The sequence below is a fragment of the Lathamus discolor genome, chromosome W (assembly GCF_037157495.1).
Source record: "Lathamus discolor isolate bLatDis1 chromosome W, bLatDis1.hap1, whole genome shotgun sequence".
Classification (NCBI taxonomy): domain Eukaryota; kingdom Metazoa; phylum Chordata; class Aves; order Psittaciformes; family Psittacidae; genus Lathamus; species Lathamus discolor.
Window position 1 is genome coordinate 33,163,435 of NC_088908.1, and position 288,358 is coordinate 33,451,792.

Here is a 288,358-nt window from a genome sequence, read left to right on the forward strand (position 1 = left end):
ATATTGTTGGTGAGCTATTGTATTGTGCATCACACGTGTTTATTGTTTTTTTAAACTTTTCCCCTTTTGTTTTTATATTCTCTCCCCTTGTTACTTCCCTTATCATTATTATTCTTATCAGTAGTAGTAGTAGTATATTGTACTTCAGTTATTAAACTGTTCTTATCACAACCCATGGATTTTACACTCCTTGGATTCTCCTCCCCATCCCACCCAGGGAGGGGAAGAAGGGGGGGTTTATATATTGCCCAAGCAAGTGGACCATAGAATCATAGAATAGTTAGGGTTGGAAAGGACCTCAAGATCATCTAGTTCCAACCCCCCTGCCATGGGCAGGGACACCTCACACTAAACTATGTCACACAAGGCTTCATCCAACCTGGCCTTGAACACCGCCAGGGATGGAGCACTCACAACCTCCCTGGGCAACCCATTCCAGTGCCTCACCACCCTAACAGGAAAGAATTTCCTCCTTATATCCAATCTAAACTTCCCCTGTTTAAGTTTTAACCCGTTACCCCTTGTCCTGTCACTACAGTCCCTGATGAAGAGTCCCTCCCCAGCATCCCCATAGGCCCCCTTCAGGTACTGGAAGGCTGCTATGAGGTCTCCACGCAGCCTTCTATGCTCCAGGCTGAACAGCCCCAACTTCCTCAGCCTGTCTTCATACGGGAGGCGCTCCAGACCCCTGATCATGCTCGTGGCCCTCCTCTGGACTTGTTCCAGGAGTTCCACGTCCTTTTTATGTTGAGGACACCAGAACTGCACACCATGATAGAGAAAGGCCTCCAGTACCTGAGGGAATTAGCTGTTCTAGAGATGATTTATCATAAGTAGGAGGCTGGGGATACACCCATAGATCAAGATGAAGCTGAACGTACATGACCCATTTTCAGAAAATTTACATGGAATATGACATCATCATATGCCAACTCACTGGCAACAATGAGCTGGAGGGAAGCAGCGGAACCAACAGTGGATGGAATGAGTCCTCAACACCGGGAGTTTGAAGAATCTGGCCACTTCCATCATTTCAGCTGCGGAAAAACTCCTGTCCCAAGCAATTCAAGCAATTGAGAGATAACATGTTGTCATGGTTTAAGCCCAGATGGTAACTCAGAACCAAACAGCTGCAAGCTCACTCCCCCACTTCTTCCCCCCCACTCCCAGAGGGATGGGGAGGAGAATCGAAAGAATGTAAATCCCACCAGTTGAGATAAGAACAGTCCAGTAACTAAGGTATAATATGAAAATACAACTACTAACACCAAAAATAATAATGATAAGGGAAATAGCAAGGGGCGAGAATATAAAACTAAAAGGGGAAAAGGAAAAAAATAAACACAAGTGATGCACAAGACAATTTTTCCCCACCCACCGACCAATACCCAGCTTGACCCAAACAGTGATCTGGCCCTTCTGGGTATCTCCCAAAGTTTATATACTGGGCATCATGTGCTGTGGTAGGCAATACCCCTTTGGCTGGTTTGGGTCAGGTATCCTGTCTTTGCTCCCTCCTGGATTCTTGTGCCCCTCCTCACTGAGAGCATGAGACTGAAAAGTTCTTGATTGGATTAAACTTTACTTAGAATCATAGAATCATAGAATAGTTAGAGCTGGAAAGGAACTTAAGATCATCTAGTTCCAACCCCCCTGCCATATGCAGGGACACCACACACTAAACCATGTCACCCAAGGCATCATCCAACCTGGCCTTGAACACTGCCAGGGATGGAGCATTCACTACTTCCTTGGGCAACCCATCCCAGTGCCTCACCACCCTAACAGGAAAGAATTTCTTCCTTATATCCAATCTAAACTTCCCCTGTTTAAGTTTTAACCCGTTACCCCTTGTCCTGTCACTACAGTCCCTAATGAAGAGTCCCTCCCCAGCATCCCCATAGGCCCCCTTCAGATACTGGAAGGCTGCTATGAGGTCTCCACGCAGCCTTCTATGCTCCAGGCTGAACAGCCCCAACTTCCTCAGCCTGTCTTCATATGGGAGGTGCTCCAGCCCCCTGATCATCCTCGTACCCCTCCTCTGGACTTGTTCCTGCAGTTCCATGTCCATTTTATGTTGAGGACACCAGAACTGTACACAATACTCCAAGTGAGGTCTCATGAGAGCAGTGTAGAGGGGCAGGATCACCTCCTTCGACCTGTTGGTCACGCTCCTTTTGATGCAGCCCATGATACGGTTGGCTTTCTGGGCTGCGAGCACACACTCCTGGCTCATTTTAAGTTTCTCACTGACCAACACCCCCAAGTCCTTCTCCACAGGGCTGCTCTGAATCTCTTCTCTGCCCACTCTCTAGCTGTGCCTGGGATTGCCCTGACCCAGGTGTAGGACCTTGCATTTAGCGTGGTTAAACTTCATAAGGCTGGCATCAGCCCACCTCACAAGCACGTCAGGGTCCCTCTGGATGGCATCCCTTCCCTGCAGTGTCTCAACCAAACCACACAGCTTGGTGTCATCAGCAAACTTGCTGAGGGCGCACTCAATCCCACTGTCCATGTCACTGCCAAAGATGTTAAACAAGACCAGTCCCATCACCAATTCCTGAGGGACACCACTCGTTACTGGTCTCCAGCTGGACATTGAGCCATTGACCGCAAATCTTTGTGTGGCCAGAAAAATAACTGCTAAAGCTGAACCTAGGACATATATAAACCTTCCCACTCATACAGACCTGCATCTCAGCTCTTAACAGAAGGATCCCTGTTGCTTGCGGAAGAAGATATAGAAGGTACATGCAATGTGGCACTCTAAGTTTTTGCTGGGTTTTTTTATGAAGAAGACATGAGAAATTGGGGTAGAAAACCTACCTCATATCTGGAGGAACGGGTACATGAATTGAGTGGAAAACCAAGGGTGAATGAGGATCCTCCCATGGAAGTTGCTGCTCCAGTATCTGGTGAGCAGTTTTCCAAACATAGTGGAAAAGCTGATTTTACTCTGACTCCTGTGATAAGGAATTCTAATCCCTTTCTACAAGAAGTAAGTGAAGAACCTTATGATCACTATTAGAGGGGCCCTGCCTCCAGCCAGGCAGAGGAGAGGGACATTCATGTTTGCTGGACTGTGTGGATCAGATGGCATGGCACATCAGTCCCACAGGAGTATAAGGATACAGTAGACACCAGTGTACAGTGTACCCTGATGCCATCAATCTATCAAAGGGTGTAACCCATGTGTATTTCTGGTGTGAAAGCAGGATTCCAAGAGTTGACTGTACTGGAGGCTGAAATCAGCCTGACTGGGAAGGAGAGCAAAAGCACCCTACTGTGACAGATCCAGAGGCTCCACGCATTCTTGTCAGAGACTGTCTTAGGAAAGTGTACTTCAAAGATCCAAAAGGGTAACGATGGGCTTTTGGTATAGGTGCCTTGGAGATCAAGAGAATTAAACCATTGTCTACCTTGAATGCTCTCTCAGAGGATCCTTCTTCTGTGATGTTGCCAAGGGTAGAAGAACAAAAACTGACAATCACGACCACAACAGTGCACTGGTGGTCACACCACCAGTGAATGCTACCATACATAACATGCTAGAACATCAGTATGAAATGGTGTCAAAGGCATCCACAGGGTATTCCACAAGTGATATTGACAGTGCATTTTTGTCAATCCTTTAGCAGCAGAGTGCAGGCTACAGCTAGCTTTTACTTGGAGGGGCATCCAGTACACTTGGAATCGACTGCCATGGGTGAAAACACAGCCCTACCATCTGCCATGGACTGATCCAGACTGCACTGGAACAGGAGCAAGATCCAGAACACCTGCAATGCATTGATGAAATTATCGCATGGAAGAAGTCTTTGAGAAAAGGAAGAAAATAATCCAAATCCTGCTGAAGGCTGGTTTTGCCATGAAACAGAGTAATGTCAAGGGACCTGCACGCAAGATTCAGTTTTGGGAATAAAATGGCAAGATGGATGTAGACAGATCCCCACAGATGTGGTCAACAAGATAACAATAGTGTCTCCACCAACTAATAAGAAAGAAACACATGCTTTCTTGGGTTCTGTAGGGTTCTGGAGAATGCACATCCCAAATTGCAGTTTGATTGCAAGCCCTCTCTATCATGCGACCCGGAAGAAGAATGATTTTAAATGGGGCCCTGAGCAACAACAAGCCTTTGAGCAAATCAAACGAGAGATAGTTCATGCAGTAGCCCCTGGACAAGTCCAGACCAGGCCAGATGTGAAAAATGTACTGTACACCACAGCTGGGGAGAACGGTCCTACTGGAACCTCTGGCAGAAAGCTCCAAGGGAGACTCGATGTTATAAATTGAGACCACAATGGATCATAATCCAATTAAAATTTTATTAATTATAGCAAGTAGAATATGAGCAAAGACAGCGCTGGACGACAGGGGAGTCTGCGCTCCGCCAACTGCCGTACTGAGCAGTTCAAACAGTCCCTTTTTATACATCTTTACTTCCGTGTTCATGAAGTAGTGGAGGTACTCTGCGCATGCTTCAGCTGTTGTTAGGGGGTCGTTTTCTGCCTCCTGATGGTCGTTGAGGCCGAAGTAAGAAGTCTTCCTCTTTTGTCCCATTGTTGACCCCTCTACTCCTATGTCCTTATATGGAGTTGTTCGTCTTATCTCTGCCAGTTCCTGGAACATCTTGCAGTTATCTTATGTTTGCATAAGCAGTCTCTGGTTTAGTTGGTGTAAGCGATTGTGGTTATCTTATCTTGTGTATGCTGTGTCTGGTGGCTGTTTGCCTAACCTTTACATTGGGCTTAACATAAATCTTAATAAACAATACCCTAGACTATAGTTTCTCACAAGCCCCCCTTTTTCTTTTATCCTATTATTGTTTATTAGACGCTGCTTTCATTCTCGGTACTGCAAGCAAACCTTTTTCCACAATCCCAACATTTACCATAACACTCACAAGGTAATACCTCACAATTACAATAGGCATAACTTTCATGTGGCATAACGCATTCACAATAATCTTCATCCTCATTAATAGATACACTCTTATATTTTGCCCCAGATCTCGTAGTTAAAATAAGCAGTTTAGCTATGTCAAACCGTTCTCTAATAAAGTGTAAAATATAGCGTAATCACAGAATCCAGAATCACAGAATCCCAAGGGTTGGAAGGGACCTCAAAAGATCATCTAGTCCAACCCCCCTGCAAGAGCAGGGTAACCTACAGTACATCACACAGGAACTTGTCCAGGCGGGCCTTGAATATCTCCAGTGTAGGAGACTCCACAACCCCCCTGGGCAACCTGTTCAAGTGCTCTGTCACTCTTACAGTAAAGAAGTTCTTCCTGATGTTAACGTGGAACTTCCTATGCTCTAGTTTACACCCATTGCCCCTTGTCCTATCACTGGATATCACTGAAAAAAGCCTAGCTCCATCATCCTGACACCTACCCTTTACATATTTGTAAACATTGATGAGGTCACCCCTCAGTCTCCTCTTCTCCAAGCTAAAGAGACCCAGCTCCCTCAGCCTCTCCTCATAAGGGAGATGTTCCACTCCCTTAATCATCTTTGTGGCTCTGCGCTGGACTCCTTCAAGCAATTCCCTGTCCTTCTTGAACAGAGGGGCCCAGAACTGGACGCAATATTCCAGATGCGGCCTCACCAAGGCTGAGTAGAGGGGGAGGAGAACCTCTCTTGACCTACTAACCACTCCCTTTCTAATGCACCCTAAGATGCCATTTGCCTTCTTGGCCACAAGAGCACATTGCTGGCTCATGGTCATCCTCCTATCCACCAGGACCCCCAGGTCCCTTTCCCCTTCGCTACTTTCCAGCAGGTCAACCCCCAACCTGTACTGGTACATGGGGTTGTTCTTCCCCAGATGCAAGACTCTACACTTGCCCTTGTTAAATTTCATCAAGTTTCTCCCCGCCCAACTCTCCAGCCTGTCCAGGTCTCACTGAATGGCAGCACAGTCCTCTGGTGTGTCAGCCACTCCTCCCAGTTTTGTGTCATCAGCAAACTTGCTGAGGGTGCACTCAGTTCCCTCATCCAGGTCATTGATGAAAATATTAAACAGCACCGGTCCCAGCACCGACCCCTGAGGAACTCCACTAGTCACAGACCTCCAGCTAGATTCTGCGCCATTGACCACAACTCTCTGCCTTCTTCCTTTCAACCAGTTCTCGATCCACCTCACTACTTGATCGTCAAGCCCACACTTCTTTAGCTTATCTATGAGGATGCTGTGGGAGACAGTATCAAATGCCTTACTGAAATCAAGAAAAACTACATCTACCGCTCTACCATCATCCCTCCACCTAGTCACTTCCTCATAGAAGGCTATAAGGTTGGTCATACATTACTTCCCCCTCATAAAACCATGTTGGCTGTTCTTAATGACCCCCTCATCCTTGATATGCCTAGTGATGGAGTCAAGAATAAGTTGTTCCATCATCTTTCCAGGGACGGAGGTAAGGCTGACCGGTCTATAATTACCCGGGTCCTCCTTCTTGCCCTTCTTATAGATTGGTGTGACCTTTGCCATCCGCCAATCCTCAGGCACCTCGCCCGTTTCCCACGACTTACCAAAGATGATGGAAAGTGGCCTAGCAATGACCTCCGCCAGCTCCCTCAGCACCCGTGGGTGCATTCCATCCAGACCCATCGATTTACAGATGTCCAGTTTGCATAGCTGATCCCTAACCCAATCCTCATCTACCAAAGCAAACTCCTCCTTTGTCCTGACTCCTTCAGGGGCTATAGAAATCCGGGGCTCTCGGGGAGAGTCTGCAGGAGTAAAGACAGAGGCAAAGAAGGCATTCAGCACCTCTGCCTTCTTTATATCCTCTGTCTCCAGGGTACCCACTTCGTTCAGCAGTGGGCCTATATTGCCTCTTGTGTTAGTTTTATTTGCTATGTATTTGAAGAAGCCCTTTCTATTGTCTTTAACCCGACTAGCAAGATTGAGTTCCAAGGAGGCCTTAGCTGTCCTAATTGCCTTCCTACATCCTCTAACAACTGTCCTATATTCCTCCCAAGCGGCCAGCCCCTCCTTACATAATCCATAGATTCTCCTTTTCCACTTGAGTTTGCCCAGCAGCTCCTTGTTTAACCACGCCGGTCTCCTAGATCCCTTACTTGACTTCCTACTCATTGGGACGCTCCGATCCTGAGCTTGGAAGAAGCGGTCCTTGAATGCTAACCAACTATCTTGAGCCCCTTTACCGCCTAGTACACTTTCCCATGAGACTTCCCTTAGCAGTTGACTGAAGAGGCCAAAGTTGGCCCTTCGGAAACCCAGAACTGTGGCTTTGCTAGGTATTCTATTCCTCCCACACAGGATCCTAAACTCCACCATCTCATGGTCACTGCAGCCAAGGCTGCCATTGACCGTCACCACTTCGACCAAACCCTCCTTGTTGGCGAGTACTAAATCTAGCAGCGCTGCTCTCCTAGTTGGTACGTCCACCATTTGCATTAAGAAATTATCATCAATGCACTCGAGGAACCTCCTAGACTGTGAATGACTGGCTGTGTGAGTCTTCCAGCAAATATCGGGGTAGTTAAAGTCCCCCACGACGACTAAGGCATGTAGTTGCGAGGCTACTTCCAGTTGCCAGTAGAAAGCCTCATCTACTCCTTCCTCCTGATCAGGAGGTCTGTAATAGACCCCCACAACTGTATCACCCGTGCCAGTCTGCCCCTTGATTCGTACCCACAGACATTCCACTTGCTCCTCATCCGACCCCGGACAGAACTCAATACATTCTAGTTGCTCTCTCACGTAAAGAGCAACCCCACCACCTCGCTTCGCTGACCTATCTTTCCTAAAAAGGACATAGCCATCCATGACCACATTCCAGTCATGTGAACTGTCCCACCATGTCTCTGTAATTGCCACTAGATCATAACCTTTAGCCCGCACACAGACTTCTAACTCCTCCTGTTTATTCCCCATGCTGCGTGCATTGGTGTACAGGCATTTCAGGGAGCCAGTCCTAGTACCCTTTTTCCCCTGCGGGACAAAGTCTAAAAAGCTATCCTTTCCCACAAGTGAAACAAGAGATTGATAGTCCTCCTTAGCCCACCATCCTTCAATCCCTAGCATGTTCCTCTTGGGCTTGTCCCCAACAGGCCCAGTTAAATCCCCTCCCCCCTTCATAACTAGTTTAAAGCCCTGTCAATAAGCCCTGCTAACTCCTGCCCCAAAACCCTTTTTCCTCTCTGGGACTGGTGTATCCCGCCTGTCACCAGCAAACCAGGTGTCCCATACAGCAGCCCGTGACTGAAAAACCCAAACCCCTGCCTTTGGCACCAGTCACGTAGCCATACATTAACCTGCAGAGTCTTCTTATATATCCCTTCACCCTCGCTTGCAACAGGTATGAAGGCAAACACCACTTGCGCTCCAGACCCTTTAACCAGCCGTCCCAGGGCCCTGAAGTCTCTCTTCATTGCCCTTACGTTCCTCGTAATAATTTCGTCACTGCCAACCTGAAAAACCAGCAGCGGATAGTAGTCAGACGGCTGCACCAGTTCAGAGAGTTTCTTTTTAACATCTCTAATCCGAGCCCCAGGCAGGCAGCAGACCTCCCTGTGGGGTGGATCCGGTCGACAAATGGGCCCTTCTGTTCCCCTCAGAAGGGAGTCACCCACCACAATTACTCTTCTTTTCTTCTTGGTTGGGGAAGTTCTGAGGCATGGGGGTGAGTGACTAGCCCTGGGTGACTCACTAGATAGATTTGCCTCACCATCTCCATTCACCTGGCCCTGAATTTCCAAGACCTCGTACCTGTTATTCAAGGGCAATTGGGAGGGAGGAAGGGATTGTGAGGGTTTTCGCTTACCTCTCTGAGGAGGAACCTCCCTCCATCCATCCTTGTCCATTAAGCTCTCTCCTTCTGTCTGATGGTAGGAGGGAAGGGGATCCATAGCTTGTTGAACCACTTCCCTCTGCCTTTGCCTTAGGGTGTGGTTCCACCAATCTATTTCACTTTCACACTCTCTAATGGCTCTCAACCTTTCTACCTCCTCCCTCAGTTCAGCCACCTGCCTGAGCAGGTCATTTATTTGCTCACAGCGAACACAAGCAGTGTCACTGGCTCCCTCCAATACAAGTGCCAGGCTCAGGCATTCGCTGCAGCCAGAGACCTGCACAGCTGCATGTCTGCAGGAAGGCTCAGTCTGGATACCCACATTAGTACTCACTACAGCTTTCGATCGTGTTGTAACCATGATCTATCTGGTCAATCAATCCGTCTACGTCTCTCAGCACTCCTTCCCCCTCCTGTACTCCAGGCGAGTCCTCTCGATGAGGCGGTTGGAACGCTTCCCTGCCCGCTCCCCTGCCCGCTCGCCTGCCCGCGCGAACTGCCGCGCGAACTGCCTCGACCCTCTGCCTCGACGCTCTCTGTTTGCCGGCTCTGTTCGCCGCTCTCCCTGGGAAGGTTTTTTAGCCACTCCCAGCTGGTGCCACTCCTCCTGGCTCCGCCCCCTGTGAGTCAGCCCCTCGCGGGAGCTGAGCTTCCGAGTCCTGGGCAAGTCCTGTTGAGGACTTGAGGCTCCTTCCTCAGTGGCTCTTGTCGCTCTGAGGTGAGGCTCCTGGACGCTGATCTCTCCCCTCTCCGCTCCGGTGTTGCAGGCGTCCTCTCTCAAGCTACTCACCTCAGCAACTGATCGAGAGTGGCCGTTGATGGCCGGCTTGAATCTGACACCGAGCCTCCTGGCTCCGCCCCCTGTGAGTCAGCCCCTCGCGGGAGCTGAGCTTCCGAGTCCTGGGCAAGTCCTGTTGAGGACTTGAGGCTCCCTCCTCAGTGGCTCTTGTCGCTCTGAGGTGAGGCTCCTGGACGCTGATCTCTCCCCTCTCCGCTCCGGTGTTGCAGGCGTCCTCTCTCAAGCTACTCACCTCAGCAAGTAATATACAAGGCCCAAATATAAGTCCCAAAACCAATATAATAAGCGGTCCTGCTAAAGCAGACAACAAAGTGGTTAGCCAAGGTGAAATATTAAACCAGTTTTCATACCATGACCTGCCCGCCTCATGATCTTTCTTACGTTGATCTAACCTTTTCCGGAGTTCTACATAAAGGTTGTACAGGGAATTCAGGTTGTCCCGTCCCAGTGAAAGTGGTTATCACTTTGGATGTTTCCCAGGATATTAATTCCCACTTTAATGGTTCATGCGGGTTTCCATTTGCTTGGGTTATTATCAATAACAAAACTAACGGTATACCAGGAAAAAGGGTGTCTGTCAATTTTGCCAATTTAAGTATATTTTTGCCAGTCCTGGGGAAGTTCGGCCATTGCTGTTTTTGCATCCCATTGTTCTGGTTCTTTTCTCCACAGTTTATTCCTCCTCTGCCTCGCCCGTCGACTTGGTTGCTTCGAGCCACGGGGTGTACCATCTTCTCAGCAGCAAGGGAATTCTTCAGGAGAACAGCTGTTTCGGGCTTTCTGCCTGTTTACATAGGCTTCCCACTTTGCAGCCTTAACTAATGGGGCAAAGCAAGATACAGTTAGTACTTCCCTTCTACACTTTATAATCAAAATTTCGGCTATAAAGGGGACTGGTTCATTGGAGTGGTAACAATAATATTGAGGGTTTATTCCTTTGTCAAAAATCTCCCACCACTCATGGGATTCCCAAATAATTTCTTGTTTTAGACTCTAATTGTTTTAATTTCCACTCAGTGAGAGTTCTTTGGATTTTCCAACACTGTGTGCAAACTCCTATTGGAGGGCATCCACATTCACAGTGTGTCCACCATTTATCCTGACATACCTTACACCTAAAACAAGCAAATGGATAACAATTGCAATTCAAATTATTACACCTAATTCGTATATCTAGAGTACATACATTATTTACATCAGCATATCTTCTATATTCACTATTGTGTGGTTGCATAAGTTTAGCAATTTCCTTCAACACACTTTGTACGCTTCCATATATAATAGAAAAGAGGAGAAATAATTATAGCAAATATAAACAGCAATACACACTTTATACCAAAAGATAATGCGGCAAAATAATTAAATAAAGTCTCTATCATTACGTTATCTTTTCAGGGTTATCTTGGTGTCCCCTGGAGTACTGATTACTTTCCAGTGGGGTCTCGTCACTGGGCCTTTAATGCGACTGGCTCCAATATTTTCTGGCCGTTAAACAAATAATGTCCCAAATATTTCACTTTTTCCTCCACAAATTGTAACTTTTCTTGTGATACCCGTAGGCCCTTTTGTGCAAGAAAGTTTAGAAGTCGAATGCTTTCTTTTCTTACATCCTCCTTATTATTCCCTGCTATGAGCAGATCATCTACATACTGTAACAGCACGTTCCCCGTTTGTACCTGGTATTCTTTTAAGAGCTCTTCCAGGTATGTTTGTAGCCCATACCCCTGGGAATACCTGATCCCGTTTATCTTCAATCTGACTTCTCCCTCGACATGATTAGTGATCAAAATTAAGCTTTTAACATCTCTATATACTGTTGGTCCTTTACTTTTAAAGTGATCTCGCCTCCTTTGAAAGTAATGGTTGCTCCCAAGTGTTCTAACAAATCTCTTCCCAAAAGAGCTTTTGCGGAGTTAGGCATATACAAAAACTTATGGATGCCCCATTGTTTTCCCAATTGATATTTTAGTAGTTTACAAAAATAAGCCTTTTCACCTTGGCCAGTCGCCCCTTTTATCATCATATAATCGTCCCCAAAGGTATTAAAGCTTTGTTTAAAACTGAATATATTGCACCTGCATCAACCAAAAATTCCATTATAACCAGTGGATCTGCTAGGGAAGATTCCCCTGGTCCCGTCAGCCTAGTTCCAATTCAGTCACCCGAGCCACCCTATGGCACTCCCACTAGGGCAGTCTCACTCCCAGCGTCCAAACTCCTCATAGCACTCACACCGATCCGGTTCCACAGAAGAGGAGGTCACTCCCCCACTTCTGTCCGACATTCGTCCTCCACCAGTTTTAAAGCAACCAGCACAGCCGTGGGTGTAGCACGACCCAGTTTTTTCTTTTCTACCTATTTCCAATTCCTATACACTCTCCATGCTTCCTCCTTCACTCCCATCCACATTTATTCATCAACCGTTCAATCCCGTCTGTCAACATGTCTGTCTGCCTGCCCCAGCACCCATCTCATGCTCAAACACAGGAACTGCGGGAGCTTCCCTCCTTTCCCCTTTGGTTTTCCCTTATTTATTTATTTATTTATTATTTTTCACAGGTGCTCACCCTGCTCTGCAGGGGTTACAGATGCCTGCCTCTGCAACAGCACTTCTGGTTTAACCCCTTCTTAACCCTGAATGTGAATGTGTTGCTTGTTGCCAGTGACAGCAATTTCCTCCTCCTTATCAATACCTGATAGGACAGAGGCAGAGGTTGCTCCTCTCGGAGGTACCTGTGATATATAATTTTCTTGATTACTGTCCCAATATCACAGGCTGAACAACATCTCTCCAGCTTAGCTTTCTGTTTTTCCCTGTCCTTTTCCAAAACCAAAATTAGGGATCTGGCAGAGTTATATTAATTTCACATTCTGTCTGCCACTCCAGGTGCTTTCTTAAAGTGAAACATATCTGCATACATTACTTCATTGCATTTTCTTGGCCACCTCAAAACCAACATAAATTGTAAAAAAATGCATTAGAATTCAGAGTTCCATTTTTAGGCCATTTTTCCTGATTTTCCAAAGTTTATAAAGGCCACCATTGATTACAATATTTTACCAATGTTTTCTTGTTTACCGAGCCCCCAGAAGAACCTCCCAGTTCTTTCCAATGTGCCAAAATGTAACCCAATGGGCTTTTCTTCAGAATTCCCTTGTTTTGACCGGCTCCCATTTCAAACAATCTCTTACAAATCTCTATAGCTTCTCTTTCCCAGTGCTCTGCAAATGCACTTAAAATATGAGAGCACCTACACACAAGTTTTATGGTATTCTCAGGGGATTCAGTAAGATAGTATCTCTGGGTTCTGCAGATCAACTCCCCTGTCATTAGAACATAGTTTCAGTTCCAGCAAAATTTACACTGCCCTAGTATCCACAGCAGGTTCCACTGTTCAAAACTTATTATGCACTCATATGTCAGGTTACAAAGGTTTTCCTAATATCCCCCGTTGATTGTCCCAAAAAGAGAGACATTAATTGTTGTATTCCCATTTTATTTTTTCCTTTGTAACCACATCTTCTCAAATTTTCTTTGATACCTTTTATAAACCCTTTCTCAGTTTTCCATTCTAACTTCCCGGAAGTCCACCAGGATTTTGTGGCTTTTCTCCACAAAGTAATCTTTTATTTCTGGTCACCGATTAGATAATTATAATTTTCTACCTGGCAGTGTTTTGTAAGACACCCCGAGCAGTATCTGCCCCACCGGTGTCCTGAGTGGCAATATCCACGTGAAATGCCACCCGTCACATACAGTTACACTCCTACAAGGCACATACTCTCACAGGGCATATAGGAAATACCCTTGCCCTTGTATTTCGTAAAGTTATCCACTGCGGGAGGGGTAGCCGGACCTTCCCCCGCTTTCTAAGCTGCTTGATGGTTATACACAGACAAGACACAGGACAGAAAAACATAAACGCTTCGTCCGTCTCCGGCCGCTCCCCTCGCGGAGACACGGAACCGTGGATTAGGACTCCACACTCACTTCGTAGCTACGCTACGTCTCAGTCACACAGAAACACATGGGATCCCTCACACTCACGCTATGGTTCCGCTTACCCTTCTCCTGCTTCCTACACGGTCATTAGCAGGTCCGCCCTGGCTCCCAAAACTTGGGATGCAGCGAAAACCCGGGCTCGCCCGATCCGCCTCCAGGATCGCTTGCAGCCGCGCTATCGGTCGACGAGCCCCCAGCTTGCAAGCCCTACCTGTCAAGGGGAAGTCCGCTGTGCGCCAGACATCTCTGCACGCCTTACCAGCAGCCCCGGGCCACGCATACGCCCTACAGGCCCCCCAAAGTACCTAAATTCCAAGCATACCGCCTCTCCGCAGCCGGCGCAGGTCGCTGTCTGTCCCCGCAGTGAGCGGATGAGAAGCGGAGCTCCTCCAGGCAAGCGGCCTGGGGGGCTTAGGATATCCGCTCCTCACCCGATCCTGCAGCCGAACAGAGGCCTCCTGGCTGGCTCGCCAAATTGATACGCGGATTGACTCCACAACTCGTTAAAGTTGTAAAGTAGGTATGCTTTACTCAGCGCTGAGGTGCATGGGGATCGTTCCTCCAAAGTATGCACCCCCAGGGTCGTTTTTCCTTTACATTTATTCCCTTACGCCTATACATATTTAGTATCTGTCCCTGCTTCGTATTATACCTTCTTTTTCTTTTGTTTAGTTTTTATCTCATTCAGCGGGTAAAGTCTAGCTCCCGGTCTTTTTAGCCACACTTCCACATATTGACTCTCCTCAGGGTTAAGGGGTTTTTTATTATTAACCCAGAGGTTTAATTGCTGTCTTACCCAATCTTCTTCTGACCCATAGACTGGCCAAAAAACATTTTTAAAAATCTTCTTCCCTCCCCATATCTTAGTACAATATTCTATCATTTTTTTGCTTATCTTTCCCTAGGGTTCCAGGGAGACATCTCCAATTGTCTAAGATATATGCCAGAGGGGTATTCTTAGGTACAATGGGTACCCTTCCCATGGGAGTCGAAGGCTTGCTGCCCTTCGCCCCCATCTTTTGGAATATCCACAAATATACACTCACTCGCTCCCCCTTGTTCCTGGCCCAGTCCCTCGCGGGAGATGGGAAACGCAGTACTTAAGGGTCCACACTCGCTTGGTTCAGTATATAGAACCTCTCATTCGTTTTATTCCAGGAAACCCAATCCCGCCCGAACGGCAAACCCTTGAACAATTTCGCCGCAAACAATTTCGCTCTGCGAATAATTTCACAATATACTTACGCGTCCTGCATCTTTGTCCGGACTCCCGTGCACAGAATTTTATGGGATTTTACCGGTTTCTCCTTTGCTCATTATTCTAGAATTTAGGCTTGTCGGTAAGGTTGGGGTAAGCTGTTGGTTGCGGGGCCGCGAAATGTCGCGGGGCGCCTCCCTGGAGGACCAAAGCCCACCGTTCCTTATCCGAGTCACGGCACCAGAAAATTGTTATAAATTGAGACCATAACGGATCATAATCCAATTAAAATTTTATTAATTATAGCAAGTAGAATATGAGCAAAGACAGCGCTGGACGACAGGGGAGTCTGCGCTCCGCCAACTGCCGTACTGAGCAGTTCAAACAGTCCCTTTTTATACATCTTTACTTCCGTGTTCATGAAGTAGTGGAGGTACTCTGCGCATGCTTCAGCTGTTGTTAGGGGGTCGTTTTCTGCCTCCTGATGGTCGTTGAGGCCGAAGTAAGAAGTCTTCCTCTTTTGTCCCATTGTTGACCCCTCTACTCCTATGTCCTTATATGGAGTTGTTCGTCTTATCTCTGCCAGTTCCTGGAACATCTTGCAGTTATCTTATGTTTGCATAAGCAGTCTCTGGTTTAGTTGGTGTAAGCGATTGTGGTTATCTTATCTTGTGTATGCTGTGTCTGGTGGCTGTTTGCCTAACCTTTACATTGGGCTTAACATAAATCTTAATAAACAATACCCTAGACTATAGTTTCTCACACTCGAGGTTGCCCCCTCGGTTTTCAGAGTCGGGGATACAGAGGATCTGAGGCCAGCTGTCCCTCCACAGAAAAATAGATACTGGCAGCCTATGAAGGGGTTCGAGCTGCTTCGGAAGTGATTGGCACTGAAGCACCGCTCCTCCTGGCACCCCGGTTGCCCATGCTGGGCTGGATGTTCAAAGGCAGGGTCTCCTCTACACATCATGCAACTGATGCTACATGGAGTAAATGGGCTGCACTAATTACGCAAAGAGCTTGAATAGGAAATCCAGTCGTCCAGGCATTCTAGAAGTCATTATGGTCTGCCCAAAGTGAAAAAGCAGTATGCCTTGCTTACTGATGGGTCCTGCCTTATTGTGGGAAAGCATTGGAGATGGAAGGCAACTGTGTGGAGTCTTTGACGACAAGTTGCAGAAACTGCTTGAAGGAGAGGGTGAATTGAGTCAGTTTGCTGGGGTGAAAGCCATCCAGCTGGCCTCGGACATTGCTGAATGAGAAAAGTGGCCAGTACTTCATACTGACTCATGGATGGTGGCAAACGCCCTGTGGTGGTGGTTGCAACAATGGTTGCAACTGGCACCGCAGAGGTAAACCCATCTGGGCTGCTGCACTGTGGCAAGGTATCGCTGCCCAAGTGCCGAAGCTGGTGGTGGAGGCGCACCACATAGATGCTCATGTACCCAAGAGTCGGGCCACTGAGGAACACCAAAACAACCAACAAGTGGATGAAGCTGCTATATCACACTCCCACCAACCCGCCAAGGCAAATGCCATGTGCTTACCATGGTGGAAGCAACCACCGGATGGCTGGAAACATATGCATGGCATTGAGTGGGTATATCACATCCCCTACCATGCACCAGCCCTTGGGAAAATCAAACAGTAAAATGGGCTTTTAAAAACTACTCTGAGAGCAATGGCTGGGGGAACTTTCAAGCATTGGGATACACATTAGGATACTGATACATGGAGTAAATGGGCTACACTCATTACACAACCAGCTCAAATAGGAAATCCCAGTTGTCCAGAAATTCTAGAAGTCATCATGGACTGGCCAAAGGGCAAAGATTTTGGAATGTCACCAGAGGAGGAGGTGATGCATACTGAAGAGTCTCCACCATATAATAAACTGTCAGAAAGTGAAAAACTGTGTGCTTTGTTTACTGATGGGTCCTGCCATATTGTGGGAAAGCATCGGAGACGGAAGGCAGCTGTATGGAGCCCCTGACGACAACTTGCAGAAACTGCTGAAGGAGAGGGTGAATCCAGGCAGTTTGCTGAGGTGAAAGCCATCCAGCTGGCCTTGGACACTGCTGAAAGAGAAAAGTGGCCCATGTTTTATACTGACTCATGGATGGTGGCAAATGCCCTGTAGGGGTGGTTGCAACAATGGAAGCGAAGCAACTGGCAACGCAGAGGTAAACCCATCTGGGCTGCTGCACTGTGGCAAGGTATCGCTGCCCGGGTGCAGAACCTGGTGGTGAAGGTACTCCATGTAGATGCCCATGTACCCAAGAGTCAGGCCATTGAGGAACACCAGAACAACCAATAGGTGGATAAAGCTGCTAAGATTGAAGAGGCTCAGATGGACTTAGATTGGCAACATAAAGGTGAATTATTTTTTTGCCTGGTGGGCCCATGACTCTTCAGGACACCAAGGCAGGGATGGGCTTATGGTCAAGGGGTGGACTTAACAATGATCTCTAACACACAGGTTATTATTGCAGTTAAGCAAGCCAAGCTATTAAAGCCTGTTTGATATGGAGGACGATGGCTAAAGTACAAGTATGGGGATGCCTGGCAGATTGATTATATCACACTCCCACCAACCCACCAAGGCAAGCGCCATGTGCTTACCATGGTGGAAGCAATCACCGTATGACTGAAACTTATGCCATGCCCTACGCCACTGCCCGGAACGCTATCCTGGGCCTTGAAAAACAGTCTTGTGGCAGCACGGCACCCCAGAGAGAATTGAGTCAGACAGTGGGACTGATTTTCGGAGCAACTTCATTGTTACTTGGGCCAAAGAGCACAGCATCAAGTGGGTATCTAACATCCCCTGTCATGCACCAGCCTCTGGCAAAATCAAATGGTGCAATGGACTGCTGAAAACTAAACTGAGAGCAATGGGTGGTGGGACATTCAAACATTAGGATACACATTTATCAAAAGCCACCTGATTAGTCCTCACCAGGTGATCTGCCAACAAGGCTGGCCCAGCCCAGTACATTTATGCACTGCAAAGGAGGAAAAAGTTCCTGTGATGCACTTAAAAAGTCTGCTGGGAAAGACAGGCTGTGTTATTGCCACCAAGGGAATAAAGACAAACTAATTTGTGGGTTTGATTTTTCTCAAGGACCTGGGTATACATGGTGCTTAATGTGCAAATATGGCGAATTACAGTGTGTACCTCAAGGGGATTTTATTCTGGGTGAAAACAGCCAATAAATTTACCTATATGCTGTTGTTGGAGCAGTTGACGTCATCTACCTGGACTTGTGCGAAGGGTTCAACACTGTACCACAGGACATCCTTGTCTCTAAATTGGAGAGACATAAATTTGATAGGTGGACCACTCAGTGGATAAAGAACAGCCTGGATCGCTGCACGCAAAGATCTGTGGTCAATGGCTCAATGACCAGCTGGAGACCAGTAATGACTGTTGTCCCTCAGGGATAGGTGTTGGGACTGGTCTTGTTCAACATCTTTGTCAGTGACATGGACAGTGGGATTGAGTGCGCCCTCAGCAAGCTTGCTGATGTGTGGTTTGGTTGATATGCTGGAGGGAAGGAATGCCATCCAGAGAGACCCTGATGTGCTTGTGAGGTGGGCTGATGCCAGCCTTATGAAGTTTAACCGCGCTAAGTGCAAGGTCCTTCACCCGGGTCGGGGCAATCCCAGGCACAGCTAGAGAGTGGGCAGAGAAGAGATTCAGAGCAGCCCTGTGGAGAAGGATTTGGGGGCGTTCGTCAGTGAGAAACTTAACATGAGCCGGCAGTGTGCGCTTGCAGCCCAGAAAGACAACCATATCCTGAGCTGCATCAAAAGGAGCGTGACCAGAAGGTCGAAGGAGGTGATCCTGGCCCTCTGCTCTCGTGAGGCCTCACTTGGAGTATTGTGTACAGTTCTGGTGTCCTCAACAAAAAAAGGACATGGAACTGTTGGAACAAGTCCAGAGGAGGGCCACAAGGATGATCAGGGGGCTGGACCACCTCCCATATGAAGACAGGCTGAGAAATTTGGGGCTGTTCAGCCTGGAGAAGAGAAGGCTGTGTGGAGACCTCATAGCAGCCTTCCAGTGTCTGAAGGAGGCCTACAAGTATGCTAGGGAGGGAGTCTTCATTAGGGACTGTAGTGGCAGGACAAGGGTTAACAGGTTAAAACTTAAACAGGGGAAGTTTAGATTGGATATAAGGAAGAAATTCTTTCCTGTTAGGGTGGTGAAGCACTGGGATGGGTTGCCCAGGGAGGTTGTGAGTGCTCCATCCCTGGCAGAGTTCAAGGCCAGGTTGGATGAAGCCTTGTGTGGGATGGTTTAGTGTGAAGTGTCACTGTCCATGGCAGGGGGGTTGGAACTAGATGATCTTGAGGTCCTTTCCAACCCTAACTAATCTATGATTCTATGATTCTATGATTCTATGATTCTATGATTCAATGATCAATGGGGTGCGCCTCCACCACCAGCTTCGGCACTTGGGCAGCGATACCTTGCCACAGTGCAGCAGCCCAGATGGGTTTACCTCTGCGGTGCCAGTTGCTCTGCTTCTGCTGCAACCACCCCCACAGGGCATTTGCCTTGAGAAAAATCAAACCCACAAATTAGTTTGTCTTTATTCCCTTGGTGGCAATAACACAGCCTGTCTTTCCCAGCAGACTTTTTAAGTGCATCACAGGAACTTTTTCCTCCTTTGCAGTGCATAAATGTACTGGGCTGGGCCAGCCTTGTTGGCAGATCACCTGGTGAGGACTAATCAGGTGGCTTTTGATAAATGTGTATCCTAATGTTTGAATGTCCCACCACCCATTGCTCTCAGTTTAGTTTTCAGCAGTCCATTGCACCATTTGATTTTGCCAGAGGCTGGTGCATGACAGGGGATGTTAGATACCCACTTGATGCTGTGCTCTTTGGCCCAAGTAACAATGAAGTTGCTCCGAAAATCAGTCCCACTGTCTGACTCAATTCTCTCTGGGGTGCCGTGCTGCCACAAGACTGTTTTTCAAGGCCCAGGATAGCGTTCCGGGCAGTGGCGTAGGGCATGGCATAAGTTTCAGTCATACGGTGATTGCTTCCACCATGGTAAGCACATGGCGCTTGCCTTGGTGGGTTGGTGGGAGTGTGATATAATCAATCTGCCAGGCATCCCCATACTTGTACTTTAGCCATCGTCCTCCATATCAAACAGGCTTTAATAGCTTGGCTTGCTTAACTGCAATAATAACCTGTGTGTTAGAGATCATTGTTAAGTCCACCCCTTGACCATAAGCCCATCCCTGCCTTGGTGTCCTGAAGAGTCATGGGCCCACCAGGCAAAAAAATAATTCACCTTTATGTTGCCAATCTAAGTCCATCTGAGCCTCTTCAATCTTAGCAGCTTTATCCACCTATTGGTTGTTCTGGTGTTCCTCAATGGCCTGACTCTTGGGTACATGGGCATCTACATGGAGTACCTTCACCACCAGGTTCTGCACCCGGGCAGCGATACCTTGCCACAGTGCAGCAGCCCAGATGGGTTTACCTCTGCGTTGCCAGTTGCTTCGCTTCCATTGTTGCAACCACCCCTACAGGGCATTTGCCACCATCCATGAGTCAGTATAAAACATGGGCCACTTTTCTCTTTCAGCAGTGTCCAAGGCCAGCTGGATGGCTTTCACCTCAGCAAACTGCCTGGATTCACCCTCTCCTTCAGCAGTTTCTGCAAGTTGTCGTCAGGGGCTCCATACAGCTGCCTTCCGTCTCCGATGCTTTCCCACAATATGGCAGGACCCATCAGTAAACAAAGCACACAGTTTTTCACTTTCTGACAGTTTATTATATGGTGGAGACTCTTCAGTATGCATCACCTCCTCCTCTGGTGACATTCCAAAATCTTTGCCCTTTGGCCAGTCCATGATGACTTCTAGAATTTCTGGACAACTGGGATTTCCTATTTGAGCTGGTTGTGTAATGAGTGTAGCCCATTTACTCCATGTATCAGTATCCTAATGTGTATCCCAATGCTTGAAAGTTCCCCCAGCCATTGCTCTCAGAGTAGTTTTTAAAAGCCCATTTTACTGTTTGATTTTCCCAAGGGCTGGTGCATGGTAGGGGATGTGATATACCCACTCAATGCCATGCATATGTTTCCAGCCATCCGGTGGTTGCTTCCACCATGGTAAGCACATGGCATTTGCCTTGGCGGGTTGGTGGGAGTGTGATATAGCAGCTTCATCCACTTGTTGGTTGTTTTGGTGTTCCTCAGTGGCCCGACTCTTGGGTACATGAGCATCTATGTGGTGCGCCTCCACCACCAGCTTCGGCACTTGGGCAGCGATACCTTGCCACAGTGCAGCAGCCCAGATGGGTTTACCTCTGCGGTGCCAGTTGCAACCATTGTTGCAACCACCACCACAGGGCGTTTGCCACCATCCATGAGTCAGTATGAAGTACTGGCCACTTTTCTCATTCAGCAATGTCCGAGGCCAGCTGGATGGCTTTCACCCCAGCAAACTGACTCAATTCACCCTCTCCTTCAAGCAGTTTCTGCAACTTGTCGTCAAAGACTCCACACAGTTGCCTTCCATCTCCAATGCTTTCCCACAATAAGGCAGGACCCATCAGTAAGCAAGGCATACTGCTTTTTCACTTTGGGCAGACCATAATGACTTCTAGAATGCCTGGACGACTGGATTTCCTATTCAAGCTCTTTGCGTAATTAGTGCAGCCCATTTACTCCATGTAGCATCAGTTGCATGATGTGTAGAGGAGACCCTGCCTTTGAACATCCAGCCCAGCATGGGCAACCGGGGTGCCAGGAGGAGCGGTGCTTCAGTGCCAATCACTTCCGAAGCAGCTCGAACCCCTTCATAGGCTGCCAGTATCTATTTTTCTGTGGAGGGACAGCTGGCCTCAGATCCTCTGTATCCCCGACTCTGAAAACCGAGGGGGCAACCTCGAGTCTCCCTTGGAGCTTTCTGCCAGAGGTTCCAGTAGGACCGTTCTCCCCAGCTGTGGTGTACAGTACATTTTTCACATCTGGCCTGGTCTGGACTTGTCCAGGGGCTACTGCATGAACTATCTCTCGTTTGATTTGCTCAAAGGCTTGTTGTTGCTCAGGGCCCCATTTAAAATCATTCTTCTTCCGGGTCGCATGATAGAGAGGGCTTGCAATCAAACTGCAATTTGGGATGTGCATTCTCCAGAACCCCACAGCACCCAAGAAAGCTTGTGTTTGTGCTATACACCTTGGTTATCGGGCTGTTCTTATCTCAACCCATGGGAGTTACATTCTTTTAATTCTCCTCCTCATCCCTCCAGGAACGGGGGGGGGGCAGGAAGAAAGGGGGGTTGGTGTTCCTCAGTGGCCTGACTCTTGGGTACATGAACAACTACATGGTGTACCTTCACCACCAGGTTCGGCACTCAGGCAGCAATATCTTGCCACAGTGCAGCAGCCCAAATGGGTTTACCTCTGCATTGCCATTTGCTATGCTTCCACTGCTGCCAGCAGCCCCACAGGGCATTTGCCACCATCCCTGAGTCAGTAGAGAGGTAAAGTACTGGCCACTTTTCTCATTTAGGAATGTCCAGGCCAGCTGGATGGTTTTCACCTCGGCAAACTGACTCAATTCACCCTCTCTTTCAGGAGTTTCAGCAGTTTCTGCAACTTGTCGTCAGGGGCTCCATACAGCTGCCTTCCATCTCCGATGCTTTCCCACAATATGGCAGGACCCATCAGTAAACAAGGCATATTGCTTTTCACTTTCTGACAGTTTATTATATGGTGGGGCCTCTTCAGCACGCATCACCTCCTGCTCTGGTGACATTCCAAAATCTTTGCCTTCTGGCCAGTCCATGATGACTTCTAGAATGCCTGGATGACTGGGATTTGCTATTCGAGCTCATTGTGTAATTAGTGCAGCCCACTTACTCCATGTAGCATCAGTTGCATGATGTGTAAAGGAGACCCTGCCTTTATAGATTCAGCCCAGCACAAGCAACCGGGGTGCCAGGAGGAGCTGTGATTCAGTGCTAATCACTTCTGAAGCAGCTCGAAGCCCTTCATAGGCTGCCAGTATCTCTTTCTCAGGGGGAGTTTTTTCATTTTTTCCAATTGCCGTGGTTTAAGCCCAGCCAGCAACCCAGAACCATGCAGCCACTCGCTCACTCCCCCCCCCCCCGCCTTCCTCCCCCTACTCCCAGAGCCATATCAGTGAGACAAGGGAAAGCCTCTGGCTAACCAGAAAATGTATCTATTAGTACCCCAAAAAATATATATATATATATATTTATATATAAACCTGATCCTGTTATGCTTTGGCAATTCTGTAAAGTCCACTTGTCCATAGTCTCCTGGACAGTTGCCTTTGTTGTTCCAGGCGGGAGTATCTTAGCATGGTAAGAATCATATCGTAAGCAAGGTTCACACTTCTTTACAACACTTTTGTAATTCCAGCCATTTGCATACTCAGAACTTGGAGCTTTAAAGCCTCAGTCACTGATTTTGTTCCCCCATGAGTTGCCTGGTGATTTTCTTCTCGTAAGACTGGGCAATTATTACTTGACTGTTTGGTGTAACCCACCATCCTTCATCATTCTTCTTGGCTCCTAATAGACTAGGTAATTTCTCATCCTCTGTTTGATAACTTTTAACTTCATTATCCAGGCACTGATACTTATGAGACAGTATTAATGAAAGGTCCCCACACACAGCTTCTTTGGCTGCTTTGTCATCACCATGATTACCAGTATTCACTGGAGTGTTATCAAATTGACGTGCCTTAAAAGCAAATTTTGACTTCCTGACAATTCCAGAAATCTCAGTAGCAGCTTGGCTTTCTGTGCTGATGTGTTGGGGGGCTGTCATGTTAAAAGGCAAGACAATTCGGCAGAAAATAAACCCCCTTGTATTCCAGCTGGTCCTCACATATTAGAAGGGCTGGGTGTGGCTAGGCTTAGATTCTGAGTGATGCCCAATTTACCACTATCAGTCCGGTCGCATTCGATATATTGAACAATCACAATTCCAGATGCACTAATAGGGCACTGCACCTTCAGTCTAATAGTGTTCATGAACTAACACGGCCACACTGAAGGATTTGGCCACGTTCAGTGAGAAAACTATTACGATTAGCTACTTAAACAGTGCAGTTTATTAAAGCAACAGATACAGGTTCTTATGGATTGCCAGTGATAAATACACTGCCTGCAAAAGCACGTGAAAATAATAGGCTATACAAGTACGCAATGAAGTTATGAATAACACAGCCTGGCTTTAAAATATAAAAGTAAAAAGTGAAAAGTAATTCTATATAGAGATTCCTCATTTTCCCAGGGAAGCACTCGATACAGTGCATGTCTTACCCAAAGGCGGCCCTATGGGGGGGAAGAAAGGTCCAGCCTGTTGACCGCTCCCAGGAGTCAAGGGTAATCTGCTGATGGAATTTTCCTCAACTCGTCCATGATAATGTCTTCCCCAGTATTCCCCCTTTGTTGGGCCATTTTATACTATTTTTCACCTTCAAGGTGGAGCCTGAGTGACTCTAGTCATACATACCTTTATTATTATTGGTGTAAAATTCTCTCGCTTTGCTTTTAAAGGAATATACCACTAAGAATTCAAAGAGCATGCTTAAATAGGGGTGATCTCACTTTGGAGTCAGGTAGCATTAGAAACAGAGGTGCGTTTTTGTACTGTAATGTCTTAAAATGCATTATAATGAAGCAGAGTTCACACAAAGGACAGCACTTTGTCAAAAGATGACAGACTGTTGGCTCAGGGTAGCAACTATGCAGCTTATCAGTTTCTATTACCACCTAGTTCCCATCTCTGCTGGTGTTAGGACAGAGCATGGCTGCAGAATCTCCACTCTGCTCCATCCTCCATCAATGTTGCCACAGGAACTGCTGTGGAGTGCACATTCCTGGCACACCTGGTGTAGCTACCTCTTCCCCTGAAAGTCCGTTTTTCCTTTATGTGTGAACAATGCTACATTTTAAATATAAGTTTAATTTCTAATTATTCCACCCCGTGACTATAGTCACTCAAGCTTCACAAAATTTAGAAGGAATAGGGAATTTCCCATATACTCTTTGGGTGAGGATCGTCAAGTATATATGTATCTTGTGGCTATACCAAATGAGTTAAGCGCTTCATCATAATCCAAAGTCTAACGTATAAAGCAATAGTCAAAGCAAAACCACAACAGGTTGAAGCATCCTGTTGAGAATCCCTGTGGCAGTTGGTGACCATCCAAAAAGAGTGTCCCACCATTCATGTTCTCCATCTTTCTGGACTCTTTCTAGCAGTTGACGGACTTCTTCCACATCGTGGTGGACAGTAATTAGAGTTCTTTGTCCACTCTTCTTGGCCTGGGTCAACAACTGCTTCAAGTCATCATGGTGTAGCAGCTTTTTCACTAATGTAAGGTTCATTTCAATAGGAGCGTGTAGTAGGTCATTAGTCAGTGTGTAGTCTGATTGCAACAATTGGTGAGATGTGACAGGAGCTGAATAATTAAAATTGCATCCAATAATGTTAGTAAAGTTACAAACACAAAGGTTGGAGTGGTTACTTGTATCCATAGCAATGTTATCTATTAGCATAGAATTACAAAGAGTTCTCATATTAGCACATCCTTTTCCAATATATACAAGCAGTTTCTGGACTTTCACTGGGATGTATTTCAAAATGACAAACATTTTGTTCGTTGCCAAAACAAACATCTTGCTCCTTAATGGTATTACTCTCACAAATAAATCCTTGTTGGTTTTGTGTAGTGCATGTGTCAATGTCAACAGTTTGCCATTTATTTCTATATTGTGCCCATACTCCATGCTCTATTGGATAGAGTATAGTCCCATGGTGATTCAACCCTAGCACAATGATTGGGTATATAGTACATACAGAAGCATTGCATATCTTTAAGACAAAAGCAGTGACTTTACTCTCAGTGGGATTGTAAATGAAATTAACCAGGTACCACCAAGACTGAAATTTTCTCTCAAATTCAATTGCACTATCCCATACAATTTTCTGAATTTCAGTGGGCAAGGTGTCTTCTTCACCTTCTCTTATAATAGCAGCTGTCATCGATTGCATTCACAATTGGGCTTGGATACAACTGAGAGCCAGAGAAATATTGTTTTGGGTTACATCAAATGCATTTATGATCAGCTGGTGGCCTTTTTCACTTGTTTCTTCCCATTGAGGTAACATATTTGATAGAAGCCATTGGTGATTTCCTAAAGCTAAAAGAGAGGATCGCAAAGGATACTTCAATTTGTTTAGATCACTGATTTTTGTGACTAGTTTGTTGGCTAGTACTTCAGCTTCTATGCTGTTTAAGACTCCTAGTCCAATTTTTAAGATACCGGTTACATCTCTCTTTGGTCGCCTTAAGGGAGTGAGGGTTCATTCATTTAACCACGCTGACCACCCTGCATAAGATGTACCCAGAAATGGTAAGCAGGCGGGTTTGATAGCAGAGATGTTAATCTGCATTGATAGTTCCACTTGCTTGAGGGAATATGATGGCTTAAATAGTATTTGTTGCTGACCAGTATTTTTGATGACATATGGACTGATGTTGAAAATATAAGGAGTTAGACGCATAGGAGGCCGAGTAGATACAAAAATTGGTTGGGGTGTGGGTTCTGTGTCTGGTACAGAGATTGTTGTCAGAGTGCTAATTTTGAATTTAAAGGACAGCCCCATTCTGTTTTGTGCCCAGAGGCAAACTACAAAGACTGTCTGGACCAAAGTAAAGTTGGACCAACAGTCCCATTTTTCCACAGCAGTTTTTTTATTTGTTTCTGCTTAGTTTTTACTTCAGTTACGGAGATCTGAGTTACTTGCTGGTGAGTGGATTCATTGATAACTCTGCACCCTACTTTTATTTGTTGTCCCATCACCCCCAGCAGTTGTGGAACCCTGTTGCATTATCCCAGCTCCACTTGTTTTCCAAGTACACCTCCGACCCATGCATCACCACCACTGACAGATTTAAGCCTTTGTTAGTATTTAATCCCATGCTCCCTGTGTATTTTATGTGAGCTTAAGACCAGGGCCTCTGCAGGTCTGTAGCGAACAGGACCTGCATCCTCAAGATATGACATAATGCTGTTGATTCAGTTCATTGGTTCATCATCTTAAAACCTGTGTTTGCAAATAACCATGCCCAATAGAAATAATATAACAGCCAGGATAACTGATAAGATTCCCTGGATACACTCAAGGTCAGCATAGGCCAATCCATCCATCCACGTGCAGTTCATCTAGGGTTCTTGTGAATACAAAAAGGGAAGAAAAACATGCTCTGTCTTACTTGACTAACTGGGTTAAAAAAGAGGTGAGATCCACTGGGTACTAATCCAGTGTATCTTTCCCAAACAGTCTTTGGCTTCCCATGCGTAGGGATTTTTGGGTGTAACTAGTACCATTAGCACTGTTCCAATCTGGGGCTTCTTCTCTAGTACAGGCTGTCCAGTCACAGGGTGGAATATGTGGAATAATTATACATTAAGGTGCTGTCCTGTCATGGTTTAAGACCAGCCGGTAACTCAGAACCACGCAGCCGCACGCTCACTCCTCCCCTCCGCCTTCCTTCCCCCGCTCCTAGAGGGATGGGGAGGAGAATTGAAAGAATGTAGCTCCCATGGGTTGAGACAAGAGCAGCCCAATAAATAAGGTATAACAAAAAACCACTACTGCTACCACCAATAATAATAATGATAAGGGAAATAACAAGGGAAGAGAATACAACTGCTCACCACCCGCCGACTGATGCCCAGCCCAACCTGGACAGAGATCTAGATCTTCCGGGTAACTGCCTGTCCTGGGTTCAGCAGTAGCAGTCATTTTTTCTCCTTCCTAGTAACTGGTGCAGCGCTGTGGTTTTGACTTTTGGCCTGGGAACAGCACTGATAACACCGATGTTTTTAGTTACTGCTCAAATATTAAGTCTGGCCAAGGACTTTATGAGTCTCATGCTGTGCCAGGGTGGAGGGGAAGCCGGGAGGAAGCAGAGACAGGACACCTGACCCAAACTAGCCAAAGACGTATCGACGGGTGGTATTGTATCCTCTTCCCTTGTTATTTCCCTTATCATTATTATTGGTGGTAGCAGTAGTGGGTTTGTGCTATACACCTTGGTTATTTGGCTGTTCTTATCTCAACCCATGGGAGTTGCATTCTTTTAATTCTCCTCCCCATCCCTCCGGGAGGAGTGAAGAAAGGGGGGGAGTGAGCGAGAGGGCTGCATGGTTCTGATTTACAGCCTGGGCTTAAACCAGGACATTTCTTTTTGGCACCCAACGTGGGGTGATAATGGTGGAGATAATGACAGATCTGACCGGAGTGTGTCTAATCGTACTTGTGATAAGCATTCATTGTTTCAAATTAATAGTCACAATGCTGATTTATTGGCTCTCAAAGCTGTTGTTCCTGATCTCGCAGCTTCAGTATGTTGTACCTTACTTAGAGCCGGTATTTGCTGTAGTAGTGTTTTTCAAGTGTGGAGCTTGGGCTAAGGTTCTTGTCTCATTGTACTTTATGGTAATGACTCGTAATACAATAGAATCATTGATCATGAAACTGATCTGGCTTATGTTCCCAGTGTGGTCACCACCTTTATACTTTGGGAGGTATATAATACAAGTGCTTAGCAATTACACATCTTTTTTCTCCTTCTTGGGGGTCAACCTGTGAAGGAGACATTCTTTCACCCTCCCAGACCATTTACAGCATCATTGGAGAGTTTTGAAGTTTTTGAATGGCCTTTTAATACTGTTGAGACCTGTTTGCTGATTGTGATGGGGATCACCATGTTGGCATGCATACAGAGTGTGTTTTCCCCACGACCATTTCGTCTGATTTCAAGAGTTAAGCAGAGTCTGGTTTGGGCCCACAATCTGTGCCAAACAGTACTTTTCTATTTTTGTGTGTTTCACCACAGACCATTATCTATTTTCCCTGACAAATGCCACCTCGTGGTCTGTGGTCTGTGATTGGAATACACAAATATTTTACCATCCGTGTGTCCTGGGTTCAGCAGTAGCAGTTATTTTTCTCCTTCTTAAGAGCTAGTACAGTGCTGTGTTTTGATCTTTTGGCCTGGGAACAGTGCTGATAACGCCGATGTTTTTAGTTGCTGCTCAAATGCTTGGTCTGGCCAAGGACTTTCTGAGCCTCATGCTCTGCCAGGGAGGAGGGGAGGCCGGGAGGAAGCAGAGACAGGACACCTGACTCAAACTGACCAAAGAGGTATTCCATACCACAGCACGTCATGCCCAGGATGTAACCGAGAGTTACCCCGGAAGGGTTAGTGGACTGCAGGGTTGGACGAGGTATCGGTCGGTGCTTGGCTGGGGGGAGTGGGGCGAGTTATTGGTCAGCTGGTGTTGAGGTGTTGTATTCTTTCCTCTTGTTATTTCCTTTAGCATTATTATTATTGGTGGTAGCAGTAGTGATTTGTGTTATACCTTAGTTACTAAACTGTTCTTATCTCAACCCGTGGGAGTTACATTCTCTCGATTTTCCTCCCCATCCCCGCGGGAGCGGGGAGGGTCGCGGGGGGGAGGTGAGTAGATGAGCTGTGTGGATCGGTTTAAACCACGACAGTTCTTTTTGGCGCCCAACGTGGGGCACGAAGGGTTGAGATAACGACAGAGATGATCGTATTAATAGTCGTCACAATGCTGATTAATTGGCTCTCAAAGTCGTTTCTCTTGATCTCACAGTTTCAGAATGTAGTACATTACTTAGGGCTGGTATTTGCGGTGTTAGTGTTTATCAAGTGTGGGGCTTGGGCTAAGGTTCTTGTTTCACTGTATTTTATGGCAATGACTTGTAATATGGGCAGGATCTGGCAGCAGGGAGGCATGGATGTGGCCGTGGACTTGTACCTGGCCGTCCCGCTGTTCTTCACCCTCCTGGCCCTTGTCCTCGCCTCCGTCTTCGTGAGGCTGCGGGGAGCCGAGGGGGAGTGGCCCCAGGAGACGGCGGCGGCCGAAGCGGCCCGGGAGAGCGGCCCCGGGGACCAGGCGGAGGCGGGAGCGGGGCCGGAGGTCGGGAGGAAGGCGGTTGCTGAGTAGCGAGAGGAGGCGGCGGAGGAGCCGAGCCCCGCGGAGGAGCCGAGCTCCGCGGCCGAGCCGAGCCCTGCGGCGGCCGAGAGCGTCCCCCGGCAGCCGCCCGCCGAGCCCCAGGAGGATGCAGGAGCCCACGCAGCATTTCCCAGCAAGGCAGAGGAGGAAGATCTGCACTCAGGAAAAGAGAAGCTGATGGTGGGAGAGCCGGCAAGCACAGCAGCTACACTAGCACCAGTGACAAGTACAGCAGCATCATTTGAGAGTTCTGAAGGTTTTGAATGGCCTTTGGGTACCCTTGGGACCTGCCTGCTGATTGTGATGGGGATCAGCATGTTGGCACACACACAGACTGTGTTCTACCCACGACCATTTTGTCTCATCTCAAAAGTTAAGCAGAGTCAGGTTTGCTTCTTGTCTGGGGTTAGACGACAGTATGGGAGGACCAAGAGATCTTCCCCAAGGCTGGACAGTCATGAGTAGCAGGGTGTGTGGGACAGTATGAGCGAGTATCTGGTCCACAGGGCCCCTCCAGTGCTTTGGAAGCGTCGGAGATGGAAGGCAGCTGTATGGAATCCCCAGCAACAAGCTGCAGAAACTGCTGAAGGGGACAGTGAATTATTTTGAGCCTGATGGGCCATGACACTTCAGGCCATCAGGGCAGAGATGCGACATAGAGATGGACTCATGATCGAGGGGTGGACTTATCAATGGACACTATTGACCAGGTTATTCACGAGTGCGAACACTGCACGCAGCCTCTCCTGCTCTGAGAGACTGTTGCAAGAAATGGAGCCTGACACCATGGACCAGATGGACTCAGAAGCTTTATAAGTCCATGCACTAAGAAATGATCTTTGTGTATATGTAGATGTATATATATATGTAAGAGTGATGGCATATTGAAGATGTGGGATCTGAGCATGACGTGAATGGTATGGAATAAGGGGTGGATAATGTCCTGGGTTCAGCAGTAGCAGTCATTTTTTCTCCTTCTTAGGAGCTAGTACAGTGCTGTGTTTTGATCTTTTGGCCTGGGAACAGTGCTGATAACGCCGATGTTTTTAGTTGCTGCTCAAATGTTTGGTCTGGCCAAGGACTTTCTGAGCCTCATGCTCTGCCAGGGAGGAGGGGAGGCCAGGAGGAAGCAGAGACAGGACACCTGACACAAACTGACCAAAGAGGTATTCCATACCACAGCACGTCATGCCCAGGATGTAACTGAGAGTTACCCCGGAAGGGCTGGGGACTGCAGGGTTGGAGGAGGTATCGGTCGGTGCTTGGCTGGGGGGAGTGGGGCGAGTTATTGGTCAGCTGGTGTTGAGGTGTTGTATTCTTTCCTCTTGTTATTTCCTTTAGCATTATTATTATTGGTGGTAGCAGTAGTGATTTGTGTTATACTGTCGTGAAAGGAAGACTTGGACGACTCAATATGAGTTACCAGCAAGCTTCGTTTATTAGGCTTCTACCTTCGGTTAATATAACAGTGAATATGCAAATACTAGGCACTTGATTGGTTCTGGCACAAATAAGGCATTGTGTAAGCTCTATATTTTTGCAGCTACACCGTGCACCCCCCCCACCATCCTCCTTCTCATGCACTTATCGCTTAGTGGCCTTGGCTGTGATTGGTCATAGTATGTTGCTGTTTGCCGGTGTCCTTCAGTTCCTCATTATCTGGTGTGAGAGGTTTGCACCTTGTTCCACACAGATGTCTTGTTTCAGCTCGTTGATGGGAACGTGCCCTTTTGACCTTTTTCAACAAGCCAATCCTCCACAATTCCCCCTTTTTCTTTATAGAGGAATAAGGACTGAGTCAGGAGTCGTTGTAAACAAGCAGAACAACATTACAAAGCATAACAAAGTAACAAACCCCCTGTAATTATGAGACCTATAACAGCGAAGCAGCTTGTAAAGCAAACGTATATGCAGCTCTATGAAGTGAAACTTCTAAAATCAGCTAAATATTTCTGAAGCGCTATAAGCGGGTTACATAAAAGATAATTTGACAGACTATACAAAAAGTCTTTGTTTCAGCTAACTCTGGCGAAGATGCCTTATAGACTGACAACCACCACAATACAATTCTACTGTAGGGTCACACTGATGACAAAAACTACAGAGTTATCGAAGCACTTGTTGTATCACCAATCTCAGTTGTACCACTATATGCCTGTGGTCATGGACCGGATCTAGGAGGGCGACCGTGCTCAAGGAAAGCTCTGTGTTGATTAAGGAGTTAAGTTGTTCTATTAGTGGCTGTAGCGCTCGGCGCAAGCAACGCTCCTCCCGGGCCTGCGAGTCAGGGTCCATACACTAGCTCAGAGACGCTATCACTGGAGCTTCTGCAACAGCCGGTCTTAGTCACTTGGATGGTACCCACAAGGGTCCTGCAGGAGCAGAAACACAGGCGTAACCACGGCCCAGATATATTACTTCTGCCGGTCCCTGCCACAAATCTGTATTAGGATCTTGATAGTACGCCTTAAAAGAAGGCTTTATCTTCTGTTTGTACAAAGTGCTTAATAACCGCTGGAGTTTGTTCATCACCAAAGATGCATAAATAATTTAATGTAATTTCACCCATATAATCAGCATTGATGACACCTGGAACAATGAATAGTCCTTTCAACGCAGATGATAATCTCCCCAGTAGCAAGGCTAGTCTCATAGATTCTTTTAACAATTCTGGACCCAGCTGGACTTGAGCCTCCTTAGTGGAGAACTGTCCAGTTCCCATCAGGTGTTGTAATTGCACCCCAATCAGGGGATCTCCCTGGCCTCGCTGAACTGCAACCGCCTCTTGACAGGCTTTCTGCCAATACATGTTCCATAACAACAACTGCGAAGGGGTGAGGATTAATTTCACAATACTTTTAATATAACAGCAAATCTGTTCCCCAAATATATGACAACATCTGCCTAGTGGGTTCAAACTGAATGCCTGTAGAAATAACAGCTTGCCTTAACTGAGATAGCAATTTCCAATTTAAGGGAGACATTTCAGCATTTACTGCCTGACCTTGAGCGTTAATCTGGTACTTAACAGGAAAGGCGAGAATCTTTTCCTGCAACAATCAAAATCATTGTTTGACAGAGCCTCTCTCTGAATAGATTTCCAATCTATCACCTGGATTCGCATTTGTCTACCTGTGCTCTGCAACTTTACCTTCCTTTCTTCTCTCCCCCCCCTCTTTTTGTTTTTGTTTTTTTTTTTTTTTTTTCCAGAAGTTGTTCACTCTGCTTTGCACGGCTACAAACAGCAGCCTGCTCGGCAGCAGCTACAGCTGCCTGCCTGCTTCAGCAGCAGCCATAAATACCTGTCAGCAACCACACTTTTGCGTTAACCCTTTCTTGCCTGAAATGTTAAACCACTACCTGTTAAAAACTTTTACATGAACACGATAACAAAAAAAAAAATACATAGAACACCATCTGCTCTCATCACACACACACACATACGTATGCATATGGGATCCCACAAGCACATTTCACACAACTACAATATTTGAAACACAAAATCCAGACAATCATTACTCGCACTATAAAGTCCCACGTACAGAACGTGGCATAAGGACCCTGTGAAGACTATCAGGAAACCAGCTCCAACAAGCATCATCGCAGTGTGAGGTGGCAGGCTCAGCCCTAGCGAGCGTCCCCGCAGAGGCTCTGCCTCCCTCACATCGCATGAGGTTTGGGCTTTTATACTGATCAAAATGCACACTCATTCTGACACAGGTGGCCAGTCTATGTCAGAAGAAGTGGCCAGCAATATCTATAAAGGTTTCCAAGCATCAATAGAATCATAGACATATTTGCTAACTTCTAGTACATGAGTATCACAGACAGACTGTATCAAATGAGTTGTATATGGGACCCCAAGTCCACGGTCCGTCACAGTCCACCACAGTCCTCCCAATACCCCTGATAAGGGCATACGAGAGACCTTTCCACCGCAGGTCTTGATCCAGCACATACATCACAGGGAAAGCACACAATACATCTGCATCCCACACCCATCTCGCTTCTCCCTTTACAGCTGTCCATTTATCATGAGGATCTGGGGGATATAAATTAGGCTTCTTTTCCAGCTCCATGTCAAAAGGATCATCCAGGTCAGCATCAGAATTAACAGGCGTCAGAACTTCAGGAGCAGCAACAGCAGCCTAATGAGCACGCACAGGTTCCTTCTTGGGGTCAATATGGTCCGGGTCAAAAAGACTGTCTTCATCTCTGTGCTCAGTCTTTGCAGACGCGGCGGCAACTGGCAGAGGCTGAGGGGTGGCCAGGGGTGGGGGGAAGCAATGTGGGGGGCTACTTGTGTCATCACGCGGGTCCCCCTCGCGTTCTGTCCTCCGTTTCCCTGTAGTCTTCGGCAAGTGGCAGGGCAGTGCGCAGCAGATTGGCATTGAGGACACCAGACTGCTCTGGTGGGGCAGTTTCGCTGGAGGTGGCCCTGCTGGCCGCATCAGAAACAGCGGACTCTCAGAGCTTTTTGCTGGTACTGGTTGGCTGGGCGAGCGGAGAGGAGCGAGGGCTGCGAACACTTGGTTTCGGGATGTTTCTGCTTGTGCTTTCAATCCCTCTCCTAATTCTTTGATGGCATTCAGTAACATAGCCTGATTACCGGTAGGGACTTGCGCGGCATGTTCTAATAACTCCTCAACACTCCAATTCCCTGGCAGTGTCACTATAAGATTTCGAACAACGCTGTTTCCGTTTTGCAAGACACACTGCTTTAAGGTAGCTCCTTGCATATATTCCGGCACCCCAGCTGATTTTATGGCTGCGGCTACTCTGCCTACAAAGGAACCTAGTGACTCGTCCCAGCCCTGCCTCAGGGACATATAGGAGGTCAATCCACCAGGGGCCTTAATTAGATCTATGGTGCGCCGGGCCGTGGCCATTGTCTCCCTGATTTTATCAGGCCCTAAGAGGGCCTGCGCCTCCGTACGTAGAAAAGGACCCAACCCCATCAGCTCGGGGATAGTCAGCCCGTATAAAGGATTCCCAGGGTGGCGTTGTTCGGCCACTGATTCTTGGCAAAATGCTTGCCAGTATGCGTTAAATAACAACTGCTGATGTGGGGTTAATATGAGTCAGGTGAGACTCTTGTCCTGGGTTGAGCAGCAGCAGTCATTTTTCTCCTTCTTAGGAGCTAGTACAGTGCTGTGTTTTGATCTTTTGGCCTGGGAACAGTGCTGATAACGCCCATGTTTTCAGTTGCTGCTCGAATGTTTGGTCTGGCCAAGGACTTTCTGAGCCTCATGCTCTGCCAGGGAGGAGGGAAGGCCGGGAGGAAGCAGAGACAGGACACCTGACCCAAACTAGCCAAAGAGGTATTCCATACCACAGCACGTCATGCCCAGGATGTAACGGGGAGTTACCCCGGAAGGGTGGGGACTGCAGGGTTAGAGGAGGTATCGGTCGGTGCTTGGCTGGGGGGAGTGGGGCGAGTTATTGGTCGGCTGGTGTTGAGGTGTCGTATTCTTTCCTCTTGTTATTTCTTTTATAATTATTATTACTGGTGGTAGCAGCAGCGATCTGTGTTATACCTTAGTTACTAAACTGTTCTTATCTCAACCCGTGGGAGTTGCATTCTTTTCGATTCTCCTCTCCGTTCCTCCAGGAGCAGGGGGAGGGCAAGAAGTGGGGAGAGTGAGTGGACGAGGTTTGTGGTTGGGTTTAAACCACGGCACTCTCGACATCATTGGGGAGTAACAGCCCCCCCCCCCCAGATATAATCCAACATTTGTTTAGCGGGCTCCCCCTGAATACCACATTCGCTCACTGTCACTCGCAGCTGCGACAGCAATTTCCAATCTAACGGTGTGATACTAGCAGTAAGGCCACCCTGAAGCCCCTGCTGATAGGTCACCGGGAATGCCTGTAGCATATCAGCGGCAGCCTCAAGATCCCCATCCTGGGCAGCCTGTGCGGCTATCTTTTTCCATATACGTTCACGATCAATACCCATGCCCTTGTTGCCAATTTGCAGGTTTCCCTCCTCCACCAGCTTACTCACGCCCCCAGATTCTGCGTCCCCGGGGGGCAGCTTTTCAGCCGGACCCTGGGAAACAAGGACCGAGGAGGAGGGAGAGCCGGTGGGCAGTTTTTCAGCCGGACCCCAGGAAACAAGGACGGGGGGGGGGGGGGGCGGTGGGCGGTATATAAACCGTATTGGTGAGGGGCAGCAAGGGCCACTGGTCTCCCGCCCCCCCCGCCCCGAGGTGTTAGAGGAGACCGCGCCGAGCTGCTCAGTGACGGCTTTCGCTGCCTTCTGCTCGGCACGGCGCTGATCTAACGCGTTAGCAACTACCCGCCAGGTTTTTCCCAAATGTTTTGCCGTTTTATCACTGTCAAGGGTGGCTGCCCACAGCTTATCTCCTAGTTTCTGCCACTCGTCACTGTCAAAGATAGTATTCGGGTCGAGGAAACAACCTTTCGCTACTCCATAAGCCATCACTCCCGCTAATTCCTTCTTTAACTCCTTCTCCTTAATACCATGCTTTTCTAAAAATCAAATAAATTCAGGGCAGCTTGCCTCTCCATACCCCCTTTTAAGGTACTCGCGCTCCGTTGCCCTACGAGTCTTCGGCTGCTCCTCCTCCTTGGTGCAACGCTGCCGATGCAGCCACTGCAAGTCCGGCGGCGCCCAGATCCCATCTATATGGTCGTCCTTTCGTGCGATGCGCCGCTTTGACCCTCCGGGGCAAGATCGGAGCCAAGTGCCACTTTTTCACGGCCGTGGTGTCGGTACCCTCTGCTCCGTGTTCAAATCACATCGGGGTCACCATTTGTCGTTAAAGGAAGACTTGGACGACTCAATATGAGTTACCAGCAAGCTTCGTTTATTAGGCTTCTACCTTCGGTTAATATAACAGTGAATATGCAAATACTAGGCACTTGATTGGTTCTGGCACAAATAAGGCATTGTGTAAGCTCTATATTTTTGCAGCTACACCGTGCACCCCCCCCACCATCCTCCTTCTCATGCACTTATCGCTTAGTGGCCTTGGCTGTGATTGGTCATAGTATGTTGCTGTTTGCCGGTGTCCTTCAGTTCCTCATTATCTGGTGTGAGAGGTTTGCACCTTGTTCCACACAGATGTCTTGTTTCAGCTCGTTGATGGGAACGTGCCCTTTTGACCTTTTTCAACAAGCCAATCCTCCACATTATACCTTTGTTACTTAACTGTTCTTATCTCCACCCGTGGGAGTTGCATTCTTTTTGATTCTCCTCTCTGTCCCTCCAGGAGCAGGGGGAGGGCAAGAAGGGGAGGAAGTGAGCAAACGAGGTTTGTGGTTCCGTTTAAACCACGACACCGTGCTACAGTTTTTATAGTATACTGTCTATAAAGGAATGGATTAGCTCTAAAAGACAAGGAACACAACATAAAATATATAAAACCCCAATATCTATTACTACTAATAATACAACAGCTTTTCAGAGCTAGTCCCACCCTTCACATCCATCTCTGAAAGGGGTTCCGCCTGGTGTTTTCTGCTAGCTGGTTTGCAAGGGTCTTCAACTTTTGTATTTATGTGTGTATTGAACCGGAATTGTCACTTAAATTCATGCAACATAACTCGTCAAAGTCTTCACACCCATGCTAATGTACTAAAATAAAAAAAAAAAAAAACAATCACTGTCCTATTTCGTTTTGTGAGTGCTCCATCCCTGGCAGTGTTCAAGGCCATGTTGGATGAAGCCTTGGGTGGCGTGGTTTAGTGTGAGGTGTCCCTGTCTATGGCAGGGGGGTTGAAACTAGATGATCTTGAGGTCCTTTCCAACCCTAACTATTCTATTCTATGATTCTATGATTAAGGCGGCAAGCTGTGCTTCAGTACCAATCACTTCTGAAGGAGCTTGAACCCCTTCATAGGCTGCCAGTATCTCTTTTTCAGTTGGGGTATAGCTGGCCTCAGATCCTCTGTAACCCTGACTCCAAAAGCCGAGGGGTCGACCTCGAGTCACCCCTGGAGCTTTCTGCCAGAGGCTCCATGTTGGACCATTCTCCCTGGCTGCGGTGTACAGTACATTTTTTACATCTGGCCCGCTCCCGACTTGTCCAAGGGCTACTGCATTAACTATCTCTCGCTTAATTTGCTCAAAGGCTTGCTGTTGCTCAAACCAGCAGCGACGACCACCAGCCTGGGTAAACAGGGAGATATTGGAGTTTTAGAAAACAGGCATTCTTTAGTGCAGCGCTGGACACACATGCGAAGCATTTCGCAAAGGTGAGCACACCCAATACTTGATGACAGCGGCTATATATTTAGCATACTCATGCATATTCATAGCTTTTCCAGGAGCTAATTATAATATTGGCATCCTAATTACGCATGCACTTTCTTGGTGAGTGGGGGTCTTTGGTGGTCATCAATATTCTTCCTCACTGCGTTTACTGAATTACCTCAGTGCTTGCGCAAGCTTTCAAGGTACTAGTGCCGAGTTAGCAGTTGGTACGTCCTTGCTTCTGTTCTGTTCCAGTCTCGCTCCACGCTGGGCACTACTCTGCTTTTGAAGGCTAGGATCCTTGGTCTTGTTTACTGTCTCCTTAGCTGTCATCAGTCCCGTGATGTTCCTTCCCCCATCAGCCAAACATTCTTTTCTCTCTACGTGTTAGTAAGTTAAACCACTTTGGCCTATTCTGCTATGTTAAAGGCACACACACTATTGTTAGTTTAAGATTTATGGCTACACCTCCACCTTAGACTTCTGGAGGGCTGACTTTGGCCTGTTTAGGACGCTGGTTGGGAGAATCCCTTGGAAAACAGTTCTGAAGGAAAAGGGGTCCAGGAAGGCTGGACACTTCAAGAATGAAATCTTCAAGGCACAAGAGCAGGCAGTCCCCCACGTGCTGAAAATTAAACCAGCAGGGAAGACCACCAGCTTGGCTGAACAGGGAGATACTGCTCAAACTCGGGGAGGGGGGGGAGAAGGAAAAAAAAATAAAATCTATCACCTGTGGAAGAAGGGACTGTTGCCCCATGAGGAGTACAAGGATGTTGTTAGGTTATGTAGGGAGAAAATTAAAAAGCAAAGGCACAGCTGGAACTTGATTTGGCCACTGCCATCAAAGATGATAAAAAACTATTTTTACAAATATATTAGCAATAAAAGGAAGGCCAAGGAGAACCTCCGTCCTCTGCTGGATACTAGGGGAAACCTAGTGACTAAGAATGAGGAAAAGGCTGAGGCACTTAATGCTGCCCTTGCCTCAGTCTTCAATAGTCAGACCAGCCATCTGCAGGGTCCTCAGTCCCCTGAGTTGGATGACTGAGGTGAGGAGCTGACCAAAGTCCCCATAATCCAGGAAGAAATGGTTAGTGACCTCCTGCTCCACTTACTTAAACATACACAAGTCTATGAGGCCACATGGGTTACACCCAGGAGTGCCAAAGGAGCTGGCAGAAGGGCTTGCCAAGCCACTCTCCATCATTTATCAGCAATCCTGGTCTAGTGGGCAGGCCCCAGAGGATTGGAGGTTGGTCAACGTGATGCCTCTCTACAAAAAGGGCAGGAAGGAGGACCCCGGAAACTACAGGCCTGTCAGCCTGACCTCAGTGCCAGAGAAGGTCATGGAGCAGATGAACCTAAGTGACATCACACAGCATGTGTGGGAAAACTGGGGGATCAGGCCCAGTCAGTATGGGTTCACAAATGGCAGATCCTGCTTGACCAACCTGCTCTCTGCAAGGTGACCCACCTGGTTGATGAGGGAAAGGCTGTGGACATTGTCTATTTGGACTTTAGTAAAGCATTTGACACTGTCTCTCACAGCATCCTCCTGGAGAAACTGGCTGCTCATGGCCTGGATAGGTGGGTTAAAAAACTGTGGAGACAGTGTTCTCACAGGAGAATGGATATTTGGTACATGAACTCTGAATAATCCCGAAAGATACAGCAAGGCCATGAGAGGCCTGAGGAAGCTTAAGCAAGCAAGATAAGAAGAAGCTGGAATTCACCGAGTTATGAGAACTGTGGACTGTTGGCAAGCTTTCAGGGTCAAGTTCTCATAAATGTGCCTGACCAATTATATGTTAGTTACTAGGGGTCTTAAGGACATATATCCAATCATAATGTGCCAAATCATTGTGATCAAATGTAAGCAACAATATATAAGGAGTTGATACTTTGTAATAAACAGCTTTTGGTCTGATCATATTGATATCTGACTGAGTCCATTCCATGGCAAAAAACTGGCTGGATGACAGAGCCCAAAGTGTGGTAGTAAATGGTGTTACATCTAGTTTGTGACCAGTCACTAGTGGTGTCCCTCAGGGCTCAGTATTAGGGCCAGCATTGTTTAATATGTTGTTTATTGATGATCTGGATGAGGGGCTTGAGTGCACCCTCAGTAAATTTGCAGATGACACCAAGCTGGGTGAGAGCATTGATCTGCTGGAGGATAGGAAAGCTCTGCAGAGGGATCTAGACAGGCTGCGGTTCAACAAGTCAAAGGGCCAGGTCCTGCACTTGGGCCACAACAACCCCATGTAACGCTACAGGCTGGGGGAAGAGCGGCTGGAAAGCTGCTTGGTGGAAAAGGACCTGGGGGTGTTGATTGACAGGCAGCTGAACATGAGCCAGCACTGTTGAGGCTGCACCTTGAATACTGTGTTCAGTTCTCGGCCCCTCACTACAAGAAAGATATTGAGTTGCTGGAGCAGGTCTACAGAAGGGAAACAAAGCTGATGAAGGGCCTAGAGCACAAGTCTTACGAGGAACAGCTGAGGGAACTGGGGCTTTTTAGTCTTGAGAAGAGAAGGCTTGGGGTGGGGGATCTTGTTGCTCTCTACAACTATCTGAAAGGAGGACGGAGAGAGAAGGTGGTTAATCTCTTTTCCCAAGTAACAAGCAATAGGACAAGAGGTAATGGCCTCAAGCTGTGCCAGGGGAGGTTTAGACTGGATATTATGAAAAATTTCTTCACTGAAAGGGTGATCAGGCATTGGAACAGGCTTCCCAGGGAAGTGGTGGAATCACCGTCCCTGTAAGTGTTAAAAAACCAAACATATAGATGAGGCCCTTAGTGACATAGTTTAAGTGGTGGACTTGGCAGTGCTGGGGTAAAGGTTGGACTTGATGATCTTAAAGGCCTTTTCCAACCTAGTTGATTCTATGATTCTAAGCTGGCTTATTGGCTGGGGTGGCTTGAATTCCATTGTGATCTTCTTCAGGCGGCTCCCTTGCTGACCTGCAACCCATCTCCAGGCTCTGGTCATCTCCTTCTGGCACCAGCATCAAACTGGTAGGAGTGGGATGAACTGAGATCCCCCTCCCCCCGCAGCTTTAGTTTAAAGACCTCTTCAGCAGCTTGGCAATTCTGTGATCAAAGATGCTCTTCCCCTTCTCTGGCAGGTGGACCCCATCAGATCAGGTTTCTCAAAGCAAGTCCCATGGTCTAGGTAGACGAACCCCTGGCTGTGGCACCAGTCCCATAACCATCGTTGATTTGTCAGTTTTGACTGGCCCTTTCAAACCCCTTCCCTTTAAACATGAAGTCTGATGAAAAAACTACCTGCACTATAGAGTCCTTGATCACGGCTCCCAGGACACTGTAATCATTCTTGATAGTCCTCAGACTGCTCCTGGCTGTATCAGTGGTGCCCACGTGAAACAAGAGCAGTAGATAATAGAGAGTGGAGTGCATGAGGCTTGGTACCCTCTCCATGACATCCCTGATGCAAGCCTCCAGTAGGCAGCTGTCCTGACTTTAGCAGTAGCAGTCATTTTTTCTCCTTCTTAGTAGCTGGTGCAGAACTATGTTTTTGACTTTTGGCCTGGGAACAGCACTGATAACACAGATGTTTTTAGTTACTGCTCAAATGTTTAGTCTGACCAAGGACTTTGTGAGTCTCATGCTCTGCCAGAGAGGAGGGGAAGCCGGGAGGAAGCAGAGACAGGACACCTCACCCAAACAGGTATTCCATACCACAGCACGTCATGACCGGGATGTAACTGGGAGTTCCCCAGAAGGGCAATCACTGCTGGGGGGTGGTATCGTATTCTCTTCCCTTGTTATTTCCCTTATCATTATTATTATAATTCGTGGTAGCAATAATGATTTGTGTTATACCTTAGTTACTGGACTGTTCTTATCTCAACCTGTGGGAATTACATTCTTTAGATTCTTGCCTTCGACACTGTCCCACACAACATCCTTGTCTCTAAATTGGAGAGAAATCAGTGTGATAGGTGGACCACTCGGTGAATAAAGAATTGGCTGGATAGCCGCACACAAACAGTTGTGGTCAATGGCTCAATGTCGGGATGGAGAACAGTAACGAGTGGAGTCCCTTAGGGACAGGTGTTGGGACCGGTCTTGTTTAAAATCTTCATCGCTGACATGGACAGTGGGATTGAGTGTGCCCTCAGCAACTTTGCCGATGACACCAATCTGTGTGGTCCGGTTGATACGCTGGAGGGAAGGAATGCCATCCAGAGGGACATCGACACGCTTGTGAGGTGGGCTGATGACAACCTCATGAAATTTAACCATGAAAAGTGCAAGATCCTACACCTGGCTCGGGGCAATCCCAGGCACAGCTACAGGTTGGGCAAAGAAGAGTGTCGTGGTTTAAACCGATCCACGCAGCTCATCTACTCACACCCCACCCCGACCCTCCCCGCTCCTGCAGGGATGGGGAGGAGAATCACAGAATCACAGAATCACAGAATCCCAAGGGTTGGAAGGGACCTAAAAAGATCATCTAGTCCAACCCCCCTGCAAGAGCAGGGTAACCTACAGTACATCACACAGGAACTTGTCCAGGCGGGCCTTGAATATCTCCAGTGTAGGAGACTCCACAACCCCCCTGGGCAACCTGTTCCAGTGCTCTGTCACTCTTACAGTAAAGAAGTTCTTCCTGATGTTAACGTGGAACTTCCTATGCTCTAGTTTACACCCATTGCCCCTTGTCCTATCACTGGATATCACTGAAAAAAGCCTAGCTCCATCATCCTGACACCTACCCTTTACATATTTGTAAACATTGATGAGGTCACCCCTCAGTCTCCTCTTCTCCAAGCTAAAGAGACCCAGCTCCCTCAGCCTCTCCTCATAAGGGAGATGTTCCACTCCCTTAATCATCTTTGTGGCTCTGCGCTGGACTCCTTCAAGCAATTCCCTGTCCTTCTTGAACAGAGGGGCCCAGAACTGGACGCAATATTCCAGATGCGGCCTCACCAAGGCTGAGTAGAGGGGGAGGAGAACCTCTCTTGACCTACTAACCACACCCTTTCTAATGCACCCTAAGATGCCATTTGCCTTCTTGGCCACAAGAGCACATTGCTGGCTCATGGTCATCCTCCTATCCACCAGGACCCCCAGGTCCCTTTCCCCTTCGCTACTTTCCAGCAGGTCAACCCCCAACCTGTACTGGTACATGGGGTTGTTCTTCCCCAGATGCAAGACTCTACACTTGCCCTTGTTAAATTTCATCAAGTTTCTCCCCGCCCAACTCTCCAGCCTGTCCAGGTCTCGAATCGAGAGAATGTAACTCCCACAGGTTGAGATAAGAACAGGCCAGTAACTAAGATATAACACAAATCACTACTGCTACCACCAATAATAATAATGATAAAAGAAAATAACAAGAGAATACGATACCACCGCCGAATGAGTTCGACCCCCCCCCCCCTCCAAAGAGAGAGTGTGCCCTTCCGGGTAACTCCCAGTTACATCCTGGGCATGACGGGCTGTGGTATGGAATACCTCTTTGGCTAGTTTAGGTCAGGTATCCTGTCTCTGCTTTCTCCTGGCCTCCCCTCCTCCCTGGCAGAGCATGAGACTCACAAAGTCCTTGGCCAGACCAAACATTTGAGCAGCAACTAAAAACATCGGTGTTATCAGCTCTCTTCCCAGGCCAAAAAATGAAAACATAGCACTGCACTAGCTACTAAGAAGGAGAAAATAACTACTACTGCTGAACCCAGGACAAAGAGATTCAGAACAGACCTATGGAGAAGGACTTGGGGGTGTTGGTCAGTGAGAAAATGAACATGAGCCGGCAGTGTGCGCTTGCAGCCCAGAAAGCCAACCGTATACAGGGCTCCATCAAAAGAAGCGTGACCAGCGGGTCGAAGGAGGTGATCGTGCCCATCTATTCTGCTCTCGTGAGACCTCGCCTGGAGTATTGTGTACAGTTCTGGTGTCCTCAACATAAAAAGGACATGGAACTGTTGGAACAAGTCCAGAGGAGGGCCACGAGTATGATCAGGGGACTGGAGCACCTCCTGTATGAAGATAGACTGGGAAAGTTGGGTCTGTTCAGCCTGGAGAAGAGAAGGGCTGCGTGGAGCCTTCCAGTATCTGAAGGAGGCCTAAAAGGATGCTACGGAGGGACTCTTCATTAGGGACTGTAGTGACAGGACAAGGGGTAACAGGTTAAAACTTAAACAGGGGAAGTTTAGATTGGATATAAGGAAGAAATTCTTTACTGTAAGGGTGGTGAGGGACTAGAATGGGTTGCCCAGGGAGGTTGTGAATGCTCCATCCCTGGCGGTGTTCAAGGCCAGGTTGGACGAATTAGTAAAACACTTAAATGAGGTATGTGGTCAGTCTGGCCATACCAGAGAGGAACAAATCATGGCAACATGCTGGGGCTTGGCCTATTCTTACAGGGCCTTGTTCAATACTATCCAGCACCTTCAAAAGGAAAAAAAGGTCCCTGGATCTGAGGGCAAAGCAACAGAGAGCGCAGCTACTCCAGCTCCAGGCACAGCAGCTACACCACCCCCAGCAACAAGTACAGTCGCTACTCAAACTTTGGCTGCAACGGATAGTGCAGTTACTCCAGCGACAAGTACAGCAGCTATACCACCCCCAGCGACAACTATAGTAACTAATCAAACCACAGTGATAATCACTGCAGCTGAACCAGAGGACCAATTCGTACCAATATCGGTTGCCCCTGTACAAAAGAGGAAAAGTAAAAAAGAGGCAAGAAGGGTGAAGCAAGATGAAGAAACAATGTGTTCACCACCCGGTCCAGCATTTGATCAGGAGTCATCATCACATGACGACGAAGAAGAAGAAGAAGAGGTGACTTCTCGACCTTGGACCTCAACCGAGCTACAGAATATGCAAAAAAATTTTACTCGTCAACCAGGGGAGCACATCATCACCTGGTTGCTCCGATGCTGGGACAATGGGGCCGATGGTCACGAACTAGAAGGTAGTGAAGCCAAGCAGCTGGGATCACTTGCTAGAGAAGGGGGAATTGACAAGGCAATTGCAAGAGAGAAAAAGTCCCTCAGCCTTTGGAGGCGGCTCTTGGCAGCTGTGAAAGAAAGGTTTCCATACAAGGACGATGTTATAAGTCGTTTGGCCAAGTGGACTACTTTAGATAAAGGCATCCAGTCTCTGAGGGAATCAGCCATTGTGGAGATGATCTATCACATCAAACCGAATAATGGGGATATACCCATAGATCCAGATGAAGTCGAATGTACACGACCCATGTGGCGAAAACTTACACGGAATGCACCGTCATCTTATGCCCATTCATTGGCAACAGTAACCTGGAATGACATAGTACCACTAACAGTGGATGAGACGATTCATAAACTCCGAGAGTTCAAAGACAATCTCACCCCTTCCATCATCTCAGCTGTGGAAAAACTGTCCCAGGATCTCAAACAATTGAGGGAGGATCTATCTGATTTATCCATCTCCTCACGTGTACCAACACACATCTCAATTCTTAACAAAAGGCCTCCTATTCTTTGGGAGAGAAGATACAGGAGGTATATGCCACGGGCCACCCTATGGTTTTACCTGCGGGATCACAGAGAAGACATGAGGAAATGGGATGGAAAACCTACTTCAGCTTTGGAGGAACGGGTGAGTGAACTGAAGAGGGGAGCAAGGGCCAAGACTGATCATCGCATGAGATCTACGGCTTCAGTCTCTGGTGAGCAGGTTCCCAGATGGAGTGGAAGAGCTGATTTTACTCCAGCTCCTGTAATAACAAAGAATAATCCCTTTCAACATGACTTAAGTGTTCAACGTTGTGATGACTATTAGAGGGGCCCTGCCTCCAGCCAGGTGGAGGTAGGGGGCAATCGGATTTACTGGACTGTGTGGATCAGATGGCCTGGCACATCAGTCCCACAGAAGTATAAGGCTCTAGTAGATACCGGTGCACAGTGTACCCTGATGCCATCAAGATGTCAAGGGGTGGAACCCATCTATATTTCTGGAGTGACAGGAGGATCCCAAGAGTTGACTGACATGGACAGTGGGATTGAGTGCGCCCTCAGCAAGTTTGCTGATGACACCAATCTGTGTGGTCCGGTTGATACGCTGGAGGGAAGGAATGCCATCCAGAGGGACATCGACACGCTTGTGAGGTGGGCTGATGACAACCTCATGAAATTTAACCATGAAAAGTGCAAGATCCTACACCTGGCTCGGGGCAATCCCAGGCACAGCTACAGGTTGGGCAAAGAAGAGTGTCGTGGTTTAAACCGATCCACACAGCTCATCTACTCACCCCCCCCCCCCCCCCCGACCCTCCCCGCTCCTGCAGGGATGGGGAGGAGAATCGAGAGAATGTAACTCCCACAGGTTGAGATAAGAACAGGCCAGTAACTAAGATATAACACAAATCACTACTGCTACCACCAATGATAATATTGATAAGAGAAAATAACAAGAGAATACGATACCACCGCCGAACGAGTTCGACCCCCCCCCTCCAAAGAGAGAGTGTGCCCTTCTGGGTAACTCCCAGTTACATCCTGGGCATGACGACTGTGGAGAGCTTTGCAAAGGAATCATAGAATCATAGAATAGTTAGGGCTGGAAAGGACCTAAAGATCGTATAGTTTTAACCCCCATGCCATGGGAAGGAACAACTCCCACTAAACCATGTCACCCAAGGCTCTGTCTAACCTGGCCTTGAACACTGCCAGGGATGGAGCATTCACAACTTCCCTGTGCAACCCGTTCCAGTGCCTCACCAACCTCAAAGTAAAGAGCTTCTTCCTTAAATATAAACTTCCCCTGTTTAAGTTTGAACACATTACCCTTTGTTCTATCACTACACTCCCTAATGAAGAGTCCCTCCCTAGCATACTTGTAGGCCTCCTTCAGATACTGGAAGGTTGCTATGAGGTCTCCACGCAGCCTTCTCTTCTCCAGGCTGAACAGCCACAAATTTCTCAGCCTGTCTTCATACAGGAGGTGGTCCAGCCCCCTGATCATCCTCGTGGCCCTCCTCTGGACTTGTTCCAACAGTTCCATGTCCTTTTTATGTTGAGGACACCAGAACTGTACACGATACTCCGAGTGAGGACTCACGAGAGCAGAGTAGAGGGGCAGGATCACCTCCTTCAACTTGCTGGTCACGCTCCTTTTGATGCAGCCCAGGATATGGTTGGCTTTCTGGACTGCGAGCGCACACTGCTGGCTCATTTTAAGTTTAAGAGAGAGGAGAACTGAAAGAATTTAAAACCTGCAGACTGAGATAAGAACAGTTTAATAATTAAACACTAAACCATGTCACCCAAGGCTCTGTCCAACCCGGCCTTTAACACTGCCAGGGATGGATCATTCACAACTTCCTTGGGCAACCCATTCCAAGTGCCTGACCACCCTCACAGTAAAGATCTTCCTTATATCTAACCAGAACTTAACCTGTTTAGGTTTGAACATGATACTCCTGGTCCTATCACTACAGTCCCTAATGAAGAGTCCCACCCCAGCATCCCTATAACCCCCTTCAGATACTGGAAGGTTGCTATGATGTCTCCATGCAACCTTCTCTTCTCCAGGCTGAACAACCGCAACTTTCTCAGCCTGTCTTCATACGGGAGGTGCTCCAGTCCCCTGATCATCCTCGTGGCCCTCCTCTGGACTTGTTCCAAAAGCTCCATGTCCTTTTTATGTTGAGGACACCAGAACTGTACACAGTACTCCAAGTGAGGCCTCACGAGAGCAGAGTAGAGGGGCAGGATCACCTCCTTCAACTTGCTGGTCACGCTCCTTTTGATGCAGCCCAGGATATGGTTGGCTTTCTGGACTGCAAGCGCACACTGCTGGCTCATTTTAAGTTTCTCACCGACCAACACCCCCAAGTTCTTCTCCTCAGGTCTGCTCTGAATCTCTTTTCTGCCCAACCTGTAGCTGTGCCTGGGATTGCCCTGATCCAGGTGTAGGACCTTGCACTTGGCATGGTTAAACTTCATAAGGTTGGTATCAGCCAAACTCACAAGCATGTCGAGGTCCCTCTGGATGGCATTCCTTCCCTCCAATGTATCAAACGGACCACACAGATTGGTGTCATCAGCAAACTTGCTGAGGGCGCACTCAATCCCACTGTCCATGTCAGCGATGAAGATGTTGAACAAGACCAGTCCCACCACCTATCCCTGATGGACACCACTCGTTACTGTTCTCCAGCCGGACATTGAGCCATTGACCACAAGTATTTGTGTGCGGCCATCCAGCCAGTTTTTTATCCCCCAAGTGGTCCATGCATCAAATTGATGTCTCTCCAATTTAGAGACAAGGATGTTGTGTGGAACAGTGTCGAACGCTTTGCACAAGTCCAGGTAGATGATGTCAACTGCTCTACCCCTGTTCAATAGTTCTGTAGCCCCATCATAGAAGGCCACCAAATTGGTCAGACAGGATTTCCCCTTAGTGAAGCCATGCTGGCTGTCACCAAGCACCCCACTGTTTTTCATGCGCCTTAGCATGCCTTCCAGGAGAATCTGCTCCAAGATTTTGCCAGGCACAGAGGTGAGACTGACTGGTCTGTAGTTCCCTGGGTCATACATTTTCCCCTCCTTGAAAATGGGGGTTATAGTTCCCTTTTTCCAGTTATCGGGAACTTCACCTGACTGCCATGATTTGTCAAATATGATGGACAGTGGCTTAGCAACTTCATCTGCCAGCTCCTTCAGGACCCGTGGATGGATTTCATCAAGTCCCATGGACTTGTGCACGTTCAGGTTCTTAAGATGGTCTAGAACCAGATCCTTTCCTACAGTGGGCCTGAGGTCTTCCTTCTCATAGTCATAGAATCATAGAATCATAGAATAGTTAGGGTTGGAAAGGACCTCAAGATCATCTAGTTCCAACCCCCCTGACATGGACAGGGACACCTCACACTAAATCATCCCACACAAGGCTTCATCCAACCTGGCCTTGAACACCGCCAGGGATGGAGCACTCACAACCCCTCTGGGCAACCGATTCCAGTGCCTCACCACCCTAACAGGAAAGAATTTCCTCCTTATATCCAATTTAAACTTCCCCTGTTTAAGTTTTAACCCGTTACCCCCTGCGTCTGCCTTCCAAGACTTGGGTGGTGTGCTCAGAGCATCTGCCGGTGAAGACTGAAGCAAAGAAGTCATTAAGAACCTCAGCCGTCTCCAATTCCCGGGTAGCCAGTTCTCCTTATAGCTTCCGGAGAGGGCCCACATTGTCCCTAGTCTGTCTTTTATTTGCAATGTAGCTATAGAATCCCTTCCTGTTATCTTTCACATCCCTAGCCAATTTTAATTCTAACTGGGCCTTAGCTTTCCTAACCTGGTCCCTAGCTTCACAGACAACATCCCTGTATTCTTCCCAGGCTGCCTGTCCTTGCTTCCTTTTTTTATAAGCCTCTTTTTCCCCTTCAAACTTTCCTCAGCAGCTCCTTATCCATCCAAGGAGGTCTCCTGGTCCTCCTGCTGCACTTCCTTCTTGTTGGGATGCAGCACTCCTGAATTTGTTTTTAGGTGATCCTTGAATATCAACTAACATTCTTGGGCCCCCCTGCCCTCTAGGGCTGTATCCCATGGAACCTTACTAAGCAGGTTCCTGAAGAAGCCAAAGTCTGCTATCTTGAAGTCCAGGGCAGTGAGCTTGCTGCACGCTCTTCTCACTGTCCTGAGGATCTTGAATTGGACCATCTCATGATTGCTGCATCCAAGGCTGCCCTGGAGTGTCACATTTCCAACCAGCCCTTCCCTGTTGGTGAGCATGAGGTCAAGCATGGCACCTCTCCTTGTCGGTTCCTCTATTACTTGCAGAAGGAAGTTGTCTTCTACACAATCGAGAAACCTCCTGGATTTCTTGTGTCGGGCCGTACCGTCCCTCCAACAGATATCAGGGTGGTTGAAGTCCCCCATGAGAGCAAGGGCCTGTGAGCATGAGGCTTTTCCTATCTGTCTATAGAGCGCTTCATCCAGAGTCTTCCTTACCAGGCAGTCTGTAACAGATTCCCACAGTAATGTCTCCCATCACTGTTCTCCCTTTAACCCTAACCCACAAACTCTCTGTTGACTGCTCACCTGTCCCCAGACAGAGTTCCATACTCTCCAGCCTATCCCTAACATAAATAATCGCTCACTAATACTTCCTGAAAGGAGATTGTAGAGATGTGTGGTGTCAGTGTGTTTTCCGTTGTGACAAGTGATAGGATTAAAGGAAATGGCCACAAGTTGCAGTATGGGAAGTTTAGACTGGATATCAAGACAAAAAAATTCTTTACTGTCGTGGTTTAAACCCAGTTGGCAACCAAAGCCAAAGTACAGCACTGTACCATCTACTAGGAAGAAAAATAGCTGTTACAGCTGAAACCAAGACAGTTGTCAGGCGTTGGAATAGGCTGCCCAGGGAAGTGGTTGAGTCACTATCCCTGGAGGTATTTCAAAGATGTGTAGATGTGGCGCTTACTGACATGGTTTAGTGGTGGACTTGGCAATGGTTAATGGTTAGACTCAATGACCTTAAGGGTCTTTTCCAACCCAAATTATTTTACACTTAGAAGTTTATAGAATCATAGAATAGTTTGGATTGGAAGAGACTATTAAAGGTCATCTAGTCCAACCCCACTGCAATAAGGAGGGACATCTTCAACTATATCATGTTACTCAGAGCCCAGTCCAATCTGACCTTGAATGTTTCCAGGGATAGGGCATCTACAACCTCTCTGGGCAACCTGTTCCAGTGTTTCACCACCCTCATCAGGAAAAAGTTCTTCCTTATATCTATTCTGAATCTACCCTCTTGCATTTTAAAACCATTACCCTTCATCCTATTCCTACAGGCCCTACTAAAAATTCTCTCCCCATCTTTCTTATAGGCCTCCTTTAAGTATTGAAAGGCTGAAATAAGGTTCCCCTGGAGCCTTCCCTTGTCCAGGCTGAGCAACCTCAACTCTCAGCCTGTCTTCATAGAAGAGTTGCTCCAGCCCTCTGGACTCACTCCAACAGCTCCACATATTTATTATGTTGGGGACTCCAGACCTGGATGCAGTACTCCAACTGAGGTCTCACCAGTGTGGAGTAGAAGGGTAGAATCAATTCCCTGGACCTGCTGCCCATGCTTCTTGTTATGCAGCCCAGGATACAATTTGAATTCCTGGCTGCAGGTGAAAATTGTCAGCTCATGTCCATCTTTTCATCCACCCATACCCCCAGATCCTTCTCTGCGGGGCTGCTCTAAATCACTTCATCCCCTAGCCTGCATTAATACCAGGGATCATGCCAAATCAGGTGCAGCACTGTGCAGTTGACTTTGTTGAACCTCATGAGGTTCACACAGGCCCATTTTTTGAGCTTGCTCAGGTCCCTCTGGATGACATCCCATCCATCAGGAATGTCAACTGCACCACTCAGATTGGTGTCATCAAGTTCTGGAAATATTTTTCATTAAACATTTGATCTTTAGCAGTAGCTACAATGGATAACAGCACTTCTATTGGTTTGACAGCCTTGAAAAGGTTCAGCAAATTGAAAACCAGATTTCAGTACAGTTCAAACAAAAATAAGATATGGCTGCAATTTACAATTATTACATAATCTTTGCACATATTGCAATAAGCATTCAGTCACTTAAAAACTTGTTCTAATTCTAAATACTCAGGCATCTCAGAACAAGAAAGAGTTAGGGTACAGTATCACTTTTATTTATTCATACATCCATTAGATGCGGTTCTGTGATTAGAATAGATTTCAGAAAAGCTATTGAAGTCTGTCTTCTAAGCAGCTTTTGGGAAATACTGCTATTTCAAGAATCAGTAAATTTCTATCATAGGCAAATATAAAACAAAGTGGTATATCATTTGACATCTCTTATCTAAAAAGAAAAAAAAAGAAAAAATCATATTTAAGAATATAAATTAGTTGATTGCAATAATGTATTCTTCATTCTTCATATTTTTTATTTGCAATTGTTTAGTTATTTATCAGCATTGGTAACTAAGAATAACTTACTAGTCAGATGCAAACCTATGTAAAATGTTCAGGGGAAGTATTTGACAAAAAAGAATTATGAATTTGATTGCTCAATATTTTTAGGAACCTATGTTAAAAAATAAATAAGTCCAAAACAAACCCACTGAAAGAAATTATTGCAAAAAACTAATTTCTGCAACCAGCAATTTAAAAACCAAATTCTTCCTTGCATGTTATAACATATAATTTTGTTTAGATATGTATATGATTGTGGTGGTTTAAGCCCACCTGGTAACTCAGAACCACGAAGCCGCTCGCTCACTCCCTGCCTTCTTCCCTCCCCCCCTCCCGGAGGGATGGGGAGGAGAATTGAAAGAATGTAAATCCCACAGGTTGAGATAAGAACACTCCAGTAACTGAGGTACCATACGAAACCACTATTACCACCACCAATAATAATAATGATACGGGAAATAACAAAGGGAGAGAATACAATTGCTCACCACCTGCCGACCAACATCCAGCCTGACCCTAGCAGTGATCTAGGCCCTCTGGGAAAATCCCCCCAGTTTATATACTGGGCATGACATGCTGTGGTATGGAATACCCCTTTGGCTAGTTTGGATCAGGTGTCCCGTCTCTGCTTCCTCCTGGCTTCCCGTGCCCCTCCTCACTGGCAAAGCATGAGAGACTGAAAAGTCCTCGATTGGGGTGAGCATTACTTAGCAACAGCTAAAAAAATCGGTGTGTTATCAGCGTTGTTCTTAGGCTGAAGTCAAAAACACAGTAAAGAAAAAGGGGCACAAGAAGCCAGAAGGAAGAAGAGACAGGACACCTGACCCAAACTAGCCAAAAGGGTATTCCATATCCCAGCATGTCATGCCCAGTATATAAAGTGGGGGGAGTTACCTGGAAGGCACAGATTGCTGCTTGAGTCGGGCTGGGTATCAGTCGGCAGGTAGTGAGCAATTGTATTCTCTCCCCTTGTTATTTCCCTTATCATTACTAGTATTGGTGGTAGCAGTAGTAGTTTTGCATTATACCTTAGTTGCTGGCCTGTTCTTATCTCAACCCGTGGGATTTACATACTTTTGATTCCTCTCCCCATCCCTCTGGGAGTGGGGGGAGGAAGAAGGGGGGGGGAGTGAGTGAGTGGCTGTGTGGTTCTGACTTACAGGCTGGGCTTAAACCACAACATATGAGGATGCATAAAAAGTTTGTTAATGTAAGTAAACTCGCATTGTTTTAACTCATTCAATATATTCACAGTCAGTAAGGAAGACAAAGTAATTAACACATTTAATTATGTGCTTTCCTTCTCAAGAATAGGCAGCTACGATAAAGAGAGTACCATGGTTTATCACCTCATGGCATATATGACAGGTGTGCGTGTATGGCACTCAGTAGACTTCTCCAGACTCCTGTCAAAAAATAGTTTTAGTTTTATAAACACACTAATTTGTCTGGTGGTAATTACAACTGTTTTAGCAGTGCAATACTTTTTTTGAGGTTTCTATCCAAATGGAAACCCAAATATCTAACAGATAACATATTAAATGTAAGTAACTCTTTGCAAATGTAGTGCTGGAAGAAAATTATGGGAAGAGAAAAAAAAAACAGAAGCATAAAAAAAAAAACAAAATTAGATAAGAACAAAACCGTCATCCACTTTTAAAATCTGAATTAAATTTTCACACATTTTTACAACCTAATAGTATATCTTTTTTCAGAGCTAGCTAAGAATTATAGATAATAAACACACACAAAGAGTTGTGGTCAGTGGTTCAATGTCCAATTGGAGACCAGTAATGAGTGGTGTCCATCAGGGATCCATAAGGGGAAATCCTGCCTGACCAATTTGGTGGCCTTCTATGATGGGGCTACAGAATTGATGGATAAGGGTAAAGCAGTTGATGTCATCTACCTGGACTTGTGCAAAGCGTTTGACACTGTCCCACACGACATCCTTCTCTCTAAATTGGAGAGATATCAATTTGATGGATGGACCACTCGGTGGATAAAGAACTGGCTGGATGGCCGCACACAAAGAGTTGTGGTCAATGGCTCGATGTCCAGCTGGAGACCGGTAACGAGTGGTGTCCCTCAGGGATCGGTGTTGGGACCGGTCTTGTTTAACATCTTCGTCGCTGACATGGACAGTGGGATTGAGTGCGCCCTCAGCAAGTTTGCCGATGACACCAAGCTGTGTGGTCCAGTTGATATGCAGGAGGGAAGGGATGCCATCCAGAGGGACCTTGACACGCTTGTGAGTTTGGCTGATGCCAACCTTATGAAGTTCAACCTTGACAAGTGCAAGGTCCTACACCTGGGCTGGAGCAATCCCAGGCACAGCTACAGGTTGGGCAGAGAAGAGATTCAGAGCAGCCCTGCGGAGAAGGACTTGGGGGTGTTGGTCAATGAGAAAATGAACATGAGCCAGGAGTTTGCGCTCGCAGCCCAGAAAGCCAACCGTATCCTGGGCTGCATCAAAAGGAGCGTGACCAACAGCTTGAAGGAGGTGACCCTGCCCCTCTACTCTGCACTTGTGAGACCTCACCTGGAGTATTGTGTGCAGTTCTGGTGTCCTCAACATAAAAAGGACATGGAACTGTTGGAACAAGTCCAGAGGAGGGCCACGAGGATGATCAGGGGAGTGGAGCACCTCCCATATGAAGACAGGCTGAGGAAGTTGGGGCTGTTCAGCCTGGAGAAGAGAAGGCTGTGTGGGGACCTAATAGCAGCCTTCCAGTACCTGAAGGGGGCCTATAGGGATGCTGGGGAGGGACTCTTCGTCAGGGACTGTAGTGACAGGACAAGGGGTAACGGGTTCAAACTTAAACAGGGGAAGTTTAAATTGGATATAAGGAGGAAATTCTTTCCTGTTAGGGTGGTGAGACACTGGAATCGGTTGCCCAGGGAGGTTGTGAGTGCTCCATCCCTGGCGGTGTTCAAGACCAGGTTGGATGAAGCCTTGTGTGGGATGGTTTAGTGTGAGGTGTCCCTGTCCATGTCAGGGGGGTTGGAACTAGATGATCTTGAGGTCCTTTCCAACCCTAACTATTCTATGATTCTATGATTCATTGTTTTGGATTAATAGTCACTGGTCACAATGCTGATTTATTGGCTTTCAAAGTTGTTGTTCCTGATCTCACAGTTTCAGTATGTTGTATCTTACTTAAAGCCGGTATTTGCTGTGTTAGTGTTTATCAGGTGGGGGGCTTGGGCTAAGGTTCTTGTCTCATTGTACTTTATGGTAATGACTTGTAATACAATAGAATCATTGATCATGAAACTGATCTTTCTTATGTTCCCAGTGTGGTCACCACCTTTGTACTTTAGGAGGTATATAATACAAGTGCTTAGCAATTACACATCTTTTTTCTCCTTCTCGGGTGGTCAACCTGTGAAGGAGACATTCTCTTACCCTCCCAGCCGCACCTCCCCCCCACCCCCCCCCAAACCGTTTGAGAGTTTTGAAGGTTTTGAATGGCCTTTAAATACCCTTGAGACCTATTTCCCAATTGTGATGGGGATCATCATGTTGGCACGCATACAGAGTGTGTTTTGCCCACGACCATTTCATCTGATCTCGAGAGTTAAGCAGAGTCGGGTTTTGGCCTTGTCTGGGGTTAGACGACGATATAGGAGGACCAAGAGATTTTCCCCAAGGCTGGACAGCCATGAGCAGCAGGATGTGTGGGATAGTATGGGCAATTATCTATACCAGTGGGCCCCTCCAGTACTTTGGAATTTCACCACCGAACAAGTGCAAAATCCAGAAAAGTTAGTAGAACACTTAAATGAGGTGTGTTGTCATTCTGGCCATACCAGAGAGGAACAAATCATGGCAACGTGCTGGGGCTTGGCCTATGCTTACAGGGCCTTGTTCAACACTATCCAGCACCTACCAAAGGAAAAAAATGTCCCTGGATCTGAGGGCAAAGCAACAGACGGTGCAGCTACTCCAGCTCCAAGCACAGCAGCCATGCCACCCCCAGCGACAAGTATAGTAACTAATCGAACCACAGTGATAATGGAACCACAGTGATAATCACTGCAGCTGAACCAGAGGACCAATTCATACCAATATTGGTTGCCCCGTACACAAGGGGAAAAGCAAAAAGAGGCAAGAAAGATGAAGCAAGGTGAAGAAAATATGTACTCACCACCCGGGCCAGAATCGGATCAGGAGTCATCATCAAATGGCGAAGAAGAAGAGGTGACTTCTCGACCTCGGACCTCAACCGAGCCACAGAATTTTACCCGTCAACCAGGGGAGCACATCATCACCTGGTTGCTCTGATGCTGGGACAATGGGGCCAATGGTCATGACCTAGAACGTAGGGAAGCCAAGCAGCTGGGATCACTTGCTAGAGAAGGGGGAATTGACAAAGCATTTGCAAGAGAGAAAAAGTCCCTCAGCCTTTGGAGGCGGCTCTTGGCAGCTGTGAAAGAAAAGTTTCCATACAAGGACGATGTTATGAGTCGTTTGGCCAAGTGGACTACTTTAGACAAAGGCATTCAGTCACTGAGGTATTCGGCCATCGTAGAGATGATCTATCACATCAAACCGAATAATGGAGATATACCCATAGATCCAGATGAAGTCAAATGTACACGGAATGCACATTCATCTTATGCCCATTCATTGGCAACAGTAACCTGGAATGACATAGTACCACTAACAGTGGATGAGACGATTCATAAACTCCGAGAGTTCAAAGACAATCTCACCCCTTCCATCATCTCAGCTGTGGACAAACTGCCCCAGGACCTCAAACAATTGAGAGATGATTTATCTGATCTATCCAGTTCCCCACGTGTACCAACAAATGTCTCAGCTATTAACAAAAGTCGTCCTACTATTCGAGAGAGAAGATACAGAAGGTATACACCACAGGCCACCCTATGGTATTACTTGCGGGATCACAGAGAAGACATGAGGAAGTAGGATGGAAAACCTACTTCAGCTTTGGAGGAACGGGTGCTAGAATTGAAGAGGAGAAGAAAGGTCAAGGCTGATCATCCCATGAAAGCTTCGGCTTCAGTTTCTGGTGAGCAGGTTCCCAGATGGAGTGGAAGAGCTCATTTTAATCTAGCTCCTGTGATAAAGAAGAATAATCCTTTCTACAAGACTTAAGTGTCCAACATTGTGATGACTATTAGAGGGGCCCTGCCTCCAGCCAGGTGGAGGTAGGGGACAATCGGATTTACTGGACTGTGTGGATCAGATGGCCTGGCACATCAGTCCCACAGAAGTATAAGGCTCTAGTAGATACCGGTGCACAGTGTACCCTGATGCCATCAAGATGTCAAGGGGTGGAACCCATCTATGTTTCTGGAGTGACAGGAGGATCCCAAGAGTTGACTGTACTGGAGTCTGAAATCAGCCTGACTGGGAGGAAATGTCAAAAGCACCCCATTGTGACTGGTCCAGAGGCTCCATGCATCCTCAGCATAGACTACCTCAGGAGAGGGTACTTCAAAGACCCAAAAGGGTATCGATGGGCTTTTGGTATTGCTGCTTTGGAGACTGAGGAAATTGAGCAGCTGTCCACCTTGCCTGGTCTCTCAGAGGATCCTTCTGTTGTGGGATTGCTGAAGGTCAAAGAACAGCAAGTGCCAATCGTGACTACAACAGTTCACTAGAGGCAATATCGCACCAACCGAGACAACCTGATTCCCATCCATAAGCTGATCCATAGACAGGGGAGTCAAGGAGTGATCAGTAGGACTCACTCACCCTTTAGCAGCCCCATATGGCCAGTGCAAAAGTCTATCGGAGAGTGAAGACTAACAGTAGACTATCGTGGCCTGAATGAAGTCACACTGCCATTGAATGCTGCCGTACCGGACATTCTAGAACTTCAGTATGAACTGGAGTCAAAGGCAGCCAAGTGATGTGCCACGACTGATATTGCCAATGCATTTTTCTCAATTCCTTTGGCAGCAGAGTGCAGGCCACAGTTTGCTGGAGGGGTGTCCAGTTTGCTTGGAACCGCCTGCCCCAGGGGTGGAAACAGCCCTTCATTCTGCCATGAACTGATCCAGACTGTACTGGAACAGGGGCAAGCTCCAGAACACCTGCAATACATTGATGACATTAGCGTGTGGGGCGATACAGCGGAAGAAGTCTTTGAGAAAGGGAGGAAAATAATCCAAATCCTGCTGAAAGCCAAATTTGCCATAAAATGGAGTAAGGTCAAGGGACCTGTACAGGAGATTCAATTTTTGGGAATAAAATGGCAAGATGGACATCACCAGATCCCCACAGATGTGATCAACAAGATTACAGCAATGTCTCCACCAACTAATAAGAAAGAAACACAAGCTTTCCTAGGTGCTGTGTGGTTCTGGAGACTTCACATCCCAAATTACAGTTTGATTGTAAGCCCTCTCTACCATGTGACCCAGAAGAAAAATGTTTTTATATTGGGCCCTGAGCCTTTGAGCAAATTAAGCGAGAGAGAGTTATGTAGTAGCCCTTGGACCCGTCCGGACCAGGCCAGATGTAAAAAATGTACTGTACACCACATCCAGTGGCAGAAAGCTCCAGGGGAGACTCGAGGTCGACCCCTCGGCTTTTGGAGTCGGGGATACAGAGGATCTGAGGCCAGCTATGCCTCAACTGAAAAAGAGATACTGGCAGCCTATGAAGGGGTTCGAGCTGCTTCAGAAGTGATTGGCACTGAAGCACAGCTCCTCCTGGCACCCCGGTTGCCTGTGCTGGGCTGGATGTTCAAAGGCAGGGTCTCCTCTACGCATCATGCAACCAATGCTACATGGACTACGTGGGCTGCACTTGTTACACAATGAGCTCGAACAGGAAATCCCAGTCATTCAGGCATTCTAGAGGCCATCATGGACTGTCCAGAGGGCAAAGATTTTGGAATGTCACCAGAGGAGGAGGTGATGCTTGTTGAAGAGGCCCCACCATATGAGAAACCATGAGAAAGTGAAAAGCAATATGCCTTGTTTCCTGATGAGTCCTGCCATATTGTAGGAAAGCATCAGAGATGGAAGGCAGCTGTATGGAGTCCTCCATGACAAGTTGCAGAAACTGCTGAAGGAGAGGGTAAATCCAGTCAGTTTGCACATGTGAAAGCCGTCCAGATGGCCTTGGATAGTGCTGAAAGAGAAAAGTGGCCAGTACTTTATCTGTGTACTGACTCATGGATGGTGACAAATGCCCTGTGGGGGTGGTTGCAGCAATGGCAGCAGAGCAAATGGCAGTGCAGATGTAAACCCATCTGGGCTGCTGCACTGTGGCAAGATATCGCTGCCTGGGTACAGAACCTACTAAGATTGAAGTGGCTCAGATACACTTAGATTGGCAACATAAGGGTGAATTATTTTTAGCCCAGTGGGCCCATGACACTTCAGGCCATCAGGGCAGAGATGCAACATACAGATGGGCCCATGACCGAGGGGTGGACTTAACAATGGACACTATTGCCCAGGTTATTCATGAGTGTGAAACATGTGCTGCAATTAAACAAGCCAAACAGTTAAAGCCTCTTTGGTATGGAGGATGATGGCTGAAGTATAAATATGGGGAGGCCTGGCAGATTGATTATATCACACTCCCACCAAGCCGCCAAGGCAAGCGCCATGTTCTTACCATGGTGGAAGCAACCATAAGATGGCTGAAAACATATGCTGTGCTCCACGCCACTGCCTGGAACACTATCCTGGGCCTTGAGAAACAGATTTTATGACAACACGGCACCACAGAGAGAATTGAGTCAGACACTGGGACTCATTTCTGGAATAACCTTAGAGACACTTGGGCCAAAGAGCATGGCATTGAGTGGGTATATCACATCCTCTAACATGCACCAGCCTCTGGGAAAATCAAATGCTACAATGGGCTGTTAAAAACTACACTGAGAGCAATGGGTGGGGGAACTTTCAAGCATTGGGATACACATTTACCTAAGGCCACCTGGTTTGTCAACACCAGAGGATCTTCCAACAGGGCTGGCCCGGCTCAGTCAGAACTTTTGCATACTGTAGAAGGGGACAAATTTCCTGTGGTGCACATGAAGAATTTGCTGGGGAAGACAGTCTGGGTTATTCCTGATTCAGGTAAAGGCAAGCCCACTTGTGGGATTGTTCTTGCTCAGGGACCTGGATATACTTGTTGGGTAATGTGGGATGATGGGGAGATCCGATGTATACCTCAAGGGGATTTGATTTTAGGGGAAAACCAGCCAATGAACTTAATTGTATGCTGTTGCCCGCTGTGTAATTCTTTTATAGGCCACCAACTAGGTGTCCTCAGACCACCAGCTACTGGCTCTGACTTCCTCCAACCATCATCCCAACAAAGAATGAACTTTGATGAAACCAGAGGAGTTCTGCTGTAAAGGAACAATCAGCATCAGCAGGCAACAATCCAACACTGCACACAGCCTTTCCTGCCCCGAAAGACTGTTGCAAGCGATGGAAGCTGACATCATGGACTGTAGGGACTCAGCAGCATTATAGGGATTGGTCCATGCACTAAGAAATTATCTTTTTCTCTCTGTGTGTGCATGTGGATATATATAGGTAAGAGTGATGGTATATTGAAAATGTGGGATCTGACCATGATGTGAATGGTATGGAATAAGGGGTAGATACTGTCCTGGGTTTAGCTGTAGCAGTCAATTTTTCTCTTTCTTAGTAGCTGGTGCAGCCCTGTGTTTTGACTTTCAGCCTGGGAACAGCGCTGATAACACCTATATTTTTAGTTACTGCTCAAATATTTGGTCTGGCCAAGGACCTTCTGAGCCTCATGCTCTGCCAGGGAGGAGGGAAAGCCGGGAGGAAGCAGAGACAGGACACCTGACCCAAACTAGCCAAAGAGGTATTCTGTACCACAGCATGTCATGCCCAGAGAGGTAGCTGGGACTTAACCGGAAGTGCACGGGCTCTCTTCTGGGGTCGGGCTCTTTTTGGCGGGTGGTATTATATTCTCTTCCCTTGTTATTTTCTCTTATCATTATTATAATTGGTGGTAGCAGTAGTGATTTGTGTTATACCTTAGTTACTGAATTGTTCTTATCTCAACCTGTTGAGTCACATTTTTTCGATTCTCCTCCTCATCCCTCCGGGACAGGGGTGGGTGGGGGGGGGTTGGGGGGGAAGGAAATAAAGAGGGAGGAAGGGGGGGAGTGAGTGAATGAGCTGTGTGGCTGTGTTTAAACCACGACATGCACATATGAAATATATCTATGGGTACACCTGTGTTGTCATCACTGTTACTAATTTAGGCACAGCTAAAGTAAATTTATCCTATGTATCTCAGTTTCTGTCAGTATCTTCATAGAAGTAGGGTTTATAAACTGCTCAGTGTAAGAATGCCGATCCTGTGTTGAATGCCAAGTTTAATTGTTTCAGCAAGTATCTTGTCCTGGTTTCAGCTGGGATAGAGTTCATTTTCTTCCTCATAGCTGGTACAGTGCCATGTCTTGGCTTTAGACTGGGAATAATGCTGATAACACACTGATGTTTTAGTTGTTGCTAAGTAGCACTTACCCTGATCAAAGGCTTTTCAAGTCTCTCATGCTCTTCCAGTGAGGAGGGGCACAAGAAGCCCAGAGGAAGCAGAGACAGGACACCTGACTCAAATTAGCCAAAGGAATATTCCATACTGTGGCACATCATGCTCAGTATATAAATTAGGGAATGTTATGTGGAAGGGAGTGATCACTGCTCAGGTCAGCCTGGGTATCGGCTGGTGGGTGGGCCCTCTCTGGAGGCTATCAGAAGAACTGGCTACCCTGGATTTGGAGAAGGCTGAGGTTCTTAATGACTTCTTTGCCTCAGTCTTCACCAGCAGATGCTCTGAGCACACCACCCAAGTCTTGGAAGGTAGACACAGGGACTATGAGAATGAAGACCTTAGGCCCACTGTAGGAGAGGATCATGTTCGAGACTGCCTTAAGAACCTGAATGCACACAAGTCCATGGGACCTGATGAAATCCATCCACGGGTCCTGAAGGAGCTGGCAAATGAAGTTGCTAAGCCACTGTCCAACATATTTGAAAAATCATGGCAGTCAGGTGAAGTTCCTGACGACTGGAAAAAGGGTAATATAACCCCCATTTTCAAGAAGGGGAAAATGGATGACCCAAGGAACTGCAGACCAGTCAGTCTCACCTCTGTGCCTGGCAAAATCTTGGAGCAGATTCTCCTGGAAGGCATGCTAAGGCATGTGAAAAACAACAACATGGTTGGTGACAGCCAACATGGCTTCACTAAGGGGAAATCCTGCCTGACCAATTTGGTGGCCTTCTATGATGGGGCTAAAGAACTGATGGACAGGGGTAGAGCAGCTGACATCATCTACCTGGACTTGTGTAAAGCATTCAACACTGTCGAATTGAGAGACATCAATTTGATAGATGGACCACTCTGTGGATAAAGAACTGTCTGGATGGCTGCACACAAAGAGCTTTGGTCAATGGCTCAATTTCCAGCTGGAGACCAGTAACATGAGCCGGCAGTGTGTGCTCACAGCCCAGAAAGCTAATCATATCCTGGGCTGCATCAAAAGGAGCGTGACCAGCAGGTTGAACAAGGTGATTCTACCCCTCTGCTCTGCTCTCGTGAGACCTCACTCGGAGTATTGTGTACAGTTCTAGTGTATTCAACATAAGAGGACATGGAAGTGTTGGAACAAGTACAGAGGAGGGCCACAAGTATTATCAGGGGGCTGGAGCACCTCCAGTATGAAGACAGGCTGAGAAAGTTGGGGTTGTTCAGCCTGGAGAAGAGAAGGCTGTGTGGAGACCTTATAGCAGCCTTCCAGTATCTGAAGGGGGCCTATAGGGATGCTGGGGAGGGTCTTGATTCGGAGAAAACTCCAGGAACAAACTTGCCAACAAAGTTTTCGAGCTGACAAGCAGGTATTCTTTATTGCGGCGCCGGGAGACACGGGGGATAGCTCCTTCTAACGTGTGTCTCCCAGTTGCCACACATGCTGTCCTTTTATAGTCACTGGGCATACATACATATTCATGAGGCTACGTATTGATTACATCATTTTCCAGAAAGCTCCCCGCATGCGTACAGAATTATGGTGGTGGTCTCTGAGGGTCGTTTACTTCTTCCAACAATCTTCATCACTTCTGGCAGCCTTTGAAGCATGCGCAGTAGATGTTTATACCAGTTTAATTGGTTCGTTAGCACCAGAGACTCCTATCCTCCTACTTATCAGTTAGTTTAGCTGTAGCCCATCCTGGACACCTGCCGTTCCCAGATACTCCTTATCCCTATGTCCTGTTTTTCTAGCCTGTTTTTCTTAAAACTATGTCAACTATAACAATTTATCTCGTGTGAGAATTCTCAGTATGCTCTCTAGCTGTACTCTATTTTTTCTCTATGTATCCTGCACTTTAGTAATTTTCCATTGCTACTGTTACAAAGCCATCAAACATAACATTACTTAAAACTGATTCTAAGGGTTTATATATTCCTTTTTGTGATTTTTCTGTCCCCCTTGTTTCAAATCCCCCCTTTTTCTGTCCTTTTGCAAATTCTTTTGCAACATTTTATATATTACCATTACCATCAAAAGTCTTTTGAATTAATTTCCCGTTTCTACTTGGTGCTTAATTTTACTCCTTTTCCAGTCTTCATAATTTATCATAGCGTTTACAATACCAGAGAGAACATTGTATCATACCACAAGTAATCAATATTAAAATAATTAACACCAATATACCTGCAACCAGTTGCCTCAACCAGGAGAGATCAGGTAACCATGAAGTTAACCCTTTCCATATTTTTTTTTTTTTTAAACCCCAGGAGGTGTCATCCATGGCCATTTCATGAAATATCTTAATTTGTTTCCAAATTTCCTCCAGATCTGTTTCAATTCTGCCACTTTGGTCGATATAGGAGCAACAACTTTCACTGATTATGGAACAAACCCCTCCTTGTGATGTCAATAACATGTCTAGTGCCATTCGGTTTTGTAATACCACCTTAGATAGGCTAGCTATCTCTCGTTCTGCCTGGATTATATCAATGTTTTTATTTTCCATTTCCTCTATGGTTGCTGAGATATTTATAATTTATATTTCACTTATTCCCAAAGATGGAATTAGCCCTCTCATAAAACTATGAAATGCAGTGTGCCGTTCAATAATAGGGTTAAACCCTTGCTTAATGTGTTTAGCAAAATTGGGTATTACAGCACCTAAGGTGCATGCCCCCTTCTAGTTGGGGGCTAGAGTCTTATAAGCATTTTCTCCACATAACCAATACCATCCTTTCCCTTTAGGAATGGGCCACCACTGAACTACGATACCATCTATGTTAATAGTGTGATTGCAATTTGAATGGTGACCTACATATGTGGCATTTAAACAAGCATAATCTCCTACCCTGGTTCCCGGTGTAATACATCTTTGTGCACAGGTGTAATATTTATTACCTGCATTAAGATTAACTACTCCAAATTTTAACCTTTCCTTCGAATACAGATTGCTAGTGTTCACCCACAAATTTGTCCATGAGACAGTGTTAGGAATTGGAACTCCAATTAATAGGAGATCCAGGCTTTCTCCTGATTTAGGCAACTGTGCACACACCCAACAGTCACTACAATTGAAAACCTTAGTGACATTCTGCACTAATTTCAGGTAAAAGTTCTGGTCCCAAGCTTGTGCTCCAGTTATCATATGAGTCCAAATTATGAGATTTCATACGCAAGGGTCCTGAAGGTTTGACCTGCCATGTCTTCTCTGGCTCTGGTGCTTTCTTTATTCTTGAGTAATGTATTCAAGCAGGTTGTTCCTTTATCTTCACTGTTGTAAAGGTGGTCAGTAATCTCTGGTATGGTCCGCTCCACTTCTCCTGTAGAGGATCTCCATAAAAATTCTTAACATAAACCCAGTCTCCAGATCTGAAAGGGTGAATCGGATAATCCAAACCTCTTGCTCTTGTCCCTACTGTTCTCTTATTTATCTCCTCCAACTGTTTTCCCAGATGGATCAGAAACTGTCAGAGATAGCCTTCCCCCACTTTCTGAAGACTTTCTCCTTTAAACTGGGACTGATATGGTCTTCCATACAAAATCTCAAATGGGCTAACCTCTTCTTTTGACCAAGGTTTAGTTCAAATTCTTAATAGAGCCAGTGGTAAAGCTTGGTACCAATATAAATTTGTTTCCTGACATATTTTACTAATCTGTTTAATCAGATGGTTCATCTTTTCTACTTGCCCACTGGCCTGAGGCCTGTATGGAACACGTAGTTGCCAATCAATTTCAAATTTTTTCCTAATTTCTTGTAACAATTTTGCACTAAAGTGTTAACCTCGGTCTGAAGAAATTGCCTCTGGTACTCCAAAATGAGGTATGATCTCATTAAATAATATTTTAATCACTTGTCTTGCATTATTTATCCTACAAGGGAATGCTTCTGGCCAGCCTGAAAAAGTATCCTTTAACACCAACAAATATCGATAACCTCCTTTTCTTGATAATTCAGAAAAATCTGTTTGCCACTGCTGTCCCAGATAACTTCCTCTCACAATTGTCCCAATTTGATTTCTATTTTCAGTTTTAGGATTATTCTTAAGACATAGCTGACATTGTTTTGTCACTAATTGAACTATAGTATATAGATTTCTTCCTACAATTTGTTTAAGTGTTTATACAAAGAGTTACTATCACAATGAGTTTTATTATGTTCCTCCTGAACTAACTTCCAGAGTTGGTTATAGGGGTTACAATTCTCCCATCAGGTATCTGAACCCCACCTTCTTTATTTTCCTGTCTGTGGAGGATTGGCTTGTCGAAAAAGGTCAAAAGGTCACGTTCCCATCAACGAGCTGAAACAAGACATCTGTGTAGAACATGGTGCAAACCTCTCACGCCAGATAATGAGGAAATGAAGGACACCGGCAAACAGCAACAAACTATGAGCAATCACAGCCAAGGCCACTAAGTGATAAGTGCATGAGGAGGATGGTGGGGGGTGCACGGTGTAGCTGCAAAAATGTAGAAGCTATAAACCAATGATCCTGTAACATGTAAAAGCTATAAGCCAATGATCTTGTAACATGTAAAAGCTATGAGCTAATGATCTCTGTATGCAAAGTATATAAGTGTCCATCTGCTTAGCAATAAACGAGACTTGTTGGTCATCATCTGATGAGCTCGTCTCCCGGCGATTCCCACACCTGTCCTTTTAGATCTTGAATCAATTTTCTATCCTCTTTTGAATACCTAGGTTTAGATTTCTCAATTGCTAGTTTGCCATCAGGGATTAAGGACATGATTTTAGATTGTTCAGCTGCTCGTTTGGCTTCAAAATCGGCCAAATTATTTCCAATTTCCTGATCAGAGTCACCTTGATGTCCTTTACAGTACATAATAGCTACTTCTTCAGGTAGCTGAACAGCTTCTAGTAATTGTAGAATTTCTGTAGCATGTTTAATCTGTTTCCCTTGTGTGTTCAAAAGTCCTCATTCTTTCCAGATAGCCGCATGTGCATGTACCACACCAAATGCGTACTTAGAATCAGTCCAAATATTTATCCTTTGATCTTTAGCCAATTCCAGGGCTCTCGTTAATGCTATTATTTCTGCCTTCTGGGCAGAGGTGTTTGCAGGTAAAGGTTTAGCTTCTATTACCTGTGAAGTGGTGGTAACGACATATCCTGCCTTTCGCTCATGAAGCTACTACCTCAGTAAACCAAGAATCAGCGCCTTCCAGAGGTTTTTCTTTCAAGTCTGGTCGGCTCAAATACACAGTCTCTATGGTGGCCAAGCAATTGTGTGTTAGTAGTTCTGTCAGTTGTTCCTGCAAAAAGGATGCTGGATTCACAACATTAGTGACCACAATTTCTATATCATCCTGTTCCGCAAGTGTGGCCTGGTATTTTAAAAAACGTGAAGGAGATAACCAGTGGGCTCCTTTCTGCTCCAGGACTGCTGATACTGCATGGGACACTAGCACAGTAATCTTCTGTCCCAAGGTGAATTTGCGAGCCTCTTCAATATTTAGGATGACTGCGGCCACAGCTCTTAGGCATCCGGGCCATCCTTTGCTCGTTTCATCCAGTTGTTTTGAAAAATATGCCACTGCCCTTCTGTAGGGTCCTAGTTTCTGAGCAAGGACCCCCAAGGCTATTCCTTGTTTTTCATAGGAATATAGCCAAAATGGTTTAGTTACCTCCGGAAGTCCCAGAGCTGGAGCTCTCATTAACTCTATCTTTAAATTTCTAAAAGCCCCCTCTGCTTTATCAGTCCAGTCCAAAGAGGGAGGGTTTCCCTTCAACAGTTCGTATAGTGGTCTTACCAGAACTCCATAATCATGGATCCAAAGTCTGCACCATCCAGTCATTCCCAGGAATGTCCGGAGTTCCTTGACGGTTGACGGTCGAGGAGTCTGGCAAATGGCTTCTTTTCTGGCAGTTCCAAGTTCTCTCTGTCCTCCTGTTATTTCATATCCTAGATAGGAAACTCGGGTTTGGATTAGTTGGGCTTTTTGTCTGGATACCCGATAACCATTCAGCCCCAGAAAATTCAATAAGTCCACTGTCCACTGGATACATTCTTCCTTTGTTTCTGTAGCAATTAGCAGGTCATCCATGTATTGTAACAGAGTCCCCGTCTGAGTAGGTGGCTTCCAGGATTCTAGTTCTTGTGCTAGCTGATTTCCAAAAATTGTTGGACTGTTTTTAAACCCCTGAGGTAATACAATCCAAGTTAATTGGGTTTTTCTTCCTGTATCAGGATTTTCCCATTCAAAAGCAAATAAATTTTGGCTTTCTTTGGCTAATGGCAAGCAAAAGAAAGCGTCCTTTAAATCCAGGACGGCAAACCATTTCTGATTTAGTTTTAGTTTGGTCAATAAAGTATATGGATTAGCCACCACAGGGTGAATATCTTCTAGTATTTTATTTATTGCTCTTAAATCTTGAACTAGCCTATAGCTTTTTCCATCTGCTTTCTTTACTGGTAAAATGGGTGTGTTATATTCCGATTCACATTCCACTAATAAACCATATCTTAAAAAAATTATCAATTATTCCTTTAATTCCCCTTCTATCTTGTATTCTTAAAGGCTACTGTTTTATTCGAACTGGGCAGGCCCCCCTTTTTATTTCAATTTTAATAGGCAAAGCATTTTTTGCCTTACCTGGAATTTCTGATGCCCAAACTCCTGGATATACCTGATTAAGGTTTTCTTCTATTTCAGGGAGGTCCTCCTGTTTGCTTTTCTGCTGAATTAAAGATAAACTTAAAACTGCAATTAATTGATTATTTTTAACTCTAAATTCCATTTTGCCTACTTTAAATGTTGCTTCTCACCCTAATAAAAATTTTAGAGAATTTGGCATACATAAAAATTTATGCATTCCTATTTATTTTCCCAATTTGTACTTTAAAGGCTTCAGAAAGAATGCCTCTCTTCTTTTCTTTTTTTTTTTTCTTGGTGGCCAGTAGCTCCCACATCTGTAGCAAATTCTTTTCTCTCTGATTTAATACCAAATAACTTGCTCCTGTAAACACTAAAATTCCACTTTATTTCCTTTAGTCCCTAGTTTTAATTTAACCAGTGGATCTGGTAGGGTAGATTCCCCAGGTCCCCGTCAGTTTAGTTGCAATTCAGTCACCGGATCCACCCCATGGCACTGCCCCCCCCACCCAGGGCAGTCTCACTTCCAACGTCCAAACTCCCCATAGCACGCACACCGATCCGCTTCCACAGAAGAAGAGCTCACTCCCCCATCTCTGCCAGACATCCCTCCTCCCAGGCTCAAACACAGGAGCTGCTTGAGCTCCCCTCCTTTCCCCCTTGGTTTTCCCTTTTTTTTTTTTTTATCTCACAGTTGCTCACCCTGCTCTGCAGAGGCTCCAGATGCCTGCCTCTGCAACAGCACTTCTGGTTTAACGCTTTCTTAACTCTGAATGTGAATCTGCCGCTTTTTGCCAGTGGCAGCAATCTCTTCCTCCTTATCAATATCAGATAGGACAGGTGCAGAGGGTGCTCCTCTCAGAGGTACCTGTGACACATAATTTTCCAACCTGTCTTCCTGATTACTGTTTTTAACTTTAAACATCTTTCCCCAATATCACAGGCTAAACAGCACCTCTCCATCTTAACTTTCAGTTTTTCCCTGTCCTTTTCCAAAGCCAAAATTAAGGGATCTGGCGGAGCTATATTAATTCCGCATTCAGTTTCTCACTCCACGTGGTTTCTTAAAGTGAAAAACATATCTGCATACATTACTTCATCCCATTTTCCTTGCCACCTCAAAACAACATTAATTGTAACAGTGTATTATAGTTCAGAGTTCCATTTTCAGGCCATTTTCCCTGATTTTCCAAAATATGCAAAGGCCACTATCGGTTACAATATTTTACCAATGTTTTCTTATTTACCGAGCCCCTAGGAGACTCTCCAAGTTACTTCCAGTGTGCCAAAATGCACCCTAAAAGACTCTTTTTCAAGATCTCTTCATTCTGCTGATCTTATCAATCTCACATTCACACATACACATGGGATCCCACAGACACACTCCACACAGTTACAACACTTAAGACAGAGACTAAAATTCTATCAGACAACAGTTAATAACACAGTTATAGCATCCTGTCACCAATACCAAATCACACGACCAAAATCCTTAATGTAACAAGCCACAAAATAAATCAAATATCAACAAGATCCAAAACCATTTCCACAAGACACCCCCTGCGTCTTGTAGGACCCAAACCACAAGATGCCCCCTGCTTCTTGTGGGTGTATACCAAACGGACGCTAGCAGCCGGGTATACGCCTTTACCTACGAGATTTCCTATCTCGATTTATGGAAGGCTTCCAAACCTTGCATATGCTTACCAAACCAACCCAATTACCAATGCAGTCTTTATGCAAGATGCCCCCTGCACCTTACAGACCATACAAAAGAAAAGAATACCTTTTATGAAGATGGTCCTTGTCTGCTCCTGCAGTGATCCGAATGAGTCGAGGGGTCCCTCCGGGAAAAATTCCCAAGGGCCCTAGGGAGCCCTGTCCTTAGCAGGTCCTGCAGCCGAGCAGAGAGTGTCCCACCAGAGTCGCCAGATTGATTCGGAGAAAACTCCAGGAACAAACTTGCCAACAAAGTTTTCGAGCTGACAAGCAGGTATTCTTTATTGCGGTGCCAGGAGACACGGGGGATAGCTCCTCCTAACGTGTGTCTCCCAGTTGCCACACATGCTGTCCTTTTATAGTCACTGGGCATACATACATATTCATGAGGCTACGTATTGATTACATCATTTTCCAGAAAGCTCCCCGCATGCGTACAGAATTATGGTGGTGGTCTCTGAGGGTCGTTTACTTCTTCCAACAATCTTCATCACTTCTGGCAGCCTTTGAAGCATGCGCAGTAGATGTTTATACCAGTTTAATTGGTTCGTTAGCACCAGAGACTCCTATCCTCCTACCTATCAGTTAGTTTAGCTGTAGCCCATCCTGGACACCTGCCGTTCCCAGATACTCCTTATCCCTATGTCCTGTTTTTCTAGCCTGTTTTTCTTAAAACTATGTCAACTATAACAATTTATCTCGTGTGAGAATTCTCAGTATGCTCTCTAGCTGTACTCTATTTTTTCTCTATGTATCCTGCACTTTAGTAATTTTCCATTGCTACTGTTACAAAGCCATCAAACTTAACATTACTTAAAACTGATTCTAAAGGTTTATATATTCCATTTTGTGATTTTCTGTCCCCCTTGTTTCAGTCTGTTCATTAGGGACTGTAGTGATAGGACAAGGGGTAACAGGTTCAAACTTAAGCAGGGGAAGTTTTAGTTAGATATAAGGAAGAAGTTCTTTACTGTGAGGTTGGTGGGGCACTGGAATGGATTGCCCAAGGAAGTTGTGAATGCTCCGTCCCTGGCGTTGTTCAAGGCTGGAGTGGACAATGCCTTGGGTGACATGGTTTAGTGTGCCGTGTCCCTGCCCATGGCGGGGGGGTTGGAACTAAATGATGTTAAGGACCTTTCCAACCCTAGCTATTCTATGATTCTACAATATCACTGCCCCGGTAGAAAACCTGGTTGTGATAGTATGCCACATAGATGCTCATGTACCTAAGAGACTGCACGCTGAAGAACATCAGAACAACCAACTGATTTGTCACGCACCTAAGATTGAAGTGGCTCAGGTGGACTTCGATTGGCAACATAAGGGTGAAGTATTTTTAGCCCGGTGGGTCCATGACACTTCAGGCCATCAGGGCGGAGATGCAACTTATAGATTGGCTCGTGATCAAGGGGTGGACTTAGCAATGGACACTATTGCCCAGGTTATTCACGAATGTGAAGCATTTGCTGCAATTAAACAAGCCAAGCGGTTAAAGCCTCTCTGGTATGGAGGACTATGGCTGAAGTACAAATACAGGGAGGCCTGGCAACTTGACTATATTACACACCCACCAACCCACCAAGGCAAGCGCCATGTGCTTATCATGGTGGAAGCAACCACCAGATAGCTGGAAACATACACTGTGCCCCACACCACTGCCTGAAACACTGTCCTGGGCCTTGAGAAATAGTTCTTGTGGCGACACAGCACCCCTGAGAAAATTGAGTCAGACACTGGGACTCATTTCCAGAAAAACCTCATAGACCCTTGGGCCAAAGAGCACAGCATTGAGTGGGTATATCACTTCCCCTATCATGCACCAGCCTCTGGGAAAATCAAATGATACAATGGACTGTTAAAGCCTATACAGGGAGCAATGGGTTGTAGGACCTTTGAATATATGAATGACCATTTAGCAAAAGCCACCCGGTTAGTCAACACTAGAGGATCTGCCAACTGGGCTGGCCCAGCCATTCAAAACTATTACATATTGTAGAGGGGGACAAAGTTCCTGTGGTACATGTGAAGAACATGCTAGGGAAAATAGTTTGGGTTATTTCTGCTTCAGGCAAAGGCAAACCCATTGGTGGGATTGCTTTTGCTCAAGGACCTGGGTGTTACTTGATGAGTAATGCAAGAGGATGGGGAAGGCCAGTGCGTACTTCAAGGGGATTTGATTTAGGTGAAAATAGCCACTGAATTTAACTATGTGATGTTAATTGCTTTATATTTCTGCATATTGTCACTTTGGCTACATGTCTGTTGTGGCTCTATGTCCATCACCACAGTCAGCCCCTCACAAAGCCCTTTTTTGCTACTCTGGATTTAAGGATCTGAACTTGGCTCCTTTTTGATCTCCACATTAAAGAATGAACTTTAATTAAACTTTACAAGCACAGTGGTAATGGAATCAGAACTGGGTTCAGCATGTAACAATCCAGCACCACAAAACACCTTTCCTGCCCTGAAAGACTGTTATAACAGATGGAGCCCCAGTTCATGGACTATATGTGCTCAACGTACTTTATTAGGGATAGTCCATGGACTAAGGGAATGATATCTGCATGTTTATATATGTATCTATCAAAAGGCAGGAAAGTTGATGGTTTTCTGGCATGACGTCAATGATATGGAATAAGAGATGGTACTGTCCTGGTTTCAGCCTCAACAGAGTTAATTTTCTTTCTTGTAGCTGGTACAGTGCTGTGTTTTGACTTTAATCTGAGAATAATGTTGATAACACACCAATCTTTTAGTTTTTACTAAGTAGTGTTGTCCTGGGTTTACCAGTAGCTGTTTTGCTCCTTCTTAGTAACTGGTGCAAGCTCTGCATTTTGACTTCCAGCCTGGGAAGAGAGCTGATAACACCGACTGTTTTTAATTGTTGTTAAGTAATGTTTATTCTGGCCAAGGACTTTGTGAGTCTCGTGCTCTGCCGGGGACGAGGGGAGGCCGGGAGGAAGCAGAGACAGGACACCTGACACAAGCTAGCCAAAGAGGTATTCCATACCACAGCACGTCATGCCCAGGGAGGTAACTGGGAGTTACCTGGAAGTGTTGGAAAGAGCAGAATTTTGTATGATAAAACAATTGTATAAAATAGTAAAAATTATTATGCTTGAGAAATTTATAAATTAATAGTGAGGTTTTGTATATTAGAAAATGCTGTGACTTCGTTGTTTTGTATCACGGCGGTTCTAATGTTGCAATATATCACAGCTGTCTTGTACCCAATGCTACAAAAACATAGCATAACCAAATATGGTAAAAGGAGCATAAAAGGATTTAGAAAAGTATGTACTGGAGACTATACCCAAGTGGAACCTGTGTATAAGATAGCTGGAAGAGCATACCAGAAAGAAGATAAGAGGGTGCTAACATTTGGAATATACTCAAGTGGGGGAAAGGTGAAAAGGACAACCTGAGGAAGACTTCTTACTTCATCTGAGGAAGACTCTTACTTCATCGGAACGACCACCAGACGACCACCAGAGGGGGCCGCGCAAGCGCAGAAGAGGCTGATGTCGTAATAGATGGATATGGCAATCCCTAATGCATATGTATTAGTTAAATGTTGTAACCTATGATGAATATGTATTAACTGTGAAACTTTTAGGATATAAATAGTGGACGCGATGTGACGAGGTTGAAGCCAGATTTGGGCGAGTGCCCCTGGTTTCCCAGCGCTGCAATAAAGCACCTCATATAACCATTCCGGTGGTTATGTGTTTATTCTTACGCTAACATTTTGGCGACCCAGATGGGACCTCGCGGGCATTGCTGAGGCGGATCGCGTTTCGACCCCGCTCCAGCCGGCACCGAGAGATTCTCGGGGAGCTATCGACCGCGACCGACCTCTGCTACTCACGACGGACCTCTGACATGGTAAGAAAGGTGCTTTATTTAAGTTACAGAACCAGTTTCTAGTAAAAGTATGGTGTATTGACCTTTGGTAAGGTCTGGTAAAAGCCTGCCTGTTATACGCAGCGAAAAGCTGCGTTTGGCTGTGCTAGTAGTAAAAGCCTGCCTGTTATACGCAGCGAAAAGCTGCGTTTGGCTGGGCTAGTAGTAAAAGCCTGCCTGTTATATGCAGCAAAAAGCTGCGTTTGGCTGGGCTAGTAGTAAAGCCTGCCTGTTAGACGCGATGAAAGCTGCGCTTGGTTGGGGCTAGAGAGCTCTCGGGGTAAAAGCCTAGGCGCCGTCCGTTAGACAGTAGCAAAAGCTCTGCAGGTTCGGCAAACGTGGTTATGGTATTGGTATTTGTGCTGCGGGATCAGCATCTGTCTGTATAAGTTTTGTAATATAGTGGTGTGTGTGTGTGTGAGAGAGGAGCCTGTTTAGAAATCATCTTGTAATTATAAAATGTCGCCAATTCCTAAATCATCTCCTTTAGGTTGTATTTTAAGCCATTGGAAGGAGGGTGGATTTGGGCAGAGTATGCGGAAAAGCAAACTAATTGATTATTGCAATGTATGGTAGACGCAGTATGAATTAGAAGATCAGGAAAAATGGCCTGAAAATGGAACCTTACAATATAATACTATTTTGCAGTTGATGTTATATTGTAAAAGGGAAGGAAAATGGGATGAAGTACCGTATGTGGATCTTTTCTTTATCTTAAGAAACAATGATAAATGGCAGAAATCTTGCGGAATAATGGTTGTTAAAACAAGCAATGCTGAAAAATGCAGGGAGTGTGCTAGAGAAAAGGAATGTGTGAAATGCCTTGCCATGAGAAATAGTCGGCGACATCAAAGGGACGAGGAAGATCCTGGTTTGTTAGTAGCTCCGCTAGTGATAAATGAGGAAAGGGGGGAGGGGGAGGAAAGTGATAGCGATCTCGAGAGTGAAGAAGAGTGTGAAAATGGAGGAGGTCGAGAGAGAAATTCCCCCTTCACCCCAGTCTCACACAGAACTCGCCGGAGGGGAGGGCGAGAAGGAAACACACAGCTTCAAGCAGCTAGTGCGGTCCTTGACCCTTTAAGACAGGGGGTTGGAGTTGAAGGACCAGTGTATGTTAAAATACCTTTCTCCCGTGGGGATTTGGTTATATGGAAACAATCGGCAGGAACATATAGAGAAAATCCTGATAAAGTAGCTCGAGTGATAAAGATGATTATGAAAACCCAGACTGGGATGATATACAAGCCTCTATTAGGACAGGACTTATTGAGTAAGCTGGATGCTATGATTGTTTTTTGAAAATGGTGAATTGATAATGCAAATCCCTGAATCCAAAACAGGACAGATTTTAGTCCTTAAAGACAAACCTATTCCACAAATCCCAAAAGAAGTGGAACAGGCTGTAATACCAACAGTTTGGGAAACAGAAATCCCAGGAAAATCAAAAGCAGCTCAACCAATAATAGTGGAGTTAAAAGACGGGGCTAGACCAGTAAGGGTTAAACAATATCCATTGAAGCTAGAAGCAAGATATGGGATCATAAAAACAATTGAGAAATTCTTAAAATATAACATTTTAGAAGAATGCGAATCAGAATATAACACACCAATCTTCCCAATAAAGAAACCAAATGGTGAGTATAGATTGGTGCAAGATTTGAGGGCAATAAATGAAATAACAAAAGATATCCACCCGGTGGTGGCAAACCCATATACATTGCTAACATCTGTGAAGGAAAAATATAAATGGTTTACGGTGATTGATTTAAAAGATGCCTTCTTCTGCATTCCCCTTGACAAAAGTAGCAGGAAACTATTTGCGTTTGAATGGGAAAATCCACAGAATGGATGGAAAACACAACTGACATGGACCAGACTTCCACAAGGATTCAAAAACAGTCCGACCCTATTTGGAAACCAACTAGCCAAAGAATTGGAAACATGGACTACCCAAGGAAAGATACAGGTACTGAGATCACAATACCTTTTGCTACAATATGTAGATGACATTTTTATTGCAACAGAACAAAAATCTCTGTGCATAAAAGTGACAATTGAAATTCTGAATCAGCTAGGCTTGAATGGTTATAAAGTCTCAAAAGAAAAGGCACAAATTGCATGCATGACTGTGTTGTATCTGGGATGTGAAATTTCACAAGGACAACGAAAGCTGGGAATAAATCGCATAGAGGCAATCTGTGCTATCCCAGAACCACGAAACTTGCATGAGCTAAGAATATTTTTGGGTATGACAGGGTGGTGCAGACTATGGATAATGGACTATGGACTGATTGCCAAACCCCTGTATGAGGCCCAAAAATCACATGCCTTTGTTTGGGAAAAACAACAGAAAGAAGCCTTTCAGAAATTGGAGGAATCACTGACAAAATCTCCAGTATTGGGACTCCCAGATTTGACAAAAGATTTCCAATTGTTTGTCCACGAGTGACAAAAATTGGCACTGGGGGTACTAACTCAAAAACTTGGGAGCTGGAAAAGACCAGTGGGATATTTCTCAAAACAACTGGATCCAGTGAGTGCAGGATGGCCCTCATGCTTGCGAGCAGTAGCAGCAACTGTTATTTTAATCCAAGAAGCTAGGAAATTAACCCTGGGAAAACACATTGATGTATTTGTGCCACATATGGTAACCACTGTTCTGGAACAAAAAGGGGGGCATTGGTTGTCCCCTAGCCGGATGATGAAATATCAGGCAATCCTAATGGAACAGGATGATATAAGCTTGAAAACTACTAACCTGTTAAACCCAGCAGCTTTTCTAGGAACAGACCTAGAAGAAGGAACCCTCGAACATGATTGTGTAGAAATCATTGAACATACATATGCAACCAGAGCAGACTTGAAGGATGCACCTCTAGAACAACCGGACTGGGAACTCTTTACAGATGGCAGCAGCTTTGTGGAGAACGGGACACGATACGCAGGATATGCTGTGACAACTCAGCAAAAGGTAATCGAAGGAACGTCAGCCCAAAAGCAGAATTTATAGCTCTTACAAGAGCATTGGAGCTGATCAACGACAAAAAGGTAAATATACGGACAGACTCAAAATACGCATTTGGTGTAGTACATATTCAGGGAGCATTATGGAAAGAACGAGGACTTTTGTCTTCACAAGGGACTAACATAAAATATCAGAAAGAAATTTTAGAATTAATAATTGCTGTGCAAAGACCTAAACAAGTAGCCATCATGCATTGCAAGGCACATCAAGGAGGAACTTCAAAGGTATCTGAAGGAAATACACTAGCAGATCGGACAGCCCGCCAAGTAGCCCGGGAGGTGTGGAATATGATGGCTTTAATACCTCTGAAGGTAAGCCCACTCCACACCTATCTTTCACAAAGCCCAAACTATTCAACAGAAGATAAAAATTAGCAGGACTCTTAAAGGCCCAAAAGAATTCTGAAGGGTGGTATGTAACAACAATGGGACAAGTAATAGTGCCACCAGCAATAATGCGAAAGATTCTACAAACTGAACATCAAAAATGTCATTGGGGTGCAGAAGCATTGGTAACTTATCTAAAACAAGGAATAATTTCCACACAGATGTTAACTATGGCAAAATCAGTGGGATCAAAATGTGAAATCTGTTTGAAAAACAATCCAGTAGTAAAAAGACAAATTGAGATGGGAAGAATTAGGATAGGAATGGAACCAGGAGATTATTGGCAGGTTGATTTTGCAGAACTACCAAAGGTACAAGGGTACAAATATCTATTAGTAGGGGTTGACACTTTTTCTGGATGGCCAGAGGCCTTTCCCTGTCGCACCAATCAGGCAAAAGAAGGAGTGAAATGGTTGCTTAGAGAAATCATCCCGCGATTTGGAGTCCCTTTAGGTATATCATCAGATAGGGGTTCACATTTTATTGCAACCATAGTACAAGAAGTTAGTAAACTATTAGGAATATTATGGAACTTACACACTCCTTGGAGGCCCCAATCTAGTGGACAGGTAGAAAAAATGTTTTGACACAACTTAAAGCAGGATGCCATTCTGATTTGCAAGTTCACAGATACCATTCTGACAGGACCAATGCCAACAAAGAAAGGATTCAGAGATTTGAATTTACAATTGCAGGCAACAACCAAAATGACCTTGCAGAACAGAATGGCATTAGACATGTTGTTACTTAAGGAACATGGTGTTTGTGGATATTTAAAAGATAGAGTAGATCACTGCTGTATTCACATTCCTAATGTGACTGCAGATATAGAACATGACACCTCCCAACTAAACAGCATTGAACAAGAAATAGAAAAAGAAAAGGAATATATTGAACAAAATTGGGTTGGAGCACTGTTTGATGGTTTGGGCCTTCACCTCACGGGATGGGTTCGTTCCCTCATGCAGACCATAATCATGGTACTAATTGTATTTCTGATGATCTACCTAATGTATCTGCGTATCCAAAAGGAAATACCCAGGAACAACGCATGGACTCATCGAATTATAGGAGCAGTGACCAGAGACCACTCAAAATATCTGACACCTCCTCCTACTTATTAGGAAACAGCTATCTAAAGGAATGAAAATACTTACTTAAATAAGTGAAGTATTTTCAAAGGGGGGAAATGTTGGAAAGAGCAGAATTTTGTATGATAAAACAATTGTATAAAATAGTAAAAATTATTATGTTTGAGAAATTTATAAATTAATAGTGAGGTTTTGTATATTAGAAAATGCTGTGACTTCGTGGTTTTGTATCACGGCGGTTCTAATGTTGCAATATATCACAGCTGTCTTGTACCCAATGCTACAAAAACATAGCATAACCAAATATGGTAAAAGGAGTATAAAAGGATTTAGAAAAGTATGTACTGGAGACTATACCCAAGTGGAACCTGTGTATAAGATAGCTGGAAGAGCATACCAGAAAGAAGATAAGAGGGTGCTAACGTTTGGAATATACTCAAGTGGGGGAAAGGTGAAAAGGACAACCTGAGGAAGACTTCTTACTTCATCTGAGGAAGACTCTTACTTCATCGGAACGACCACCAGACGACCACCAGAGGGGGCCGCGCAAGCGCAGAAGAGGCTGATGTCGTAATAGATGGATATGGCAATCCCTAATGCACATGTATTAGTTAAATGTTGTAACCTATGATGAATATGTATTAACTGTGAAACTTTTAGGATATAAATAGTGGACGCGATGTGACGAGGTTGAAGCCAGATTTGGGCGAGTGCCCCTGGTTTCCCAGCGCTGCAATAAAGCACCTCATATAACCATTCCGGTGGTTATGTGTTTATTCTTACGCTAACAGAAGGGCATGGTCTCTCTTCAGGGGGGTCAAGCTCGCTTGGTGGTGGTATCGTATTCTCTTCTCTTGCTATTTTCTCTTATCAATATTATCATTGGTAGTAGCAGTAGTGATTTGTGTTATACCTTAGTTACTGGGCTGTTCTTATCTCAGCCCGTGGTAGTTACATTCCTTCGATTCTCCTCCCCATCCCTCTGGGAGCGGGGAGGGTCGGGGGGGGGGGGGGGAAGGAAAGAAAGAGGGAGAAAGAGGAAGGGGGGGGGGGGGAGTGAGGGAACGAGCTTTTGTGGTTGGGTTTAAACCACGACAAGTGTTTACCCTGATCACAGACTTTTCAGCCTCTCATGCTCTGCTAGTGAGGAGGGGCACAAGAAGCCAGGAGGGATCATAGCCAGTACAGATGATTCAAACTAGCCAAAAGGATATTTTATACCATAGAACATCATGCTTGGTATAGAAACTAGGGGGAGTTGGCCAGAACGGGCCAATTGCTGTTCAGGTTGGGGTGGGTATGTCATTGGGTGAACAACTGTATTATGCATCACTTGGTTTTTTTTGTGGAGAGGGGTGTTTTATTCCTTCCTCCATCCCCCCCCCCCAATAATATTGTATTAGTATTCTATTTTACTTTGATTTCACTTATTAAACTGTTCTTATCTCAACCCATTGGTTTTTACATTGTTTTCCAATTCTCCTGTATATCCCACTGTGGAGTAGGGGGGAAGTGAGCAAGCAGCTGCCTGGTACTTAGCTGCCAGCTGGGCTTAAACCACAACACAGTTCCCAGTCTTTCACTCAGGAGCCGCTACTTTCTTTTGCCATCCTGAGACCATGTAGACTACAGCAGTAGGACGATTAACATGTTTGGTTGTTTGTTTTTTTTTTTACTGAACACTAACCATCTTAAACAAACAGCTTTCTTATTAATCACTTTGAAACAACTTGAGTTAGACATCAGGAGAAAGAAAGGAGTGCTCTGCCTACAGCTGGGGGATGTCTTCCACATGGAAGCAAGTATGCTCTGTGCCGCTGCATGTCAAGCTTTCCTAAATATGCCCTAATGAAACTTTTAATCGCATAGAAAAACTAAGAAATATATATGTGTGTGGTAGGGGGCTCTAATATTAGACAGGAAAATCCTGAAACAAAAAAAAAAACCAAACCAAAACAAACAAACAAAAAAAACCCCAAACCAAAACAAAAAAAAAAAAAACCACGCACCACACTAAACAGTAACCTGTGGCCTAGGGCCAGGTTCCCTGCCACGCTGCATGGGGCATGGGCGTCCCTCAGGCCGGGTCGCCCGTCGCCCCTTGCCCCAGGAGCTGCAGCGGGCCCAGCTCCCATTCGCTATGGCTGCGGCAGCGAGTGAAGAAGAGAGAATCTGCTGTCTCTGGCCCCAGCTGTATCCGGCATGGTAAGGAAGTCGCTTTGGCTTCGCCACCCCCACTAAACGGCCCTTCCTGCCGCCAAAGCCTGGCGGCGCTGTCCTCCTCCCGGCTGTTGCTCCTCCTCCCCTCACTGTCCCAGGGCGCAGGAGTGACATCACGTCCAGAGTTTCCATCCGACTAAGGTAGGAGAAGGAAGAGGTTGAGCGGAGTGGCAGCATGATGGCGGTGGTCGGTAGGACTTAGGTAAACGGCGGCGGAGGAGGAATCCAGTACCTACTCCCCAGACCTATTGTTCAAGTTGGTGGGGGCTGCGAGCGAGCTCGCCGTGTGGGGCCTTAAGGAGCCGGCGGCCCAGGCCCTGTAGTAGCCGCAGGAGCAGCCTCCGACCCTGGGTTGCAGCACAGACCTCTTCGTGGGGTGTAGCGCCCTAGGGAGACCGGGCCGGGCGCACACACGCAGGTAGGCAGAGGCCCACCATGGCTCCTTTCCTTGGTCCGGAGTTATGTGGTGGCTGTGGCTTTCAAAGATGGATTGTGAGGCGAACTGGCCTTGAGAAGAAAGGGTTGGATGTCTAGCGCGCGGCTGGGCTCCTGGGCCCGCTCGCTGTTTTCCAGGGAGGGAGGGAGGGAGGGAGGGAGGGAGCTAGCTAGCTGTGAGAGCTGGAGGCGGGTTCTTTCGCTGTTTTCTACGGGGGGAGCTTGTGACGAGCAGGTTGGGAAGCAGGAGTGCGGCCTTCGCTCTTCTCTGCCCATGTGGGGGCGCTGAGAGAAGCGAGCACGATGGATAGCGGCCGCCTTAGCTATACTGCCAGAGAGCCTTGGCCAGGAGCGGCGCCTGTGCAGATCGCGCTACCACCAGAGGGCCGTCTCTGAAGGCGGAAGGTGAACCCGCGGGAGGTAGAGAAGCAGCCGTAGCTTGCGGTCTCTCCAGGAGCGCATTGGGAATGGTTGGTCGCGGGAGACCCGGTCGGGGAGGATCGTCGCGGAGCAGGGAGCGGGCGACAAGGAGGGAGTTTCGTTGCCGCTAAAGATGATTATTGGGGCTCGGGGAATGCCGGTCCCGGAGGCGGCAGGGTGTTCGCACCCTGGATGCGGGAGGGCAGGCAGCGCGGAGCTTGGCCTCGTTGGGCAGCAGCGGCCGATCCGCGAGGAACCACCTAGCTGCCCGGCTTGCCGCCGCGGGGGCTTTAGCGTCTCTTCGCGGCCTCAGGTTACTGGGCTCTTTCCGATCACATTTCTATCGTCATCGCCTTTGTTGGCTGGAGTGGCCCTGGTGTCTGAGATAGTGCCTCAGCGCAGGGCTTTTTCCATCCCGGAGAGAGGCGGCCCCCGCCTCCATCATGAGCTGTAGATCGGGCTGTATTAGAGAGCACCTTGAGGCAGGCAACCTGCAGGCGAGCCCCTAATCGCTTTCACACCACTAAATCCGTAAGAGGCATTGCTCTTTAGCTGATTATCAATGAGTTTATACTTGCACTCCATTTAAAGTGCACCTAGAAAAAGTTTAGGCTTATCTGACACAGTAGAGATCTGATTGAAGATGTTCATGTATATGAAGCAATGATAACTCCATCTTTGGGATCTTGTCAGCTTGATGTAGTTGAGCCAGTTTTTAAAAATAGTACAGTCTTTTATTTTCCTGCTTTTACCCCCAACTGGATGTGAACATTATGTCTGTGTTTGGAAATATTTCCAATATGTTTGTTTTGTGCATGAAGTAGTTTTGCTAATCAGATCTCTGAGCATTAATATCCATAATTTATGTGTTTGGGGAGGCTGTTTTCCTTTAAAAGTTAGATCTGGTTGTTAAGACAGGACTATGGCATGCCAGTAGCAATTTTTCAGTGAAAAAGATGTCAAATATGATAGATACTCCCTTTCAGTGTTGTAATGACAGGACAGGTTATTTTCATTATCTTTCAGTTGCAACCAGCAAATATTTCAAATTATGTTAACATTTTCCTTTACTATTTTAGGTAATTTGGGAAAAATCCTCAATACCTGCAGAGACCAGTTGAGTAAACAAGTCACCTGGAAAACAGTACCAAGAAGTAGATTCCTGACATCTGCCTTCTAACCTGAGTGGACTTCTACTTATCTTTTAAAATTCTTAATATTTATGATGAATGGGCACAGTGATGAAGACATTGTAAGAAACAGTAGTGGAGAGTCAAGGTAAGCACTTTCAGTCCTTGGCTATGTATTCTGTATTTTGTTTATCAGAACGGGTTTATGTTTTAACTTTATGTCAAAGCTTCCCTGGTAAGCAAGTAGACCATTATTTAAGAGGACTGGCCATGCATTTTTACAGATGCTTAATCTGCTTGTTAGAATTTGTTAGCTTCATTTAATAACTGTAGCAATCATGTATATACTTTACATAATAGAGCTTAAATAGTATTAAAACTGTATCAGCATCTATTACTCTTTTTCCTCAAAATTTGTCTGAAATGTCAAAAGGTAAAACAGATTAGATTGAAATGTTAAACTTGTGTCTATGAAGTGCATGGCATGCATGCATAATATATGATATATAAACCCCAAACTAGGTTATCTCTAAAGTTGGAACAGTGGCCTGTTAATTCTAATGAGGCTTCCTTTTTATGTTTAGTTGTAAAGCAGTATAATGGAAAGTGTTGACTTCATGTTTGTTTTTTTTCCAAAGTGAAAGTACACTTTTCCCAGCTGTCTTCTTAATTAAAAATAAAAATTCTCCCCTCTGATGTTGATTTCTGGTGTTCTAGGATGTATAGAGGGTTCACTTGGTTGGAAAAGCCTGGTTAGAACTTCCCTGCTACGAGATGAGGAAAACAGTGAACTTGGGGTGAAATTAAATTCTTATTCTAGAACACTGATAAGTTCAACAAATATCTACTGCACTAGGAAGTTAATATTTCTAAAACTGGTAATATGATGAATGCTACAGATTTAAGAAGGCAGGGCAAACTTACAAATAGAAGTGGTTGTGATCATGCTGTCAGTCTACCCATCTGTCTCCTCGTCTTTCTGATCACAGCCTTTTGAACCTGTTAGTTGATTCCATCAGTCAAAGGTCATAAAGAAAACTGAGTTCTGTGGGCTTTATGAAAACAGCCTGTTAGATAGAGGGGACAGATCTAAGTGATTGCCCCAACTGAGGAAATCCAAGAATAATGTAATGGCCAGACAGTCATTCAGCATGTGCTGGCCATTAAGCCTGCATGTAGCATAGTGAGTAATGGAGTGGGAAGAGGGGGGAAGAGAGAAGTGTTTAGGTGATATTAGGTGCAAATCTCTAGGAAACCTATGAGCAGTAAAACCAAAGAAACTTTTAACAACTTCTGTGGATTTTATTTTTATTTTTTTTTTATGTTAAGTTTCCCTATTATATCTAGAAAGTCAGTAAACTTTTAATCTTGTGAATAATTTGTAAGGGGTTTTTTGTTGTTAGATTTCTGCTTCCAGGGAAGATGGTGCTTGTCTAGTTAGCAAACAAATTTTGGGTTTCTTCTAGTAAGTGGCAAAATATTCCTGATTATTTATATTAAAAAAACAAAACAAACTCAAAACCAAATAACAACAAAACCCAAAACTAACCAAATCCATAGCAAGCTTTGTCAGTTGAGTACAGGAACATGAACAGAATAAAACAGTGTGAACAAAGCTAGTCTTCTGAACTTTTAGAGTTATAAATAAGACCTCCAATAAACATTAACTTGTTGGGGCTAACTCTGATGACTTTGTATTTAGGAAAAATTTTTACTACTTGAAATGAGCCACCTAGCTAAAGATAATGTAGGAATAATACTGCTTATCAAACTATGCAAAAAAAAAAAAAAACAACCCATCCAGACAACTTTATTGTAAGTAAATATCAGGAAGATGCAAATTACTTAAAACATTTTAGTTGCCTGTGAAGTGAGTTTGTTTTTTGTGTGTGGTTTTTTGGGGTGTTTTTTTTTTTTTTTTAAATCTTAAATGTGCTGCGTAGCACATTTTAAAGCTTTAATAAAGTTTTAATTTTTTTTTTTTTTTTTCTCCTAGGCTTGTATCAGTCATTAACCCAGTAGCCTAATCACAGACAGATCTCAGAAAACCTATTTGTATGCTTGTCACTTGCTATCAGGAAACTCTATTTTTGTAAATGAAGGATGAAGGTTTCCAGTATTAAAGAATTTAGCCTGTTTTCTGTCCAGTCTATTTTCATTATTAAAATAATTTTTGTGAAAGGTGTTTGATGCATATGGGGTACCTTATTATGAGTTGCCTCTGTTGTGGTTTTTGTTTGTTGGTGTTGTGTGTTGTGTTCTCCACACCCCCACACCTCCTTCTTCAAGTTTTCCAGAACTCTAAATGATTTTCACTAGGAGGAAAATTCTTTAAGCTAGCTGTGACTGCAGACAGATCTCTAAAACTATAACCAGGGAAAATCAGTAACAAAATAGCTAGTATTGATAGGAAATTATCATTACTAAGCTTTTAGTAAACATATTCCATTCAGTAAAAGTTAGAGATCAGGACAATGAAAAGAACGTGCAGCAAGCTCACTGCCTTAGACTTCAAGAGAGCAGACTTTAGCCTCTTCAGGGACCTGCTTAGTAAGGTTCCATGGGATACTGCCCTAGAGGGCGGGGGGGGGGGCAACACTGTTGGTTGATATTCAAGGATCATTTGCTACAAGCTCAGGAGTGTTGCATCCTGACTAGAAGGAAGAGCAGCAGGAGGGCCAGGAGACCTCCTTGGATGGATAAGTTGCTGCTGAGGAAACTTTGAGGGGAAAAAAGAAACTTATAAAAGGTGGAAGCAAGGACAGGTGGCCTGGGAAGAATACAGGGATGTTGTCTGGGAACCTACAGACCAGGTTAGGAAAGCTAAGGCCCAGTTAGAAATAAACTTGGCTAGGGATGTGAAAGATAACAGGAAGGGATTCTAGGGATTCTATAATTACATTAGGGACAAAGTGGGCCCTCTTTGGAAGCTATCAGGAGAACTGGCTACCCTGGATTTGGAGAAGGCTGAGGTTCTTAATGACTTCTTTGCTTCAGTCTTCACTGGCATATGTTCTGAGCGCACCACCCAAATCCTGAAAGGCAGACACAGGGGCTATGAGAATGAAGACCTTAGGCCCACTGTAGGAGAGGATCTGTTTTGAGATCATCTTAAGAATCTGAATGCACACAAGTCCATGGGACCTGATGGAATCCATCCGTGGGTCCTGAAGGAGCTGGCAAATGAAGTTGCTAAGCCACTGTCCAACATATTTGAAAAATCATGGCAGTCAGGTGAAGTTCCTGACGACTGGAAAAAGGGTAATATATCCCCCATTTTCAAGAAGGGGAAAACGGATGGCCCAGGGAACTACAGACCAGTCAGTCTCACCTCTGTGCCTGGCAAAATCTTGGAGCAGATTCTCCTGTACAGCATGCTAAGGCACATGAAAAACAAGGTGGTTGGTGACAGCCAGCATGGCTTCACTAAGGGGAAATCCTGCCTGACCAATTTGGTGGCCTTCTATGGCGGGGCTATGGAACTGTTGGTAGAGCAGCTGACATCATTTACCTGGACTTGTGCAAAGCATTTGACACTGTCCCGCATGACAACCTTGTCTCTAAATTGGAGAGACATCAATTTGATGCATGGACCACTCGGTGGATAAAGAACTGGCTAGATGGCTGCATGCAGAGTTGTCAATGACTCAGTGTCTGGCTGGAGACCAGTAATGAGTGGTGTCCCTCAGGGATCGGTGTTGTGACTGGTCTTGTTCAACATTTTTGTCGGTGACACAGACAGTGGGATTGAGTGCGCCCTCAGCAAGTTCTCTGATGACACCAAGCTGTGTGGTTTAGTTGATATGCTGGAGGGAAGGAATGCCACCTTAACACACTTGTGAGGTGTTGTAAACTTATGAAGTTTAACCATGCCAAGTGCAAGGTCCTACACCTGCGTAAGGGCTATCCCAGGCACAGCTACAGGTTCGGCAAGAGAAAAGGTTAAGAGCAGCCCGGTGGAGAAGGACTTGGGGGTGTTTATTGTTCGATGAGAAACTTAACATGAGCCAGCAGTGTGCACTCGCAGCCCAAAAAGACAATCTTATTCTGGGCTGCATCAAAAGGAGCACGACCAGCAGGTCAGATGCGGTGATCCTGCCCCTCTACTCTGCTCTCATGAGACCTCACTTGGAGTATTGTGTACAGTTCTGCTGTCCTGAACATAAAAAGGACATGAAAGACATGAAACTGTTGGAACAAGTCCAGAGGAGGGCCATGAGGATGATCAGGGGGCTGGAGCACCTCCCATATTAGGACAGGCTGAGGAAGTTGGGGCTGTTCATCCTGGAGAAGAGAAGGCTGTGTGGAGACCTCATAGCAGCCTTCCAGTATCTGAAGGGGGCCTATAAGGATGCTGGGGAGGGACTCTTCATTAGGGACTGTAGTGATAGGACAAGGGGTAATGGGTTAAAACTTAAGCAGGAGAAGTTTTGGTTATATATAAGGAAGAAGTTGTTTACTATGAGGGTGGTGAGGCACTGGAATGGGTTGCTCAGGGAAGTTGTGAATGCTTCATCCCTGGCAGTGTTCATGGCCAGGTTAGACATGGCCTTGGGTGACATGGTTTAGTGTGAGGTGTCCCTGCCCATGGCAGGGGGGTTGGAACTATGTGATGTTAAGGTCCTTTCCAACCCTAGCTATTCTATGATTCTAAGAGAAACAAAGCAAGTTAAGGTAATTTAGATTTGCTGCTGGGAAGAAACTGCAGAGAAAGTCAGACTTTCAAAAGTAGGTAGAAAAGGAGTGATGAAGGCAGATACAGTTACAAATCTGGGTAGCAGCATTGGTGATAGAGTAGGTAACAATGAATCTTTGGATGTTATTTAAAAAATATGATGCTTTACAAATCTAGCAAAGCCATTTTTCCTTCTTTGATGTCTGCGTAAGCTTCCATAGTTGTTGCTCTGGGGTGACAGTCCTGATCCCAATTAAATATAGCCATATCTATGGTAGCCCCCATCACTACTTTGAGAAGTAAAAAGAAGTAGTGGATCAGGGCTGGCTTTACAGAAATACACAGCCTTATGGATATTGCTTTATATCGTTTTAAAGGAACTCTTGCCATGAATTGCAGAAGTTGTGGAAAACCTGTAGTATTCTCCGCAATAGGAGGACTAGAGAAGGGGCTGTCTGGAAACCTTAGATTGTATACACTGACTTGCACTGTGGTAAGGAATTGTAGCTGTCTTCTGTTTCCTGTGACTAGCTGTGAAGTATTTCTGAAGCACGTGGGAAAGAAATGGCCAATTTGCCATGCTCCTGTGTTCCTTTTCACCGTTGAGTCTCTTCATCTGGCTGGTATATGTCCGTAAGTCTTTCCATTGCTGCAGGTGCAGAGCCTGAAGTTCTGTTTGGCCGCAAGTAGAAGTGAATCTCTTGTATTTTCATGGTTTAGTAACTTCTTATTGCACTGTTTGGACTTTCCTTGGCTATGTTAGTGACCTCTGAAGCTATAAATCTGTGCTATTGCCAAGCATGGTGCAAATTGTAGACTGACATAAACACTATAATCTTATCTTGCAGCCTGATATTAGAATTTCTGTGTAGCAATTACAGTGGAGTCTACTCTCCAGCTTTTTATTTACTTGAAATCACTGTTCTGGAATGTTTCCAGTAGTTCTAGGTGAAATATCACAGATAATGTTTATCTGGATAGCAAGTAAATATAAGCATAAAAACTTTATAGCAGTGCTCTGAGAAACTGACTTAAATTTAAGAAAAGCGTTTTTTGTAGTGTTCTTGAAAGAAGTGTTGCAAACTTCAATAGGAATAAGTGCATAGTTGTTAGCTAGCATTAAGAAAGCTTAATAAGCAAGGAAGGGTAGTTACAGCTCAACTGCAACACAAGCTCCAGGTAGAACAGGGAATGCAGAAGCGAAACATTGGTGTCAGTTGAATAGCAATCTGTTTTCTCATCTCTTTGCTCTTCCTATGTTTCCTGTAGAGAAAGACATGGAGCACTTGAGCAGGCCTTACCTGTTGGTAAAAAAGGGTCTGCTCAGTAGAGCTTATCTGTAAAGTGGCTGGGGTGCACTGTACTTCCTTTTTCCAGTAAGCAGAAAGTGGCTTCTTGCACCAGGGTCCCTTATTATTATGTTCTTGAAAGCTGATGTTAATACAAGATTGTAATTTCTGTGAATTTAATTTGCTTTATTTAATAGTCTCTGGACCACAAAAAATAGATAAGTAAAGCCAGCTCTTTGTCATCATGCTTGAATTTGCTGTATAAACTCATACCTTCCATGGAAGATTAAAAAGGTAAATTGAAAGCCACTATTCTAAGTTCCTGCTTTCAAGAAACCTAAGTGTGAGTTAAAACAAAGTTTCCCCAAGCATAATTACAGAAGTATTCCCATCTTATGTATGAAGAGAGTTGTATTGGGTTTATGTGGCAAGGTTTTGGTAATGAGGAGACTGCAGGGGTGGCCTTTATCAGAAGAGACCATGGGCTGCCCCTGTGCTGGGCAAAGCCAGTTCCAGCTGGCTCTAAAATGGACCTGCTGCTGGCCAAACATAAATCAATCAGTGAAGCTGGTGACACCTCTGTGATAACATTTAAGAAAGGGTAAAATGGCTCTGCAGACACCAAGGTCAGTGAAGAAGGAAGGGGAGGAGGTGTTCCAGGTGCCAGAACAGAGAATCCCCTACAGTCTGTGGAGAAGACCACTCCAGAGCAGATATCTATCCTCCAGCTCATGGAAAGCCCCATGCAAGATGTTGTGGTTCATGCCCAGCCAGTAACTCAGTAGCACCAGCTACTAGGAAGGTGAAAAATAACTGTTACAGCTGAACCCAGGACACCAGAGCAGGTGGATTTGTCCTTAATGAAGCTGCAGCCTGTAGAGAGCGCACACTGGAGCAGGCTTCTGGCAGGAACTGTAGCCTTTAGAGAGGAGCCCACATAGGACTGGATTTTCTGTTGGGAACTGCAGCCCCTGGGAGAGTTTAATACTCTTTGTTCCCTTTGCTTTATATTAGTGGTGATGAATAAGATGAATGTTTTTTGCACATCTCAATCAGATTGAGTAGTTCAGTTTTCTTTAATAAAAAAAAAAAAAAGCCTACTTGCATTGTATTTGCTTAAATAATTTTACCTATGAACTTTTACTTTTAAGAGTTTGGCATTTAGTGTCTGTTACTTCCGTTCTTTCCGGAAGCGGCTCTTCAAATGCATGACCTTCCTTGGACTTCTGGTTTATTAAAATAACGGTGAACTGTCATTTCAGATGCTTTTCAAAGACATTGCAGAAATTAATATTTTCTGGTTTTAATGGGTTAAACTTTTATTTTGCTCAAATTGATATTCTGTGTAGCTAAACCTAAGACTACTGAAAAGAATTATTGATTCTAATAGAACACTTGCTTTTAATGTTTGTCAGTGATGTTTTTCTTTAAGTCTGTCTTCTGTCATCTCCCCAAATCATACTCTGATTTTAGTCAACAGATATTTGTTGGGGTTTGAAAAATTAACAGGTGCAAGCATGCAACATTTATCTCTGTAAGCTATCTTGCTTTTCTTACAAAATAGTTTGAAAATAAATATTGCTTTTGTGGATTTTTCTTAAATATCCTCTTGAATATATTGAGAATATCTAGAGTTGGTGTCTATAAAATGTAATGCAGGCTAACTTCTTAGTTGCGTCATACTTTCATACCAAATCAGATTTAGCATATGCTGCTGTATAAATGTAGCTATGTGACTCAAGGGCTAGGGATGTGAGAAGCATCTTTACTACATATCCTGAAAGATAATCTCTGTAGACTTTACATTGGTTTGCCAACATACATGAAACTATGTTTTTTCCTATAGAAATCCCATCCTGAGAGCATGGTATTCATTCTTAGTATATATTCCTGCATGGTTACTATTGCAGGTTAGCACTGTCAGTTAATTTTGTCATCACTCCAGTGATTTTTTTTTTTTTTTTTTTTCATGGTAGAGAAGTAGTCTTGCTTCAGAAGGACTGAAGAGGTCATCATTATTGCTTTGTCCATCACTTTAGCTTCTTTTCTTCCATAGTTCTGTGATGCTCTTGTAACTGTTTTGTGCAGTCTCATGCATTCCTGTCTTTGTTTAGTGTTGTTAGTTTTGGTGGTTGTTTTGTTTGGTTGGGGTGTTTTTTTTCAATTGAAAAAGGATGGTTTATGTAATGTATGGTTTCTTATTAAAGAATACCTTTTATCAAATAATGCTGTTTTCATTTTACTGTTTTTATATGCATAATATATAAACAATCGAAAAAATACTTGAAGCAGGGGGAGGAAGGCTTATATGGCACGTTTTGAAAGAAGGATTTATAAAAGTAGGAATTCTGTTTTGAATAACAGAATTTATCTAAAAGAGGACAAATGCATTTCAACAGCAAATACTGAATATTCCCTTTCTGTATACATCATAATAACAGCATCTTTATTCTGTAGCTTGATTTGCTTTGGTCTGTTGTTTTAGGTCTAGGGTTCTTCCAGTTCTAATTTTGATAGTGTTTATAATTTCTTTTGATGTTTGGAGGAAATTACACCACAGGATAGAGTTGGTTGGTTGAAGACAGCAATGCAAGAGTAGAGTAAAAGGACATAATGTGACAAGGTGGGATAGGGTAAATGGACAAATGCAGGTGAATAGTTCACTGAAAAATAAGTTTTGTACAGTGTCTGTTTCATTATATGTACAGTATGTATGGGTTTTCTACCAGTCTTGAGTATATTCAGAAGGGATGAGGGAAAGACAGAAAGGTTCTAATTTAGACTTAGGTGTCTAAAGGTTGCCTCCTGCTTTTCAGTTTCAAGCAGGCTTTTTTGAAAGAGGTGAAAAAAGGCTGGTTGTGTTGTACCAAAACGCTCTCTTTTAGGCTACTTCAGGTGTCCACAACAAGATGAGTATGGTGTCTTCTTTTTACCTTTTGTTGAACTGTACAAATAAAAGCATTTAAAGAAAAGGTACTGATACTGGACTGTACAGGAAGAAAAAGGGGCAATAAAGCAAGTGCTTTGCCTGCCCCCTTATGTAAGAAGAGAGGATCAAAATTGCTGCTCCTGAGATGATACTTATGTAACAGCATTAGGTAGCAGGTAATTATGACAGCATTCTGAGTCTTTGGTTGAAGAAATATTTGAGCTTTAATCTTTCTTGTATCCTAACACTAGAGATACAGTACCAGAATCTCAGTAATTAGTAGTGCCAGTTCAAGTGATTAATCTTATAGAGGTCAGTGGTACCATTTTTTGTTAAAAGGCATTACTTGTTGTGAGAAAAGTTAGACAAATTATGAACTCTAGCTGGACAGCATCAGATAATATTTAGTGCTCTTTATCTAGAGGAGGAATTGCTTGTATACTACAACACAGATAATGCAGGGAAAATCAAAGATGCCCATAGGCAAAGAAGGAAAAGAAAACATGACTATTTCACAGATATGTCCATGAATTTACATTTTATATGCTTTTATTATAGAACTTAGGTTCTGCTGCTTTTAATAAAAGAATGAAAGAAAACAGTCTTAGTGTCATGAAAATGTGTTGTGTTTTGGGGTGCATTTTTTTTCTCTTTCCCCTAATAGAACAACTATTTTAAAAGTCAGATTTTGGTGTAGTCTGAAATGCTCTCACTTCTTGTTTGGTTATCAGTGATAGCTTGCAATGATTATTTCTAGAAAATGTACATGTTGTCTTAAACTGTATTTCCTTTTCAACCTCAAGAAAGGTTAAACCACTTCTGGCATGCTGCTGATAGAAGTTGTTGGGGTGAGAGATTGCTTGTCTTTCAGTTTCTCAAAAGAATATGAACTTTTCTCAAGCTGATTATGATTGGTTTTGCCCTATAATAGCTGTTACAGTATTCATTTTAGCAGATCAGAAAAATGTCAACTGAGCTGCTAGAAATGTGTATGAGACTTCTGTATCTTGTATGACTTTTCCTACAATCTTCAAAAATTAAATTAGTTTTTTTTCAACTATGACAAACAAGTTCTCTGAACTTAAAGCGCTTCTGGTAGATGTTGCAGTGTAATGAGTTCTGCAGTGGTGTCTCATGTAGGGTTGGGGGGGTTTGGGGTTTTAGTTATGTCAATAATTCTCCTTGAAAGGGTAAAAGGTATTAAACTACATAGCATTTTAAACACTTGGAAAAGCAACTGCAGTCTGTCATGCAATGTGGAATATGTGTGCATGTACTAAAATTGAAAACAACCACCAAAAAAGCCTTTTAATTTGAAATTTAGTTAGTTTTCCTAAATTCTGTATTGATTTTCACTGTTTATACTTTGGTTTCAGGGCAGCAGTTTGAAGAAATATCGTCCAATTCAGTTGTGCTTGCTTGTTACACTGTTTTGTTGGGTCTGTAAGTTGGTAGGATGTTTTTCAAAAGCTGAATCTGTTCCTTGTACAGACTGCACAGCACCACTAAGGGAGTGCTGTGTTGGGGTAAGGTTGGAAAGAGCATTAATAGTAATGTCAAAATAAGTTATTCTTGTGGAGCACCACTCACCAGCAGGCAAATATATTGTTTGAAGACCAAGACTGTTTTCAAGGTGCTTGGCTTCAGCTGTGATAGCTCATACTGCTGCTCTGTACCATTTTTCAAATCGTGTGAAAATTGCTAAAATTCAGAGTAAATGTAGGAGCATTTAAAGTGAAATTTTGAATTTTTCTTCCATAGTTCTCCCCTCTATTTGCAAGGAGGTGATAGATGGAAGTTTTCTTTTAAACACATGCATGTGTATAACTGTGTACCTTTTCTTAAATAATTCCACCCTTCTTCCTAGGGTTACCATCTGAATTACTAGGGTTCAACCTGTATTACTGCTCATGTGCTAGAGGGTCACGGGTAATCCCATGACAGAGATTAGAGATTAATGTTCATTTTTAATAACTCGGGGTTGCTTAATGTGTTTGTGTTAGGGAGAAGGAAGGCTGCTCTCTATTACTGGTCTTTACCCCTGAGCTTGCCAATAGTTTTGTGTTTGCAGTAAAATGTGGGGAGGCTGGAGGAGGAGAGTTGTTATTTGATGAATACATTAGCGAAAGTACTGTAGCAAAAAAAACTGGCTACAATTAAATCCTGAGGCAGGGTGTATCTGGGCCCTGCTTAGGTAATAATGAGAAGTCATGACTCTTAAATTTTGACTAGGACAGTACTAGACAAGTGAAGCAAAAATAAAAAGCCAAGTACATATATATTCCAGTAAAGTTACATCTGCAAAAGCAAATTGCAAGGAAGGGAAGTTTTCTGGTTGCAAATTGACATGGTGTAGCAAACTGCTAGTAGCTGTGTTCAAAAGAAGTTGAAAAGGAAAGCTATTACTAAGGTAGCTTACTATAGTAGTTTTTCAGAAAGCCATAATGTCGTGGTTTAAGCCCAACTGGTAACTTGGAACCACACAGATGCTTGCTTACTCCCCCCAATTCTTCCCCCCCCTCAACTCTTGGAGGGGTTGGGGAGGAGAATTGAAAGAATGGAAATCCAACGGGTTGAGATAAGAACAGTCCAGTAACTAAGGTATGATACAAAACTACTACTACCACCAATAATAATAATGATAAGGGAAATACCAAGGGGAGAGAATATGAAACTAAAAGGGGAAAAGAAAACAATAAACACAAGTGATGCACAATACAACTGATCACCACCCGCCAACCAATACCCAGCCCGACCTAAGCAGTAATCTGTCTGGGCCTTCCAGGTAATTCCCCCCAGTTTATATATTGGGCACGATGTGCTGTGGTATGGAATACCCCTTTGGCTACTTTGGGTCAGGTGTCTTGTCTCTGCTTCCTTCCAGCTTCCCGTGCCCCTCACTGGCAGAACATGAGACTGAAAAGTCCTTGATTTGGGTAAGCATTGCTTAGCAATAGCTAAAACACTGATGTGCTATCAGCATTGTTTTCAGACTAAAGTCAAAACCACAGCACTGCACTAGCTATGAAGGAGAAAAATAACTTGCAGCTGAACCCAGGACACATAATTTTCAAAATACTTAATTTTCAATACCCTAATTTTTATTGTGTGCACTGCTTAAGAGATGTGGCTAGAATGCTGCAGATTTTGGTGAGACAAAAAAAGTAGGTTTTTAGTTTCCTCTTTAGATAACGCTTCTTTCTTTTGGATACTTCCTTGCAATGTTTTTTAGAAAGTTCAATAGGTCTGTTGTCTTCGTTGTTGCTGCTTTTTTACAAGTATTACTTCAAAAGCAAGTCAAGCATTCCTTTATCTCAGAAGTAGATCATGCAAGTTGTTAGGCTGGCTGATGCTGACCTGTTTCTTATTCTAGCTACATATTAGAATTTTAAACATAATTGAGAAATAATTCTTAGGCTGAAAGTTTCCATTCAACTTATTTTTGAATAGGTAGGTAGTCCTGTTAGGCAAGAGATTTTTATTTTTTTTTGTAGTATTGACACAAAGGTGTTTGCTTTGAATTGCTGCAATCTCCAAATAGCTTGGTTAGGGAATGAGTTCATAGAATACCAGGTTGGAAGGGACCTCAATGATAATTTGGTTCCACCTTTCTTGCTAAAGCATGACCTAGACTAGATGCCCCCGCACCCTGTTCAGCCCAATCTTAAGTGTGTCCAACGTTGAGGAGTCTACCACATCCCTGGGGAGATTATTCCAATGTATGATTGTTCTCTTTGTGAAAAATTTTCCACTCATGTCAAACTGGAATCTCCCTGGGAGTAACTTGCACCTATTACCCCTCCTCTGTTCCATGTGATTCCTTGTAAAAAGGGAGTAAGGGAGTCTCTGTTTTCTTTGTAGCTACCCTTTAAATATTGGAACATGTTGATAAGGTCTCCCCTGAGCTTTCTTTTCTCTAGGCTGAACAAACCCAGATCTTTCAGTCTTTCCTCAAAAGGCAGGCTTCCCAGGCCTTTGATAATCCTTGTGGTCCTTCTCTGGACCTTCTCCAGCCTGTCCACATATTTTTTGTGTAGTGGGGACCAAAACTGAACACAGTATTTTAGGTGTGGCCTTGACAAGGCACCAAGTAGAGTGGGATAATGCTGTCTTTCTCTCTGCTGGTGATGCCCTTGTTGATGTAACCCAGCATCCTCTTGGCTTTCTTTGCTTCAGTGGCACACTGTTCACTCATTCTGAGCTGCTTGTCCACCAGGACCCCCAATTCCCTTTTCCACAGAGCTGCTCCCCAGCCAAGCAGATCCCAGTCTTTGTTGCACTCTTAGATTGTGTTTACCAACAGTCTTGGATTGTGCAACCCCTGTTTTTGACAGGTTGCCAATTTGAAAAGGAACTATTCATCACCACTTGGCAAGACCATAACGTGATGGTTTATCCAGGAAGAGGCTGTGGGAAACCATATTGAAAGCCTTGGAGAAATCCAGGTAGACAATGTCTACCACTCACCCCACACCAACTGAGCAGGTTACTTTGTCTTAGAAGGCAATCAGGTTTGTCAAGCACAATTTGACCTTGGTGAATCCGTGCTGATACGCAGATAGCGGATAGACTCCACAACTCGTTAAAGTCGTAAAGTAGGTATGCTGAGGCGCATGGGGATTGCTCCTTCAAAGCATGCGCACCTCGGTGTCATTTCCCTCTATATTTATCTTCTAGAGTTATACATTGAGTTGCTCAACACGCCTATACATATTCATGACCTATCCCCCCCTTTGTATTATAATGAGTTAAAAGGTCCTTTGCGCGTGCTTAGTGCCTCCTGGTGGTCATTGGGCGAGGGCCTCAAGATGAAGTAAGTGAGTCTTCCTCAGCTTGAACTTTTCACCTCTTGTCATCACGCATGCTCTCTAGGGGTCTGGTCACTGTCCAAACCGCAAAGCTGGTTTTAACTGGAACTAGGTAACTGTTTCTCCCCTTATCAGTAGCTTATGTTCTGGTACTGCATGGTAAGCATGATGGGTATTTGCTGAATGAGTATAAGCAGGCAGTACTTTTGTTAAGCAAGCGGAATTCTTTTAACCCCCCTGTACAACCCCCCTGTACATTAGCTAAACCTCTGTGTCAGTGCTGGCTTTTCCCAGTCATGTGCTTCACTTGACTTGTGATAGCCCCCAGGAGGGTTTGCTCCTTAAGTTTCCTGGTGACTGAAGTAATACTGATGGACCTATAATTTCCAGGATACTCCTTTAAACCCTTGCAGATAGGGGTGATGTTTGCCTTCTTCCAGTCTTCTGGGATGTCCCCTGATCTCCACAGCTTCTCAAAGATTGTGGAGAGTGGCTGTCAGGGTCCAACTGGAGAAAAACCCGGTGTTGGAAGTATTTCATTTGTGATCCCCAGAGTGAAATTAAGACGCAAGCAAGGTCAAGTACCACAACTGGTCAGTTTGTTTATTATAAAAAGCTGATTATTATAGAAAAGATAGCGATAGGACAGGTCAGAGAAAAAGATAGAAATTAAGCAAGTGTTTGGAGCGCAGAGAGATAGTCACCACCATGGATCCAGCGGCCTCCCCAAGGGTTCATAGTCATCGTCTTCGGTGGTGGGAGCCCTCCAGGGTCTGTAGTTGTCATCAGAGGTGGGTGGCCACCACAGCAATTACCTTTTTCCCCTTTTATTAGGTGTTGGGGGGAGCATCTCTGTTCTTAATGTCATGTACTGCACATTCCAGGTGGAGCATGTGCATCCAGTTTCGCTGGTCTTGCAGCCAGCTCTTCAACTGCACATGTCTGCCAGCAATCCTTGAGATAATGGACTGTGGAGTCTAATCTCTGCTCCTCCCACCCATCTCTCAGACAATGGAAGGTGGGGTCTTATGTCTACTCCTCCCACCCATCTCTCAGACAGCGGGCAGTGGACAGCTACTCACACCCATCTTCAACATAGTGGACCTCAGCTTCTCATACCAGTCTTTGAGACAATGGATGGTGGAGTCTGATTTCAGTTCACTCTCTCACAGCCGCCTTGCAAGGATGTCAGCCAGCTCTCTTAACACTCTCAGGTGGATATTGTCAGGCCCCATCAATTTATAGAGGTCAAGCTCCTGTAGTTCATGTAGCAACTTTTCTTTCACTGACAGTGGATCTGTGCCTGTGTAAACCTGGATTTTGGAACCCAAGACCTTGGGGCCCAACAGTGCTGGTAAAGACGAAGGTGAAAAAAGTGTTGAGAACCCCTTCCTTTTCAGCGTTGTTGTTGACTAATTCCTGCCTCCTGTTTAACAGCAGGTTGATATTTTCCTTTTGTTTCTGCTTGTTGTTTATGCACCTGAAAAACCCTTTGTTGCAGGTTTTGACATCTCTGGCCAGTTTCAGTTGGAGCTGAGCTTGTGCTTTTCTAACTGCATCTCTGCACACCCTGGCAATTCCCTTGTAATTCTCAATAGGAATTTGTCCACTTTTCCATTTCTGGTATGTTTCTCCTTTGGTTTTGAACAGACTCAGAAGCTCGTAGTTAAGCCAAGGGGGTTGATAGGGCTTCCACAATCGCAGGAGTTGACTTATATACATTCAAGGTTCTCCTTAACATAGACTGTGATGGCTCCTCCTCTTCTTACCTGCCTGTCTTTAGGAAAAAGCCTATGGCTATCCATCACGATCCTCCAGTCATGTGACTTGTCCCACCATGTTTCAGTTTTTCCTATGATACCGTAGCTTTCTGACTAGGCATGGAGCTCCAGTTCCTCCTGTTTGTTTACTAGGCTTTGTGCATTGGTATGCATACACTTGAGTTGTTCTTGTGGCTTAGTCGTGGTTTAAGCCCAGCTGGCAACTCAGAACCACGCAGCCACTCACACACTCCTCCCCCACCTTCTTCTTCCCCCTGCTCCCAGAGGGATGGGGAGGAGAAACGAAAGAATGTAAATCCCACCAGTTGAGATAAGAACAGTCCAGTAACTAAGGTATAACACAAACCCACTATTGCTACCGCCAATAATAATAATGATAAGAGAAATAACAAGGGAAGAGAATACAACTGTTCACCACATGCCAACTGATACCCAGCCCAACACAAGCGGCGATCTAGCCCTTCCGGGTAACTGCCCCCAGTTTATATACTGGTCATGACATGCTGTGGTATGGAATACCTCTTTAGCTAGTTTGGGTCAGGTGTCCTGTCTCTGCTTCTTCCTGGCTTCCCCTCCTCCATGGCAGAGTGTGAGACTGAGAAAGTCCTTGGTCAGAGTAAACATTACTTAGCAACAACTAAAAACATGGGTGTTATCAGAGTTGTTCCTAGGCTGAAAGTCAAAACCACAACACTGCACCAGCTACTAAGAAGGAGAAAAATGCCTGCTACAGCTGAACCCAGGACAGTATCCACCCTTTATTCCGTACCATTCACATCATGCTCAGATCCCACATTTTTCAATATGCCATCACTCTTGTCTCATATATATATATATATACACACATACACACACAAACACAAAGAGAGAGAGATCATTCGTTAGTGCATGGACCAATCCCTATAATGCTGCTGAGTCCCTACGGTCCATGATGTCGGGCTCCATCTCTTGTAACAGTCTTTCAGAGCAGGAGAGGCTGTGTGCAGTGTTGGGTTGTTGCCTGCTGATGCTGATCATTCCTTTACAGCTGAACTCCTCCGGTTTCATCAAAGTTCATTCTTTGTTGGGATGATGGTTGAAGGGAAGTCAGGGCCAGTCGCTGGTGGCCTGAGGACACCTAGTTGGTGGCCTATAAAAGTGCTACATAGCAGGCAAAAGCATACAGTTGAGTTCACTGTCTTCCCCTAAAATCAAATCCCCTTGAGGTACACATCAGACTTCCCAATCTTCCTGCATTACCTATGAAGTATATCTGGGTCCCTGAGCAAAAGCAATCCCATGAGTGGGTTTGCCTTTACCTGAAGCAGGAATAACCCAGACTGTCTTCCCCAGAAAATTCTTTATGTGCACCACAGGAAATTTATCCCCTTCTACAGTATGTAAAAGCTCTGACTGAGCTGGGCCAGAGCTGTTGGTAGATCCTCTGGTGTTGACCAACTAGGTGGCTTTTGGTAAATGTGTATCCCAGTGTTTGAAAGTCCCACCACCCATTGCTCTCAGTGTAGTTTTTAACAGCCCATTGTAGCGTTTGATTTTCCCAGAGGCTGGTGCATGTTAGGGGATGTGATATACCCACTCAGTGCCATGCTCTTTGGCCCAAATGTCTGTAAGGTTCCAGAAATGAGCCCCATTGTCTGACTCAATTCTCTCTGGGGTGCCATGTCACCACAAAATCTGTTTCTCAAGGCCCAGGATAGTGTTCCAGGCAGTGGTGTGGAGCACAGTGTATGTTTCCATCCATCCTATGGTTGCTTCCGCCATGGTAAGCACATGGCGCTTGCCTTGGTGGGTTGGTGGGAGTGTGATATAGTCAGTCTGCCGGGCTTCCCCATATTTGTATTTCAGCCATCATCCTCCATACCAAAGAGGCTTTAACTGCTTGGCTTGCTTAATTGCAGCACATTTCACAGTTGTGAATAACCTGGCAATAGTATCCTTTGTTAAGTCCTCCCCTCTATCACAAGCCCATCTGTATGTTGCATCTCTGCCCTGATGGCCTGAAGTGTGGTGGGCCCACTGGGCCAAAAGTAATTCACCCTTATGGTTACAATCTAGGTTCATCTGAGCCACTTCAATCTTAGCAGCTTTATCACTTGTTGGTTATTCTGGTGTTCCTCAGAGGCCCGACTCTTGGGTACATGAGTATGTACATGGCGTACCTTGGCCACTATGTTCTGCACCCAGGCAGCTATATCTTGTCACAGTGTAGCAGCCCAGATGAGTTTACCTGTGTGTTGGCAGTTGCTCTGCTTCCATTGCTGCAACCACCCCCACAGGGCACTTGCCACCATCCATGAGTCGGTACAGAGATAAAGTACTGGCCTCTTCTTCATCAATATCCAAGGCCAGCTGGATGGCTTTCACCTCAGCAAATTGACTCGATTCACCCTCTCCTTCAGCAGTTTCTCCAACTTGCTGTAGGGATCTCCATACGTGGCTTGAGGGCCCCCCATCTCTGATGCTTTCCCACAATACGGCAGGACCTATCAGTAAACAGGGCATATTGTTTTTCACTTTCTGACAAGTTTATTATATGGTGGGGCCTCTTCAGCGCGCATCACCTCCTGCTCTGGTGATATTCCAAAATCTTTGCCCTCTGGCCAGTCCATGATGACTTCCAGAATTCCTGTGCGAGTGGGATTTCCTATTCGAGCTCATTCTGTAATTAGTGCACCCCACTTACTCTGTTGAGAGCTTTCTAACAAACAATGGGCATGTGAGTGATCCAGGACTCTTGCCATTGGTTAGAGTTTGTAGTAAGGATTAACGGCCTAGTTCACAGGTTACTTCAGGGCAAAGTTGTGGCCATGTATGCAGAAGTTCTGCAGGAGGAAAACAACTCCCGGATGCTGAAGAGGGAACGAATCAGCTGTCTTTGCATCATGTGTAGAAACCAATCATTGTAAAGCTTAAGCTCGTGACCAAGCTTAGAAGCAATAAAAGGCAGTGCTCTGAAGTGAGTAAAGGTCAGTTTCTGATTACATTAATCAGCATGCTGTCCGTTGATCTTCCGCACTTACTCCATGTAGCATCAGTTGCATGATGTGTAGAGGAGACCCTGCCTTTGAACATCCAGCCCAGCACGGGTGTGTCAGGGACAATAGATAATGGTCTGTGGTGAAACACACAAAGATAGAAAAGTACTGTTTGTACACTTTGGCTCCTCCCTGGAGAATCCTACTTTGGCTGCTCCCTTGGAAAGTCCAGCTTTGTTTCCTACCCAGAAAGTTCTGCTTTAGAATTCCCCGGAAAAGTCTTGACCCTTGGAGACCTTTCTAGATATTGCTAGGCACTTCTTCTGACATAGGCTGGCCCCCTGTGTCAGAATGAGTGTGCATTTTTGTCAGTATAAAAGCCTGAGCCTAATGCGATGAGGGGGAGGCAGAACCCCATACCACCCAGGTCAACGTTGCCTCCTCAGGGATGCCCACTAAGGTTGAGCCTGCCACCTTGCACTGCGATGATGATTCTCGGTGCTGCTTTCCTGATTGTCTTCACAGGATACTTGGCATTGGTAAGGTAACCAAACCTCAGAAGTATCCTTTATTGTATCCTTTACTCTCTATATATTTTCCTATATTAATAAACTAGTTGAGAGTTTTCTATTTGTCTCTCCTTTTCTCTCAGCTGGAATCCTTCAACTCTGGAACAACGGGCAAACAGGGTGCCAGGAGGAGCTGTGCTTCAGTGCCAGTCACTTCTGAAGCAGCTCAAACCCCTTCATAGGCTGCCGGTATCTCTTTTTCTGTGGGGGTGTAGCTGGCCTTGGATCCTCTGTATCCTCGATTCCAAAAGCCAAGGGGTTGACCTCGAGTCTTCCCTGGAGCTTTCTGCCAGGGGCTCCAGGTAGGGCCATTCTTCCTGGCCTGGTCCGGACTGCTCCAATGGCTACTACATGAACTGTCTCTTGTTTAATTTGTTCAAAGGCTTGTTGTTGCTCAGGGACCATTTAAAATCATTCTTCCGGGTCACATGATAGAGAGGGCTTACAATCAAACTGCAATTTGGGATGTGCATTCTCCAGAACCCCACAGCACCCAGGAAAGCTTGCGTTTCTTTCTTATTAGTTGGTGGAGACATTGCTGTTATCTTGTTGATCACATCTGTGGGGATCTGGTGACGTTTATCTTGCCATTTTATTCCCCAAAATTGAATCTCCTGTGCAGGTCCCTTGTCCTTACTCCGTTTTATGGCAAAACTGGCTTTTAACAGGATTTGCAGTGTTTTCCTCCCTTTCTCAAAAACTTCTTCCACTGTATCAACCCATCACGATCATGTCATCAATGTATTGCAGGTGTCCTGGAGCTTGCCTCTGTTCCAGTGTACTTCTGGTTGGCGTGTGGTGAGCAGTTTTATTTTCTTCCCTTGTTATTTCCTTTATCATTATTATTATTATTGGTGGCAGCAGTAGTGGTTTTGTGTTATACCTTAATTACTGGACTGTTCTTATTTCAACCTGTGGGAGTTACATTCTTTCAGTTCTCCTCCTAATCCCTTTGGAAGCGCGGGGAGAAAGAGGGGCGAGTGTGCGAGCGGCTGGGTGGTTCTGAGTTGCCGGCTGTGCTTAAACCACGAGAGTTCTTTGTGGAACCCGACGTGGGGCCTGAAGGGTTGAGATAACAACAGATCCGACCGGAGTTTGTCTAATCATATTTGTGATAAGGATTTATTGTTTTGGATTAATAGTAACTCATCACAGCGCTGATTTATTGGCTCTCAAAGTTCTTGCTCGTTATCTCGGAGTTTCAGCATGTCGTACCGTACTTATAGCCGGTATTTGCTGTTTTAGTGTTTATCAGCTGGGGGGCTTGGGCTAAGGTTCTTGTTTCACTTTACTTTATATGGTTATGACTTGTAATACAATAGACTCATTAATCATGAAACTGATCTGGTTTGCATTCCCAGTGTGGTCACCACCTCAATACTTTGTGAGGTGTATAATAGAAGTGTTTAGGTATTACACATCTTTTTTCCCCTCCTCTGGTGGTCAGCCCGTGAAGGAGACATTCCCTTACCTTCCCAGCCCCCCCACCAGACTATTTACAGCATCATTTGAGAGTTCTGAAGGTTTTGAATGGCCTTTGGGTACCCTTGAAACCTGCCTGCTGATTGTGATGGGGATCACCATGTTGGCACGCATACAGAGTGTGTTTTACCCACAACCATTTTGTCTGATCTTGAAAGTTAAGCAGAGTCGGGTTTGGGTCTTGTTTAGGGTTAAACAATTATATAGGAGGACCAAGAGATTTTCCCCAAGGCTGGACAGTCATGAGTGGCAGGGTGTGTGGGATAGCATGGACAAGTATCTAGTCCACTGGGCCCCTCCAGTGCTTTGGAACTTCTCCACTGAACAAGTGCAAAATCCGGAAAAATTGGTAAAACACTTAAATGAGGTGTGTTGTCATCCTGGTCATACCAGAGAGGGACAAATCATGGCAACATGCTGGGGCTTGGCCTATGCCTACAGAGCCCTGTTCAGCACTACCCAGCACCTTCAAAGGGAAAAAAATGTCCCTGGATCTGATGGCAAAGCAACAGACAACACAGCTACTCCAACTCAACTGTATGCTGTTGCCTGCTATGTATCACTTTTATAGCCCACCAATGATCTCTCTCTTTCTTTGTGTTTTTGTGGATGTGTATATATATATATATATATAGATAGATATAGATATAGGACAAGAGTGATGGTATATTGAAAATGTGAGATCTGAGCATGATGTGAATGGTATGAAGTAAGGGGTGGATACTGTCCTGGGTTCAGCTGTAGCAGGTATTTTTCTCCTTCTCAGTAGCTGGTGCAGTGTTGTGGTTTTGACTTTCAGCCTAGGAACAACTCTGATAACACCCATGTTTTTAGTTGTTGCTAAGTAATGTTTACTCTGACCAAGGACTTTGTCAGTCTCATGCTCTGCCATGGAGGAGGGGAAGCCAGGAGGAAGCAGTCAGGACCCCTGACCCAAACTAGCCAAAGAGGTATTCCATGCCACAGCATGTCATGACCAGTATATAAACTGGGGGGAGTTACTCGGAAGGGGTAGATCACTGCTCTGGTCGGGCTGGGTATTGGTCAGCGGGTAGTGAGCAGTTGTATTCTCTTCCCTTGTTATTTCCCTTTTCATTATTATTATTGGTGGTAGCAGTAGTGGGTTTGTGTTATATCTTTGTTACTGGACTGTTCTTATCTCAACCCATGGGAGTTACTTTCTTTCAATTCTCCTCCCCATCCCTCCAGGAGTGGGGAGAGGAATGTGGGGGAGTGAGCGAGTGGCTGTGTGGTTCTGGGTTGCCGGCTGTGCTTTGACCATGACAACTCCTGGACAGCTTGATGGCCTCAGGGTACACTGTGCACCTTGGTCACTAGGTTTCTTCCAGTATCCTGTAAAGGATGAAGATTGTCCTTGGCCTTCCTTTTATTGCTAATATATTTGTAAAAAAATTTTTTTATGGAAGTGTTCATATTAAGTTCCAGCTGTGACTTTGCATTTCTAATTATTGCCCTGCATAATGTAACAACATCCATATACTCGTGACTTGGCAGTCCCTTCTTCCACCAGTGATAGATTCTCTTTTTTTTTTTCCCCTCAGTTTCAGCAATATCTCCGTGTTCAGCCAGGCTGGTCTTCTTCCTCATCGGTTTACTTTCGGCAGATGGGGCCTTCTCCTGCGCCCTTATTCTTGAAGAATGTACAGCCTTCCTGGACCCATTTGTCCTTCAGTAATGTATTCCAAGGTATTCTCCCAACCAGTGTCCTGAAAAGGCCGAAGTTAGCCCTCTGGAAGTCTAAGGTGGAGGTTTTATTGACCTTCTTCCTGACTTCTCCAAGGATCGAAAATTTAGTCATTTCATGATCTCTTTGCCCATGATAGCCCCCAACCATCACTTCACCCAGCAGTCCTTTTTTGTCTGTGTACAGCAAATCTATCCAGGCATCTCCGCTAGTTGTCTTACTCAACAGCTGGGTCAGTAAGTTCTCTTTCACACCCTTCAATAATCTCCTGTACTGTTTCCTCTCTACTGAATTGTACTTCCAGCTGACATCTCGTAGATTGAAGTCTGTCTTGGTTTAAGCCCAGCCAGTAACTCAGAACCAAGCAGTTGCTCGCTCACTCCTCTTCTTCGTCCCCCTGCTCCTAGAGGGATGGGAAGGAGAATTGAAAGAATGGAAATCCCACAGGTTGAGATAAGAACAGTCCAGTAACTAAGGTATAATACAAAACTTCTACCACCAATAATAATAATGATAAGGGAAATAACAAGAGGAGAGAATACAGTTGCTCACCACCTGCTGACTGATACCCAGCCCAACCCAAGCAGCAATCTATCTCAGCCTTCCAGGTAACTCCCCCCAGTTTATATACTGGGCATGATGTTCTGTGGTATGGAATACCCCTTTGGTTAATTTGGGTCAGGTGTTCTGTCTCTGCTTCCTCCTGGCTTACCCACCTCCCTGGCAGAGCATGAGACTCAGAAAAGTCCTTGGTCAGAGTAAACATTAGCCAGAACTGAAAACATCAGTGTGTTATCAGCAATGTTCCCAGACTAAAGTCAAAACCACAGCACTGCACTAGCTACTAAGGAGAAAAATGGCTGCTACTGCTGAACCCAGGACATGGACATAAAGCCTGAGACTCTTACATGATACCTAGGGTGGAGAAACTTTTAAAGTGGGTGACTCTCTGTTACAGAACACTGAGGTGCTTGTCAGCTGACAAGCTGACGAGCAACAACTTTGAGAGCCAATAAATCAGCCCTGTCTGACAGGGAGTTATGCATTCATAGAATCAACTAGATCGGAAAAGACCTTTAAGATCATCAAATCCAACCATTACCCCAGGACTACAAAGTCCACCAGTAAACCATGTCACTAAGAATCTATATATTTCTTTGAAAACTTCCAGGGATGGTGATTCCACCACTTCCCTGTAAGCCTTTTCCAATGCCTGACCATCCTTTTGGTGAAGAATTTTTTCCCAATTTCCAGTCTAAACATTCCCTGGTGTAGCTTGAGGCCATTACCTCTTCTCCTATCACTTGTTACTTAGGAGAAGAGACCAGCCACCTCCTCACTCCATCCTCCTTTCAGGTAGCTATAGGGAGCTATAAGGTCCTCCCAAGACTTCTCTTTTCCAGCCTGAACAACTCTAGTTCCCTCAGCCATTCCTCATAAGACTTGTGTTCTAGGCCCTTCACCAGCTTTGTTGCCCTTCTCTGGACCCGTTCCAAGCAAGTCAATATCTCTCTTGTAGTGAGGGGTCCAGAACTGAAAACAGTATTCATGCAAAATATGCTGCCTTCCAGGCATCTATGCCAATGCCTGCAGCATAGGCAACAGACAGGAGGAGCAGGAAAACATTGTGCAGCAGGAAAACATTGTGCAGCAGGAAAACATGACATAAGTTGCCATCACAGAAACGACTGGAGTGCTGCAGTGCATGGCTACAGGCTCTTCAGAAGGGACAGGTGAGGAAAGATAGGTGGTGGGGTTGCATTGTATGTCATGGACTGCCTTCAACTTGATGATGTGAGTGAGAAGGTTGAATGTTTGTGGGTGAACATCAGGGGGAAGGCCAACCAAGCAGTTATCCTGGTAGGAGTCTGTTATAGACCAAATAAACAGGATGAAGCATTCTTCAAGCAACTGGGAGAAGTCTCACGACTATGTACCATGCTGCCATGTACCGAGTACCATGTAGCTGCTTGCTCATTCTCCCCCCAGGTGGGATGGGGAGGAGAACTGGAAGAAGGTAAAACCATCGGGTTGAAAGAAGAGCAGTTTAACAGTTGAAATGAAGTAAAATATAATAATGATAGACATCAACTTGATGGATGGACCAATCGGTGGATGAAGAATTGGCTGGATGGCCGTACACAAAGAATTGTGGTCAACGACTCAATATCCAGTTGGAGACTCAATATCCAGCAACGAGTGGTGTCCCTCAAGGATCTGCGTTGGGACCAGTCTTGTTTAATATCTTTGCAGGCGACATGGATTGAGTGCACTCTCAGCAAGTTTGCTGATGACACCAAGCTGTGTGGTTCAGTTGATATGCTGGAGGGAAGGATTGCCATCCAGAGGGACCTCAACATGCTTGTGAGGTGGGCTGATGCCAACCTTATGAAATTTAACCATGACAAGTGCAAGGTCCTACACCTGGATCAGGGCAATCCCAGGCACAGCTACAGACTGGGCAAAGAAGAGATTCAGAGCAGCCCTGCAGAGAAGAACTTGGGGGTGTTGGTCGATGAGAAAATGAACATGAGCAGGCAGTGTGCACTCGCAGCCAAGAAAGGCAACCGTATCCTGGGCTGCATCAAAAGAAGCGTGACCAGCAGGTTGAAGGAGGTGATCCTGCCCCTCTACTCTGCTCTTGTGAGAACTAGCTTGGAAATCTTTGTGCAGTTCTGGTGTCCTCAACATAAGAAGGACATGGAACTGTTGGAAGTGGTCCAGAGGAGGGCCACAAGGATGATCAGGAGACTGGAGCACCTCCCATATGAAGACAGGCTGAGGAAGTTGGGGCTATTCAGCCTGGAGAAGAGAAGACTGCATGGAGACCTTATAGCAGCCTTCCAGTACCTGAAGGGGGCCTATAGGGATGCTGGGGAGGGATTCTTCATCAGGGACTGTAGTGACAGGACAAGGGGTAACGGGTTAAAACTTAAAAAGGGGAAGTTTTGGTTAGATATAAGGAAGAAATTCTTTCCTGTTAGGATGGTGAGGCACTGGAATGGGTTGCTCAGGTAAGTTATGAATGCTCCATCCCTGGCAGTGCTCAAGGCCAGGTTGGACAAAGCCTTGAGTGGCATGGTCTAGTGTGAGGTGTCCCTGCCCATGGCAGGGGGGTTGGAACTAGATGATCTTAAGGCCCTTTCTAACCCTATTTTATATTTCTGTGATTCTACACTGTGACAAAAAACATACGTTATGTCTCTCAGTCATGAGAGGGAATCAACTCTCAGCTGGGTTCCCATCAATTACATTTGGTCCTTTGATTCCCAGTCATGAGGGAGACAGAAGACACAACACAGTGTCTCATGATTGGTACCGTAGACAGCAATTCCATATTGTTTATGAGTATATCAACTCTTATGCAAACTGACGGCTGCTAGAGTTGTATGTATTTTCAGTGCTATTAGCACAGTGATTATAAGCACTAGAAAGGTTACAGCATTTAACTGCGACAGTGCTAGCATTAGATATAGTTACTACATCTTAATCGATTTGATTAACAATCATCCATAGAATCTTCCTGACAAACTGGTTGTCCACAGATGTATTCCTGGGGAAAATATTGAATTAGCTACAAAGGCAAGGTTCATTCACATTACAGATGTAATTTATCTTGACTGCGAGGTTTGGTGCCGTTCTTCCATCTCCAGTGCACAAGCGAGGTGTTGGTCCTTTTCAGATGTCTTTCTGGGGTAATGGCATCACCCAAAGGGACCATAGGACATATGAGGACAGCTAGGATCTGTAGTTTCTGTAAAACACACAACTAAACTATAATAATATCATTCTCTCAGATAGCATTTATTTGCAGGGACATATTCCCATTTTTCTTGTCCAGATGATGTCATCTACCTGGACTTGTGCAAAGCGTTCAACACTGTCCCACACGACATCCTTGTCTCTAAATTGGAGAGACACCAATTTGATGGATGGACCACTCAGTGGATAAAGAACTGTCTGGATGGCCACACACAAAGAGTTGTGGTCAATGGCTCAATGTCCGGCTAGAGACCGGTAATGAGTGGTGTCCCTCAGGGAGTGGTGTTGGGACCGATCTTGTTTAACATCTTCATCGCTGACATGGGCAGTGGGATTGAGTGTGCCCTCAGCAAGTTTGCCAATGACACCAAGCTGTGTGGTTCAGTTGTTACGCTGGAAGGAAGGAATGCCATCCAGAGGGACCTCGACACGCCTGTGAGGTGGGCTGATGCCAGCCTTATGAAGTTTAGCCATGACAAGTGCAAGGTCCTACACCTGGGTTGGAGCAATCCCAGTCACAGCTACAGACTGAGCAAAGAAGAGATTCAGAGCAGCCCTGCAGAGAAGGACTTGGGGGTATTGGTCGATGAGAAAATGAACATGAGCCAGCAGTGTGCGCTTGCGGCCCAGAAAGCCAACCGTATCATGGGCTGCATCAAAAGGAACATGACCAGCAGGTCGAAGGAGGAGATCCTGCCCCTCTACTCTGCTCTTGTGAGGCCTAGCTTGGAGTTCTGTGTACAGTTCTTGTGTCCTCAACATAAGAAGGACATGGAACTGTTGGAACAAGTCCAGAGGAGGGCCACGAGGATGATCAGGGGACTGGAGCACCTTCCGTATGAAGATAGGCTGAGAAAGTTGGGGCTGTTCAGCATGGAGAAGAGAAGGCTGCATGGAGACGTTATAGCAGCCTTCCAGTATCTGAAGGGGGCCTATAGGGATGCTGGGGAGGGACTCTTCATCAGGGACTGTAGTGACAGGACAAGGGGTAACGGGTTAAAACTTAAACAGGGGAAGTTTAGGTTGGATATAAGGAGGAAGTTCTTTCCTGTTAGGGTGGTGAGGCACTGGAATGGGTTGCCCAGGGATGTTGGGAATGCTCCATCCTTGGCAGTGTTCAAGGCCAGGTGGGATGAAGCCTTGGGTGAAATGGTTTAGTGTGAGGTGTCCCTGCCTGTGGTAGGGGGGTTGGAACTAGATGATCTTAATGTGCTTTCCAACCCTAACTATTCTATTATTCTATGATTTAATCACTAATATGGCATTGTCTTTTCTAGTGGCAATAATTTCATCTGGCTCCGGGTCGGCCATTGGGTGTTTGGAGCCAGACTTTAGTTCCAGTATTCAATTGGTTAGTGGATCCAAATTCACAGTTCCCTCAAGCCGTAGTTATCTGTTGGGCTTCCTCCTTACTCGCATCTTCAACACAGGCAAAATCAACATTTGGGCAACATGGTCTCGTGGCTGGATTAAGATATCTTGATCTCCACTGTTCAGCGAAATCACCTTGATCTCCCCTTGATAATCTGAATCAGTGATGTCCCCAAGTATTTGAATGCCTTTGATGGCTAAAGCAGGCCTTGGGGCTATCAAGCCAAAGTAACCTGATGGAATATATACTGCAATACCAGCATCAATTACACAGATGCCTGGGATATGCAATCTATGCATTTGTAAAGAATGCAAACCTGCAGCATCCAGAGTTGCTCAATATGGTGCTAAAACTCCCTCCATTATTTCCCATTGTGTGAGGGTATCTGCTATTGTTAATGGTTTTATTTGCAAATTAGGAGTAGTGATCCTCATTAAAGGGGTTTCCATTTCCCCAATGGGTCTGTTGTTCAGTATCTGTAGTGCTTCAGGCAAATGGTTTAATTTGCCTCCCCCCAGTTTCTTCAACTGTTCCTTAAGCAAGTCATTCATCTGTTCAATTAATCCGTCAGTTTGTAGATAATATGGTATATGAAATATCCACTATATGTTGTTTGTATCAGAAAACTGTTGCACTTTCTGGTTTTTAAACCACAGCAAGTGTGAACCATCGTCGTTCTGAATTTGCAAAGGAATGCCATGATATAAAATAATCAATTACAGTGTTTTAATAGTGCTATCCTGGGTTGCTCGCCTACATGGATGTGCTATTAAATGTCCAGAGTATGCGTCAACGGCTGTACACACATATCGACAACCCCGATGGGCCAGCAGAGGACCTATATAATCCGTTTGCCAGATTTGCCCTGGTAATTTTCCTCGGTTCAATTGCCCTCTTACTATATGTAGTATGGTCCTTTGCTGTGTATGTTGGCAGACAGGACACTGGGCTATCACGGTTTTAATGATATCTGAATTTATAACAATTCTGCAGTCCTGGGCCCACCTATAAGTGGCTTTCGCTCCAAGAGTACCGCATTTCTGTTGTGCCCATTTGGCAAAACTCATCTGTTGTTTGTGATGAGGGTCTTCCACCACGACTTGGGGGATTTTTGCTTGTCCATTTGCAACAGAATTATACCATCATTCCACAGTGGGCATCCACGTGGAACACTATGAATTGAGTTTGTTGGACAAATGCCCAAGTATCTTGCCACAATTCCTTCCCCCATACTTCTTTGGAATAAATTTTCCAGTCATGTTTGGCCCAAGTTGGGAGCCAGGTAGCTAAACCATTGGCAACTGACCATGATTCTGTAAAAACATGGCATTGTCCTAGCTCTTCTTATTTAATTGCCACATATACAGCATATAATTCAGTATACTGGCTAATTTTAACTTCATCCGTACTGACTTGAACTTATTCTGGGACGGGTCATAGGCTAAGGCTTTCCAAAAACATTTCCCACTAATATATTTAGCTGACCCATCAGTAAACTAGGCATGCTTCCTTTCTTCTTCTGTTAATTGGTCTAGGTGTTTTCCCCATTTTACCTGTGATTCTTGTTTTCTATCCAGGTGATAAAGGATAGGTTGCTGTTTCACTTGCAGGGGCATTGGCAACTTTCTCATGATGTGCTGCTACTCCCCCAACCCCTACTTTAGCTCTGTATTGGGTATACCATTTCCATGTAATCACCTGAGCATGTCCTATCCGGTGCATCTTGCGTGAGCTGTTTGCCCACTGCATTATCAGAATTTCAGGCCTTAGTGCCACATCATGCCCGACTGTCATTTGTTCCGTTTCCACTAAGGCCCAGTAATGTGTCAATAACTGCTTCTCAAATGGTGTATACCTTTGCCTAGCTTTCAGGTATCTTTCGGTTCCAAAATCCTAAGGGCACTTTCTTCCTACCCTGCTTTTGCCAAAGACTCCAATTGGCATAATTATCATTTACAGAGACATTCAATTCCACCTCTCTGGCCTGTACTGGCCAGAGGTCCAGAGCCTGCTGAATTGCTTGTTTAGCTGTTTCGAGTGCTTGCTGCTGCTCATTTCCCCATTCAAATTCATATTTCTTTCATGTTACTTTATATAAGGGAGCATGTATTTGCCCCAAATGAGAGAGATGTTGTCACCAAAAGCCAAGCAAACCAATAAATTGCTGAGCTTCCACTTTACTTCGTGGGGTAACAAAATCTAAAATCTTCTGCTTAGCTCTGGGCAGTATTTCCCGATGACCACAGTGCCGTTGAATTCCTAAAAATTTTATAGTTTGGGCAGGTTCTTGAATTTTGTCTGGATTAATTTCCCATCCTTTATTTTTCATATGCTGCAATAGTAATTCTAATTGTTCTTGTACTTCTTGCTCTGTTTCTCCCTGAATCATTATGTCATCAACACGGTTTAGTGGGAGGTGTCCCTGCCCCATGGCAGGGGGGTTGGAACTGGATGATCTTAAGGTCCTTTCCAACCCTAATTATTCTATGATTCTATAATGTATCATTTGTACCATCTTTGGCAATGACAACTCGTCCAAGTGTTCTGACACAATTCATTGGCAGAGGGTGGGACTATGGAGCCACCCTTGAGGTAAGCGAGTAAACGTGTATTGCCTACCTTGCCAAGTAAAAGCAAACTGATCCCAATGTTCCTCGGCAATGGGTATTGTAGCAAAAGCATTAGCTATATCAATCGCTGCTTACCAAGTTCCAGAGTGCCGTTGTATTTTTTCAATTAAAGTAACTGTGTCTGGTACCGCAGCTGTTAATGATGGGGTGTACTTGTTAAGCTCCCTATAGACCACTGTCATTCGCCATGTCCCATCACTCTTCTTAACAGGCCATATAGGATTATTAAAGGCAGTAGATGTTGGTTTTAACACTCCCATATCTAATAAATCTTTAATTGTCTCTGAAATCTTGTCATGTCCTCCTGGTATACAATATTGTTTCATTGTGATTACCTTGGTGGCAGATGGGATTTGTATCAGAGGCATTTTAACTTGCCAAAGTGGCCGAGCTGATACATATGTCCTGGTTCTGAATTGATACTTACCATCAGGTAAGCATAAAGTCAATCCTTTTAAAATGTCAATTCCAATTATATATTCAGGGATATGAACAATCAGCACTGAATAAGTTTGTTTTGTCAGAATGACAATTTTCATCTCAGTTTTTGTCTGTACTGCTTCAAATTGTTTGCCACCTAATCCAGTAATCAAAACCTTTTGCCCTTTAATTTTTTTTGGATTACCATAAATTAAAGAGGCCTCTGCTCCAGTATCAATGAGGGCCTTAACCGTTTGACAGAATTTATTTTTCCAATAAATTTGAAGTTCTACATGAGGACGCTGATTTCTCCTCACCCATCCTTGTGCTGGAGCTTGGCCCTCATCTCAGTCCATTTTTAATTCTCTCAATTTTCTTAACACTTTTACATTTGGCCATGGATAAAGATCGTCGTACTGATCCCATCCCCTTTCATCCCCCGGAACTGTCAACTCACCAGTGGGGGGCCCTCCAGTGTACTGTCCCATTGAGGCTCAAAGGGGGGAGCAGATGGTCAAATTACCTCATCCGTCATGTCAACAACTTTTGTCTGAGCTTGAATTGCTTACTCTTTTCACAGATTTATGCAACCCACCTTGCTTGTACAGTCTTCACATTTCATTGGTGGAAATCCCATCAATCTTATCTCGAGCCATCCCATCTTCCAGCAAGGCAGCAAACACCTCTCTCCAAGAGAGTCGATTCTCTTTCATCTCGCCCCTCCGGTTATTGTCTCTCATGTTTTGGATGGGGCCTCATTCCCCCAAGTATCCTAACTGCTGTTTTTTTTCTATGATTTGTACTATGGGTTTTCCAGCTTCATTTATCAATAGTCATCATAATGCCTTTATATGCTGGCGACGCAATCCTAATAATCCTGCTCTGAATTGGAACTGATAGTGGAGCCTGCAGTATAGCATCTGCATCTCCAACAAAAGTAGCAGTTTTCATCACTTCCACCTTAACACGCTGAACACAGTCTCGCAAAGCATATCAAGGTCGATCTGCACCTCTACACATCATGCAACCGATGCTACATGGAGTATGTGGGCTGCACTAATTGCGCAATGAGCTCTAATAAAAAATCCCAGTTGTCCAGGAATTTTGGAAGTGATTATGGACTGGTCAGAGGGCAAAGTTTGGGAATGTCACCAGAGGAGGAGGTGACGCATGCTGAAGAGGCCCCACCATATAATAAACTGTCAGAAAGGGATAAGCAATATGCCTTGTTTACTGATGGGTCCTGCTATATAAGTTGCAGAAACTGCTGAAGGAGAAGGTGAATTGAGTCAGATCACAGAAGTGAAAGTTATCCAGGTGGCTTTATACATTGCTGAACGAGAAAAATGGCCAGTACATTATCTGACTCATGGATGGTGGCAAATGCCCTGTGGAGGTGGTTGCAGCAATGCAAGCATAGTAACTGGTAACACAGAGGTAAACCCACTGGGCTGCCGCATTGTGGCAAGATATCGCTGCCTGGGTGCAGAACCTGGTTGTGAAATATGGGGAGTCCTGGCAGATTGACTATATCACACTCCCACAAACCTGCCAAAGCAAGCACCATGTGCTTACAGTGGTGGAAGGAAATGCTGGATGGCTGGAAACATACGTTGTGCCCCATGCCAGTGCACGGAACACTATCCTGGGTTTTGAACAGAATTCTTATGGTGACACGGCACCCCAGAAAGAATTGAGTCAGACAATGGGACTCATTTCCAGAATAACCTCATAGACACTTGGGCCAAAGAGCACGGCATTGAGCACTTGCATCTCCTATCATGCACCAAATCAAACGATACAATGGGCTGTTGAAGACCACAGTGAGAGCAATGGGTGGTGGGACCTTCAGACACTGGGGTACACATTTAGCGAAAACCACTTGTTTAGTCAACAGTAGAGGATCTGCTAATCGGGCTGGCCCAGCCCAATCAGAACTTTTTATGTATTGTAGAGAGAGATAAAGTTCCTGTGGTGCACATAAAGAATATGCTTGTGAAAACCCTCTGGGTTATTTCTGCTTCAGGCAAAGGCAAACCCATTCTTTGGATTGCTTTTGCTCAAGGACCTGGGTGTACTTGGTGAGTTTATTGGATTTTTTCTTCTTTTGATTCTCCTCCCCATCCTGCCCCGGGATGGGGGGAAAGAGAGGTCACATGAGCAAGCAGCTGGGTGATAGTTAGTTGCCAGCTGAACTCAAAGCATGGCACTCAGCTCCAATGTCTCTCCTGATGCGACAGGTCTTTCCTCTTCAGTCTGCAGAGCAGTGAAGCGGTTCTGCAAGGGCTCCTCAGGCTTTGGGAGAAACATCCTCCTGCAGGTACTTGACATTGCAAGCTTATGTTCTTCTGCATTATTTCCCCTCTCTCCCTTCTGTGTGTGTCAGTGAGGGAGTTCTTGGCTTTTTCGTTGCGGGCAGTGGGTCTACTGCACACTGCACTTTGAACCAGGTGTCTAACTCCTTCTTGGCCTCCCTGGTACTTCACAGGCTTCTCGCCACCTGTAGCTCAGCCACCTGCTGCAGGAGGCCCTCCACCTAGGCACACTTTTTGCAGGCAGGTCTGCTGCCTGTCCCTGCTTCAGGAAAAAGGTTGGGCACTTCCTGCAGCCTGAGGTCTGCACTGCATCCTCTCCCTTCAGCAGCTCTGTCTTGGTGGAGGCATTGGCTACTGCTGGGGTAGATGGTTGAGACCCCTCAGAGCCGCAACCTTTACTCGCAGATGAGTGGTCACCATTCTGCCTTGAGGGTCTTCGTCGTCATGCGATGATGAAGAATGATTTTAAATGGGGTCCTGAGCAACAACAAGCCTTTGAGCAAATTAAACGCGAGATAATTCATGCAGTAGCCCTCGGACCAGTCCGGACCGGGCCAGATGTCAAAAATGTACTGTACACCGCAGCTGGGGAAAATGGTCCTACCTGGAGCCTTTGGCAGAAAGCTCCAGGGGAGACTCGAGGTCGACCCCTCAGTTTTTGGAGCCGGGGGTGCAAAGGATCTGAGGCCAGCTATACCCCAACTGAGAAAGAGATTGAGTTGCTGAGGTGAGTAGCTTGAGAGAGGACGCCTGCAACACCGGAGCGGAGAGGGGAGAGATCAGCGTCCAGGAGCCTCAACTCAGAGCGACAAGAGCCACTGAGGAGGGAGCCTCAAGTCCTCAACAGGACTTGCCCAGGACTCGGAAGCTCAGCTCCCGCGAGGGGCTGACTCACAGGGGGCGGAGCCAGGAGGAGTAGCACCAGCTGGGAGTGGCTAAAAAACCTTCCCAGGGAGCGCGGCGACCAGGAGCGCGGCGAACAGAGACGGCAAACAGAGATCGTCGAGGCAGTTTGCCGGCAAACAGAGAGTGTCGAGGCAGAGGGTCGAGGCAGTTTGCGCGGCAGTTCGCGCGGGCAGGCGAGCGGGCAGGGGAGCGGGCAGGGAAGCGTTCCAACCGCCTCATCGAGAGGACTCGCCTGGAGTACAGGAGGGGGAAGGAGTGCTGAGAGACGTAGACGGATTGATTGACCAGATAGATCATGGTTACAACACGATCAAAAGCTGTAGTGAGTACTAATGTGGGTATCCAGACTGAGCCTTTCTGCAGACATGCAGCTGTGCAGGTCTCTGGCTGCAGCGAATGCCTGAGCCTGGCACTTGTATTGGAGAGAGCCAGTAATACTGCTTGTATTCGCTGTGAACAAATAAATGACCTGCTCAGGCAGGTGGCTGAACTGAGGGAGGATGTTGAAAGGTTGAGAGCCATTAGAGAGTGTGAAAGTGAAATAGATTGGTGGAACCACACCCTAAGGCAAGGGCAGAGGGAAGTGGTTCAACAAGCTATGGATCCCCTTCCCTCCTACCATCAGACAGAAGGAGAGAGCTTAATGGACAAGGATGGATGGAGGGAGGTTCCTCCTCAGAGAGGTAAGCGAAAACCCTCACAATCCCTTCCTCCCTCCCAGTTGCCCTTGAATAACAGGTACGAGGTCTTGGAAATTCAGGGCCAGGTGAATGGAGATGGAGAGGCAAATCTATCTAGTGAGTCACCCAGGGCTAGTCACTCACCCCCATGCCTCAGAACTTCCCCAACCAAGAAGAAAAGAAGAGTAATTGTGGTGGGTGACTCCCTTCTGAGGGGAACAGAAGGGCCCATTTGTCGACCGGATCCACCCCACAGGGAGGTCTGCTGCCTGCCTGGGGCTCGGATTAGAGATGTTAAAAAGAAACTCTCTGAACTGGTGCAGCCGTCTGACTACTATCCGCTGCTGGTTTTTCAGGTTGGCAGTGACGAAATTATTACGAGGAACGTAAGGGCAATGAAGAGAGACTTCAGGGCCCTGGGACGGCTGGTTAAAGGGTCTGGAGCGCAAGCGGTGTTTGCCTCCATACCTGTTGCAAGCGAGGGTGAAGGGATATATAAGAAGACTCTGCAGGTTAATGTATGGCTACGTGACTGGTGCCAAAGGCAGGGGGTTGGGTTTTTCAGTCACGGGCTGCTGTATGGGACACCTGGTTTGCTGGTGACAGGCGGGATACACCAGTCCCAGAGAAGAAAAAGGGTTTTGGGGCAGGAGTTAGCAGGGCTTATTGACAGGGCTTTAAACTAGTTATGAAGGGGGGAGGGGATTTAACTGGGCCTGTTGGGGACAAGCCCAAGAGGAACATGCTAGGGATTGAAGGATGGCGGGCTAAGGAGGACTATCAATCTCTTGTTTCACTTGTGGGAAAGGATAGCTTTTTAGACCCTGTCCCGCAGGGGAAAAAGGGTACTAGGACTGGCTCCCTGAAATGCCTGTACACCAATGCACGCAGCATGGGGAATAAACAGGAGGAGTTAGAAGTCTGTGTGCAGGCTAAAGGTTATGATCTAGTGGCAATTACAGAGACATGGTGGGACAGTTCACATGACTGGAATGTGGTCATGGATGGCTATGTCCTTTTTAGGAAAGATAGGTCAGCGAAGCGAGGTGGTGGAGTTGCTCTTTACGTGAGAGAGCAACTAGAATGTATTGAGTTCTGTCCGGGGTCGGATGAGGAGCAAGTGGAATGTCTGTGGGTACGAATCAAGGGGCAGACTGGCACGGGTGATACAGTTGTGGGGGTCTATTACAGACCTCCTAATCAGGACGAAGGAGTTGATGAGGCTTTCTACAGGCAACTGGAAGTAGCCTCGCGACTACATGCCTTAGTCGTCGTGGGGGACTTTAACTACCCCGATATTTGCTGGAAGACTCACACAGCCAGTCATTCACAGTCTAGGAGGTTCCTCGAGTGCATTGATGATAATTTCTTAATGCAAATGGTGGATGTACCAACTAGGAGAGCAGCGCTGCTAGATTTAGTACTCGCCAACAAGGAGGGTTTGGTCGAAGTGGTGACGGTCAATGGCAGCCTTGGCTGCAGTGACCATGAGATGGTGGAGTTTAGGATCCTGTGTGGGAGGAATAGAATACCTAGCAAAGCCACAGTTCTGGATTTCCAAAGGGCCAACTTTGGCCTCTTCAGTCAACTGCTAAGGGAAGTCTCATGGGAAAGTGTACTAGGCGGTAAAGGGGCTCAAGATAGTTGGTTAGCATTCAAGGACCGCTTCTTCCAAGCTCAGGATCGGAGCGTCCCAATGAGTAGGAAGTCAAGTAAGGGATCTAGGAGACCGGTGTGGTTAAACAAGGAGCTGCTGGGCAAGCTCAAGTGGAAAAGGAGAATCTATGGATTATGTAAGGAGGGGCTGGCCGCTTGGGAGGAATATAGGACAGTTGTTAGAGGATGTAGGGAGGCAATTAGGACAGCTAAGGCCACCTTGGAACTCAATCTTGCTAGTTGGGTTAAAGACAATAGAAAGGGCTTCTTCAAATACATAGCAAATAAAACTAACACAAGAGGTAATATAGGCCCACTGCTGAACGAAGTGGGTGCCCTGGAGACAGAGGATATAAAGAAGGCAGAGGTGCTGAATGCCTTCTTTGCCTCTGTCTTTACTCCTGCAGACTCTTGCCGAGGGCCCCGGATTTCTATAGCCCCAGAAGGAGTCAGGACAAAGGAGGAGTTTGCTTTGGTAGATGAGGATTGGGTTAGGGATCAGCTATGCAATCTGGACATCTGTAAATCGATGGGTCTGGATGGAATGCACCCACGGGTGCTGAGGGAGCTGGCGGAGGTCATTGCTAGGCCACTTTCCATCATCTTTGGTAAATCATTGGAAACGGGAGAGGTGCCTGAGGATTGGCGGATGGCAAAGGTCACACCAGTCTATAAGAAGGGCAAGAAGGAGGACCCGGGTAATTATAGACCGGTCAGCCTTACCTCCATCCCTGGAAAGGTGATGGAACAACTTATTCTTGACTCCATCACTAGGGATATCAAGGATGAGGGGGTCATTAAGAACAGCCAACATGGTTTTATGAGGGGGAAGTCATGTATGACCAACCTTATAGCCTTCTATGAGGAAGTAACTAGGTGGAGGGATGATGGTAGAGCGGTAGATGTAGTTTTTCTTGATTTCAGTAAGGCATTTGATACTGTCTCCCACAGCATCCTCATAGATAAGCTAAGGAAGTGTGGGCTTGACGATCAAGTAGTGAGGTGGATCGAGAACTGGTTGAAAGGAAGAAGGCAGAGAGTTGTGGTCAATGGCGCAGAATCTAGCTGGAGGTCTGTGACTAGTGGAGTCCCTCAGGGGTCGGTGCTGGGACCGGTGCTGTTTAATATTTTCATCAATGACCTGGATGAGGGAACTGAGTGCACCCTCAGCAAGTTTTATGATGATACTAAACTGGGAGGAGTGGCTGACACACCAGAAGGCTGTGCTGCCATTCAGCGAGACCTGGACAGGCTGGAGAGTTGGGCGGGGAGAAACTTGATGAAATTTAACAAGGGCAAGTGTAGAGTCTTGCATCTGGGGAAGAACAACCCCATGTACCAGTACAGGTTGGGGGTTGACCTGCTGGAAAGTAGCGAAGTGGAAAGGGACCTGGGGGTCCTGGTGGATAGGAGGATGACCATGAGCCAGCAATGTGCTCTTGCGGCCAAGAAGGCAAATGGCATCTTAGGGTGCATTAGAAAGGGTGTGGTTAGTAGGTCAAGAGAGGTTCTCCTCCCCCTCTACTCAGCCTTGGTGAGGCCGCATCTGGAATATTGCGTCCAGTTCTGGGCCCCTCTGTTCAAGAAGGACAGGGAATTGCTTGAAGGAGTCCAGCACAGAGCCACAAAGATGATTAAGGGAGTGGAACATCTCCCTTATGAGGAGAGGCTGAGGGAGCTGGGTCTCTTTAGCTTGGAGAAGAGGAGACTGAGGGGTGACCTCATCAATGTTTACAAATATGTAAAGGGTAGGTGTCAGGATGATGGAGCTAGGCTTTTTTCAGTGATATCCAGTGATAGGACAAGGGGCAATGGGTGTAAACTGGAGCATAGGAAGTTCCACGTTAACATCAGGAAGAACTTCTTTACTGTAAGAGTGACAGAGCACTTGAACAGGTTGCCCAGGGGGGTTGTGGAGTCTCCTACACTGGAGATATTCAAGGCCCGCCTGGACAAGTTCCTGTGTGATGTACTGTAGGTTACCCTGCTCTTGTGGGGGGGTTGGACTAGATGATCTTTTGAGGTCCCTTCCAACCCTTGGGATTCTGTGATTCTGTGAAAGAGATACTGGCAGCCTATGAAGGGGTTCGAGCTGCTTCGGAAGTGATTGGCACTGAAGCACAGCTCCTCCTGGCACCCCGGTTGCCTGTGCTGGGCTGGATGTTCAAAGCCAGGGTCTCTTCTACGCATCATGTAACTGATGCTACGTGGAGTAAATGGCCTGGCACATCAGTCCCACAGAAGTATAAGGCTTTAATAGATACTGGTGCACAGTGTACCCTGAGATAAAGGTGAATTATTTTTGGTGCCCAACGTGGGGCCCGAAGGGTTGAACCGATCCACAAAAGCTCGTTCACTCCCTCCCCCCCTTCTTGCCCTCCCCTTGCTCCTGAAGGGACGGAGAGGAGAATCGAAAAGAATGCAACTCCCACGGGTTGAGATAAGAACAGTTTAGTAACTAAGGTATAACACAAATCACTACTGCTACCACCAATAATAATAATGATAAAGGAAATAACAAGAGGAAAGAATACAACACCTCAACACCAGCCGACCAATAACTCGCCCCACTTCCCCCAGCCGAGCACCACCCGATACCTCCTCCAACACTGCAGTCCCCCGCCCTTCCGGGTAACTCCCCGTTACATCCTGGGCATGACGTTCTGTGGTATGGAATACCTCTTTGGTCAGTTTGGGTCAGGTGTCCTGTCTCTGCTTCCTCCCAGCTTCACTTCCTCCCTGGCAGAGCTTGAGGCTCAGAAAGTCCTTGGCCAGACCAAACATTTGAGCAGCAACTGAAAACATAGGCATTATCAGCTCTCTTCCCAGGCCAAAAAATAAAACCATAGCACTGCACTAGCTCCTAAGAAGGAGAAAAATGACTGCTACTGCTGAACCCAGGACAGTCAGGTAGGATGAGTGCCCTTGGTCTGCGCAGATGGTCACAGAACAGTGCCTGGTTGTTGGGTTATGTAGGATTCTACACTCGGCCCATGGAAGGCCCTCCTTCGAAGAGGCGTTTTCCTTCATGCCCTTCCGCATCAACTGTTACACCATGCCCTGGCTAGCGCATCACACTTCGTTTGCAGTGCTCCTGGTCCATTTTATTTCTCAGAAGAAAGTCCTTTGGTATACAGACTATTGCAGCTATTTTAATTTTAAAAGGACTGTGTCATGCAGTGCTGCTTATATGGTCTCATTACATTCATTGCAGAATATGTAGAATGTATTCATATTTGCCCTGTTGCCTACCTCCTTTGCAGATGCAAACTTTGGGGGTTTGGGTTATAATACTGCCCTTGTAGGGGTTCTATCTCCAAGTCGAAGTTCTACTGAAGCTTAGGGTAGAAATGGACCTCCCCCCAGTGAGAACACATGATAAATAAAATGTGTGCTAGTAGTCCTCAGAGCCTTCCACAGCTGGTCATCCCGTGGCCAGGGAATATGCAAGTTCTCCATGCTTCAGTACGAATGAAGTCAGAGCTATTCATCTTGTCTGTTTTTTTTTGTGTACTGTAGTTGCATCAAGATCTCTGTGAATATGTACTGCATGCAGTTCTGGTGTCCTCAACATAAGAAGGACATGGAGCTGTTGGAGCAAGTCCAGAGGGCTACAAGGATGATAAGGGGGCTGGAGCACCTTCTGTATGAAGACAGGCTAAGAAAGTTGGGGCTATTCAGCCTGGAGAAGAGAAGGCTGTGTGGAGACCTGTCAGGGTCTGACTGGATAAAACCCCAGTGTCGGACCAAACAGGTCCCTTTGTGATCCCAAGAGTGAAATTAAGACACAAACGAGGTCAAGTACCATAATCGATCAGTTGGTTTATTACAAAAAGACAATTATTATCAAAAAGGAAATTATTATGAAAAGAGATTGTTATACGACAGATTAGAGAAAAAGATAGAAAAGAAGGAAGAATTCAGGGTGCGGAGAGAGATAGTCACCACCGTGGATCCAGTGGTGTCCCAGGGATCCATAGTAGTTGTTGGAGGTGGTGGTAGTCCCTCAGGGTCTGTAGTCAGTATTGGAGCAGTGTGTCCCAAGAGTCTGTAGTAGTCATTGGAGGCAGGTGTCCTCATGGAAGTGTCCTCCTTGAGTTGTCCTTCTGGAGTTGTCCTCGTGGAGGGTGTCCTCACAGAGGTGTCCTTATGGAGTTGTCCTCCCTGGCGATTACCTTTTCTCCCTTTTATAATGAGTTGGGGGGAGTACCTCTGGTCTTAATGTCATGTATTACACATTCCTGGTGGACCAGTTTTGCTGGTCTTGCAGCCAGCTCTTAAGCTGCACATGTTTGCAGCAATTCTTGGGATAATGGGCAGCAATTTCTCACATCAGTCCTCAAGATAATGGATGGAAGAGTCTTAGTTCTTCCCACCCATCTCTCAGGCAATGGACAGTGGATTCCCATTCCAGCTCCTCTCACCCATATCTCAGACAATGAACCATGGAATCCCATCTCATCTTCTCATACCAATCTTTGAGACAGTGGACAGTGGAATCTGATTTCAATTCAGTCTCTCACATGACCTCATAACAGCCTTCCAATATCTGAAGGGGGCCTACAAGGATGCCAGAGAGGGACTCTTCATCAGGGAGTGTAGCAATAGGACAAGGGGTAATGTGTTCAAACTTAAACAGTGGAAGTTCAGGTTAGATATGAGGAAGAAGTTTTTTACTGTGAGGATGGTGAGGCACTGGAATGGGTTGCCCAAAGAAGTGGTAAAAGCTCCATCCCTGACAGTGTTCAAGGCCGGGTTGGACAGAGGCTTGGGCAACATGGTCTAGGGTGAGGCGGCCCTGCCCAATTGCAGGGGGGTTGGAACTAGGTGATCTTAAGGTCCTTTCCAACCCTAACTATTCTATGATTCTGTGTGGTACACATAAGAAGTTGTACAGACAGAAACTAATGTAGTTTTGTTACCATAGAAATTGGTCGGAGAAACTCTCTAAGACTCAATTTGGAGATTTAGAAAGCAGGCGTTCTTTATTGCAGTGCTGGGCGCACACACGAATCATTTTGCAAAGGTGTGCACACGCGATACTTGCCAACAGCAGCTATATATATTTAGCATGCTCATGCATATTCATAGCTTTCCCATTAATATTATAACATTTGCATCCTAATTTTGCATGCACATTCTTGCCAAGTGGGGGTCTTTGGTGGTCGTCGATAGTCTTCCTCACTGTGTTTACTGAATGACCTTAGTGCTTGCGCACTCTCGCAAGCTGAGTCCTAGTGCTGAGTTAGCAGCTGGCATGTCCTTGCTTCTGTTCTGTTCCAGTCTCGCTCCATGCTGGGTGCCACTCTGTTATCTTGAAGGCTGACATCCTTAGTCTTATTTACTGTCTCTCTAGTTGCTATCAGTCCCATGATGCTCCATCCCCCATCAGCCGAACATTACTTTCTCTCTACGTGTTAGCAAATTAGGAGTTTGGCATATTCTGCTTTGTTATAGGCACACATAGAATCATAGAATCATAGAATAGTTAGGGTTGGAAAGGACCTCAAGATCATCTAGTTCCAACCCCCCTGCCATGGGCAGGGACACCTCTCACTAAACCATCCCACACAAGGCTTCATCCAACCTGGCCTTGAACACTGCCAGGGATGGAGCACTCACAACCTCCCTGGGCAACCGATTCCAGTGCCTCACCACCCTAACAGGAAAGAATTTCCTCCTTATATCCAATTTAAACTTCCCCTGTTTAAGTTTTAACCCATTACCCCTTGTCCTGTCACTACAGTCCCTGACGAAGAGTCCCTCCCCAGCATCCCTATAGGCCCCCTTCAGATACTTTTGTTACTTTAAGATTTAAGGTTACAGTTTCACACATCTGCATTAATTTGTATGACTAGAGTTGGAGTAAACTCTACCCAGTATGCACTAGTTCTCTGTCCTTGAACTCCCTTAGCTACTTTTTACCAGTGAATTTGAAACTTTTTAAAGCATGCATCAGCACTGCCATAGCATCTCAAGCTTTGATAAATGTTTTAGCAAGACCTTGTTTTCAAAAAAAACTTGCTGATGCTCAGTTTGCCTTTTCCAGTTTTCTGGTTGTACTGCTTTAACACTGGGATAAGACAGCTTAGTAAGACCTTAGTGGATGGTAGGGCCTTTCTCTTTCTATTTTTTCTTTATTCTAAGTACAAATTAGCTGTTTGTCCACAATAGTGATCCTGCATTTTTCCTCGTAGATGCTTTCATTAGAGCAGCCCTGAAACAAATATGGTGAACCTCATTAGTTTCTTGTATTTTCCTTTCTTCATCTCCCCATCCCCATCTTCACTGTGAGGGTGGTGAGGCACTGGAACAGGTTGCCCAAAGAAGTGGTAAATGCTCCATCCCCTGCACTGTTCAAGGCCAGGTTGGACAGAGCCTTGGGCACCATGGTCTAGTGTGAGGCATCCCTGCCCATGGCAGAGGGGTTGGGACTAGATGATCTTAAGGTCATTTCTAACCTTAACTATGCTACCACCGAATCATCATCCAGGCCCACACTTCAAAAGGGAAACCGTATTGCATCTGGTGCCAGTAGTCTCAGATAATCAGGAAAATTCATAGAATCATAGAATCATAGCATAGTTAGGGTTAGAAAGGGCCTTAAGATCATCTAGTTCCAACCCCCCCGCCACAGGCAGGGACACCTGTCCTGGGTTTACCAGGAGCCATTTTGCTCCTTCTTAGTAACTGGTGCAAGCTCTGTGTTTTGACTTTCAGCCTGGGCAGAGAGCTGATAACACCATTTGTTTTTAATTGTTGTTAAGTAATATTTATTCTGGCCAAGGACTTTGTGAGTGTTATGCTCTGCTGGGGACGAGGGGAGGCCGGGAGGAAGCAGAGAAAGGACACCTGACCCAAACTAGCCAAAGAGGTATTCCATACCCCAGCACGTCATGCCCAGGGAGGTAACTGGGAGTTACCTGGAAGGGCACACTCTCTCTTTGGGGGGGTTGAACTCGTTCGGCGGTGGTATCATATTCTCTTGTTATTTTCTCTTATCAATATTATCATTGGTGGTAGCAGTAGTGATTTGTGTTATACCTTACTTACTGGGCTGTTGTTATCTCAACCCGTGGGAGTTACATTCTCTTGATTCTCCTCCCCATCCCTCCAGGAGCGGGGAGGGGTGAGTGGACGACCTGTGTGGATCGGTTTAAACCACGACAGCACCGCACACTAGACCATGCCACTCAAGGCTTTGTCCAACCTCGAACACCGCCAGGGATGGAGCATTCACAACCTCCCAGGGCAACCGATTCCAGTGCCTCACCACCCTCACAGTAAAGAATTTCTTCCTTATATCTAACCAAAACTTCCCCTTTTTAACTTTTAACCCGTTACCCCTTGTCCTATCACTACAGTCCGAAATGAACAGTCACTCCCCAGCATACCTGTAGGCCCCCTTCAGGTACTGTAAGGCTGCTATAAGGTCTCCATGCAGTCTTTTCCACGCTGAACAGCCTCAACTTTCTCAGCCTGTCCTCATATGGGAGGTGCTCCAGTCCCCTGATCATCCTCGTGGCCCTCCTCTGGACTTGTTCCAACAGTCCCATGTCCTTCTTATGTTGAGGACACCAGAACTCCAAGTGAGGTCCCTCGAGAGCAGAGTAGAGGGGCAGGATCACCTCTTTCGACCTGCTGGTCAGGCTTCTTTTGATGCAGCCCAGGACACAGTTGCCTTTCTGGGCTGCAAGCGCACCCTGCTGGCTCATTTTAAGTTTCTCACCGACCAACACCCCCAAGTTCTTCTCCTCAGGTCTGCTCTGAATCTCTTCTCTGCCCCACCTGTAGCTGTGCCTGGGATTGCCCTGATCCAGGTGTAGGACCTTGCACTTGTCATGGTTAAATTTCATAAGGTTGGCATCAGCCCACCTCACAAGCATGTCGAGGTCCCTCTGGATGGCATCCCTTCCCTCCAGCATATCAACTGAACCACACAGCTTGGTGTCATCAGGAAACTTTCTGAGGGCGCACTCAATCCCACAGTCCATGTCAGCAACAAAGGTGTTGAACAAGACCGGTCCCAACACATCCCTGAGGGACACTATTCGTTGCTGGTCTCCAGCTGGACATTGAGCCATTGACAGCTCTTTGTGTGCGGCCATCCGGCCAGTTCTTTATCCTCTGAGTGGTCCATCTGTCAAATTGATGTCTCTCCAATTTAGAGACAAGGATGTCGTGTGGGACAGGGTCGAATGCTTTGCACAAGTCCAGGTAGTTGACATTGACTGCTTTGCCCTTGTCCGTCAGTTCTGCAGCCCCATCATAGAAGGGCACCAAACTGGTCAGGCAGGATTTCCCCTTAGTGAAGCCATGCTGACTGTCACCAACCACCTTGTTTTTCATGTGCCTTAGCATGCCTTCCAGGAGAATCTGCTCCAAGATTTTACCAGGCACAGAGGTGAGACTGGTCTGTAATTCCCCAGGCCATACATTTTCCCCTTCTTGAAAAAGGGTGTTATATTTCCCTTTATCCAGTCGTCGGGAACTTCACCTGACTGCCATGATTTTTCAAATTCCTGCATGGTGTGTCCACCCATAGGTGAGGCTTCTGATTTGTCTGCAAGAGGGTCCTGCTTTTATACCCTTAGAAAAACAACCGGCTTTATGCTTGATCTCTAATTCTTTACTCGTGGGGCTGTGCAGTTTCTCAGGAGCTCACTCTTTTCCATGCCGAGAACGTTGGCCAGGCACCCCAGTTGCCCGTGTTGGGCTGGATGTTTAAAGGCAGGGTCATGCGACTGATGCTACATGGATTAAGTGGGTCGCACTGATCACACAACGACCTCGAATAGGAAATCCCAATCATACAGGAATCTTGGAAGCCATTATGGACTGCCCAGAAGGCAAAGTTTTTTGAATGTCAACAGAAAAGAAGGTGATGCATGATGAAGAGGCCCCACTGTGTAATAAACTACCAGAAAGTGAGAAGCAATATGCCTTGTTTACTGATGGGTCCTGCCGTATTGTGGGAAAGCATCAGAGATGGAAGGCAGCTGTATGGTGTCCCCTATGACAAGTTGGAGAAACTGCTGAAGGAGAGGGTGAATTGAGTCAGTTTGCCGAGGTGAAAGTCATTCAGCTGGCCTTAGACATTGCTGAACGAGAAAAATGGCCAATACTTTATAACGACTCATGGATGGTGGCAAATGCCCTATGGAAGTGGTTGCAGCAACGGAAGCAGAGTGCCTGGCAGCGTAGATGTAAACCCATCTGGGCTGCCGCTTCTATCTACAGATTTGTATTATAATTTTGCATTTGTTAATAGAGTCAGTTGAATACTGACTTTGGAACTCTTGCTGTTTTTCTGGTATTACTATTAGTTGATTTGAAGTCTGGTCATATTACCCTCCTCATGTCCAAATTGTGTCAATTTATTTTGAGAAGCAGGGATGATGAGATAGGTCTTATTTTACCGATTCTGCTAAGCCCAGTGGGGAATCCATTTACAGGCAGCCATTGTTAAGAGGCAGTGTTGCCAAGATAAGGAGTCTATGTATTTTGTCTGAACATTGAATAGTGTATGATCCATGTCTGTTTACAGATTGGTGTTACTTAATGGAGAACATAGATCATAGCTAGCTGATCTCTTCATAAAAAAAAAAAAAAATTAGATTTAGTTGAATTCCTTACAACTAGTTCCAGAGTAAATATTTGAAACATCTATTAGACTTTTTCTTTCTATCTCACAATCCTTTTGGTTTTGAACTTGCCACTTACTCCATGTGTTGGCAAACATTAAACTGATAAAGTTTCCCAACAACTATGAATCTTATGCGTTTTTGTTTATTTATCTAAATGTAGGATTTAAGCATTTTTGGTGGCATTTTGTCACAAGGACTTGTCTCACAGGTATTTACTTGTGTTTCAAGGTTTCTTCTTGTGTAATTTTCTTTTCTTCATGTACCATCTTTCACAGTCCCTGTGACATTTACCTATGGTCCTGAGAAATGCTATTGTTTTATAATGCTCTAATTAACCCAACACTAAAGGTAAGGCAACAGTTGTGTACAATACTACTATTGTTTTTAAAATATTTTTGGTGAATAGTGGTGGATGTTGCCCTCAAATTCTGGTAAATAAACTCCAGTCATATTTTGCAGTAGGTGGGGTGCCTTGCTTTTATGTTTCAAGTCAAGATAACATGTTAGTGTTATAGCATCATAGCATCATAGAATCATAGAAAGGTTAGGGTTGGAAAGGACCTTAAGATCATCTAGTTCCAACCCACCTGCCATGGTCAGGGACACCTCACAGTAAACCATGGTGCCCAAGGTATTGTCCAACCTGGCCTTGAACATTGCCAGGGATGGAGCATTCTCAGCTTCCTTGGGCAACCTGTTCCAGTGTGTCACCAACCTCACAGTAAAAAACTTCTTCCTTATATCTAACCTATATCTCCCCTGTTTAAGTTTGAAGCCATTACCCCATGTCCTATCACTACAGTCCCTAATGAAGTGTCCCTCTCTGGCATCCTTGTAGGCCCCCTTCAGGTACTGGAAGGCTGCTATGAGGTCTCCATGCAGCCTTCTCCAGGCTGAACAGCTCAAATTGTCTCAGACTGTCTTCATATGGGAGGTGCTCTAGCTGCCTTATGATCCTCGTGGCCCTCCTCTGGATTTGTTCCAACAGTTCCATGTCCTTCTTATGTTGGGGACACCAGAACTGTATGCAGTACTCCAAGTGAGGTCTTGTGAGAGCAGAGTAGAGGTGTAGAATCACCTCGTTCAACCTGCTGCTCATGCTTCTCTTGATGCAGCCCAGGATACAGTTGGCTTTCTGGGCTGCAAGCGCACACTGCCAGCTCATGTTAAGTTTCTCATCAACCAACATCCCCAAGTCTTCCACAGGACTGCTCTGAATCAGATCTATGCCCAGCCTGCAGCTGTGCCTGGGATTGCCCTTACCCAGGTTTAGGACCTTGTACTTGGCTTTGTGGAACTTCATGAGGTTTGCATTGGCCCATCTCTCAAGCCTGTCAGGGTCCCTCTAGATGTCATCCCTTCCCTCCACCGTGTTGACCACAATACATAGCTTGGTGTAATTGGAAAATTTGCTTAGGGTGCACTCAGTCCCACTGTCCATGTCGCCAACAAATAACAGGAACAGGATCAGTCCCAACACTGACACCTGAGGGACCCCACTCATCACTTGTCTCCACTTGGACATTGAGCCATTGACCACAGTTCTTTGCGTATGGCCATCCAGCCAATTCTCTGTCTACTGGGCGAGCGGTCCATCCATCAAATCCATTTTACAGACAAGGATGTCATGCGGTACAGCATCAAGCGCTTTGCGCAAGTCCAGGTAGATGACATCAGCTGCTCTGCCTCTATCCATCAGTTCTGTAGCCCCGTCATAGAAGGCGAACAAATTGGTCAGGCATGATTTGCCCTTAGTGAAACCATGTTGGCTGTCACCAACCGCCTCGTTGTTTTTCATGTGCCTTAGCATGGTTTCCAGGACAATCTGCTGCATGATCTTGCCAGGCACAGAGGTGAGACTGACTGGTCTGTAGCTCCCTGGGTCTTCCACTTTCCCCTTTTTAAAAATAGGAGATATATTTCCCTTTTTCCAGTCGTCGGGAACTTCACCTGACTGCCATAACTTTTCAAGTGTGATGGATAGTGGCTTAGCAAGTTCATCCACCTGAAGTAGTCCCCTGATGACAGGAATGGGAAGTTTGGAAGTAGCCTTGTTGCCTCCCAGTTTTATCCTCAGCAACTGTAATTAAAACCAGCAGTTAGTTGTATTTCTTCATATCCCCCGCTACAAAATAATGAAGCTTTTTCATGGTTTGTTTCTTTTATTCACAGTTAACAGATGCAGATGGTTGGTTGAGGAATCAGTTTGTGAATTGCTTCATTCATCTTTTTTCCCCTCACTAGTACAATTTAATTGGTGTTAGCAACAGGGAAAGTATTGGTTTTGTTTTTTGGCTTTAAATTTGTCAGTTAAGTATGTTCTAGTGCAGAAGATGATCACCATACTACTACCACCCTTCCCCCCGCCACTTGCTGGTTGACAGCTAGATGAATTGTGCTGGCAGTGATAGGCTTAGACTTTGATATTAGCTCTTGGGGTTTTATTGTTTGAGATTTTGGTATTATCTTTACTGGGAGCTTGTTTCTTTTTAAATGCTTACATCCCAAGTGTACATAATTTAAAATTATTTTGCTTGTGTGGTAATTCCAATGTTTTCCATCACAATATATGGTAGTTTTTAACCTAATGAGGAATTTGATTGAAGTTTTGTCCTGGGTTCATCAGTAGCAGTCATTTTTCTCCTTCTTAGTAGCTGGTGCAGTGCTGTGTTTTTTGACTTTCAGCCTGGGAACAGTGCTGATAACATCGATGTTTTTAGTTGTTGCTAAGTAATGTTTACTTTGACCAAGGACTTTCTGAGTCTCATGCTCTGCCAGGGAGGAGGGGAAGCCAGGAAGAAGCAGAAGCAGGACACCTGACCCAAACTAGCCAAAGAGGTATTCTATACCACAGCATGTCATGCCCAGTATATAAACTGGGTGCAGTTACCCGGAAGGGGTAGATCACTGCTCGGGTCGGGCTGGATATTGGTCGGTGGGTGGTGAGCGGTTGTATTCTCTCCCCTTATTTCCCTTATCATTATTATTATTGGTGGCAGCAGTAGTGCCGGCAAACAGAGAGCGTCGAGGCAGAGGGTCGAGGCAGTTTGCGCGGCAGCCGGCAAACAGAGAGCGTCGAGGCAGAGGGTCGAGGCAGTTTGCGCGGCAGTTCGCGCGGGCAGGCGAGCGGGCAGGCGAGCGGGCAGGCGAGTGGGCAGGGAAGCGTTCCAACCGCCTCATCGAGAGGACTCGCCTGGAGTACAGGAGGGGGAAGGAGTGCTGAGGGACGTAGACGGATTGATTGACCAGATAGATCATGGTTACAACACGATCGAAAGCTGTAGTGAGTACTAATGTGGGTATCCAGACTGAGCCTTCCTGCAGACATGCAGCTGTGCAGGTCTCTGGCTGCAGCGAATGCCTGAGCCTGGCACTTGTATTGGAGGGAGCCAGTGATACTGCTTGTGTTCGCTGTGAGCAAATAAATGACCTGCTCAGGCAGGTGGCTGAACTGAGGGAGGAGGTAGAAAGGTTGAGAGCCATTAGAGAGTGTGAAAGTGAAATAGATTGGTGGAACCACACCCTAAGGCAAGGGCAGAGGGAAGTGGTTCAACAAGATATGGATCCCCTTCCCTCCTACCATCAGACAGAAGGAGAGAGCTTAATGGACAAGGATGGATGGAGGGAGGTTCCTCCTCGGAGAGGTAAGCGAAAACCCTCACAATCCCTTCCTCCCTCCCAGTTGCCCTTGAATAACAGGTACGAGGTCTTGGAAATTCAGGGCCAGGTGAATGGAGATGGTGAGGCAAATCTATCTAGTGAGTCACCCAGGGCTAGTCACTCACCCACATACCTCAGAACTTCCCCAACCAAGAAGAAAAGAAGAGTAATTGTGGTGGGTGACTCCCTTCTGAGGGGAACAGAAGGGCCCATTTGTCGACCGGATCCACCCCACAGGGAGGTCTGCTGCCTGCCTGGGGCTCGGATTAGAGATGTTAAAAAGAAGCTCTCTGAACTGGTGCAGCCGTCTGACTACTACCCACTGCTGGTTTTTCAGGTTGGCAGTGACGAAATTATTACGAGGAACATAAGGGCAATGAAGAGAGACTACAGGGCCCTGGGACGGCTGGTTAAAGGGTCTGGAGCGCAAGTGGTGTTTGCCTCCATACCTGTTGCAAGCGAGGGTGAAGGGATATATAAGAAGACTCTGCAGGTTAATGTATGGCTACGTGACTGGTGCCAAAGGCAGGGGTTTGGGTTTTTCAGTCACGGGCTGCTGTATGGGACACCTGGTTTGCTGGTGACAGGCGGGATACACCAGTCCCAGAGAAGAAAAAGGGTTTTGGGGCAGGAGTTAGCAGGGCTTATTGACAGGGCTTTAAACTAGTTATGAAGGGGGGAGGGGATTTAACTGGGCCTGTTGGGGACAAGCCCAAGAGGAACATGCTAGGGATTGAAGGATGGCGGGCTAAGGAGGACTATCAATCTCTTGTTTCACTTGTGGGAAAGGATAGCTTTTTAGACCCTGTCCCGCAGGGGAAAAAGGGTACTAGGACTGGCTCCCTGAAATGCCTGTACACCAATGCACGCAGCATGGGGAATAAACAGGAGGAGTTAGAAGTCTGTGTGCGGGCTAAAGGTTATGATCTAGTGGCGATTACAGAGACATGGTGGGACAGTTCACATGACTGGAATGTGGTCATGGATGGCTATGTCCTTTTTAGGAAAGATAGGTCAGCGAAGCGAGGTGGTGGAGTTGCTCTTTACGTGAGAGAGCAACTAGAATGTATTGAGTTCTGTCCGGGGTCGGATGAGGAGCAAGTGGAATGTCTGTGGGTACGAATCAAGGGGCTGACTGGCACGGGTGATACAGTTGTGGGGGTATGTTACAGACCTCCTGATCAGGACGAAGGAGTTGATGAGGCTTTCTACAGGCAACTGGAAGTAGCCTCGCGACTACATGCCTTAGTCGTTGTGGGGGACTTTAATTACCCCGATATTTGCTGGAAGACTCACACAGCCAGTCATTCACAGTCTAGGAGGTTCCTCGAGTGCATTGATGATAATTTCTTAATGCAAATGGTGGACGTACCAACTAGGGGAGCAGCGCTGCTAGATTTAGTACTCGCCAACAAGGAGGGTTTGGTCGAAGTGGTGACGGTCAATGGCAGCCTTGGCTGCAGTGACCATGAGATGGTGGAGTTTAGGATCCTGTGTGGGAGATAGAATACCTAGCAAAGCCACAGTTCTGGATTTCCGAAGGGCCAACTTTGGCCTCTTCAGTCAACTGCTAAGGGAAGTCTCATGGGAAAGTGTACTAGGCGGTAAAGGGGCTCAAGATAGTTGGTTAGCATTCAAGGACCGCTTCTTCCAAGCTCAGGATCGGAGCGTCCCAATGAGTAGGAAGTCAAGTAAGGGATCTAGGAGACCGGCGTGGTTAAACAAGGAGCTGCTGGGCAAACTCAAGTGGAAAAGGAGAATCTATGGATTATGGAAGGAGGGGCTGGCCGCTTGGGAGGAATATAGGACAGTTGTTAGAGGATGTAGGGAGGCAATTAGGACAGCTAAGGCCTCCTTGGAACTCAATCTTGCTAGTCGGGTTAAAGACAATAGAAAGGGCTTCTTCAAATACATAGCAAATAAAACTAAAACAAGAGGCAATATAGGCCCACTGCTGAACGAAGTGGGTACCCTGGAGACAGAGGATATAAAGAAGGCAGAGGTGCTGAATGCCTTCTTTGCCTCTGTCTTTACTCCTGCAGACTCTCGCCGAGGGCCCCGGATTTCTATAGCCCCAGAAGGAGTCAGGACAAAGGAGGAGTTTGCTTTGGTAGATGAGGATTGGGTTAGGGATCAGCTATGCAAACTGGACATCTGTAAATCGATGGGTCCGGATGGAATGCACCCACGGGTGCTGAGGGAGCTGGCGGAGGTCATTGCTAGGCCACTCTCCATCATCTTTGGTAAGTCGTGGGAAACGGGCGAGGTGCCTGAGGATTGGCGGATGGCAAAGGTCACACCAATCTATAAGAAGGGCAAGAAGGAGGACCCGGGTAATTATAGACCGGTCAGCCTTACCTCCATCCCTGGAAAGATGATGGAACAACTTATTCTTGACTCCATCACTAGGCATATCAAGGATGAGGGGGTCATTAAGAACAGCCAACATGGTTTTATGAGGGGGAAGTCATGTATGACCAACCTTATAGCCTTCTATGAGGAAGTGACTAGGTGGAGGGATGATGGTAGAGCGGTAGATGTAGTTTTTCTTGATTTCAGTAAGGCATTTGATACTGTCTCCCACAGCATCCTCACAGATAAGCTAAGGAAGTGTGGGCTTGACGATCAAGTAGTGAGGTGGATCGAGAACTGGTTGAGAGGAAGAAGGCAGAGAGTTGTGGTCAATGGCGCAGATTCTAGCTGGAGGTCTGTGACTAGTGGAGTTCCTCAGGGGTCGGTGCTGGGACCGGTGCTGTTTAATATTTTCATCAATGACCTGGATGAGGGAACTGAGTGCACCCTCAGCAAGTTTGCTGATGACACAAAACTGGGAGGAGTGGCTGACACACCAGAGGACTGTGCTGCCATTCAGCGAGACCTGGACAGGCTGGAGAGTTGGGCGGGGAGAAACTTGATGAAATTTAACAAGGGCAAGTGTAGAGTCTTGCATCTGGGGAAGAACAACCCCATGTACCAGTACAGGTTGGGGGGTGACCTGCTGGAAAGTAGTGAAGGGGAAAGGGACCTGGGGGTCCTGGTGGATAGGAGGATGACCATGAGCCAGCAATGTGCTCTTGTGGCCAAGAAGGCAAATGGCATCTTAGGGTGCATTCGAAAGGGAGTGGTTAGTAGGTCAAGAGAGGTTCTCCTCCCCCTCTACTCAGCATTGGTGAGGCCGCATCTGGAATATTGCGTCCAGTTCTGGGCCCCTCTGTTCAAGAAGGACAGGGAATTGCTTGAAGGAGTCCAGCGCAGAGCCACAAAGATGATTAAGGGAGTGGAACATCTCCCTTATGAGGAGAGGCTGAGGGAGCTGGGTCTCTTTAGCTTGCAAAAGAGGAGACTGAGGGGTGACCTCATCAATGTTTACAAATATGTAAAGGGTAGGTGTCAGGATGATGGAGCTAGGCTTTTTTCAGTGATATCCAGTGATAGGACAAGGGGCAATGGGTGTAAACTGGAACATAGGAAGTTCCACGTTAACATCAGGAAGAACTTCTTTACTGTAAGAGTGACAGAGCACTGGAACAGGTTGCCCAGGGGGGTTGTGGAGTCTCCTACACTGGAGATATTCAAGGCCCGCCTGGACAAGTTCCTGTGTGATGTACTGTAGGTTACCCTGCTCTTGCAGGGGGGTTGGACTAGATGATCTTTTTAGGTCCCTTCCAACCCTTGGGATTCTGTGATTCTGTGATTCTGTTATACCTTAGTTACTGGACTGTTCTTATCTCAACCCGTGGGAGTTAGATTCTTTCGATTCTCCACCCCATCCCTCCGGGAGGTTTTGAGTGAGCGAGTGGCTGCTTGGTTCTGGGTTGCTGGCTGGGCATAAACCACAACAAGTTTTCACTCAGTTCCTTTGTAAAAATGTTTTAGAAAACCAAATGTTTTGATGGTTTTGGATAGTCAATGAAATACATGTTTAACTTTATATATTATTATATTTAGATATGTTAAATCTAGTGTGAAATGAATATATAGGCGGAATAATCCACTGTCTCAAGAATATGCTAAGGTCACTGATTAGGACTTGGCACATGTCATATAATCAGTGACAAATTCAGGTGTTGTCTGTGTGGGGAATTTTATTGCTTTATTTTAACAGTATAAAATGGTCTGTATGAATTTATATTATGTGTGACAGCATACTTCTGGTTTTCTGGTTACTTTTGTAAACACTTTATTTAATCAAGTATTTGGTGGTGTTTTGTATATAGTTGGTCCAAATCACCACATGAAACGTAGTTTGCAAGTACTTCCATAAAGATACTTTTTCCCCCTGTTTGTATGAAAAAAGTAAACCTAGGGAAACAAAACAGAGTTTTTATTTGCTTGGAAGAAATGCATGCTCAAGAACAAAATTATCCAAAAACAACTGGGAGAGGGGCGCACTGGTAATCTAAAAGTACTTAAAACAATTTTGTGTGTATACACAAAAATACGTGGAGTTTGATGGAGCTAAGTAACAGTTTGGGTGGGTGAGAAATACCCTTGTTTAACTTATCTGCATTAATGATTAATGTTTTCCCTTCTTTCTCCTCTCTCTCCTTTTAAGGTTTAATGAAAAGTATCTGATTAAGCACTGAATTTTGATTCCCGATTTGTTTAATCCAGCGCATACATTTGTATGCTATCCATGTGTCTGGGCTAACCTAACAGTTGATTTATAGGTGAAGCTAAAGTATTTTTCATGTGTTTTTAAAAAAATTCTATTTAATTAGATATTGTGATACTCATGTTAATTTCTAATTGCAGCCAATCAGATGATGACTCTGGGTCAGCATCAGCTTCGGGATCTGGTTCGAGCTCTGGAAGCAGTAGTGATGGAAGTAGCAGTCAGTCAGGTAGCAGTGACTCTGAGTCTGGTTCAGAGTCAGGCAGTCAATCAGAATCAAAGTCTGACACATCTAGAGAGAAGAAACAAGTTCAAGTTAAACCACCACCAAAAGCTGATGGATCTGAGGTAAAACAAAGGGTATAAATTAACTCTTTGTAGGGAAAACCACATTCTGTGCAGAGTAATTACAAGAGCAGTTTTAATTTAAACAAACAAAACCACTATAATATTTACTTAGAATTTTAACTTGGTCAGGTTAGTGAATGCACATGCTTAGTTTTCATAACAGACATCGGGCTCTTAAATTCTCATCTCTGTAAATACCTACAGTTAGATAATTGCCTAAATTGTATCACACAAAAGCACCTATTAACTTATTGCATATTTTTGAAGACAAAGTCACACATAATGTTGTGACAGACCAAGTAGGACTATAGGAACAGCAGTCAGGGTATGCAGGGATGAGACAAGGAAGGCCAAAGCCCACTTAGATTTGAGCCTGGAGAAGGACATCAAGGACAACAAGAAGAGCAGAAGAGCTTCTACAAGGAGAGGAGAGGAGAGGAGACACAGCTACAGGTTGGGCAGAGAAGAGATTCAGAGCAGACCTGTGGAGAAGGACTTGGGGTGTTTGTTGTTCAATGAGAAAATGAACATGAGCTGGCAGCGTGTGCTCGCAGCCCAGAAAGCCAGCCGTATCCTGGGCTGCATCAAAAGAAGTGTGACCAGCAGGTCGAAGGAGGTGATCCTGCCACTGTACTCTGCTCTCATGGGACCTAGCTTGGAGTATTGTGTACAGTTCTGGTGTCCTCAACATAAGAAGGACATGGAACTGTTGGAACAAGTCCAGAGGAGGGCCACGAGGATGATCAGGGGACTGGAGCACCTCCCGTACGAAGACAGTCTGAGAAAGTTGGGACTGTTCAGCCTGGAGCAAAGGAGGCTGCGTGGAGACCTCATAGCAGCCTTCCAGTATCTGAAGGGGGCCTATAAGGATGCTGGGGATGGACTACTCATTAGGGACTGTAGTGACAGGACAAGGGGTAACGGGTTAAAGCTTAAACAGGGGAAGTTCAGGTCAGATGTAAGGAAGAAGGTCTTTACTGTGAGGTTGGTGAGGGTCTGGAATGGGTTGCCCAAGGAAGTTGTGAATGCTCTATCCCTAGTAGTGTTCAGTGCCCAGTTGGGCAGAGCCACGGGCGACATGGTTTAGTGTGTGGTGTCCCTGCCAATGGCAGGGGTTTGGAACTAGATGATCTTAAGGTCCTTTCCAACCCTAACCATTCTATGATTCTAAATATATCAGCAGCAAAAGGAAGATAAGGGAAAATATGGGGCTGCTGCTCAATCAGATGGTTGTCCTAGTAACAGAAGACACAGAGAAGGCGGAATTACTGAATGCCTTCTTTGCCTCAGTCTTTACCACTAAGAATGACTCTCAGGAGTCCCAGACCTGGGAGGTTAGAAATGAAGGCTGGAGAAAGGAAGACTTCACCCTGGTCATAGAGGTTTGGGTTAGGGATAGCCTAGACAGACTTAAGACCAGACTTAATAGATCCATGGGCCCTGATGGGTTGCACCCATGGGTACTGAGGGAGCTGGGAGATGTTGGTCTGCCGCTCTCCATCATTTTTGAAAAATCATGGAGAATGGCAGAGGTGACTGATGACTGGAGGAAGGCAAATGTTACTCCCATTTTCAAAAATGGGAAGAAGGAGAACCTAGGAAACTACTGCTACTCAGCCTTACCTCCATCCCTGGAAAGGTGATGGGACAGGTCATTCTGGAGGTCATCACCATGCATGTAGAAGAAAAGAAGGTCATCAGGAGTAGTCAGCATGGATTCACCAAGGGAAATCTTGCTTGACCAATCTAATCTTGTTTAACATCTTTGTCACTGACATGGACAGTGAGATTGAGTGCGCCCTCAGAAAGTTTGCCGATGACACCGAGCTGTGTGGTCTGGTTGATATGCTGGAGGGAAGGGATGCCATCCAGAGGGACCTTGACGCGCTTGTGAGGTGGGATGATGCCAGCCTTATGAAGTTCAACCATGACAAGTGCAAGGTCCTATACCTGGGTCAGAGCAATCCCAGTCACAGCTACAGGTTGGGCAGAGAAGAGATTCAGAGCAGCCCTCCAGAGAAGAACTTGGGGGTGTTGGTCAATGAGAAAATGAACATGAGCCAGGAGTGTGTGCTCGCAGCCCAGAAAGCCAACCGTATCCTGGGCTGCATCAAAAGGAGCATGACCAGCAGTTCGAAGGAGGTGATCCTGCCCCTCTACTCTGCTCTTGTGGGACCTCACTTGGAGTATTGTGTGCAGTTCTGGTGTCCTCAACATAAGAAGGACATGGAACTGTTGGAACAAGTCCAGAGGAGGGCCACAAGGATGATCAGGGGACTGGAGCACCTCCCATATGAAGACAGGCTGAGAAAGTTGGGGCTGTTCAGCCTGGAGAAGAGAAGGCTGCGTGGAAACCTCATAGCAGCCTTCCAGTACCTGAAGGGGGCCTATAGGGATGCTGGGGAGGGACTCTTCATCAGGGACTGTAGTGACAGGACAAGGGGTAACGAGTTAAAACTTAAACAGGGGAAGTTTAGATTGGATATAAGGAGGAAATTCTTTCCTGTTAGGGTGGTGAGGCACTGGAATCGGTTGCCCTGGGAGGTTGTGAGTGCTCCATCCCTAGCAGTGTTCAAGGCCAGGTGGGATGAAGCCTTGTGTGGGATGGTTTAGTGTGAGGTGTCCCTTCCCATGGCAGGGGGGTTGGAACTAGATGATCTTGAGGTCCTTTCCAACCCTAACTGTTCTATGATTCTATGATGATATGGCAAGATGGGTAAATGAGGTGAGAGCAGTGGTTGTTAGCTACGTTGACTTCAGCAAGGCTTTTGGCACTGTCTCCCGTAACCTCCTCATAGGTAAGCTTAGGAAATGTGGGTTAGATGAATGGATAGAGAGGTGGATCAAAAACTGGCTGAATGGCAGAGTTCAGAGAGACGTGATCAGCGGAGTAGCATCCAGTTGGAGGCCTGTAGTCAATGGTCTTCCCCAGGGATCAATACTGGGTTGTCTTATTCAACTTGTATATCAATGATAACAAGGATGAAGGGCTGGAGTCTACCCTGATCAAGTTTGCTGATGATACAAAGCTAGGGGGTGTGGCTGATACACCTGAAGCCTGTGCTGTCATTCAGCAGGACCTTGATAGGCTGGAGGAGGGAGGAGAGAAACCTAATGAGGAGTACTGTGGCAGCCAGTTACCAGTAGGGTTCCCCAGGGCTCAGTTTTAGGGCAAGTGCTCTTTAATGCTTTTATAAATGATCTGGACACGGGAATCATATGTACATTAAGTTTGCTGATGACACTAAACTAGGAAGAGCTGTGGAATCCCTCAAGGGCAGAGAGGCCTTACAGAGAGATTTGGATAGACTAGAGAGCTGGGCAGTCACCAGCCATATGAAATTTAGCAGGAATGAGTGCCAGATTCTGTACCTGGGATGAGGTAATACTGGCTATATATACAAGTTGGGGGACTAGAGGCTGGAGAGAAGTCTCCTGGAAAGAGATCTAGGGCTTTGGGTTGATGGCAAGTTGAACATGAGTCAACAGTGTGCCCTGGCAGCCAAAAGGGCCAGCCATGTCCTGGGGTGCATCAAGCACAGTTGAGGGAGGTGATTGTTCCACTCTACATCGCACTGGTGTGGTCCCACCTCAAGTACTGTGTGAAGTTTTGGGCATCTCAGTGTGAGAAGGACATCACACTATTAGAATGTGTCCAGAAGAGGGCAACCAAGATGGTGAAAGGTCTTGAGGGCAAGATTTGCAAGGAGTGGCTGAGGTCACTTGGTTTGTTCAGCTTGGAGAAGAGAAGGCTGAAGGGTGACCTCATCGCAGTCTACAGCTTCCTCAAGAGGGGCAGTGGAAGGGGAAGTGCTGATCTCTTTCTGCTGACCAGTGATAGGGCATGAGAAAATTGAATGAAGTTGTGTCAGGAGAAGTTCAGATTGGGCATTAGGACAAGGTTCTTCACTGAGAGAGTGCTCGGTCACTAGAACTGGCTCCTCAGGGAAGTGGTCATGGCACCAAGCCTGTCAGAGTGCAGTAAGTGCCTGGATGACACTCTTAGTCATAATGGCTTAGGTAGTCCTGCAAGGAGCAGGGAGATAAACTCAATACTTTTCGGTCCCTTCCAACTTGAGAGATTCTATGATTCTATGTACTTCAGTATTCCCATATGAAGCAAAAATATATCAGATAAGTGGCCTGAAAGAAATTATCTAGCTTATTTTAAATTCCTTTAAAAAGTTATGTTAATAATATAGAAGCCTGCACAATGATTATACTTACTGTAAAAATTGTGCCAGCAATTCTTACATAACAATCCTTTCTGCAGAAGCATCACTACTTTAAAATACTATCATCATTATTAATGCATGCAGTATTTTATAGTGAGTTTTTTAATATTAATAAAAATGAGATTCATCTTAATAGGGATGCTGCTCATCTTAAGCAAAGTAAGAATGTGGTAAACTTTAAAGTTTCAGTAGGTTTCAATAACTCTTGTGTCTGAATTCCAATTCAGATTTGGAAGTCCAGTCCAAGTATACTTTCTGTGCAGAGATCAGCAGGGCTCAAGAAGCAACATCAGAAGGCAGCCTCATCAGACAGTGGTTCAGAAGAGGTGAATAACATATAAGTTAATAAATAAAAAGTAAACATGCATGTCTCAGTACCCCATGTGTTAGAATAAAATTATGTAGAGCCAAGTTCTGTTCTCTTAAGTGTATGCATGTTTAAAAAGTCTAGGTTTAGTCTATAAAAGTAATGTTTATATAACTGACAAGTTTATGAGGAAACATGGGGGGGGGAATATTTAGTTGCATGTTTTCAGGTGATTTGTGCCAAAATGATAGCAGTATAGATTAATATTTTTAGCTAGGTATTCTGTGATGTATGGACAAAATTTTCAAGTCATGTAGTATTAACTTTCATTGCATTTCTGCCTTCTGAGATGCATAAAGACAGTTAAAAATACTAAAAGACTTTTCCACTATTGTCACTATATAAAGGTAGCTGCTGCAGTTTTCAAAAGCACTATATGGAGTTGAAAGATAGATTTTTATAACAGTTATAAAAGAATGCTCGCATTTTAAGAACCATTCTTCCATTTTAGAGATTTTTAAAACCTAAATTATGGGCTAAGCAAAAGTTGACTTTGTGCAGTAGAAATATCTTTAAAGGACAAAGAACTTAATCATATAAAGTTAAAACATTAATAGCTGTTGCTAAGTACTCTTTTCCTGAAGACTCCTTTTCAGCATAAAAATGATCCAAAATTAATCTCTATGAGATTGGTTTTAGGAAAATAATTTTAAGAGGATTTGTCAATTTATGGTTTTGGGTTTTTTTGGGGGGGAGTAGAGAGAGAAGAAACATACATGCTATTCTCAGAATATTCTTAGTGGTGTTTAAATATGAGAGGATATGAAAAGTGAGAGAGCAGGAGATTTTATTAGACTTTTGATAGGAACTTCATTTTGATTTATTGACTTGCAGCAGTATAAACTATGACTATATGTAGGCACAATTATTATATTTTAAGACAATTTTTTTTGGTAGTGTTTTCTAGAGTTCTTATAAACAAACTCGATAGCAATCCTGATCTTATTCAATATCAATGAGTACACTGAGGGGGATAAAGAGGATAAGACATGAAGTATAGGATTTCAGTTTGAAAGTGGGAGCTGAATTATCCTTTTAATAGTAAAAATACTTCATTGTTCTTCTTCATTCCGCAGGTTTCATCAAGCAGCGAAGATTCTGCAGATGACTCTTCCAGTGAAACCAAGAAGAAAAACCATAGAGAGTAAGATGTTTTTCATGAATAATATAATTTTTTGTTATGGCAACATAATCCTTATAATTACCCAGGCTTCACATCTCTGCACTTGAAATACATAATCGTGTGCTTCTCAGTTTTTGGTTAACGTCTTGTAATATTTAAAAATAGATACTCTCAAAAGATTATATATAACTATTCATTTCTGATCAAAAGAGACTGTATTACCTACAGTGTTATTGAAAAACATTCATTGGCACTTTTTATTTTTAAATAGTCTTATTTGTGGCATATTTTTGAGCTGAAGGTCCTTGATGAAGAAATAGGGAGCTTATTAAGTAGGTTGTCTCAGATAAAATTTAAGTTGGAATCCCACAGTTCATGACAAATTTTTAAACACTTTAGGGGCACCCCCCCCACCCCACCCCACCCCCCACCATCGAATTATTACAAGTTTGACAGTAATAAACTGTTTTGGCTATTCAATAAATCAAAAAATTATATAAATTGTAATAAAGTTGATCTTGAGCTGGTTTTAACCTGTAGATTGACAAGTTTGTGGAAAAGGTCATAGCTTCTCATTTGCAGTCACCTGTGTGAGGGGGGGTTGTTTGTGTTTGGTTTGGGGTTTGGGTTTGTTTGTTGTGGTTTTTTATGAACGGTGTATAGGAATTCAATCATTCTCTCTTTTCTCTTCTTCAGCTAATTGAATCATCTCAATATTCAGGGTCGCCACTATAATATCTTCAAGAAATGGGTGTGGAGTGGGGGGGAGGGGGGCTTTGCTATGCAAATTAGTACTTCTCTAGTGATGAATTGTTATTCAGAGATTTATGTTACTTAAGAATGTGATTACACCTAATAGCATACTCTGTTACAGGAAAGATATTCAAGTTTAGAAACTAGTAACCAAATCACCTCATATATCCAGTGATTCAGTTTTGATTTATACCTATTTTGAACAAATATGTTTGCAGTTGTTATCTGACATACAGATCAGATTTATCTATATATAACTTAGTACAGGATCCAAGCACTAGAGTATGGTATTTTATATGTCGTCTATATCTCCAAATAAATGCAGGTTGTGGTTTTGCATAGGGTAGGGGAGTTGGTTGGTTTGTGGTGGAGTTTTTTTGTTTTTATTTGGGGTAGGGGGTGTTGTTGTTTGGGTGGTTTTTAATTTACTGCTTGCAGAAAAATAATCTTTTAAGGAGAATGATGACTCTGTAGTATTTCCAAGACACACAGATGTATTGACCACAATGAAAATGTAACTTCTAGGACCAATGCATATTTAAGTGAAAGAAGTATCATGGCACTGATTCTTAGGCTTCCTGATCTGAAATTTAATGAAAATGTCTTAGAATAATATTCCACCTTTGAAGGCCACTGTTTGAGCATCTTGGTCAAAGACCCCTAAACCTGGTGATAGATGGTAGTAGATAATAGATGGTAATAGATTTAGTGACCTTTCAGGGATACATGCCAGACCTTTCTCACCCTTCCCAACCCCCCCCCCCCCCAAGCTATTAAGATTAAATATCTCTGTACAGTCTGAGCTAAGTGACTGTCAATCAGTGAGTACATCTTTCCTGTTGTAAAGTAGATCTCAACTAAGCAGGAGTCATGAGTGGTTTACTGATAGTATCTTTCATGGGTGTGAAGAACTGATTTGGAAGCTCAGTGGGGGCTTTAGGGAGCCAATGCCTCTCAAATTGCTATGGTTCAAGTCTTTCTCAAATCTGATTCTGTATTAGTTTTGGTTCCTATGCTGAAGTTCCTAATTATTCACATGAGGCACAGTGAGCATAGAATCATAGAATAGTTACGGTTGGAAAGTACCTTAAGGTCATCTAGTTCCAACCCCCTTGCCATGGGCAGGGACGCCTCACACTAAACCATATTGCCCAAGGCTCTGTCCAACCCGGCATTGAACACCGTCAGGGATGGAGCATTCACAACTTTCTTGGGCAGCCCAGTGCCTCACCACCCCAACAGGAAAGAATTTCCTCCTTATATCCAATCTAAACTTCCCCTGTTTAAGTTTTAACCTGTTAACCCTTGTTCTATCACTACAGTCCCTAATGAAGAGTCCCTCCCCAGCATCCTTGTAGGCCTCCTTCAGATACTGGAAGGCTGCTATGAGGTCTCCACGCAGCCTTCTCTTCTCCAGGCTGAACAGCCCCAACTTTCTCAGACTGTCTTCATACAGGAGGTGGTCCAGTCTCCTGATCATCCTCGTGGCCCTCCTCTGGACTTGTTCCAACAGTTCCATGTCCTTTTTATGTTGAGCACACCAGAACTGTACACAATACTCCAAGCTAGGTCCCACAAGAGCAGAGTAGAGGGACAGGATCACCTCCTTTCGACCTGCTGGTCACGCTCCTTTTGATGCAGCCCAGGATACGGCTGGCTTTCTGGGCTGCGAGCGCACGCTGCCAGCTCATGTTCATTTTCTCATTGAACAACAAACACCCCAAGTCCTTCTCCACAGGGCTGCTCTGAATCTCTTCTCTGGCCAGCCTGTAGCTGTGCCTGGGATTGCTCCAACCCAGGTGTAGGACCTTGCACTTGGCATGGGTAAACTTCATAAGGCTGGCATCGGCCCACCTCACAAGCATGTCGAGGTCCCTCTGGATGGCATCCCTTCCCTCCAGCATATCAACCAAACCGCACAGCTCGGTGTCACCAGCAAACTTGCTGAGGGCACAGTCAATCCCACTGTCCATGTCGCCAACAAAGGCGTTGAACAAGACTGGTCCCAACACCGATCCCTGAGGGACTCCACTCGTTACTGGTCTCCAGCTGGATGCTGAGCTGTTGACCACAACTGTTTGTGTGCAACCATCCAGCCAGTTCTTTATCCACCGAGTGGTCCATCTATCAAGTTGATATCTCTTCAATTTAGAGACAAGGTTGTCATGTGGGACAGTGTCGAATGCTTTGCACAAGTCCAGGTAGTTGACTGACTGCTTTGCCCTTGTCCGTCAGTTCTGCAGCCCCATCATAGAAGGGCACCAAACTGGTCAGGCAGGATTTCCCCTTAGTGAAGCCATGCTGGCTGTCACCAACCACCTTGTTGTTTTTCATATGCCTTAGCATGCCTTCCAGGAGAATCTGCTCCAAGATTTTGCCAAGCACAGAGGGGAGACTGACTGGTCTGCAGTTCCCTGGGTCATCCATTTTCCCCTTCTTGAAAAAGGGTGTTATATTTCCCTTTTTCCAGTCGTCGGGAACTTCACCTGACTGCCATGATTTTTCAAATATGATCGACAGTGTCTTAGCAACTTCATTCACCAGCTCCTTCAGGACCCGAGGATGGATTTCATCAGGTCCCATCAGGTTCTTAAGATTTTCTCAAACCTGATCCTCTCCTACAGTTGGCCTAAGTTTTTCATTCTCACAGTCCCTGCGTCTGCCTTCCAAGACTTGGGGGGTATGCTCAGAGCATTTGCCAGTGAAGACTGAGGCAAAGAAGTCATTAAAACCTCAATCTTCTCCAAATCCAGTGTAACCAGTTCTCTTGATAGCTTCCAGAGAGAGCCCACGTTGTCCCTAGTATGTCTTTTATTCGCAGTGTACCTATAGAATCCCTTCCTGCTATCTTTCACATGCCTAGCCAAGTTTAATTCTAACTGGGCCTTAGCTTTCCTAACCTGGTCCCTAGCTTCCCGGACAACATCCCTGTATTCTTCCCAGGCCACCTGTCCTTTCTTTCACCTTGTATAAGCCTCTTTTTTCCTCTCAGTGTTTCCTCAGCAGTTCCTTATCCATCCGAGGAGGTCTCCTGGCCCTCCTGCTGCACTTCCTTCTAGTTGGAACGCAACACTCCTGAGCTTGTAAACGTAACTATTAGAGAATTTTGAATTTGGCAAAATACGATGTTATGGGGTTTTATGACTTGAGCATTGGTGAGTTACAGTAAATATGTATCTTTCCAGCTAAAGTCTTGTTAAGGACTTCAGGTTTATTGATGTCAAGTTAACTCAATTATTAAAGCTGTAATTTATACATAAATCCAAATTTTTTTGTTTGATTTTTTTTTTACATCTACCTCTTCATAACAGAAAACTTAATTCAACTGCCTTTGAATCCATTGGATATTTTTGCCTGTTATCCGTTCATGATAAGTTTCTGCCCTTCCAGCTGAAATTGCTATTATAACATTTTTATTTCCACGAAGAATGTTGAAATTAACGCAGCAAACTTTAAACCCAAAACAAACAAGGAAAACCCCAAACCCTAATGTGAGTTACTATTTTGTCTCTCAATATGTACAGTGAAGACTGGCAAATGTCTGGCTCAGGGTCAGTATCAGGAACTGGTTCTGATTCTGAATCAGAGGAAGATAGAGAGAAAAGCAGTTGTGAAGACAGAGAATCTAACTATGAGCCAAAAAACAAGGTCAAAAGCCAGAAACCTCCAAGCAGGTAAGAAGTCTTGCATGTTAGATAATCTGGTACTATTTCTAATTCATAATCAAGTACTGTACAGGCAAATGAAAGATTAATGAATGAAATGAAAACCAAGACACTAAGCAGTCATGAAATATATATATTTAGAAACAAATATAGGTAGCAACTCTACTGTTGTGTTGTATCTTATTGTCTTCAAGAATTGAGCCCAAAAGCTGCAAAAAGATTGCAGGACAGAAAAAGAGGTATCTTGATTCATCGGATGATGATGACTATGACAAGAGAGTGTGTCGTCGCCAGGCAACAGTCAATGTTAGTTACAAAGAAGCTGAAGAAACCAAGACAGATTCTGATGACTTGTTGGAAGTTTGTGGAGAAGATGTCCTACAGCCTGAAGAAGATGAATTTGAAACTATAGAGAAGTTTATGGATAGTCGAATTGGCCGAAAAGGAGGTATTTTTTTATCAGTGTTCTTAAGATGCTGCGGTTCATCATGGTATAATGTAAACAGCAGTTGTTCTCAGCTGTATGTAACCCTTGACGTTTGTAAAGAATAAGTTTAAAAATACTATAAAATAATCTTATTTTGGTTTTCATACTCAAAAGCATGTTTCTTTTGTAAGCCCTATAAAGTAAAACATAGAACTTAAGTAACTAATGCAAAAACTAAAAATTAAGTATAATATAGCTCCATATTGCATAAATGCATGCCATACTGTTAAATCACTATTTGTACTGTTTATTGATACCTGATAGGTATAAACTGCATGCAGGAGGGTGGAGAAAAAGTGGACTGGATAGGACAGCTAGCCAGTAGCCTGAATGCTGAAGTTGGGAAGTCTGAACCATTGAGATTGTGATTTCAGTTACTCCTGTACAAATAGTCACAATACAGTGCAGTGGATGGTGGAACCTAAAATTTCAGTGGTGTGTTTGCATGTGCACTTCTAAAAGTAATTTTGTAAATGAGAGTAGGGTTGTTATGTAGGGGGTTTTGGAGGGTGGAATTTGGAGGTCAGGGGAGGGCCCATCTGCTCTGCTCTGGTGAGACCCCACCTAGAGTACTGTGTGAAGTCCTCAGTACAGGAAAGACATGGACCCGTTGGAGAGGGTCCAGAGGAGGGCCACAAAAATGATCAGAGGGATGGAACACCTCTCCTATGGAGACAGGCTGAGGGAGTTGGGTTTATTTAGCCTGGAGAAGGCTCCAGGGAAACCTTATTGTGGCCTTTCAGTACTTAAAAGGGGCCTGTAAGAAAGATGAGAAACTTTTCAGCAGGGCCTATTGCAGTAGGATGAGAGGTGATGGTTTTAAACTAAAAGACAGGAAATTCAGGCTGGATGTGAGGAAAAAAGTCTTCACAATGAGGGTGATAAAATATTGGAACAGGCTGCCCAGAGAGGTGGTGGAGCTGACAGCTGTAATTGTGAGACCACTCTCAATAATCTTTGATTGATAACGGCAACTGGGAGAAGTGTCTGAAGACTGAAGGAAAGCAAATGTCATAGTATCATGGTTTGGGTTGGAAGGGACCTTAAAAGGTCATCTAGTCCAACACCCCCCCCGCAATGAACAGGGACATCATCAACTAGATCAGGTTGCTTAATGATGCCCCATCCAACCTTGAATGTTTCCAGGGATGGGGCATCTCCAACCTCTCTGTGCAACCTGTGCCAGTGTTTCACCACCCTCAGCTGCTTGCTCAGTCCCCATCAGTGGGATGGGGGAGAGAATAATAAAAGTGACAACACTCATGGGTACATAAAGACATTTTAATAGGTAAAGAAAAAGCCACACAAGCAAGCATCGGCAGCCAGGTGTTCAGCCTTCTCCAGGAAAGCAGGGCTGCTCTCAACCCATTCATCCCTCAGCTGTATTGATATTGAGGATTGCCTCATCCTTGGTGCAGGACCTTGCACTTGGCCTTGTGCACCTCAGGAGGTTCACATGGGCCCACTCCTTGAGCTTGCCAAGTTTCCTCTGGATGGCATCCCTTCCCTCAAGCAATCAACTGCACCACTTGGCTTGGTGTAATTTGCAAACTTGATGAGGGTGCACTTGATCCCACCGTCTATGTCACTGATGAAGATATTCAACAGTTCTGGTCACACTACGGACCCCTGAGGGATACCACTCATCACTGGTCTCCATCAGAACACTGAGCTGTTAGCCACTACTCTCTGGATGCAACCATCCAACAAATTCCTTATCTACCAAACAGTCCATCCATCAAATTCATCCCTCTCCAATTGGAGAGAAGGATGTTGTGGGGGACCATGTCAAAGGCCTTACAGTTAGCTCTTCCCTTGTCCACTGATGTAGTCACTCCATCATAGAAGGCCACTAGGTTGGTCAGGCAGGACTTGCCTTTAGTGAAGCCATGCTGGCTGTCTCAAATCACCTCCCTGTCCTCCATGTGCCCTAACATAGCTTCTAGGAGGATCTGTTCCATGATCTTCCCAGGCACAAAGGTGAGGATGACAGGTCGGTAGTCCCCAGGGTCCTCCTTTCTACCCTTTTTAAAAATGGATGCAGTGTTTCCCTTTTTCCAGTCACCAGGGACTTCTCCTGATGACTTTTCAAATATCATGAAGAGTGGTTTGGCAGCTACATTTCCTCAGGACTCTGGGATGCATCTTGTCAGGTTGCATACACCTATATATGTTCAGGTTCCTCAGGTCATCTTGAACCTGATCTTCTCTTACAGTGGGAGGGTCTCTGTAGTCCCTGTCTTGAGAGGTGTAGGAAGAGAGGTTGCCAGAGAAGACATAGGCAAAAAAGTTGTTGAATACCTCAGCCTTCTCCTTGTCTGTTGTTACCAGTTTGCATGTCACTTCTGTCTGCAAGAAGGAGGACCCAAAGAACTACTGGCTAGCCAGCCTCACCTCAATCCCTTAGAAGTTGATGGAGCAGCTAATCCTGGAAATTATTTCCAGGCACATGAAAGACAAGAAGGTCATTAGGAGTAGCCAGCATGGCTTCACCAAGAGGAAATCATGCTTGACCAACTTGGTAACCTTTTGCGATGAAGGTTTTGTAGATGAGGGGAGAGCAGTGGATATAGTCAAACTGGTCTTAAGGAAGGCCTTTGACACTCTTCCATAAGTTTCTCATGGACAAGCTCTTGATTTATGGGCTGGATAAGCAGAGAGTGAGGTGGGTTGAAAACTGGCTGAACAGCTGGACCCAGAGGGTGGTGATCAGCAGTGCAAAGTTTAGTTGGAGGCCAGTAACTAGTGGTGTACCCAAGGGGTACATACTGGGTCCAGTCCTTTGCAACATCTTCATGATGACAGGGCAGAGTGTGCCTTCTGCATGTTTGCAGATTGACACCAAATTGGGAGGAGTGGCTAGTATGCCAGAGGGTGGTGCTGCCATCCAGAGGGACCTTGACAGGTTGGGGAAATGGCCTGAAAGGAACCTTATGAAGTTCAACAAGGGGAAATGCCAGGTTCTGCACCTGGGGAGAACAACCCCATGCAGTACATGCTGTGGGGCCAAACAGATGGAACAGATGTGGCTTTGCAGAAGAAGTTGTGAGGGTCCTGGTAGACACCAAATTGAACATGAACCAGTAATGTGCCCTTGATGCAAAGAAGGCTAATGGTATTCTGGGCTGCATTAGGCAAAGTATTGCCAGCAGGTCGAGGAAGGTGATCATTCCCTTCTGCTCACTGCTGGGGAGGCTGCATCTGGAATATTGTGTCCAGTATTGGGCTCCCCAGTACAAGAGATTGATGGCACTACTGGAGAGAGTCCAACAAAGGGCCACAAAGATGATCAAGGGACTGGAAAATCTCTCCTATGAGGAAAAGCTGAGAGAGCTGGGACAGAGAAGAGAAGAGAAGGCTCAGGGAGGAGAGCTCATAAATACCTGAAGGGAGGGTTCAAAGAAGACAGAGCCTGGCTCTTTCCATTGGTGTCCAGTGACAGGACAAGAGGCAGTGGGCACAAACTGAAACACAGGACGTTCCATCTGAACATAGGGAAAGACTTTTTTTGACCATGAGGGTGACTAAGCACTGGAATAGTTTGTCTAAAGAGGTGGTGGAGTTTCCTTCCCTGGAGATATTCAAGAGCCATCTGGACGTGGTCCTGGGCAGCTGGCTCTAGGTGACCTTGTTTGAGCATGGAGGTTGGAGCATATGACCTCCAGAGGTCCTGTCCAACCTCAATCATTCTTTGATTCTGTGAATTGGATTTATAGCATGCATACTAATGATTGAATAGTGTTTCAAGTCTCAAGGCTGATTAAGCACAATGTCAAATATCTGTTTTATTCTCCTATAGCAAAGATGACAGCAAGCAGTGTTAGTGGAGCATTCTCTGTGAAACACTAGAAAAACTAGGAACGCTAAGAAAATTATCATTAAATGAGATACTACAGGTTAGATGCAGAGTGGTTTGGTTTGGTTTTTTTTTGAAATCTCATTGTGCATGTGTTAATATAGCTACATCATAATTCTTCCAATAAGAGGAATAACATAAGAGCTGTAGATATAATTTGTCAAGTTACATGCTCATATAAGATTGTCACAAATTTCTTTCTGTGGTATGTTTTTTACTGATTAATTTATGGCAGTGCACACTTATTCAAGCCTTATGGTGTGATTTCTTTACCAGCCACTGGTGCTGCAACCACCATCTATGCTGTTGAGGCAGATGGTGACCCAAATACTGGGTTTGAAAAGTCAAAGGAGCTAGGGGAAGTACAGTATCTTATTAAATGGAAAGGTTGGTCACACATCCATAATACATGGGAAACTGAAGAAACACTAAAGCAACAAAATGTTAAAGGAATGAAGAAACTGGACAACTATAAGAAAAAGGATCTGGAAACAAAACGCTGGTGAGTATTTTTATAACTACTTCCACACTCCTTATTTTTTGTAATATAGATGTTTTATTGTGGGTTTGTGAGTTCTGTTGCCTCTGTGAAGGCATAGTTTCAAGTGCCTATGCAACAGGAAGACAAAAGCTATAAAGTTGAAGCTTCCCTAACACCTTATGATCCTGTAAGATTTTGAGCATGGAAACTTTACTTGAGCAAGTGAGAATGCTCACACATCTTGTAAAATGAGGCCTTTAAGGAAGCAGCTTCTGCACCTAGATTTTAATGTGTCTGTTAAAAATGAAGTTTTAACAAGATGGGTGGTGGGTTTTCTGGTTTTGTTTTAAATCTTACCTTTTACTAATTGTGTCATTGATTGATTGCATTTTGATCAGAGGTCTTCAGGAATTGCTGCAGAGATTAAAAAAATATCAGAAATGGTTAAAGCACTCAAAACATTACAGCATTTAGTTTTCTTGGCTCAAACTTCTGTTGAAGCCTCAGAACCAAGAAATAAAAAAAAAATCCTTACATTTTAGTGCTGTGTTTTAGGATTCCATTTTATTAGTATGTTTAATATAATTTATGAATACTGGGCTTTTTAGTGATTCCTACTCATAAGATAGATTCTTACAGTGAGCCATCAGTGATGTTCTGTGAAAATGCCATGTGTTGAGAAAATATTGAAAATACTCAGTGTTGAGAATAGATATTGTAAGTTAACTGTATGTCTAGTACAAGGTGTAGCTGATAGCAATGTCATTTGATAAGCTTTCTTACTCATCAGTGATGAGGTACCTAGGCCAGATACAGGAATTTCAGAGTTGTGCCTTCTTCAAATAAGCTCTCCTTGCATTCCTATGGTGCTTATGTTCAGAGCTTTAAAATTGCCAGATTTTCTTAGTTTTAGAGATACGCAATGTAATAAGTGCTACAAATAAATTCCCATTTCAGGCTGAAAAATGCTTCTCCAGAAGACGTGGAATATTATAACTGCCAGCAGGAACTTACAGATGATCTACATAAACAATATCAAATAGTGGAAAGGATAATTGGTATGTGACAAACTTCCAGATGGAAAAGTGTTGAGAGTATTACAAGTTCATTGCTTGCATGTTGTTAAGAAATTTAGGTTATTAATATCCCTAACAACTTAAGGCAAAACAAAATCTGATGAAAAGTTGTCATACTGTCTTTGCTGTGAAACTAGTTCATGTTGTCTTATCACCTAAAATGAGAGCTTTCTTAAGATACAGAAGGAAAATATTGATCTGGTATCTCTGATGCATTTCTGCAGCTCATTCAAATCAGAAATCAGAAGCTGGTTATCCAGATTACTATTGCAAATGGCAGGGTCTGCCTTACTCAGAATGTAGCTGGGAAGATGGTGCTCTCATTGCCAAAAAATTTCAGGCATGTATTGATGAGTATTTTAGCAGAAATCTATCCAAGACTACTCCATTTAAGGACTGCAAGGTGAGTGTGTAATTTCAATGGATTTATGCAGTTGCAATAATAAAAAAAAAGTTGACATATTTTATGCATCAAAAAAGATGTACAATATAAAGTATTTTTTGAATGCTGTCCAGAACAGTAATAATGATAGCTATAGTTATATATGTTGCAAATATCATTATTAAGAATAGTCTTTTGTAGGTATTTGTTCCCTGCTTATTTTATTGCCATTAACAGATAGAATTGTTGTCAATTTGTTTTAAAACTAACCTTTGTGAATGAGTTCATGTCACTTCTGTTGTGGAATTTAGATTGGCAGTCAAGCTAATTTTAGCTTGCAAATGGGTTAATATTGTTATATGGTCTAGTTGTGATTAATAAAGTCTAGACTTGGTGATCAAACAGATTCCTACTGCTGCTTTGTTTCTATAAGAAGACATGTTGCGTAACTTCACTTAGTAGTAGGAATGATGTTCAATTTGCTTTTGACAGATTCTAAACCAGAGGCCAAGGTTTATTGCACTAAAGAAGCAACCATCTTATATTGGAGGACATGAGAGTTTAGAGTTAAGAGATTATCAGTTAAATGGACTGAACTGGCTTGCTCATTCATGGTGCAAGTAAGTATAGTCTTAAATTAGTCTTGCTGTTTTTAATTTGAAAGCATTTATAAATTTGTTTGTTTGTTTGTTTGTTTGTTTGTTTTTAGAGGGAATAGTTGTATTCTTGCAGATGAAATGGGTCTGGGTAAAACAATACAAACAATTTCTTTTCTGAACTACCTGTTTCACGAACACCAACTGTATGGGCCTTTCTTGCTAGTCGTGCCACTTTCTACCTTGACATCTTGGCAAAGAGAGATTCAAACTTGGGCTCCTCAGATGAATGCTGTTGTTTACTTAGGAGATATAACTAGCAGAAATATGGTGAGTATTTCTTTGTATCATTGAAAAAGATTAGTGGTAAACAAGGCATACTTCATGTTCCTGTATTATGCTAATCTCCAATATTTTGATGAGGAATGAGCAAATACTCATTTAAAACATTGTATGTGTTAAAAATGCAAATTCAAAACATAAATTTTGAGCTGATATAAATGTATGTGAAAAATTTCATTCCTGCTTAATAATAAAAAGAATTAAAAATGCAACCTTGCATTTGAAAATAAATTGTCTTTTGTCATGTAATTATTTAGGTGCATAAAATAAATATTTAATCCAGACAGACATAATCTTAATTTGTTTTCTGAAAGGAGGAATGTAAGTAACCTTATCCATTAAAGGTTGAAAAAAAAAACCAACCCCCTAAAAAAAAAACCCAACAGAAAACCCCCTGAAACACGCACAGACAAAATCCACAAAAAAACCTAACTAAACAAAAAGCAACAAACACCCCACCACCACTGTTTAATAACTTTTTTTTAAAGCTTCATATGTTGTGTTCCTTTTTTGTGATGAGAATCTTATATGTCACTTAACATCTATATTGCTATAGTACCTGAAGTCATCCCAATCAATAAGACCATTTTTCTCTACCTTATAGTTCACTTGATTTTTCTTGTAGATAAGAACTCATGAATGGATGCATCCACAGACAAAACGATTAAAATTTAATATACTTCTAACAACTTATGAAATTTTGCTGAAGGATAAGGTAATCACACATCTTCAGGGAGATAAAATAATTTGTAGAATGTAAAACTCCTTTAGAGTTGGTACATATTTGGGTTCTGGGCCATTAAATGGATGGGGAGTATGACAACTTTACTCTTGGAAATATGACAGTGAAGTTTTCTTTAAGCACTTCTAGATTTCATGTACGTATGGTGAGGCTTTCTGCCCCCTCCCCCCCATATCAAGTGGGTTAAAATTAATTTTTTTTTTCAGTTTGCTTGGGCTTCACATTGCTGTAATTTCTTTGCATCTCAAAATCTCTACTTCTCTGTTAGACCGTCACCCTGGAACTGAAAACTCAAACCAATCCCTAGCCCCAAACCCCTGTGATTCACAACTCTGAAATCCCATGTTTTATCTTTGCATTTGCGTGTGCGGTATTATGTATATTACTACTCTCTTCATGATAGTAGCACATAGAGTTATTGTTAATCCTAACAGCATATGAAAATTTTAATTTAAAAAAGTTGCTTGTTGGCTTTTTATTTCATTTGTTCATACATGCTGGAAAGAAGATAGTTAATAGTGGATTTTTTATTTTTTTTTCTTTGTCAATTGGAAATGTATAGATCAGCTTTTTGCCTTCCTCCTCCCCCCCAAGTATAAACATGGGATGCCTGCATAGCCTTTTGTTGAATCTAGCAAACATAAAAAGCATAATTAATACTAAAAACATATGTGTCCATTCATTATTAAAATAAAAGGAGTGATGGTGTATATATAACCTCATGTAAAATATCAGAAACTGCATAATTTATTAACTTGTATAATGTTTCCTCCCCACCCCCAATTTCTTTAAGTCATTCCTTGGTGGTCTGAATTGGGTATTTATAGGAGTTGACGAAGCTCATCGTTTAAAAAATGATGATTCCCTTCTGTATAAGACTTTAATAGACTTTAAGTCTAATCATCGTCTTCTTATTACTGGAACCCCTCTTCAAAACTCCCTCAGAGAGCTTTGGTCTTTGCTGCACTTCATCATGCCAGAAAAGTAAGGAATGTGAAATTTTTTGTGTGTGTGGTCAAGTTTCTTACAGTGGAATATTGTAGTGATTGGATAATCTGTTAACAGAGATAAAGAACTGCATTGTGAAATAGTTTAAATATTTTATATAAAATAGTTGCACACATTTTTCATTCTTCTCCTGATAATTTTTTTGGTAGCAGCTGTCACTTTTTCTGTTTTAGGAGTCCACAAAAAAAAAAAAAAAAGAAAGAAAGATTGATGCATAACTCAACCCTGAAAAGACATTTCATCTTAATCTAAAAGGAAATTCACATGGATTTACTCTAGGGAAATAGAATGGGGCTGGGAATGTCTTCTTTTCTTAGTACCATGAGTGAAAACAAGATTGCACTACACTGCCCGTATCCAGTAGTTCAGTCAGGCAGTGAATTTGCCCTTATAGTTTGCATAGCATAGGTTTATTGTATTGACGTTACTCTACACCGACCTCTGTTTATATCTGAGATAAGTAAGAGCACATGTTCCTTTTGGATAGCTTGTAAATACATAGCACTGTAGTTCCAATTAGTTTTGGAGTTATGCATTGCATTGACTTCTTCAGAACCTTACAAGCAAGGCCACTAAATCTGTTGTCTGGCACCTATTCTTAATTTGATCGCAAAGTCCATTGTCTTTGTCTGTTAGCACATGCCAGAGAATAATCACATTTCATCTAGTCCATACAAGCTGCAAAAGGTGTGCGGTCTGTTCTCTTGCACTTCCTCCAGCTATGCAACAAATTTTTCATGCTGCTCTTGAGAAATATAATGGAATTTCTGCAACCTTCTACCTGGATTTCCATGCAGAAAAGTAAAATGTTGGGTTTTTGCTGGAGAAGTTAAAATCCAGTAGTTTGTTTTGAATATTCATTCTGGAAAATATTGGAAATCTACATTCTCCTATTTGCATGCAAAATATTTGGAATTTCTTGTGAGATGCAAATACACAAACTTATTAAATAAAACAGGGGTGTGGGGAAGAAGTCCATGTGTGTTTGTGTGCATGTGGTATATTTATGGTCTTTGTGTGTCTATGATGTTCATGGTGTGTCACTATTTTACCTTTATTCTTTCTTATGTTGAAGGTTTTCTTCCTGGGAAGATTTTGAAGAGGAGCATGGCAAAGGGAGAGAGTTTGGTTATGCAAGTCTTCACAAAGAACTTGAACCATTTCTGCTCAGAAGAGTTAAAAAAGATGTAGAAAAATCTTTACCTGCCAAGGTTGAACAGATTTTGAGGATGGAAATGAGTGCATTACAGAAGCAATATTACAAGTAAGTAATGACAATTGTTAATTCCTGCAATTTTAATGATATATCTATATGAAAATTTCTGAAGTGTAATAGTTCTCATAACGCAATTTGAACTGGTATTTTGAGAGCTTACATCCTTCATATTTCCACAAATGGTTAGAAATTACTTTCATTGCATATTCTATATCATAGGTGGATTTTAACCAGGAATTATAAAGCCCTGAGTAAAGGTTCAAAAGGCAGTACCTCAGGATTTTTGAACATCATGATGGAACTCAAGAAGTGTTGTAACCATTGCTACCTCATTAAACCACCAGATGATAATGAATTCTGTAATAAACAGGAGGCCTTACAGGTAATACCTTTAAAAAAAAACTTTTAATATGCATGCAGTAAAATTATAATTGATGCAGTTTATAACAACATAAATGTTTCTAAAGATCAGGGTTTTTTTCTATGACCTCTGAAGTTCATAATTTAAATACTTTCTAAAAACTACTAGATTGAAATCTCAAGTTGTCGCTGCACAAGCTATTTTATATTATAAAGTGCTTATCAAAGCTAAAGGATGTTTCATTTGTAACTTGGCACACTAACTACTTAAATTTGTAATTAAACTCATCAGAAGTGTTCAGAAATTATTGCTAATAATTGCATACTTGTAACAATTATTTCCTTGTCTCGTCTGAATAATCTTTGTTAGCTCCAGTTATGAATGATACATCCTTCTTATTTCTGGCATAAAGAATAAAAGCACCTAACTCCAAATTTTTTATTCCCCAAAATTCTATCCTGAGCCTCTTCAGCTAAAGAGGCCTAATGTTTCCAACATTAAATTCAGCATGCACCTGAGTTTCTCTTTGTCGTGGTTTAAACTCAACCACAAACCTCGTTCACTCACTCCCCCCCTTCTTGCCCTCCCCCTGCTCCTGGAGGGACGGAGAGGAGAACTGAAAAGAATGCAACTCCCACGGGTTGAGATAAGAACAGTTTAGTAACTAAGGTATAACACAAATCACTACTGCTACCACCAATAATAATAATGATAAAGGAAATAAGAGGAAGGAATACAACACCTCAACACCAGCCGACCAACAACTCGCCCCACTCCCCCCAGCAGAGCACCGACCGATACCTCGTCCAACCCTGCAGTCCCAACCCTTCCAGGTAACTCTCCGTTACATCCTGGGCCTGATGTGCTGTGGTATGGAATACCTCTTTGGTCAGTTTGGGTCAGGTGTCCTGTCTCTGCTTCCTCCCGGCCTCCCCTCCTCCCTGGCAGAGCATGAGGCTCAGAAAGTCCTTGGCCAGACCAAACATTCGAGCAGCAACTAAAAACATCGGCGTTATCAGCACTGTTCCCAGGCCAAAAGATCAAAACACAGCACTGTACTAGCTCCTAAGAAGGAGAAAAATGACTGCTGCTGCTCAACCCAGGACACTCTTCTAGTTGTTCCCGCTGGAGCTGAGAAGAGTTAACATTGTAACCTAGATAAAGCCTGTTGCCCTCTCCAAACAAGATTACTCTCACTTTTATCTTGCCTAAGGAACCTGACTGATTAGGCATTGTTTAAAATTACTTAGCAGGTCAAGTAGCAATGCTTATTTCTGTTCAAAAGAAAGGAATTGAGGAACAAGTAGTACTAAGGTAGTCAGGTAGTCTGTTGTTGTTTATTTGTTAGAAAAGAACTTGAGTAACTGCTCTAACTCGTAGCACGCTATATTTACTTAATATTTTAATGAAATGTTAAGATGCCGTTTTATGAGCTAGAACTGAGAAATGCATTTATTTGAAAAACATGCTAGTCAGTACTCCTGTTGATTTCACTTAGAGTGCTCAGTGCTTTTATGAGTTTTTACAAGATCAGGACTGACTAGATACTTATTAAACTTTCATGTTCCATTAATAAATGTCTAACCATCTGCAGTGTATGTTAGTGTTGAGGTGAATTTATTTTGCAATACACATTTTATTGTAGCATTTAATACGTAGCAGTGGGAAACTAATCCTTCTTGACAAGCTACTGATTCGTCTACGAGAACGTGGCAACAGAGTACTGATTTTCTCTCAGATGGTGAGAATGCTAGACATCCTAGCGGAGTATTTGAAGTATCGTCAGTTTCCCTTTCAGGTAAGAATTTTGCTGGTAGTAGCCAAGAAGCCTTGATCATTACCACTTTATCTTAAGAAAAGTGTCCTTTTTGAAGAAAGATTTATGAAAATTTTATTTTATGTACAGGAAAAGACTGGCAATTACTATATGCTAAATAGTATTTTGAAACAAAACTGATGAATTAGAAAGATTGTTACATTACTCTTATCCCCCCCCCCCATTGTTTTGGCAACTGAGATTTCAAATTGTTCCAATTAGAATATAGTAGGAGTTCCTTTTTAAATATGTTATTCAATATCTTTAGAGACTTGACGGATCAATAAAAGGAGAATTGAGGAAACAAGCCCTGGATCATTTTAATGCAGAAGGATCAGAGGTATGGTATTAGTGGGTGGTTGGTGTTTTTTTTAATCTACTCAACTTTAATTTTTTTCCCCAAGAAATATAACATATATTACACAAAACCTGAATATAGAATAAAGTGAGGGATGTATTACATTGAAATTCCATTTCTATTGCCTAGACTATAAGGTTTACAACCCTTAACAAACAAGCAGAAAAACCCACAACCAAAAAAAAAAAAAATCAACCAAAACTAAGAGGAGGTTAAATAGGAAACACAGAATTTATGAAAATGGTGTGTAACTAATATAAATGCATAGTTGATTTTTGATTGGTTTGTTTTTTTTTAGATTTTTGTCACTGTTCTTTATCAAAGTAATTTTAAGTACTGTATAAAAATGGAATAATTTAATTTATTTTGTTGTGTAGGACTTAATCCTTCAATTTTTACAGGAGCATGAAACTTTTGCACAAGCTTTTGACATTGAAACCCTACTTAGGCAATGGGTAGAATTGAGTTGTGTATATCTTTGCATGAAGAAAAGCTATCTTTATTAGCTTAAAAGAGCTAATATGGCTTCTGTTATCTTAATTTTTTGCCTCTGATTTCCTTGCCCCAGAAGAAACTGAAAAACTGATTTCTAGCCATTGTTTGTATACCACTTAAGATTCCTATTTTATTTAGGCTTCCTACTGTGGAAGCCATTCCATACCTTTGATAATCTTAGGTCTTTTTTCCTGCACTGACACCATTTTTCAGTAATATGAGCATAGCATTTGTCAGCTGCTGCTGAGCTTATGTTTCTGCTATGGAGGAAGAACTTAATTTCATAACATAAATTTCAGGTATTTGTTAAATACAAAATTTAGTTCTGTTTTAAATTTCTAGTCTAGACATCATTGCCTTTTTCTGGAATCCTTGTAGTTGTACTGTACAGTTTTTAAGATGAAGGGGGATCCATACTTCACACTGTATTAAAGAATAGAAGCAAATTATGGAGTTGTGCAGCAATAAAATTATTTCCTGTTATATTCTCTATTTATTTCCTAATAATCAATAAAAAGCCATCTTTTTTTTTTTTTTTTTTGCTGTTACTGATCTACAATATTAATGACAGTAACAATGACAACTCCAAGGACTTATTCCTGAGCAGTAATGGCTTGCTATTAACTTTTGCTGTATTTAAAATTCAAATTTATTTTCTTTTTCACTATTTAATTTCATATGCTTTTTGATTGCCTGTCACATAAGATACTTCTGTAGTCCTTTGTAGTTGTCCCTGAATAACTCCATGTCATCTGCAGACTTTGTCACCCCATTGCTCATGCTCATCTCATTTTCATATTGTTTATGAATATGTTGAAGAGCACTGACCCCATCAGAACACCTAATTTTCGCTTAACAAAAATACAGAGAGACTTGAGCACACATAAGTCTTAACAACAAGGAGGGTTGTATTTCTGGCCAGTGTTTTGCTTGGGATTTTTCTCCCCAAGTGGCTTTTGCTCATCTTCTAGGATGCTGCTTTTTTTAAACCACAGAGAATTCAATAATTGGTATCAGTTTGTTTTATACTTATACTGGGTCTGGCTGGGCTGGAGTTAATTGTCTTTATAGCAGCTCGTATGGTGTGTGTATTAGATTTGTGACAGAGCAATATTAATAACACACCAGTGTGTTAGCTGTTGCTGGACAGTGTTTGCATAGTGTCAAGGCCTTCTCACTCTGCCCCCCCCCCCCCCCCCCCCCCCCGGCAGTGAATAGATTGGGCAGTGCACAAAAAGTTGGGAGGGGACATGATTGGGAGAAAACTCCAGGAACAAACTTGCCAACAAAGTTTTCAAGCTGACAAGCAGGTATTCTTTATTGCAGCGCCGGGAGACATGGGGGATAGCTCCTCCTAACGTGTGTCACCTCTATTGCTACACAAGCCATCCTTATATAGTCCCTGGGCATGCATACATTACATCATTTTCCAGAAAGTTCCCCGCATGTGTACAGAATTGTGGTGGTGGTCTCTGAGGGTCATTTACTTCTTCCAACAACCTTCATCACTTCTGGCAGCCTTTGAAGTACATGCAGTAGATGCTTATACCAGCTTAATTGGTTCGTTAGCACCAGAGACATAATAATCCTCCTGTCCTCTTACTTATCAGTTGGTTTAACTGTAGCCCATTCTGGACACCTGCCATTCCCAGATACTCCTTATCCCTGTGTCCTGTTCTTCTAGACTGTTTTTCTTAAAACTATGTCAACTATAACAATTTATCTTGTACAAGAATTCTCAATATGTTCTCTAGCTGTACTCTACCTTTTTTTTTCCGTGTATCATGCACCTCAGTAATTTTCCATTGCTACTGTTACAAAGTCATCAAACTTAACATTACTTAAAACTGATTCTAAAGGTTTATATATTCCATTTTGCAATTTTGTGCCCCTCCTTGTCTCAGACATAACCAGGCAGATGACCCGAACTAAGCAAAGAGATATTCCATGTGAAGGTCCTCAAATGCGTCCAGAGGAGGGCAACAAAGCTGGTGGAAGGGCTGGAAGGCATGTCCTATGAGGAGTGGCTAAGGGCTCTGGGTTTGTCTAGTTTGGAGAAAAGGAGGCTGAGGGGTGACCTCATTGCTCTTTACAGCTTCCTGAGGAGGGGAATCAGAGAAGGAGGGGCTGATCTCTTCTTCCTGGTATCTGGGAATGGTTCAAAGCTGCATTAAGGGGAGGTTCAGACATGACAATAGGAAGCATTTCTTTACCGAGAGGGTAGTCAAACACTGGAATAGGCTTTCTAGAGAAATAGTTGATGCCCCAAGCCTGTCAGTTTTTAAGAGGCATTTGGACAATGCCCTTCATAACATACTTTAACTTTTGGTCCACCCTGAAGTGGTCAGGCGGTTGGATTACATGACTGATGTAGGTTCCTTCCAGCTGAAATCATCTAGTCTATTCTATTCTAATAGCGATCTACTGGCTCTAGCCATGACAAGCACCTTATTGTATTACAAGTCTGACAAATTTTTATGACATACTTAAAGAATTGCATGAGTTCATAGTCTGCTTTAGAGAGCATATAATAAAGAAGTGTCATATTGGTTCCTTGAAGAATATTACAGCTTATATATATAAATCCATTTATTGTTTTATAATTTCAGGACTTCTGCTTTTTGCTGTCTACCAGAGCTGGAGGATTAGGTATAAATTTGGCATCTGCTGACACTGTAGTAATATTTGATTCTGACTGGAATCCACAGAATGATCTGCAAGCACAGGCTAGAGCTCATAGGATTGGACAGAAGAAACAGGTATGCAGATTTGTCTTTTAAGCTCCAGACTTAAAGGAAGATTTCATATGGTAGCCATAAGCTGTCTGGGCGATTGCAGTCCTCATGTATTTTGAGATTAACAAATATTTGCCAAAAATTTCTAAAAAACTTTTAATAATGCTAATTTGCCTTTAAAAAGAAAATTGGCCAGCCCCAGGTTCGATCTGTGGATGAGATGAATTGTGAGTTTCAAGCTGTTGCCCTAGAATCTCGGGGAATGGGAGAGGTAATAATTGACAGCTGAAAATCCAGTTGAAATGTTGATAAAATTTAAGAAGTCTTAAATAATATGATGTGAATCAAAGGTCTTCTCTTAAGACCAAATTGATTTCTCAGACAGCTGAAATTTCTAAGGTGAAGAGAAAGTAAGTACTTTGAAGAACGCTAGGATGGTTGTTCACTGGATCTGCTGCAGTACTGTGTCGGTCTGATTTTATGACTGATACTCTTGGGGAAGTGACAGGGTAATTTATTTGAAAGTTTGTGCAGTTCTGTGAAATGGGACATGTTCTCAGTGTCACTGTATCTAAGATAGTGAAATAACTGCTTACTACCTCTGAGAAGCCAGAGACTGGGATTTGGAAAAGGTCTGACTCCAGAAAAAGTGCAGCTGGCATACCCTAGCAGAAATGTGTGGCTATTTACTGGTAATTTTACTGATAATTACTCCTTAAAAGAAGATTTTTAACCAGGGTGAAGACTTCTATCATATAATTTCGCTATAGGGAAGAAGGACTTATTTGTTTGGTTTCTTTGTTGTTTTTTGCTTGGTTTGGGTTTTTTTTTTTATAAAGCCAGTCTACTTGGAGGGATCAGGGAGGATGACTTGGCTCCTTCAAATGCAGTTCCAGGAACTCTTGAGAAAGTAATTAGGGTTACTTGCCCTGACAGGACATGGTAATGAAATAAATTCACATTGAACATTTTAGATTGGATATAAGGAAGAAGCAGAGAAGGACTTGGGGGTGCTGGTCGATGAGAAAATGAACATGAGCCAGGAGTGTGTGCTCGCAGCCCAGAAAGCCAACCATATCCTGGGCTGCATCAAAAGGAGCATGACCAGCAGTTCGAAGGAGGTGATCCTGCCCCTCTACTCTGCTCTTGTGGGACCTCACTTGGAGTATTGTGTGCAGTTCTGGTGTCGTCAACATAAGAAGGACATGGAACTGTTGGAACAAGTCCAGAGGAGGGCCACAAGGATGATCAGGGGACTGGAGCACCTCCCATATGAAGACAGGCTGAGAAAGTTGGGGCTGTTCAGCCTGGAGAAGAGAAGGCTGCGTGGAAACCTCATAGCAGCCTTCCAGTACCTGAAGGGGGCCTATAGGGATGCTGGGGAGGGACTCTTCGTCAGGGACTGTAGTGACAGGACAAGGGGTAACGGATTAAAACTTAAACAGGGGAAGTTTAGATTGGATATAAGGAGGAAATTCTTTCCTGTTAGGGTGGTGAGGCACTGGAATGGGTTGCCCAAGGAAGCTGAGAATGCTCCATCCCTGGCGGTGTTCAAGGCCAGGTTGGATGAAGCCTTGTGTGGGATGGTTTACTGTGAGGTGTCCCTGCCCATGTCAGGGGGGTTGGAACTTGATGATCTTGAGGTCCTTTCCAACCCTACCTATTCTATGATTCTTTACTGTAAGGTTGGTGAGGCACTGGAATGGGTTGCCCAGGGAAATTGTGAATGCTCCATCCCTGGCGGTGTTAAGGCTAGGTTGAACAGAGCCTTGGGTGACATGTTTTATTGTGAGGTGTCACTGCCCATGGCAGGGGGATTGGAACTAGATGATCTTAAGGTCCTTTCCAACCCTAACTATTCTATGATTCTATGATTCTATATGGAGAGATTGCACAGTGGCCATAGTATATGGATGGGTAGGGAGAAGAGTTGTGGACTTGTCCCACGTTCATTTGCATCATGTCATTCTAGAAAGTAGCTGCTGTATTTCAGGCACATCCATTTTACTTAAATACTTCATAGTTCTCTTTGGGTTTATTTCTTGCAAAAGACTTAAAATAGTAATCAGTTATAACACATTTCCTTGTGGCTATGCTTGTGCCTAATCACAGAAGTTTAAAGAAGATTTATTTCTTTTATTTTTTTAAATAATTTATATAGAGACTGTGGTAACATGATTGACTGGTTTCATATATGAAATACTAGTTCAATAAGATTTAGAAGATTGGTAATCACAACTAACTTTTCTCCCTGTTGTTGCTCAGTTTCTGAGCATGTAAATAAAGCCTTTTTTATGATGCATAGGTTAATATTTATCGGCTAGTCACAAAAGGATCAGTAGAAGAAGATATTCTTGAAAGAGCCAAGAAAAAGATGGTGTTAGATCACTTAGTAATTCAGAGAATGGACACTACAGGGAAAACTGTACTACATACAGGCTCTACTCCTTCCAGGTATATTTGTTTATTCTTTCATATTAATTTATGCTTAAGAATGCCTGACTATTTGAGTAAAAAATGCAAGTCATTTCACTTGGCTAATAAAAGCAAAAAATATGTGGTAAGGAGTTATGTAAGTAAAGACTGCAAAATATATTAAATATATTGTCTTTGTACATTTTTTTTTTACATATTAAATATAGCTTTTAAGTCCAAAAGTAGTTTTATTGACTCAAGGTTATAGGAATTTCAAAAAGTTCACAAAATTAAAGTGTTTATCTGAAACTTTCTGTATTTCAGCTCAACACCTTTTAATAAGGAAGAATTATCAGCAATTTTGAAGTTCGGTGCTGAGGAACTTTTTAAAGAACCTGAAGGGGAAGAAGAGGAGCCTCAGGTAAATGAAATACTTCATCTACACTTGATGGACAGAGAAACTACAAATACATATGAATTGTTTTGTTGTAAAGAGAAACTTCTGTTTCAGGAAATGGATATAGATGAAATCCTGAAGAGGGCTGAAACTCGAGAAAATGAGCCAGGCCCAATAACTGTAGGAGATGAATTGCTTTCACAGTTCAAGGTATTGCTCTGTTCCTATTCATCTTCATTCTTATGAAACAGGTGCAACAACAACTCAACTCTTTGGCATAGAATGTCTTTTCACCTATACAGGGTAATTACTGCCAGTGCAAATATTTAAAAATACATGACCTATTTTCCTAACAAAATAAGAAAGAGATTTACAAATACATTAGTCTTTGATTCAGTTGTTACAATACTGAGGAAGACTGTTTTTCATTTAATGCTTTATTCTGTTAAGCACCACTTAGCACTTTCAGAAGTGGTACTTCTGAAAACAGAGAATAAAATTTGGATTTCTTAGTTTATGACTTTTAGAAATTCCTTTCAGCCCCCATGTAAATGTGAATGCCAAAGAATGCTTGACACTTAACACTTAACACTTAAAATATTAAGTGGATCCAAATTGTGTGTGATGGTATGGGGGGTGGTGGGGTGGTGGATCTTTTTGTTGTTGTTTAGGTTTGGTGTGTGTGGTGTGTTTTTGCTTGGTTTTGTTTAAAGCAGTGCAGGAGGTTTTTTAGATCAGTAGAGTATTAAATCACTTTCCTAATCATTCATTTGCAATATATTGTGATTTCTGTATTATTATACTTTCATATCAACTCAGGCATTTGGTTAGACTTGCTTTGTGCTTTGAAGGAAATAAATAATAATCACAACTATTGGGGGGGCATTTCATAGTGCTTCTGTTTTAGATTCTTATCTTTATATTCAGCCATGTTGCATGGAGTATGTGTGTTTCATATATGAAAATACTTTCATTAGAGACAGTGCTTCATGAAGCATTTTATATGTGTACATTTTGTGTATATATAAGTAAATGAACGATGCCATTCTGAACTAAGTTTTCCTAAAATATTAGTTACCAACTCTTTGTTTAAATAAAATCATGTATTAATTTGATGAAAATGCATATGTTCCAATACATAAGGTTGCTAACTTTTCCAATATGGATGAAGATGACATTGAGTTGGAACCAGAACAAAATTTAAGAAACTGGGAAGAAATCATTCCAGAAGTCCAGCGGCGACGAATAGAAGAGGAGGAAAGACAAAAAGAGCTCGAAGAAATATATATGCTCCCAAGGATGAGAAACTGTGCAAAACAGGTATCTCTGGGGTTTGACCAATTTGGTTTTTGTTGGTTGTGATGGTTGGTTTGTTTTTTTATTACTCTTCTTTTGGCTTGTACTTTTGGGCTGGGTGATTTTCACACATGACACCCCCCACACCTACTCCCTCCCTCATTTTTGTCAGGCTAGATAACACATTAAAAAAATGTTTTAGTCACATAGCTTTGAACTACTTAACCTGAAATTCCAGATCAGCTTTAATGGAAGTGAAAGGAGACACAGTAGGAGCAGAAGATATTCCGGATCTGATAGTGACTCCATCTCAGAAAGAAAACGACCAAGAAAACGCGGACGACCACGAACTATTCCTCGCGAAAATATTAAAGGATTTAGCGACGCAGAGATTAGGCGGTAAGATGGGGGGGGGGCGTGCATGTTTAAAGGGACAAGACATTTTTTTATCATTTTAGAGTTTGAAAATATGGAAAACAGTCTGGTTATCCTGAACTTAGTTAAAAAGCTTTATTCTAAGCATTTAAGGCTTTACTCTGTAGTTTGGGGTGCTAACATAAGGAACTGTTATGTCCAGAATTTGAACATTTGGTTTGAAAAATGTTTCCAGTTGTTTTACAGTCTTTTAATAGGTATTATTCTTCCTGTATCCTCTGAAGGCAGTGATTTTAAAAACCAGTTTCAGTTTCTAAAATGGGTAAGGTTTTCTTTAACTCTACAAACAAAATATTGTAATTCCCATCATTTAACCTAAAAACTGTAGCTGAAGAAACAATAGACACGTTTTTGTGGAAATACCTACAAAAGATTCAGTGAGTTTTGTTTTGTTTTAATTTTCTTGCCATTGTAATTGAATTAATGCTATATAATGATTGTTAAACTAAAAGAAAAAAATAATCAATTTTGATAAGTTGTTGTGGTTTAACCTTAGTAGGCAGCTAAGCACTACACAGCTGCTCGTTCAGTCTCCCCCAGAGGGATTGGGGAGAGAATCAGAAGGGTAAAAATGAAAAAAAGTCATGGGTTGAGATAAAGATAGTTTAATAGGCAAAGCAAAACAAGGAATTCATTCACTACTTCCCATTAGCAGGCAGGTAATTCCCAGAAAGCAGGGCTCCATCATGCATTACAGTTACTTGGAAGACAGATACCATAACACCAAACGTCCCCTCTCCCTCCTTCTCCCCCCAGCTTTCTATTTCTGAGCATGACATCATGTGATGTGGAATATCCCTTGGGTCAGTTGGGGTCAGCTGTCCTGGCTGTGTCCCCTCCCAACTTCTTGTGTACCCCCAGCCTACTTGCTGGTGGGATGGTGTGAGGAGCAGAAAAGGCCTTGACTCTGTGTAAGCACTGCTCAGCAATAACGAAAACATCCCTGTGTTAGCAATACTGCTTTGGTCAAAAATCCAAAACATACTAGCAGGTATGGTGCTCTGAAGAAAATTAACTTTATCTAAACAAAAAACAGTACATAACTGAATCCGTACAGATGGTCCCATCAGTATTTGTTGCTAAAAATGCTTCTGTGATAGAAGGAGGAGAAATTATTTTGCTTTACATTGCTTGGTTTGTGAAATGCTACTTTGCTTCTGGAATTCAAGCATTCATGCTTCTCTAAATAATGTAAAGCTTATAAAATATGTTTGATTATATAAATAGCCTTAAAGCCCCTTGTTTCCTTTTCATCTAACATATGCCTTTTGTCATATGCTTGTCAAACAAAAAGCAGCTTTTTGTTTGCTGCTTTTGTCAGGGGTATTGTGCTTGCATTCCTTTATCTTTCATGTTATGTTTTCTTAAGTCTTAAAATCACCTTAAAGTTGTAGCTAGCTCCTCTTTATTATGAGAGGCCTAACATAATCTCTGATATCTCAATTTACTGTAAATCCACATTTGTGGTTTTTTTATTAGACACGTCACATTGCTGAATTTTTTGTCTTCTGAAACTAATTAGTAATTTTTGAAATAAATTCTATCTTCTATTGTTTTATTTATATCAGTTATTAAACCAAATAGAACTGGCTTTAAATGTGGGTTATCTTGGTATACTAAGCTGTGCTGCTCTCTAGTTTTTATTTTCTTTGCATTGTCCACGTAGCCTTGTACTAAGACTTTACAAATACATTTTTAAAACCAGTGTAGTTAAGCATACATTTTTTAACTGCAAAATTATTTTCTGTTACTAGATTTATCAAGAGTTACAAAAAATTTGGTGGCCCACTTGAAAGGTAAACTTATTTTATTATATTTGTATAGCAACTTGGAACCTTGTTTTCATTAAAATTAGAACAGTGCACCAAGAAATCCTTAGGCTGAAGAGGAAATGGTGTGCTTAATCTTTTGCCTTGACTATAATATGAATTTATTTTTTTTTTCCCTTTCTTCATACATGGTATGCATGTAGACAGCCAGTTAAACAAATCTTTAAATTTTGTAAGACTGCTTGGGGTTTTTTTATACTTCATGTACTGTCTTGTTCAATCTGCATTAGTGACAATTGTTCAGTTTTCTTTGATACAACGGATAAACCCATAGGCTTTCAACAGACTAACTGCTAGTTTTGCATTTTTCTCATTGTCAGTTCTTATTTTAAGCTTTCTGTATTACTCTGTATTTTGAGAATAATTTCCCACCTTCATTTTCTTTAATAGTATTTATAGCCTATATGATCTTATTATACAGTCCCTTTTCTATTTGAAAGAATGTGTAGTAATGTAACTTAAAACTGTATAGTTAGGGACCTTTATAGTTCCTGTTGTATTGTCCTCTATGTGAAACACCCTTTTTTATAGTTTCTATATTCTTTTCTATAGCTGCTTTTAACTGCATGGATCAAAACTGTACACAGCATAGCAAGTGTGGGTGAATGATAAATTACATGTTCACTTCTCTAGTTTCAAACTCTGAAGGAGTCATTCATAATACTAAAGTTTTAGAGCTGTAAAAACATATTTGTTTTCTTACAGGTTAGATGCTATAGCTAGAGATGCTGAGCTAGTTGATAAATCTGAGATGGACCTTAGACGTCTGGGAGAACTTTTACATAATGGATGCATTAAGGCTTTAAATGACAATTCCTTTGGACAAGAAAGAGCAGGTAAAGTGTGTTTGGGGGGGGGTGGAGGAGAGGAATAAAAAGTGTCAAGAGATCTGTCACTTTTAATAATAATTTAATTAACTTTAAATAATAATTTAATTATTAATTTTAATAATAATTTAATAATTGTAATAATAATTCTTGCACTCTGATTAGATCAAAACAATAGTGTTAGGGGGAAAGATTAACAAAGTGTTAACATGCTAGGTGATATAGAAAAAATTATTGTAGTAAACACTTTTTCGTTTTGTTTATTGTCCCCCTTTCCCTAAGTGAATCGTCACAGTAGAATGCAGCATGCTTTTGCTTTACTGTGAAATTTAAAATTAGTCTTCTATTATTATCTGAAAGACCTTGAGATTCTGGAGATTAATTAAAGCATTTGACTATGAAAAAGTCTTTTACTATAATTGAACATTTGCTGCTATAGCATCAATTTTTTTTTTTTTTTGTGCTTGTATATAATATACACATAGTGGCTAAATATTTTAATAATTTGGTCCTTTATTTTAAGTGGGTAGACTTGGGAAAGTTAAAGGCCCAACATTCCGAATATCAGGAGTGCAGGTGAACGCAAAGCTAGTCATCTCTCATGAAGAAGAATTGGCACCACTGCACAAATCCATTCCTTCAGATCCAGAAGAAAGAAAAAGGTATTGTGTGGCATGTTCCCCTCTCCCTTGCTAAGGCTGAGAAGATCGCTCATTTATTTTTCTAATTTATTTCTACTAGATATGTCATCCCATGCCACACTAAGGCAGCTCATTTTGATATAGATTGGTGTAAGGAAGATGATTCCAATCTGTTAATAGGTATCTATGAATATGGCTATGGCAGCTGGGAAATGATAAAAATGGACCCTGATCTCAGTTTGACACAGAAGGTATGTCATCTACAAAATTTCATCAAGGATTTTTTTTTTTTTTTTTTTTTTTTAATTTTTTTTTTAGGTAACAGTGCTAATAAGAACAATTACTGAAAGAGCTTATTTTATGATAACTGAAAATGCACAGAAGTTAGGTCAGTTGTACTCCTTTGTATCCTGGTAAATTATTAGATTTCAAGATTTTGTGTATTCAGTTGATGTATGCCTTCTTAGAACCTGTTATGTTTCTGTATTTCTGTTTATTTGGATCTCTGTCACTTGGGTTCTTTCTCTTCTATCTTTTGCTTCCCTAGTTTAAATGCTCTAGTTATGTTAATTTTATTCTCGATCTTTTTGAGGGGAGGTTGTTTTGGGGTTTTACTTTGGTTTTCCTGTCCCTGGTTTCTTTGCTTGAAACTCATTCGCAACATGAGAATAGCTATACTCATCAGATTACAATCAGCGCAATAGCTGCTTAGAAGTAGTGAGAAACGTATAGGGAAAGACTGGAGTGAAGCAAACTCAGTGACATTGCCAACAACCTGTAACTTTGGGATTTGAGGAGTCAGGGTTGTATACAAAGCTGTTTAATGATATCCTGCCCCTGCCTTCCATTTAGTTGCTTGTTTTATGAAACCACTAATTTATATTTTTGGCTTCTGAAATATCCTGTGGTAATGAGTTAATGCATTTAGAAGCACAAAGCAGAGCTAGGAGACCTGTGGATGACAGTAATACAGGAGCTCTGCATTTTTTAGATAAACTATGAGAGTGGAAACAAAAATCTGAGGCTAGTTTCTTGTAAGCTTTGTGAGACCATTTCCAAGACTACATGATTTGTGTGTTTGGGGAAAAAATAAAACATTTCATTCCTTGAAGCATGTTGGCATATTGGTCAGTTATAGTTGGATTGGGGGGGATTTTACCTTTTTTTTAATTCAGCTTTTCCTGTTCCCAGTGTTCAAGACTAGCAGCTTCCTAATTTGATAATGTGTACTTTTAGTTGATACTACCATTGCTTTTCTCAGATATTACCTGATGATCCAGATAAGAAACCCCAAGCCAAGCAGTTACAGACCCGTGCAGATTATCTCATTAAATTGCTGAATAAAGACCTTGCAAGAAAAGAAGCACAAAGACTTACTGGTGTAGTAAGTAAAGCTTGATATTCAGTACCGAGATAACATAATGTTTATGGGCATGTCAGCAGATACTTGTTTTATTCTTACTTCCACTCTTCTTCGCTTTGTGTAATTTTTCTCTGTATTGCTAATTATATTATATGAGGCTAACTCAAGGAGTGAATTGCAAGTTTAATATTGTTTTATTCTCTCTTATTTGTATATATTCTCTACTGTTGCATTAGGCTCAGTCTCCAGTCCTCAGAAAAGTTGTGGTCATTAGTGGCAATAAATAAAATTAATGCTTTCTTTAACATAAAAACCAAATCTTTTTCTGCAACTGTGGTTCAAAGACACTTATTGGTTGACATACTAAAGGTACTAATTTGCATTCAGGGCAATTTAAAGAGGAGGAAAACAAGAACTAAGAAGAACAGAGCAACAAAGGCTGCAAAAATTAAAGAAGAAATAAAAAGTGACTCCTCATCACCACCCTCAGAAAAATCTGATGAAGATAATGAGGTAAACGTCATTCATATGGTAAAGATTGCTATTCAGTTGCTTCTATTAGTAACACTCTTTCTGTTTGATCTTCTGTTTGACTTAATAAAATTGAAGCACTTGAATGGCATCCTCCTTCTGTGGTAGTTAATATTGCATCAATATAATCACATGGAAGATTATATCTATTTTAATTTAATAAGCTTGTAGTTCAGACATTATGATTAGTTTTCCAAATTATGATATCATAAAATAAAGTTGCCACCCAGTTACAAGTGACATCGTGCAATTTCAATATTTTTTAAAGACTTGATCATTGTATCTGCTAGAAATACAATTTTTAACGTAACATCTGAAAATAAAACTAACGTTTCTGACTAATCCATTATTACTACTGATAATGATTCTTCAGGTAGCAACTGAAGTTCAGGCTTAGGAAAAAAATCAAGCTTGGTTAGTAAGAACAGCGAGAATAAATGATGTTTTGAGACATGCTAGTAAATGCTTCTGTTTATCTCAGGGTTTTCATTATACTAATAGACCACTTAACTTTGTTATGTTTTTATGATGTATTCCTTTAGTCCTCTGTTTTTGTTGGGTCATTTATTTGAATTTATCACACAGCAGAAACCACTAGAGAGAAATAAAAAAAACAAAACACAACAATAAAAAAGCAACAAATGACATTTAGGGGCCATGATGCACCTAATATTCTGATTTTGAAGTAGCTAAAAGAACAGCAGATTCTTCAGAACACCTCTGGAGAAAAGAAAGTTGGAACTATGTTCCCTTTTCCTGTAGCTGTAAATGTTTAACTTGTGGTCAGTAAAAGGTTACTGGAACAAAGCTAACCAGAACACAGGTCTTTAATCATCACCATGCCCTGAAAAATCAGCTCATTCTTGTGATGCCTACTTCATTATTGCTTTTAGCTCTTTACAGCTTAACTACCTTTTACAGGGGCAGATTTCTTTGGGGATTTGAAAGTTAAATGGACTTAATTTCTCACACCCCACATTACCCCTGCCCAAGCAGTACTTGTTTTTTTCATATCAAGGAAATGAGTAGTCCTCATTTTGTTTCATAACTGCATCCAGCTCCATTTGATAGGTGTTAAACCAAAGTCTAAAGAAATCACACATAGATAAAAAGTACATTTTAATCTGATGGTTACAAAACTCGTATAGTTAGGAAATCAATTTGATGACATATATGCTTGTGTATTGCAGAATGAGATTGTTACAGTGAAGCATCCACATAAAAAAATAAAAGCAGAAGAAGAAAATGAAGAAAAGCCTGAGCCAGATATTGGTATAAAAAAGGAAGCTGAAGAAAAAAGAGAGACAAAGGAAAAAGAAAATAAGAGGGATTTGAAAAGGGAGAAAAAAGAAAAAGAGGATAAGAAAGAATTAAAAAATATTAAAGAAAAGAGAGAAAACAAATTAAAAGAATCCACACTGAAAGAAAAAGAAGCAAAGGAAGTAAAGGTAACTAGGTTTATTTTTCTTATATAGTACTAGAAAAGGCCAACAGGTTTCTGTGAATGATTTTGAGTAGAAAAGGTATTTCGAATCATTTACTTTACAGCTCTCATTTCATTGAAATCTTTTTCAGCATTTGAAGTTTTATTTTTGCCACTTGTAACTCTAAGGGCAGGCAACTGAAATAGGAAATTGCCCTTTTAAGATGCATAGCTTAGTGGGACTTGAGAGTACAAGGAGTGCAAGAAATTTTTCCATTCTCCTCTATCCCTAGGAGAGAGAAAAGTAAAGGTGCTGTCACTGAATGTCAGATTATTTTTTTTTGTTATTGAAGAGAATACAGAAATTACAGTGATTGCCTAATTGCAGTATAATTCCAGCCCCAAAATGAGGTTTGCTTATCAGATACATTTTCATATTTTGCTCTTAGGTAAATGAAATCAAATCTGAAAATAAAGAAAAAAATAAAAAAGTTTCATTGTTGGATATTCCAGTTCATATTACTGCAACTAGTGAACCAGTTCCTATATCTGAAGAATCTGAAGAACTGGATCAGAAGACATTCAGTGTGGTATGTCCCCTGTTGATAACTTTTTTTACACTTGATATTCTAAATGAACACAATTTCTGATGTTCTTGATTCTGCTATTAGGCTTTATAACACAGATGTCTCTTGCCAGTAAAAGATTAGATCTGTGAAGGTTTATCGACACTATGCTAAAGTCAGCAGCTCTATTTTATTGCATTCATGCAGTATAATGAAGAGTATTTGTCTAGTTGTCTGTGCACTGAATAGTTTTAAAATACAGACTGTGAAGATCCATCCTCAAGAATAATTCATGGATACTGCTTCTTAAAGGACAGAAGTGAATGAATTTTAAAGCAGTTGCTGTAGTGTCTGGCTGGGCCTTATCAAATACCTCCTTGGTCTTTGTAAGCCAATGAGAAATGAAGTTTCAAAGTTGCGCTTGAAGTATTACAGACTTGTTGCATTAGAGAGAGGAAGGAACAAATCTGTTCTGGAAGGTATATTCTTCATTATGCCATAGTCAAATGTAAACTAATGAGCATGTTTACCTTTTTAAATGGAAATTACTGCTGTGGGTTGTTGAGGCTGACTCATTTAACTTCTTGTCTAACTTGTGACAGGCAAAACTACGCATTTCATCTTTTTACCTTACCACTGTGACTGAATGTGATGAGTTGAGAGTTTATGGGTGAGAATTAATGGAGAGGCTAATATGGGAGACACTGTTGTGGGTGCTTACTATAGGCCACCTGATCAGGAGGAGGAAGTTGATGAGGCCTTCTATGGGCAGCTGGAAATAGCCTCACAGTTCAAGGCACTGGTTCTCCTGGGGGACTTGAACCACCCAGTTAGTTCTTGGAGGGGCAACATGGCCCAGCACACGCAGTCCAGGGAGTTCTTGCATATCATGGAAGATAACTTTTTGTTACAAGTGGTAGAGGAGCCAAGGAGGAAAGGTGTGTTGCTGGACCTTGTACTAACAAATCAAGAGGGAATGGGTTGAAAACGGAAAGTTTGGGGGCAGCCTTGGCTGTAGCGATTATGGGATGGTGGATCCTGTGTGGGGGAAGCAAAACAGTAAGCAGAATTCGAACCTTAAACTTCCCGAGAGCGAACATCAGTTTCTTCGAAGACCTACTTAGAGGAATCCCATGGGATAGGGCTCTAGAAGAGAAGGGAGTCCAAGAGAGCTGGTTGATATTTAAACACCACTTCCTCTAAGCTCAAGACCAGTGTATACCCATGATGAAGAAATCAAACAAAGGGGGCAGGAGGCCTGCATGGATGAACAGGGAGCTCCTAGTTAATCTCAAACAGAAGAAAGAAATTCATGAGAAGTGGAAAAAGGGACAGGCCATGTGAGAGGACTATAGGAATGTCATCAGGGTATGCAGGGATATGACAAGGAAGGCTAAGGCCCACTTAGAATTGAGCCTGGCAAAAGACATCAAGGACAACAAGAAGGGCTTCTACAAGTATATCAGCAGCAAAAGGAAGATGAGGGAAAATGTGGGGCCGCTGCTAAATCAGATAGGTGTCCTGGTAACAGAAGACACAGAAAAGGCTGCCTTACTGAATGCCGCCTTTGCTTCGGTCTTTACTGCTGAGGATGCCTCTCAGGAGTCCCAGAAATAGTAGCTCGAGAGAGGACGCCTTTAACACCGGAGCGGGGGAGAGATCAGCGTCCAGGAGCCTCAACTCACAGCAGCCAGAGCTACCGAGGGAGCTTCAAGTCCTCGACAGGACCTGCCCAGGAGCCGGCAGCTCCACCGACGCAAGCCGCTGACTCACAGGGGGCGGAGCCAGGAGCAGCAGCACCAACCCTGAGTGGTTAAAAACCTGCCCCAGGGAGCGCAAGCGACCAGGAGCACGGCAAACAGAGTGGGACAAGGCAGTTTGCACGGCAGTTCGCGCAGGCAGGCGAGCGGGATGGTGAGCACCCGTCATATGGCCAGGGCCCGCTCTGGGAGCTCTGCTCTGGCTGCCCCAGCGGTGGCCAGCGTAGGCACCCAGACAGAGCAGATGACAGGGGAGGCTGCAGTGCAGAGCTCGGAGTGTAGAGGGTGCCTGCACTGGTCTTGTGAGGGGAAGGTGCACGACGGGCAGGGCTGTGCTCGGTGCTCCCTGATGGAGGCCCTCCTGCAGCAGGTGACTGAGCTGTGGAATGCTATTAGCGGGCTTCAAAATGTCAGGGTAGCTGAGAGGAAGCAGGGCTGCTTGCTCCAGCCCCATACTATGCAGGGACCTCAAGCTTCCCCTCGAGCTCATGAAGGAAAGAAGGAGGCCACCAACCCGGGAGACTAACGAGGAAACGCACTTGCACCACAAACAGCCGGAATATGCACGGGTAAAGATCTCTACTGGCGCTACAAAGAAAAAGCGGCGGGTCGTAGTAATAGGGGACTCTACTTTGAAAGGGACGGAAGCACTCGTCTGTCGGCCTGACCCCGTCTCGAGGGAGGTGTGCTGCCTACCAGGGGCACGGATCAGGGATGTTACAGAGAGGCTGCCTGCTCTAGTAAGTTCCACAGACTATTACCCGCTCCTGGTGATCCATGTGGGTGCTAGGGATATAGGTAGTAGTAGACTGGGGACCATAAAGAAAGACTACAGAGCCCTGGGAGAGGTGGTTAGGGGCTCCGGTGCTCAGATAGTCTTTTCGTCAGTTCTCCAGGACACAGGGGAGGACCAAGAAAAAGCTAGGAGGATTGGCCAGGTTAATAAATGGTTGAAAGGGTGGTGTCATAGTCAGGGGTTTGGGTGTCTTGAACATAGGACTGAAGTTAGTAGGCCAGGTCTACTGGGGGCTGGTGGAGCTGCTCTGGTAAAGAAGGGGAAGAACAGTTTTGGTAGGAGGCTTGCCAGACTGGTCAAGGAGGCTTTAAACTAGATGTGTTGGGGGAGGGGGGCATCATTCCATCCCAACACACCCAGACAGTTGCCAGCACCTATAATAAATGCTCGGAACAATGTAGATATATTCCAGCTGCTCCAGCCAACAAGCCAGCTTCAATTGGAGCTCGTCTCAGATGCCTCTATACAAACGCCCGTAGCATGGGGAACAAGCAAGAGGAATTAGAGATGTGTGCACATCTAAGGGGGTATGATATAATAGGCATCACAGAAACATGGTGGGATGGCTCCTATGACTGGAGTGTTGGAATGGAAGGTTACAGGCTCTTTAGAAAGGACAGGCCTGGCAGGCGGGGAGGGGGAGTTGCCCTTTATGTTAGGGATAGGCTGGAGAGTATGGAACTCTGTCTGGGGACAGGTGAGCAGTTTACAGAGAGTTTGTGGGTCAGGGTTAAAGGGAAAACAGCCGTGGGAGACATTATTGTGGGAATCTGTTAAAGGCCGCCTGATCAAGGAGAACCTGTGGATGAAGCACTCTACAGACAGATAGGAAAAGCCTCACGCTCGCAGGCCCCTGTTCTCATGAGGGATTTCAACCACCCTGACATCTGTTGGAATGATGGCACTGCACGGCACAAGCAATCCAGGAGGTTCCTCGATTGTATGGAAGACAACTTCCTTCTGCAAGTAATAGAGGAGCCGACAAGGAGAGGTGCCATGCTTGACCTTGTGCTCACCAACAGGGAAGGGCTTGTTGAGAGTGTGGTACTCCAGGGCAGCCTTGGATGCAACGATCACGACATGGTCGAATTTGAGATCCCCAGGAGAGTGAGAAGAGCGTGTAGCAAGCTCACTGCCCTGGACTTCAAAAGAGCAGACTTTGGCCTCTTCAGGAGCCTGTTTAGTAAGGTTCCATGGGATATAGCCCTGGAGGGCAGGGGGGCCCAAGACTGTTGGTTGATATTCAAGGATCACCTGCTACAAGCTCAGGAGTGCTGCATCCCAACTAGAAGGAAGTGCAGCAGGAGGACCAGGAGACCTCCTTGGATGGATAAGAAGCTGCTGAGGAAAATTCAAAGGAAAAAAGAGGCTTATAAAAAATGGAAGCAAGGACAGGCGGCCTGGATAGAGTACAGGGATGTTGTCCGGGAAGCTAGGGACCAGGTTAGGAAGGCTAAGGCCCAGTTAGAATTAAACCTAGCCAGGGATGTTAAGGAAATAGGAAGGGATTCTGCAGCTATGTAGCAAACAAAAAGCAGTCTAGGGACAAAATAGGCCCCCTGAGGAAGCTTTTTGGAGAACTGGCTACACAGGATTTGGAGAAGGCTGAGGTTCTGAATGACTTCTTCGCCTCGGTCTTCACTGGCAAATGCTCTGAGCACACCACCCAAGTCTTGGAAGGCAGACACAGGGACTATGAGAATTATGACCTTGGGCCCACCGTAGGAGAGGATCTGGTTCGAGACCATCTTCAAAATCTGAACACGCACAAGTCCGTGGGACCTGATGGAATCCATCCGCGGGTCCTGAAGGAGCTGGCGAATGAAGTTGCTAAGCCACTGGCCATCGTATTTGAAAAATCATGGCAGTCAGGTGAAGGTCCCGACGACTGGAAAAAGGGAAATATAACCCCCATTTTCAAGAAGGGGAAAATGGAAGACCCGGGGAATTACAGACCAGTCAATCTCACCTCTGTGCCTGGTAAAATCTTGGAGCACATTCTCCTGGATGGCATGCTAAGGCACATGAAAAACAACAAGGTGCTTGGTGACAGCCAGCATGGCTTCACTAAGGGGAAATCCTCCCTGACCAATTTGGTGGCCTTCTATGATGGGGCTACAGAACTGATGGACAGGGGTAGAGCAGCTGACGTCATCTACCTGGACTTGTGTAAAGCATTCAACACTGTCTAATTGAGAGACATCAATTTGATAGATGGACCACTCTGTGGATAAAGAACTGGCTGGACATCCAGTTTTTAGGAAGAAAATGGCAAGATGGACATCGTGAGATCCCAGTACCTGTGATCAACAAAATAACAGCAATGTCTCCACCAACTAATATGAAAGAAACACAAGCTTTCTTAGGTGTTGTGGGGTTCTGGATAATGCACATCCCAAATTACACTCTGATTGTAAGCCCTCTCTATAATGTGACAGAAGAAGAACAATTTCAAATGGGGCCCTGAGCAACAACAAGCCTTTGAAAAAATGAAATGAGAGATAGTTCATGCAGTAGCCCTTGGAAAATTCCTGACAGTGCAAGATGTGAAAAATATGCTCTACACCGCAGCTGGGGAGAATGGTCCTATCTGGAGCTTCTGGCAGAAAGCGACTAGGTCAACCACTCGGATTTTAGAGCTGGACATATAGAGGATGGCCTGCTATATTCCAACTGAAAAAGATATATTGGCAGAATATGAAGGGGTTTGAGAAGCTTTGGAAGTGACTGGCATGGAAGCATAGCTCCTATGGACTGGTCAGAAGGCAAAGCTTTAGGAATATTACCAGAGGAGGAGGTGACACTTGCTGAGGTGGCCTCACTGTACAACAAACTGCCATGAAGTTAGAAGCAATGTGCCTTGTTTACTGATGGGTCCTGCCATATTGAAGGAAAATATCAGAGACAGAATGTGGCTGTATGGAGGCCCCTATGACAAGCTGCAGAAACTGCTGAAGGAGAGGGTGAACTGAGTCAGTTTGCAGAGCTAAAAGCCATCCAGCTGGCCTTGGACAATGCTGAATGAGAAAAATGGACAGTACTTTATACCAGCTCATGGATGGTGGCAAATGCCCTGTGGAGGTGGTTGCAGCAATGCAAGCAGAGGAAAGGGCAATGTAGAGGTAAACCCATCTGGGCCACTGCACCGTGGCAAGATATTGCTGCTCGGGTGCAGAACTTGGTGGTGAAGGTATGCCATGTAGATGTACCAAAGAGCTGGGACACTGAGTAACATCAGAACAACCAACAGCTAGATCAGACTGCTAAGATTGAAGTGGCTCAGATGGATTTAAGTTGGCAACATAAGGGTGAAATATTTTTAGCCCTGTGGGCCCATGACACCTCAGGCCATCAAGGCAGAGATGCAACATATAGATGGTCTTGTGATAAAGGGCTGGACTTAACAGTGGACACTATTGGCCAGGTTATTCACGAATGTGAAATGTGCTGCAATTAAGCAAGCCAAGCAGTTAAAGCCTCTTTGGTATGGAGGATCTCAAAACAAGAAAGACTTAGGGTACAGTATTTATATTTATTCATACATCCACTAGATGCGGTTCTGTGATTAGAATAGATTTCAGAAAAGCTATTGAAGTCTGTCTTCTAAGCAGCTTTTGGGAAATACTGCTATTTCAAGAATCAGTAAATTTCTATCATAGGCAAATATAAAACAAAGTGGTATATCATTTGACATCTCTTATCTAAAAAGAAAAAAAAGAAAAAATCATATTTAAGAATATAAATTAGTTGATTGCAATAATGTATTCTTCATTCTTCATATTTTTTATTTGCAATTGTTTAGTTATTTATCAGCATTGGTAACTAAGAATAACTTACTAGTCAGATGCAAACCTATGTAAAATGTTCAGGGGAAGTATTTGACAAAAAAGAATTATGAATTTGATTGCTCAATATTTTTAGGAACCTATGTTAAAAAATAAATAAGTCCAAAACAAACCCACTGAAAGAAATTATTGCAAAAAACTAATTTCTGCAACCAGCAATTTAAAAACCAAATTCTTCCTTGCATGTTATAACATATAATTTTGTTTAGATATGTATATGATTGTGGTGGTTTAAGCCCACCTGGTAACTCAGAACCACGAAGCCGCTCGCTCACTCCCTGCCTTCTTCCCTCCCCCCCTCCCGGAGGGATGGGGAGGAGAATTGAAAGAATGTAAATCCCACAGGTTGAGATAAGAACACTCCAGTAACTGAGGTACCATACGAAACCACTATTACCACCACCAATAATAATAATGATACGGGAAATAACAAAGGGAGAGAATACAATTGCTCACCACCTGCCGACCAACATCCAGCCTGACCCTAGCAGTGATCTAGGCCCTCTGGGAAAATCCCCCCAGTTTATATACTGGGCATGACATGCTGTGGTATGGAATACCCCTTTGGCTAGTTTGGATCAGGTGTCCCGTCTCTGCTTCCTCCTGGCTTCCCGTGCCCCTCCTCACTGGCAAAGCATGAGAGACTGAAAAGTCCTCGATTGGGGTGAGCATTACTTAGCAACAGCTAAAAAAATCGGTGTGTTATCAGCGTTGTTCTTAGGCTGAAGTCAAAAACACAGTAAAGAAAAAGGGGCACAAGAAGCCAGAAGGAAGAAGAGACAGGACACCTGACCCAAACTAGCCAAAAGGGTATTCCATATCCCAGCATGTCATGCCCAGTATATAAAATGGGGGGAGTTACCTGGAAGGCACAGATTGCTGCTCGAGTCGGGCTGGGTATCAGTCGGCAGGTAGTGAGCAATTGTATTCTCTCCCCTTGTTATTTCCCTTATCATTACTAGTATTGGTGGTAGCAGTAGTAGTTTTGCATTATACCTTAGTTGCTGGCCTGTTCTTATCTCAACCCGTGGGATTTACATACTTTTGATTCCTCTCCCCATCCCTCTGGGAGTGGGGGGAGGAAGAAGGGGGGGGGAGTGAGTGAGTGGCTGTGTGGTTCTGACTTACAGGCTGGGCTTAAACCACAACATATGAGGATGCATAAAAAGTTTGTTAATGTAAGTAAACTCGCATTGTTTTAACTCATTCAATATATTCACAGTCAGTAAGGAAGACAAAGTAATTAACACATTTAATTATGTGCTTTCCTTCTCAAGAATAGGCAGCTACGATAAAGAGAGTACCATGTTTTATCACCTCATGGCATATATGACAGGTGTGCGTGTATGGCACTCAGTAGACTTCTCCAGACTCCTGTCAAAAAATAGTTTTAGTTTTATAAACACACTAATTTGTCTGGTGGTAATTACAACTGTTTTAGCAGTGCAATACTTTTTTTGAGGTTTCTATCCAAATGGAAACCCAAATATCTAACAGATTACATATTAAATGTAAGTAACTCTTTGCAAATGTAGTGCTGGAAGAAAATTATGGGAAGAGAAAAAAAAACCAGAAGCATAAAAAAAAAAAAAAAAATTAGATAAGAACAAAACCGTCATCCACTTTTAAAATCTGAATTAAATTTTCACACATTTTTACAACCTAATAGTATATCTTTTTTCAGAGCTAGCTAAGAATTATAGATAATAAACACACACAAAGAGTTGTGGTCAGTGGTTCAATGTCCAATTGGAGACCAGTAATGAGTGGTGTCCATCAGGGATCGGTGTTGGGACCGATCGTGTTCAATATCTTTGTCAGCAGCATGGGGAGTGGGATTGAGTGAACCCTCAGCAAGTTTGATGATGACACTAAGTTATGTGGTTCGGTTGATACGCTGGAAGGAGGGGATGGCACCCAGAGGGATCTTGACAAACATGAGAGGTGGGCCAATGCCAACCTCATGAAGTTCAACCAAGCCAAGTTGAACTTGTTGGCTGGACAAGTTGAACAAGTTGGCTGGAGCAATCCCAGGCACAGCTACAGGTTGGGCAGAGAAGAGATTCAGAGCAGCCCTGCGGAGAAGGACTTGGGGGTGTTGGTCAATGAGAAAATGAACATGAGCCAGGAGTGTGCGCTCGCAGCCCAGAAAGCCAACCGTATCCTGGGCTGCATCAAAAGGAGCGTGACCAGCAGTTAGAAGGAGGTGATCCTGCCCCTCTACTCTGCTCTCGTGAGGCCTCACTTGGAGTACTGTGTACAGTTCTGGTGTCCTCAACATAAAAAGGACATGGAGCTTTTGGAACAAGTCCAGAGGAGGGCCACGAGGATGATCAGGGGACTGGAGCACCTCCCGTATGAAGACAGGCTGAGAAAGTTGCGGTTGTTCAGCCTGGAGAAGAGAAGGTTGCATGGAGACATCATAGCAACCTTCCAGTATCTGAAGGGAGTTATAGGGATGCTGGGGTGGGACTCTTCATTAGGGACTGTAGTGATAGGACCAGGAGTATCATGTTCAAACCTAAACAGGTTAAGTTCTGGTTAGATCTTTACTGTGAGGGTGGTGAGGCACTTGGAATGGGTTGCCCAAGGAAGTTGTGAATGATCCATCCCTGGCAGTGTTAAAGGCCGGGTTGGACAGAGCCTTGGGTGACATGGTTTAGTGTTTAATTATTAAACTGTTCTTATCTCAGTCTGCAGGTTTTAAATTCTTTCAGTTCTCCTCCCCATCCTGCAAAGGGAGGGGGGAAGTGGCAGGGGGTGAGTGAGCAGCTGCACAGTACTCAGTTGCCAGCTTCATTTAAACCACAACAATCTACTTAAAATATATTTAATATTCTCATACTTAATACTTACACTGAGTTTGTATCACTTTCAATATCCTAAAAAGTGAAATAAGTCTTGTCCTACATACTTATGTTGAAAATTGAAGCCATGATTGTAAAACCTAGTTATAGTAATTCCTTTCCCTGAGAAAATCTTTTATATTAAAGTAGTGCTTTCTTAAATCTTTAATAGTTGTTACATACAATCTAATGTTTTCATATAGGAGTAAGTTTTCAACTGGATTTAAATTACTACTTTTTCTAACTGTAACCTTGTAGTGCAACTAAAAGAGCTGTTAGCAAAGACTTGTTTTGCATTTGGCTTACAACAGTACTGTCTTTGCCTATATAGATAACATGGTAAGGGTGGGTCATGTTTTACATCTTTTATTATCATTTATTTTCCTTTGAATTAATGTATTCCTTTCTTATATTTTATAGTGCAAAGAAAGAATGAGGCCTGTCAAAGCAGCATTGAAGCAACTGGATAGACCAGAGAAAGGCCTTTCTGAAAGGGAACAGCTTGAGCATACTAGACAGTGCCTAATAAAAATTGGGGACCACATTACTGAATGTCTAAAGGAGTACACAAATCCTGAACAAATTAAACAATGGAGGAAGTAAGTTATTCTGTATTATTTTTCTTGAAAAAGGAAAATCCATAATAGCTTCTATTAACCAGAATATTTTTTTAATTATTTCTCTTGTTTCTTCTTCTCCCTTTCTTGTATTTTTCTGTTGTATTAAATAAGGACTTAAAAGATGGCTCTAGCTTTTAATGGATTCACTTTTTCTTACTTGCATAGCAATGTGTTTTGTCCAGTAGGTGGAGTCATCTTCTTAAAACCAAAAGCAAACAGAAAATAACTGTATTTAGAGTATATTTAATGTTTTGTGGAAAAGAGTTTTTATCATTAAAGTATCTGGCTTTTTCAACTTTGAAGTTTGTTTTGTTTGGGGTTTTTTATTTATTCATGCTAAAAATATGCCATTATAAATTTGTGTGTTGAAGCTTGAATGATTTTGAGGTGCAGAATCTTTTATTATTTTTAAAAATATACTCTAAAATGCAATCAGATAATAACTATGTCTTTATAAAAAAACATTTAGCATACCATACACAGAGATATATTATTTTAAAATGAAAGAAGAGTTTTAAGTGTTCTTGTGCATTTGTGAGGTGATAACATCAGAAAGAAACAGGGAAAATGATGGTTTATAAACTTGTTATATTTTGTTGGTATGTTCTTAATTCAGTTTCAGTTAGTTTTATGATAATGTGCACTTTAATCCTTTATGGGTACAAATCTACCCTGCACTTCCATATATGACAGTCAAATGTTTAATTTCCTTGCAGACTGATTTTAACATAGAATATTTCTGCTGTTTGTACTTGCTTCAAAATATTAGGGTGGACTGAAATAAAAAAACAATATCCATTTCATAAAGATACCTTGATAAATGTATTTTTTTCATGTGGAAATCCATAGTAGAGCAGCTATAATATTAACTCATAATAATGCTACAGTACCATACATATATTATTAAAATATATATTTCATCTTTCTAATAAGGCATAGAATTTAGTAAAGGTTTTCATTCTATATTTCTTATGCATATGTCATTGGCACACCATTGGCTGGTTGCGTCTGATTTTGCAAGCCTCTAGGCCAAAGCTATAATGTTTTGTCCTGAGTTAAGCAGTAGCAGTCATTTTTTCTCCTTCTTAGTAACTAGTGCAGAGCTGTGTTTTTGACTTTTCGGCCTGGGAACAGCGCTGATAACACCGACGTTTTTTGTTACTGCTCAAATATTTAGTCTGACCAAGGACTTAGTGAGTCTCATGTTCTGCCAGGGAGGAGGGGAAGCCGAGGAAGCAGAAACAGGACACCTGACCCAAACTAACCAAAGAGGTACTCCATACCACAGCACGTCATGCCCAGGATGTAACTGAGAGTTACCCAAAAGGGCTGGTTCCCTGCTCCTCTGGGAGCGGGGAGGGGAGGGGGGCTGGGTGGGTGGGGAGAAAGGGGGGGAGTGAGCGAGAGGGCTGCGTGGGTTACTGACTGCACTTAAACCAGGAGGTTCCTCGATTGCGTGGAAGACAACTTCCTTCTGCAAGTAACAGAGGAGCCGACAAGGAGAGGTGCCATGCTTGACCTTGTGCTCACCAACAGGGAAGGGCTTGTTGAGAATGTGGTACTCCAGGGCAGCCTTGGATGCAGCGATCACGAGATGGTCGAATTTGAGATCCCCAGGAGAGTGAGAAGAGCGTGTAGCAAGCTCACTGCCCTGGACTTCAAAAGAGCAGACTTTGGCCTCTTCAGGAGCCTGTTTAGTAAGGTTCCATGGGATATAGCCCTGGAGGGCAGGGGGGCCCAAGACTGTTGGTTGATATTCAAGGATCACCTGCTACAAGCTCAGGAGTGCTGCATCCCAACTAGAAGGAAGTGTGGCAGAAGGGCCAGGAGACCTCCTTGAATGGATAAGGAGCTGCTGAGGAAAATTCAAAGGAAAAAAGAGGCTTATAAAAAATGGAAGCAAGGACAGGCGGCCTGGGTAGAGTACAGGGATGTTGTCCGGGAAGCTAGGGACCAGGTTAGGAAGGCTAAGGCCCAGTTAGAATTAAACCTAGCCAGGGATGTTAAGGATAATAGGAAGGGATTCTACAGGTACGTAGCAAACAAAAAACAGACTAGGGACAAAATAGGCCCCCTGAGGAAGCTTTTGGGAGAAAGGCTGAGGTTCTGAATGGCTTCTTCGCCTCGGTCTTCACTGGCAAAGGCTCTGACTGCACCACCCAGTTCTTAGAAGGTAGATGCAGGGACTGTGAGAATGAAGACCTTGGGCCCACTGTAGGAGAGGATCTGGTTCGAGACCATCTTCAAAATCTGAACACGCACAAGTCCGTGGGACCTGATGGAATCCATCCGCGGGTCCTGAAGGAGCTGGCGAATGAAGTTGCTAAGCCACTGGCCATCGTATTTGAAAAATCATGGCAGTCAGGTGAAGGTCCCGACGACTGGAAAAAGGGAAATATAACCCCCATTTTCAAGAAGGGGAAAATGGAAGACCCGGGGAATTACAGACCAGTCAGTCTCACCTCTGTGCCTGGTAAAATCTTGGAGCACATTCTCCTGGATGGCATGCTAAGGCACATGAAAAACAACAAGGTGCTTGGTGACAGCCAGCATGGCTTCACTAAGGGGAAATCCTGCCTGACCAATTTGGTGGCCTTCTATGATGGGGCTACAGAATTGATGGATAAGGGTAAAGCAGTTGATGTCATCTACCTGGACTTGTGCAAAGCGTTTGACACTGTCCCACACGACATCCTTCTCTCTAAATTGGAGAGATATCAATTTGATGGATGGACCACTCGGTGGATAAAGAACTGGCTGGATGGCCGCACACAAAGAGTTGTGGTCAATGGCTCGATGTCCAGCTGGAGACCGGTAACGAGTGGTGTCCCTCAGGGATCGGTGTTGGGACCGGTCTTGTTTAACATCTTCGTCGCTGACATGGACAGTGGGATTGAGTGCGCCCTCAGCAAGTTTGCCGATGACACCAAGCTGTGTGGTCCAGTTGATATGCAGGAGGGAAGGGATGCCATCCAGAGGGACCTTGACACGCTTGTGAGTTTGGCTGATACCAACCTTATGAAGTTCAACCTTGACAAGTGCAAGGTCCTACACCTGGGCTGGAGCAATCCCAGGCACAGCTACAGGTTGGGCAGAGAAGAGATTCAGAGCAGCCCTGCGGAGAAGGACTTGGGGGTGTTGGTCAATGAGAAAATGAACATGAGCCAGGAGTTTGCGCTCGCAGCCCAGAAAGCCAACCGTATCCTGGGCTGCATCAAAAGGAGCGTGACCAACAGCTCGAAGGAGGTGACCCTGCCCCTCTACTCTGCACTTGTGAGACCTCACCTGGAGTATTGTATGCAGTTCTGGTGTCGTCAACATAAAAAGGACATGGAACTGTTGGAACAAGTCCAGAGGAGGGCCACGAGGATGATCAGGGGACTGGAGCACCTCCCATATGAAGACAGGCTGAGGAAGTTGGGGCTGTTCAGCCTGGAGAAGAGAAGGCTGTGTGGGGACCTAATAGCAGCCTTCCAGTACCTGAAGGGGGCCTATAGGGATGCTGGGGAGGGACTCTTCGTCAGGGACTGTAGTGACAGGACAAGGGGTAACGGGTTCAAACTTAAACAGGGGAAGTTTAAATTGGATATAAGGAGGAAATTCTTTCCTGTTAGGGTGGTGAGACACTGGAATCGGTTGCCCAGGGAGGTTGTGAGTGCTCCATCCCTGGCGGTGTTCAAGACCAGGTTGGATGAAGCCTTGTGTGGGATGGTTTAGTGTGAGGTGTCCCTTCCCATGGCAGGGGGGTTGGAACTAGATGATCTTGAGGTCCTTTCCAACCCTAACTATTCTATGAGTCTATGAGTCTATGATTCTATGATTCTTTTTGGTGCCCAACCTGGGGTGATAATGGTTGAGATAATGACAGATCTGACCAGAGTGTGTCTAATCTAAGTATTTGTGATAAGCATTCATTGTTTTGTGTGAGGTGTCCCTGCCCATGGCAGGGGGTTTGGAACTAGATGATCTTGAGGTCCTTTCCAACCCTAACTATTCTATGATTCTATGATTCATTGTTTTGGATTAATAGTCACTGGTCACAATGCTGATTTATTGGCTTTCAAAGTTGTTGTTCCTGATCTCACAGTTTCAGTATGTTGTACCTTACTTAAAGCCGGTATTTGCTGTGTTAGTGTTTATCAGGTGGGGGGCTTGGGCTAAGGTTCTTGTCTCATTGTACTTTATGGTAATGACTTGTAATACAATAGAATCATTGATCATGAAACTGATCTTTCTTATGTTCCCAGTGTGGTCACCACCTTTGTACTTTAGGAGGTATATAATACAAGTGCTTAGCAATTACACATCTTTTTTCTCCTTCTCGGGTGGTCAACCTGTGAAGGAGACATTCTCTTACCCTCCCAGCCGCACCTCCCCCCCACCCCCCCCCAAACCGTTTGAGAGTTTTGAAGGTTTTGAATGGCCTTTAAATACCCTTGAGACCTATTTCCCAATTGTGATGGGGATCACCATGTTGGCACGCATACAGAGTGCGTTTTGCCCACGACCATTTCATCTGATCTCGAGAGTTAAGCAGAGTCGGGTTTTGGCCTTGTCTGGGGTTAGACAACGATATAGGAGGACCAAGAGATTTTCCCCAAGGCTGGACAGCCATGAGCAGCAGGATGTGTGGGATAGTATGGGCAATTATCTATACCAGTGGGCCCCTCCAGTACTTTGTAATTTCACCACCGAACAAGTGCAAAATCCAGAAAAGTTAGTAGAACACTTAAATGAGGTGTGTTGTCATTCTGGCCATACCAGAGAGGAACAAATCATGGCAACGTGCTGGGGCTTGGCCTATGCTTACAGGGCCTTGTTCAACACTATCCAGCACCTACCAAAGGAAAAAAATGTCCCTGGATCTGAGGGCAAAGCAACAGACGGTGCAGCTACTCCAGCTCCAAGCACAGCAGCCATGCCACCCCCAGCGACAAGTATAGTAACTAATCGAACCACAGTGATAATGGAACCACAGTGATAATCACTGCAGCTGAACCAGAGGACCAATTCATACCAATATTGGTTGCCCCGTACACAAGGGGAAAAGCAAAAAGAGGCAAGAAAGATGAAGCAAGGTGAAGAAAATATGTACTCACCACCCGGGCCAGAATCGGATCAGGAGTCATCATCAAATGGCGAAGAAGAAGAGGTGACTTCTCGACCTCGGACCTCAACCGAGCCACAGAATTTTACCCGTCAACCAGGGGAGCACATCATCACCTGGTTGCTCTGATGCTGGGACAATGGGGCCAATGGTCATGACCTAGAACGTAGGGAAGCCAAGCAGCTGGGATCACTTGCTAGAGAAGGGGGAATTGACAAAGCATTTGCAAGAGAGAAAAAGTCCCTCAGCCTTTGGAGGCGGCTCTTGGCAGCTGTGAAAGAAAAGTTTCCATACAAGGACGATGTTATGAGTCGTTTGGCCAAGTGGACTACTTTAGACAAAGGCATTCAGTCACTGAGGTATTCGGCCATCGTAGAGATGATCTATCACATCAAACCGAATAATGGAGATATACCCATAGATCCAGATGAAGTCAAATGTACACGGAATGCACATTCATCTTATGCCCATTCATTGGCAACAGTAACCTGGAATGACATAGTACCACTAACAGTGGATGAGACGATTCATAAACTCCGAGAGTTCAAAGACAATCTCACCCCTTCCATCATCTCAGCTGTGGACAAACTGCCCCAGGACCTCAAACAATTGAGAGATGATTTATCTGATCTATCCAGCTCCCCACGTGTACCAACAAATGTCTCAGCTATTAACAAAAGTCGTCCTACTATTCGAGAGAGAAGATACAGAAGGTATACACCACAGGCCACCCTATGGTATTACTTGCGGGATCACAGAGAAGACATGAGGAAGTAGGATGGAAAACCTACTTCAGCTTTGGAGGAACGGGTGCTAGAATTGAAGAGGAGAAGAAAGGTCAAGGCTGATCATCCCATGAAAGCTGCGGCTTCAGTTTCTGGTGAGCAGGTTCCCAGATGGAGTGGAAGAGCTCATTTTAATCTAGCTCCTGTGATAAAGAAGAATAATCCTTTCTACAAGACTTAAGTGTCCAACATTGTGATGACTATTAGAGGGGCCCTGCCTCCAGCCAGGTGGAGGTAGGGGACAATCGGATTTACTGGACTGTGTGGATCAGATGGCCTGGCACATCAGTCCCACAGAAGTATAAGGCTCTAGTAGATACCGGTGCACAGTGTACCCTGATGCCATCAAGATGTCAAGGGGTGGAACCCATCTATGTTTCTGGAGTGACAGGAGGATCCCAAGAGTTGACTGTACTGGAGTCTGAAATCAGCCTGACTGGGAGGAAATGGCAAAAGCACCCCATTGTGACTGGTCCAGAGGCTCCATGCATCCTCAGCATAGACTACCTCAGGAGAGGGTACTTCAAAGACCCAAAAGGGTATCGATGGGCTTTTGGTATTGCTGCTTTGGAGACTGAGGAAATTGAGCAGCTGTCCACCTTGCCTGGTCTCTCAGAGGATCCTTCTGTTGTGGGATTGCTGAAGGTCAAAGAACAGCAAGTGCCAATCGTGACTACAACAGTTCACTAGAGGCAATATCGCACCAACCGAGACAACCTGATTCCCATCCATAAGCTGATCCATAGACAGGGGAGTCAAGGAGTGATCAGTAGGACTCACTCACCCTTTAGCAGCCTCATATGGCCAGTGCAAAAGTCTATCGGAGAGTGAAGACTAACAGTAGACTATCGTGGCCTGAATGAAGTCACACTGCCATTGAGTGCTGCCGTACCGGACATTCTAGAACTTCAGTATGAACTGGAGTCAAAGGCAGCCAAGTGATGTGCCACGACTGATATTGCCAATGCATTTTTCTCAATTCCTTTGGCAGCAGAGTGCAGGCCACAGTTTGCTGGAGGGGTGTCCAGTTTGCTTGGAACCGCCTGCCCCAGGGGTGGAAACAGCCCTTCATTCTGCCATGAACTGATCCAGACTGTACTGGAACAGGGGCAAGCTCCAGAACACCTGCAATACATTGATGACATTAGCGTGTGGGGCGATACAGCGGAAGAAGTCTTTGAGAAAGGGAGGAAAATAATCCAAATCCTGCTGAAAGCCAGATTTGCCATAAAATGGAATAAGGTCAAGGAACCTGTACAAGAGATTCAATTTTTGGGAATAAAATGGCAAGATGGACATCACCAGATCCCCACAGATGTGATCAACAAGATTACAGCAATGTCTCCACCAACTAATAAGAAAGAAACACAAGCTTTCTTGGGTGCTGTGGGGTTCTGGAGACTTCACATCCCAAATTACAGTTTGATTGTAAGCCCTCTCTACCATGTGACCCAGAAGAAAAATGTTTTTAAATGGTCCCTGAGCAACAACAAGCCTTTCAGCAAATTAAGCGAGAGATAGTTCATGCAGTAGCCCTTGGACCCGTCCGGACCAGGCCAGATGTAAAAAATGTCCTGTACACCACAGCTGGGGAAAATGGTCCTACCTGGAGCCTCTGGCAGAAAGCTCCAGGGGAGACTCGAGGTTGTCCCCTCGGCTTTTGGAGTCAGGGATACAGAGGATCTGAGGCCAGCTATACTCCAACTGAAAAAATAGATCCTGGCAACCTATGAAGATGTTTGAGCTGCTTTGGAAGTGATTGACACTGAAGCACATCTCCTCCTGGCACCCCGGTTGCCCGTGCTGGGCTGGATGTTCAAAGGCAGGGTCTCCGCTACACATCACGCAACCGATGCTACAAGGAGTAAGTGGGCTGCACTAGTTACACAACAAGCTCAAACAGGAAATCCCAGTCGTTCAGGAATTCTAGAGGCCATCATGGACTGTCCATATGGCAAAGATTTTGGAGTGTCACCAGAGTAGGAGGTGATGCTTGTTTTAGAGGCCCCACCATATAATGAACTGTCAGAAAGTGAAAAGCAATATGCCTTGTTTCCTGATGAGTCCTGCCATATTATAGAATCATAGAATAGTTAGGGTTGGAAAGGACCTCAAGATCATCAAGTTCCACCCCCCCTGCCATAGGCAGGGACACCTCACACTAAACCCTGCCACCCAAGGCTTCATCCAACCTGGCCTTGAACACTGCTAGGGATGGAGCACTCACAACCTCCCTGGGCAACCGATTCCAGTGCCTCACCACCCTAACAGGAAAGAATTTCCTCCTTATATCCAATCTAAACTTCCCCTGTTTAAGTTTTAACCCATTACCCCTTGTCCTGTCACTACAGTCCCTAATGAAGAGTCCCTCCCCAGCATCCCTATAGGCCCCCTTCAGGTACTGGAAGGCTGCTATGAGGTCTCCACGCAGCCTTCTCTTCTCCAGGCTGAACAGCCCCAACTTCCTCAGCCTGTCTTCATATGGGAGGTGCTCCAGTCCCCTGATCATCCTCGTGGCCCTCCTCTGGACTTGTTCCAGCAGTTCCATGTCCTTTTTATGTTGAGGACACCAGAACTGCACACAATACTCCAGGTGAGGTCTCACAAGAGCAGAGTAGAGGGGCAGGATTACCTCTTTCGAGCTGTTGGTCACGCTCCTTTTGATGCAGCCCATGATACGGTTGGCTTTCTGGGCTGCGAGCGCACACTGCTGGCTCATGTTCATTTTCTCGTCGACCAGCACCCCCAAGTCCTTCTCTGCAGGGCCTCTCTGAATCTCTTCTTTGCCCAGTCTGTAGCTGTGCCTGGGATTGCTCTGACCCAGGTGTAGGAAAGCATCTAAGATGGAAGGCAGCTGTATGGAGTCCTCAATAGCAAGTTGCAGAAACTGCTGAAACTGCTTAAGGAGAGGGTGAATCAAGTTAGTTTACAGAGGTGAAAGCCGTCCAGCTGGCCTTGGACATTGCTGAAAGAGAAAAGTGGCCAGTACTTTTTCTCTGTACTGACTCATAGGTGGTGACAAATGCCCTGTGGGCGTAGTTGCAGCAATGGAAGCAGGGCAACTGGCATTGCAGAGGTAAACCCATTTGGGCTGCTGCACTGTGGCAAGATATCGCTGCCTGGGTACAGAACCTACTAAGATTGAAGTGGCTCAGATGGACTTAGATTGCCAACATAAGGGTGAATTATTTTTGGCCTGGGGGGTCCATGACACTTCAGGCCATCAGGGCAGAGATGGGCCAGTGACCGAGGGGTGGACTTTACAATGGACACTATTTCCCAAGTTATTCAAGAGTGTGAAACATGTGCTGCAATTAAATAAGCCAAACAGTGTCCTGTCTCTGCTTCCTCCCGGCTTCCCCTCCTCCCTGGCAGATCATGAGGCTTAGAAAGTCCTTGGTCAGACTAAAACATTAGTGTTATCAGCTCTGTTCCCAGGCCAAAAGTCAAAACACAGTGCTGCACTAGCTACTAAGAAGGAGAAAAATGACTGCTACTGCTGAACCCAGGACAGTATCCACCCCTTATTCCATACCTTTCACGTCATGCTCAGATCCCACATTTTCAATATACCATCGCTCTTATCTCAGTGCACTCTTATCTTAGTGCATGGACCAGTCCCTATAAAGCTGCTTAGTCCATCTGGTCCATGATGTCAAGCTCCTTCTCTTTTAACAGTCTCTCAGAGCAGGAGAGCCTGTGTGCAGTGTTCACTAACCTAATCAATAGTGTCCATTGCTAAGTCCACCCCTCAGTCATGAGTCCATCTCTATGTTGCATCTATGCCCTGATGGCCTGAAGTGTCGTGGGCCCACCAGGCTCAAAATAATTCACTGTCCCCTTCAGCAGTTTCTGCAGCTTGTAGCTGGGGACTCCATACAGCTGCCTTCCACCTCCGATGCTTCCAAAGCACTGGAGGGGCCCAGTGGACTAGATACTTGCCCATACTGTCCCACACACCCTGCCACTCATGACTGTCCAGCCTTGGGGAAAATCTCCTGCTCCTCCTGTATCATCGTCTAACCCTAGACAAGACCCAAACCCTACTCTGCTTAACTTTTGAGATCAGACGAAATGGTCGTGGATAGAACACACTCTGTGTGTGTGCCAACATGCTGATCCCCATCACAATCAGCAGGCAGGTCCCAAGGGTACTCAAAGGCCATTCAAAACCTTCAGAACTCTAAGATGATGCTGCTGTACTTGTCCCTGGGGCTGGTGTAGCTGCTGTGCTTGCCGGCTCTCCCACCACCAGCTTCTCTTTTCCTGAGTGCAGATCTTCCTCCTCTGCCTTGCTGGGAAATGCTGCGTAGACTCTTGCATCTTCCTGGGGCTCGGCGGGCGGCTTCCGGGGGATGCTCTCGGCCACCGTGGGGCTGGGCTCCTCGGTCGCCTCCTCCCGCTGCTCAGCAGCCTCCTCCTTCCTGGCCTCCGGCCCTGCTCCCGCCACTGACTGGTCCCTGGGGCTGCTCTCCCGGGCCTTTTCGGCCGCCGCCAGCTCCCAGGGCCGCTCCCTTTCAGCTCTCTGCAGCCTCACAAAGACGGAGGCGAGGACAAGGGCCAGGACGGTGAAGAGCAGTGGGAGGGCCAGGTACAAGTCTACTGACACGTCCATCCCACCCTGCTGCCGGAGCCCATCCGTGTTACAAGTCTTTGCCATAAAGTACAATGAAACAAGAACCTTAGCCCAAGCCCCACACTTGATAAACACTAACACAGCAAATACCGGCTCTAAGTAATGTACAGCATTCTGAAACTGTGAGATCAAGAGAAACAACTTTGAGAGCCAATAAACTCTTTGTCAGGGACTGTAGTGACAGGACAAGGGGTAGCGGGTTAAAACTTAAACAGGGGAAGTTTAGATTGGAGATAAGGAGGAAATTCTTTCCTGTTAGGGTGGTGAGGCACTGGAATCAGTTGCCCTGGGAGGTTGTGAGCGCTCTAGCCCTGGCGGTGTTCAAGTCCAGGTTGGATGAAGCCTTGGGTGGCATGGTTTAGTGTGAGGTGTCCCTGCCTATGGCAGGGGGGTTGGAACTAGATGATCTTGAGGTCCTTTCCAACCCTAACTATTCTATGATTCTATTGTGGCAAGTGACTATTAATCCGATCAGATCTGTCGTTATCTCAACCCTTCGTGCTCCACATTGGGCGCCAAGAAGAACTGTTGTGGTTTAAACAAAGTCAGCCATAAATCATGCAGTCGCTCTCTCACTCCCCTCTTCTTGCCCTCCCCCTACTCCTGGAGGGACGGAGAGGAGAATCGAAAAGAATGCAACTCTCACGGGTTGAGATAAGAACTGTTTAGTAACTAAGGTATAACACAAATCACTACTGCTACCACCACTAATAATAATGATAAAGGAAATAACAAGGGAAGAGAATACAACACCTCAACACCAGCCGACCGGTAACTTGCCCCACCCCACCCAACCAAGCACCGACCAATACCTCGTCCAACCCTGCCTTTCCTAGCCCTTCCGGGTAACTCCCAGTTACATCCTGGGCATGACGTGCTGTGGTACGGAATACCTCTTTGGCTAGTTTGGGTCAGGTGTCCTGTTTCTGCTTCCTCCTGGCTTCCCCTCCTCCCCTGCAGAGCATGAGGCTCAGAAAGTCCTCGGTCAGGCTAAAACATTTGTGTTATCAGCTCTGTTCCCAGTCCAAAAGTCAAAACACAATGCTGCACCAGCTACTAAGAAGGAGAAAAATGACTGCTACTGCTGAACCCAGGACAAGCACAGCATGTTTCAATCATCACAGTGAAAGAGCAGATAGATGCTTCTTCAGCCTACAAGCTTGAGAAGTTTCTGAACTAAGCACTAATTAGTAGTATTCTGTAGTCTTTTAAGCACTCCACCTGTAAACTTTGCTAAAAGAATTCTAAACTTTACATCTGGCGTTGTCTTTAAGAGTTGATTTGTTTTCATTTCTTCTTTCATAGCATAGATTAGGATAAAAGTTTTGCCAGGCTATTTCCATCCTCTTTCAGATTTCTCATTTGGTTTCAAAAGCTTTGACCAGGCTTTGGAATTCTGTAGAAAAATCCTGGCACTGATATCTAGGAAATGAGGAATGTAGGTCAAATTTCTTACACGTCAGGATTTCAAGTTTGGAAGAATCTTTACTGAGTAGTAAATACTCAAGTTTTCTGTCTTATTTCAAACAATCTCTCAAAAGATTTGCAGAAGAAATTGAACATTATGTTTTTATGCAATTGCACAAATAATTCTATTAACAGAATACTACTTTTCATGCACTTTGCATTCTGCAGTCATTGTAATAAATATTAAAAATAAGAAATTGTTAAAGGAATTAATTTCTCAAATGCTTGAAATACAGCTAAGTACTATTTGCTGTGCAGCTAGGTAATTGTCAAGGTCCGACTGGATAAAACCAAGTGTCAGAAATAATTTTTTCATGATCCCCAGAGTGAAATTAAGACACAAATGAGGTCAAGTACCACAATCAATCCATTTGCTTATTATAAAAAGATAACTATTATAAAAATATTATTATTAAAAATATATTTAGTAGCAATAGGGCAGTTTGGAAAAAAGTATAGAGTTAAGCAAGCATTTGCAACTATCGTGCAGAGAGATAGTCAAAACCATGGATCCAGTGGCATCCTGAGGATCCATAGTCTTCGTTGGTGAGTGCCTACTCTGGTGATTACCTTTGTCCCCTTTTATTATGTGTTAGGGGGAAGTACCTACTTCACATTCCTGGTTGATTGCACACAATGGACAGTGGAATGTGATCTCAGTTCCTCACACCAGTAATGGATGGTGGAGTCTTATCCCAGTTCCTCGCACAGCAGTCTTTGAGACAATGGACAGTGGAATGTGATCTCAGTTCAGTCTCTCACAGTAATATTCTGTGTATCAGACTTTATAATGATTTCAGTTTACTGAAGTACTGTTGAAATAGTTAAGTCCATGTTCTGTTGTATAATACAACATAATAAGAATTCATAATATGGAAGAATTATAACCTCTCTTTCTTTTTCCTCAGAAACTTGTGGATTTTTGTCTCTAAGTTTACAGAATTTGATGCCAGAAAGCTGCACAAGCTGTATAAACATGCAATCAAAAAACGTCAAGAATCTCAGGTAACACTTTCAAGCTCTCTAAATATACAAATATATATTCTAAGTTTATAATTGTTTTATTAAGTATCGATTGAGTACACTTAGTACATTTGAAGTGTATTCTACTGTATAGTAAACTAGTCTGTTTCTTAGGACATTTTCTGAAGAATTCAGATGCAACTTTGGGATTTATCAATGACAATTTTCGTATTTGTCTCTTTTAGCAACACAGTGACCAGAATATTAGCAGCAATGTGAGTACCTGTGTAATTAGAAATCCAGGTAAGAAATCTTGAGTACATTATTGTGCTGGATATCTTAAATGATGGTATGGAAAATGAAATAAGCTTAAAACTGTCTCCTAGAACTCCCATATTGCTGGATATCATAGCCTGACTTAGTGTAACTTCACTCGTTTGCTGATGAAATACAGCTGAGCACAGACTGAACTTAGTACTTACTGATTTTATTAGCAAGTTATTTGGCCATTCTTTTTTTGTATTTAATTTTGAGGAGGGAGAATGGCCAGCTCAACACTTCTTGGAGGTTCTATACCTTTTTGTAGCAGTTGTAATGTCAGCATATCATAAGAAAGATATTCCCTGATGACATGGTTAGCAACCAGTTATATGGGATGTCTTTTACTGTTGACAATAATACTGGTTTTCTATGCTCCCACACTTGCCTTCTTATAATACTTGGTTGTATATCATGTTATGTAAAACCTTGAGTATGTTATCATGGGTTTAAAATTAGTATAATGTATTTTAGTAATGCTACTAAAAGCCTTTCATCAACAAGGTATACCTCTAAAACTGATGTTCATGCGAGGACTATCTCTCCTTAGAGAGGAACTTCCTACTATTCTGTTTAAAATTGCTCTACTAGAACACCTGGTCTCTATTCACTGCTGATTTGGACCTCTCCAGTCTGCAAGGTGGAAAATTTTAGTTTTTCAACCCTACATATCTATATTTCTAGCTTGCTTGCCTTCTATTTACTTCTGAGGTTTCTTTCAGTTCACTCACATTAGTGCATTCGTCTTTCTATTATTTAGATCTTGTTTTTCTCAAATTATAATTCTGCTTTCACATTGCTTTAAATCTGACAGGTAGAAGTGCTGTTTGAATTGGTAAAGAAAAAATTTATTGTGTATGAGACTTCCTTATAACCTCTGCTTTATTAAACAGATGTTGAAAGACTGAAAGAGAATACAAATCATGATGACAGTAGCAGGGACAATTATTCTTCTGATAGACATTTGCCACAATACCATGACCATCATAAGGACAGGCATCAGCGAGATGCTCGTAAGAAAAGTGACTCTAGGAAAAGGTCCTATTCATCCTTCAGCAATGGAAAAGACCACAGAGACTGGGATCACTATAAACAAGACAGCAGGTAAATTGATTCAGCAATTGTAAAATCTGTTAAGAATTCCCTTCCTAGCTTTGCAGTATGCTTGTAGTAAGTACCAAAGTACCATTTCTGAGTAATGCAGAATTGCAAAGAAATTTCTCTAATGCAATTCTACTTAATTGACATAATTGTAGTTCTTACTATGTGTTCAGTCATACTAATATAAGTAAATCTTTTCAGATACTATAGTGATAGTAAGCATAGAAAGTTGGATGACCACAGGAGCAGAGATCACAGGTCAAACCTGGAAGGAAGTTTAAAAGACAGTCGGCCTCATTCAGATCACCGTTCCCATTCAGACCACAGGATACTTTCAGATCACCGTTCCACTTCAGAGTACAGCCATCATAAATTTTCCAGGGATTATAGGTACCACTTAGACTGGCAAGTGGACCACAGAGCTTCTGGTAGTGGCCCAAAGTTACCATTAGATCAGAGGTCTCCTTATGGTTCAAGGTCTCCTTTAGGACACAGATCTCCATTTGAACACTCATCAGATCATAAAAGTACACCTGAACATACATGGAGTAGCCAGAGAACTTAACAAAGATTGCCATTTTTTGAATCTTCTTTTAGCCATATGCAGTAAGCTACACAGTGACTTGAAAGCCTTACGTGACTTGAAAGATATGGACTGGGTATTCTGTCAGTAGCAGTACTGTTACTTCTTTCCAGAATGCATGATCTATTATCCCAACAACTGAAAAATATTTTTGTATTTAAAGTTTATGCTGCACATGTTGTGGCACTTTTTTTTTTTCTTTTCCCCTCTTTAAGAAATGGAAAATGTTTACTTTTACTGGGACCTCAACACTGCCCCGTTCAGACTGGATCTTATAAGACTGTTTTTAGGCTGAACACAGTTCAATTTCTGTTTTTAAATGAATTTTTAAACACTGACCTGTGGTCATATTTCAGGAAAGAATTAAGAGTTTGTTTTGTTTTCTTAGTAAAGAGTTCTCAAGGGCTTCGGCTCACTTTCCAAAGCTATTTCTTTACGTTGTACACTGCAACCACGTTGCCGCTTTTCATCACAAGCTTGAATATTTAAGTTCTGTACCTATAGCTGTAAAATACCCAGGATTTCTTCTGTTTGTGATCAGTTGTAATAATGCCTTTTTACAAAACAAAATAAATGGCTGAAAATTATTGCAAACTAATTGAATGAGCTTTCTTTTTTTTTCCTTGTTCCATTCCCCACCAACTCAGGCCTTGTCACAAGTATGAAACAAAGTCACAAAGTGCTAACAATTTTTAATAAAATATCTTTATGAAATCACTGTTGAGAATACAAAAATGGGGAAATGCAACATTTTTATTTCATTTAATGCCCTTGTTTTATTGGATGCTTCATATACATGTTTTGTTTTTATTTTTCTATTAAACTGTCAATATTGTGATTTTTTGTGATGAAATGGTGGGAAATATTCAGCTAAACTTCTATCTGAAAAGTTTTTTCCAGTCCATTGGTTTTAAAGGAGTGTTTAATATCCAAATCAGCCAAAATTTATTGAAAATACATGTTTTCCCTCTTAAAATGGGCAATAATGTCAAATGTGCTATGCAGCCAATTACTATATTAGATTCTAATGGCTTTCTATTAATAGAATTATTACAATGTACACTTACTGTACGTAGATAACTTCTGTCTGACAAATTAAATTTAAAAGGATATATGGGCTCGTTTGCTGCTGTTGTTTTTCTACAGTGTACCTTTCTCCTTTAACCATAAAAATAGCAAACTCTAAGTACTAAATTTTAATACACAACATAATTAGGGAAGATAAATGTCTACCCTGGCATCATGTGGTTGGAGCTAATATGTTGTGGTCTTCTATGAAGAGGTTACAGTATGGGTGGATAAGGGAAAAGTTCTGGTCTTGTGCAAAGCCTTTGAAACCCCTACACGACATCCTTGTCTCTAAACTGGAGAGGCGTGGATTTGATGGATGGACCACTCAGTGGATAAGGAATTGGCATTGCGTAAGCTCATTATTTTTGCGGATAAACTGTGTACTTTTATATCCTCTATTTTTATGTGCTTATCTTGTTTATTAGTTAGTGTCCTTGTCTGTAATTGGCCAGAGCATGGCGCTTCCCTCCAGATGTCCCTCAGTTCCTCATTATCTGGTGCTAGTAAGTCTGCACCATTCTCTAAACAAATGTTCTATTTCAGCTCGTTGATGGGAACGTGGCCTTTCTCTGTTAGCCACATCTCCACAGTTATCAGCACTGTTCTCAGGCTAAAGTAGAAAATACAGCACTGCACCAGCTACTAAGAAGGAGAAAAATGACTGCTACAGCTGAACTCAGGACCCTATCCACCCCTTATTCCATACCATTCAAGTCATGCTCAGATCCCACATTTTTCAATATACCATCGCTTTTGTCTCATATATATATATGCACAAAAAGAGAGATGTATCATTCCTTAGTCCACAGACCAACCCTATAAAGTTTGCTGAATTCATTCAGCCCATGATGTCAGGCTCCATCTCTTGCAACAGTCTTTCAGGGCAGTCTTTAAGAGACAGTTTGTAGTGTTGGATTGCTGCCTGCTGACGACACCACTAAACTCGTCTGGTCACTGCTGAGCTCGTCTGGTTTCATCAAGGTTCATTCTTTGTTGGGGTGATGGTTGGCGGGAAGTCAGGGTCAGTCGATGGTGACATGATGACAGTTCCGCTGCTGCTGGCTTTTCCCATGAGTTTATTCTCCACTGATGATCATGACAGCACATATATTCCTTTCAAAGCCCAGAGTGGTAGAGATGGGAATTTAGCTGGTGGGCTATGAAAGTGTTACATATCAGGCAACAGCATCTAGTGGAGTTCATTGGCTGTTTTCCCCCAAAATTAAATCTCCTTGAGGTACACAACAGACTTCCCCCTCTTCCCACATTACCCACCATGTACACACGGGTCCCTGAGCAAAAGCAATCCCATGGGTGGGTTTTCTTTACCTGAAGCCTTAATAACCCAGACTGTCTTCCCCAAAAAATTCTTCATGTGCATCACAGGAACTTTAACCCCCTCTACGGTACGTAAAAGTTCTGATTAGGCTGGGCTAGGCCTGTTGGCAGATCCCCTAGTGTTGATGACCAGGTGGCTTTTGGTAAATGTGTATTCCAGTGTTTGAAAGTCCCACCCATTGATCTCAGTGTAGTGTTTAACAACCCATTGTACCATTTGATTTTCCCAGAGGCTGGTGCATGGTAGGGGATGTGATATACCCACTCAATGCCATGCTCTTTGGCCCAAGTGCCTATAATGTTGTTCTGGAAATGAGTCCCATTGTCTGACTCAGTTCTCTCTGGGGTGCCGTGTCGCCACAAGATTTGGTTCTCAAGGTCCAAGATAGTGTTCCAGGCACTTAGAATACCCTTGAGACTTACCCGCTGCTTGTGGGGGAGTGGGGGGAGGAAGTGGGGGGGAGTGAGTGAGCGGCTGCGTGGTTCTGGGTTGCTGGCTAGGCTTAATGGACTATGACAATGGACCACTCGGTGGATAAAGAATTGGCTGTATGGCTGCATGCAGAGAGTTGCGGTCAACAGTTAAATGTCCACATGGAGACCGGAGACAAGTGGTGTCCCTTAGGGGTCAGTGTTGGGACTGATCCCGTTCAGCGTCTTTATTGGTGACATGGACAGTGGGATTGAGTGTGCCCTCAACAAATTTGCCAACAACACCAAGCTGTGTGGTTTGGTTGAGATGCTAGAGGGAAGGGATGCCATCCAGAGGGACCTTGACATGCTTGTGAGGTGGGCCAATGCCAACCTCATGAAGTTCATCCACGTGCAAGGTCCTACACCTGGGTCGGGGCAATCCCAGGCACAGCTACAGGTTGGGTGGAAAAGAGATTCAGAGCATCCCTGTGGAGAAGGGCTGGGGTGTGCTGGTCGATGAGAAAGTGAACATCAGCCAGCAGCAGTGGAAGAAGGCCCTTGCTTTTAATTGTCCTCCTCCTTTTTTTGTTTTTTGGGTTTGTTTTGTTGTTGTTGTTGTGTTGTTTTGTGTGGTTGTTGTTTTTTTTTGTTACTATCTCCCAGCTTCCTGGATTAACACCCTCCTTTTCTATATGTGCTAAGGTGGACGCTTGTGGCCCTTGCATAGTTTGGGCCTGGAGCAAGCAGTCCAGCTCCCTCACAGCTTCCCTGACATCTTTTAGCCTACTGACATTTTCCCCCAGCTCAGCCACCTACTGTAGGAGGTCCTCTACCAGGGCTCACTGAGTGCAGCCCTGTCCATTATGCACCCTTGCCTCAAGGGACGAGTGGAGGCACTTACTACACTTTGAGGTCTGCACTGCAGCCTTCCCTCTCAGCGGTTCTGTCTGGGTGCTGACGCTCTCCATCCCCTGCGACTAGGGAGAAATCCCCTTGCAGGTTGGTGCAGCCTGAGTGGCACTCCTTTGGGTCTCTTACTACCAGGAACAAAGATCCTGCTGGAGCTTGGAGAGTGGAGAGCAACAAGCCCAACTACTGCAGTAAAATAACCTAGAAAAACCTCTTAAAGGAGTGCTGAGACTAGAATGTGAGTTTTTTCAGGTGTCTTAAATTTGGTGGATCAAAGAGACACTTCCAGAGGGCAGTTTCCATCATGTAGGTTTCCTGCTCTAGCAACACCAGATTTTTCTGTTGTTAGTGCCCAGCTGGCTCATTTAATGAGAAAGGCAGGAGGCTTAATATTGGTCTGCATTTGTAATACAACAGGAGATACAGATGAGAAAAGTCTTCTCTGGTTCTTCCTCTTGGCTTTTTGTACAGAGGTGTCCTCCATATAAATAGTCATTATCACTGTACTCTAATCGGTAAATGATATATACAAGTATAGGTCTCTATATATTTACATGTAGGCTCATTTACAGTGTGATCAAAAATATCAACTATATTAATAAGCTTCAAAAGGTAAAGCATGACAGCTGAGCTGCTAGTGAAACCAAAGAGGAATCTCTGTGATAGGATTTCTTAGCACTCATTAGTAGTGGTGACACCTGAGCCATTGCCAAAGTAGCACTGGAGAAGGCGGCTTCAGTCCTTTTGGCTTGTGGATAATTGCTTCTGTGACATCTGGTGTAGAAGAACTGAAGCAACCAAAGCTGTAAAACACAAAACCCCTTTAACTGTGTTCTAATGCAGTAAACATTAGTAACAAGTCACAAGGCACTTTTACAACAGTGTTTAAAGAGTTTCCTGCAGTGTTTTGAAATAGTGTATGTGGGAACTTTTTTATGCAAATGCAGTAAAGGAAAAATAAGTCTAAAACCTCAAGTGTTTAGGAAAAAAAAGGCACCCAACAGCCTACTAGATTTAAATGAAATAGGCTGTGTGCTGGAGGAGAACAAAATTTTCAGACATCCTGGGTATTCATTTTGTGCATTAAGCTGCATGCTATTTTTTCTGAATCTTTAATTAGCCAGGTCTAGGTGATGTTGCAAATTGCTTAGAAGAGAGATGCCAGAGGATCTGGACCTTTCCAACCCTAACCATTCTATGATAACAATAATAATAACGATAAGGGAAATAACAATGGGAGAGAATTTAAAACTGAAAGGGGAAAGGAAAAAAAAAGCAATAAACACAAGTGATACATGATACATTTGCTCACCACCTGCTGACCGATACGCAGCCCGACCTGAGCAGCAATTGGTTCCTTCCAGGTAACTCCCCCCAGTTTATATACTAGTTCTGCGGTATGAAATATCGCTTTGGCTAGTTTGGGTCAGGTGCTCTGTCTATGCTTCCTCCCAGCTTCTTGTGCCCCTCCTCACTGGCAGAGCATGAGAGACTGAAAAGTCCTTGGATCAGGGTAAGCATTACTTAGCAACAGCTAAAACATCAGCATTATTCTCAGATTAAAGCCAAAACACAGCACTGTACCAGCTGCTAAGAAGAAAAATAATTATCCCTGCCCCTCTACTCTGCTCTTGTGAGACCTCACATGGAGTCTTGTGTGCAGTTCTGGTGTCCTCAACATAAAAAGGACATGGAACTGCTGGAACAAGTCCAGAGGAGGGCCACGAGGATGATCAGGGGACTGGAGCACCTCCTGTATGAATATAGGCTGAGAAAGTTGGGGCTACTCAGACTGGAGAAGAGAAAGCTGCGTGGAGACCTCATAGCAGCCTTCCAGTACCTGAAGGGGGCCTATAGGGATGCTGGGGAGGGACTCTTCATCAGGGACTGTAGTGACAGGACAAGGGGTAGCGGGTTCAAACTTAAACAGGGGAAGTTTAGATTGGAGATAAGGAGGAAATTCTTTCCTGTTAGGGTGGTGAGGCACTGGAATCGGTTGCCCAGGGGGGTTGTGAGTGCTCCATTCCTGGCAGTCTTCAAGGCCAGGTTGGATGAAGCCTTGGATGACATGGTTTAGTGTGAGGTGTCCCTGCCCATGTCAGGGGCGTTGGAACTAGATGATCTTGAGGTCCTTTCCAACCCTAACTATTCTGTGATACTATGATCCCAGCTGAAACCAGGAGCAGTTTCTGCAGCAGGAATAAACCTAATGTGGTGATTGCTAGGCTGGCAGTAACCTTCCTAGGAGTGACGGTCAACAGAGATGCTGGACAAGGTGGGTTTGGTAGACAGCTCTCTGCACAAATATATTGGGGCAAAGAGCATGCAGGAGTACCTCTGTGCTCAGTGATTGAGTGGTTGTGAAAAGAAACAAAATTAATGTGCAGGAGAGTGTGAGGACAAAGGAAGGGCATCGTGATGGGCTGGGCAGAGGCTCAGTGCGCATTCTGCACTTCTTTTACTGGCATGCTAGTAAAAGTGCAAGAATGATACAACAGGGAAAAAAAATTGGGATAGTGGTGGTGGTGATGTAGGAATACTCATTTAGTCTGAAAAGAAATTACATGGTATTGTTATTTTTCAGTTTAGTTGGTAAGCTTAACAGGCTTGTGACATTTTTAAAGCAATATGTCTTGTTCCATTATTCATATGCCAAACTATAGGTAGGCATGATGTTTAATGAGGTACTAGTTTTAAAATGTATATTAATAAAAGTAAAGTCTTCTTGGAGAGAATAGTAAATACTATGGGAAATACCATGGCTTTACACATAGTAAAATAATCATGTTAAAATATAAATAATTAATATTAATTTATCTGAAAAAAAAAAAAAGTGAAACAAATCAGTCCAGGCAAAATGCCCCCTCATCAGCTCTTCACCATTGATAGCATTAAAACACAAAGTCCAAAACAATTGCGTACTGAATACCGAAGATATTGCCTATCAGAAGAAAGTATTATTTAAAATAATATTTTGGAAATGGGAAAGAAAAAAAGAACCCAAATAGGAGCATACAAGAAACACTTCAGTGAGTAAAGAATTGGCTGGATGGCTGCATGCAGAGTTGTGGTCAACAGATCAGCGTCCAGCTGGAGACCAGTAATGAGTGGTGTCCCTTAGGGGTCAGTGTTGGGACCAATTTTGTTCAACATCTTTGTTGGTGACATGGGCAGTGGGATTGAGTGTGCCCTCAGCAAGTTTGCCAACAACACCAAGCTGTGTGGTTTGGTTGAGATGCTGGAGGGAAGGAATGCCATCCAGAGGGACCTTGACACGCTTGTGAAGTGGGCCAATGCCAACCTCATGAAGTTCATCCAAGTACAAGGTCCTACACCTGGGTCGAGGCAATCCCAGGCACAGCTACAGGTTGGGTGGAAAAGAGATTCAGAGCAGCCCTGAGGAGAAGAACTTGGGGGTGTTGCTTGATGAGAAGCAGCTCAACATGAGCCAGCAGCGTGTGCCTGCATCCCAGAAGCCAACCGTATTCTGGGCTGCATCAAAAGGAGCATGGCCAGCAGGTCAAGGGAGATGATTCTCCCTCTCTACTATGATCCTGTGAGACCCCACCTGGAGTACTGTTTCCACATCTGGGGTCCCCATGACAAAAAGGACATGGACCTGTTCAAGTGAGTCCGGAGGAGGGCCACGAAGATGATCGGGGGCTGGAGCACATCTCCCATGAAGACAGGCTGAGAGGTTTTGGGTTGTTCAGCCTGGAGAAGGCTCAAGGAAGACCTTATAACAGTCTTCTAATACCCAAAGGTGGCCTACAAGAAATGTGGAGAGGCACTTTTTACAAAGGCATGTAGTGACAGGACAAGGGGGAATAGCTTTAAGCTGACAGAGGGGAGATTTAAATTAGACATTAGGAAAAAATTCTTCCCTGTGAAGGTGGAATAGGTTGCCCAGAGAAGTTGTGGATGCCCCCTCCCTGGAAGTGTTCAAGGCCAGGTTGGATGGGGCCTTGAGCAACCTGGTCTAGTGGAAGGTGTCCCTGCCCATGGCAGGGCGGTTAGAACCAGCTGATCTTTAAGGTCCTTTCCAACCGTAACCGTTCTATGTTTCTATCATATCTATTTGTACCTACACACCAATGTATATAGTTTTTAAAGTCTGTCCATTTCTAATATCTATTTATATCTCAGCTTAATTTCTATCTTACCTTAATTTTAATTTAAAAAGTAGCAGCAGAACTGGAACTAAAGTAAATTTTATTTTAAATGGCAAATTTCATGTCTTGATATATGTCATTAAGATTTAAGCTTAAAATTTCTATTTTCCAAATTTACTAATGTGAGTTCTCATACTGACTTCAGTATGTCTATCCGTGTGAGTTCTACTGTATAGGCGACATTGTCCAGTGAAGAAAACTGTTTTGTTTTTAAAATAAGATGTTGCTTTTTTAAACAACTCTGCAATTCAGCTGCTCTGGGAATACATCGTAACATTAGTAATTTCTTTTCCAAAGTCCTCTGTCCACACAAAAAATGTTACAAGATAGGAACAGAAAGTGTTTGTTTAAAAGCCATTGGTCTGAGCTACAAGCATTATCTGGTACAGAATTGGGCGTGAACAATTTATTTGTTTAGCAGATATGGCCTTTCCCCTCCCATCTTTTTTTGAGAGTAGGAGCATTAAAATTGCCCTAGACCATATCCTCTGAGAAATACATGTTCTGAATCTTGAATCCATACATTTTTTCCAACAATGAGTACCCATTGCTCCTTTGCATACTTCGCAATTTGAATCAACTACTTGATTGGTGTGATGGGTCATACAGCCAGATGGAATAGTTTCTGGTCCATGAGTCCATGAGTCCATGATTACATTTCCCTCACCTCTGTGAACACCTGCAATATCTTAACATGCAATAAATTAAGAACTTATGGCAACACTAAATTTTTAAGGTCAAGATATGGGAACATTTAGGAAGAGAAACACTGTGATAGTAGACAACCAGACTATCCAGCTAAATGAACTGATTTTAAATCTACCTGTGTGCCTTCCATGTATAATTTAAAATACTGCAGCGTGTATGTGCACCTGTTGTGGCTTAAGTCCAGCTGGTAACTCAGCACCACGTAGCCGTTCACTCACTCCCCCACTTCTTTCCCCCCGCTCTCAGGGGGATGGGGAGGAGAATCAAAAGGATGTAAACCCCACAGATTGAGATAAGAACAGACCAATAACTAAAGTATAATAGAAAACTATTACTACTAATAATAACAATAATTATAAGGGAAGTAACAAGGGGAGATAATATAAAACCAAAAGGGGAATGGAAAAACCCTGATAAACACAGCTTATGCGCAATACAATTGCTCACCACCTGCCGACCAATACCCAGCCTGACCTGAGCAGTGACCTGGGCCTTCTGGCCGACTCCCCCCCAGTTTATATACTGGGCATGACATGCTGTGGTATGGAATACCCCTTTGGCTAGTTTGGATCAGGTGTCCTGTCTCTGCTTCCTCCCAGCTTCTTGTGCCCCTCCTCACTGGCAGAGCATGAGAGACTGAAATGGCCTTGATTGGGGTGAGCGTTACTTAGCGACAACTAAAAAATCAGTGTGTTATCAGCATTGTTCCCTGACTAAAGCCGAAATGCAGCACTGCACCAGTTACTGAGAAGGAGAAAAATAACTGTTAAATCTTAACCCAGGACACCACCCAGGTAAAAAAGATATTATGTTGTGAGAATGAAAACCACGTTTACCAACTGCATTAGATGATTTAAGATGAACACTATGGCCAAGGTGATCCTTGGCCTATGAATTGACTCAAGCAAATATTTGAACTGAAACTAAATTTTGGTCCATCCTTGAAAGTGTTCCAGATATGTGATGTTATTTCACCTCCTTGCGGAAGATACCATATTTCTTATTATTCTCCAATTTTGCATGTCAGATTTGTCATATGGTTCCCCCTATACACTGCTTCGAAGACAATCTGCATCACTGAGTTCTTGCTGAAAGGTCAGTGGCAAATTTGGATCAAGCAGAGCCGTAGTCCAAAGGAGAAGATGTCAAATGCCAAGTCTATAACCAATCTGAATTAGCCTGTACACAACAGGGAAGCAGCTACTTGACCCATTTCACTGGAAAGTCTGCAGACACCTGCAGGGATTCTGATATTGAACCATGGGTGTCAACATGCACAGAGTCCAATCTGAAAATGCATATTCAGTGTCAGCTACTTCTGGACTCCACAGTTACTGAAAAATCTACATAAACAGAGGCAATAGCTCCTATAGCATTAGCAAAGCATCTTATCTGTCTTCTATTTAATGACTACTTTTTATAGGTTCCGTATTGCACTTGACATCTCAAAATCTGAGATGTTCTCTGAGTGGTAGACAGAGCATGACCATTGCTTATGGATTTACTTTCACCTTTTCTTTAGAGAGCAAAATGTGTGCAGTCTGTGTCTTGTTTTAAATAGAGAGCTGTTTTTAAAGAAAAGTTCCTGCATATCAGAGGTCAGTAACTGCAGATTTTAGTCTTCGTTGTGGACAGTTAGGCATTTTGTGGTTCTGGACCAGACTTTGTTTGAATTGTGCTTTTTTTCTCTGCAAAGTCGACATAAACAGTGGGTTTGCTGTGGTCATTACACCCAGGTGTAGTCTACATTGTTGAGGATATGCCTGCAGAGTTGGGGTAATCCCAGGCACAGCTACAGGTTGGGTGGAGAAGAGATTCGGAGCAGCCATGCGGAGAAGGACTTGGAGCTGTTCGTTGATGAGAAACTTAACATGAGCCAGCAGTGTGCACTCGCAGTCCAGAAAGCCAACTGTATCCTGGGCTGCCTCGAAAGAAGCGTGACCAGCAGGTGGAAAGAGGTGATCCTGCCCCTCTACTCTGCTCTCGTGAGAACTCACTTGGAGTACTGTGTACAGTTCTGGTGTCCTCAACATAAAATGGACATGGAGCTGTTGAAGCAAGTCCAGAAGAGGGCCACGAGGATGATCAGGGGACTGGACCACCTCCTGTATGAAGACAGGCTGTTGTGGCTTAAGCCCAGCCGGTAACTCAGAACCATACAGCCGCTTGCTCACTTCCCCCCCCCCCCCTCCCCCCAGCTCTTGGAGAGATGAGGAAGAGAATCGAAAGAATCAAAATCCCACGGGTTGAGATATAATACAAAACTACTACGGCTACCACCAATAATAATAATTATAAGGGAAATAACAAGGGAAGAGAACACAATTGTTCACCACCAACTGACCGATACCCAGCCTCACCCGAGCAGTGATCTAGGCCTTCTGCATAACTCCCCCCAGTTTGTATATTGGGCATGACGTGCTGTGGTATGGAATACCCCTTTGGCTAGTTTGGGTCAGGTGTCCTGTCTTTGCTTCCTTCCAGCTTCCCATGCCCCTCCTCACTGGCAGAGCAGTGGCAAGCTCCAGAACACCTGCAATACATTGATGATATTATCGTGTGGGATGATACAGCAGAAGTTTTTGAGAAAGGGAGGAAAATAATCCAAATCCTGCTAAAAGCCAGTTTTGCCAGAAAACGGAGTAAAGACAAGGGACCTGGACAGGCGATTGAATTTTTGGGAATAATATGGCAAGATGGACATCGCCAGATCCCCACAGATGTGATCAACAACAAAACAACAATGTCTCCACCAACTAATAAGAAAGAAACACAAGCTTTCTTAGGTGTTGTGGGGTTTTGGAGAATGCACATCCCAAATTACAGTTTGATTGTAAGCCCTCTCTATCATGTGACCTGGAAGAAGACTGTTTTTAAATGGGGCCCTGCGCAACAACAAACATTTGAACAAATTAAATGAGAGATAATCCATGCAGTAGCCCTTGGACCAGTCCGGACCGGGCCTGATGTAAAAAATGTACTGTACACCGCAGCTGGGGAGAATGGTCCTACCTGGAGCCTCTGGCAGAAAGCTCCAGGGGAGACTTGAGGTCGACCCCTCGGCTTTTGGAGTCAGGGATACAGAGGATCTGAGGCCAGCTATACCCCAAATGAAAGAGATACTAGCAGCCTATGAAGGGGTTTGAGCTGCTTCAGAAGTGATTGGCACTGAAGCCCAGCTCCTCCTGGCACCCAGGTTGCCCGTGCTGGGCTGGATGTTCAAAGGCAGGGTCTCCTCTACACATCATGCAACTGATGCTACATGGAGTAAGTGGGCCGCACTATTTACAGAATGAGCTCCAATAGGAAATCCCAGTCATCCAGGAATTCATGGACTGTCCAGAGGACAAAGATTTTAGAATGTCACCAGAAGAGGAGGTGATGCGTACTGAAGAGGCCCCACCATATCATGAACTGTCAGAAAGTTATAAGCAACATTCCTTGTTTACTGATGGGTCCTGCTGTATTGTGGGAAAGCATCGGAGATGCAAGGCAGCTGTATGGAGTCCCCTATGACAAGTTGCAGAAACTGCTGAAGGAGAGGGTGAATTGAGTCAGTTTGCAGAGGTGAAAGCCATCCAGCTGGCCTTCGACATTGCTGAATGAGAAAAATGGCCCGTACTTTATCTCCCTATTGACTCATGGATGGTGGCAAATGCCCTGTGGGGGTGGTTTCAGCAATGGATTATTTTCTTCCCTTTCTCAAAAACTTCTTCCACTGTATTGCCCACGCAATAATATCATCAATGTATTGCAAGTGTTCTGGAGCTTGCCCCTGTTCTAGTGCAGTCTGGATCAGTCCATGGCAGATGGTAGGGCTGTTTCCACCCCTGGGGCAGTCGGCTCAAGGTGTACTGGACACCCTTCCAAGTAAAAGCAAACTGTGGCCTTCACTCTGCTGCCGAAGGAATTGAGAAAAATGCATTGGCAATATCAATTGTGGCATACCACTTGGCTGTCTTTGACTCCAGTCCATACTGAAGTTCTAGCATGTCCGGTTCAGCAGAACTAAGTGGTGGTATGACTTTATTCAGGCCGCGATAGTCTACTGTTAGTCTCCACTCTCCGCTAAAGGAATCATTTTATGGATGGGAATCAGGGATTTTTCTGGATTGACAACTGGGCTTAAACCATGACAGCTGCCCTCGATCTTCACACCCCCAGCCATGTCTTCCTTGTTTGTAACAGATCCAGCAAAGCATCTTCCCAGGTTGGGTCTTTGATCATCTGCATCGAGAAATTCTTTGGCACACTCAAAAAAATCTCCTAGATAGCTTACACCCAGCCATATTGCCTTTTGCACTGGTTTCACCTGGGATAGAGTTAATTTTCTTCCTAGTAGCTGGTACAGTGCTGTGTTTTGTCTTTAGTCTGAGAATAATGTTGATAACACACTGATGTTTTAGTTGTTGCTAAGTAGTGCTAGAACTTCACTACAAACTGGAGTCAAAGGCAGCCAAGTGGCATGGCACAATGGATATTGCTACTTGCACTTCTCATAGAAAATCATAGCCAAACATTTGGTTTGCTGTTTAATAGCCAGGGCCTTGTGTGTCTCTAAGCATTATCCATATCCACGCAACAGCCTGCAGCTAGGTCACCTTATCCTTTTTCCCAAATCAACTTAACAGCTGTGAGACAAGCAGAGCGAGCAGTGATATTTACAGCTATGGCCATGATTCTATACTGCCTGACAAAGTCCACTATTCTGGGTCCGGCTGGGATGAAGTTACGAATTTGACTTTCTTCATAGCAGCCCATATGGTGCTATGCTTTGCATTTCTGGCTAAAACACTGTTGCTGAAACACCATTGTTTTGGCTACTGCTGAACAGTGCTTGCACAGTGACAAGGCTTTCGCTTTTTTTCTTCACCTCCCACCCCCCTTATCCACCACCAAGTGAGTAGGCCAGGAGTGGTCAAGAGTCTGGGAGGGAACATAGCCAAGACAACTGACCCAAACTGACCAAAGGGATATTCTAAAACATATGACATCATGCTCAGCAATAATATCTCAGGGAAAGGAAGAGGAAGGGGGAAACATTCATGGTTATGATGCTTGTCTTCCCAAGCAAACATTATGCATGCTGAGGCCTTGCTTCCCTGGAAGTGGCTAAACATTTGCCTGCCAGTTGGGAGTAGTGAATGGATTCCTGTTTTCATTTGTGCTGTTGTTTAAACCCAGCAGGTAACTCAGAACCACACAGCCGCTCCCTCACTTCCCCTGTTATTCCTGCCGGGAGCGGTGGGATGGGGAGAAGAATGGAAAGAATGTAAACCCTATGGGTTGAGATAAGAACAGTCCAATAGCTAAAGTGTAATACGAAACTACTACTACTACCACTACTACTAAGAATGATATGGGAAATAACAAGGGGAGAGAATATAAAACTAAAAAGGGAAGGAAAAAAACCCAAAACACAACAATAAACATGAGTGATGCACGATACAAATGCTCACCACCCGCCGACCGACACCCAGCCTGACCCAAGCAGTGATCCAGCCTGCCGGGTGACTCCCCCCAGTTTATATACTGGGTATGACATGCTGTGGTGTGGAATACACCTTTGGTTACTTTGTCATGTGGAGAAAATCCTTGCATTCCCTTTTTTTTTTGTTTTTATATATCTTTTAGATGACCCTACTTGAGCAGGGGATTTGGACTAGATCATACCTCCAACATATGCCAGCCACAGGCTGCTGGGCCTGCCCTTTTTCTCATGGATGGCTCTCTGATAACAGGGGAGGCCATCCCTCACATCAAGGTTTGGCATGGCATGTGTCCCCACCGCTCCACACCTGCTGGGTTGCAGCCAACAGTGGAGCTAAAGGTTCCTCTTGGTGGCAAACACAGAGGCCAAGCCAGTCTTGCCCTTGACTGTGGTAGCAGGCATTTGGCCAGCCTCAGTCCTTGCACCTTGATGTCAATGCAGAGTTTCACCTGCTTCATCCAGTAACAAGTCACTACTATGGCAAAGCACATACAGATTTACATTAGCAGAGTAACTATTACAGGGTGCAGCAGCATGTTGAAGATGCTGATGGCAGCGAGGGACTAGCCAAAGAAATTTCTTACCAGTGGAGTTCTCCCACCCTCTTAATTTGTTCCATTACCTGCTTTATAACACTACCGTCATATTAGAATCTTTCTAGCAGCTACTGCAAATTTGCATGCTCTAACATCTCTTTTGCAGGTGACAAATCCATACAATACAAGGTGTAGTTTCATATTAGCAACTGGCGAGTAAATACAGGTGCTTTTATATACAAAATCACAGCCTCTAATAATAGCTACTTTACAAGTACACTTATTCAAGTTGTTAATTTTCAGTTGCCTCCAAGTGATGTTTTGCAGTCATTCATTTTTCTCTGATTCTGCTTGGGGTGTTCACAGTCGGCTCCTGTAGCTGAGGCATTGGGTTTTTCCACTCATCTGTCCAACTCATGGCAAGGCTTGACAAACTTTGCAGGCAGCTGCCATGGACTGTAGGTAGGAGGACAGAAATATACCCCCTCTTCCGGGTTATCAGTTCTTGAAAAGTAGACCGGTTTTTAAGTGTTTCCTTAAAGTAGAGGCATTCTGATGCAAAAGGAATGTAAAGCAGCTGCAGAAGTAAACTGCACATTTTTAACAGTCAAGGAGTTTGCTGCATCATTACCCTTTTTTTTTTTTTATTTCTCTGCCACCCTGATGCTGCTTAGGTGACGGCTGATAAAGCTTGTGGTTGCACTACCCTTCTTGCTTTTTCAGTTAGCAGTTCTTGTTTCAAGTGATCTGTTCCTCCAAGTGTTGGATTCACCCCCAGGTTACTTTAAACACACTAAGCAAGGCTCCTACCATGCGCCCACTGTGTTGCAGGCGCTCTTTAGGCTTTGTTTAAACCACGACACTGTGGTGTCTCTACAAACTGCCTCAATACTTCAATAGATGGAGAGGTTTGGGTTTTGCTTCTTGGTTGTTTTTTTTTTTCCCCAAAGTTGTTCACCCTGCTTTGCATGGCTACAAACAGCGGCCTGCTCGGCAGCAGCTATAAATGCCTGCCTACTCCACAGCAGCTGCAGCTGCCTGGCTGCTTCAGCAGCAACCATAAACACCTGCCAGCAACCGCACTTTTGCATTAACCCTTTCTTGCCTGAAATGTTAAACTGCTATCTGTTAAGAACTTTTACATGAACCCGACAACAAAAAAATACATAGAACACCATCTGCCCTCATCACACACACACACATACGTATGGGATCCCACAAGCACACTCCACACAACTACAATATTTGAAACACAAAATCCAGACAATCATTACTCCCACTACACAGTCCCACGTACAGAACGTGGCACAAGGACCCTGTGAAGACTATGAGGAAACCAGCTCCAAGAAGCATCATCGCAGTGCGAGGTGGCAGGCTCAACTTTAGTGAGCGTCCCCGCAGAGGCTCTGCCTCCCCCACGTTGCATGAGGCTTCGGCTTTTATACTGACCAAAATGCACACTCATTCCGACACAGGTGGACAGCCTATGTCAGAAGAAGTGGCCAGCAATATCTATAAAGGTTCCCAAGCGTCAATAGAAACATAGACATATTTGCCAACTTCTAGTACATGAGTATCACAGAGAGACTTTATCAAATGAGTTGTATATGGGGCCCCAAGTCCACGGTCCACCACAGTCCACCCGATACCCCTGATAAGAGCATACGAGAGACCTTCCCACCGCGGGTCTTGATCCAGCACATACATCACAGGGAAAGCACACAATACATCTGCATACCCCACCCATCTCACTTCTCCCTCTACAGCTGCCCATTTATCATGAGGATCTGGGGGATATAAATCAGACTCCTTTTCCAGATCAATAGGCCCCGGGTCTAAAGGACCATCCAGATCAGCATCAGAATCATCAGGCATCAGAACCTCAGGAGCAGCAACAACAGCAGTCCGATGAATATGCACAGGCTCCTTCTTGGGGCAATAGGGACTGGATCAAAAGATCATCTTCATCTCTGTCCTCAGTCTTTGCAGCCGCAGGGGAAACTGGCAGATGTTCAGGGGGATGGGGGGTCGTGGTGGGGGCAATGGGCTCCATGATCTTCTTTTTTTTTTTTTTTTTCACTTCAGGAGCTGTTGATTGTGATGGTTGAAGGGGGTTTACGGTTAAGGCTTGTACCGGTGCTGGTCCGGGCACTGATATCGGGGAAAATATTTCATTTGAATCAGATTCTGTCCCAGAGGAATTCGGCGAAAGCGCAGCGAATGCAAACGCAGCGGCTGCCTTTTCACTTTTCATTTCTTCTGAAGTCTCTTTAACCAGTTGCCACAAGGTAGCTAATTTATGAACCTCCTTGGATCCCTTACTAATTTCTTCCCATAAAGCGGATCCAATCTGGTCCCACGCCTGCAGCTCAAAAGCTGCACCCTCTCCCAAAATTAGCTCCTGGTTCTTTGCCCATTTTAAAAGGGCTTTCAAGGTACTGTCATCATATGTTAGTCCTCTCTTAGAAAGGATATGTTGGAGGAGCTTTATTACTGCCACCTCTTCTTTCAACAGTGAGACTCCCATCTCCTCCCCGACCGCTCACCTGATCAGAGTGAGATTCCCTCTCTCATCACGCTTCCCTTTCCGCGTGGATACCTCAGAGTACACTCTGGTTCTTCAGTTGCCAGGACAGCAACCCCTTTGGTCGGCTTTTCTGCTCCCCTCCTATTCCAGCTGTCTTCTTCACTCAGTCAAGCAACAGCAAGAGGGTCCCTGTTCGGGCACCATTTGCGGAAGATCAGCAGACAGCAGAATGATTAATGTAATCAGAAACTGACCTTTATTCACTTCAGAGCACTGCCTTTTATAGTTTCCAAGCTTGGTCACGCCCTTAAGCTTTATAATGATTGGTTTCTACACATAATGCAAAGGCAGATGATTGGTTCCTTCTTCAGCATCTGGGAGCTGTTTCCCTCCTGCAGAACTTCCACATACGTGGCCACAAATTTGCTCTGAAGTAATCTGTGAACTAGGCCGTTAATCCTTACTACAAACTCTAACCAATGGCAAGAGTCCTGCATCCCTCACATGCCCATTGTTTGTTAAAAAGCTCTCAACAGTTCTTATCTCAACCCCTGTGGGATTTACAGTCTTTCGATTCTCCTCCCCATCCCTCCAGGAGCAGGGGGAGTGAGCGAGTGGCTGCATGGTTCTGAGTCATTCTGGAGGTCATCATTGAGCATGTAGAAGAGAAGGAGTACTGAGTACATCAGGAGTAGTCAGCATGGATTCACCAAGAGTTAATCTTGCTTGACCAGTATAATAGCCTTCTATGGTGACATGGCAGGACAGGTTGACGAGGGGAGAGCACTAGATGCTACCTACCTTGATTTCAGCAAGCTTTTTGATGCTGTCTCCCGTAACGTCCTCGTAGGCAAGCTTAGGAAATGTGGGTTAGGTGAATGGACAATGAGGTGGATCAAAAACTGGCTGAATGGCAGAGCTCAGAGAGTTGTGATCGGTGGAGTAGAATCCAGTTGGAGGCCTATTGTCAGTGGTGTTCCCCAGGGACTAGTACTGGGTCCAGTCTTATTCACCTTGCTTACCAATGACCTGGATGAAAGGCTAGAATGTACCCTCAGCAAGTCTGCTGACGATACAAAGCTGGGGGGAGTGGCTGATATGCCTGAAGGCTGGGCTGCCATTCAGCAAAACCTTGATGGGCTGGAGAGTTGGGCAGAGAGAAACCTAATGACATTCAACAATGGCAAGCACAGGGTAATGCATCTTGGGAGGAAGAACCCCAAGTACCTGTACAGGTTGGGAGTTGACCCACTAGAGAGCAGTTCAGCTGAGAACCACCTGGGAGTATTGGTGGATGATAAGTTGACTATAAGCCTGCAGTGTACCCTTGTGTCCAGGAGGGCTAGTAGCATCCTGGGGTGCATGGGGAGTAGTGTGGCCAGCAGGTCAAGGGACATGATCTTCCCCCTCTACTCAGCCCTGGTAAGTACTGTGTCCACTTCTGGGCTGCTCAATACAAGAAAGGCAAGATGCTACTGGAGAATGTCCAGCAGAAGGCCACAAGGATGATCAGGGGTCTGGAACATCTCTCTTAGGAGGACAGACTGTGGGATCTTGCCCTTTTTAGTCTGGAGAAAACTGAGAGGGGACCTCCTTAATACATATAAATATCTCAAAGGTGAGTGCCGGGAGGATGGTGCCAGACTCTTTTCAGTGGTGCTCAGCGACAGGCCGAGGAGCACTGTCCACTGTCCATAAACTAAAGCACAAGAAGTTTCACCTCAACATGAGGAAGAACTTATTTACGTTGAGGGTGGCAGAGCACAGGAACAAGCTGCCCAGGAGGGTCGTGGAGTCTCTCTCTGGGGACATTCAAAACTTACCTGGATGTGTTCCTGTGTAACCTGCTCTAGGGTAGGTGTTCCCTACCTTGGGAGGGGGTTTGGACTAGATGATCTCCAGAGGTCTCTTCCAACCCTAGGAATTCTGTGATTCTGTGAACCTCTTCTATTGATGGGGGACTGCATGGTGTGCTGTGCATGGGTTGGAGCCCTTTTCTGATGGTACACCACTTGTGGTTCCCAGCATCTAAAGTGATATAATATTATTTATACTATTGTCTCCTTATAGTGTTAGCTGTAATAAATAGCATTGTTAATGATGTATTACAGTGTTGGAGTGCCTTTCTCACTGAGATCATCATGGACCAGCACTTCCTGATGCAAAACATCCACTTACATAATTTGATCTTGCATCGGGTGTACGTGGCAAGGTTTTGGGGGGAGCAAGTGGGTGGGTTGCGGCAGTGGCCTCTGTGGGAAGAGGTCAGGGGCTGCCTTTTCCTGGACACAGCCAGTTCCAGATGGTTGGGCAGCAGACCCAATGCTGGCCAAAGCTGAGCCAATTGGCGAAGTTTGTGGCATCTCTGTGGAAACATACTTAAGAAAGACAGAAAATGCCAAACAGGCAGAGGATGAGGGAACAAAAAATGAGAAATAGCAAAGGGAACACCAAAGTTGTTGGAGGAGGAGGTGCCCCACAGTGGAGCACATATTCCCTGAAGCCCACAGAGGACCCATGCCAGAGTAGATGGATATTTCCTGATGGAACCATGGCCCATGGAGAACCCATGCTGAAGCAGGTTTTTTCTGGACAGGAACTGCAGCCTGTGGAGATTCTGCACTGGAGGAGGTAATAAGAGAGAGGGAAGGAGCAGCAGAGAGAAACCACTGTGTGCAGAATATAGCCCCACCATCCCCCCTGTCCTGCACCACTCGGGGTGGTGGTAGAGAAGTTTGGAGTGAAGCTGAGCCTGGGAAAGGAGGGAGGCAGTGTGTTGTTATAATGTTTGTCTTTTTGTGTCTTATTACTCAAGTCTATTTTAATTGGCAGTAAGTTTAATTTTCCCTAAGTCCTGTCTGGCTTGGCCACAACAGTAACTGGTAAACAATCTCCCTGTCTTTATCTCTACCCACAAGTTTTCTTATCCTATACCTACACACACACACACACCCCCCCATCCTGTTTAGAAGGGTGAGAGAGAGACCAGCTGGGTGGGTGTTTGGCTGTTAGCCAAGGCTAACCTTTCACAGATCTGAATGTTGATACCAAAACATACATTCTCCAGAACTGTGAAACAGTCCATTGTTACTGGTTGCTTTCATTTTCAGAATGTAAGAATTATGTGTTGGCAACCAGCTGCCATCAGGACTGTAGGTAGTTAAGATAAGCAGTTAAGATATCAGTTCCTTTTGTTTCTTCCTCATCCACTAGAAAATATGAGGAAAGGCTGAGACAGTTGGGGTTGTTCAGCCTGGAGAAGACTCCAGGGAGACCTTATTGCAGTGACCTGGGTTCAGCAGTCGCAGTCATTTTTCTCAGTCTTAGTAGCTGGTGCAGTGCTGTGTTTTTGACTTTCAGCCTGGGAACAATGCTGATAACACCGATGTTTTTAGTTGTTGCTAAGTGATTCAGAGAAATCTCCAGGAACTCACCAACAGAGTTTAAGTTGACAAGCAGGTATTCTTTATTGCGGTGCCGGGAGACACGGGGGATCGCTCCTCCTAGCGTGTCTCATCCAAGCATCAACCAGGCTGTGATTATATTGTCCTTAAACATACATATTCATTAGATTACATACATTACATCATACTTTTAGAGAATGCCTCCTGCATGCACACTAAAATGTGATAGTGGGCTTTGGGACCCCTGGTGGTTATTTCTTCATCACTTTGTTTTAGGATCATTGTTGTATCAGTAACCACCAGGAGGTTCTGGCAAAGTTTATCTTAGTAATTTCCTTTTCTCTATAGTTGCTAACAAAGCCTAACATTCTTGAAGTTACTTATTTACAACCCTATTCTTCAGTCAACCCCATTCTTCAATCACCCCTTTTCTTGTCCTATTGCAAATTCTTTTGCACTGAGTTATGTCATTCTTATTTAAAGTTTCCTGAAGTATTTCCCTGTTTCTACTTGATGCTTAATTTTGTTTCTCTTCCATTCATCATAGTGCATCATGGATTATTTGCAACACCAAAAGGAGCATTGGACTGTTATACATGTAATCACAACCATTCCTATTATTACCAATACAGTAAAAAACAACTATCTCAACCAGGAGAGATTTGGTACCCGTGATGTTAATTTTTCCCAGATTTCCTCAGATCCCCATGTTGTCCTGTGCCACCTCATGAAATATTTTAACTTGTTTCCACATCTAATCTATTCCAATTTGTCTTAAATGGAATAGGGAGGCCAATTAAAGGAATACCCAGTCTCTCTCCTGGTTTAGGTAGCTGAGTACAGATCCAAGAGTCACTCTTGTTTAAGACACTAGTAACATTTTGTATCAATCTCAGGTATAGATTTTGATTCCATGCTTCTACACCTATTATTATACAAGTCCAAATTATGATCGATGCAGTCTCACATGTGTGGGTCCACCTTTTTATTGGTTCTGGTGGTTTTCTGGTTCTGGTGCCTTCTTGATTCTTGAGTAATGTATCCAAGCAGGCTGTTTCTTTATCTTCACTGCTGTAAAGGTAGTCAGTAATACCTGGTATGGTCCACTCCACTTCTCTTCTAAGGGATAATCTCCTAGCTTAAAAGGATGAATAGGATAATCTAAACCTCTGGCCCTGGTCCCTAACACTCTGACATTTATTTCTTCTAACTGTTTTCCTAAGTATACTAAGAACTGTTGAAGGTATCCTTCTCCTACTTCTTGAAGGCTCTCTCCTTTAAACTGAGATTGATATGGCCTTCCATATAGAATCTCAAATGGGCCAATTCCTTCCTTTGACTGAGGTTTTGTTCTGATTCTTAATAAGGCCAATGGTAATGCTTGATACCAATATAACTTAGTCTCCTGACAAATCTTCCCAAGCTGTTTAATTAAATGATTCATTTTTTCCACTTGCCCGCTGGCCTGAGGCCTATATGGAACATGTAATTGACAATCTATTTCCAATTTCTTGCTGATTTCTTGTAATAATTTTGCACTGAAATGTGTATCGTGGTCAGAAGGGATAGTTGCTGGTACCACAAAATGAGGTATTATTTAATTTAATAGCACCTTAATCACTTGTTTTGCATTATTTGCCCTGCAAGGAAATGCTTCTGGCCACCCTGAAAAAGTATCTGTCAATACCAACAAATATCGATAACCTCCTTTCCTAGGTAATTCAGAAAAATCTGTTTGCCACTGTTGTCCTGGATAATTCCCTTTTCCAATTGTCCCAACCTGATTCCTGTTTTCAGTCTTAGGGTTATTTTTCAGACATAGTTGACATTGTTTTGTCACTAATTGCACTATGGTATATAAATTTCTTCCTATGATCTGTTTGTTTAAATGTTTATACAAGGCATTACTTCCCCAATGAGTTTTGTTATGTTCTTCTTGTATCAACTTCCATAGTTGATTATAGGGGATCACTACTCGCCCACCAGGTATTTTTATCCAACCCTTTTCATTTTCCTGTCCTTCAAAGTCTTCAATTAGTTTCATATCTTCTTTAGAGTACCTAGGCTTATTTTGCTCAATTACCAGTTTACTGTCAGGAATTAAGGCCATAACCTTAACTCTTTCTGTTTCTGCTGCCCATTTATCCTCATGATCTGCCAAATTATTTCCAGTCTCTTGATCAGAGTTACCTTTTTGATGTCCTTTGCAATGTATGATAGCCACTTCATTGGGTAATTGTACAGCTTCTAACAATCACAGAATTTCTGTTGCATGTTTGTCTTCCCTAGGTATTTAAAAGTCCTTGTTCTTTCCAAATTGCTCCATGTGCATGAACTACACCAAAGGCATATTTGGAATCAGTCCATATGTTTATCTGCTTGTCCTTTGCCAACTCCAAGGCTCTAGTCAGGGCTATTATTTCTGCCTTCTGTGCTGAGGTGTTAGAGGGTAATGGTTTAGCTTCTATTACCCTTGAAGTTGTAGTTATGGCATTTCCTGCTCTTTGTTTGCCGTCTTTAACAAAGCTGCTGCCATTGGTAAACCAGGAATTTGCACCCTCCAGAGATTCCTCCTTCAGATCTGGTCGGCTGGAGTATACTGTCTCTATAGTGGCCAAGCAATCCGGTAGGGGTTTCCTGAAGGAAAGATGCTGGATTCACAACTTCAGTGATCACAATTTCCACATCATCCAGTTCTTCTAGGATAGCTTGATACGTCAAGAAATGCGATGGCAATAGCCAATGTGTACCTTCTTGTCCTGGGACTGTTGATACTGTGTGTGACGCTAACACAGTGATCTTTTGTCCAGTGTAAATTTTTGGGCTTCTTGGATGTTTAAGATAACTGCTGCCGCTGCTCTCAAGCATTCGGGCCAGCCTTTACTTGGTTCATCCATATGTAATGCTATACAGGCAATACAGATTGAGGTATCCAGCCTATCACAGGTGGTATTGCAAAACTGTATGGCCCTTGACTTGCTATTAGCTTCCCAAGGAGGTGTTTGTGCAATTATAAATGTAAGCTGCTGCACATACATCAGAACAGCAAAATATGTACAGATTTGGCTGAAATTTGGGAACAGATAAGTATTGCACCAAGTCACTAGAGATAATACCTCATAGGTTTTGAGGAGTTGTGGTACAAACTCACCTCAGGCAACCAATTGGACATGGTTAAAGAATTTGTTTGTAATAATTTTAATAATAATTATTTCTGTTTGTACCCTAGCAGGCATGGTTCAATGTTGCTGTTCACAATGGTGTTTCAAAATTAAATATGGGAACATATGATATGAGGCTTGTAGGATATATGTGTATCCTGTAAGCCTCAAATGGGGGAATTATAAGCTAAAATACTAAGTTGTAAATTAAAACCACTCTGTTCATTGCAAGCTGTAAATTGGGACCGCTCTGTTGAGAGCAAGATGGGGCTGGTTCTTCAAGGTAATGAACAAATTAGAACAAACAGACCTAAATCATGGACATAGTTGTTAAGTAATTCACAAGTCTCATTTGCACAAGCACAGAGGTGTTTCAGAGAAATCTCCAGGAACTTGCCAACGAAGTTTAAGTTAACAATAAGGTATTCTTTATTGTGGTGCCGGGAGACATGGGGGATAGCTCCACCCAGCATGTGTCCTGATATTGATACACAAGCCTTCCTTATATAGTCACCGGGCATACATATTCATTACGTGCATACATGCATATTCATGAGGCTGCGTATGAACTACATCATTTTTCCAGAAAGTTTCCCCGCATGCATTCAAAAAATGTAGTGGTGGTCTCTGAGGGTCGTTTACTTCTTCCAACAATCTTCATCGCTTCTGGCATCCTTTGAAGTACGCACAGTAGATAATGTTTATACCGGCTTAATTGGTTCGGTAACACTGCAGACATAGCAATCATCCTGTCCTACTTATCAATTAGTTTAGCTGCAGCCCATCCTGGACACCTGCTAGTCCCAGATACTCCCCATCCCCACGTCCTGTTTTTCTATCCTGTTTTTCTTACACTTATTTTTGTGTTAGAGGTCATAAGGACCTAAAACTACGCTAACTACAACAGTTTATCTTATACAAGTATTCTCAGTATGTTCTCTAGCTGTACTCTACTATTTTTTTTTCTGTGAAATATGCACTGCAGTTATTTTCCATTGCTATTGTTACAAAGCCATCAAACTTAATGTTACTTAAAACTAATTCTACTTATTTACAAAGGTTTATATTTCATTTTGTGATTTTGTGCCTCCTTGTCTCAGAGGTTAATCAGCAGACACAGTGAGGAAGACTATAGATGACCACCAGAGACCCCTCAACCACCAACCAGCAAGGAAGTGCATGTGTGATTAAAATGCAAATATTGTAATTCCAGGTAATCTAGTGAATATTTGTAAACAAAACAGTGGGCCCCTGGGTGGCTCAGTTACTTGGGAGGCTTTGATAAAATATTGTAGCTAATTATAAAGCATTACAGACTGGCTACCTGGAACCCTAACAAATTGGCCAGCAGTGCTCGAGAACTTATTTTTGACTTAAATTGCATTTCTTGGTTACAAATTAACTGTGCCCTTGATCTGTTAGCAGATAAGGCCAGGAAAATGTGGACAGCAGTATTTCAACTTTTCATGGTTCTCGACTACCTGCTAGCTAGGGAAGGGGGAGTTTGTGGCAAATTAAATGACGCTAATTGTTGTTTGAAAATTTATAATGGTAAAGTAGTAATGATGCAAAGGGTTAACCGATGTACAGGGGACTTACCGTTAAGCCACTTGCCTGGCAATGTTACTGCTCGTTCATGCTTATCGTACTCACCGTGTACGCTAGAACAAGATGTAAGGACGTGGCTACTGTTAAGAGGTAGGGACCGTGACTTGGTTCCTGTCCTTTGGACACCTAGGCTGGCTGAAATTGGCTCTGCGCTTTGGACAATGGCGATCAATTTGGCGAGCCAGCCAGTAGACCTCTGCTCGGCTGCAGGATCGGCTGAGGGGCGGACATCCTAGGCACCCCAGGCCGCTTGCCTGGAGGAGCTCCGCTTCTCATCCGCTCACTGTGGGGACAGACAAAAACCTGTGCCAGCTGCAGAAAAACAGTATGCTTGGAATTTAGGTTTGTAATTTAGGGGACCTATAAGTTGTACACGTGGCCTGGGGCTGCTGGTAAGGCGCGCAGAGACATCTGGCGCACAGCGAAGTTCCCCTTGGCATGTAGGGTTTGCAAGCAGGTTGGGGACTCATGGACCAATAGAACAGCTGCTAGCGATCCTCGGGGTGGATCAGGTGAGTCTGGGGACTTGCCGACCGATAGAGCAGCCTCTAGCAATCCTTGGGGTGGATCTTGTAAGTCCAGGGACTCGTTGACTGGTGGAGCGGCCATAAACCAGGTGAGTTCCAGGTCTCTGCTGCATCCCAAGTTTTGGGATCCAGGAAGGACCTGCTAATGACTATGTAGGAAGCAGGAGAAGGGTAAGCAGAACCACTATGTGGGTGTATGGGATCCCTGTGTGCAAGAATTCTGTGTGTGGCTGAGACGTGCCATAGCTATGAAGCGACTGTGGAGTCCTGACCCGTGGTTCCGTGTTCTCCGTGAGAGCAGCCGGAGACGGACGAAGCGTATTTGTTCTGTCTCATATTCTCGTTTCTGATTTAAACACTGGGGGAGAAGTAGACGAAAGTAAACCGTGGCTAATGGGGGAGATCACTTTAAAAATAAATGACCAACAGTATATAAAGACATTAAGCTTAATTTTGGTTACTAACCACATGGAGGAAGAAGTCAGGGAAGATATACTGGATCAGGTGTTCCCAGGGATATGGGCTATGAACATACCTGGAAGGGCCAAAAATGCACCCCCGATACAGATTAAGCTCAAGGAAGGAAAACAGCCAGTCAGGATTAAACAATACCTCCTGAAGAAGGAAGATAGGAAAGGAATTTGCCCAGTAATTGAAAATTTCCTACAATTAGGACTGTTAAAGGAGTGCCAGTCTGATTTTAACATCCCTATTTTACCTGTTCATAAACCTGATGGGCCATACCGAGTGGTACAGGACTTACGAGCTGTTAACAAAGTAACTGAGGACCTTTACCCTGTGGTAGCAAATCCATATACCCTATTAACATGCTTGACATCGGAGTTAACTTGGTTTACTGTTTTAGATCTTAAAGATACCTTCTTTTGCCTCCCTCTCCACAAAGCCAGCCAGAAAATCTTTACATTTGAATGAGAAAGCCCTAAGAGTGGGTGCAAAACCCAGCTCACATGAACGGTGATGCCTCACGGATTTAAGAACAGTCCCACCCTGTTTGGAGAACAACTTTCAAAAGTCTTAGAGTCCTGGGAGGCTCTGCCGGAAGAAGGGGCCCTAATTCCTGATGGGAAAATTTTCCTGAAAGGTAAACCAAATTATAATAAGGAAGGTCAATAATTAATTGCAGACCAAGGCGGAACCTTCAATGAGGAAGGGTGGGCTAGCACAGCACAGGGAAAAATAATTATCCCCTCTTCTTTGTTATGGTCCCTAGTAAGGAGTAAACATCAAAAAAACACACTGGGGGGTGGATGCCCTACATAAATATCTAATAAGCAAAATTATGACTAGAAATTTGCATGCTACTATCCAACAAGTAACTCAGTAATGCGATCTCTGCCTCAAAACGAATTCCAAAAACAACCTTAGGCCAAAGATAGGCCAAATTGGGAGGAGTAACGGGCCAGGACAACAATGACAAATTGACTCCACAGAACTGCCAAGAAAAGGGGGATGTAGATATTTGTTGGTATTAACGGATACCTTTTCAGGTTGGCCAGAAGCCTTTCCAACTAGAACTGTAAAAGCTCAAGAAGAAACACAATCGATGCTAAGGACATATGCCTCAATACAGAACAAGGCATCTGTCATTTTAAAGTCCATTCAGACAATATTCAAAAAACTGTACTTGTATATATTGGCCAGGGCTGTGTTTGTTTCAGAACTGCTTGTCTTTCTGTGAAGATAGATGGTAATGATGAAATTATAACTGTTAGAAGTTATTCCAATCTTTATATTTTTTAACTTTATCAAAATTATTGGGTGTGACTTTGTCACCCACACCCATCGGAATGGATCTCACCCTGGTAAGACAGTTAATAAAACATCCTGATCTAATTGACATTCTAAAAGAAGTATAGGAAAATAGAAAGAAAACTTTAATTACTACTCATCACAATACAGAAGAAATAAATAGGATCTTACGAAGAGTAAGACAAGATACAAGTTATCACTGGTGGGGTATACTTTTTGGGAGGTCACCCACTGCGACTGGCATTCTAAATACGTTACTTCACCCTATCATTGCTCTTGTAATATTAATTGGTATAAGCTTCATACTCTCTATTGTGTTATTTGTTTAAAATTGGAGAATGTTACGACGAGTGGCAATTTTAACTTCTTTGTCAAAGGCACATGATAAAGCGCTAAAAGATACCTTTCATAAGGGCTCACTAAAAGAAAAACCTCAGTATTAGTAAAAGAATTTCCTAACTTTATAGAAAAGGGGAGACCAATGCAAAGGGTTAACCAATGTACAGGGGACTTACCGTTAAGCCACTTGCCTGGCAATGTTACTGCTCGTTCATGCTTATCGTACTCACCATGTACGCTAGAACAAGATGTAAGGACGTGGCTGCTGTTAAGAGGTAGGGACCGTGACTTGGTTCCTGTCCTTTGGACACCTAGGCTGGCTGAAATTGGCTCTGCGCTTTGGACAATGACCAAGCCTCCAGGGAGCATGCGTAACGACTAGAGGTGAAAAGTTCAGGCTCAAGGAAGACTCATTTGCTTCATCTTGAGACCCTCGACCACGACCACTAGGAGGCACTGCGCAAGCGCAAAGAACTTCTTAGCTCATTATAATACGAAGCAGGGATAGGACATGAATATGTAGAGGTGTGTTGTGCAACCTCATGCATATGTATAACTTTAGAGGATAAATGTAAAGGGGAAATGACGCTGAGGTGTGCATGCCTTTGGAGGACCTATCCCCCGTGCACCTCAGCGCTGAATAAAGCATACCTACTTTACAACTTTAACGAGTTGTGGAGTCTATCCACGTATCAGTAACACGAATCACATCCATAATCAAAAAAATTGGCTCATGTTCCTATCCAAACCTGGAAAGGATAAGAGCTTGACCCTTTTTCCTGGCTTCCTGGAGGCCCGTGGGTTAAACAAATTTGATTCTGTTTGTTATTCGACTTTTTAAATGCTTATTCGTAGGAATATATCCAAAAGTATTTAGTTATGTCCAGAAGCCCCAGAGCTGGAGTGCTCATGAGTTGTGTCTTTAAACTTTTAAAAGCCTCTTCAACTTGATCTGTCCATTTTAGAAAGGTTGGATTTTCTTTTAGCATCTCATATAATGGTCTTACCAGAACACCATAATCCAGAGTCGACACCACCCTGTCATTCTCAGACAGGTCTGGAGATCATAGAATCATAGAATAGTTAGTGTTGGAAGGGACCTTAAGATAATCTAGGTCCAACCCCCCCTGCCATGGGCAGGGACACCTCACACTAAACCATGTCACTCAAGGCTCTGTCACAGAATCACAGAATCACAGAATCCCAAGGGTTGGAAGGGACCTAAAAAGATCATCTAGTCCAACCCCCCTGCAAGAGCAGGGTAACCTACAGTACATCACACAGGAACTTGTCCAGGCGGGCCTTGAATATCTCCAGTGTAGGAGACTCCACAACCCCCCTGGGCAGCCTGTTCCAGTGCTCTGTCTGTCCAACCTGGCCTTGAACACCACCAGGGATGGAGCATTCACAACTTCCCTGGGGAACCCATTCTAGTGCCTCACCACCCTTACAGTAAAAAACTTACTCCTTATATCCAATTTAAACTTCCCCTGTCTAAGTTTTAACCCATTACCCCTTGTCCTATCACTACAGTCCCTAATGAAGAGTCATCCTCAGCATCTCTATAGCCCCCCTTCAGATACCGGAAGGCTGCTATGAGATCTCCACGCAGCCTTCTCTTCTCCAGTCTGAACAGCCCCAACTTTGTCAGCCTATCTTCATATGGGAGGTGCTCCAGTCCCTTGAAGTGCATCCATTCCCTTCAGGGTATCAACCGAACCACACAGCTTGGTGTCATTGGCAGTCTTGCTGAGGGCACACTCAATCCCACTGTCCATGTCAGGGATGAAGATATTAAACAAGACCAGTCCCAACACCGACCCCTGAGGGACACCACTCGTTACTGGTCTCCAGACGGACATTGAGCCATTGACCACAACTCTTTGTGTGCGGCCATTGATTCGGAGAAAACTCCAGGAACAAACTTGCCAACAAAGTTTTCAAGCTGACAAGCAGGTATTCTTTAGTGCGGCGCCGGGAGACAAGGGGGATAGCTCCTCCTAACGTGTGTCCCCTCAGTTGCCACACACGCTGTCCTTTTATAGTCACTGGGCATACATACATATTCATGAGGCTACGTATTGATTACATCATTTTCCAGAAAGCTCCCCGCATGCGTACAGAATTGTGGTGGTGGTCTCTGAGGGTCGTTTACTTCTTCCAACAATCTTCATCACTTCTGGCAGCCTTTGAAGCATGCACAGTAGATGTTTATACCAGTTTAATTGGTTCGTTAGCACCAGAGACTCCTATCCTCCTACTTATCAGTTAGTTTAGCTGTAGCCCATCCTGGACACCTGCCGTTCCCAGATACTCCTTATCCCTATGTCCTGTTTTTCTAGACTGTTTTTCTTAAAACTATGTCACTATAACAATTTATCTCGTGTGAGAATTCTCAGTATGTTCTCAAGCTGTACTCTATTTTTTCTCCATGTATCCTGCACCTCAGTAATTTTACACTGCTACTGTTACAAAGCCATCAAACTTAACATTACTCAAAACTAATTCTAAAGGTTTATATATTCCATTCTGTAATTTTGTGCCCCCCTTGTCTCAAACTATTACCATTACCATCAAAAGTCTTTTGAATTAATTTCCCGTTTCTACTTGGTGCTTAATTTCACTCCTTTTCCAGTCTTCATAATTTATCATAGCATTTACAACACCAGAGAGAACATTGTATCATACCACAGGTAATCAATATTAAAATAATTAACACCAATATACCTGCAATCAGTTGCCTCAACCAGGAGAGATCAGGTAACCATGAAGATAACCTTTTCCATATATTTTTTTCAAAATCCCAGGAGGTGACATCCATGGCCATTTCATGAAATATCTTAGTTTGTTTCCAAATTTCCTCCAGATCTGTTTCAATTCTGCCACTTTGGTCTATATAGGAGCAGCAGCTTTCACTGATTATGGAACAAACCCCTCCTTGTGATGTCAATAACATGTCTAGTGCCATTCGGTTTTGTAATACCACCTTAGATAGGCTAGCTATCTCTCGTTCTGCCTGGATTATATCAATGTTTTTATTTTCCATTTCCTCTATGGTTGCTGAGATATTTATAATTTATAATTCACTTATTCCCAAAGATGGAATTAGCCCTCTTACAAAACTATGAAATGCAGTGTGCCGTTCAATAATAGGGTTAAACCCCTGCTTAATCTGTTTAGCAAAATTGGGTATTACAGCACCTAAGGTGCATGCCCCCTTCTAGTTGGGGGCTAGAGTCTTATAAGCATTTTCTCCACATAACAATACCATCCTTTCCCTTTAGGAACGGGCCACCACTGAACTACGATACCATCTATATTAATAGTGTGATTGCAATTTGAATGGTGACCTACACCTGTGGCATTTAAAAAAGCATGATCTCCTACCCTGGTTCCCGGTGTAATACACCTTTGTGCACAGGTGTAATATTTATTACCTGCATTAGGATTAACTATTCCAAATTTTAACCTTTCCTTCGAATACAGATTGCTAGTGTTCACCCACAAATATGTCCATGAGACAGTGTTAGGAATTGGAACTCCAATTAATGGGAGATCCAGGCTTTCTCCTGATTTAGGCAACTGTGCACACACCCAACAGTCACTACAATTGAAAACCTTAGTGACATTCTGCACTAATTTCAGGTATAAGTTCTGGTCCCAAGCTTGTGCTCCAGTTATCATATGAGTCCAAATTATGAGATTTCATACGCAAGGGTCCTGAAGTTTTGACCTGCCATGTCTTCTCTGGCTCTGGTGCTTTCTTTATTCTTGAGTAATGTATTCAAGCAGGTTGTTCCTTTATCTTCACTGCTGTAAAGGTGGTCAGTAATCTCTGGTACGGTCCACTCCACTTCTCCTGTAGAGGATCTCCGGAAAAATTCTTAACATAAACCCAGTCTCCAGATCTGAAAGGGTGAATCGGATAATCCAGACCTCTTGCTCTTGTCCCTACTGTTCTCTTATTTATTTCCTCCAACTGTTTTCCCAGATGGATCAGAAACTGTCGGAGATAGCCTTCCCCCACTTTCTGAAGACTTTTTCCTTTAAACTGGGACTGATATGGTCTTCCATACAAAATCTCACATGGGCTAACCTCTTCTTTTGACCGAGGTTTATTTTGAATTCTTAATAGAGCCAGTGGTAAAGCTTGGTACCAATATAAATTTGTTTCCTGACATATTTTTGCAATCTGTTGAATCAGATGGTTCATCTTTTCTACTTGCCCACTGGCCTGAGGCCTGTATGGAACACGTAGTTGCCAATCAATTTCAAATTTTTTGCTAATTTCTTGTAACAATTTTGCACTAAAGTGCACTAAAGAGAAATTGCCTCTGGTACTCCAAAACGAGGTATGATCTCGTTAAATAATATTTTAATCACTTGTCTTGCATTATTTATCCTACAAGGGAATGCTTCTGGCCAGCCTGAAAAAGTATCCTTTAACACCAACAAATATCGATAACCTCCTTTTCTTGATAATTCAGAAAAATCTGTTTGCCACTGCTGTCCCAGATAACTTCCTCTCCCAATTGTCCCAATTTGTTTTCTATTTTCAGTTTTAGGATTATTCTTAAGACATAGCTAACATTGTTTTGTCACTAATTGAACTATAGTATATAGATTTCTTCCTACAATTTGTTTGTTTAAGTGTTTATACAAAGAGTTACTATCACAATGAGTTTTATTATGTTCCTCCTGAACTAACTTCCAGAGTTGGTTATAGGGGGTTACAATTCTCCCATCAGGTATCTGAACCCCACCCTCTTTCTTTTCCTGTCCTTTTAGATATTGAATCAATTTTCTATCCTCTTTTAAATACCTAGGTTTAGATTTCTCAGTTGTTAGTTTGCCATCAGGGATTAAGGACATGATTTTAGATTGTTCAGCTGCTCGTTTGGCTTCAAAATCGGCCAAATTATTTCCAATTTCCTGATCAGAGTCTCCTTGATGTCCTTTACAGTACATAATAGCTACTTCTTCAGGTAGCTGAACAGCTTCTAGTAATTGTAGAATTTCTGTAGCATGTTTAATCTGTTTCCCTTGTGTGTTCAAAAGTCCTTGCTCTTTCCAGATAGCACCATGTGCATGGACCACACCAAATGTGTATTTAGAATCAGTCCAAATATTTATCCTTTTATCTTTAGCCAGTTCCAGGGATCTCGTTAATGTTATTATTTCTGCCTTCTGGGCAGAGGTGTTTGCTGGTAAAGGTTTAGCTTCTATTACCTGTGAAGTGGTGGTAACGGCATATCCTGCCTTTCGTTCACCTGCTTTCGTTCATGAAGCTACTACCTCAGTAAACCAAGAATCAGCGCCTTCCAAAGGTTTTTCTTTCAAGTCTGGTCGGCTCGAATATACAGTCTCTATGGTGGCCAAGCAATTGTGTGTTAGTAGTTCTGTCAGTTGTTCCTGCAAAAAGGATGCTGGATTCACAACATTAGTGACCACAATTTCTATATCATCCCGTTCCACAAGGGTGGCCTGGTATTTTAAAAACCATGAAGGAGATAACCAGTGGGCTCCTTTCTTTTCCAGGACTGCTGATACCACATGGGACACTAGCACAGTAATCTTCTGTCCCAAGGTGAATTTGAGAGCATCTTCAATATTCATGACAACCGCCGCCACAGCCCTTAGGCATCCGGGCCATCCTTTGCTCGCTTCAGCCACCTTTTTGAAAAATATGCCACTGCCCTTCTGTATGGTCCTAATTTCTGAGCAAGGACCCCCAAAGCTATTCTCTGTTCTTCATAGGAATATAGCCTAAAGGATTTAGTCACATCTGGAAGTCACAGAGTTGCAGCTCTCATTAGCTCTGTTTTTAAATTTCTAAAAGCCCCTCTGCTGTATCAGTCCATTTTAAAGAGGGAGGGTTTCCTTTCAACAGTTCATATAGTGGTCTTACCAGAACACCATAATCATGGATCCAAAGTCTGCACCCATCCTGTCATTCCCAGGAATGCCCGGAGCTCCTTGGTGGTCGACGGTCATGGAGTCTGACAAATGGCTTCTTTTCTAGCAGCTTCAAGTTCTCTCTGTCCTCCTGCTATTTCATATCCTAGGTAGGAAACTCAGGTTTGGATTAGTTGGGCCTTTCATTTGGATACCCAATAACCATTCAGTCCCAGAAAATTGAATAATTCCACTGTCCACTGGATACATACTGCCTTTGTTTCTGTAGCAATTAATAGCTCATCCACATATTGTAACAGAGTCCCATCTGAGTAGGTGGCTTCCATGATTCTAGTTCTCATGCTAGCTGGTTTCCAAATATTGCTGGACTGTTTTAAACTCTTTAGGTAATACCATCCAGGTTAATTGAGTTTCCCTTCCTGTGTCAGGATTTTCCCATTCAAAAGCAAATAACTTTGGCTTTCTTTGGCCAATGGTAAGCAAAAGAAAGCCTCCTTTAAATCCAGGATGGCAAACCATTTCTGATTATTATTCAGTTTAGTTAGTGATTGTTGATTCCCTTTGATCTTCTAATTTTAAGGGATATTGTTTTATTCTAATTGAGCAATGCTCCCCCTCCTTTTTTATTTACACTTTAAGAGGCAAAGCATTTTTCGCCTTACCTGGAACTTCAGATGCCCATACTCCTGGATATACCTGATTAAGGTTTTCTTCTATTTCAGGGAGGTCCTCCTGTTTGCTTTTCTGCTGAATTACAGATAAACTCAAAACTGCAATTAATTGATTATTTTTAACTCTAAATTCCATTTTGCCTTCTTTAAATGTTGCTTCTTGCCCTAATAAAGATTTTAGAGAATTTGGCATGCATAAAAATTTATGCATTCCTATTTGTTTTCCCAATTTGTATTTTAAAGGTTTCAGAAAGAATGCCTCTCTTTTTTTTTTTTTTTTTTTTTTTTTTCCTGGTGGCCAGTAGCTCCCACATCTGTAGCGAATTTTTTCTCTCTGATTTAATACCAAATAACTTAGAAACATAGAATGGTTAGGGTTGGAAAGGACCTCAAGATCATCTAGTTCCAACCCCCCTGCCATGGACAGGGACACCTCTCACGAAACCATCCAACACAAGGCTTCATCCAACCTGGCTTTAAACACTGCCAGGGATGGAGCACTCACAACCTCCCTGGGCAACTGATTCCAGTGTCTCACCACCCTAACAGGAAAGAATTTCCTCCTTATATCCAATCTAAACTTCCCCTGTTTAAGTTTTAACCCATTACCCCATGTCCTGTCACTACAGTCCCTGACAAAGAGTCCCTCCCCAGCATCCCTATAGGCCCCCTTCAGGTACTGGAAGGCTGCTATGAGGTCTCCACGCAGCCTTCTCTTCTCCAGGCTGAAAAGCCCCAACTTCCTCAGCCTGTCTTCATACGGGAGGTGCTCCAGTCCCCTGATCATCCTCGTGGCCCTCCTCTGGACTTGTTCCAGCAGTTCCATGTCCTTTTTATGTTTAGGACACCAGAACTGTACACAATACTCCAGGAGAGGTCTCACAAGAGCAGAGTAGAGGGGCAGGATCACCTCCTTCAACCTGCTGGTCACGCTCCTTTTGATGCAGCCCAGGATACGGTTGGCTTTCTGGGCTGCGAGCGCACACTGACGGCTCATGTTCATTTTCTCATCGACCAGCACCCCCAAGTCCTTCTCTGCAGGGCCGCTCTGAATCTCTTCTTTGCCCAGTCTGTAGCCGTGCCTGGGATTGCTCCGACCCAGGTGTAGGACCCTGCACTTGTCGTGGTTGAACTTCATAAGGTTGGCATCAGCCCACCTCACAAGCGTGTCAAGGTCCCTCTGGATGGCATCCCTTCCCTCCAGCGTATCAACCGGACCACACAGCTTGGTGTCATCAGCAAACTTGCTGAGGACACACTATCCCACTGTCCATGTCAGCGACGAAGATGTTAAACAAGACCGGTCCCAACACTGATCCCTGAGGGACACCACTCGTTACCGGTCTCCAGCCAGACATCGAGCCATTGACCACAACTCTTTGTGTGCGGCCATCCAGCCAGTTCTTTATCCACCGAGTGGTCCATCCATCAAATTGATATCTCTCCAATTTAGAGAGAAGGATGTCGTGTGGAACGGTGTCAAACGCTTTGCTCCTGTAATCACTAAAATTCCACTTTATTTCCTCTAGTCCCTAGTTTTAATTTAACCAGTGGATCTGGTAGGGTAGATTTCCCAGGTCCCTATCAGTCTAGTTGCAATTCAGTCACCGGAGCCACCCCATGGCACTGCCTTCCCACCCAGGGCAGTCTCACTTCCAATGTCCAAACTCCCCATAGCACACACACTGATCCGCTTCCACAGAAGAAGAGCCCACTCCCCCAATTCTGCCCGGCATCCCTCCTCCCAGACTCAGACACAGGAGCTGCTTGAGCTCCCTTTTTTTTTTTTCTCACAGTTGCTCACCCTGCTCTGCAGGGGTGCAGTTGCCTGCCTCTGCAACAGCACTTCTGCTTTAACGCTTTCTTAACTCTGAATGTGAATCTGCCGCTTTTTGCCAGTGACAGCAATCTCTTCCTCCTTATCAATATCAGATAGGACAGGTGCAGAGGGTGCTCCTCTCAGAGGTACCTGTGACACATAATTTTCCAACCTATCTTCCTGATTACTGTTTTTTAACTTTAAACATCTTTCCCCAATATCACAGGCTAAACAGCACCTCTCCATCTTAACTTTCAGTTTTTCCCTGTCCTTTTCCAAAGCGAAAATTAAGGGATCTGGCGGAGCTATATTAATTCTGCATTCAGTCTCTCACTCCACGTGGTTTCTTAAAGTGAAAAACATATCTGCATACATTACTTCATCCCATTTTCCTTGCCACCTCAAAACAACATTAATTGTAACAATGTATTATAGTTCAGAGTTCCATTTTCAGGCCATTTTCCCTGATTTTCCAAAATATAAAAAGGCCACCATCGGTTACAATATTTTACCAATGTTTTCTTATTTACCGAGCCCCCAGGAGACCCTCCAAGTTACTTCCAGTGTGCCAAAATGCACCCTAAAACACTCTTTTTCAAGATCTCTTCACTTTGCTGACTTTCCATTATCAGTCTGACATTCACACACACACACACGGGATCCCACAGACACACTCCACACAGTTACAATACTGGAGACAGAGACTAAAATTCTATTAAACAGACAACAGTTAATAACACAGTTATAGCATCCTGTCACCAATACCAAATCACACGACCAAAATCCTTAATGTAACAAGCCACAAAATAAATCAAATACCAACAAGATCCAAAACCATTTCCACAAGACACCCCCTGCGTCTTGTAGGACACAAACCACAAGATGTCCCCTGCTTCTTGTGGGTGTATACCAAACGGATGCTAGCAGCCGGGTATACGCCTTTACCTACGAGATTTCCTATCTCGATTTACTGAAGGCTTCCAAACCTTGCGTACGCTTACCAAACCAACCCAATTACCAATTTAGTCTTTATGCAAGATGCCCCCTGCACCTTACAGACTATACAAAAGAAAAGAATACCTTTTATGAAGATGGTCCTTGTCTGTTCCTGCAGTGATCCGAATGAGTCAAGGGGTCCCTCCGGGAAAAATTCTCGAGGGCCCTAGGGAGCCCTGTCCTCAGCGGGTCCTGCAGCCGAGCATAGAGGGTCCCACCTGGGTCGCCAGATTGATTCGGATAAAACTCCAGGAACAAACTTGCCAACAAAGTTTTCAAGCTGACAAGCAGGTATGCTTTAGTGCGGCGCCGGGAGACACGAGGGATAGCACCTCCTAACGTGTGTCTCTCTGTTGCTCCACAAGCTGTCCTTATATAGTCCCTGGGCATACATACATTACGTCATTTTCCAGAAAGTTCCCCGCATGCGTACAGAATTGTGGTGGTGGTCTCTGAGGGTTGTTTACTTCTTCCAACAATCTTCATCACTTCTGGCAGCCTTTGGAGCACGCGCAGTAGATGCTCATACCAGTTTAATTGGTTTGTTAGCACAGGAGACAATAATAATCCTCCTATCCTACTTATCAGTTAGTTTAACTGTAGCCCATCCTGGACACCTGCCATTCCCAGATACTCCTTATCCCTGTGTCCTGTTCCTCTAGACTGTTTTTCTTAAAACTCTGTCAACTATAACAATTTATCTTGTACAAGAATGCTCAGTGTGTTCTCTAGCTGCACTCTATTTTTTTTCTCTGTATCATGCACTTTAGTAATTTTCCATCGCTACTGTTACAAAGCCATCAAACTTAACATTACTTAAAACTGATTCTAAAGGTTTATATATTCCATTTTGTGATTTTCTGTCCCCCTTGTTTCACCATCCAGCCAGTTCTTTATCCACCGAGTGGTCCATCCATCAAATTGATATCTCTCCAATTTAGAGAGAAGGATGTTGTGTGGGACAGTGTCAAGCACTTTGCACAAATCCAGGTAGATGACGTCAACTGCTTTACCCTTGTCCATCAGTTCTGTAGCCCCATCATAGAGGGCCACCAAATTGGTCAGGCAGGATTTCCCCTTAGTGAAGCCATGCTGGCTGTCACCAAGCACCTTGTTGCTTTTCATGTGCCTTAGCATGCCTTCCAGGAGAATGTGCTCCAAGATTTTGCCAGGCACAGAGGGGAGACTGACTGGTCTGTAATTCCCCGGGTCTTCCATTTTCCCCTTCTTGAAAATGGGGGTTATATTTCCCTTTTTCCAGTCGTCGGGACCTTCACCTGACTGCCATGATTTTTCAAATATGATGGCCAGTGGCTTAGCAACTTCATTCGCCAGCTCCTTCAGGACTCGCGGATGGATTTCATGGCACAATATTGTGTATTGTGTAATATTGTATGGGCACAATATGGAAACAAATGGCAAACTGCTGATGCTGACTGAACAAAATGTAGTTTTGAAATACATCCCAACTTAAGTCCAGAACTGTGCTTGTATATATTGGAAAAGGATGTGCTTGTATGAGAACTCTTTGTATTGATATAAATAACCACTCAAACCTTTGTATTTGTAACTTTACTAACATTATTGGACATCTCACCAATTGTTGCAGTTGGACTATACACTGACTAATGACCTACTACTCGCTCCTATCACCATGATGACTTGAAGCAGTTGTTGGCCCAGGCCAAGGAGACTGGAAAAATAACTCTAATTACTGTCCACCACGATGTGGAAGAAAGAGTCCAGACAGATGAAGAACATGAATAGTGAGACACTCTTTTTGGATGGTCACCAACTGCCACAGGGATTCTCAACAGGATGCTTCACTCTGTTGTGGTTTTGCTAGTGCTCACTGTATTATGTTTTACTTTGACAACTGTTTTATATGTTAGACTTTGGATTATGATGAAGTGCTTAACTCATTTGGTATCCTCACAAGATATATATATACTTGATGATCCTCACTCAAAGAGTATTTGGAACATTTGGAATTAATTCTAAATGAATGAATTGTTCGACACTGTCCCACACAACATCTTTGTCTCTAAATTGGAGAGACATCAGTTTGATAGATGGACCACTCGGTGGATAAAGAACTGGCTGGATGGCTGCACACAAATAGTTGTTGTCAATGGCTCAATGTCCAGCTGGAGACCAGCAACGAGTGGTGTCCCTCAGGGATTGGTGTTGGGAAAGGTCTTGTTTAACATCTTTGTTGGTGACATGGACAGTGGGATTGAGTGAACCCTCAGCAAGTTTGCTGATGACACCAAGCTGTGTGATTTGGTTGATACACTGGAGGGAAGGAATGCCATCCAGAGGGACCTTGACACGCTTGTGAGGTGGGCTGATGCCAGCCTTATGAAGTTCAACCATGACAAGTGCAAGGTCACCTGGGTCAGAGCAATCCCAGGCACAGCTACAGACTGGGCAAAGAAGAGATTCAGAGCAGCCCTGCAGAGAAGGACTTGGGGGTGTTGGTTGATGAGAAAATGAACATGAGCCAGCAGTGTGCGCTTGCAGCCCAGAAAGCCAACCGCATCCTGGGCTGCATCAAAAGGAGTGTGACCAGCAGGTTGAAGGAGGTGATCCTGCCCCTCTACTCTGCTCTTGTGAGGCCTCACCTGGAGTATTGTGCGCAGTTCTGGTGTCCTCAACATAAAAAGGACATGGAACTGCTGGAACAAGTCCAGAGGAGGGCCACAAGGATGATCAGGGGACTGAAGCACCTCCCGTATGAAGATAGGCTGAGAAAGTTGGGGCTGTTTAGCCTGGAGAAGGCTGCATGGAGACCTCATAGCAGCCTTCCAGTATCTGAAGGGGGGCCCATAGGGATGCTGGGGAGGGACTCTTCATTAGGGACTATTGTGACAGGACAAGGGGTAATGGGTTAAAACTTAAACAGGGGAGGTTTAGATTGGATTTAATGAAGAAATTCTTTACTGTTAGGGTGGTGAGGCACTGGAATGGATGAGGGCCAGGGAGGTTGTGAGTGCTCCATCCCTGGCAGTGTTTAAAGCCAGGTTGGACAAAGCCTTGTGTGGTATGCTTTAGTGTGAGTTGTCCCTGTCCATGGCAGGGGAGTTGGAACTAGATCATCTTGAGGTCCTTCCCAACCCTATCTGTTCTATGATGCAGTTGATGCGGGATTCACGGACAATGCGGAAACAATCAACGTGATCAAGCAATTCCCAAAGTTTATTGCACACACACTGGGTTATATACTGATCTCGTTCTTCCAGCTTGCGTCATTTCCTTAGATACAGCAATTCCATTGGCTAACATTCTAAGGCTAACTTACATCACAAGCCTAGCAACAGCAATTCCATTTTCTAACATTCTAATATTCAAAAGTTAACAATGTCGACTTCCTAAACATTGCTTGCCGACCACAACTTTATAACATCTTAACTATACAGCATCAGCAATCTTACTTCCCTAATATGCCTCCCCAGAAGCTCTGGTTATGTTAAGGCCCAAGCTCTCTTTATTTCAATCAGAGGAGCACAAGTTCTGTCCATGGCCTCTTGCCTCTGCTCACAGCTATGACAACCTGCCCACAAATCCCCCTTTTGTTTTTTGAGCAGAGGCATTTATTCCAGTTCATACATATGTCCATTTTCTTCCATGAACGCGTTGAGAATTCCTTCCGGTGGTGTCGTCCGCTGAACAAGCCATACCTTGGACATCTTCACAGCCAGTGCTCTTCCACAGGCAAATATTCCACAACATATGCACAAGATTACTATAAGCGTTAAAAATAACTGAAACAAACTATATATCAATGGTTTAAGCCAACCACTAACTCCTAGGTTATTTAACCAATCATCTAACCCCGTTTCAACCTGTATCTTATTAACATGCGCGTCCCCGCACTGCAGATAGAGGGCGCACTGGCGATCTTCCTCCTTCCCCCCCCCCCCCCCCCCCCCCATTGGGCACCGCTGGTTCTGCCCCTTCCTCGGGGGAGGGTCCGGGCGCCATTAGGCCTAAGTGTGTTCGGGGGAGGGGGGCAGCACGGCGTGGGGCAGGTGGCTGGCAGGCTAGATCCCATTTGTCAAAAAACCAAAGTTGCAAATGCGGAGCAAGCAACGATTGGGCAAACAACCGGATATCATACGGTGCTAAAATATAAGCCGAAAATATATGAGCAATTATGGCCTGAGTATCCATATGTAGTCACTGCCTGCCGAGCCTCCTTAACTATTTTTAAATCAAGAGCCTCCCACTCCTTTACCCCTTGCTTGGTGGTAAACACTGGATAAGCAGAAGGCCCCATATCAGCAAACTCCCTGTCCACAATTGCATCCCTGATAAACCCGCCCCAGCTATGTGCCGGATTCTTCCCACCTCCCGATCCCTTCCCAGACTCCTCCCCCAGAACCCCTTCCTTCAAAAAAGAATTATATGAGGGTGGAGCAGACGGCCCAGAAACTCCCCCAGTCTCCGAAGCTTCCAGCCTTTTCAGTATCAGTTGAAGTTGCTCCTCTGCCAGGCCAGCTATCCTCTGTTGATGAGCTGGACAGACCGACTGGTCGGAATCAGAGTCGGACTCGGGAGGATATAAGTCCGGTTCTGACTCCGGAGATCCCGGACCCGGGTCCCATGCAGACTCGGGGTCTCCCTCTTCTGGATCTGGGACACCAGGAGTCGCTCTTTCTACTCTTCCTGCGCTCTGTGATCGCTGTCGAAGCTTTTTCTTCCCCGCCAGTTGTGACGGTTTCCGGGGAACAGTTGCAGGCACGGTAGGAGGAGCAAACGCCATAGATGTCGCGCCCGCGCCTGTTCCCGACTGAGCTTGAGGGGGGGCGGTGACCACAAGTACAGACGCCACCACCGCTCGTTCAGATTTCATCTCTTTTAAAGTGTCTAACTTCATTCTCCACAGAGTGGAGTGTTTTTGTGTTTCTTTTGTCCCTTTACTGATCTCATCCCACAGTGCTTGTCCTATACGTTCCCACTCGGAGATCTCGAAGGCAGCTTGCACAGTGGGGATAAAGCCACGACCACGGGACCATTTTAACAGCCCTTGTAAGGCGGCACTATCATATTGCAAACCTCTCTTAGAAAGAATATGTTGGAGGAGCTTCACCACTGCCTGTTCCTCTTTGGACAGCGAGTGCCCCATCTCCTCCCCAGCCGCTCACCTGATCAGGGTGAGATTCCCGAAGTTTTTGCGGACGTCTGACTTCCAGCGCCGGGGCAGCGCTGCTTTCGGCCGGCTCTCCACTCCCTCTTTTCCCGTCGGACTTTCAAACACGGCTCTGCGAGTTACCGATCTGAGGGTCCCTGTTCGGGCGCCACCTGTTGACGCGGGAGTCACGGACAATGCGGAAACGATCAATGTGATCAAGCAATTGCCAAAATTTATTGTGCACACACTGGGTTATATACCGATCTCGTTCTTCCAGCTTGCGTCATTACCTTAGATACAGCAATTCCATTGGCTAACATTCTAAGGCTAACTTACATCACAAGCCTAGCAACAGCAATTCCATTTTCTAACATTCTAATATTCAAAAGTTAACAATGTCGACTTCCTAAACATTGCTTGCCGACCACAACTTTATAACATCTTAACTATACAGCATCAGCAATCTTACTTCCCTAATATGCCTCCCCAGAAGCTCTGGTTATGTTAAGGCCCAAGCTCTCTTTATTTCAATCAGAGGAGCACAAGTTCTGTCCATGGCCTCTTGCCTCTGCTCACAGCTATGACAACCTGCCCACAAATCCCCCTTTTGTTTTTTGAGCAGAGGCATTTATTCCAGTTCATACATATGTCCATTTTCTTCCATGAACGCGTTGAGAATTCCTTCCGGTGGTGTCGTCCGCTGAACAAGCCATACCTTGGACATCTTCACAGCCAGTGCTCTTCCACAGGCAAATATTCCACAACATATGCACAAGATTACTATAAGCGTTAAAAATAACTGAAACAAACTATATATCAATGGTTTAAGCCAACCACTAACTCCTAGGTTATTTAACCAATCATCTAACCCCGTTTCAACCTGTATCTTATTAACATGCGCGTCCCCGCACTGCAGATAGAGGGCGCACTGGCGATCTTCCTCCTTCCCCCCCCCCCCCCCCCCCCATTGGGCACCGCTGGTTCTGCCCCTTCCTCGGGGGAGGGTCCGGGCGCCATTAGGCCTAAGTGTGTTCGGGGGAGGGGGGCAGCACGGCGTGGGGCAGGTGGCTGGCAGGCTAGATCCCATTTGTCAAAAAACCAAAGTTGCAAATGCGGAGCAAGCAACGATTGGGCAAACAACCGGATATCATACGGTGCTAAAATATAAGCCGAAAATATATGAGCAATTATGGCCTGAGTATCCATATGTAGTCACTGCCTGCCGAGCCTCCTTAACTATTTTTAAATCAAGAGCCTCCCACTCCTTTACCCCTTGCTTGGTGGTAAACACTGGATAAGCAGAAGGCCCCATATCAGCAAACTCCCTGTCCACAATTGCATCCCTGATAAACCCGCCCCAGCTATGTGCCGGATTCTTCCCACCTCCCGATCCCTTCCCAGACTCCTCCCCCAGAACCCCTTCCTTCAAAAAAGAATTATATGAGGGTGGAGCAGACGGCCCAGAAACTCCCCCAGTCTCCGAAGCTTCCAGCCTTTTCAGTATCAGTTGAAGTTGCTCCTCTGCCAGGCCAGCTATCCTCTGTTGATGAGCTGGACAGACCGACTGGTCGGAATCAGAGTCGGACTCGGGAGGATATAAGTCCGGTTCTGACTCCGGAGATCCCGGACCCGGGTCCCATGCAGACTCGGGGTCTCCCTCTTCTGGATCTGGGACACCAGGAGTCGCTCTTTCTACTCTTCCTGCGCTCTGTGATCGCTGTCGAAGCTTTTTCTTCCCCGCCAGTTGTGACGGTTTCCGGGGAACAGTTGCAGGCACGGTAGGAGGAGCAAACGCCATAGATGTCGCGCCCGCGCCTGTTCCCGACTGAGCTTGAGGGGGGGCGGTGACCACAAGTACAGACGCCACCACCGCTCGTTCAGATTTCATCTCTTTTAAAGTGTCTAACTTCATTCTCCACAGAGTGGAGTGTTTTTGTGTTTCTTTTGTCCCTTTACTGATCTCATCCCACAGTGCTTGTCCTATACGTTCCCACTCGGAGATCTCGAAGGCAGCTTGCACAGTGGGGATAAAGCCACGACCACGGGACCATTTTAACAGCCCTTGTAAGGCGGCACTATCATATTGCAAACCTCTCTTAGAAAGAATATGTTGGAGGAGCTTCACCACTGCCTGTTCCTCTTTGGACAGCGAGTGCCCCATCTCCTCCCCAGCCGCTCACCTGATCAGGGTGAGATTCCCGAAGTTTTTGCGGACGTCTGACTTCCAGCGCCGGGGCAGCGCTGCTTTCGGCCGGCTCTCCACTCCCTCTTTTCCCGTCGGACTTTCAAACACGGCTCTGCGAGTTACCGATCTGAGGGTCCCTGTTCGGGCGCCACCTGTTGACGCGGGAGTCACGGACAATGCGGAAACGATCAATGTGATCAAGCAATTGCCAAAATTTATTGTGCACACACTGGGTTATATACCGATCTCGTTCTTCCAGCTTGCGTCATTACCTTAGATACAGCAATTCCATTGGCTAACATTCTAAGGCTAACTTACATCACAAGCCTAGCAACAGCAATTCCATTGGCTAACATTCTAACATTCAAAAGTTAACAATGTCGACTTCCTAAACATTGCTTGCCGACCACAACTTTATAACATCTTAACTATACAGCATCAGCAGTCTTACTTCCCTAATATGCCTCCCCAGAAGCTCTGGTTATGTTAAGGCCCAAGCTCTCTTTATTTCAATCAGAGGAGCACAAGTTCTGTCCATGGCCTCTTGCCTCTGCTCACAGCTATGACAACCTGCCCACATGATTCTATTGATATGCGGATTGACTCCACAACTCGTTAAAGTTGTAAAGTAGGTATGCTTTATTCAGCGCTGAGGTGCATGGAGATAGCTCCTCCAAAGTATGCACACCCAGGGTCGTTTTTCCTTTACATTTATTCTCTTAAGGTATACATATGCATTAGATTACTGATACGCCTATACATATTTAGTATCTATCCCTGCTTCGTATTATAATGAGCTAGAAGGTCCTTTGCGCCTGCGCAGTGCCCCCCTCTGGTCATGGGTAGGGGTCTCAAGATGAAGTAAATGAGTCTTCCTCTTCTTAAACTTTTCACCTTTTAATCTTTGCGCATAGCTTTAGGGTTTGGTCGGTATCCCAGCCATAAACCATCTGCTTCTCCCCCTTATCAATAGACTCAGGCATTGGCATTTCTTGTCAATAGTTGCTTATCAGTAGAACCAGATCTCTGCTTCTCCCCTTATCAGTAGTTTGTGCCTTTGTTCTGCTTAGTAAGCATGATAGGTGTTTACAACAGACAATACTTTTGTTTAAGCAAGTGAATTCCTCTAACCCCCTTGTATATTGGTTAACCCTCTGCATCACTATAAATATCGTGAACCTTGACTGGCTATAGTCACGGGGTGAAATATGTCGAATAATTAGAAATTAAACTTATATTTAAAGTGTAGCACTGTTCACGCATAAAGGGAATATGGACTTTCAGGGGAAGATGCAGCTACACCTGGTACACCAGGAATGTGCACTCTGCAGCGGTTCCCGTAGCAACATTGATGGAGGATGGAGCAGAGTAGAGATTCTGCGGCCACGCTCTGTCCTAACACCAGCAGAGATGGGAACTAGGTGGTACTAGAAACTGATAAGCTGCATAATTGCTACCCTGAGCCAACAGTCTGTCATCTTTTGACAAAGTACTGTCCTTTGTGTGAACTTTGCTTCATTATAATGCATTTTAAGACATTTTAATGCAAAAACACACCTCCATCTCTAATGCTACCCTCCTCCAAAGTGAGATCACCCCTCTTTGAGCATGCTCTTTGAATTCTTTGTGGTATATACCTTTAAAAGCAAAGTGAGAGAGTTTTACACCAATAATAATAAAGGCATTTATGACTAGAGTCACTCAAGCTCCACCTTGAAGGTGAAAAATAGTATAAAATGGCCTAACAAAGGGGGAATATTGGGGAAGACATCATCATGGAAGAGTCAAGGAAAATTCCATCAGCAGATTACCCTTGACTCCTGGGACCGGTCGACAGGCTGGACCTTTCTTCCCCCCCACCCCCATAGGGACGCCTTCGGGTAAGACTTGTACTGTATTAAGTGCTTCCCTGGGAAAATCAGGAATCTCTATATAGAGTTACTTTCCACTTTTTAATTTTATATTTTAAAGCCAGGCTGTGCTGTTCATAACTTTATTGCGCATTTGTATAACTTATTTGCACGTGCTTTTGCAGACAGTGTATTTATCACCGGCAATTGATAAGAACATGTATCTGTTGCTTTAATAATTGCACTGTTTAAGTAGGTAATTGCAATAGTTTTCTCATTGAACATGTCCAAATCCTTCAGTGTGGCCGTGTTAGTTCATGAGCACGATTGGACTGAAGGTGCAGTGCACTATTAGTGCATCTGGAATTGTGATTGTTCAATATATCACATGTGACTGGACTGATAGTGGTAAATTGGGCATCACTCAGAATCTAAGCCTAGCCGCACCCAGCCCCTCTAACATCTGAGGACCAGCTGGAATGCAAGGGGATTTATTTTCTGCCGAATTTCCTTGCCTTTTAACCCGACAGCAACTCCAAGAAATTCCTGAAGCTTGTGGGAGATAGTTTTTTGTTACAAGCACTCAGTGACCAACTTGGAAAGATACTCTCCTAGACTTGTTATTTGTGAATAGAGAAGGACTCATTGGATATGTGACAGTAGGTGGCTGTCTTAGCCATAGCGATCGCAAAATAGTTGAGTTTAAAATTTTTGGCATAGTGAGAAAAAAGGTCAGCAGAGTTGCTGTCCTGGATTTCAAGAGAGCAAACTTTAAGCTACTTGGGGAGCTACTTAGGAGAGTCCCCTGTGAATCTGCCTTTGAGGGCCAAGGAGTGCTGGTTAATCTTTAAGAACCACCTTTTAGAAGCACAGGAGCAGGCAATTCCATTGTGTCAAAAGTCAAGCAAGCAGGGCAGAAAACCAGCTTGGCTGAACAGGGAACTCCTCATGGAGCTCAAGAGGAAAAACAAATGCTCTCTGGAAGCAAGGTCAGGCTTTGCAGGAAGATTAGAGTTGTAATTTGCATATGCAGATAAAAGACGCAAAAGGCCAAAGCTGAACTAGAGTTGAAACTTGTGTCAGACAAGAAAGGCTTTTTTAGGTACATTAATAGCAAGAAGAGGTCTTGGACTGATACTTGTTGAAGACGGTCACCTGACTAATAAGGATGAAGAAAAAGCAGAGGCTTTCAATGTTGGGTTGTGGGTTGGTTTTTTTGCCTCGGTCTTTAATAATTCTGATAGACCTTGGGAGTCCCAGTCCCCTGAGTCAGAGGACCATGACTGTGGGAACAGTGACTTTCCATTTGTGGACAGGGGCCAGCTGTATCAGTTTAATGTTCATAAGTCTATGGGGCCTGACAGGGCTCATCCCAGAGAACTGAGGGAGCTAACGGATGACACAGCAGGAACCCTCTCGATCACCTACCAAAGCTCTTGAGAGTCTGGGGAGGTCCCTACTGACTGGAAGCTAGCCAGTGTTTTTCCACTTTGCAAGAAGGGCGTGAGGGAAGACCCATGAAGTGACAGAGCTTTTAGTCTAACCTGGGGAGCAGCCCTTCAGAAAGGAATGTAGGGGTGCTGGTTGACAGTAGGCGCAGTATGAGTCAGCATCCAAGAGGGCAAACTGCATCCTGGGGTGCATTAAACACACTATCATCAGCTGGTCAAAAGAGGTGATTTTCCTGATGTATCTGGCATTGGTGCAACCTGAGGGCAGTTGGGGGCAGTTCTGAGCCCCACAACTTAACAAAGGATGTTAAGGTCCTTGAATGCATCCAGAGGAGGGCAACAAAGCCAGTGAAAGGGCTTGAAGGCATGTCCTATGAGGAGCGGTCAAGGACACCGAAATTGTCTAGTTTGAGAAAAGGAGACTGAGGAGTGACCTCATTGTTCTCTACAGCTTCCTGAGGCAGGGATTTGGAGTGAGACATGCTGATCTCTTCTCCCTGGTATCCTATAACAGGACACTGTGGGAATGGCTCAAAGCTGCATCACGGAAAGTTCAGCCTTGACATTAGAAAGCATTTCTTTATACCGAGAGACTAGTCAGTCTCTGGAACAGGCTTCCTAGAGAGGTGGTTGATCCCCCATGCCTATCAGTGTTTCAGAGGCATTTGGGCAATGCCCTTAATAACATGCTGTCCTGGGTTCAGCTGTAACAGTTATTTTTCTCCTTCTTAGTAGCTGGTGCAGTGCTGTGTTTTTGACTTTAGTCTGAGAACACCGCTGGTAACACACCAAAGTTTTTAGTTGTTGCTAAACAACTAAAACATCAGGGCTGGCCCAGCCCAATCAGAACTTTTACACACTGTAGAGGGAGATAAAGTTCCTGTGGTGCACATAAAGAATTTGCTGGGGAAGACAGTCTGGGTTATTCCTGCTTCAGGTAAAGAAAGGCAAACCCACTCGTGGGATTGCTTTTGCTCAGGGACCTGGACATACTTGGTGGGTAATGCGGGAAGATGGGGAAGTCCAGTGTGTACCTCAAGGGGATTTAATTTGGAGGGAAAAAAGCCAATGAACTCAGTCATATGCTGTTGCCTGCTATATAACACTTTTATAGCCCATCAGCTAGATGTCCATCTCCACCAGTCTGGGCTTTGAAAAGAAAATATGTGTTGTCATGATCATCAGAGGAGAATAAAGTCATGGGAAAAGACAGCAGCAGCAGAACTGTCCTCAGGTCACCATTGACTGTTCTAAAGCAAATGTTGAGTACCTCAGCCTTCTCCACATTATTTGTCACCAGTTCTCCTGCCTTATCTATTGGACAGGGGATACATTTTCTTTAACTTTCCTTTCCTGGGCAACGTAGCTGTAGAAGCCTTTTTTATTATTCTTCACATGCGTTGTCAAATTCAGATCCAGCTTTGCCTTGTCTGTCTTCGTCCCATCCCTATGCATCCGGGCAGCGTCCCTATATTCTTCCCACAATGCATGTCCCTGGTTCCACTGCCTATGTATTTCCTTCTTGCACTTTAGTTTAACCAGAAGGTCCTTACTCAGCCATGCTAGTGACCTGCATTCCTTGCCTCATTTCCAACACATGGGAATAGATAGTTCTTGTGCTCTAAGAAAAATGTCGTTAAAGAGCTGCCAGCTCTGTTCAGCTCCTTTGTCCCTGAAGGAAGTTTCCCAGGAGGTTACATCCACTAGTTGCTTAAATAATAGAATGCTTGCACTCATAAAATTAAGGGTCCTGACTCTACCCTTCACTTGGCGCATATCCCTCAAGATTGTGAATCCCACCAGGGCATGAGCACTGCAGCACAGCCTGCCACCAGTCTTGACCCTTCTAATTAGTTCAACTGTGTTGGTGAGCAAGAGGTCCAGTAACCTTTCTCCTATGCTCAGGCTGTCTATCACATGGATTAAGAAAATATCCTCAATTCACACCTGTCGTGGTTTTAACAAAGTCAGCCATAAACCACACAGCCCACCCACTCACTCCCCCCCATTCTTGCCCTCCCCCTGATCCTGGAGGGACGGAGAGGAGAATCGAAAAGAATGCAACTCCCACGGGTTGAGATAAGAGCAGTTTAGTAACTAAGGTATAACACAAACCACTACTGCTACCACCAATAATAATAATGATAAAGGAAATAACAAGAGGAAAGAATACAACACCTCAACACCAGCTGACCAATAACTCACCCCACTCCCCCCCAGCCAAGCACCGACCGATACCTCGTTCAACCCTGCAGTCCCAGCCCTTCCAGGTAACTCCCAGTTATCTCCTGGGCATGACGTGCTGTGGTATGGAATACCTCTTTGGTCATTTTGGGTCAGGTGTCCTGTCCCTGCTTCCTCCCAGCTTCCCCTCCTCCCTGGCAGAGCATGAGGCTCAGAAAGTCCTTGGCCAGACCAAACATTTGAGCAGCAACTAAAAACATCGGCATTATCAGCACTGTTCCCAGGCCAAAAAAACAAAACACAGCACTGCACTAGCTACTAAGAAGGAGAAAAATAACTGCTACTGCTGAACCCAGGACAACACCTCAGTGCACTGTCTTCTGGACAGCATCTTGCTATGCTGCTTTTCTAGTAGATGTCAGGGTGATTGGAGTCCCCCAGCAGGGTCAGGGCCTGCAATTGTGATGCTTCTCATAGCTGAAGTAAGGACACTTCATCCGCAGGCTCCCCTTGGTTGGGTGGTCTGTAGTAAACATCAGCCACAAGATTTCTTTTGTTGGCTTAGCCCCTATTTTTATCCATAAGCTCTCAACATGTTCATCACCATTTTTCAGACAGTTCTGTGCAGACAGTAAATTTTTTCACATAGAGGTCAACCCCCTCGCTCCTCCTTCCTTGCCTATCCCTTCTGAGCAGGTTATAGCCATCGACTGCAGCACTCCATTCATGCAATTCATCTCACTATGTTTCAGCAATAGCGATTATATCATAGCTTTCTAGCTGCACAATGGCTTCCAGCTCCTCCTCCCTGTTGGTTCCTAATACCTCAACATCCCCTGGCTCTTGTCTGGTGTTTTCAGGCTTCCTATTGATATGAGTATACCTGTGCCCTGGGTTCAGCAGTAGCAGTCATTTTTCTCCTTCTTAGTAGCTGGTGCAGTGCTGCGGTTTTGACTTTCAGCCTGGGAACAATGCTGATAACACCGATGTTTTTAGTTGTTGCTAAGTAATGTTTACTTTGACCAAGGACTTTCTCAGTCTCATGCTCTGCCAGGAAGGAGGGGAAGCCAGGAGGAAGCAGAGACAGGACACCTGACCCAAACTAGCCAAAGACGTATTCCATACCACAGTATGTCATGCCCAGTATATAAACTGTGGGGAGTTACCCGGAAGTGGTAGATCGCTGCTCGGGTCGGGCTGGGTATCGGTCAGCGGGTGGTGAGCAGTTTTATTCTCTCCCCTTGTTATTTCCCTTATCATTATTATTGGTGGTAGCAGTAGTGGCTTTGTGTTATACCTTAGTTACTGGACTGTTCTTATCTCAACTGGTGGGAGTTGCATTCTTTCGATTCTCCTTCTCATCCCTCCAGGAGCAGGGAGAGGAAATGGGGGGGGAGTGAGCAAGCAGCTGCATGGTTCTGGGTTGCCAGCTGGGCTTAAACCACGACAACATGATGTGTGGGTTTTGACACCTTACATGCACAATGGTGATGTATTCTCAGCTTTGGTCTTAAGCTTTAAGCTTATATTCAAACACGTCCAAAGTCTCAATTAAATCTGAATCTTAGGGAGAGTGCTTTACTTTGCTCATCTTAAATATTTTTCAAATATCACAAGTCAGAGAATTAAATTTTATGATGAGAGTTGGCACAGAAGGAAGGAATGTCATTAAAGCAGCATTTTGCTACAACACGGACCTTAGTTTTAGAAATTTGATTTGCAAATTGAAACGTTTATCAATGGACCTTTCTACTTGACAGCATTCACTGTTTAACTTGTTAAATTGTCTTGTTAAACTGCTGCCCTCTTGCTTTCTGATCAGTGATAGCAACACTTTGACTTTATTAATAAACCTTGTGTATGTTGCGTTGTCTCTAATTCGATCCTCCTCTACTGTGTAATGCTTTACTGCCCCTAGACTCTGCCAGTAGACTCAGAGACCTGAGGGAGAACTTCACCAATGAAAACTGAGGCAATGAAATTATTGATTACCTCAGCCTTTTCCATGTCTTCATTCCCTAGGTCCTCTGCCCATTGAGTTGGAGCACACATTTTTTCTTAGCCTTTCTTTTACTGACAATATGCTTAGAGAAGCCCTTCTTGTTGAACTTCACATACCTCACTAGTTCCAACTCAAGCTAAGACTTGCATGGCATGCTTTAGTGTGAGGTGTCCCTGCCCATGGCAGGGGGGTTGGAACTAGATGATCTTGAGGTCCTTTCCAACCCTATCTATTCTATGATTCTATAAAATGCAAGACTAGGGAAACTGGTCCACCAGGAACATGTAATATGTGACATGAAGAACAGAGGTATTCCTTCCAACTCATTATAAAAGGGGGAAAAACAGACAATTGGGCCAAAGACCACAGCATTGTGTGGGTATATCACATCCCCTACCATGCACCAGCCTCTGGGAAATTTGAACGTTACAATGGGCTGTTAAAAACTACACTGAGAGCAATGGGTGGTGAGACTTTCAAGCATTGGGATACACATTTAGCAAAAGCCATCTGGATAGTCAACACTAGGGAATCTGCCAACACGGCTGACCCAGACCATCCAGAACGTTTATGTACTGTAGAGGGGGATAAAGTTCCTGTGGTGCACATAAAGAATTTGCTGGGGAAGACAGTCTGGGTTATTACTGCTTCAGGTAAAGGCAAACCCACTCGTGGGATTGCTTTTGCTCAGGGACCTGGACATACTTGGTGGGTAATGCGGGAAGATGGGGAAGTCCAGTGTGTACCTCAAGGGGATTTAATTTGGAGGGAAAAAAAGCCAATGAACCCAATCATATGCTGTTGCCTGCTATATGACACTTTTATAGCCCATCGGCTAGTTGTCCATCTCCACCAGTCTGGGCTTTGAAAAGAAAATATGTATTGTCATGATCAGAGGATAATAAAGACATGGGACAAGCCGGCAGCAGCAGAACTGTCCTCAGGTCACCATCGACTGACCCTGACTTCTCCCTGATCATCACCCTAACAAAGACTGAACTTTGACGAAACCAGACAAGCTCAGTGGTGTCATCAGCAACCAACAGTCCAGCACCACTCCTGTCTCTTCTGCCCTGGAAGACTGTTACAAGAGATGGAGCCTGACATCATGGACTGAAGGAATTCAACAAACTTTACATAATGATATCTATTTCTTTGTGTGTGTGTGTGTGTATATATGTCAAGAAACAAAAAGCAATGGTGTTGAGGGCTCCTTTACAAACAATGGGCATGTGAGCGATCCAGGACTCTTGCCATTGGTTAGAGTTTGTAGTAAGGATTAACGGCCTAGTTCAGGTTACTTCAGGGCAAAGTTGTGGCCACGTATGCAGAAGTTCTGCAGGAGGAAAACAACTCCTGGATGCTGAAGAAGGGACCAATCAGCTAGTGTTGCTCCCAGATGCTGAAGAAGGAACCAATCAGCTGTCTTTGCATCATGTGTAGAAACCAATCATTGTAAAGCTTAAGGGCGTGACCAAGCTTGGAAGCTATAAAAGGCAGTGCTCTGAAGTGAATAAAGGTCAGTTTCTGATTACATTAATCATTCTGCTGTCTGCTGATCTTCCGCAAATGGTGCCCGAACAGGGACCCTCTTGCTGTTGCTTGACTGAGTGAAGAAGACAGCTGGAATAGGAGGGGAGCAGAAAAGCCGACCAAAGGGGTTGCTGTCCTGGCAACTGAAGAACCAGAGTGTACTCTGAGGTATCCACGCGGAAAGGGAAGCGTGATGAGAGAGGGAATCTCACTCTGATCAGGTGAGCGGTCGGGGAGGAGATGGGAGTCTCACTGTTGAAAGAAGAGGTGGCAGTAATAAAGCTCCTCCAACATATCCTTTCTAAGAGAGGACTAACATATGATGACAGTACCTTGAAAGCCCTTTTAAAATGGGCAAAGAACCAGGAGCTAATTTTGGGAGAGGGTGCAGCTTTTGAGCTGCAGGCGTGGGACCAGATTGGATCCGCTTTATGGGAAGAAATTAGTAAGGGATCCAAGGAGGTTCATAAATTAGCTACCTTGTGGCAACTGGTTAAAGAGACTTCAGAAGAAATGAAAAGTGAAAAGGCAGCCGCTGCGTTTGCATTCGCTGCGCTTTCGCCGAATTCCTCTGGGACAGAATCTGATTCAAATGAAATATTTTCCCCGATATCAGTGCCCGGACCAGCACCGGTACAAGCCTTAACCGTAAACCCCCTTCAACCATCACAATCAACAGCTCCTGAAGTGAAAAAAAAAAAAAAAAAGAAGATCATGGAGCCCATTGCCCCCACCACGACCCCCCATCCCCCTGAACATCTGCCAGTTTCCCCTGCGGCTGCAAAGACTGAGGACAGAGATGAAGATGATCTTTTGATCCAGTCCCTATTGCCCCAAGAAGGAGCCTGTGCATATTCATCGGACTGCTGTTGTTGCTGCTCCTGAGGTTCTGATGCCTGATGATTCTGATGCTGATCTGGATGGTCCTTTAGACCCGGGGCCTATTGATCTGGAAAAGGAGTCTGATTTATATCCCCCAGATCCTCATGATAAATGGGCAGCTGTAGAGGGAGAAGTGAGATGGGTGGGGTATGCAGATGTATTGTGTGCTTTCCCTGTGATGTATGTGCTGGATCAAGACCCGCGGTGGGAAGGTCTCTCGTATGCTCTTATCAGGGGTATCGGGTGGACTGTGGTGGACCGTGGACTTGGGGCCCCATATACAACTCATTTGATAAAGTCTCTCTGTGATACTCATGTACTAGAAGTTGGCAAATATGTCTATGTTTCTATTGACGCTTGGGAACCTTTATAGATATTGCTGGCCACTTCTTCTGACATAGGCTGTCCACCTGTGTCGGAATGAGTGTGCATTTTGGTCAGTATAAAAGCCGAAGCCTCATGCAACGTGGGGGAGGCAGAGCCTCTGCGGGGACGCTCACTAAAGTTGAGCCTGCCACCTCGCACTGCGATGATGCTTCTTGGAGCTGGTTTCCTCATAGTCTTCACAGGGTCCTTGTGCCACGTTCTGTACGTGGGACTGTGTAGTGGGAGTAATGATTGTCTGGATTTTGTGTTTCAAATATTGTAGTTGTGTGGAGTGTGCTTGTGGGATCCCATACGTATGTGTGTGTGTGTGATGAGGGCAGATGGTGTTCTATGTATTTTTTTGTTGTCGGGTTCATGTAAAAGTTCTTAACAGATAGCAGTTTAACATTTCAGGCAAGAAAGGGTTAATGCAAAAGTGCGGTTGCTGGCAGGTGTTTATGGTTGCTGCTGAAGCAGCCAGGCAGCTGCAGCTGCTGTGGAGTAGGCAGGCATTTATAGCAGCTGCCGAGCAGGCCGCTGTTTGTAGCCATGCAAAGCAGGGTGAACAACTTTGGGGAAAAAAAAAAACAACCAAGAAGCAAAACCCAAACCTCTCCATCTATTGAAGTATTGAGGCAGTTTGTAGAGACACCACAGTGTCGTGGTTTAAACAAAGCCTAAAGAGCGCCTGCAACACAGTGGGCGCATGGTAGGAGCCTTGCTTAGTGTGTTTAAAGTAACCTGGGGGTGAATCCAACACTTGGAGGAACAGATCACTTGAAACAAGAACTGCTAACTGAAAAAGCAAGAAGGGTAGTGCAACCACAAGCTTTATCAGCCGTCACCTAAGCAGCATCAGGGTGGCAGAGAAATAAAAAAAAAAAAAGGGTAATGATGCAGCAAACTCCTTGACTGTTAAAAATGTGCAGTTTACTTCTGCAGCTGCTTTACATTCCTTTTGCATCAGAATGCCTCTACTTTAAGGAAACACTTAAAAACCGGTCTACTTTTCAAGAACTGATAACCCGGAAGAGGGGGTATATTTCTGTCCTCCTACCTACAGTCCATGGCAGCTGCCTGCAAAGTTTGTCAAGCCTTGCCATGAGTTGGACAGATGAGTGGAAAAACCCAATGCCTCAGCTACAGGAGCCGACTGTGAACACCCCAAGCAGAATCAGAGAAAAATGAATGACTGCAAAACATCACTTGGAGGCAACTGAAAATTAACAACTTGAATAAGTGTACTTGTAAAGTAGCTATTATTAGAGGCTGTGATTTTGTATATAAAAGCACCTGTATTTACTCGCCAGTTGCTAATATGAAACTACACCTTGTATTGTATGGATTTGTCACCTGCAAAAGAGATGTTAGAGCATGCAAATTTGCAGTAGCTGCTAGAAAGATTCTAATATGACGGTAGTGTTATAAAGCAGGTAATGGAACAAATTAAGAGGGTGGGAGAACTCCACTGGTAAGAAATTTCTTTGGCTAGTCCCTCGCTGCCATCAGCATCTTCAACATGCTGCTGCACCCTGTAATAGTTACTCTGCTAATGTAAATCTGTATGTGCTTTGCCATAGTAGTGACTTGTTACTGGATGAAGCAGGTGAAACTCTGCATTGACATCAAGGTGCAAGGACTGAGGCTGGCCAAATGCCTGCTACCACAGTCAAGGGCAAGACTGGCTTGGCCTCTGTGTTTGCCACCAAGAGGAACCTTTAGCTCCACTGTTGGCTGCAACCCAGCAGGTGTGGAGCGGTGGGGACACATGCCATGCCAAACCTTGATGTGAGGGATGGCCTCCCCTGTTATCAGAGAGCCATCCATGAGAAAAAGGGCAGGCCCAGCAGCCTGTGGCTGGCATATGTTGGAGGTATGATCTAGTCCAAATCCCCTGCTCAAGTAGGGTCATCTAAAAGATATATAAAAACAAAAAAAAAAGGGAATGCAAGGATTTTCTCCACATGACAAAGTAACCAAAGGTGTATTCCACACCACAGCATGTCATACCCAGTATATAAACTGGGGGGAGTCACCCGGCAGGCTGGATCACTGCTTGGGTCAGGCTGGGTGTCGGTCGGCGGGTGGTGAGCATTTGTATCGTGCATCACTCATGTTTATTGTTGTGTTTTGGGTTTTTTTCCTTCCCTTTTTAGTTTTATATTCTCTCCCCTTGTTATTTCCCATATCATTCTTAGTAGTAGTGGTAGTAGTAGTAGTTTCGTATTACACTTTAGCTATTGGACTGTTCTTATCTCAACCCATAGGGTTTACATTCTTTCCATTCTTCTCCCCATCCCACCGCTCCCGGCAGGAATAACAGGGGAAGTGAGGGAGCGGCTGTGTGGTTCTGAGTTACCTGCTGGGTTTAAACAACAGCACAAATGAAAACAGGAATCCATTCACTACTCCCAACTGGCAGGCAAATGTTTAGCCACTTCCAGGGAAGCAAGGCCTCAGCATGCATAATGTTTGCTTGGGAAGACAAGCATCATAACCATGAATGTTTCCCCCTTCCTCTTCCTTTCCCTGAGATATTATTGCTGAGCATGATGTCATATGTTTTAGAATATCCCTTTGGTCAGTTTGGGTCAGTTGTCTTGGCTATGTTCCCTCCCAGACTCTTGACCACTCCTGGCCTACTCACTTGGTGGTGGATAAGGGGGGTGGGAGGTGAAGAAAAAAAGCGAAAGCCTTGTCACTGTGCAAGCACTGTTCAGCAGTAGCCAAAACAATGGTGTTTCAGCAACAGTGTTTTAGCCAGAAATGCAAAGCATAGCACCATATGGGCTGCTATGAAGAAAGTCAAATTCGTAACTTCATCCCAGCCGGACCCAGAATAGTGGACTTTGTCAGGCAGTATAGAATCATGGCCATAGCTGTAAATATCACTGCTCGCTCTGCTTGTCTCACAGCTGTTAAGTTGATTTGGGAAAAAGGATAAGGTGACCTAGCTGCAGGCTGTTGCGTGGATATGGATAATGCTTAGAGACACACAAGGCCCTGGCTATTAAACAGCAAACCAAATGTTTGGCTATGATTTTCTATGAGAAGTGCAAGTAGCAATATCCATTGTGCCATGCCACTTGGCTGCCTTTGACTCCAGTTTGTAGTGAAGTTCTAGCACTACTTAGCAACAACTAAAACATCAGTGTGTTATCAACATTATTCTCAGACTAAAGACAAAACACAGCACTGTACCAGCTACTAGGAAGAAAATTAACTCTATCCCAGGTGAAACCAGTGCAAAAGGCAATATGGCTGGGTGTAAGCTATCTAGGAGATTTTTTTGAGTGTGCCAAAGAATTTCTCGATGCAGATGATCAAAGACCCAACCTGGGAAGATGCTTTGCTGGATCTGTTACAAACAAGGAAGACATGGCTGGGGGTGTGAAGATCGAGGGCAGCTGTCATGGTTTAAGCCCAGTTGTCAATCCAGAAAAATCCCTGATTCCCATCCATAAAATGATTCCTTTAGCGGAGAGTGGAGACTAACAGTAGACTATCGCGGCCTGAATAAAGTCATACCACCACTTAGTTCTGCTGAACCGGACATGCTAGAACTTCAGTATGGACTGGAGTCAAAGACAGCCAAGTGGTATGCCACAATTGATATTGCCAATGCATTTTTCTCAATTCCTTCGGCAGCAGAGTGAAGGCCACAGTTTGCTTTTACTTGGAAGGGTGTCCAGTACACCTTGAGCCGACTGCCCCAGGGGTGGAAACAGCCCTACCATCTGCCATGGACTGATCCAGACTGCACTAGAACAGGGGCAAGCTCCAGAACACTTGCAATACATTGATGATATTATTGCGTGGGCAATACAGTGGAAGAAGTTTTTGAGAAAGGGAAGAAAATAATCCATTGCTGAAACCACCCCCACAGGGCATTTGCCACCATCCATGAGTCAATAGGGAGATAAAGTACGGGCCATTTTTCTCATTCAGCAATGTCGAAGGCCAGCTGGATGGCTTTCACCTCTGCAAACTGACTCAATTCACCCTCTCCTTCAGCAGTTTCTGCAACTTGTCATAGGGGACTCCATACAGCTGCCTTGCATCTCCGATGCTTTCCCACAATACAGCAGGACCCATCAGTAAACAAGGAATGTTGCTTATAACTTTCTGACAGTTCATGATATGGTGGGGCCTCTTCAGTACGCATCACCTCCTCTTCTGGTGACATTCTAAAATCTTTGTCCTCTGGACAGTCCATGAATTCCTGGATGACTGGGATTTCCTATTGGAGCTCATTCTGTAAATAGTGCGGCCCACTTACTCCATGTAGCATCAGTTGCATGATGTGTAGAGGAGACCCTGCCTTTGAACATCCAGCCCAGCACGGGCAACCTGGGTGCCAGGAGGAGCTGGGCTTCAGTGCCAATCACTTCTGAAGCAGCTCAAACCCCTTCATAGGCTGCTAGTATCTCTTTCATTTGGGGTATAGCTGGCCTCAGATCCTCTGTATCCCTGACTCCAAAAGCCGAGGGGTCGACCTCAAGTCTCCCCTGGAGCTTTCTGCCAGAGGCTCCAGGTAGGACCATTCTCCCCAGCTGCGGTGTACAGTACATTTTTTACATCAGGCCCGGTCCGGACTGGTCCAAGGGCTACTGCATGGATTATCTCTCATTTAATTTGTTCAAATGTTTGTTGTTGCGCAGGGCCCCATTTAAAAACAGTCTTCTTCCAGGTCACATGATAGAGAGGGCTTACAATCAAACTGTAATTTGGGATGTGCATTCTCCAAAACCCCACAACACCTAAGAAAGCTTGTGTTTCTTTCTTATTAGTTGGTGGAGACATTGTTGTTTTGTTGTTGATCACATCTGTGGGGATCTGGCGATGTCCATCTTGCCATATTATTCCCAAAAATTCAATCGCCTGTCCAGGTCCCTTGTCTTTACTCCGTTTTCTGGCAAAACTGGCTTTTAGCAGGATTTGGATTATTTTCCTCCCTTTCTCAAAAACTTCTGCTGTATCATCCCACACGATAATATCATCAATGTATTGCAGGTGTTCTGGAGCTTGCCACTGCTCTGCCAGTGAGGAGGGGCATGGGAAGCTGGAAGGAAGCAAAGACAGGACACCTGACCCAAACTAGCCAAAGGGGTATTCCATACCACAGCACGTCATGCCCAATATACAAACTGGGGGGAGTTATGCAGAAGGCCTAGATCACTGCTCGGGTGAGGCTGGGTATCGGTCAGTTGGTGGTGAACAATTGTGTTCTCTTCCCTTGTTATTTCCCTTATAATTATTATTATTGGTGGTAGCCGTAGTAGTTTTGTATTATATCTCAACCCGTGGGATTTTGATTCTTTCGATTCTCTTCCTCATCTCTCCAAGAGCTGGGGGGAGGGGGGGGGGGGGAAGTGAGCAAGCGGCTGTATGGTTCTGAGTTACCGGCTGGGCTTAAGCCACAACAGCCTGTCTTCATACAGGAGGTGGTCCAGTCCCCTGATCATCCTCGTGGCCCTCTTCTGGACTTGCTTCAACAGCTCCATGTCCATTTTATGTTGAGGACACCAGAACTGTACACAGTACTCCAAGTGAGTTCTCACGAGAGCAGAGTAGAGGGGCAGGATCACCTCTTTCCACCTGCTGGTCACGCTTCTTTCGAGGCAGCCCAGGATACAGTTGGCTTTCTGGACTGCGAGTGCACACTGCTGGCTCATGTTAAGTTTCTCATCAACGAACAGCTCCAAGTCCTTCTCCGCATGGCTGCTCCGAATCTCTTCTCCACCCAACCTGTAGCTGTGCCTGGGATTACCCCAACTCTGCAGGCATATCCTCAACAATGTAGACTACACCTGGGTGTAATGACCACAGCAAACCCACTGTTTATGTCGACTTTGCAGAGAAAAAAAGCACAATTCAAACAAAGTCTGGTCCAGAACCACAAAATGCCTAACTGTCCACAACGAAGACTAAAATCTGCAGTTACTGACCTCTGATATGCAGGAACTTTTCTTTAAAAACAGCTCTCTATTTAAAACAAGACACAGACTGCACACATTTTGCTCTCTAAAGAAAAGGTGAAAGTAAATCCATAAGCAATGGTCATGCTCTGTCTACCACTCAGAGAACATCTCAGATTTTGAGATGTCAAGTGCAATACGGAACCTATAAAAAGTAGTCATTAAATAGAAGACAGATAAGATGCTTTGCTAATGCTATAGGAGCTATTGCCTCTGTTTATGTAGATTTTTCAGTAACTGTGGAGTCCAGAAGTAGCTGACACTGAATATGCATTTTCAGATTGGACTCTGTGCATGTTGACACCCATGGTTCAATATCAGAATCCCTGCAGGTGTCTGCAGACTTTCCAGTGAAATGGGTCAAGTAGCTGCTTCCCTGTTGTGTACAGGCTAATTCAGATTGGTTATAGACTTGGCATTTGACATCTTCTCCTTTGGACTACGGCTCTGCTTGATCCAAATTTGCCACTGACCTTTCAGCAAGAACTCAGTGATGCAGATTGTCTTCGAAGCAGTGTATAGGGGGAACCATATGACAAATCTGACATGCAAAATTGGAGAATAATAAGAAATATGGTATCTTCCGCAAGGAGGTGAAATAACATCACATATCTGGAACACTTTCAAGGATGGACCAAAATTTAGTTTCAGTTCAAATATTTGCTTGAGTCAATTCATAGGCCAAGGATCACCTTGGCCATAGTGTTCATCTTAAATCATCTAATGCAGTTGGTAAACGTGGTTTTCATTCTCACAACATAATATCTTTTTTACCTGGGTGGTGTCCTGGGTTAAGATTTAACAGTTATTTTTCTCCTTCTCAGTAACTGGTGCAGTGCTGCATTTCGGCTTTAGTCAGGGAACAATGCTGATAACACACTGATTTTTTAGTTGTCGCTAAGTAACGCTCACCCCAATCAAGGCCATTTCAGTCTCTCATGCTCTGCCAGTGAGGAGGGGCACAAGAAGTTGGGAGGAAGCAGAGACAGGACACCTGATCCAAACTAGCCAAAGGGGTATTCCATACCACAGCATGTCATGCCCAGTATATAAACTGGGGGGGAGTCGGCCAGAAGGCCCAGGTCACTGCTCAGGTCAGGCTGGGTATTGGTCGGCAGGTGGTGAGCAATTGTATTGCGCATAAGCTGTGTTTATCAGGGTTTTTCCATTCCCCTTTTGGTTTTATATTATCTCCCCTTGTTACTTCCCTTATAATTATTGTTATTATTAGTAGTAATAGTTTTCTATTATACTTTAGTTATTGGTCTGTTCTTATCTCAATCTGTGGGGTTTACATCCTTTTGATTCTCCTCCCCATCCCCCTGAGAGCGGGGGGAAAGAAGTGGGGGAGTGAGTGAACGGCTACGTGGTGCTGAGTTACCAGCTGGACTTAAGCCACAACAGGTGCACATACACGCTGCAGTATTTTAAATTATACATGGAAGGCACACAGGTAGATTTAAAATCAGTTCATTTAGCTGGATAGTCTGGTTGTCTACTATCACAGTGTTTCTCTTCCTAAATGTTCCCATATCTTGACCTTAAAAATTTAGTGTTGCCATAAGTTCTTAATTTATTGCATGTTAAGATATTGCAGGTGTTCACAGAGGTGAGGGAAATGTAATCATGGACTCATGGACTCATGGACCAGAAACTATTCCATCTGGCTGTATGACCCATCACACCAATCAAGTAGTTGATTCAAATTGCGAAGTATGCAAAGGAGCAATGGGTACTCATTGTTGGAAAAAATGTATGGATTCAAGATTCAGAACATGTATTTCTCAGAGGATATGGTCTAGGGCAATTTTAATGCTCCTACTCTCAAAAAAAGATGGGAGGGGAAAGGCCATATCTGCTAAACAAATAAATTGTTCACGCCCAATTCTGTACCAGATAATGCTTGTAGCTCAGACCAATGGCTTTTAAACAAACACTTTCTGTTCCTATCTTGTAACATTTTTTGTGTGGACAGAGGACTTTGGAAAAGAAATTACTAATGTTACGATGTATTCCCAGAGCAGCTGAATTGCAGAGTTGTTTAAAAAAGCAACATCTTATTTTAAAAACAAAACAGTTTTCTTCACTGGACAATGTCGCCTATACAGTAGAACTCACACGGATAGACATACTGAAGTCAGTATGAGAACTCACATTAGTAAATTTGGAAAATAGAAATTTTAAGCTTAAATCTTAATGACATATATCAAGACATGAAATTTGCCATTTAAAATAAAATTTACTTTAGTTCCAGTTCTGCTGCTACTTTTTAAATTAAAATTAAGGTAAGATAGAAATTAAGCTGAGATATAAATAGATATTAGAAATGGACAGACTTTAAAAACTATATACATTGGTGTGTAGGTACAAATAGATATGATAGAAACATAGAACGGTTACGGTTGGAAAGGACCTTAAAGATCAGCTGGTTCTAACCGCCCTGCCATGGGCAGGGACACCTTCCACTAGACCAGGTTGCTCAAGGCCCCATCCAACCTGGCCTTGAACACTTCCAGGGAGGGGGCATCCACAACTTCTCTGGGCAACCTATTCCACCTTCACAGGGAAGAATTTTTTCCTAATGTCTAATTTAAATCTCCCCTCTGTCAGCTTAAAGCTATTCCCCCTTGTCCTGTCACTACATGCCTTTGTAAAAAGTGCCTCTCCACATTTCTTGTAGGCCACCTTTGGGTATTAGAAGACTGTTATAAGGTCTTCCTTGAGCCTTCTCCAGGCTGAACAACCCAAAACCTCTCAGCCTGTCTTCATGGGAGATGTGCTCCAGCCCCCGATCATCTTCGTGGCCCTCCTCCGGACTCACTTGAACAGGTCCATGTCCTTTTTGTCATGGGGACCCCAGATGTGGAAACAGTACTCCAGGTGGGGTCTCACAGGATCATAGTAGAGAGGGAGAATCATCTCCCTTGACCTGCTGGCCATGCTCCTTTTGATGCAGCCCAGAATACGGTTGGCTTCTGGGATGCAGGCACACGCTGCTGGCTCATGTTGAGCTGCTTCTCATCAAGCAATACCCCCAAGTTCTTCTCCTCAGGGCTGCTCTGAATCTCTTTTCCACCCAACCTGTAGCTGTGCCTGGGATTGCCTCGACCCAGGTGTAGGACCTTGTACTTGGATGAACTTCATGAGGTTGGCATTGGCCCACTTCACAAGCGTGTCAAGGTCCCTCTGGATGGCATTCCTTCCCTCCAGCATCTCAACCAAACCACACAGCTTGGTGTTGTTGGCAAACTTGCTGAGGGCACACTCAATCCCACTGCCCATGTCACCAACAAAGATGTTGAACAAAATTGGTCCCAACACTGACCCCTAAGGGACACCACTCATTACTGGTCTCCAGCTGGACGCTGATCTGTTGACCACAACTCTGCATGCAGCCATCCAGCCAATTCTTTACTCACTGAAGTGTTTCTTGTATGCTCCTATTTGGGTTCTTTTTTTCTTTCCCATTTCCAAAATATTATTTTAAATAATACTTTCTTCTGATAGGCAATATCTTCGGTATTCAGTACGCAATTGTTTTGGACTTTGTGTTTTAATGCTATCAATGGTGAAGAGCTGATGAGGGGGCATTTTGCCTGGACTGATTTGTTTCACTTTTTTTTTTTTCAGATAAATTAATATTAATTATTTATATTTTAACATGATTATTTTACTATGTGTAAAGCCATGGTATTTCCCATAGTATTTACTATTCTCTCCAAGAAGACTTTACTTTTATTAATATACATTTTAAAACTAGTACCTCATTAAACATCATGCCTACCTATAGTTTGGCATATGAATAATGGAACAAGACATATTGCTTTAAAAATGTCACAAGCCTGTTAAGCTTTCCAACTAAACTGAAAAATAACAATACCATGTAATTTCTTTTCAGACTAAATGAGTATTCCTACATCACCACCACCACTATCCCAATTTTTTTTCCCTGTTGTATCATTCTTGCACTTTTACTAGCATGCCAGTAAAAGAAGTGCAGAATGCGCACTGAGCCTCTGCCCAGCCCATCACGATGCCCTTCCTTTGTCCTCACACTCTCCTGCACATTAATTTTGTTTCTTTTCACAACCACTCAATCACTGAGCACAGAGGTACTCCTGCATGCTCTTTGCCCCAATATATTTGTGCAGAGAGCTGTCTACCAAACCCACCTTGTCCAGCATCTCTGTTGACCGTCACTCCTAGGAAGGTTACTGCCAGCCTAGCAATCACCACATTAGGTTTATTCCTGCTGCAGAAACTGCTCCTGGTTTCAGCTGGGATCATAGTATCACAGAATAGTTAGGGTTGGAAAGGACCTCAAGATCATCTAGTTCCAACGCCCCTGACATGGGCAGGGACACCTCACACTAAACCATGTCATCCAAGGCTTCATCCAACCTGGCCTTGAAGACTGCCAGGAATGGAGCACTCACAACCCCCCTGGGCAACCGATTCCAGTGCCTCACCACCCTAACAGGAAAGAATTTCCTCCTTATCTCCAATCTAAACTTCCCCTGTTTAAGTTTGAACCCGCTACCCCTTGTCCTGTCACTACAGTCCCTGATGAAGAGTCCCTCCCCAGCATCCCTATAGGCCCCCTTCAGGTACTGGAAGGCTGCTATGAGGTCTCCACGCAGCTTTCTCTTCTCCAGTCTGAGTAGCCCCAACTTTCTCAGCCTATATTCATACAGGAGGTGCTCCAGTCCCCTGATCATCCTCGTGGCCCTCCTCTGGACTTGTTCCAGCAGTTCCATGTCCTTTTTATGTTGAGGACACCAGAACTGCACACAAGACTCCATGTGAGGTCTCACAAGAGCAGAGTAGAGGGGCAGGGATAATTATTTTTCTTCTTAGCAGCTGGTACAGTGCTGTGTTTTGGCTTTAATCTGAGAATAATGCTGATGTTTTAGCTGTTGCTAAGTAATGCTTACCCTGATCCAAGGACTTTTCAGTCTCTCATGCTCTGCCAGTGAGGAGGGGCACAAGAAGCTGGGAGGAAGCATAGACAGAGCACCTGACCCAAACTAGCCAAAGCGATATTTCATACCGCAGAACTAGTATATAAACTGGGGGGAGTTACCTGGAAGGAACCAATTGCTGCTCAGGTCGGGCTGCGTATCGGTCAGCAGGTGGTGAGCAAATGTATCATGTATCACTTGTGTTCATATGCAAAATTGGAGAATAATAAGAAATATGGTATCTTCCGCAAGGAGGTGAAATAACATCTAAAAAATATATAAAACAAAAAAAAAAAAAAGGGAATGCAAGGATTTTCTCCACGTGACAAACAATTCCTTGCCCAAACCACTGGTTCTGTATAAAGACCTACATGATAACGAGTGGAAAGGACCAGTGCCATTGCTGACATGGGGTCAAGGCTACGGCTGTGTACAGCTATCGACAGGACCATACTGGCTGCCAGCGAAACGTATAAAGCCCCAGAACTCAACAACATAAAGAAATGGCAATGACAGAAATCTTTGTAATATCTGTTCTATTATATGTGACCATGGGTAATGGACAAGTATAATGGGCACATTTTCTAAATCCCCATTATTCCGACCGGTTACATAGTGTGTAGGATTCACTGGTATGCCACATGTTATAAAGGTTCAAGTGACTTCAAATCAGATTAATCTTACTGAAATAAAAGGAATTGTAAACTCTTGTCCTGCATGTCAACACACAGGCTTTGGCCTTGGTATTGGAGTAAATCCTCGAGGCATTTTACCGCTACAACTTTAGCAAATGGATGTCACTCATGTTCCAGAATTTGGAAGCCAAAAATACGTTCATGTCTCTGTCGACACCTTTTCCATGGCAATTTGGGCCATCGCTCAAACTGGAGAAACTTCTCACCATGTTGTGAAACACCTTCATGCCTCTTTTGCCGTTTTAGGTGTACCCCTATCTCTTTAAAACAGACAATGCTCCAGCCTATACTTCTAGGTTTCACAGCTTTTGCTCGCTTTGGGGTATGAAACATCTCACCGGAGTCCCTAATTCACCCACTGGACAAGCAATTGTTGAGCGGGCTCACCTGTCCCTTAAAAACCTGTTACTTAAAAAACGGGGGAGAGCGGTGTAGGACTTAGTGAATGCTTGGCAAAAGCATTATATGTGTTAAATTATTTACGCCTGGCAGGAGAAAGGGAAGAACCTCCCATGGGGCCTTAAAATCAGGGTTAATCGGCATCCCTTACCTGCCCCTGGCAGACTGGACCAATTGGATAAATAACAGGATGGTTTTAAATAGCTCTTTCATTAATCAGACATGTCATAGAATTTATGATTGTACTGTTCCAGAAAACAAACCAGCCTGCTGTTATGGGGAAGTGAATCAAACAGGGATGGCTGGAGCTATGATCATTAATGCCTTAAATGCCACAATGACTTGGGACCCTCAGGAGTTAGATCTCTGGGGATCCTTAGCAGGCAATGGGTCATGTTTTTGTTTTGGGGGATCGGCACCTACAGGGGTGAACTTTTATAAGAAATATATTTGGACACAATGGACCAATATGTCGAGTAATTATGATTATAAAAATTATAGAAAAAACGGATATTGTAATGGAGCAATAGGTGCTGAGACCCTAGGTAGTAAATTTTCTATTTGGAATAATAATTCAGCAAAACAGTTTCCTAAAGGATATTTTTTAATCTGTGGACATAGAGCTTGGCAAGGGGTACCAAAAAACGTTCAGGGAGGGCCATGTTATATAGGGAAGCTGACTGTTTGTTCCCAGCATGAGGGATATGCTATCATTTTATAAAAGTAAAACCGAGCAACGAAAAAGAAGATCAGTAGAACAACTAGGACCAAACTAATGATAATGTTAATATGTTAGGTAAAATCAGAAGAGTTTTTATGTCCTTTTTTATTCCCGGGGCGACGGCTGGGAGGGCACTAAAAGACATAGAATGTTTAGCTTGCTGGACTGCAAAGCAGATTAATATCACATCTAATGTCTTATCAAAATTATTAGAAGACAGTGTTAGGCATGCAGTTTTACAAAATCGTGCAGTCATTGATTCTTTGCTTTTAGCACAGGGCCATGGTTGTGAAGATTTTGAAGGAATGTGTTGTATGAATCTATCTGACCATTCTAGTTCAATTCATCAACAACTATCCCAATTAAAAGATAATATGAAGAAATGAATGATCAATCATGGTTTGGATGGTTGGCTCCAAAATTTAGGTATTACTGGGTGGTTTGCAGATTTGTTTAGATCAGGCATTATGATATTGTTAAGCATTATAGTCTTTGTTGTTATTATTAGTATAGTATGGCGTTGCTTAATGTCTGTAGTATCGCGAATGATTAAAGGGGTCTGGATCGCTCAAAATAAAGAAGGGGGATTTGCTGAGAGCTTTTTAACATTAATCAGCGTGCTGTCCGTTGATCTTCTGCAAAGAACAGTCCAGTAACTAATGCAACACAAAACCACTACTGCTACTACCATCAGTAATAATAATGATAAGGGAAATAACAAATGGAGAGAATACAATTGCTCACCACTTGCCGTTCGATACCCAGCCCGCTCTGATCAGCGATTTGGGCCTTCCGGGTAACTCCCCACAGTATATACTGGGCATGACGTGCTGTGGCATAGAATGCCCCTTTGGCTACTTCTGGTCAGGTGTCCTGTCTCTGCTTCCTCCCAACTTCTTTTGCCCCTCCTCCCTGGCAGAGCATGAGACTGAGAAAATCCATGATTGCAGTAAGCATTACTTAGCAACAACTAAAAGCATCGGTGTGTTATCAGTGTTGTTCCCAGGCCAAAAGTCAAAAACGTAGCACAGCACCAGCTACTAAGAAGGAGAAAATGACTGCCACTGCTGAACCCAGGACAGTATCCACTCCTTATTCCATGCCATTCACGTCATGCTCAGATACCACATTTTTCAATATACTACTGCTTTTGTCTCATATATCTCTCTCTATATATATATATACACGCACCCACACAAAGAGAGAGATATCAGTACTTAATCCATGTACTTAATCCATCAGTACTTAATCCATCAGTACTTAATCCCTATAAAACTGCTGAGTTCATCCAGTCCATGATGTTGGGCTCCATCTCTTGTAACACTCTTTCAGAGCAGGAGAGACGGCGTGTAGTGTTGGATTGTTGCCTGCTGATGACACTGTGGAACTCATCTGGTCACTGCTGAGCTCTTCTGGTTTAGTCAAATTTCATTCTTTGTTGAGGTGATGATTGGAGGGAAGTCAGGGTCAGTCGCTGGTGACCTGAAGACATCTAGATGCTGAGCTATAAAAGAGTTATATAGCAGGCAACAGCATATAATTGAGTTCATTGGCTGTTTTCCCCTAAAATCAAATCCCCTTGCACACATCGAACTTCCCCATCTTCCCACATTACCCACCAAGTATATCCGGGTCCCTGAGCAAAAGCAATCCCATGAGTGGGTTTGCCTTTACCTGGTGACCTTTATAAGAGAGAGAGTTCATGCAGTAGCCCTTGGACATGTCCAGACCAGGCAAGATGTGAAAAATGTGCTCTACACTGCAGCCAGGGAGAATGGTCCTACCTGGTGCCTCTGGCAGAAAGGATAAAGCCTTGAGCAACCTGGTCTGAGTTTAGAGCTGGTCTTGCTTTGGGTAAGAGATTGTGCTGGAGACCTCCCACAGCCCCTTCCAAACTGATATCCTATGATCTTATAACATCTATGAAATCCCTGTGATAGCAGAGCATCTTTTCTAAAATGCCTTAGGCTTCCTTCAGTAACGAAACCTTGCAGTCTTTGTGTCAGGCCCTGTCTTACCTGCAACTACCTTTGTCCCTATTCCTAGGTGAGAATATTTTACTTTGGAGTTGGGAAGCAGGACAGAATAGGGTGGGAAAGAGGGCTAGATACATACTGCGATTCCCATCAGTTTCTTTGGCTATGATTAGGGGCATTTCAGTTGTAACATTTTCTCTTAAAGCTTTGGGGTAGTTGATTCACTTGTGGCTACACCACCAGGAGGCCTTGAGAAAGCCTTTCTCCCTCCTTTTTTACAAACTGTCTCAAAAGCGATTTGGGACTTTTGCTTACCAAGGAAGAAAGGAACACAAGGCTAAAATTACAAAAGGTTTATTTCATGATCACAAGACACACACACCCCTCACCCTCATAAGGGGAGGTATCCATAGGGATTTTTCAAGAGTTTATATATAGCTTGCAATAAAAGATACACTTTAATCTTCTCCAAGCATGTTCAGTTCCTTTGAAGTATTCTCAGGTATCCAGTGCTGTGCTTCCCCTGCAGTCTGGTGGTTAAAACATGTTTTCTGGGGTCCAGATTTTCCCTTCCACTTGACAAGAACACTGGTTCTTCTCCTTATGGCATCCTGCTCACCTCTCTTCCTCTCTTCTTATGATTATTATCAGGAAGTCTAGGCTGAGGAGTTAACCTTTTCATCACAAAACAGAAAGGTGGCAAAGAGGTTTACATGGTCTTGTGAATGCAGGTCTGGCTGAAGAGGAACTTTCTGGTCTACAAAAGTTTGTATATGTGGGTTTGTTGAGTTTGGCTTTTTCCATGACACGATAACAATTGTCACTTGATTATTTTCTTTTTTGGTGATAGAGAAATTTCAAAGGAAAACTTTGTTTCAGCTATTTGGCTATTTAATCTCTCTTTTTTTTTTTTTCCATTTGTAATTACAGTTTTCCATTCTCAGTACTTGAATTTTCAGTATTTCTGCTCACCTCAGGCACTCTTTTTAATTTTCTCTTTTATGCCCCAATGGAAAAATTTTGGAGGGGTTTAAAAGGGGGGGTGGTGGGTGGGTTTGTGGGTCAGGGTGAAAGGGAGAACAGCCATGGGAGACATTACTGTGAGGGTCTGTTACAGACCACCTGATCAAGAGAACTCTGTGGATGAAGCACTCTATAGACAGAAAAAGCCTCACACTCACAGGCCCTTGCCCTCATGGGGGACTTCAACCACCCTGATATCTGCTGGAGGGATGGTACAGCCCGGCACAGGCAATCCAGGAGGTTCCTTGATGGTGTGGAAGACAACTTCCTTCTGCAAGTAATAGAGGAGACAACAAGGAGAGGTGCCATGCTTGACCTCGTGCTCACCAACAGGGAAGGGCTGGTTGGAAATGTGACGCTCCAGGGCAGCCTTGGTTGTAGCGATCACGAGATGGCCGAGTTCAAGATCCTCAGGACAGTGAGAAGAGCGTGCAGCAAGCTCGCTGGATTGGACTTCAAGAGAGCAGACTTTGGCCTCCTCAGGAAACTGCTTAGTAAGGTTCCATGGGATACTGCCCTAGAGGGCAGGGGTTCCCAAGACTGTTGGTTGGTATTCAAGAATCACCTGCTACAAGCTCAGGAGCGTTTCATCCCAACAAGAAGGAAGTGCAGCAGGAGGGCCAGGAGACCTCCTCGGATAGATAAGGAGAAGCTGAGGAAACTTCGAAGGAAAAAAGAGGCTTGTAAAATGTGGAAGCAAGGACAGGCGGCCTGGGTAGAGTACAGGGATGTTGTCCGGGAAGCTAGGGACCAGGTTAGGAAAGCTAAGGCCCAGTTAGAAATAAACTTGGCTAGGGATGTGAAAGATAGCAGGAAGGGATTCTATAGGTACGTAGCGAATAAAAGACAGACTAGGGACAACGGAGGCCCCCTCCGGAAGCTCTCAGGAGAACTGGCTACCCTGGATTTGGAGAAGGCTGAGGTTCTGAATGACTTCTTTGCCTCGGTCTTCTCTGGCAAATGCTCTGACCACACCACCCAAGTCTTGGAAGACAGATGCAGAGACTGAAGAATGAAGACCCTAGGCCCACTGAAGGAGATGATCAGGTTCGAGACCATCTTAAGAACCTGAACATGCACAAGTCCATGGGACCTGATGAAATCCACCCCTGGGTCCTGAAGGAGCTGGCAAATGAAGTTGCTAAGACACTGTCCAACATACTTGAAAAATCACGGCAGTCAGGTGAAGTTCCCTACGACTGGAAAAAGGGAAATATAACCCCCATTTTCAAGAAGGGGAAAATGGATGACCCGGGGAATTAAAGACCAATCAGTCTCACCTCTGTGCCTGGCAAAATCTTGAAGCACATTCTCCCGGAAGGCATGCTAAGGCACATGAAAAACAACAAGGTGCTTGGTGACAGCCAGCATGGCTTCACTAAGGGGAAATCCTCCCTGACCAATTTGGTGGCCTTCTGTGATGGGGCTAAAGAACTGATGGACAGGGGTAGAGCAGCTGACATCATCTACCTGGACTTGTGCAAAGTGTTTGACACTGTCCCACACGACATCCTTCTCTCTAAATTGGAGAGACATCAATTTGATAGATGGACCACTCGGTGGATAAAGAACTGGCTGGACGGCCGCACACAAAGAGTTGTGGTCAATGGCTCGATGTCCGGCTGGAGACCGGTAACGAGTGGTGTCCCTCAGGGATCGGTGTTGGGACCGGTCTTGTTTAACATCTTTGGCTGGCTGGACAAGCCCAAAGAGTGGTGGTGAATGGAGTTAGATCCAGTTGGCAGCCGTTCACAAGTGGTGTTCCCCAGGGCTCAGTACTGGGGTCAGTTCTGTTAAATATCTTTATCAACAATCTGGATGAGGGGATTGAGTGCACCCTCAGTAAGTCTGCAGCCAACACCAAGTTGGGTGGGAGTGCTGATCTGCTTGAGGGTAGAAAGGCTCTACAGAGGGATCTGGACAAGCAGGATCAGTGGGCCGAGGCCAATTGTATAAGATTCAACAAGGCAAGTCCTTGATCAGAGTAAACATTACTTAGCAACTAAAAACATTGGTGTGTTATCAGCACTGTTCTCAGAATAAAGTTGAAAACACAGCACTGCGCCAGCTACTAGGAAGGAGGAAAACAGCTATTACAGCTGAACCCAGGACAGTATCCACCCCTTATTCCGTACCATTCACCTCATGCTCAGATCATGTTGTAATTAGGACAATAAGACAAAGTGCCAGGTCCTGTACTTGGGTCACAACAACCCTGTGCAATGCTACAGGCTTGGGCAAGAGTGGCTGGAAAGCTGCCTGGCAGAAAAGGACCTGGGGGTGCCGATTGATGGCCAGCTGAACATGAGCCAGCTTGAGCCCAGGCAGCCAAGAAGGCCGACAGCATCCTAGCCTGTATCAGAAATAGTGTGGCCAGCAGGACTAGGGAGGTGATTATCCCCCTGTACTCAGCACTGGTGAGGCCACACCTCAAATACTGTGTTCACTTCTGGGCCTCTCACTACAAGAGAGATATTGAGTGCTGGAGTGGGTCCAGAGAGAGAAGGGCAATGAAGCTAGTGAAGGGCCTAGAGCACAAGTCTTGTGAGGAACAGCTGAAGGAACTGGGGTTGTTTAGTCTGGAGAAGAGAAGGCTCAGGGGGGACCTTATCGTTCTTTACAACTACCTGAAAGGAGGTTGTAGCAAGGTGGGTGTCCATTTCTTCTCCCAAGTACCAAGTGATAGGACAAGAGGAAATGGCCTCAAGTTGTGCCGGGGAGGTTTAAATTGTCTTTTAGAAAAAATTTCTTCAACAAAAGTGTTGTCAAGCATTGGAACATGATGCTCAGAGAAGTGGTTGAGTTACTACCCCTGGAGGTATTTAGAAACTGTGTAGACATGGTGCTTAGGGACATGGTTTGGTGGTGGACTTGACAGTGTTAGGTTAATGGTTCAACTTGATCTTAAAGGTACTTTCCAATCTAAATGATTCTATGATTTTATGATTCTAAGTTCTTATGAACATAATTTCTGTTTGATGGTAGATATGATAAACAGAGCTGTTTCCTTGTAAGAAAATCCTATAATAGCTTGAGAGACCAAAAGGGAAGAATGTCTGCTATAGACAGTGACAGCATGGCATGCTACATGTCCGTCAGAGTCCTGTTCAACGCTATACTGCTCAGGGCTCACAACATTTAAAGGGGCATACAATTATCTATGCTATTCTCTCCTTACAGTGTTAGCTCTAATAAATGGTATTTTAAATTACACCTTACAGAATCTAAGTGCCTTTCTTACTGGGATTGTAATGGAACAGCATATCCTGGTGCAAAACATGGACCCATGATTCGGAGAAATCTCCGGGAACTCACCACCAAAGTTTAAGTTGACAAGCAGGTATTATTTGTTGTGGCACTGGGAGACACCGGGGACAGCTCCTTCTAGCATGTCTCTCCAAATTGCTAAACAATATATATAGTCACTAAGCATACATATTCGTTACGTACATATATACATATTCATGAGGCTACTTATGTATTACATCATTCTTCTAGAAAGTTTCCCCGCATACATACAAAAATGTGGTGGTGGTCTCTGAGGGTCGTTTACTTCTTCCAACAATCTTTATCACTTCTGGCAGTCTTTGAAACACACACTGCAGATAATGTTTATACCAGCTTAATTGGCTTGGTAACACTGCAGACATAATCATCCTGTCCTTCTACTTATCAGTTAGCTTAGCTGCAGCCCATCCTGGACATCTGCTAGTTTCAGATACTCTTTATCTACACATCCTGTTTTTCTTACACTTATTTTTGTACTAAAGTCATAAGGACCTAAAACTATGTCAACTACAATGGTTTATCTTATACAAGGATTCTCATTATGTTCTCTAGCTGTACTCTATTTTTTTTCTTCTGTGAAACATGTACCTCAGTTATTTTCCATTGCTACTGTTACAAAGCCATCAAACTTAATGTTACTTAGAACTTATTCTACTTATTTACAAAGGTTTGTATTTAATTTTGTGCCTCCTTGTCTCACCCACCACAGGCCAAAGGAAAGCCAGTCAGAGAAGCTGGTGGTGCCTCTGTGAAAACAAATTTAAGAAATGGTAAAAAACAATGCATAGGCAGTGAGGGGAAAAAAAATAAATGTGAGAGAGACAATCCTGCAGAAACTAAGGTCAGAGAAGAAGGAGGAGGAGGAGGTGCTTCAGGCACTGGAGGAGATATTTACCTGTGTGAGAGAAAGTGTTGTTTTCACATAATTGGGGATGGGGCGTTGTAATATTAGGGCTTTACAATATTAGAGCTTTAAGATCAATATTAAGGCTTTGCAATATAAAGATTTTTCAATACTGGGGCTGGGGAAAAGTTACTAAGGAAACAAAACAAAGGGTTTGAGATATAACTCAAAAAGGCACACTGTGGTTAAAGACAATATCATCTTTTAGATGAAAGACACTAGTTAAAAACAATATTGCCTCTGGACGAAAGATACACTCAGTGGTTAAAAAAAATACTATCTTTGTATAACCTATGAAACTAAGCAGGTGCAAGCTGGTTAAAAGAATAAGTTGGGGTACCACAAGTCTGCCAAAGAATTATGAAATGGAACCATAAAAGGAGATAGGTAAATAAATAAGAGGAAGGGGTGCACAAAATTGAGTAAGGGGAGATGTAAACAGGGGCGGGACAGTTAGCATGTAGATTACGTGTGTCAGATAGGATGTAAACCTTGGGTTTTTTTTCCCCAACCAATGGGGAAACAAGGGAGGGAACTTGCAGATGGGGGTAGGAAAAATAAATCATAGTTCTGCTTTTGCTGTGTGTGCCTACTTGCTAGGACATCTGTGTCCTGGGTTCAGCAGTAGCAGTCATTTTTTTCTCCTTCTTAGTAGCTGGTGCAGTGCTGTGTTTTTGACTTTCAGCCTGGGAACAGCGCTGATAACACCGATGTTTTTTGTTACTGCTCAAATGTTTAGTCTGACCAAGGACTTTGTGAGTCTCATGCTCTGCCAGGGAGGAGGGGATGCTGGGAGGAAGCAGAGACAGGACACCTGGCACAAACTAACCAAAGAGGTATTCCATACCCGTCATGTTTTTTTGACAGGGCTTTAAACTAGTTATGAAGGGGGGAGGGGATTTAACTGGGCCTGTTGGGGACAAGCCCAAGAGGAACATGCTAGGGATTGAAGGATGGCGGGCTAAGGAGGACTATCAATCTCTTGTTTCACTTGTGGGAAAGGATAGCTTTTTAGACCCTGTCCCGCAGGGGAAAAAGGGTACTAGGACTGGCTCCCTGAAATGCCTGTACACCAATGCACGCAGCATGGGGAATAAACAGGAGGAGTTAGAAGTCTGTGTGCGGGCTAAAGGTTATGATCTAGTGGCGATTACAGAGACATGGTGGGACAGTTCACATGACTGGAATGTGGTCATGGATGGCTATGTCCTTTTTAGGAAAGATAGGTCAGCGAAGCGAGGTGGTGGAGTTGCTCTTTACGTGAGAGAGCAACTAGAATGTATTGAGTTCTGTCCGGGGTCGGATGAGGAGCAAGTGGAATGTCTGTGGGTACGAATCAAGGGGCAGACTGGCACGGGTGATACAGTTGTGGGGGTCTATTACAGACCTCCTGATCAGGATGAAGGAGTTGATGAGGCTTTCTACAGGCAACTAGAAGTAGCCTCGCGACTACATGCCTTAGTCGTCGTGGGGGACTTTAACTACCCCGATATTTGCTGGAAGACTCACACAGCCAGTCATTCACAGTCTAGGAGGTTCCTCGAGTGCATTGATGATAATTTCTTAATGCAAATGGTGGACGTACCAACTAGGAGAGCAGCGCTGCTAGATTTAGTACTCGCCAACAAGGAGGGTTTGGTCGAAGTGGTGACGGTCAATGGCAGCCTTGGCTGCAGTGACCATGAGATGGTGGAGTTTAGGATCCTGTGTGGGAGGAATAGAATACCTAGCAAAGCCACAGTTCTGGATTTCCGAAGGGCCAACTTTGGCCTCTTCAGTCAACTGCTAAGGGAAGTCTCATGGGAAAGTGTCCTAGATGGTAAAGGGGCTCAAGATAGTTGGTTAGCATTCAAGGACCGCTTCTTCCAAGCTCAGGATCGGAGCGTCCCAATGAGTAGGAAGTCAAGTAAGGGATCTAGGAGACCGGCGTGGTTAAACAAGGAGCTGCTGGGCAAACTCAAGTGGAAAAGGAGAATCTATGGATTATGTAAGGAGGGGCTGGCCGCTTGGGAGGAATATAGGACAGTTGTTAGAGGATGTAGGGAGGCAATTAGGACAGCTAAGGCCTCCTTGGAACTCAATCTTGCTAGTCGGGTTAAAGACAATAGAAAGGGCTTCTTCAAATACATAGCAAATAAAACTAACACAAGAGGCAATATAGGCCCACTGCTGAACGAAGTGGGTGCCCTGGAGACAGAGGATATAAAGAAGGCAGAGGTGCTGAATACCTTCTTTGCCTCTGTCTTTACTCCTGCAGACTCTCCCCGAGGGCCCCGGATTTCTATAGCCCCAGAAGGAGTCAGGACAAAGGAGGAGTTTGCTTTGGTAGATGAGGATTGGGTTAGGGATCAGCTATGCAATCTGGACATCTGTAAATCGATGGGTCCGGATGGAATGCACCCACGGGTGCTGAGGGAGCTGGCGGAGGTCATTGCTAGGCCACTCTCCATCATCTTTGGTAAGTCGTGGGAAACGGGAGAGGTGCCTGAGGATTGGCGGATGGCAAAGGTCACACCAGTCTATAAGAAGGGCAAGAAGGAGGACCCGGGTAATTATAGACCGCTCAGCCTTACCTCTATCCCTGGAAAGGTGATGGAACAACTTATTCTTGACTCCATCACTAGGCATATCAAGGATGAGGGGTTCATTAAGAACAGCCAACATGGTTTTATGAGGGGGAAGTCATGTATGACCAACCTTATAGCCTTCTATGAGGAAGTGACTAGGTGGAGGGATGATGGTAGAGCGGTAGATGTAGTTTTACTTGATTTCAGTAAGGCATTTGATACTGTCTCCCACAGCATCCTCATAGATAAGCTAAGGAAGTGTGGGCTTGACGATCAAGTGGTGAGGTGGATCGAGAACTGGTTGAAAGGAAGAAGGCAGAGAGTTGTGGTCAATGGCGCAGAATCTAGCTGGAGGTCTGTGACTAGTGGAGTCCCTCAGGGGTCGGTGCTGGGACCGGTGCTGTTTAATATTTTCATCAATGACCTGGATGAGGGAACTGAGTGCACCCTCAGCAAGTTCGCTGATGACACAAAACTGGGAGGAGTGGCTGACACACCAGAAGGCTGTGCTGCCATTCAGCAAGACCTGGACAGGCTGGAGAGTTGGGCGGGGAGAAACTTGATGAAATTTAACAAGGGCAAGTGTAGAGTCTTGCATCTGGGGAAGAACAACCCCATGTACCAGTACAGGTTGGGGTTTGACCTGCTGGAAAGTAGCGAAGGGGAAAGGGACCTGGGGGTCCTGGTGGATAGGAGGATGACCATGAGCCAGCAATGTGCTCTTGCGGCCAAGAAGGCAAATGGCATCTTAGGGTGCATTAGAAAGGGTGTGGTTAGTAGGTCAAGAGAGGTTCTCCTCCCCCTCTACTCAGCCTTGGTGAGGCCGCATCTGGAATATTGCGTCCAGTTCTGGGCCCCTCTGTTCAAGAAGGACAGGGAATTGCTTGAAGGAGTCCAGCGCAGAGCCACAAAGATGATTAAGGGAGTGGAACATCTCCCTTATGAGGAGAGGCTGAGGGAGCTGGGTCTCTTTAGCTTGGAGAAGAGGAGACTGAGGGGTGACCTCATCAATGTTTACAAATATGTAAAGGGTAGGTGTCAGGATGATGGAGCTAGGCTTTTTTCAGTGATATCCAGTGATAGGACAAGGGGCAATGGGTGTAAACTGGAGCATAGGAAGTTCCACGTTAACATCAGGAAGAACTTCTTTACTGTAAGAGTGACAGAGCACTGGAACAGGTTGCCCAGGGGGGTTGTGGAGTCTCCTACATTGGAGATATTCAAGGCCCGCCTGGACAAGTTCCTGTGTGATGTACTGTAGGTTACCCTGCTCTTGCAGGGGGGTTGGACTAGATGATCTTTTGAGGTCCCTTCCAACCCTTGGGATTCTGTGATTCTGTGATTCTGTGATGGTTTAAGCCCATGCTGTAAATCAGAACCACGCAGCCCTCTCGCTCACTCAACACCACCCCCCTACCCCACCCCCGCTCCCAGAGGGACAGGGAGGAGAATCGAAAGAATGCAACTCCCATGGGTTGAGATAAGAACATCCCAGTAACTAAGGTATAACACAAACCACTGCTGCTACCACCAATAATAATAATGACAAGGGAAATAACAAGGGAAGAGAATACAGTATCACCGGTTGATATGTAGCCTGACTGAGCAGTGAGCCAACCCTTCTGGGTAACTCCCGGTTACATCCTGAGCATGACGTGCTGTGGTATGGAATACCTCTTTGGCTAGTTTGGGTCAGGTGCCCTGTCTCTGCTTCCTCCCGGCTTCCCCTCCTCCCTGGCAGAGCATGAGACTCACAAAGTCCTTGGTCAGACTAAACATTTGAGCAGTAACTAAAAACTTCAGTGTTATCAGCGCTGTTCCCAGGCTGAAAGTCAAAAAACACAGCGCTTCACCAGCTACTAAGAAGGAGGAAAAAAATGACTGCTACTGCTGAACCCAGGACACAGATTCATTAAAGTTGCAAAGTAGGTTGCACAATTCATTAAAGTTGCAAAGTAGGTATGCTTTATTCAGCGCTGAAGCACATGGGGGATAGCTTCTCCAAAGGCATGCGCAGCCCAGCACTGTTTCCCTCTACATTTATCCCCTAAAGTAATACATATGTATTAGGTTACACAGTACGCCTATACATATTCATGTCCTATCCCCACTTTGTATTATAATGAGCTAAAAGGTCCTTTGCGCCTGCGCAGTGTCTCCTGGTAGTTGTGGTTGAGGGTCTCGAGATGAAGTAAACGAGTTGTTCTTGGGCCTGAACTTTTCACCTCGGGCCTGAACTTTTCACCTCTAGCTGTCTCGCATGCTCCCAGGGTGTTTAAACTGCAAACCTGGTTTTAGCCAGCTTAGGGGTCCAGAGGGCAGGAACTAATTTACTGTTCCTTCCTCTTATCATCAGTCTACATTGCTTAGCAAGCAACTTCAGCCCCTAATAAATCATCCCTTAACCCTAACTCCCTTGCATTGGCTAACCCCTCGCATCATATCCACCCCTTATTCCATACCATTCACGTCATGTTCAGATCCCACATCTTCAATATACCATCACTCTTACATATATACATCCACATACACACACAGACAGGGAGAAAGAGATCATTCCTTAATGCATGAACCATTCCCTATAATGCTGCTGAGTCCATCCAGTCCATGATGTCAGGCTCCATCTCTTGTAACAGTCTTTCCGAGCAGGAGAGGTTGTGTGCAGTGTTCATACTCATGAATAACCTGGGCAGTAGTATCCGTTGTTAAGTCCACCCCTTCGATAATGAGTCCATCTCTATGTTGCATCTCTGCCCTGATGGCCTGAAGTGCCATGGGACCACCAGGCTCAAAATAATTCACCCTCCCCTTCAGCAGTTTCTGCAACTTGTTGTTGGGGACTCCATACAGCTCCGTAGCTTCCAAAGCGCTGGAGGGGCCCAGTGGACTAGATACTCGCCCATACTGTCCCACACACCCTGCCACTCATGACTGTCCAGCCTTGGGGAAAACCTCTTGGTCCTCCTATGTCGTCATCTAACCCTAGACAAGACCCAAACCCGACTCTGCTTGACTTTTGAGATCAGACAAAATGGTCGTGGATAGAACACACTCTGTGTGTGTGCCAACATGCTGATCCTCATCACAATCAGCAGGCAGGTCCCAAGGCTATCCAAAGGCCATTCAAAACCTTTGGAACTCTCAAATCATGCTGCTGTACTTGTCACCGGGGCTGGTGTAGCTGCTGTGCTTGCCGACTCTCTTACCACCAGCTTCTCTTTTTCTGAGTGCAGATCTTCCTCCTCTGCCTTGCTGGGAACTGCTGCTTGGCCTCATGCATCCTCCACTTGTCCCAGGTGCCTGAGGCTGGACCCAGCTGAGGCTCCCAAAGGTGGTATCTTGCTCTCCACATCCTCCTGGGGCTCGGGCTCGCGGGGTTTGGCAGGCGGATGCCGGGGGATGCTCTCAGCCACTGCGGGGCTGGGCTCCGCCACGGGGCTGGGCTCAGCCACGGGGCTCGACTCCTCCGCTGCCTTCTCCCATTGCTCTGCAGCTGCTTCCTTCCCGGCCTCCGGCCCCACTCCCACCAACACTTGGTCCGTGGGGCGGCTCTTCCGGGCCGCTTCAGCCGCCAACGTCTCCCAGGGCCACTACCCCTCAGCTCCCTGCAGCCTCACGAAGATGGAGGCAAGGATGAGGGCCAGGGCGGTGAAGAGCAGTGGGACAGCCAGGTACAAGTCCATGGCCACGTCCATCCCGCCCTGCTGCTGGAGCCCGCCTGTATTACAAATAACTACCATAAGGTACATTGGGACAAGAACCTTAGCCCAAGGTCCCCAGCCAGTAAGCACTAACACAGCAAATACCGGCTGCAAGTACGGTACAACATGCTGAAACTGTGAGATCAAGAGCAGCAAAACTGAGAGCCAATAAATAAGCATTGTGACGAGTGACTATTAATCTGAAACAATGAATGCTTATCATAAATACAATTAGATACACTCCAGTCAGACCTGTCGCTATCTCAACCCTTCGAACCCCATGTTGGGGGCCAAAAAACTGTCATGGTTTAAGCCCAGGATGTAAATCAGAACCACGCAGCCCTCTCGCTCACTCACCCCCACCACCCCCACGCCCCACCCGCTCCTGGAGGGATGGGGAGGGGAATCGAAAGAATGTAACTCCCATGTTTATGGTTAATGATCCGGATTCTATTACCTCTCTGCAGGTGGTGACCACATATCCAGCATGTTGTTTCCCACTGACGATATAGCTGCTTCCGTCAGTAAACCAGGTTTCCACGTCATCTAAAGGTATGTCTTTTAGGTTTGGATGGCTGGAGTATGTGGCCTCACTGGTTTCCAGGCAATCATGGTGCACAGGTTCCCCTTCATTCCCGCCCCTCTACTCTGCTCTTGTGAGACCTCACCTGGAGTATTGTGTGCAGTTCTGGTGTCGTCAACATAAAAAGGACATGGAACTGTTGGAACAAGTCCAGAGGAGGGCCACGAGGATGATCAGGGGACTGGAGCACCTCCCATATGAAGATAGGCTGAGAAAGTTTGGGCTGTTCAGCCTGGAGAAGAGAAGGCTGGGTGGAGACCTCATAGCAGCCTTCCAGTACCTGAAGGGGGCCTATAGGGATGCTGGGGAGGGACTCTTCGTCAGGGACTGTAGTGACAGGACAAGGGGTAACGGGTTCAAACTTAAACAGGGGAAGTTTAGATTGGATATAAGGAGGAAATTCTTTCCTGTTAGGGTGGTGAGGCACTGGAATGAGTTGCCCAGGGAGGTTGTGAGTGCTCCATCTCTGGCGGTGTTCAAGGCCAGGTTGGATGAAGCCTTGGGTGGGATGGTTTAGTGTGAGGTGTCCCTGTCCATGGCAGGGGGATTGGAACTAGATGATCTTGAGGTCCTTTCCAACTTGAACTATTCTATGATTCTATGATTCTATCTCTGAGGGGAAAGCCAGTGCCCACCTTTTACTTCTAGCATGGTAGATACTGTGTGGGATACCAGGACTGTTATTTTCTGGCCTAGAGTAAATTTACGTGCTTCCTGGATATTTAGCACGACTGCTGCCAATGCTCTAAGGCATCCAGGCCATCCTTTGGCTGCTGTATCTAGCTGGTTAGAAAAATAAGCAACTGCTCTTTGGTATGGGCCCAAATTTTGTGTTAGCATTCCCAGGGCAATTCCTTGTTTTTCATGGGAAAACAGAAAGAATGGTTTACTCACGTCTGGAAGTCCTAAAGCTGGAGCTGACATGAGAGCATTCTTCAGTTGGTGAAAGTCTTGTGTAGCCTCTTTTGTCCACTGAAGGTCTCTATTTCCATCAACGATAAGTGTATATAGAGGTTTTACAAGCAATCCATAGTTATATATCCACAGTCTACACCACCCTGTCATCCTCAGGAAGGTTCGCAGTTCTTTCATCGTTCGGGGTTTTGTTGTTTGATATATTGCCTCTTTACGATCTTGTCCTAAAGTTTGTTGTCCAGCGCTGATTTCGTAGCCCAAGTAAATTACTTTTCGTTTCACTACCTGAGCCTTTTTCTTAGATACCCTGTATCCCTGAAGTCCCAAAAAGTTTAAAAGGCTTACCGTCCAAGCCACACAAGCCTCCTCTGTATGGGTAGCGATTAAGATGTCGTCCACGTACTGCAATAATTTTCCTTTTTCTGTTGGAGCTATCCAGGATTCCAAATCTTTTGCAAGTTGTTCTCCAAACAAGGTGGGACTATTTTTGAATCCCTGGGGCAACACTGTCCATGTGAGCTGATTTTTGCATCCACTTTTAGGATTTTCCCATTCAAATGCAAAGATTTTCTGGCTGGCTTTGCGGAGAGGGAGGCAAAAGAAGGCATCCTTCAAATCTAGAATGGTAAACCAAGTTAGCTCTGGTGTTAAGCACATTAATAATGTGTATGGGTTCGCTACCATGGGGTAAAGATCCTCAGTTATTTTGTTAATGGCTCGTAAGTCCTGTACTATCTGGTATGATCCGTCGGATTTATGAACGGGTAAAATAGGGGTGTTCAAATCAGACTGGCACTCCTTCAGTAACCCTAACTGTAGGAAGTTTTCAATTATTGGGCGGATTCCTTCCCTATCTTCCTTTTTTAAAGGGTATTGTTTGACCCTAACTGGTTGTTTTCCTTCTTTGAGCCTAATCTGTATTGGGGTTGTGTTTTTGGCTTTTCCAGGTATGTTTGTGTCCCATATGCCTGGGAATACCTGATCCAATACATCTTCTCTGGCCTCTTTTTCAATTTGATGTGTGCTTAGAATTAAGCTTAACATTTCTATATATTGTTGGTCATTTACTTTTAAAGTGATCTCGCCTCCTTTGAAGGTAATAGTTGCTCTCAATTGTTCTAATAAATCTCTCCCTAGGAGAGCCTTTGGAGAATTGGGTATATATAAAAATTTATGAATGCCCCATTGTTTTCCCAATTGATATTTCAATGGTTTGCAAAAGTAAGCCTTTTCACTTTGGCCAGTTGCCCCTTTGACAGTAATGTATTGTTCTTCCACAGGTATCAGTGCTTTGTTTAAAACCGAATATGTTGTCCCCGTGTCTATTGAAAATTCTACTTCTTCCTTTTTATCCCCTAGCTTTATTATAACCAGTGGATCTGCTAGGGAGGATTCCCCCCGTCTCCGTCAGTCGTCCACATGTGTTACTACCCCTTTTCTGATTGTTTTACACTGGTGGTTTTGATTTTCCTTATTTTGGGGGCATTCGTTCTGATTCTCTTTATTTCTGGGACATTCGTTTTTCCAATGTCTAAATTTTTGGCATAGGGTACATTGTCGCCTTCCTAATGGCGGTTTTCATCTCTGTTCTCTATTTCTCCCTTCTTCTACAACTGCTACTAATCTTCGCATTTCCTGTTTATATCCCTCTTCCTAATTGCTGAACACTCTCCAAGCCTCATCCAGCAATACTTCTAAATTTCTTCCCTCTGTTGCGCGCAGTTTCTGCAGTTTCTTCCTAATATCCCCGGTAGACTGACCTAGGAATAGGGACACAAGCTGTTGTATTCCTATTTCTAAACTAGGATCCAGTGGCGTGTGTCAGCGCATTGCATCCCTCAGCCGGTCTAAGAACTCGGAAGGTGATTCCGAAGGGCCTTGTTTTACAGCATATAGTGCTGACCAGTTTATACTCTTTGGGATAGCTTGTTCCACCCCTTTAACGATCCAATCCTGATATGCCTGCAATCTTTCTCGCTCTGCTGATTGGTTGGGGTTCCATTTAGGGTCCTGTAGTGGGAAGAATTCCTTGACATCTTGTTGTCTAGCTCTATAATAGTCTTCGGCCAAATCACCCATTGTTTTCAAAATTAACTGTTTTTCTGTTTCTGTCATCGCCTCTAATAGTAGCTGTATATCATTCCAGTCTGGATTATGTTGTCTCACTAAAAACTGTAATCATTTAGTAACATTGACTGGATCATTTCAATAATCTCTAGCTACCTTCTTCTAATCTTCTAAATCTGATGTAGTGAAGGGCACTTTTATTAACATTGTGGTTCCCTCCGGACCTACTGCTTCCCAGAGTGGTGCCTGCAAAACCTGTCTCTGTCGTGTTCGGGATGAAATTGGGCTGTCGGGGGGGGGGGGGGGGGGGTCTGAACTTTCTGAACTTATGCTTTCCTGTCTTCTTGGTGGGGGCTTAAAGAGATCTATTAATTCTTGTTCTGTATCCTGGTGCTGAATTTTTTCTTGTCTGGTACATTGCTGGCCAATGTCACAAGAGGAACAGCAACATTTGGGTTTAATTTTACTGTCCTTCATTTCTTTTTCCATGGCCAAAACAAGGGGGTCTTGGGGCGGTATCATTCCGCACGCTCTCTGCCACTCTGGGTGATTTCGAAGAGTGAAAAACATGTCTGCATATGAGACTTCGTCCCATTTTCCTTTTCTTCTTAGAAACAGCATTAGCTGTAGCATAGTGTTATAGTCTAAAGTTCCATTTAATGGCCACTTTGCCCCATCTTCTAATTTATATAGTGGCCACCGTTGATTATAATATTTGATTAGAGTTCTCTTATTTTCGGTTCCCCCAGAGCCTGCAATTTTCTCCCAATGAGCCAAAATACAGCCTAAAGGACTTTTTTCAGAATCTCTTTGTTCTGGCTCACCCCCATCTCTGTTAGGTTCTCCTCTTTAAGTTTCCCTTATATTTTTTGATCCTTTTAGTACGCCTTCTGTGATTTTATCACTCAGGCGAAGAATTCAGAACCCCTTCCTTTCCTCAGTATGCCTTATATCTTTTATGGATCACAGTATTATTCACTGAGGAAAGGGTAATGCTTTTCCCCAGCTTAGCAGCTTTAATAGTATGACATATAAGATGAAGACAGGATGGACAACATAAACACTTTGTCCATTTCCGGCCGCTCTACTCGCGGAGAATACGGAACCGCGGATTGGGACTCCACACTCGCTTCGTAGCTATGCTACGTCTCAGTTATACAGAACACTTTCACTCGGGATCCCACACATTCACACTGGGTTTTGCTTACCACCAAATGGATTCCTGCAACCTTCAGCGAAACCCGGAGCTTGATTGATGTCTAGCCACTCTATTGGCGGGCTCCTTTAGCCCACGAGCTCTTTAGGATTTGCCCAAATACAAACAGCCGCTCTATCGGCAGACGAATCCCTGGGCTCACCCGATCCGCTCTCAGGATTGCTAGCAGCCATTCTATTGGTCAGTGAGTCCTTTCTTGCTTGCAAGCCCTATTTCCCAAGGGGAAACTGCTGTGCGCCAGACGTCTCTGCGTGCCTTACCAGCAGCCCCAGGTCAAGTGTATGACTTATAGACCCCCAAAATTACTGATAAGTATTTCAAGCATACCATTTTCTGTGGCCGTCGCAGGTCATTGTCTGTCCCCGCAGTGAGCGGACGAAAAGCGGAGCTCCTCCAGGCAAGTGGCCTTGGGTGCCTAGGATGTCCGCCCCTCAGCCGATCCTGCAGCTGAGCAGACTTCTCCTGGCTGGCTCGCCAAATTGATATGCGGATAGACTCCACAACTCGTCAAAGTTGTAAAGTAGGTATGCATTTATTCAGCTGAGGCGCATGGGGGAATGGTTCCTCCAAAGGCATGCGCACCTCAGTGTCATTTTCCTTTACATTTATCCTCTAAAGTTATACATATGTATTTGGTTACTTAACATGCCTATACATATTCATAGTCTATCCCCGCTTCGTATTATAATGATCAAAAAGTTCATTACGCATGCGCAGTGCCTCCTGGTGGTCGTTGGGCAGGGGTCTCACCTCCCCTGTGCTGCTGGGTGTGGTGGCAGGGTGGAGGTAGAAGAGCCTGTACTGGAAATTAAGTGAAGCTGAGACTGTGAAAAAAGGGGGTGTGGAGGGAAGGTGTTTTAGCTTGTCTTTGTTTCTCACCATCCTATTTTTAATTGGCAAAATATTGAATTAATTTTTCCCAAGTTCAGTCTGTTTTGCCTATGGCAGTAACTGGTAAGTGATCTTCCTGTCTTTATCTTGACCCATGAGCTTTTCCATCTTATTTTCTTTCCCCCATTCTGTTGAGAAGGAGGGGTGACAGAGCATCTGGATGGGTGTTGGGCAGCCAGCCAAGGTCAACCCACCACATCATTAGAAACTGGTCTTACACATATGAGAATATGCACATAAGACAGTTGTTTTTTACATAGAATGGCTGCATCCAAAGAGTTACAGTCAATAGCTCAATGTCCAAGTGGAAACCAGTAATGAGTGGTGTCCCTCATGGGTCTGTATTGGGACCAATACTATTTAATATCTTCATCAAAGACATAGTGAGATTGAGTGCATCTTCAGCAAGTTTGCAGATGACACCAAGCTGAGTGGTGCAGCTGATTCCCTAGAGGGAAGGCATGCCGTCCAGAGGGACCTTGACAGGCTTGAGGAGTGGGACCATGCAAACCTCATGAAGTTCAACAAGGCCAAGTGCAAGGTCCTGCACCTGGGTCAGGGCAATCCCCAATATCAATACAGACTGGGGGATGTATGGATTGAGAGCAGCCCTGCTGAGAATGACTTGGAGATATACTGGTGGGTGAAAAATTGGACATGAGCTAGCAATGTGTGCTTGCAGCCCAGAAAGCCAATCATATCCTGGTGATGCAAGGAATAGTAATGGACTAAGGAAAGGATTAAGAGTTTTCTTCAAACTATGCATTGATTGTCTTAACTTACTATAGGGAACAGGTACGTTCTTGTTCTTGCTAGTTAAACTATAACTCAGAATAGAATAGGTAACCGAAACACATTGTTTAAAATCAGGGACCCTTTTCCTTCAAGAAGATGAATGTCTGACAGGAACTTGTTTCAACTAGTCTCTAAAAGACTCGAGGTTGCCAGCTGGGAAAACTGTGCCAAAGGTGAAAAGTGCACAGCGAGGAAGACTTCTTACTTTATCCGGAAGACCCTGGCCCGAGACCACCAAATGGCAGTGCACAGGTACAGACGGGAGGGGAATGATATTAATGAGTTCTTGGAACTAATTGTAATAATCTCCTCCTATGCTTGTGAAATCTGATGAATATGTATGTTTGTGTGTAATAAATATCCAGCCTGTTGAGCTCTTGGTGTGCAAGTTAGGAGGAGCGATCCCCTCACACCTGGCGCCACAATAAACATACCTGCTTTATAACTCTTTGTGAGTTGTGAAGTTCTATTCCATAAATCACTGGGCTGCCTAAGAAGAGTGGCCAGCAGATCAAAGGAAGTGATTCTTCCCCTCTACTCCACTCTTGTGAGAACCCACGTGGAGTACTGCATCCAGCTCTAGGGCCCCCAGTAGAAGACAGACATGTACCTTTTAGAGTAGGTCCAAAGGAAGGCCAAGAAAATGATCAGAGGGTTGGAATACCACTCCTCTGAAGAAAACGTGAGAAAGTTGGGGTTGTTCAGCCTGAAGAAGAGAAGGCTCTGAGGAGACCTTATTGCAGAATTTCAGTATATATAAAGGGAGCTTATATAGAAAAGATACAGACTTTTTACCAGGGCCTGTAGTGACAAGGACAAGTGTCACAGAACCAATAAATTGAGACCAAATGAAATTTATTGTTCAAACTCAATTAAATCTCCACCAACATTAGCTACAGATTCAGGATGTCACACGGATTCATCACTACACTGCTGATTCTTAAACTTTATGGCAAATGATCCAAAATGTGCAATCATTCACCTAAAAAGGGAGGGCTCTCAACCTGAAGGAGTTTCCTTGGATGGCAACCCGACCCAGGGGGAGAGTCCCTGACTGCAGGCCCACAGCTCCTAAGACTCAAAATGGCTCTCCAGAGGGGCTATTTCATACCCTAGTCGAATCTGACCTGTGGTCAAATATGGTCATATAGCCCCCCATTGGCTCAGGACCCCAACTTCCTCACCTTTGTAACTGCTGACCACCATGACGTGGGTGTGACAAGAGCTGCATGGGAAGTTTTCCTAGGCTTTTGTAGCTGTGTCAAGAAGCTTTCATGGGCTTTTGTCAGGTCTTTGCCAGGGCTTTGTCAGGGTGG

General features: G+C 44.4%; 2 protein-coding genes and 4 long non-coding RNA genes across 13 annotated transcripts; 3 read left to right on the top strand and 3 right to left on the bottom strand.

Annotated features, from left to right (window-relative positions):
• Nucleotides 1-73,104: 73,104 nt before the first annotated feature.
• LOC136004365 (uncharacterized) lies at nt 73,105-79,081 on the top strand. Its single transcript, XR_010608408.1, has 2 exons — nt 73,105-73,805; nt 78,266-79,081. It is a non-coding gene; the product is annotated as an uncharacterized LOC136004365 (long non-coding RNA).
• Nucleotides 79,082-80,529: 1,448 nt separating this feature from the next.
• Nucleotides 80,530-199,996, top strand: LOC136004477 (chromodomain-helicase-DNA-binding protein 1-like). Of its 6 annotated transcripts, none has more exons than XM_065660988.1 (38): nt 80,530-80,686; nt 82,480-82,678; nt 102,307-102,354; nt 136,547-136,754; nt 141,217-141,315; nt 142,433-142,500; nt 146,757-146,906; nt 147,092-147,345; nt 151,517-151,742; nt 152,679-152,779; nt 153,022-153,200; nt 153,672-153,799; nt 153,889-154,105; nt 154,743-154,832; nt 155,653-155,843; nt 156,943-157,131; nt 157,303-157,465; nt 159,090-159,242; nt 159,529-159,600; nt 162,723-162,872; nt 165,154-165,302; nt 165,588-165,684; nt 165,775-165,870; nt 166,804-166,980; nt 167,195-167,355; nt 169,146-169,187; nt 169,926-170,056; nt 170,571-170,709; nt 170,789-170,939; nt 171,950-172,072; nt 172,439-172,564; nt 173,773-174,030; nt 174,455-174,595; nt 184,239-184,417; nt 197,342-197,438; nt 197,642-197,699; nt 198,608-198,818; nt 199,017-199,996. In XM_065660988.1, the coding sequence occupies exons 2-38, from the start codon at nt 82,623-82,625 to the stop codon at nt 199,378-199,380; spliced, it is 5,442 nt and encodes a 1,813-aa protein (XP_065517060.1). In that variant the 5' UTR covers nt 80,530-80,686; nt 82,480-82,622; the 3' UTR covers nt 199,381-199,996. The 6 variants fall into 6 exon arrangements, with proteins under 6 accessions (XP_065517060.1, XP_065517061.1, XP_065517059.1 ...); XM_065660989.1 differs by having other exon boundaries at nt 80,676-80,747; XM_065660987.1 differs by lacking the exon at nt 80,530-80,686 and adding an exon at nt 80,695-80,963.
• Nucleotides 136,141-157,066, bottom strand: LOC136004480 (uncharacterized). The gene is made up of 3 exons (XR_010608485.1): nt 156,920-157,066; nt 152,079-152,135; nt 136,141-136,698 (listed from the first exon to the last, which is right to left on the bottom strand). It is a non-coding gene; the product is annotated as an uncharacterized LOC136004480 (long non-coding RNA).
• LOC136004479 (uncharacterized) lies at nt 198,096-216,802 on the bottom strand. 2 transcript variants are annotated; one of them, XR_010608484.1, is made up of 3 exons: nt 216,584-216,802; nt 206,750-206,898; nt 198,096-203,933 (listed from the first exon to the last, which is right to left on the bottom strand). It is a non-coding gene; the product is annotated as an uncharacterized LOC136004479 (long non-coding RNA). The 2 variants fall into 2 exon arrangements; XR_010608483.1 differs by having other exon boundaries at nt 206,699-206,898.
• Nucleotides 216,803-239,955: 23,153 nt separating this feature from the next.
• LOC136004412 (uncharacterized) lies at nt 239,956-244,096 on the bottom strand. 2 transcript variants are annotated; one of them, XM_065660885.1, is made up of 2 exons: nt 241,923-244,096; nt 239,956-240,480 (listed from the first exon to the last, which is right to left on the bottom strand). In XM_065660885.1, exon 1 carries the CDS (start codon nt 244,068-244,070, stop codon nt 243,057-243,059), a length of 1,014 nt encoding a protein of 337 aa, XP_065516957.1. In that variant the 5' UTR covers nt 244,071-244,096; the 3' UTR covers nt 239,956-240,480; nt 241,923-243,056. The 2 variants fall into 2 exon arrangements, with proteins under 2 accessions (XP_065516957.1, XP_065516956.1); XM_065660884.1 differs by having other exon boundaries at nt 239,956-240,520.
• Nucleotides 244,097-253,116: 9,020 nt separating this feature from the next.
• Nucleotides 253,117-255,696, top strand: LOC136004413 (uncharacterized). Its single transcript, XR_010608451.1, has 2 exons — nt 253,117-253,335; nt 253,731-255,696. It is a non-coding gene; the product is annotated as an uncharacterized LOC136004413 (long non-coding RNA).
• The last annotated feature ends 32,662 nt before the right edge of the window (nt 255,697-288,358 follow it).

Bases quoted from the DNA above. Each gene is read 5' to 3' on its own strand.
- LOC136004412 (XM_065660885.1), bottom strand. From the start codon at position 244,070: ATGGGGCACTCGCTGTCCAAAGAGGAACAGGCAGTGGTGAAGCTCCTC.
- LOC136004477 (XM_065660988.1), top strand. From the start codon at position 82,623: ATGATGAATGGGCACAGTGATGAAGACATTGTAAGAAACAGTAGTGGA. The intron at 165,871-166,803 runs GTATTGCTCTGT...CCAATACATAAG, and splicing joins AATTGCTTTCACAGTTCAAG to GTTGCTAACTTTTCCAATAT. The intron at 172,565-173,772 runs GTAAACGTCATT...TGTGTATTGCAG, and splicing joins AATCTGATGAAGATAATGAG to AATGAGATTGTTACAGTGAA.